Raw genomic sequence first — 287,138 nt, forward strand, 5'->3', positions numbered from 1 at the left:
GCTGACGTTTAAAAATGCTTCGGAACTCTTCCATTGTTCTCGGAATTCCGGTGAAGTTTAAAAATGCTTCGGAACTCTTACATTGTTCTCAGAATTCCGCTGACGCTTAAAAATGCTTCACAACTCTTCTATTGTTCTCGGAATTCCGCTGACGTTTAAAAATGCTTCAGAACTCTTCCATTGTTCTCGGAATTCCGCTGATGTTTAAAAATGCTTCGGAACTCTTCCATTGTTCTCGGAATTCCGGTGAAGTTTAAAAATGCTTCGGAACTCTTACATTGTTCTCAGAATTCCGCTGAAGTTTAAACATGCTTTGGTACCCTTCTATTGTTCTCGGAATTCTGCTGACTTTTAAAAATGCTTCAGAACTCTTCCATTGTTCCAGGAATTCTGCTGAAGTGTAAAAATGCTTCGGAATTCTTCCATTGTTCTCGGAATTCCGCTGACGCTTAAAAATGCTTCAAAGCTCTTCTATTTTTCTCAGAATTCCGCTGACTTTTAAAAATGCTTCAGAACTCTTCCATTGTTCTCGGAATTCCGCTGACGTTTAAAAATGCTTCGGAACTGTTCCATTGTTCTCGGAATTCCGCTGACGCTTAAAATTGCTTCAAAACTCTTCCATTGTTCTCGGAATTCCGCTGAAGTTTAAGAATGCTTCGGAACTCTTCCATTGTGCTCGTAATTCTGCTGAAGTTTAAGAATGTTTCGGAATTCTACCATTGTTCTCGGAATTCTGCTGAAGTTTTGAAGTTTAAAAATGGTTCGGAATTCTTCCATTGTTCTCGGAATTCCGCTGACGCTTAAAAATGCTTCACAACTCTTCTATTGTTCTCAGAATTCCGCTGACTTTTAAAAATGCTTCAGAACTCTTCCTTTGTTCTCGGAATTCCGCTGACGTTTAAAAATGCTTCGGAACTTTTCCATTGTTCTCGGAATTCCGCTGACGCTTAAAATTGCTTCAAAACTCTTCCATTGTTCTCGGAATTCCGCTGAAGTTTAAGAATGCTTCGGAACTCTTCCATTGTTCTCGGAATTCTGCTGAAGTTTTGAAGTTTAAAAATGCTTCGGAATTCTTCCATTGTTCTCGGTATTCCGCTGACGTTTAAAAATGCTTCAGAACTCTTCCATTGTTCTCGGATTTCCGGTGAAGTTTAAAAATGCTTCGGAACTCTTACATTGTTCTCAGAATTCCGCTGAAGTTTAAACATGCTTTGGTACCCTTCTATTGTTCTCGGAATTCAGCTGACTTTTAAAAATGCTTCAGAACTCTTCCATTGTGCCAGGAATTCTGCTGAAGTTTAAAAATGCTTCGGAACTCTTCCATTGTTCTCGGAATTCCGCTGACTTTTAAAAATGCTTCGGAACTCTTCCATTGTTCTCGGAATTCTGCTGACGTTTAAAAATGCTTCGGAACTCTTCCATTGTTCTCGGAATTCCGCTGACGTTTAAAAATGCTTCACAACTCTTCCATTGTTCTCGGAATTCCGCTGACATTTAAAAATGCTTCGGAACTCTTCCAGTGTTCGCAGAATTCCGCTGACGTTAAAAAATGCTTCGGAACTCTTCCATTGTTCTCGGAATTCCGCTGACGCTTAAAATTGCTTCAAAACTCTTCCATTGTTCTCGGAATTCTGCTGAAGTTTAAGAATGCTTCGGAACTCTTCCATTGTTCTCGGAATTCTGCTGAAGTTTTGAAGTTTAAAAATGCTTCGGAATTCTTCCATTGTTCTCGGAATTCTGCTGAAGTTTTGAAGTTTAAAAATGCTTCGGAATTCTTCCATTGTTCTCGGAATTCCGCTGACGCTTAAAAATGCTTCACAACTCTTCTATTGTTCTCAGAATTCCGCTGACTTTTAAAAATGCTTCAGAACTCTTCCATTGTTCTCGGTATTCCGCTGACGTTTAAAAATGCTTCGGAACTCTTCCATTGTTCTCGGAATTCCGGTGAAGTTTAAAAATGCTTCGGAACTCTTACATTGTTCTCAGAATTCCGCTGAAGTTTAAACATGCTTTGGTACCCTTCTATTGTTCTCGGAATTCTGCTGACTTTTAAAAATGCTTCAGAACTCTTCCATTGTGCCAGGAATTCTGCTGAAGTTTAAAAATGCTTCGGAACTCTTCCATTGTTCTCGGAATTCCGCTGACTTTTAAAAATGCTTCGGAACTCTTCTATTTTTCTCAGAATTCTGCTGACTTTTACAAATGCTTCAGAACTCTTCCATTGTTCTCGGAATTCCGCTGACGTTTAAAAATGCTTCGGAACTCTTCCATTGTTCTCGGAATTCCGCTGACATTTAAAAAGGCTTCAGAACTCTTCCATTGTTCTCGGAATTCTGCTGAGGTTTAAAAATGCTTCGGAACTCTTCCATTGTTCTCGGAATTCTGCTGAGGTTTAAAAATGCTTCGGAACTCTTCCATTGTTCTCGGAATTCCGCTGACGTTTAAAAATGCTTCGGAACTCTTCCATTGTTCTCGGAATTCCGGTGAAGTTTAAAAATGCTTCGGAACTCTTACATTGTTCTCAGAATTCCGCTGAAGTTTAAACATGCTTTGGTACCCTTCTATTGTTCTCGGAATTCTGCTGACTTTTAAAAATGCTTCAGAACTCTTCCATTGTGCCAGGAATTCTGCTGAAGTTTAAAAATGCTTCGGAACTCTTCCATTGTTCTCGGAATTCCGCTGACTTTTAAAATAGCTTCACAACTCTTCCATTGTTCTCGGAATTCCGCTGACATTTAAAAATGCTTCGGAACTCTTCCAGTGTTCGCAGAATTCCGCTGACGTTTAAAAATGCTTCGGAAATCTTCCATTGTTTTCAAAATTCCGCTGACGTTTAAAAATGCTTCAGAACTCTTCCATTATTCTCGGAATTCCGCTGACGTTTAAAAATGCTTCGGGACTCTTCCATTGTTCTCGGAATTCCGGTGAAGTTTAAAAATTCTTCGGAACTCTTACATTGTTCTCAGAATTCCGCTGAAGTTTAAACATGCTTTGGTACCCTTCTATTGTTCTCGGAATTCTGCTGACTTTTAAAAATGCTTCGGAACTCTTACATTGTTCTCGGAATTCTGCTGAAGTTTAAGAATGCTTCGGAACTCTTTCATTGTTCTCGGAATTCTGCTGAAGTTTAAAAATGCTTCGGAACTCTTCCATTGTTCTCGGAATTCCGCTAACGCTTAAAAATGCTTCACAACTCTTCCATTGTTCACGGAATTCCGCTGACTTTTAAAAATGCTTTGGAACTCTTCGATTGTTTTCAAAATTCCGCTGACGTTTAAAAATGCTTCAGAACTCTTCCATTGTTCTCGGAATTCCGGTGAAGTTTAAAAATGCTTCGGAACCCTTACATTGTTCTCAGAATTCCGCTGAAGTTTAAACATGCTTTGGTACCCTTCTATTGTTTTCGGAATTATGCTGACTTTTAAAAATGCTTCAGAACTCTTCCATTGTGCCAGGAATTCTGCTGAAGTTTAAAAATGCTTCGGAACTCTTCCATTGTTCTCGGAATTCCGCTGACTTTTAAAAATGCTTCGGAACTCTTCCATTGTTCTCGGAATTCCGCTGACTTTTAAAAATGCTTCGGAACTCTTCCATTGTTCTCGGAATTCCGCTGAAGTTTAAGAATGCTTCGAAATTCTTCCATTGTTCTCGGAATTCTGCTGAAGTTTTGAAGTTTAAAAATGCTTCGGAATTCTTCCATTGTTCTCTTAATTCCGCTGACGCTTAAAAATGCTTCAGAACTCTTCTATTTTTCTCAGAATTCTGCTGACTTTTACAAATGCTTCAGAACTCTTCCATTGTTCTCGGAATTCCGCTGACGTTTAAAAATGCTTCGGAACTCTTCCATTGTTCTCGGAATTCCGCTGACATTTAAAAAGGCTTCAGAACTCTTCCATTGTTCTCGGAATTCTGCTGAGGTTTAAAAATGCTTCGGAACTCTTCCATTGTTCTCGGAATTCTGCTGAGGTTTAAAAATGCTTCGGAACTCTTCCATTGTTCTCGGAATTCCGCTGACGTTTAAAAATGCTTCGGAACTCTTCCATTGTTCTCGGAATTCCGGTGAAGTTTAAAAATGCTTCGGAACTCTTACATTGTTCTCAGAATTCCGCTGACGCTTAAAAATGCTTCACAACTCTTCTATTGTTCTCGGAATTCCGCTGACGTTTAAAAATGCTTCAGAACTCTTCCATTGTTCTCGGAATTCCGCTGATGTTTAAAAATGCTTCGGAACTCTTCCATTGTTCTCGGAATTCCGGTGAAGTTTAAAAATGCTTCGGAACTCTTACATTGTTCTCAGAATTCCGCTGAAGTTTAAACATGCTTTGGTACCCTTCTATTGTTCTCGGAATTCTGCTGACTTTTAAAAATGCTTCAGAACTCTTCCATTGTTCCAGGAATTCTGCTGAAGTGTAAAAATGCTTCGGAATTCTTCCATTGTTCTCGGAATTCCGCTGACGCTTAAAAATGCTTCACAGCTCTTCTATTTTTCTCAGAATTCCGCTGACTTTTAAAAATGCTTCAGAACTCTTCCATTGTTCTCGGAATTCCGCTGACGTTTAAAAATGCTTCGGAACTGTTCCATTGTTCTCGGAATTCCGCTGACGCTTAAAATTGCTTCAAAACTCTTCCATTGTTCTCGGAATTCCGCTGAAGTTTAAGAATGCTTCGGAACTCTTCCATTGTGCTCGTAATTCTGCTGAAGTTTAAGAATGTTTCGGAATTCTACCATTGTTCTCGGAATTCTGCTGAAGTTTTGAAGTTTAAAAATGCTTCGGAATTCTTCCATTGTTCTCGGAATTCCGCTGACGCTTAAAAATGCTTCACAACTCTTCTATTGTTCTCAGAATTCCGCTGACTTTTAAAAATGCTTCAGAACTCTTCCTTTGTTCTCGGAATTCCGCTGACGTTTAAAAATGCTTCGGAACTTTTCCATTGTTCTCGGAATTCCGCTGACGCTTAAAATTGCTTCAAAACTCTTCCATTGTTCTCGGAATTCCGCTGAAGTTTAAGAATGCTTCGGAACTCTTCCATTGTTCTCGGAATTCTGCTGAAGTTTTGAAGTTTAAAAATGCTTCGGAATTCTTCCATTGTTCTCGGTATTCCGCTGACGTTTAAAAATGCTTCAGAACTCTTCCATTGTTCTCGGATTTCCGGTGAAGTTTAAAAATGCTTCGGAACTCTTACATTGTTCTCAGAATTCCGCTGAAGTTTAAACATGCTTTGGTACCCTTCTATTGTTCTCGGAATTCAGCTGACTTTTAAAAATGCTTCAGAACTCTTCCATTGTGCCAGGAATTCTGCTGAAGTTTAAAAATGCTTCGGAACTCTTCCATTGTTCTCGGAATTCCGCTGACTTTTAAAAATGCTTCGGAACTCTTCCATTGTTCTCGGAATTCTGCTGACGTTTAAAAATGCTTCGGAACTCTTCCATTGTTCTCGGAATTCCGCTGACGTTTAAAAATGCTTCACAACTCTTCCATTGTTCTCGGAATTCCGCTGACATTTAAAAATGCTTCGGAACTCTTCCAGTGTTCGCAGAATTCCGCTGACGTTAAAAAATGCTTCGGAACTCTTCCATTGTTCTCGGAATTCCGCTGACGCTTAAAATTGCTTCAAAACTCTTCCATTGTTCTCGGAATTCTGCTGAAGTTTAAGAATGCTTCGGAACTCTTCCATTGTTCTCGGAATTCTGCTGAAGTTTTGAAGTTTAAAAATGCTTCGGAATTCTTCCATTGTTCTCGGAATTCTGCTGAAGTTTTGAAGTTTAAAAATGCTTCGGAATTCTTCCATTGTTCTCGGAATTCCGCTGACGCTTAAAAATGCTTCACAACTCTTCTATTGTTCTCAGAATTCCGCTGACTTTTAAAAATGCTTCAGAACTCTTCCATTGTTCTCGGTATTCCGCTGACGTTTAAAAATGCTTCGGAACTCTTCCATTGTTCTCGGAATTCCGGTGAAGTTTAAAAATGCTTCGGAACTCTTACATTGTTCTCAGAATTCCGCTGAAGTTTAAACATGCTTTGGTACCCTTCTATTGTTCTCGGAATTCTGCTGACTTTTAAAAATGCTTCAGAACTCTTCCATTGTGCCAGGAATTCTGCTGAAGTTTAAAAATGCTTCGGAACTCTTCCATTGTTCTCGGAATTCCGCTGACTTTTAAAAATGCTTCGGAACTCTTCCATTGTTCTCGGAATTCCGCTGACTTTTAAAAATGCTTCGGAACTCTTCCATTGTTCTCGGAATTCCGCTGAAGTTTAAGAATGCTTCGAAATTCTTCCATTGTTCTCGGAATTCTGCTGAAGTTTTGAAGTTTAAAAATGCTTCGGAATTCTTCCATTGTTCTCTTAATTCCGCTGACGCTTAAAAATGCTTCAGAACTCTTCTATTTTTCTCAGAATTCTGCTGACTTTTACAAATGCTTCAGAACTCTTCCATTGTTCTCGGAATTCCGCTGACGTTTAAAAATGCTTCGGAACTCTTCCATTGTTCTCGGAATTCCGCTGACATTTAAAAAGGCTTCAGAACTCTTCCATTGTTCTCGGAATTCTGCTGAGGTTTAAAAATGCTTCGGAACTCTTCCATTGTTCTCGGAATTCTGCTGAGGTTTAAAAATGCTTCGGAACTCTTCCATTGTTCTCGGAATTCCGCTGACGTTTAAAAATGCTTCGGAACTCTTCCATTGTTCTCGGAATTCCGGTGAAGTTTAAAAATGCTTCGGAACTCTTACATTGTTCTCAGAATTCCGCTGAAGTTTAAACATGCTTTGGTACCCTTCTATTGTTCTCGGAATTCTGCTGACTTTTAAAAATGCTTCAGAACTCTTCCATTGTGCCAGGAATTCTGCTGAAGTTTAAAAATGCTTCGGAACTCTTCCATTGTTCTCGGAATTCCGCTGACTTTTAAAATAGCTTCACAACTCTTCCATTGTTCTCGGAATTCCGCTGACATTTAAAAATGCTTCGGAACTCTTCCAGTGTTCGCAGAATTCCGCTGACGTTTAAAAATGCTTCGGAAATCTTCCATTGTTTTCAAAATTCCGCTGACGTTTAAAAATGCTTCAGAACTCTTCCATTATTCTCGGAATTCCGCTGACGTTTAAAAATGCTTCGGGACTCTTCCATTGTTCTCGGAATTCCGGTGAAGTTTAAAAATTCTTCGGAACTCTTACATTGTTCTCAGAATTCCGCTGAAGTTTAAACATGCTTTGGTACCCTTCTATTGTTCTCGGAATTCTGCTGACTTTTAAAAATGCTTCGGAACTCTTACATTGTTCTCGGAATTCTGCTGAAGTTTAAGAATGCTTCGGAACTCTTTCATTGTTCTCGGAATTCTGCTGAAGTTTAAAAATGCTTCGGAACTCTTCCATTGTTCTCGGAATTCCGCTAACGCTTAAAAATGCTTCACAACTCTTCCATTGTTCACGGAATTCCGCTGACTTTTAAAAATGCTTTGGAACTCTTCGATTGTTTTCAAAATTCCGCTGACGTTTAAAAATGCTTCAGAACTCTTCCATTGTTCTCGGAATTCCGGTGAAGTTTAAAAATGCTTCGGAACCCTTACATTGTTCTCAGAATTCCGCTGAAGTTTAAACATGCTTTGGTACCCTTCTATTGTTTTCGGAATTATGCTGACTTTTAAAAATGCTTCAGAACTCTTCCATTGTGCCAGGAATTCTGCTGAAGTTTAAAAATGCTTCGGAACTCTTCCATTGTTCTCGGAATTCCGCTGACTTTTAAAAATGCTTCGGAACTCTTCCATTGTTCTCGGAATTCCGCTGACTTTTAAAAATGCTTCGGAACTCTTCCATTGTTCTCGGAATTCCGCTGAAGTTTAAGAATGCTTCGAAATTCTTCCATTGTTCTCGGAATTCTGCTGAAGTTTTGAAGTTTAAAAATGCTTCGGAATTCTTCCATTGTTCTCTTAATTCCGCTGACGCTTAAAAATGCTTCAGAACTCTTCTATTTTTCTCAGAATTCTGCTGACTTTTACAAATGCTTCAGAACTCTTCCATTGTTCTCGGAATTCCGCTGACGTTTAAAAATGCTTCGGAACTCTTCCATTGTTCTCGGAATTCCGCTGACATTTAAAAAGGCTTCAGAACTCTTCCATTGTTCTCGGAATTCTGCTGAGGTTTAAAAATGCTTCGGAACTCTTCCATTGTTCTCGGAATTCTGCTGAGGTTTAAAAATGCTTCGGAACTCTTCCATTGTTCTCGGAATTCCGCTGACGTTTAAAAATGCTTCGGAACTCTTCCATTGTTCTCGGAATTCCGGTGAAGTTTAAAAATGCTTCGGAACTCTTACATTGTTCTCAGAATTCCGCTGACGCTTAAAAATGCTTCACAACTCTTCTATTGTTCTCGGAATTCCGCTGACGTTTAAAAATGCTTCAGAACTCTTCCATTGTTCTCGGAATTCCGCTGATGTTTAAAAATGCTTCGGAACTCTTCCATTGTTCTCGGAATTCCGGTGAAGTTTAAAAATGCTTCGGAACTCTTACATTGTTCTCAGAATTCCGCTGAAGTTTAAACATGCTTTGGTACCCTTCTATTGTTCTCGGAATTCTGCTGACTTTTAAAAATGCTTCAGAACTCTTCCATTGTTCCAGGAATTCTGCTGAAGTGTAAAAATGCTTCGGAATTCTTCCATTGTTCTCGGAATTCCGCTGACGCTTAAAAATGCTTCACAGCTCTTCTATTTTTCTCAGAATTCCGCTGACTTTTAAAAATGCTTCAGAACTCTTCCATTGTTCTCGGAATTCCGCTGACGTTTAAAAATGCTTCGGAACTGTTCCATTGTTCTCGGAATTCCGCTGACGCTTAAAATTGCTTCAAAACTCTTCCATTGTTCTCGGAATTCCGCTGAAGTTTAAGAATGCTTCGGAACTCTTCCATTGTGCTCGTAATTCTGCTGAAGTTTAAGAATGTTTCGGAATTCTACCATTGTTCTCGGAATTCTGCTGAAGTTTTGAAGTTTAAAAATGCTTCGGAATTCTTCCATTGTTCTCGGAATTCCGCTGACGCTTAAAAATGCTTCACAACTCTTCTATTGTTCTCAGAATTCCGCTGACTTTTAAAAATGCTTCAGAACTCTTCCTTTGTTCTCGGAATTCCGCTGACGTTTAAAAATGCTTCGGAACTTTTCCATTGTTCTCGGAATTCCGCTGACGCTTAAAATTGCTTCAAAACTCTTCCATTGTTCTCGGAATTCCGCTGAAGTTTAAGAATGCTTCGGAACTCTTCCATTGTTCTCGGAATTCTGCTGAAGTTTTGAAGTTTAAAAATGCTTCGGAATTCTTCCATTGTTCTCAGAATTCCGCTGACGCTTAAAAATGCTTCACAACTCTTCTATTGTTCTCGGAATTCCGCTGACGTTTAAAAATGCTTCAGAACTCTTCCATTGTTCTCGGAATTCCGCTGATGTTTAAAAATGCTTCGGAACTCTTCCATTGTTCTCGGAATTCCGGTGAAGTTTAAAAATGCTTCGGAACTCTTACATTGTTCTCAGAATTCCGCTGAAGTTTAAACATGCTTTGGTACCCTACTATTGTTCTCGGAATTCTGCTGACTTTGAAAAATGCTTCAGAACTCTGCCATTGTTCTCGGAATTCTGCTGAAGTTTAAAAATGCTTCACAACTCTTCCATTGTTCTCGGTATTCCGCTGACGTTTAAAAATGCTTCGGAACTCTTCCATTGTTCTCGGATTTCCGGTGAAGTTTAAAAATGCTTCGGAACTCTTACATTGTTCTCAGAATACCTCTGAAGTTTAAACATGCTTTGGTACCCTTCTTTTGTTCTCGGAATTCTGCTGACTTTTAAAAATGCTTCAGAACTCTTCCATTGTGCCAGGAATTCTGCTGAAGTTTAAAAATGCTTCGGAACTCTTCCATTGTTCTCGGAATTCCGCTGACTTTTAAAAATGCTTCGCAACTCTTCCATTGTTCTCGGAATTCCGCTGACTTTTAAAAATGCTTCGGAACTCTTCCATTGTTCTCGGAATTCCGCTGAAGTTTAAGAATGCTTCGAAATTCTTCCATTGTTCTCGGAATTCTGCTGAAGTTTTGAAGTTTAAAAATGCTTCGGAATTCTTCCATTGTTCTCGGAATTCCGCTGACGCTTAAAAATGCTTCACAACTCTTCTATTTTTCTCAGAATTCCGCTGACTTTTACAAATGCTTCAGAACTCTTCCATTGTTCTCGGAATTCCGCTGACATTTAAAAATGCTTCGGAACTCTTCCATTGTTCTCGGAATTCCGCTGACATTTAAAAATGCTTCGGAACTCTTCCAGTGTTCGCAGAATTCCGCTGACGTTTAAAAATGCTTCGGAACTCTTCCATTGTTCTCGGAATTCCGCTGACATTTAAAAAGGCTTCAGAACTCTTCCATTGTTCTCGGAATTCTGCTGAAGTTTAAAAATGCTTCGGAACTCTTCCATTGTTCTCGGAATTCTGCTGACGTTTAAAAATGCTTCGGAACTCTTCCATTGTTCTCGGAATTCCGCTGACGTTTAAAAATGCTTCACAACTCTTCCATTGTTCTCGGAATTCCGCTGACATTTAAAAATGCTTCGGAACTCTTCCAGTGTTCGCAGAATTCCGCTGACGTTTAAAAATGCTTCGGAACTCTTCCATTGTTCTCGGAATTCCGCTGACGCTTAAAATTGCTTCAAAACTCTTCCATTGTTCTCGGAATTCCGCTGAAGTTTAAGAATGCTTCGGAATTCTTCCATTGTTCTCAGAATTCTGCTGAAGTTTTGAAGTTTAAAAATGCTTCGGAATTCTTCTATTGTTCTCGGAATTCCGATGACGCTTAAAAATGCTTCACAACTCTTCTATTTTTCTCAGAATTCCGCTGACTTTTAAAAATGCTTCAGAACTCTTCCATTGTTCTCGGAATTCCGCTGACGTTTAAAAATGCTTCGGAACTCTTCCATTGTTCTCGGAATTCCGCTGACGCTTAAAATTGCTTCAAAACTCTTCCATTGTTCTCGGAATTCCGCTGAAGTTTAAGAATGCTTCGGAACTCTTCCATTGTTCTCGGAATTCTGCTGAAGTTTTGAAGTTTAAAAATGCTTCGGAATTCTTCCATTGTTCTCGGTATTCAGCTGACGTTTAAAAATGCTTCAGAACTCTTCCATTGTTCTCGGATTTCCGGTGAAGTTTAAAAATGCTTCGGAACTCTTACATTGTTCTCAGAATTCCGCTGAAGTTTAAACATGCTTTGGTACCCTTCTATTGTTCTCGGAATTCTGCTGACTTTTAAAAATGCTTCAGAACTCTTCCATTGTGCCAGGAATTCTGCTGAAGTTTAAAAATGCTTCGGAACTCTTCCATTGTTCTCGGAATTCCGCTGACTTTTAAAAATGCTTCGGAACTCTTCCATTGTTCTCGGAATTCTGCTGACGTTTAAAAATGCTTCGGAACTCTTCCATTGTTCTCGGAATTCCGCTGACGTTTAAAAATGCTTCACAACTCTTCCATTGTTCTCGGAATTCCGCTGACATTTAAAAATGCTTCGGAACTCTTCCAGTGTTCGCAGAATTCCGCTGACGTTAAAAAATGCTTCGGAACTCTTCCATTGTTCTCGAAATTCCGCTGACGCTTAAAATTGCTTCAAAACTCTTCCATTGTTCTCGGAATTCTGCTGAAGTTTAAGAATGCTTCGGAACTCTTCCATTGTTCTCGGAATTCTGCTGAAGTTTTGAAGTTTAAAAATGCTTCGGAATTCTTCCATTGTTCTCGGAATTCTGCTGAAGTTTTGAAGTTTAAAAATGCTTCGGAATTCTTCCATTGTTCTCTTAATTCCGCTGACGCTTAAAAATGCTTCAGAACTCTTCTATTTTTCTCAGTATTCTGCTGACTTTTACAAATGCTTCAGAACTCTTCCATTGTTCTCGGAATTCTGCTGACGTTTAAAAATGCTTCGGAACTCTTCCATTGTTCTCGGAATTCCGCTGTCATTTAAAAAGGCTTCAGAACTCTTCCATTGTTCTCGGAATTCTGCTGAGGTTTAAAAATGCTTCGGAACTCTTCCATTGTTCTCGGAATTCTGCTGAGGTTTAAAAATGCTTCGGAACTCTTCCATTGTTCTCGGAATTCCGCTGACGTTTAAAAATGCTTCGGAACTCTTCCATTGTTTTCGGAATTCCGGTGAAGTTTAAAAATGCTTCGGAACTCTTACATTGTTCTCAGAATTCCGCTGAAGTTTAAACATGCTTTGGTACCCTTCTATTGTTCTCGGAATTCTGCTGACTTTTAAAAATGCTTCAGAACTCTTCCATTGTGCCAGGAATTCTGCTGAAGTTTAAAAATGCTTCGGAACTCTTCCATTGTTCTCGGAATTCCGCTGACTTTTAAAATAGCTTCACAACTCTTCCATTGTTCTCGGAATTCCGCTGACATTTAAAAATGCTTCGGAACTCTTCCAGTGTTCGCAGAATTCCGCTGACGTTTAAAAATGCTTCGGAAATCTTCCATTGTTTTCAAAATTCCGCTGACGTTTAAAAATGCTTCAGAACTCTTCCATTATTCTCGGAATTCCGCTGACGTTTAAAAATGCTTCGGGACTCTTCCATTGTTCTCGGAATTCCGGTGAAGTTTAAAAATTCTTCGGAACTCTTACATTGTTCTCAGAATTCCGCTGAAGTTTAAACATGCTTTGGTACCCTTCTATTGTTCTCGGAATTCTGCTGACTTTTAAAAATGCTTCGGAACTCTTACATTGTTCTCGGAATTCTGCTGAAGTTTAAGAATGCTTCGGAACTCTTTCATTGTTCTTGGAATTCTGCTGAAGTTTAAAAATGCTTCGGAACTCTTCCATTGTTCTCGGAATTCCGCTAACGCTTAAAAATGCTTCACAACTCTTCCATTGTTCACGGAATTCCGCTGACTTTTAAAAATGCTTTGGAACTCTTCGATTGTTTTCAAAATTCCGCTGACGTTTAAAAATGCTTCAGAACTCTTCCATTGTTCTCGGAATTCCGGTGAAGTTTAAAAATGCTTCGGAACCCTTACATTGTTCTCAGAATTCCGCTGAAGTTTAAACATGCTTTGGTACCCTTCTATTGTTTTCGGAATTATGCTGACTTTTAAAAATGCTTCAGAACTCTTCCATTGTGCCAGGAATTCTGCTGAAGTTTAAAAATGCTTCGGAACTCTTCCATTGTTCTCGGAATTCCGCTGACTTTTAAAAATGCTTCGGAACTCTTCCATTGTTCTCGGAATTCCGCTGACTTTTAAAAATGCTTCGGAACTCTTCCATTGTTCTCGGAATTCCGCTGAAGTTTAAGAATGCTTCGAAATTCTTCCATTGTTCTCGGAATTCTGCTGAAGTTTTGAAGTTTAAAAATGCTTCGGAATTCTTCCATTGTTCTCGGAATTCCGCTGACGCTTAAAAATGCTTCACAACTCTTCTATTTTTCTCAGAATTCCGCTGACTTTTACAAATGCTTCAGAACTCTTCCATTGTTCTCGGAATTCCGCTGACGTTTAAAAATGCTTCGGAACTCTTCCATTGTTCTCGGAATTCCGCTGACATTTAAAAAGGCTTCAGAACTCTTCCATTGTTCTCGGAATTCTGCTGACGTTTAAAAATGCTTCGGAACTCTTCCATTGTTCTCGGAATTCCGCTGACGTTTAAAAATGCTTCACAACTCTTCCATTGTTCTCGGAATTCCGCTGACATTTAAAAATGCTTCGGAACTCTTCCAGTGTTCGCAGAATTCCGCTGACGTTTAAAAATGCTTCGGAACTCTTCCATTGTTCTCGGAATTCCGCTGACGCTTAAAATTGCTTCAAAACTCTTCCATTGTTCTCGGAATTCCGCTGAAGTTTAAGAATGCTTCGGAATTCTTCCATTGTTCTCAGAATTCTGCTGAAGTTTTGAAGTTTAAAAATGCTTCGGAATTCTTCTATTGTTCTCGGAATTCCGATGACGCTTAAAAATGCTTCACAACTCTTCTATTTTTCTCAGAATTCCGCTGACTTTTAAAAATGCTTCAGAACTCTTCCATTGTTCTCGGAATTCCGCTGACGTTTAAAAATGCTTCGGAACTCTTCCATTGTTCTCGGAATTCCGCTGACGCTTAAAATTGCTTCAAAACTCTTCCATTGTTCTCGGAATTCCGCTGAAGTTTAAGAATGCTTCGGAACTCTTCCATTGTTCTCGGAATTCTGCTGAAGTTTTGAAGTTTAAAAATGCTTCGGAATTCTTCCATTGTTCTCGGTATTCAGCTGACGTTTAAAAATGCTTCAGAACTCTTCCATTGTTCTCGGATTTCCGGTGAAGTTTAAAAATGCTTCGGAACTCTTACATTGTTCTCAGAATTCCGCTGAAGTTTAAACATGCTTTGGTACCCTTCTATTGTTCTCGGAATTCTGCTGACTTTTAAAAATGCTTCAGAACTCTTCCATTGTGCCAGGAATTCTGCTGAAGTTTAAAAATGCTTCGGAACTCTTCCATTGTTCTCGGAATTCCGCTGACTTTTAAAAATGCTTCGGAACTCTTCCATTGTTCTCGGAATTCTGCTGACGTTTAAAAATGCTTCGGAACTCTTCCATTGTTCTCGGAATTCCGCTGACGTTTAAAAATGCTTCACAACTCTTCCATTGTTCTCGGAATTCCGCTGACATTTAAAAATGCTTCGGAACTCTTCCAGTGTTCGCAGAATTCCGCTGACGTTAAAAAATGCTTCGGAACTCTTCCATTGTTCTCGAAATTCCGCTGACGCTTAAAATTGCTTCAAAACTCTTCCATTGTTCTCGGAATTCTGCTGAAGTTTAAGAATGCTTCGGAACTCTTCCATTGTTCTCGGAATTCTGCTGAAGTTTTGAAGTTTAAAAATGCTTCGGAATTCTTCCATTGTTCTCGGAATTCTGCTGAAGTTTTGAAGTTTAAAAATGCTTCGGAATTCTTCCATTGTTCTCGGAATTCCGCTGACGCTTAAAAATGCTTCACAACTCTTCTATTGTTCTCAGAATTCCGCTGACTTTTAAAAATGCTTCAGAACTCTTCCATTGTTCTCGGTATTCCGCTGACGTTTAAAAATGCTTCGGAACTCTTCCATTGTTCTCGGAATTCCGGTGAAGTTTAAAAATGCTTCGGAACTCTTACATTGTTCTCAGAATTCCGCTGAAGTTTAAACATGCTTTGGTACCCTTCTATTGTTCTCGGAATTCTGCTGACTTTTAAAAATGCTTCAGAACTCTTCCATTGTGCCAGGAATTCTGCTGAAGTTTAAAAATGCTTCGGAACTCTTCCATTGTTCTCGGAATTCCGCTGACTTTTAAAAATGCTTCGGAACTCTTCCATTGTTCTCGGAATTCCGCTGACTTTTAAAAATGCTTCGGAACTCTTCCATTGTTCTCGGAATTCCGCTGAAGTTTAAGAATGCTTCGAAATTCTTCCATTGTTCTCGGAATTCTGCTGAAGTTTTGAAGTTTAAAAATGCTTCGGAATTCTTCCATTGTTCTCTTAATTCCGCTGACGCTTAAAAATGCTTCAGAACTCTTCTATTTTTCTCAGAATTCTGCTGACTTTTACAAATGCTTCAGAACTCTTCCATTGTTCTCGGAATTCCGCTGACGTTTAAAAATGCTTCGGAACTCTTCCATTGTTCTCGGAATTCCGCTGTCATTTAAAAAGGCTTCAGAACTCTTCCATTGTTCTCGGAATTCTGCTGAGGTTTAAAAATGCTTCGGAACTCTTCCATTGTTCTCGGAATTCTGCTGAGGTTTAAAAATGCTTCGGAACTCTTCCATTGTTCTCGGAATTCCGCTGACGTTTAAAAATGCTTCGGAACTCTTCCATTGTTCTCGGAATTCCGGTGAAGTTTAAAAATGCTTCGGAACTCTTACATTGTTCTCAGAATTCCGCTGAAGTTTAAACATGCTTTGGTACCCTTCTATTGTTCTCGGAATTCTGCTGACTTTTAAAAATGCTTCAGAACTCTTCCATTGTGCCAGGAATTCTGCTGAAGTTTAAAAATGCTTCGGAACTCTTCCATTGTTCTCGGAATTCCGCTGACTTTTAAAATAGCTTCACAACTCTTCCATTGTTCTCGGAATTCCGCTGACATTTAAAAATGCTTCGGAACTCTTCCAGTGTTCGCAGAATTCCGCTGACGTTTAAAAATGCTTCGGAAATCTTCCATTGTTTTCAAAATTCCGCTGACGTTTAAAAATGCTTCAGAACTCTTCCATTATTCTCGGAATTCCGCTGACGTTTAAAAATGCTTCGGGACTCTTCCATTGTTCTCGGAATTCCGGTGAAGTTTAAAAATTCTTCGGAACTCTTACATTGTTCTCAGAATTCCGCTGAAGTTTAAACATGCTTTGGTACCCTTCTATTGTTCTCGGAATTCTGCTGACTTTTAAAAATGCTTCGGAACTCTTACATTGTTCTCGGAATTCTGCTGAAGTTTAAGAATGCTTCGGAACTCTTTCATTGTTCTCGGAATTCTGCTGAAGTTTAAAAATGCTTCGGAACTCTTCCATTGTTCTCGGAATTCCGCTAACGCTTAAAAATGCTTCACAACTCTTCCATTGTTCACGGAATTCCGCTGACTTTTAAAAATGCTTTGGAACTCTTCGATTGTTTTCAAAATTCCGCTGACGTTTAAAAATGCTTCAGAACTCTTCCATTGTTCTCGGAATTCCGGTGAAGTTTAAAAATGCTTCGGAACCCTTACATTGTTCTCAGAATTCCGCTGAAGTTTAAACATGCTTTGGTACCCTTCTATTGTTTTCGGAATTATGCTGACTTTTAAAAATGCTTCAGAACTCTTCCATTGTGCCAGGAATTCTGCTGAAGTTTAAAAATGCTTCGGAACTCTTCCATTGTTCTCGGAATTCCGCTGACTTTTAAAAATGCTTCGGAACTCTTCCATTGTTCTCGGAATTCCGCTGACGTTTAAAAATGCTTCGGAACTCTTCCATTGTTCTCGGAATTCCGCTGACGCTTAAAATTGCTTCAAAACTCTTCCATTGTTATCGGAATTCCGCTGAAGTTTAAGAATGCTTCGGAATTCTTCCATTGTTCTCAGAATTCTGCTGAAGTTTTGAAGTTTAAAAATGCTTCGGAATTCTTCTATTGTTCTCGGAATTCCGATGACGCTTAAAAATGCTTCACAACTCTTCTATTTTTCTCAGAATTCCGCTGACTTTTAAAAATGCTTCAGAACTCTTCCATTGTTCTCGGAATTCCGCTGACGTTTAAAAATGCTTCGGAACTCTTCCATTGTTCTCGGAATTCCGCTGACGCTTAAAATTGCTTCAAAACTCTTCCATTGTTCTCGGAATTCCGCTGAAGTTTAAGAATGCTTCGGAACTCTTCCATTGTTCTCGGAATTCTGCTGAAGTTTTGAAGTTTAAAAATGCTTCGGAATTCTTCCATTGTTCTCGGTATTCAGCTGACGTTTAAAAATGCTTCAGAACTCTTCCATTGTTCTCGGATTTCCGGTGAAGTTTAAAAATGCTTCGGAACTCTTACATTGTTCTCAGAATTCCGCTGAAGTTTAAACATGCTTTGGTACCCTTCTATTGTTCTCGGAATTCTGCTGACTTTTAAAAATGCTTCAGAACTCTTCCATTGTGCCAGGAATTCTGCTGAAGTTTAAAAATGCTTCGGAACTCTTCCATTGTTCTCGGAATTCCGCTGACTTTTAAAAATGCTTCGGAACTCTTCCATTGTTCTCGGAATTCTGCTGACGTTTAAAAATGCTTCGGAACTCTTCCATTGTTCTCGGAATTCCGCTGACGTTTAAAAATGCTTCACAACTCTTCCATTGTTCTCGGAATTCCGCTGACATTTAAAAATGCTTCGGAACTCTTCCAGTGTTCGCAGAATTCCGCTGACGTTAAAAAATGCTTCGGAACTCTTCCATTGTTCTCGGAATTCCGCTGACGCTTAAAATTGCTTCAAAACTCTTCCATTGTTCTCGGAATTCTGCTGAAGTTTAAGAATGCTTCGGAACTCTTCCATTGTTCTCGGAATTCTGCTGAAGTTTTGAAGTTTAAAAATGCTTCGGAATTCTTCCATTGTTCTCGGAATTCTGCTGAAGTTTTGAAGTTTAAAAATGCTTCGGAATTCTTCCATTGTTCTCGGAATTCCGCTGACGCTTAAAAATGCTTCACAACTCTTCTATTGTTCTCAGAATTCCGCTGACTTTTAAAAATGCTTCAGAACTCTTCCATTGTTCTCGGTATTCCGCTGACGTTTAAAAATGCTTCGGAACTCTTCCATTGTTCTCGGAATTCCGGTGAAGTTTAAAAATGCTTCGGAACTCTTACATTGTTCTCAGAATTCCGCTGAAGTTTAAACATGCTTTGGTACCCTTCTATTGTTCTCGGAATTCTGCTGACTTTTAAAAATGCTTCAGAACTCTTCCATTGTGCCAGGAATTCTGCTGAAGTTTAAAAATGCTTCGGAACTCTTCCATTGTTCTCGGAATTCCGCTGACTTTTAAAAATGCTTCGGAACTCTTCCATTGTTCTCGGAATTCCGCTGACTTTTAAAAATGCTTCGGAACTCTTCCATTGTTCTCGGAATTCCGCTGAAGTTTAAGAATGCTTCGAAATTCTTCCATTGTTCTCGGAATTCTGCTGAAGTTTTGAAGTTTAAAAATGCTTCGGAATTCTTCCATTGTTCTCTTAATTCCGCTGACGCTTAAAAATGCTTCAGAACTCTTCTATTTTTCTCAGTATTCTGCTGACTTTTACAAATGCTTCAGAACTCTTCCATTGTTCTCGGAATTCCGCTGACGTTTAAAAATGCTTCGGAACTCTTCCATTGTTCTCGGAATTCCGCTGTCATTTAAAAAGGCTTCAGAACTCTTCCATTGTTCTCGGAATTCTGCTGAGGTTTAAAAATGCTTCGGAACTCTTCCATTGTTCTCGGAATTCTGCTGAGGTTTAAAAATGCTTCGGAACTCTTCCATTGTTCTCGGAATTCCGCTGACGTTTAAAAATGCTTCGGAACTCTTCCATTGTTTTCGGAATTCCGGTGAAGTTTAAAAATGCTTCGGAACTCTTACATTGTTCTCAGAATTCCGCTGAAGTTTAAACATGCTTTGGTACCCTTCTATTGTTCTCGGAATTCTGCTGACTTTTAAAAATGCTTCAGAACTCTTCCATTGTGCCAGGAATTCTGCTGAAGTTTAAAAATGCTTCGGAACTCTTCCATTGTTCTCGGAATTCCGCTGACTTTTAAAATAGCTTCACAACTCTTCCATTGTTCTCGGAATTCCGCTGACATTTAAAAATGCTTCGGAACTCTTCCAGTGTTCGCAGAATTCCGCTGACGTTTAAAAATGCTTCGGAAATCTTCCATTGTTTTCAAAATTCCGCTGACGTTTAAAAATGCTTCAGAACTCTTCCATTATTCTCGGAATTCCGCTGACGTTTAAAAATGCTTCGGGACTCTTCCATTGTTCTCGGAATTCCGGTGAAGTTTAAAAATTCTTCGGAACTCTTACATTGTTCTCAGAATTCCGCTGAAGTTTAAACATGCTTTGGTACCCTTCTATTGTTCTCGGAATTCTGCTGACTTTTAAAAATGCTTCGGAACTCTTACATTGTTCTCGGAATTCTGCTGAAGTTTAAGAATGCTTCGGAACTCTTTCATTGTTCTTGGAATTCTGCTGAAGTTTAAAAATGCTTCGGAACTCTTCCATTGTTCTCGGAATTCCGCTAACGCTTAAAAATGCTTCACAACTCTTCCATTGTTCACGGAATTCCGCTGACTTTTAAAAATGCTTTGGAACTCTTCGATTGTTTTCAAAATTCCGCTGACGTTTAAAAATGCTTCAGAACTCTTCCATTGTTCTCGGAATTCCGGTGAAGTTTAAAAATGCTTCGGAACCCTTACATTGTTCTCAGAATTCCGCTGAAGTTTAAACATGCTTTGGTACCCTTCTATTGTTTTCGGAATTATGCTGACTTTTAAAAATGCTTCAGAACTCTTCCATTGTGCCAGGAATTCTGCTGAAGTTTAAAAATGCTTCGGAACTCTTCCATTGTTCTCGGAATTCCGCTGACTTTTAAAAATGCTTCGGAACTCTTCCATTGTTCTCGGAATTCCGCTGACTTTTAAAAATGCTTCGGAACTCTTCCATTGTTCTCGGAATTCCGCTGAAGTTTAAGAATGCTTCGAAATTCTTCCATTGTTCTCGGAATTCTGCTGAAGTTTTGAAGTTTAAAAATGCTTCGGAATTCTTCCATTGTTCTCTTAATTCCGCTGACGCTTAAAAATGCTTCAGAACTCTTCTATTTTTCTCAGAATTCTGCTGACTTTTACAAATGCTTCAGAACACTTCCATTGTTCTCGGAATTCCAATGACGTTTAAAAATGCTTCGGAACTCTTCCATTGTTCTCGGAATTCCGCTGACATTTAAAAAGGCTTCAGAACTCTTCCATTGTTCTCGGAATTCTGCTGAGGTTTAAAAATGCTTCGGAACTCTTCCATTGTTCTCGGAATTCTGCTGAGGTTTAAAAATGCTTCGGAACTCTTCCATTGTTCTCGGAATTCCGCTGACGTTTAAAAATGCTTCGGAACTCTTCCATTGTTCTCGGAATTCCGGTGAAGTTTAAAAATGCTTCGGAACTCTTACATTGTTCTCAGAATTCCGCTGAAGTTTAAACATGCTTTGGTACCCTTCTATTGTTCTCGGAATTCTGCTGACTTTTAAAAATGCTTCAGAACTCTTCCATTGTGCCAGGAATTCTGCTGAAGTTTAAAAATGCTTCGGAACTCTTCCATTGTTCTCGGAATTCCGCTGACTTTTAAAAATGCTTCGGAACTCTTCCATTGTTCTCGGAATTCCGCTGACTTTTAAAAATGCTTCGGAACTCTTCCATTGTTCTCGGAATTCCGCTGAAGTTTAAGAATGCTTCGGAATTCTTCCATTGTTCTCGGAATTCTGCTGAAGTTTTGAAGTTTAAAAATGCTTTGGAATTCTTCCATTGTTCTCGGAATTCCGCTGACGCTTAAAAATGCTTCACAACTCTTCTATTTTTCTCAGAATTCCGCTGACTTTTAAAAATGCTTCAGAACTCTTCCATTATTCTCGGAATTCCGCTGACGTTTAAAAATGCTTCGGAACTCTTCCATTGTTCTCGGAATTCCGCTGACATTTAAAAAGGCTTCAGAACTCTTCCATTGTTCTCGGAATTCTGCTGAAGTTTAAAAATGCTTCGGAACTCTTCCATTGTTCTCGGAATTCTGCTGACGTTTAAAAATGCTTCGGAACTCTTCCATTGTTCTCGGAATTCCGCTGACGTTTAAAATAGCTTCACAACTCTTCCATTGTTCTCGGAATTCCGCTGACATTTAAAAATGCTTCGGAACTCTTCCAGTGTTCGCAGAATTCCGCTGACGTTTAAAAATGCTTCGGAAATCTTCCATTGTTTTCAAAATTCCGCTGACGTTTAAAAATGCTTCAGAACTCTTCCATTATTCTCGGAATTCCGCTGACGTTTAAAAATGCTTCGGGACTCTTCCATTGTTCTCGGAATTCCGGTGAAGTTTAAAAATTCTTCGGAACTCTTACATTGTTCTCAGAATTCCGCTGAAGTTTAAACATGCTTTGGTACCCTTCTATTGTTCTCGGAATTCTGCTGACTTTTAAAAATGCTTCGGAACTCTTACATTGTTCTCGGAATTCTGCTGAAGTTTAAGAATGCTTCGGAACTCTTTCATTGTTCTCGGAATTCTGCTGAAGTTTAAAAATGCTTCGGAACTCTTCCATTGTTCTCGGAATTCCGCTAACGCTTAAAAATGCTTCACAACTCTTCCATTGTTCACGGAATTCCGCTGACTTTTAAAAATGCTTTGGAACTCTTCGATTGTTTTCAAAATTCCGCTGACGTTTAAAAATGCTTCAGAACTCTTCCATTGTTCTCGGAATTCCGGTGAAGTTTAAAAATGCTTCGGAACCCTTACATTGTTCTCAGAATTCCGCTGAAGTTTAAACATGCTTTGGTACCCTTCTATTGTTTTCGGAATTATGCTGACTTTTAAAAATGCTTCAGAACTCTTCCATTGTGCCAGGAATTCTGCTGAAGTTTAAAAATGCTTCGGAACTCTTCCATTGTTCTCGGAATTCCGCTGACATTTAAAAATGCTTCGGAACTCTTCCATTGTTCTCGGAATTCCGTTGACTTTTAAAAATGCTTCGGAACTCTTCCATTGTTCTCGCAATTCCGCTGAAGTTTAAGAATGCTTCGGAATTCTTCCATTGTTCTCGGAATTCTGCTGAAGTTTTGAAGTTTAAAAATGCTTCGGAATTCTTCCATTGTTCTCGGAATTCCGCTGACGCTTAAAAATTCTTTACAACTCTTCTATTTTTCTCAGAATTCCGCTGACTTTTAAAAATGCTTCAGAACTCTTCCATTGTTCTCGGAATTCCGCTGACGTTTAAAAATGCTTCGGAACTCTTCCATTGTTCTCGGAATTCCACTGACGCTTAAAATTGCTTCAAAACTCTTCCATTGTTCTCGGAATTCCGCTGAAGTTTAAGAATGCTTCGGAACTCTTCCATTGTGCTCGTAATTCTGCTGAAGTTTAAGAATGCTTCGGAATTCTACCATTGTTCTCGGAATTCTGCTGAAGTTTTGAAGTTTAAAAATGCTTCGGAATTCTTCCATTGTTCTCGGAATTCCGCTGACGCTTAAAAATGCTTCACAACTCTTCTATTGTTCTCAGAATTCCGCTGACTTTTAAAAATGCTTCAGAACTCTTCCTTTGTTCTCGGAATTCCGCTGACGTTTAAAAATGCTTCGGAACTCTTCCATTGTTCTCGGAATTCCGCTGACGCTTAAAATTGCTTCAAAACTCTTCCATTGTTCTCGGAATTCCGCTGAAGTTTAAGAATGCTTCGGAACTCTTCCATTGTTCTCGGAATTCTGCTGAAGTTTTGAAGTTTAAAAATGCTTCGGAATTCTTCCATTGTTCTCGGAATTCTGCTGAAGTTTTGAAGTTTAAAAATGCTTCGGAATTCTTCCATTGTTCTCGGAATTCCGCTGACGCTTAAAAATGCTTCACAACTCTTCTATTGTTCTCAGAATTCCGCTGACTTTTAAAAATGCTTCAGAACTCTTCCATTGTTCTCGGTATTCCGCTGACGTTTAAAAATGCTTCGGAACTCTTCCATTGTTCTCGGAATTCCGGTGAAGTTTAAAAATGCTTCGGAACTCTTACATTGTTCTCAGAATTCCGCTGAAGTTTAAACATGCTTTGGTACCCTTCTATTGTTCTCGGAATTCTGCTGACTTTTAAAAATGCTTCAGAACTCTTCCATTGTGCCAGGAATTCTGCTGAAGTTTAAAAATGCTTCGGAACTCTTCCATTGTTCTCGGAATTCCGCTGACTTTTAAAAATGCTTCGGAACTCTTCCATTGTTCTCGGAATTCCGCTGACTTTTAAAAATGCTTCGGAACTCTTCCATTGTTCTCGGAATTCCGCTGAAGTTTAAGAATGCTTCGAAATTCTTCCATTGTTCTCGGAATTCTGCTGAAGTTTTGAAGTTTAAAAATGCTTCGGAATTCTTCCATTGTTCTCTTAATTCCGCTGACGCTTAAAAATGCTTCAGAACTCTTCTATTTTTCTCAGTATTCTGCTGACTTTTACAAATGCTTCAGAACTCTTCCATTGTTCTCGGAATTCCGCTGACGTTTAAAAATGCTTCGGAACTCTTCCATTGTTCTCGGAATTCCGCTGTCATTTAAAAAGGCTTCAGAACTCTTCCATTGTTCTCGGAATTCTGCTGAGGTTTAAAAATGCTTCGGAACTCTTCCATTGTTCTCGGAATTCTGCTGAGGTTTAAAAATGCTTCGGAACTCTTCCATTGTTCTCGGAATTCCGCTGACGTTTAAAAATGCTTCGGAACTCTTCCATTGTTCTCGGAATTCCGGTGAAGTTTAAAAATGCTTCGGAACTCTTACATTGTTCTCAGAATTCCGCTGAAGTTTAAACATGCTTTGGTACCCTTCTATTGTTCTCGGAATTCTGCTGACTTTTAAAAATGCTTCAGAACTCTTCCATTGTGCCAGGAATTCTGCTGAAGTTTAAAAATGCTTCGGAACTCTTCCATTGTTCTCGGAATTCCGCTGACTTTTAAAATAGCTTCACAACTCTTCCATTGTTCTCGGAATTCCGCTGACATTTAAAAATGCTTCGGAACTCTTCCAGTGTTCGCAGAATTCCGCTGACGTTTAAAAATGCTTCGGAAATCTTCCATTGTTTTCAAAATTCCGCTGACGTTTAAAAATGCTTCAGAACTCTTCCATTATTCTCGGAATTCCGCTGACGTTTAAAAATGCTTCGGGACTCTTCCATTGTTCTCGGAATTCCGGTGAAGTTTAAAAATTCTTCGGAACTCTTACATTGTTCTCAGAATTCCGCTGAAGTTTAAACATGCTTTGGTACCCTTCTATTGTTCTCGGAATTCTGCTGACTTTTAAAAATGCTTCGGAACTCTTACATTGTTCTCGGAATTCTGCTGAAGTTTAAGAATGCTTCGGAACTCTTTCATTGTTCTCGGAATTCTGCTGAAGTTTAAAAATGCTTCGGAACTCTTCCATTGTTCTCGGAATTCCGCTAACGCTTAAAAATGCTTCACAACTCTTCCATTGTTCACGGAATTCCGCTGACTTTTAAAAATGCTTTGGAACTCTTCGATTGTTTTCAAAATTCCGCTGACGTTTAAAAATGCTTCAGAACTCTTCCATTGTTCTCGGAATTCCGGTGAAGTTTAAAAATGCTTCGGAACCCTTACATTGTTCTCAGAATTCCGCTGAAGTTTAAACATGCTTTGGTACCCTTCTATTGTTTTCGGAATTATGCTGACTTTTAAAAATGCTTCAGAACTCTTCCATTGTGCCAGGAATTCTGCTGAAGTTTAAAAATGCTTCGGAACTCTTCCATTGTTCTCGGAATTCCGCTGACTTTTAAAAATGCTTCGGAACTCTTCCATTGTTCTCGGAATTCCGCTGACTTTTAAAAATGCTTCGGAACTCTTCCATTGTTCTCGGAATTCCGCTGAAGTTTAAGAATGCTTCGAAATTCTTCCATTGTTCTCGGAATTCTGCTGAAGTTTTGAAGTTTAAAAATGCTTCGGAATTCTTCCATTGTTCTCTTAATTCCGCTGACGCTTAAAAATGCTTCAGAACTCTTCTATTTTTCTCAGAATTCTGCTGACTTTTACAAATGCTTCAGAACTCTTCCATTGTTCTCGGAATTCCGCTGACGTTTAAAAATGCTTCGGAACTCTTCCATTGTTCTCGGAATTCCGCTGACATTTAAAAAGGCTTCAGAACTCTTCCATTGTTCTCGGAATTCCGCTGAGGTTTAAAAATGCTTCGGAACTCTTCCATTGTTCTCGGAATTCTGCTGAGGTTTAAAAATGCTTCGGAACTCTTCCATTGTTCTCGGAATTCCGCTGACGTTTAAAAATGCTTCGGAACTCTTCCATTGTTCTCGGAATTCCGGTGAAGTTTAAAAATGCTTCGGAACTCTTACATTGTTCTCAGAATTCCGCTGAAGTTTAAACATGCTTTGGTACCCTTCTATTGTTCTCGGAATTCTGCTGACTTTTAAAAATGCTTCAGAACTCTTCCATTGTGCCAGGAATTCTGCTGAAGTTTAAAAATGCTTCGGAACTCTTCCATTGTTCTCGGAATTCCGCTGACTTTTAAAATAGCTTCACAACTCTTCCATTGTTCTCGGAATTCCGCTGACATTTAAAAATGCTTCGGAACTCTTCCAGTGTTCGCAGAATTCCGCTGACGTTTAAAAATGCTTCGGAAATCTTCCATTGTTTTCAAAATTCCGCTGACGTTTAAAAATGCTTCAGAACTCTTCCATTATTCTCGGAATTCCGCTGACGTTTAAAAATGCTTCGGGACTCTTCCATTGTTCTCGGAATTCCGGTGAAGTTTAAAAATTCTTCGGAACTCTTACATTGTTCTCAGAATTCCGCTGAAGTTTAAACATGCTTTGGTACCCTTCTATTGTTCTCGGAATTCTGCTGACTTTTAAAAATGCTTCGGAACTCTTACATTGTTCTCGGAATTCTGCTGAAGTTTAAGAATGCTTCGGAACTCTTTCATTGTTCTCGGAATTCTGCTGAAGTTTAAAAATGCTTCGGAACTCTTCCATTGTTCTCGGAATTCCGCTAACGCTTAAAAATGCTTCACAACTCTTCCATTGTTCACGGAATTCCGCTGACTTTTAAAAATGCTTTGGAACTCTTCGATTGTTTTCAAAATTCCGCTGACGTTTAAAAATGCTTCAGAACTCTTCCATTGTTCTCGGAATTCCGGTGAAGTTTAAAAATGCTTCGGAACCCTTACATTGTTCTCAGAATTCCGCTGAAGTTTAAACATGCTTTGGTACCCTTCTATTGTTTTCGGAATTATGCTGACTTTTAAAAATGCTTCAGAACTCTTCCATTGTGCCAGGAATTCTGCTGAAGTTTAAAAATGCTTCGGAACTCTTCCATTGTTCTCGGAATTCCGCTGACTTTTAAAAATGCTTCGGAACTCTTCCATTGTTCTCGGAATTCCGCTGACTTTTAAAAATGCTTCGGAACTCTTCCATTGTTCTCGGAATTCCGCTGAAGTTTAAGAATGCTTCGAAATTCTTCCATTGTTCTCGGAATTCTGCTGAAGTTTTGAAGTTTAAAAATGCTTCGGAATTCTTCCATTGTTCTCTTAATTCCGCTGACGCTTAAAAATGCTTCAGAACTCTTCTATTTTTCTCAGAATTCTGCTGACTTTTACAAATGCTTCAGAACTCTTCCATTGTTCTCGGAATTCCGCTGACGTTTAAAAATGCTTCGGAACTCTTCCATTGTTCTCGGAATTCCGCTGACATTTAAAAAGGCTTCAGAACTCTTCCATTGTTCTCGGAATTCTGCTGAGGTTTAAAAATGCTTCGGAACTCTTCCATTGTTCTCGGAATTCTGCTGAGGTTTAAAAATGCTTCGGAACTCTTCCATTGTTCTCGGAATTCCGCTGACGTTTAAAAATGCTTCGGAACTCTTCCATTGTTCTCGGAATTCCGGTGAAGTTTAAAAATGCTTCGGAACTCTTACATTGTTCTCAGAATTCCGCTGAAGTTTAAACATGCTTTGGTACCCTTCTATTGTTCTCGGAATTCTGCTGACTTTTAAAAATGCTTCAGAACTCTTCCATTGTGCCAGGAATTCTGCTGAAGTTTAAAAATGCTTCGGAACTCTTCCATTGTTCTCGGAATTCCGCTGACTTTTAAAAATGCTTCGGAACTCTTCCATTGTTCTCGGAATTCCGCTGACTTTTAAAAATGCTTCGGAACTCTTCCATTGTTCTCGGAATTCCGCTGAAGTTTAAGAATGCTTCGGAATTCTTCCATTGTTCTCGGAATTCTGCTGAAGTTTTGAAGTTTAAAAATGCTTTGGAATTCTTCCATTGTTCTCGGAATTCCGCTGACGCTTAAAAATGCTTCACAACTCTTCTATTTTTCTCAGAATTCCGCTGACTTTTAAAAATGCTTCAGAACTCTTCCATTATTTTCGGAATTCCGCTGACGTTTAAAAATGCTTCGGAACTCTTCCATTGTTCTCGGAATTCCGCTGACATTTAAAAAGGCTTCAGAACTCTTCCATTGTTCTCGGAATTCTGCTGAAGTTTAAAAATGCTTCGGAACTCTTCCATTGTTCTCGGAATTCTGCTGACGTTTAAAAATGCTTCGGAACTCTTCCATTGTTCTCGGAATTCCGCTGACGTTTAAAATAGCTTCACAACTCTTCCATTGTTCTCGGAATTCCGCTGACGTTTAAAAATGCTTCGGAAATCTTCCATTGTTTTCAAAATTCCGCTGACGTTTAAAAATGCTTCAGAACTCTTCCATTATTCTCGGAATTCCGCTGACGTTTAAAAATGCTTCGGGACTCTTCCATTGTTCTCGGAATTCCGGTGAAGTTTAAAAATTCTTCGGAACTCTTACATTGTTCTCAGAATTCCGCTGAAGTTTAAACATGCTTTGGTACCCTTCTATTGTTCTCAGAATTCTGCTGACTTTTAAAAATGCTTCGGAACTCTTACATTGTTCTCGGAATTCTGCTGAAGTTTAAGAATGCTTCGGAACTCTTTCATTGTTCTCGGAATTCTGCTGAAGTTTAAAAATGCTTCGGAACTCTTCCATTGTTCTCGGAATTCCGCTAACGCTTAAAAATGCTTCACAACTCTTCCATTGTTCACGGAATTCCGCTGACTTTTAAAAATGCTTTGGAACTCTTCGATTGTTTTCAAAATTCCGCTGACGTTTAAAAATGCTTCAGAACTCTTCCATTGTTCTCGGAATTCCGGTGAAGTTTAAAAATGCTTCGGAACCCTTACATTGTTCTCAGAATTCCGCTGAAGTTTAAACATGCTTTGGTACCCTTCTATTGTTTTCGGAATTATGCTGACTTTTAAAAATGCTTCAGAACTCTTCCATTGTGCCAGGAATTCTGCTGAAGTTTAAAAATGCTTCGGAACTCTTCCATTGTTCTCGGAATTCCGCTGACATTTAAAAATGCTTCGGAACTCTTCCATTGTTCTCGGAATTCCGTTGACTTTTAAAAATGCTTCGGAACTCTTCCATTGTTCTCGCAATTCCGCTGAAGTTTAAGAATGCTTCGGAATTCTTCCATTGTTCTCGGAATTCTGCTGAAGTTTTGAAGTTTAAAAATGCTTCGGAATTCTTCCATTGTTCTCGGAATTCCGCTGACGCTTAAAAATTCTTTACAACTCTTCTATTTTTCTCAGAATTCCGCTGACTTTTAAAAATGCTTCAGAACTCTTCCATTGTTCTCGGAATTCCGCTGACGTTTAAAAATGCTTCGGAACTCTTCCATTGTTCTCGGAATTCCACTGACGCTTAAAATTGCTTCAAAACTCTTCCATTGTTCTCGGAATTCCGCTGAAGTTTAAGAATGCTTCGGAACTCTTCCATTGTGCTCGTAATTCTGCTGAAGTTTAAGAATGCTTCGGAATTCTACCATTGTTCTCGGAATTCTGCTGAAGTTTTGAAGTTTAAAAATGCTTCGGAATTCTTCCATTGTTCTCGGAATTCCGCTGACGCTTAAAAATGCTTCACAACTCTTCTATTGTTCTCAGAATTCCGCTGACTTTTAAAAATGCTTCAGAACTCTTCCTTTGTTCTCGGAATTCCGCTGACGTTTAAAAATGCTTCGGAACTCTTCCATTGTTCTCGGAATTCCGCTGACGCTTAAAATTGCTTCAAAACTCTTCCATTGTTCTCGGAATTCCGCTGAAGTTTAAGAATGCTTCGGAACTCTTCCATTGTTCTCGGAATTCTGCTGAAGTTTTGAAGTTTAAAAATGCTTCGAAATTCTTCCATTGTTCTCAGAATTCCGCTGACGCTTAAAAATGCTTCACAACTCTTCTATTGTTCTCGGAATTCCGTTGACGTTTAAAAATGCTTCAGAACTCTTCCATTGTTCTCGGAATTCCGGTGAAGTTTAAAAATGCTTTGGAACTCTTACATTGTTCTCAGAATTCCGCTGAAGTTTAAACATGCTTTGGTACCCTTCTATTGTTCTCGGAATTCTGCTGACTTTGAAAAATGCTTCAGAACTTTTCCATTGTTCCAGGAATTCTGCTGAAGTGTAAAAATGCTTCGGAATTCTTCCATTGTTCTCGGAATTCCGCTGACGCTTAAAAATGCTTCACAACTCTTCTATTTTTCTCAGAATTCTGCTGACTTTTAAAAATGCTTCAGAACTCTTCCATTGTTCTCAGAATTCCGCTGACGTTTAAAAATGCTTCGGAACTCTTCCATTGTTCTCGGAATTCCGCTGACGCTTAAAATTGCTTCAAAACTCTTCCATTGTTCTCGGAATTCCGCTGAAGTTTAATAATGCTTCGGAACTCTTCCATTGTGCTCGTAATTCTGCTGAAGTTTAAGAATGCTTCGGAATTCTACCATTGTTCTCGGAATTCTGCTGAAGTTTTGAAGTTTAAAAATGCTTCGGAATTCTTCCATTGTTCTCGGAATTCCGCTGACGCTTAAAAATGCTTCACAACTCTTCTATTGTTCTCAGAATTCCGCTGACTTTTAAAAATGCTTCAGAACTCTTCCTTTGTTCTCGGAATTCCGCTGACTTTTAAAAATGCTTCGGAACTCTTCCATTGTTTTCGGAATTCCGCTGACGCTTAAAATTGCTTCAAAACTCTTCCATTGTTCTCGGAATTCCGCTGAAGTTTAAGAATGCTTCGGAACTCTTCCATTGTGCTCGTAATTCTGCTGAAGTTTAAGAATGCTTCGGAATTCTACCATTGTTCTCGGAATTCTGCTGAAGTTTTGAAGTTTAAAAATGCTTCGGAATTCTTCCATTGTTCTCGGAATTCTTCTGACGCTTAAAAATGCTTCACAACTCTTCTATTGTTCTCAGAATTCCGCTGACTTTTAAAAATGCTTCAGAACTCTTCCTTTGTTCTCGGAATTCCGCTGAAGTTTAAGAATGCTTCGGAACTCTTCCATTGTTCTCGGAATTCTGCTGAAGTTTTGAAGTTTAAAAATGCTTCGGAATTCTTCCATTGTTCTCAGAATTCCGCTGACGCTTAAAAATGCTTCACAACTCTTCTATTGTTCTCGGAATTCCGCTGACGTTTAAAAATGCTTCAGAACTCTTCCATTGTTCTCGGAATTCCGCTGATGTTTAAAAATGCTTCGGAACTCTTCCATTGTTCTCGGAATTCCGGTGAAGTTTAAAAATGCTTCGGAACTCCTACATTGTTCTCAGAATTCCGCTGAAGTTTAAACATGCTTTGGTACCCTTCTATTGTTCTCGGAATTCTGCTGACTTTGAAAAATGCTTCAGAACTCTTCCATTGTTCCAGGAATTCTGCTGAAGTGTAAAAATGCTTCGGAACTCTTCCATTGTTCTCGGAATTCCGCTGACTTTTAAAAATGCTTCGGAACTCTTCCATTGTTCTCGGAATTCCGCTGAAGTTTAAGAATGCTTCGGAATTCTTCCATTGCTTTCGGAATTCTGCTGAAGTTTTGAAGTTTAAAAATGCTTCGGAATTCTTCCATTGTTCTCGGAATTCCGCTCACGCTTAAAAATGCTTCACAACTCTTCTATTTTTCTCAGAATTCCGCTGACTTTTAAAAATGCTTCAGAACTCTTCCATTGTTCTCGGAATTCCGTTGACGTTTAAAAATGCTTCGGAACTCTTCCATTGTTCTCGGAATTCTGCTGAAGTTTAAGAATGCTTCGGAACTCTTCCATTGTTCTCGGAATTCTGCTGAAGTTTAAAAATGCTTCGGAATTCTTCCATTGTTCTCGGAATTCTGCTGAAGTTTTGAAGTTTAAAAATGCTTCAGAACTCTTCCATTGTTCTCGGAATTCCGCTGACGTTTAAAAATGCTTCAGAACTCTTCCATTGTTCTCGGAATTCCGCTGATGTTTAAAAATGCTTCGGAACTCTTCCATTGTTCTCGGAATTCCGGTGAAGTTTAAAAATGCTTCGGAACTCCTACATTGTTCTCAGAATTCCGCTGAAGTTTAAACATGCTTTGGTACCCTTCTATTGTTCTCGGAATTCTGCTGACTTTGAAAAATGCTTCAGAACTCTTCCATTGTTCCAGGAATTCTGCTGAAGTGTAAAAATGCTTCGGAACTCTTCCATTGTTCTCGGAATTCCGCTGACTTTTAAAAATGCTTCGGAACTCTTCCATTGTTCTCGGAATTCCGCTGAAGTTTAAGAATGCTTCGGAATTCTTCCATTGCTTTCGGAATTCTGCTGAAGTTTTGAAGTTTAAAAATGCTTCGGAATTCTTCCATTGTTCTCGGAATTCCGCTCACGCTTAAAAATGCTTCACAACTCTTCTATTTTTCTCAGAATTCCGCTGACTTTTAAAAATGCTTCAGAACTCTTCCATTGTTCTCGGAATTCCGTTGACGTTTAAAAATGCTTCGGAACTCTTCCATTGTTCTCGGAATTCTGCTGAAGTTTAAGAATGCTTCGGAACTCTTCCATTGTTCTCGGAATTCTGCTGAAGTTTAAAAATGCTTCGGAATTCTTCCATTGTTCTCGGAATTCTGCTGAAGTTTTGAAGTTTAAAAATGCTTCAGAACTCTTCCATTGTTCTCGGAATTCCGCTGACGTTTAAAAATGCTTCAGAACTCTTCCATTGTTCTCGGAATTCCGCTGATGTTTAAAAATGCTTCGGAACTCTTCCATTGTTCTCGGAATTCCGGTGAAGTTTAAAAATGCTTCGGAACTCCTACATTGTTCTCAGAATTCCGCTGAAGTTTAAACATGCTTTGGTACCCTTCTATTGTTCTCGGAATTCTGCTGACTTTGAAAAATGCTTCAGAACTCTTCCATTGTTCCAGGAATTCTGCTGAAGTGTAAAAATGCTTCGGAACTCTTCCATTGTTCTCGGAATTCCGCTGACTTTTAAAAATGCTTCGGAACTCTTCCATTGTTCTCGGAATTCCGCTGAAGTTTAAGAATGCTTCGGAATTCTTCCATTGCTTTCGGAATTCTGCTGAAGTTTTGAAGTTTAAAAATGCTTCGGAATTCTTCCATTGTTCTCGGAATTCCGCTCACGCTTAAAAATGCTTCACAACTCTTCTATTTTTCTCAGAATTCCGCTGACTTTTAAAAATGCTTCAGAACTCTTCCATTGTTCTCGGAATTCCGTTGACGTTTAAAAATGCTTCGGAACTCTTCCATTGTTCTCGGAATTCTGCTGAAGTTTAAGAATGCTTCGGAACTCTTCCATTGTTCTCGGAATTCTGCTGAAGTTTAAAAATGCTTCGGAATTCTTCCATTGTTCTCGGAATTCTGCTGAAGTTTTGAAGTTTAAAAATGCTTCAGAACTCTTCCATTGTTCTCGGAATTCCGCTGACGTTTAAAAATGCTTCGGAACTCTTCCATTGTTCTCGGAATTCCGCTGACGCTTAAAATTGCTTCAAAACTCTTCCATTGTTCTCGGAATTCCGCTGAAGTTTAAGAATGCTTCGGAACTCTTCCATTGTTCTCGGAATTCTGCTGAAGTTTTGAAGTTTAAAAATGCTTCGGAATTCTTCCATTGTTCTCAGAATTCCGCTGACGCTTAAAAATGCTTCACAACTCTTCTATTGTTCTCGGAATTCCGCTGACATTTAAAAATGCTTCAGAACTTTTCCATTGTTCTCGGAATTCCGCTGACGCTTAAAATTGCTTCAAAACTCTTCCATTGTTCTCGGAATTCCGCTGAAGTTTAAGAATGCTTCGGAACTCTTCCATTGTTCTCGGAATTCTGCTGAAGTTTTGAAGTTTAAAAATGCTTCGGAATTCTTCCATTGTTCTCGGATTTCCGGTGACGCTTAAAAATGCTTCACAACTCTTCCATTGTTCACGGAATTCCGCTGACTTTTAAAAATGCTTTGGAACTCTTCGATTGTTTTCAAAATTCCGCTGACGTTTAAAAATGCTTCAGAACTCTTCCATTGTTCTCGGAATTCCGGTGAAGTTTAAAAATGCTTCGGAACTCTTACATTGTTCTCAGAATTCCGCTGAAGTTTTAACATGCTTTGGTACCCTACTATTGTTCTCGGAATTCTGCTGACTTTTAAAAATGGTTCAGAACTCTTCCATTGTGCCAGGACTTCTGCTGAAGTTTAAAAATGCTTCGGAACTCTTCCATTGTTCTCGGAATTCCGCTGACTTTTAAAAATGCTTCGGAACTCTTCCATTGTTCTCGGAATTCCGCTGACTTTTAAAAATGCTTTGGAATTCTTCCATTGTTCTCGGAATTCTGCTGAAGTTTTGAAGTTTAAAAATGCTTCGGAATTCTTCCATTGTTCTCGGAATTCCGCTGACGCTTAAAAATGCTTCACAACTCTTCTATTTTTCTCAGAATTCCGCTGACTTTTAAAAATGCTTCAGAACTCTTCCATTGTTCTCGGAATTCCGCTGACGTTTAAAAATGCTTCGGAACTCTTCCATTGTTCTCGGAATTCCGCTGAAACTTAAAATTGCTTCAAAACTCTTCCATTGTTCTCGGAATTCCGCTGAAGTTTTGAAGTTTAAAAATGCTTCGGAATTCTTCCATTGTGCTCAGAATTCCGCTGACGCTTAAAAATGCTTCACAACTCTTCTATTGTTCTCGGAATTCCGCTGACATTTAAAAATGCTTCGGAACTCTTCCATTGTTCTCGGAATTCCGCTGAAGTTTAAGAATGCTTCGAAATTCTTCCATTGTTCTCGGAATTCTGCTGAAGTTTTGAAGTTTAAAAATGCTTCGGAATTCTTCCATTGTTCTCTTAATTCCGCTGACGCTTAAAAATGCTTCAGAACTCTTCTATTTTTCTCAGAATTCTGCTGACTTTTACAAATGCTTCAGAACTCTTCCATTGTTCTCGGAATTCTGCTGACGTTTAAAAATGCTTCGGAACTCTTCCATTGTTCTCGGAATTCCGCTGACATTTAAAAAGGCTTCAGAACTCTTCCATTGTTCTCGGAATTCTGCTGAAGTTTAAAAATGCTTCGGAACTCTTCCATTGTTCTCGGAATTCTGCTGACGTTTAAAAATGCTTCGGAACTCTTCCATTGTTCTCGGAATTCCGCTGACGTTTAAAAATGCTTCGGAACTCTTCCATTGTTCTCGGAATTCCGCTGAAACTTAAAATTGCTTCAAAACTCTTCCATTGTTCTCGGAATTCCGCTGAAGTTTTGAAGTTTAAAAATGCTTCGGAATTCTTCCATTGTGCTCAGAATTCCGCTGACGCTTAAAAATGCTTCACAACTCTTCTATTGTTCTCGGAATTCCGCTGACATTTAAAAATGCTTCGGAACTCTTCCATTGTTCTCGGAATTCCGCTGAAGTTTAAGAATGCTTCGAAATTCTTCCATTTTTCTCGGAATTCTGCTGAAGTTTTGAAGTTTAAAAATGCTTCGGAATTCTTCCATTGTTCTCTTAATTCCGCTGACGCTTAAAAATGCTTCAGAACTCTTCTATTTTTCTCAGAATTCTGCTGACTTTTACAAATGCTTCAGAACTCTTCCATTGTTCTCGGAATTCCGCTGACGTTTAAAAATGCTTCGGAACTCTTCCATTGTTCTCGGAATTCCGCTGACATTTAAAAAGGCTTCAGAACTCTTCCATTGTTCTCGGAATTCTGCTGAAGTTTAAAAATGCTTCGGAACTCTTCCATTGTTCTCGGAATTCTGCTGACGTTTAAAAATGCTTCGGAACTCTTCCATTGTTCTCGGAATTCCGCTGACGTTTAAAAATGCTTCGGAACTCTTACATTGTTCTCAGAATTCCGCTGAAGTTTAAACATGCTTTGGTACCCTTCTATTGTTCTCGGAATTCCGCTGACTTTTAAAAATGCTTCAGAACTCTTCCATTGTGCCAGGAATTCTGCTGAAGTTTAAAAATGCTTCGGAACTCTTCCATTGTTCTCGGAATTCCGCTGACTTTTAAAAATGCTTCGGAACTCTTCCATTGTTCTCGGAATTCCGCTGACTTTTAAAAATGCTTCGGAACTCTTCCATTGTTCTCGGAATTCCGCTGAAGTTTAAGAATGCTTCGGAATTCTTCCATTGTTCTCGGAATTCTGCTGAAATTTTGAAGTTTAAAAATGCTTTGGAATTCTTCCATTGTTCTCGGAATTCCGCTGACGCTTAAAAATGCTTCACAACTCTTCCATTGTTCTCGGAATTCCGCTGACTTTTAAAAATGCTTCGGAACTCTTCCATTGTTCTCGGAATTCCGCTGAAGTTTAAGAATGCTTCGAAATTCTTCCATTGTTCTCGGAATTCTGCTGAAGTTTTGAAGTTTAAAAATGCTTCGGAATTCTTCCATTGTTCTCTTAATTCCGCTGACGCTTAAAAATGCTTCAGAACTCTTCTATTTTTCTCAGAATTCTGCTGACTTTTACAAATGCTTCAGAACTCTTCCATTGTTCTCGGAATTCCGCTGACGTTTAAAAATGCTTCGGAACTCTTCCATTGTTCTCGGAATTCCGCTGACATTTAAAAAGGCTTCAGAACTCTTCCATTGTTCTCGGAATTCTGCTGAGGTTTAAAAATGCTTCGGAACTCTTCCATTGTTCTCGGAATTCTGCTGAGGTTTAAAAATGCTTCGGAACTCTTCCATTGTTCTCGGAATTCCGCTGACGTTTAAAAATGCTTCGGAACTCTTCCATTGTTCTCGGAATTCCGGTGAAGTTTAAAAATGCTTCGGAACTCTTACATTGTTCTCAGAATTCCGCTGAAGTTTAAACATGCTTTGGTACCCTTCTATTGTTCTCGGAATTCTGCTGACTTTTAAAAATGCTTCAGAACTCTTCCATTGTGCCAGGAATTCTGCTGAAGTTTAAAAATGCTTCGGAACTCTTCCATTGTTCTCGGAATTCCGCTGACTTTTAAAAATGCTTCGGAACTCTTCCATTGTTCTCGGAATTCCGCTGACTTTTAAAAATGCTTCGGAACTCTTCCATTGTTCTCGGAATTCCGCTGAAGTTTAAGAATGCTTCGGAATTCTTCCATTGTTCTCGGAATTCTGCTGAAGTTTTGAAGTTTAAAAATGCTTTGGAATTCTTCCATTGTTCTCGGAATTCCGCTGACGCTTAAAAATGCTTCACAACTCTTCTATTTTTCTCAGAATTCCGCTGACTTTTAAAAATGCTTCAGAACTCTTCCATTATTTTCGGAATTCCGCTGACGTTTAAAAATGCTTCGGAACTCTTCCATTGTTCTCGGAATTCCGCTGACATTTAAAAAGGCTTCAGAACTCTTCCATTGTTCTCGGAATTCTGCTGAAGTTTAAAAATGCTTCGGAACTCTTCCATTGTTCTCGGAATTCTGCTGACGTTTAAAAATGCTTCGGAACTCTTCCATTGTTCTCGGAATTCCGCTGACGTTTAAAATAGCTTCACAACTCTTCCATTGTTCTCGGAATTCCGCTGACGTTTAAAAATGCTTCGGAAATCTTCCATTGTTTTCAAAATTCCGCTGACGTTTAAAAATGCTTCAGAACTCTTCCATTATTCTCGGAATTCCGCTGACGTTTAAAAATGCTTCGGGACTCTTCCATTGTTCTCGGAATTCCGGTGAAGTTTAAAAATTCTTCGGAACTCTTACATTGTTCTCAGAATTCCGCTGAAGTTTAAACATGCTTTGGTACCCTTCTATTGTTCTCAGAATTCTGCTGACTTTTAAAAATGCTTCGGAACTCTTACATTGTTCTCGGAATTCTGCTGAAGTTTAAGAATGCTTCGGAACTCTTTCATTGTTCTCGGAATTCTGCTGAAGTTTAAAAATGCTTCGGAACTCTTCCATTGTTCTCGGAATTCCGCTAACGCTTAAAAATGCTTCACAACTCTTCCATTGTTCACGGAATTCCGCTGACTTTTAAAAATGCTTTGGAACTCTTCGATTGTTTTCAAAATTCCGCTGACGTTTAAAAATGCTTCAGAACTCTTCCATTGTTCTCGGAATTCCGGTGAAGTTTAAAAATGCTTCGGAACCCTTACATTGTTCTCAGAATTCCGCTGAAGTTTAAACATGCTTTGGTACCCTTCTATTGTTTTCGGAATTATGCTGACTTTTAAAAATGCTTCAGAACTCTTCCATTGTGCCAGGAATTCTGCTGAAGTTTAAAAATGCTTCGGAACTCTTCCATTGTTCTCGGAATTCCGCTGACATTTAAAAATGCTTCGGAACTCTTCCATTGTTCTCGGAATTCCGTTGACTTTTAAAAATGCTTCGGAACTCTTCCATTGTTCTCGCAATTCCGCTGAAGTTTAAGAATGCTTCGGAATTCTTCCATTGTTCTCGGAATTCTGCTGAAGTTTTGAAGTTTAAAAATGCTTCGGAATTCTTCCATTGTTCTCGGAATTCCGCTGACGCTTAAAAATTCTTTACAACTCTTCTATTTTTCTCAGAATTCCGCTGACTTTTAAAAATGCTTCAGAACTCTTCCATTGTTCTCGGAATTCCGCTGACGTTTAAAAATGCTTCGGAACTCTTCCATTGTTCTCGGAATTCCACTGACGCTTAAAATTGCTTCAAAACTCTTCCATTGTTCTCGGAATTCCGCTGAAGTTTAAGAATGCTTCGGAACTCTTCCATTGTGCTCGTAATTCTGCTGAAGTTTAAGAATGCTTCGGAATTCTACCATTGTTCTCGGAATTCTGCTGAAGTTTTGAAGTTTAAAAATGCTTCGGAATTCTTCCATTGTTCTCGGAATTCCGCTGACGCTTAAAAATGCTTCACAACTCTTCTATTGTTCTCAGAATTCCGCTGACTTTTAAAAATGCTTCAGAACTCTTCCTTTGTTCTCGGAATTCCGCTGACGTTTAAAAATGCTTCGGAACTCTTCCATTGTTCTCGGAATTCCGCTGACGCTTAAAATTGCTTCAAAACTCTTCCATTGTTCTCGGAATTCCGCTGAAGTTTAAGAATGCTTCGGAACTCTTCCATTGTTCTCGGAATTCTGCTGAAGTTTTGAAGTTTAAAAATGCTTCGAAATTCTTCCATTGTTCTCAGAATTCCGCTGACGCTTAAAAATGCTTCACAACTCTTCTATTGTTCTCGGAATTCCGTTGACGTTTAAAAATGCTTCAGAACTCTTCCATTGTTCTCGGAATTCCGGTGAAGTTTAAAAATGCTTTGGAACTCTTACATTGTTCTCAGAATTCCGCTGAAGTTTAAACATGCTTTGGTACCCTTCTATTGTTCTCGGAATTCTGCTGACTTTGAAAAATGCTTCAGAACTTTTCCATTGTTCCAGGAATTCTGCTGAAGTGTAAAAATGCTTCGGAATTCTTCCATTGTTCTCGGAATTCCGCTGACGCTTAAAAATGCTTCACAACTCTTCTATTTTTCTCAGAATTCTGCTGACTTTTAAAAATGCTTCAGAACTCTTCCATTGTTCTCAGAATTCCGCTGACGTTTAAAAATGCTTCGGAACTCTTCCATTGTTCTCGGAATTCCGCTGACGCTTAAAATTGCTTCAAAACTCTTCCATTGTTCTCGGAATTCCGCTGAAGTTTAATAATGCTTCGGAACTCTTCCATTGTGCTCGTAATTCTGCTGAAGTTTAAGAATGCTTCGGAATTCTACCATTGTTCTCGGAATTCTGCTGAAGTTTTGAAGTTTAAAAATGCTTCGGAATTCTTCCATTGTTCTCGGAATTCCGCTGACGCTTAAAAATGCTTCACAACTCTTCTATTGTTCTCAGAATTCCGCTGACTTTTAAAAATGCTTCAGAACTCTTCCTTTGTTCTCGGAATTCCGCTGACTTTTAAAAATGCTTCGGAACTCTTCCATTGTTTTCGGAATTCCGCTGACGCTTAAAATTGCTTCAAAACTCTTCCATTGTTCTCGGAATTCCGCTGAAGTTTAAGAATGCCTCGGAACTCTTCCATTGTGCTCGTAATTCTGCTGAAGTTTAAGAATGCTTCGGAATTCTACCATTGTTCTCGGAATTCTGCTGAAGTTTTGAAGTTTAAAAATGCTTCGGAATTCTTCCATTGTTCTCGGAATTCTTCTGACGCTTAAAAATGCTTCACAACTCTTCTATTGTTCTCAGAATTCCGCTGACTTTTAAAAATGCTTCAGAACTCTTCCTTTGTTCTCGGAATTCCGCTGAAGTTTAAGAATGCTTCGGAACTCTTCCATTGTTCTCGGAATTCTGCTGAAGTTTTGAAGTTTAAAAATGCTTCGGAATTCTTCCATTGTTCTCAGAATTCCGCTGACGCTTAAAAATGCTTCACAACTCTTCTATTGTTCTCGGAATTCCGCTGACGTTTAAAAATGCTTCAGAACTCTTCCATTGTTCTCGGAATTCCGCTGATGTTTAAAAATGCTTCGGAACTCTTCCATTGTTCTCGGAATTCCGGTGAAGTTTAAAAATGCTTCGGAACTCCTACATTGTTCTCAGAATTCCGCTGAAGTTTAAACATGCTTTGGTACCCTTCTATTGTTCTCGGAATTCTGCTGACTTTGAAAAATGCTTCAGAACTCTTCCATTGTTCCAGGAATTCTGCTGAAGTGTAAAAATGCTTCGGAACTCTTCCATTGTTCTCGGAATTCCGCTGACTTTTAAAAATGCTTCGGAACTCTTCCATTGTTCTCGGAATTCCGCTGAAGTTTAAGAATGCTTCGGAATTCTTCCATTGCTTTCGGAATTCTGCTGAAGTTTTGAAGTTTAAAAATGCTTCGGAATTCTTCCATTGTTCTCGGAATTCCGCTCACGCTTAAAAATGCTTCACAACTCTTCTATTTTTCTCAGAATTCCGCTGACTTTTAAAAATGCTTCAGAACTCTTCCATTGTTCTCGGAATTCCGTTGACGTTTAAAAATGCTTCGGAACTCTTCCATTGTTCTCGGAATTCTGCTGAAGTTTAAGAATGCTTCGGAACTCTTCCATTGTTCTCGGAATTCTGCTGAAGTTTAAAAATGCTTCGGAATTCTTCCATTGTTCTCGGAATTCTGCTGAAGTTTTGAAGTTTAAAAATGCTTCAGAACTCTTCCATTGTTCTCGGAATTCCGCTGACGTTTAAAAATGCTTCAGAACTCTTCCATTGTTCTCGGAATTCCGCTGATGTTTAAAAATGCTTCGGAACTCTTCCATTGTTCTCGGAATTCCGGTGAAGTTTAAAAATGCTTCGGAACTCCTACATTGTTCTCAGAATTCCGCTGAAGTTTAAACATGCTTTGGTACCCTTCTATTGTTCTCGGAATTCTGCTGACTTTGAAAAATGCTTCAGAACTCTTCCATTGTTCCAGGAATTCTGCTGAAGTGTAAAAATGCTTCGGAACTCTTCCATTGTTCTCGGAATTCCGCTGACTTTTAAAAATGCTTCGGAACTCTTCCATTGTTCTCGGAATTCCGCTGAAGTTTAAGAATGCTTCGGAATTCTTCCATTGCTTTCGGAATTCTGCTGAAGTTTTGAAGTTTAAAAATGCTTCGGAATTCTTCCATTGTTCTCGGAATTCCGCTCACGCTTAAAAATGCTTCACAACTCTTCTATTTTTCTCAGAATTCCGCTGACTTTTAAAAATGCTTCAGAACTCTTCCATTGTTCTCGGAATTCCGTTGACGTTTAAAAATGCTTCGGAACTCTTCCATTGTTCTCGGAATTCTGCTGAAGTTTAAGAATGCTTCGGAACTCTTCCATTGTTCTCGGAATTCTGCTGAAGTTTAAAAATGCTTCGGAATTCTTCCATTGTTCTCGGAATTCTGCTGAAGTTTTGAAGTTTAAAAATGCTTCAGAACTCTTCCATTGTTCTCGGAATTCCGCTGACGTTTAAAAATGCTTCAGAACTCTTCCATTGTTCTCGGAATTCCGCTGATGTTTAAAAATGCTTCGGAACTCTTCCATTGTTCTCGGAATTCCGGTGAAGTTTAAAAATGCTTCGGAACTCCTACATTGTTCTCAGAATTCCGCTGAAGTTTAAACATGCTTTGGTACCCTTCTATTGTTCTCGGAATTCTGCTGACTTTGAAAAATGCTTCAGAACTCTTCCATTGTTCCAGGAATTCTGCTGAAGTGTAAAAATGCTTCGGAACTCTTCCATTGTTCTCGGAATTCCGCTGACTTTTAAAAATGCTTCGGAACTCTTCCATTGTTCTCGGAATTCCGCTGAAGTTTAAGAATGCTTCGGAATTCTTCCATTGCTTTCGGAATTCTGCTGAAGTTTTGAAGTTTAAAAATGCTTCGGAATTCTTCCATTGTTCTCGGAATTCCGCTCACGCTTAAAAATGCTTCACAACTCTTCTATTTTTCTCAGAATTCCGCTGACTTTTAAAAATGCTTCAGAACTCTTCCATTGTTCTCGGAATTCCGTTGACGTTTAAAAATGCTTCGGAACTCTTCCATTGTTCTCGGAATTCTGCTGAAGTTTAAGAATGCTTCGGAACTCTTCCATTGTTCTCGGAATTCTGCTGAAGTTTAAAAATGCTTCGGAATTCTTCCATTGTTCTCGGAATTCTGCTGAAGTTTTGAAGTTTAAAAATGCTTCAGAACTCTTCCATTGTTCTCGGAATTCCGCTGACGTTTAAAAATGCTTCGGAACTCTTCCATTGTTCTCGGAATTCCGCTGACGCTTAAAATTGCTTCAAAACTCTTCCATTGTTCTCGGAATTCCGCTGAAGTTTAAGAATGCTTCGGAACTCTTCCATTGTTCTCGGAATTCTGCTGAAGTTTTGAAGTTTAAAAATGCTTCGGAATTCTTCCATTGTTCTCAGAATTCCGCTGACGCTTAAAAATGCTTCACAACTCTTCTATTGTTCTCGGAATTCCGCTGACATTTAAAAATGCTTCAGAACTTTTCCATTGTTCTCGGAATTCCGCTGACGCTTAAAATTGCTTCAAAACTCTTCCATTGTTCTCGGAATTCCGCTGAAGTTTAAGAATGCTTCGGAACTCTTCCATTGTTCTCGGAATTCTGCTGAAGTTTTGAAGTTTAAAAATGCTTCGGAATTCTTCCATTGTTCTCGGATTTCCGGTGACGCTTAAAAATGCTTCACAACTCTTCCATTGTTCACGGAATTCCGCTGACTTTTAAAAATGCTTTGGAACTCTTCGATTGTTTTCAAAATTCCGCTGACGTTTAAAAATGCTTCAGAACTCTTCCATTGTTCTCGGAATTCCGGTGAAGTTTAAAAATGCTTCGGAACTCTTACATTGTTCTCAGAATTCCGCTGAAGTTTTAACATGCTTTGGTACCCTACTATTGTTCTCGGAATTCTGCTGACTTTTAAAAATGGTTCAGAACTCTTCCATTGTGCCAGGACTTCTGCTGAAGTTTAAAAATGCTTCGGAACTCTTCCATTGTTCTCGGAATTCCGCTGACTTTTAAAAATGCTTCGGAACTCTTCCATTGTTCTCGGAATTCCGCTGACTTTTAAAAATGCTTTGGAATTCTTCCATTGTTCTCGGAATTCTGCTGAAGTTTTGAAGTTTAAAAATGCTTCGGAATTCTTCCATTGTTCTCGGAATTCCGCTGACGCTTAAAAATGCTTCACAACTCTTCTATTTTTCTCAGAATTCCGCTGACTTTTAAAAATGCTTCAGAACTCTTCCATTGTTCTCGGAATTCCGCTGACGTTTAAAAATGCTTCGGAACTCTTCCATTGTTCTCGGAATTCCGCTGAAACTTAAAATTGCTTCAAAACTCTTCCATTGTTCTCGGAATTCCGCTGAAGTTTTGAAGTTTAAAAATGCTTCGGAATTCTTCCATTGTGCTCAGAATTCCGCTGACGCTTAAAAATGCTTCACAACTCTTCTATTGTTCTCGGAATTCCGCTGACATTTAAAAATGCTTCGGAACTCTTCCATTGTTCTCGGAATTCCGCTGAAGTTTAAGAATGCTTCGAAATTCTTCCATTGTTCTCGGAATTCTGCTGAAGTTTTGAAGTTTAAAAATGCTTCGGAATTCTTCCATTGTTCTCTTAATTCCGCTGACGCTTAAAAATGCTTCAGAACTCTTCTATTTTTCTCAGAATTCTGCTGACTTTTACAAATGCTTCAGAACTCTTCCATTGTTCTCGGAATTCTGCTGACGTTTAAAAATGCTTCGGAACTCTTCCATTGTTCTCGGAATTCCGCTGACATTTAAAAAGGCTTCAGAACTCTTCCATTGTTCTCGGAATTCTGCTGAAGTTTAAAAATGCTTCGGAACTCTTCCATTGTTCTCGGAATTCTGCTGACGTTTAAAAATGCTTCGGAACTCTTCCATTGTTCTCGGAATTCCGCTGACGTTTAAAAATGCTTCGGAACTCTTCCATTGTTCTCGGAATTCCGCTGAAACTTAAAATTGCTTCAAAACTCTTCCATTGTTCTCGGAATTCCGCTGAAGTTTTGAAGTTTAAAAATGCTTCGGAATTCTTCCATTGTGCTCAGAATTCCGCTGACGCTTAAAAATGCTTCACAACTCTTCTATTGTTCTCGGAATTCCGCTGACATTTAAAAATGCTTCGGAACTCTTCCATTGTTCTCGGAATTCCGCTGAAGTTTAAGAATGCTTCGAAATTCTTCCATTTTTCTCGGAATTCTGCTGAAGTTTTGAAGTTTAAAAATGCTTCGGAATTCTTCCATTGTTCTCTTAATTCCGCTGACGCTTAAAAATGCTTCAGAACTCTTCTATTTTTCTCAGAATTCTGCTGACTTTTACAAATGCTTCAGAACTCTTCCATTGTTCTCGGAATTCCGCTGACGTTTAAAAATGCTTCGGAACTCTTCCATTGTTCTCGGAATTCCGCTGACATTTAAAAAGGCTTCAGAACTCTTCCATTGTTCTCGGAATTCTGCTGAAGTTTAAAAATGCTTCGGAACTCTTCCATTGTTCTCGGAATTCTGCTGACGTTTAAAAATGCTTCGGAACTCTTCCATTGTTCTCGGAATTCCGCTGACGTTTAAAAATGCTTCGGAACTCTTACATTGTTCTCAGAATTCCGCTGAAGTTTAAACATGCTTTGGTACCCTTCTATTGTTCTCGGAATTCCGCTGACTTTTAAAAATGCTTCAGAACTCTTCCATTGTGCCAGGAATTCTGCTGAAGTTTAAAAATGCTTCGGAACTCTTCCATTGTTCTCGGAATTCCGCTGACTTTTAAAAATGCTTCGGAACTCTTCCATTGTTCTCGGAATTCCGCTGACTTTTAAAAATGCTTCGGAACTCTTCCATTGTTCTCGGAATTCCGCTGAAGTTTAAGAATGCTTCGGAATTCTTCCATTGTTCTCGGAATTCTGCTGAAATTTTGAAGTTTAAAAATGCTTTGGAATTCTTCCATTGTTCTCGGAATTCCGCTGACGCTTAAAAATGCTTCACAACTCTTCTATTTTTCTCAGAATTCCGCTGACTTTTAAAAATGCTTCAGAACTCTTCCATTGTTCTCGGAATTCCGCTGACGTTTAAAAATGCTTCGGAACTCTTCCATTGTTCTCGGAATTCCGCTGACATTTAAAAAGGCTTCAGAACTCTTCCATTGTTCTCGGAATTCTGCTGAAGTTTAAAAATGCTTCGGAACTCTTCCATTGTTCTCGGAATTCTGCTGACGTTTAAAAATGCTTCGGAACTCTTCCATTGTTCTCGGAATTCCGCTGACGTTTAAAATAGCTTCACAACTCTTCCATTGTTCTCGGAATTCCGCTGACATTTAAAAATGCTTCGGAACTCTTCCAGTGTTCGCAGAATTCCGCTGACGTTTAAAAATGCTTCGGAAATCTTCCATTGTTTTCAAAATTCCGCTGACGTTTAAAAATGCTTCAGAACTCTTCCATTATTCTCGGAATTCCGCTGACGTTTAAAAATGCTTCGGGACTCTTCCATTGTTCTCGGAATTCCGGTGAAGTTTAAAAATTCTTCGGAACTCTTACATTGTTCTCAGAATTCCGCTGAAGTTTAAACATGCTTTGGTACCCTTCTATTGTTCTCGGAATTCTGCTGACTTTTAAAAATGCTTCGGAACTCTTACATTGTTCTCGGAATTCCGCTGAATTTTAAAAATGCTTCGGAACTCTTCCATTGTTCCCGGAATTCTGCTGAAATTTAAGAATGCTTCGGAACTCTTTCATTGTTCTCGGAATTCTGCTGAAGTTTAAAAATGCTTCGGAACTCTTCCATTGTTCTCGGAATTCCGCTAACGCTTAAAAATGCTTCACAACTCTTCCATTGTTCACGGAATTCCGCTGACTTTTAAAAATGCTTTGGAACTCTTCGATTGTTTTCAAAATTCCGCTGACGTTTAAAAATGCTTCAGAACTCTTCCATTGTTCTCGGAATTCCGGTGAAGTTTAAAAATGCTTCGGAACTCTTACATTGTTCTCAGAATTCCGCTGAAGTTTAAACATGCTTTGGTACCCTTCTATTGTTTTCGGAATTATGCTGACTTTTAAAAATGCTTCAGAACTCTTCCATTGTGCCAGGAAATCTGCTGAAGTTTAAAAATGCTTCGGAACTCTTCCATTGTTCTCGGAATTCCGCTGACATTTAAAAATGCTTCGGAACTCTTCCATTGTTCTCGGAATTCCGTTGACTTTTAAAAATGCTTCGGAACTCTTCCATTGTTCTCGCAATTCCGCTGAAGTTTAAGAATGCTTCGGAATTCTTCCATTGTTCTCGGAATTCTGCTGAAGTTTTGAAGTTTAAAAATGCTTCGGAATTCTTCCATTGTTCTCGGAATTCCGCTGACGCTTAAAAATGCTTTACAACTCTTCTATTTTTCTCAGAATTCCGCTGACTTTTAAAAATGCTTCAGAACTCTTCCATTGTTCTCGGAATTCCGCTGACGTTTAAAAATGCTTCGGAACTCTTCCATTGTTCTCGGAATTCCACTGACGCTTAAAATTGCTTCAAAACTCTTCCATTGTTCTCGGAATTCCGCTGAAGTTTAAGAATGCTTCGGAACTCTTCCATTGTGCTCGTAATTCTGCTGAAGTTTAAGAATGCTTCGGAATTCTACCATTGTTCTCGGAATTCTGCTGAAGTTTTGAAGTTTAAAAATGCTTCGGAATTCTTCCATTGTTCTCGGAATTCCGCTGACGCTTAAAAATGCTTCACAACTCTTCTATTGTTCTCAGAATTCCGCTGACTTTTAAAAATGCTTCAGAACTCTTCCTTTGTTCTCGGAATTCCGCTGACGTTTAAAAATGCTTCGGAACTCTTCCATTGTTTTCGGAATTCCGCTGACGCTTAAAATTGCTTCAAAACTCTTCCATTGTTCTCGGAATTCCGCTGAAGTTTAAGAATGCTTCGGAACTCTTCCATTGTGCTCGTAATTCTGCTGAAGTTTAAGAATGCTTCGGAATTCTACCATTGTTCTCGGAATTCTGCTGAAGTTTTGAAGTTTAAAAATGCTTCGGAATTCTTCCATTGTTCTCGGAATTCTTCTGACGCTTAAAAATGCTTCACAACTCTTCTATTGTTCTCAGAATTCCGCTGACTTTTAAAAATGCTTCAGAACTCTTCCTTTGTTCTCGGAATTCCGCTGAAGTTTAAGAATGCTTCGGAACTCTTCCATTGTTCTCGGAATTCTGCTGAAGTTTTGAAGTTTAAAAATGCTTCGGAATTCTTCCATTGTTCTCAGAATTCCGCTGACGCTTAAAAATGCTTCACAACTCTTCTATTGTTCTCGGAATTCCGCTGACGTTTAAAAATGCTTCAGAACTCTTCCATTGTTCTCGGAATTCCGCTGATGTTTAAAAATGCTTCGGAACTCTTCCATTGTTCTCGGAATTCCGGTGAAGTTTAAAAATGCTTTGGAACTCTTACATTGTTCTCAGAATTCCGCTGAAGTTTAAACATGCTTTGGTACCCTTCTATTGTTCTCGGAATTCTGCTGACTTTGAAAAATGCTTCAGAACTCTTCCATTGTTCCAGGAATTCTGCTGAAGTGTAAAAATGCTTCGGAACTCTTCCATTGTTCTCGGAATTCCGCTGACTTTTAAAAATGCTTCGGAACTCTTCCATTGTTCTCGGAATTCCGCTGAAGTTTAAGAATGCTTCGGAATTCTTCCATTGCTTTCGGAATTCTGCTGAAGTTTTGAAGTTTAAAAATGCTTCGGAATTCTTCCATTGTTCTCTTAATTCCGCTGACGCTTAAAAATGCTTCAGAACTCTTCTATTTTTCTCAGAATTCTGCTGACTTTTACAAATGCTTCAGAACTCTTCCATTGTTCTCGGAATTCCGCTGACGTTTAAAAATGCTTCGGAACTCTTCCATTGTTCTCGGAATTCCGCTGACATTTAAAAAGGCTTCAGAACTCTTCCATTGTTCTCGGAATTCTGCTGAGGTTTAAAAATGCTTCGGAACTCTTCCATTGTTCTCGGAATTCTGCTGAGGTTTAAAAATGCTTCGGAACTCTTCCATTGTTCTCGGAATTCCGCTGACGTTTAAAAATGCTTCGGAACTCTTCCATTGTTCTCGGAATTCCGGTGAAGTTTAAAAATGCTTCGGAACTCTTACATTGTTCTCAGAATTCCGCTGAAGTTTAAACATGCTTTGGTACCCTTCTATTGTTCTCGGAATTCTGCTGACTTTTAAAAATGCTTCAGAACTCTTCCATTGTGCCAGGAATTCTGCTGAAGTTTAAAAATGCTTCGGAACTCTTCCATTGTTCTCGGAATTCCGCTGACTTTTAAAAATGCTTCGGAACTCTTCCATTGTTCTCGGAATTCCGCTGACTTTTAAAAATGCTTCGGAACTCTTCCATTGTTCTCGGAATTCCGCTGAAGTTTAAGAATGCTTCGGAATTCTTCCATTGTTCTCGGAATTCTGCTGAAGTTTTGAAGTTTAAAAATGCTTTGGAATTCTTCCATTGTTCTCGGAATTCCGCTGACGCTTAAAAATGCTTCACAACTCTTCTATTTTTCTCAGAATTCCGCTGACTTTTAAAAATGCTTCAGAACTCTTCCATTATTCTCGGAATTCCGCTGACGTTTAAAAATGCTTCGGAACTCTTCCATTGTTCTCGGAATTCCGCTGACATTTAAAAAGGCTTCAGAACTCTTCCATTGTTCTCGGAATTCTGCTGAAGTTTAAAAATGCTTCGGAACTCTTCCATTGTTCTCGGAATTCTGCTGACGTTTAAAAATGCTTCGGAACTCTTCCATTGTTCTCGGAATTCCGCTGACGTTTAAAATAGCTTCACAACTCTTCCATTGTTCTCGGAATTCCGCTGACATTTAAAAATGCTTCGGAACTCTTCCAGTGTTCGCAGAATTCCGCTGACGTTTAAAAATGCTTCGGAAATCTTCCATTGTTTTCAAAATTCCGCTGACGTTTAAAAATGCTTCAGAACTCTTCCATTATTCTCGGAATTCCGCTGACGTTTAAAAATGCTTCGGGACTCTTCCATTGTTCTCGGAATTCCGGTGAAGTTTAAAAATTCTTCGGAACTCTTACATTGTTCTCAGAATTCCGCTGAAGTTTAAACATGCTTTGGTACCCTTCCATTGTTCTCGGAATTCCGGTGAAGTTTAAAAATGCTTCGGAACTCTTACATTGTTCTCGGAATTCTGCTGAAGTTTAAGAATGCTTCGGAACTCTTTCATTGTTCTCGGAATTCTGCTGAAGTTTAAAAATGCTTCGGAACTCTTCCATTGTTCTCGGAATTCCGCTAACGCTTAAAAATGCTTCACAACTCTTCCATTGTTCACGGAATTCCGCTGACTTTTAAAAATGCTTTGGAACTCTTCGATTGTTTTCAAAATTCCGCTGACGTTTAAAAATGCTTCAGAACTCTTCCATTGTTCTCGGAATTCCGGTGAAGTTTAAAAATGCTTCGGAACCCTTACATTGTTCTCAGAATTCCGCTGAAGTTTAAACATGCTTTGGTACCCTTCTATTGTTTTCGGAATTATGCTGACTTTTAAAAATGCTTCAGAACTCTTCCATTGTGCCAGGAATTCTGCTGAAGTTTAAAAATGCTTCGGAACTCTTCCATTGTTCTCGGAATTCCGCTGACATTTAAAAATGCTTCGGAACTCTTCCATTGTTCTCGGAATTCCGTTGACTTTTAAAAATGCTTCGGAACTCTTCCATTGTTCTCGCAATTCCGCTGAAGTTTAAGAATGCTTCGGAATTCTTCCATTGTTCTCGGAATTCTGCTGACGTTTTGAAGTTTAAAAATGCTTCGGAATTCTTCCATTGTTCTCGGAATTCCGCTGACGCTTAAAAATGCTTTACAACTCTTCTATTTTTCTCAGAATTCCGCTGACTTTTAAAAATGCTTCAGAACTCTTCCATTGTTCTCGGAATTCCGCTGACGTTTAAAAATGCTTCGGAACTCTTCCATTGTTCTCGGAATTCCACTGACGCTTAAAATTGCTTCAAAACTCTTCCATTGTTCTCGGAATTCCGCTGAAGTTTAAGAATGCTTCGGAACTCTTCCATTGTGCTCGTAATTCTGCTGAAGTTTAAGAATGCTTCGGAATTCTACCATTGTTCTCGGAATTCTGCTGAAGTTTTGAAGTTTAAAAATGCTTCGGAATTCTTCCATTGTTCTCGGAATTCCGCTGACGCTTAAAAATGCTTCACAACTCTTCTATTGTTCTCAGAATTCCGCTGACTTTTAAAAATGCTTCAGAACTCTTCCTTTGTTCTCGGAATTCCGCTGACGTTTAAAAATGCTTCGGAACTCTTCCATTGTTCTCGGAATTCCGCTGACGCTTAAAATTGCTTCAAAACTCTTCCATTGTTCTCGGAATTCCGCTGAAGTTTAAGAATGCTTCGGAACTCTTCCATTGTTCTCGGAATTCTGCTGAAGTTTTGAAGTTTAAAAATGCTTCGAAATTCTTCCATTGTTCTCAGAATTCCGCTGACGCTTAAAAATGCTTCACAACTCTTCTATTGTTCTCGGAATTCCGTTGACGTTTAAAAATGCTTCAGAACTCTTCCATTGTTCTCGGAATTCCGGTGAAGTTTAAAAATGCTTTGGAACTCTTACATTGTTCTCAGAATTCCGCTGAAGTTTAAACATGCTTTGGTACCCTTCTATTGTTCTCGGAATTCTGCTGACTTTGAAAAATGCTTCAGAACTTTTCCATTGTTCCAGGAATTCTGCTGAAGTGTAAAAATGCTTCGGAATTCTTCCATTGTTCTCGGAATTCCGCTGACGCTTAAAAATGCTTCACAACTCTTCTATTTTTCTCAGAATTCTGCTGACTTTTAAAAATGCTTCAGAACTCTTCCATTGTTCTCAGAATTCCGCTGACGTTTAAAAATGCTTCGGAACTCTTCCATTGTTCTCGGAATTCCGCTGACGCTTAAAATTGCTTCAAAACTCTTCCATTGTTCTCGGAATTCCGCTGAAGTTTAATAATGCTTCGGAACTCTTCCATTGTGCTCGTAATTCTGCTGAAGTTTAAGAATGCTTCGGAATTCTACCATTGTTCTCGGAATTCTGCTGAAGTTTTGAAGTTTAAAAATGCTTCGGAATTCTTCCATTGTTCTCGGAATTCCGCTGACGCTTAAAAATGCTTCACAACTCTTCTATTGTTCTCAGAATTCCGCTGACTTTTAAAAATGCTTCAGAACTCTTCCTTTGTTCTCGGAATTCCGCTGACGTTTAAAAATGCTTCGGAACTCTTCCATTGTTTTCGGAATTCCGCTGACGCTTAAAATTGCTTCAAAACTCTTCCATTGTTCTCGGAATTCCGCTGAAGTTTAAGAATGCTTCGGAACTCTTCCATTGTGCTCGCAATTCTGCTGAAGTTTAAGAATGCTTCGGAATTCTACCATTGTTCTCGGAATTCTGCTGAAGTTTTGAAGTTTAAAAATGCTTCGGAATTCTTCCATTGTTCTCGGAATTCTTCTGACGCTTAAAAATGCTTCACAACTCTTCTATTGTTCTCAGAATTCCGCTGACTTTTAAAAATGCTTCAGAACTCTTCCTTTGTTCTCGGAATTCCGCTGAAGTTTAAGAATGCTTCGGAACTCTTCCATTGTTCTCGGAATTCTGCTGAAGTTTTGAAGTTTAAAAATGCTTCGGAATTCTTCCATTGTTCTCAGAATTCCGCTGACGCTTAAAAATGCTTCACAACTCTTCTATTGTTCTCGGAATTCCGCTGACGTTTAAAAATGCTTCAGAACTCTTCCATTGTTCTCGGAATTCCGTTGACGTTTAAAAATGCTTCGGAACTCTTCCATTGTTCTCGGAATTCTGCTGAAGTTTAAGAATGCTTCGGAACTCTTCCATTGTTCTCGGAATTCTGCTGAAGTTTAAAAATGCTTCGGAATTCTTCCATTGTTCTCGGAATTCTGCTGAAGTTTTGAAGTTTAAAAATGCTTCAGAACTCTTCCATTGTTCTCGGAATTCCGCTGACGTTTAAAAATGCTTCAGAACTCTTCCATTGTTCTCGGAATTCCGCTGATGTTTAAAAATGCTTCGGAACTCTTCCATTGTTCTCGGAATTCCGGTGAAGTTTAAAAATGCTTCGGAACTCCTACATTGTTCTCAGAATTCCGCTGAAGTTTAAACATGCTTTGGTACCCTTCTATTGTTCTCGGAATTCTGCTGACTTTGAAAAATGCTTCAGAACTCTTCCATTGTTCCAGGAATTCTGCTGAAGTGTAAAAATGCTTCGGAACTCTTCCATTGTTCTCGGAATTCCGCTGACTTTTAAAAATGCTTCGGAACTCTTCCATTGTTCTCGGAATTCCGCTGAAGTTTAAGAATGCTTCGGAATTCTTCCATTGCTTTCGGAATTCTGCTGAAGTTTTGAAGTTTAAAAATGCTTCGGAATTCTTCCATTGTTCTCGGAATTCCGCTCACGCTTAAAAATGCTTCACAACTCTTCTATTTTTCTCAGAATTCCGCTGACTTTTAAAAATGCTTCAGAACTCTTCCATTGTTCTCGGAATTCCGTTGACGTTTAAAAATGCTTCGGAACTCTTCCATTGTTCTCGGAATTCTGCTGAAGTTTAAGAATGCTTCGGAACTCTTCCATTGTTCTCGGAATTCTGCTGAAGTTTAAAAATGCTTCGGAATTCTTCCATTGTTCTCGGAATTCTGCTGAAGTTTTGAAGTTTAAAAATGCTTCAGAACTCTTCCATTGTTCTCGGAATTCCGCTGACGTTTAAAAATGCTTCGGAACTCTTCCATTGTTCTCGGAATTCCGCTGACGCTTAAAATTGCTTCAAAACTCTTCCATTGTTCTCGGAATTCCGCTGAAGTTTAAGAATGCTTCGGAACTCTTCCATTGTTCTCGGAATTCTGCTGAAGTTTTGAAGTTTAAAAATGCTTCGGAATTCTTCCATTGTTCTCAGAATTCCGCTGACGCTTAAAAATGCTTCACAACTCTTCTATTGTTCTCGGAATTCCGCTGACATTTAAAAATGCTTCAGAACTTTTCCATTGTTCTCGGAATTCCGCTGACGCTTAAAATTGCTTCAAAACTCTTCCATTGTTCTCGGAATTCCGCTGAAGTTTAAGAATGCTTCGGAACTCTTCCATTGTTCTCGGAATTCTGCTGAAGTTTTGAAGTTTAAAAATGCTTCGGAATTCTTCCATTGTTCTCGGATTTCCGGTGACGCTTAAAAATGCTTCACAACTCTTCCATTGTTCACGGAATTCCGCTGACTTTTAAAAATGCTTTGGAACTCTTCGATTGTTTTCAAAATTCCGCTGACGTTTAAAAATGCTTCAGAACTCTTCCATTGTTCTCGGAATTCCGGTGAAGTTTAAAAATGCTTCGGAACTCTTACATTGTTCTCAGAATTCCGCTGAAGTTTTAACATGCTTTGGTACCCTACTATTGTTCTCGGAATTCTGCTGACTTTTAAAAATGGTTCAGAACTCTTCCATTGTGCCAGGACTTCTGCTGAAGTTTAAAAATGCTTCGGAACTCTTCCATTGTTCTCGGAATTCCGCTGACTTTTAAAAATGCTTCGGAACTCTTCCATTGTTCTCGGAATTCCGCTGACTTTTAAAAATGCTTTGGAATTCTTCCATTGTTCTCGGAATTCTGCTGAAGTTTTGAAGTTTAAAAATGCTTCGGAATTCTTCCATTGTTCTCGGAATTCCGCTGACGCTTAAAAATGCTTCACAACTCTTCTATTTTACTCAGAATTCCGCTGACTTTTAAAAATGCTTCAGAACTCTTCCATTGTTCTCGGAATTCCGCTGACGTTTAAAAATGCTTCGGAACTCTTCCATTGTTCTCGGAATTCCGCTGAAACTTAAAATTGCTTCAAAACTCTTCCATTGTTCTCGGAATTCCGCTGAAGTTTTGAAGTTTAAAAATGCTTCGGAATTCTTCCATTGTGCTCAGAATTCCGCTGACGCTTAAAAATGCTTCACAACTCTTCTATTGTTCTCGGAATTCCGCTGACATTTAAAAATGCTTCGGAACTCTTCCATTGTTCTCGGAATTCCGCTGAAGTTTAAGAATGCTTCGAAATTCTTCCATTGTTCTCGGAATTCTGCTGAAGTTTTGAAGTTTAAAAATGCTTCGGAATTCTTCCATTGTTCTCTTAATTCCGCTGACGCTTAAAAATGCTTCAGAACTCTTCTATTTTTCTCAGAATTCTGCTGACTTTTACAAATGCTTCAGAACTCTTCCATTGTTCTCGGAATTCCGCTGACGTTTAAAAATGCTTCGGAACTCTTCCATTGTTCTCGGAATTCCGCTGACATTTAAAAAGGCTTCAGAACTCTTCCATTGTTCTCGGAATTCTGCTGAAGTTTAAAAATGCTTCGGAACTCTTCCATTGTTCTCGGAATTCTGCTGACGTTTAAAAATGCTTCGGAACTCTTCCATTGTTCTCGGAATTCCGCTGACGTTTAAAAATGCTTCGGAACTCTTCCATTGTTCTCGGAATTCCGGTGAAGTTTAAAAATGCTTCGGAACTCTTACATTGTTCTCAGAATTCCGCTGAAGTTTAAACATGCTTTGGTACCCTTCTATTGTTCTCGGAATTCCGCTGACTTTTAAAAATGCTTCAGAACTCTTCCATTGTGCCAGGAATACTGCTGAAGTTTAAAAATGCTTCGGAACTCTTCCATTGTTCTCGGAATTCCGCTGACTTTTAAAAATGCTTCGGAACTCTTCCATTGTTCTCGGAATTCCGCTGACTTTTAAAAATGCTTCGGAACTCTTCCATTGTTCTCGGAATTCCGCTGAAGTTTAAGAATGCTTCGGAATTCTTCCATTGTTCTCGGAATTCTGCTGAAATTTTGAAGTTTAAAAATGCTTTGGAATTCTTCCATTGTTCTCGGAATTCCGCTGACGCTTAAAAATGCTTCACAACTCTTCTATTTTTCTCAGAATTCCGCTGACTTTTAAAAATGCTTCAGAACTCTTCCATTGTTCTCGGAATTCCGCTGACGTTTAAAAATGCTTCGGAACTCTTCCATTGTTCTCGGAATTCCGCTGACATTTAAAAAGGCTTCAGAACTCTTCCATTGTTCTCGGAATTCTGCTGAAGTTTAAAAATGCTTCGGAACTCTTCCATTGTTCTCGGAATTCTGCTGACGTTTAAAAATGCTTCGGAACTCTTCCATTGTTCTCGGAATTCCGCTGACGTTTAAAATAGCTTCACAACTCTTCCATTGTTCTCGGAATTCCGCTGACATTTAAAAATGCTTCGGAACTCTTCCAGTGTTCGCAGAATTCCGCTGACGTTTAAAAATGCTTCGGAAATCTTCCATTGTTTTCAAAATTCCGCTGACGTTTAAAAATGCTTCAGAACTCTTCCATTATTCTCGGAATTCCGCTGACGTTTAAAAATGCTTCGGGACTCTTCCATTGTTCTCGGAATTCCGGTGAAGTTTAAAAATTCTTCGGAACTCTTACATTGTTCTCAGAATTCCGCTGAAGTTTAAACATGCTTTGGTACCCTTCTATTGTTCTCGGAATTCTGCTGACTTTTAAAAATGCTTCGGAACTCTTACATTGTTCTCGGAATTCCGCTGAATTTTAAAAATGCTTCGGAACTCTTCCATTGTTCCCGGAATTCTGCTGAAATTTAAGAATGCTTCGGAACTCTTTCATTGTTCTCGGAATTCTGCTGAAGTTTAAAAATGCTTCGGAACTCTTCCATTGTTCTCGGAATTCCGCTAACGCTTAAAAATGCTTCACAACTCTTCCATTGTTCACGGAATTCCGCTGACTTTTAAAAATGCTTTGGAACTCTTCGATTGTTTTCAAAATTCCGCTGACGTTTAAAAATGCTTCAGAACTCTTCCATTGTTCTCGGAATTCCGGTGAAGTTTAAAAATGCTTCGGAACTCTTACATTGTTCTCAGAATTCCGCTGAAGTTTAAACATGCTTTGGTACCCTTCTATTGTTTTCGGAATTATGCTGACTTTTAAAAATGCTTCAGAACTCTTCCATTGTGCCAGGAATTCTGCTGAAGTTTAAAAATGCTTCGGAACTCTTCCATTGTTCTCGGAATTCCGCTGACATTTAAAAATGCTTCGGAACTCTTCCATTGTTCTCGGAATTCCGTTGACTTTTAAAAATGCTTCGGAACTCTTCCATTGTTCTCGCAATTCCGCTGAAGTTTAAGAATGCTTCGGAATTCTTCCATTGTTCTCGGAATTCTGCTGAAGTTTTGAAGTTTAAAAATGCTTCGGAATTCTTCCATTGTTCTCGGAATTCCGCTGACGCTTAAAAATGCTTTACAACTCTTCTATTTTTCTCAGAATTCCGCTGACTTTTAAAAATGCTTCAGAACTCTTCCATTGTTCTCGGAATTCCGCTGACGTTTAAAAATGCTTCGGAACTCTTCCATTGTTCTCGGAATTCCACTGACGCTTAAAATTGCTTCAAAACTCTTCCATTGTTCTCGGAATTCCGCTGAAGTTTAAGAATGCTTCGGAACTCTTCCATTGTGCTCGTAATTCTGCTGAAGTTTAAGAATGCTTCGGAATTCTACCATTGTTCTCGGAATTCTGCTGAAGTTTTGAAGTTTAAAAATGCTTCGGAATTCTTCCATTGTTCTCGGAATTCCGCTGACGCTTAAAAATGCTTCACAACTCTTCTATTGTTCTCAGAATTCCGCTGACTTTTAAAAATGCTTCAGAACTCTTCCTTTGTTCTCGGAATTCCGCTGACGTTTAAAAATGCTTCGGAACTCTTCCATTGTTTTCGGAATTCCGCTGACGCTTAAAATTGCTTCAAAACTCTTCCATTGTTCTCGGAATTCCGCTGAAGTTTAAGAATGCTTCGGAACTCTTCCATTGTGCTCGTAATTCTGCTGAAGTTTAAGAATGCTTCGGAATTCTACCATTGTTCTCGGAATTCTGCTGAAGTTTTGAAGTTTAAAAATGCTTCGGAATTCTTCCATTGTTCTCGGAATTCTTCTGACGCTTAAAAATGCTTCACAACTCTTCTATTGTTCTCAGAATTCCGCTGACTTTTAAAAATGCTTCAGAACTCTTCCTTTGTTCTCGGAATTCCGCTGAAGTTTAAGAATGCTTCGGAACTCTTCCATTGTTCTCGGAATTCTGCTGAAGTTTTGAAGTTTAAAAATGCTTCGGAATTCTTCCATTGTTCTCAGAATTCCGCTGACGCTTAAAAATGCTTCACAACTCTTCTATTGTTCTCGGAATTCCGCTGACGTTTAAAAATGCTTCAGAACTCTTCCATTGTTCTCGGAATTCCGCTGATGTTTAAAAATGCTTCGGAACTCTTCCATTGTTCTCGGAATTCCGGTGAAGTTTAAAAATGCTTCGGAACTCTTACATTGTTCTCAGAATTCCGCTGAAGTTTAAACATGCTTTGGTACCCTTCTATTGTTCTCGGAATTCTGCTGACTTTGAAAAATGCTTCAGAACTCTTCCATTGTTCCAGGAATTCTGCTGAAGTGTAAAAATGCTTCGGAACTCTTCCATTGTTCTCGGAATTCCGCTGACTTTTAAAAATGCTTCGGAACTCTTCCATTGTTCTCGGAATTCCGCTGAAGTTTAAGAATGCTTCGGAATTCTTCCATTGCTTTCGGAATTCTGCTGAAGTTTTGAAGTTTAAAAATGCTTCGGAATTCTTCCATTGTTCTCTTAATTCCGCTGACGCTTAAAAATGCTTCAGAACTCTTCTATTTTTCTCAGAATTCTGCTGACTTTTACAAATGCTTCAGAACTCTTCCATTGTTCTCGGAATTCCGCTGACGTTTAAAAATGCTTCGGAACTCTTCCATTGTTCTCGGAATTCCGCTGACATTTAAAAAGGCTTCAGAACTCTTCCATTGTTCTCGGAATTCTGCTGAGGTTTAAAAATGCTTCGGAACTCTTCCATTGTTCTCGGAATTCTGCTGAGGTTTAAAAATGCTTCGGAACTCTTCCATTGTTCTCGGAATTCCGCTGACGTTTAAAAATGCTTCGGAACTCTTCCATTGTTCTCGGAATTCCGGTGAAGTTTAAAAATGCTTCGGAACTCTTACATTGTTCTCAGAATTCCGCTGAAGTTTAAACATGCTTTGGTACCCTTCTATTGTTTTCGGAATTATGCTGACTTTTAAAAATGCTTCAGAACTCTTCCATTGTGCCAGGAATTCTGCTGAAGTTTAAAAATGCTTCGGAACTCTTCCATTGTTCTCGGAATTCCGCTGACATTTAAAAATGCTTCGGAACTCTTCCATTGTTCTCGGAATTCCGTTGACTTTTAAAAATGCTTCGGAACTCTTCCATTGTTCTCGCAATTCCGCTGAAGTTTAAGAATGCTTCGGAATTCTTCCATTGTTCTCGGAATTCTGCTGACGTTTTGAAGTTTAAAAATGCTTCGGAATTCTTCCATTGTTCTCGGAATTCCGCTGACGCTTAAAAATGCTTTACAACTCTTCTATTTTTCTCAGAATTCCGCTGACTTTTAAAAATGCTTCAGAACTCTTCCATTGTTCTCGGAATTCCGCTGACGTTTAAAAATGCTTCGGAACTCTTCCATTGTTCTCGGAATTCCACTGACGCTTAAAATTGCTTCAAAACTCTTCCATTGTTCTCGGAATTCCGCTGAAGTTTAAGAATGCTTCGGAACTCTTCCATTGTGCTCGTAATTCTGCTGAAGTTTAAGAATGCTTCGGAATTCTACCATTGTTCTCGGAATTCTGCTGAAGTTTTGAAGTTTAAAAATGCTTCGGAATTCTTCCATTGTTCTCGGAATTCCGCTGACGCTTAAAAATGCTTCACAACTCTTCTATTGTTCTCAGAATTCCGCTGACTTTTAAAAATGCTTCAGAACTCTTCCTTTGTTCTCGGAATTCCGCTGACGTTTAAAAATGCTTCGGAACTCTTCCATTGTTCTCGGAATTCCGCTGACGCTTAAAATTGCTTCAAAACTCTTCCATTGTTCTCGGAATTCCGCTGAAGTTTAAGAATGCTTCGGAACTCTTCCATTGTTCTCGGAATTCTGCTGAAGTTTTGAAGTTTAAAAATGCTTCGAAATTCTTCCATTGTTCTCAGAATTCCGCTGACGCTTAAAAATGCTTCACAACTCTTCTATTGTTCTCGGAATTCCGTTGACGTTTAAAAATGCTTCAGAACTCTTCCATTGTTCTCGGAATTCCGGTGAAGTTTAAAAATGCTTTGGAACTCTTACATTGTTCTCAGAATTCCGCTGAAGTTTAAACATGCTTTGGTACCCTTCTATTGTTCTCGGAATTCTGCTGACTTTGAAAAATGCTTCAGAACTTTTCCATTGTTCCAGGAATTCTGCTGAAGTGTAAAAATGCTTCGGAATTCTTCCATTGTTCTCGGAATTCCGCTGACGCTTAAAAATGCTTCACAACTCTTCTATTTTTCTCAGAATTCTGCTGACTTTTAAAAATGCTTCAGAACTCTTCCATTGTTCTCAGAATTCCGCTGACGTTTAAAAATGCTTCGGAACTCTTCCATTGTTCTCGGAATTCCGCTGACGCTTAAAATTGCTTCAAAACTCTTCCATTGTTCTCGGAATTCCGCTGAAGTTTAATAATGCTTCGGAACTCTTCCATTGTGCTTGTAATTCTGCTGAAGTTTAAGAATGCTTCGGAATTCTACCATTGTTCTCGGAATTCTGCTGAAGTTTTGAAGTTTAAAAATGCTTCGGAATTCTTCCATTGTTCTCGGAATTCCGCTGACGCTTAAAAATGCTTCACAACTCTTCTATTGTTCTCAGAATTCCGCTGACTTTTAAAAATGCTTCAGAACTCTTCCTTTGTTCTCGGAATTCCGCTGACGTTTAAAAATGCTTCGGAACTCTTCCATTGTTTTCGGAATTCCGCTGACGCTTAAAATTGCTTCAAAACTCTTCCATTGTTCTCGGAATTCCGCTGAAGTTTAAAAATGCTTCGGAACTCTTCCATTGTTCTCGGAATTCTGCTGACGTTTAAAAATGCTTCGGAACTCTTCCATTGTTCTCGGAATTCCGCTGACGTTTAAAATAGCTTCACAACTCTTCCATTGTTCTCGGAATTCCGCTGACATTTAAAAATGCTTCGGAACTCTTCCAGTGTTCGCAGAATTCCGCTGACGTTTAAAAATGCTTCGGAAATCTTCCATTGTTTTCAAAATTCCGCTGACGTTTAAAAATGCTTCAGAACTCTTCCATTATTCTCGGAATTCCGCTGACGTTTAAAAATGCTTCGGGACTCTTCCATTGTTCTCGGAATTCCGGTGAAGTTTAAAAATTCTTCGGAACTCTTACATTGTTCTCAGAATTCCGCTGAAGTTTAAACATGCTTTGGTACCCTTCCATTGTTCTCGGAATTCCGGTGAAGTTTAAAAATGCTTCGGAACTCTTACATTGTTCTCGGAATTCTGCTGAAGTTTAAGAATGCTTCGGAACTCTTTCATTGTTCTCGGAATTCTGCTGAAGTTTAAAAATGCTTCGGAACTCTTCCATTGTTCTCGGAATTCCGCTAACGCTTAAAAATGCTTCACAACTCTTCCATTGTTCACGGAATTCCGCTGACTTTTAAAAATGCTTTGGAACTCTTCGATTGTTTTCAAAATTCCGCTGACGTTTAAAAATGCTTCAGAACTCTTCCATTGTTCTCGGAATTCCGGTGAAGTTTAAAAATGCTTCGGAACCCTTACATTGTTCTCAGAATTCCGCTGAAGTTTAAACATGCTTTGGTACCCTTCTATTGTTTTCGGAATTATGCTGACTTTTAAAAATGCTTCAGAACTCTTCCATTGTGCCAGGAATTCTGCTGAAGTTTAAAAATGCTTCGGAACTCTTCCATTGTTCTCGGAATTCCGCTGACATTTAAAAATGCTTCGGAACTCTTCCATTGTTCTCGGAATTCCGTTGACTTTTAAAAATGCTTCGGAACTCTTCCATTGTTCTCGCAATTCCGCTGAAGTTTAAGAATGCTTCGGAACTCTTCCATTGTGCTCGTAATTCTGCTGAAGTTTAAGAATGCTTCGGAATTCTACCATTGTTCTCGGAATTCTGCTGAAGTTTTGAAGTTTAAAAATGCTTCGGAATTCTTCCATTGTTCTCGGAATTCCGCTGACGCTTAAAAATGCTTCACAACTCTTCTATTGTTCTCAGAATTCCGCTGACTTTTAAAAATGCTTCAGAACTCTTCCTTTGTTCTCGGAATTCCGCTGACGTTTAAAAATGCTTCGGAACTCTTCCATTGTTCTCGGAATTCCGCTGACGCTTAAAATTGCTTCAAAACTCTTCCATTGTTCTCGGAATTCCGCTGAAGTTTAAGAATGCTTCGGAACTCTTCCATTGTTCTCGGAATTCTGCTGAAGTTTTGAAGTTTAAAAATGCTTCGAAATTCTTCCATTGTTCTCAGAATTCCGCTGACGCTTAAAAATGCTTCACAACTCTTCTATTGTTCTCGGAATTCCGTTGACGTTTAAAAATGCTTCAGAACTCTTCCATTGTTCTCGGAATTCCGGTGAAGTTTAAAAATGCTTTGGAACTCTTACATTGTTCTCAGAATTCCGCTGAAGTTTAAACATGCTTTGGTACCCTTCTATTGTTCTCGGAATTCTGCTGACTTTGAAAAATGCTTCAGAACTTTTCCATTGTTCCAGGAATTCTGCTGAAGTGTAAAAATGCTTCGGAATTCTTCCATTGTTCTCGGAATTCCGCTGACGCTTAAAAATGCTTCACAACTCTTCTATTTTTCTCAGAATTCTGCTGACTTTTAAAAATGCTTCAGAACTCTTCCATTGTTCTCAGAATTCCGCTGACGTTTAAAAATGCTTCGGAACTCTTCCATTGTTCTCGGAATTCCGCTGACGCTTAAAATTGCTTCAAAACTCTTCCATTGTTCTCGGAATTCCGCTGAAGTTTAATAATGCTTCGGAACTCTTCCATTGTGCTTGTAATTCTGCTAAAGTTTAAGAATGCTTCGGAATTCTACCATTGTTCTCGGAATTCTGCTGAAGTTTTGAAGTTTAAAAATGCTTCGGAATTCTTCCATTGTTCTCGGAATTCCGCTGACGCTTAAAAATGCTTCACAACTCTTCTATTGTTCTCAGAATTCCGCTGACTTTTAAAAATGCTTCAGAACTCTTCCTTTGTTCTCGGAATTCCGCTGACGTTTAAAAATGCTTCGGAACTCTTCCATTGTTTTCGGAATTCCGCTGACGCTTAAAATTGCTTCAAAACTCTTCCATTGTTCTCGGAATTCCGCTGAAGTTTAAGAATGCTTCGGAACTCTTCCATTGTGCTCGTAATTCTGCTGAAGTTTAAGAATGCTTCGGAATTCTACCATTGTTCTCGGAATTCTGCTGAAGTTTTGAAGTTTAAAAATGCTTCGGAATTCTTCCATTGTTCTCGGAATTCTTCTGACGCTTAAAAATGCTTCACAACTCTTCTATTGTTCTCAGAATTCCGCTGACTTTTAAAAATGCTTCAGAACTCTTCCTTTGTTCTCGGAATTCCGCTGAAGTTTAAGAATGCTTCGGAACTCTTCCATTGTTCTCGGAATTCTGCTGAAGTTTTGAAGTTTAAAAATGCTTCGGAATTCTTCCATTTTTCTCAGAATTCCGCTGACGCTTAAAAATGCTTCACAACTCTTCTATTGTTCTCGGAATTCCGCTGACGTTTAAAAATGCTTCAGAACTCTTCCATTGTTCTCGGAATTCCGCTGATGTTTAAAAATGCTTCGGAACTCTTCCATTGTTCTCGGAATTCCGGTGAAGTTTAAAAATGCTTCGGAACTCCTACATTGTTCTCAGAATTCCGCTGAAGTTTAAACATGCTTTGGTACCCTTCTATTGTTCTCGGAATTCTGCTGACTTTGAAAAATGCTTCAGAACTCTTCCATTGTTCCAGGAATTCTGCTGAAGTGTAAAAATGCTTCGGAACTCTTCCATTGTTCTCGGAATTCCGCTGACTTTTAAAAATGCTTCGGAACTCTTCCATTGTTCTCGGAATTCCGCTGAAGTTTAAGAATGCTTCGGAATTCTTCCATTGCTTTCGGAATTCTGCTGAAGTTTTGAAGTTTAAAAATGCTTCGGAATTCTTCCATTGTTCTCGGAATTCCGCTCACGCTTAAAAATGCTTCACAACTCTTCTATTTTTCTCAGAATTCCGCTGACTTTTAAAAATGCTTCAGAACTCTTCCATTGTTCTCGGAATTCCGTTGACGTTTAAAAATGCTTCGGAACTCTTCCATTGTTCTCGGAATTCTGCTGAAGTTTAAGAATGCTTCGGAACTCTTCCATTGTTCTCGGAATTCTGCTGAAGTTTAAAAATGCTTCGGAATTCTTCCATTGTTCTCGGAATTCTGCTGAAGTTTTGAAGTTTAAAAATGCTTCAGAACTCTTCCATTGTTCTCGGAATTCCGCTGACGTTTAAAAATGCTTCGGAACTCTTCCATTGTTCTCGGAATTCCGCTGACGCTTAAAATTGCTTCAAAACTCTTCCATTGTTCTCGGAATTCCGCTGAAGTTTAAGAATGCTTCGGAACTCTTCCATTGTTCTCGGAATTCTGCTGAAGTTTTGAAGTTTAAAAATGCTTCGGAATTCTTCCATTGTTCTCAGAATTCCGCTGACGCTTAAAAATGCTTCACAACTCTTCTATTGTTCTCGGAATTCCGCTGACATTTAAAAATGCTTCAGAACTTTTCCATTGTTCTCGGAATTCCGCTGACGCTTAAAATTGCTTCAAAACTCTTCCATTGTTCTCGGAATTCCGCTGAAGTTTAAGAATGCTTCGGAACTCTTCCATTGTTCTCGGAATTCTGCTGAAGTTTTGAAGTTTAAAAATGCTTCGGAATTCTTCCATTGTTCTCGGATTTACGGTGACGCTTAAAAATGCTTCACAACTCTTCCATTGTTCACGGAATTCCGCTGACTTTTAAAAATGCTTTGGAACTCTTCGATTGTTTTCAAAATTCCGCTGACGTTTAAAAATGCTTCAGAACTCTTCCATTGTTCTCGGAATTCCGGTGAAGTTTAAAAATGCTTCGGAACTCTTACATTGTTCTCAGAATTCCGCTGAAGTTCTAACATGCTTTGGTACCCTACTATTGTTCTCGGAATTCTGCTGACTTTTAAAAATGGTTCAGAACTCTTCCATTGTGCCAGGACTTCTGCTGAAGTTTAAAAATGCTTCGGAACTCTTCCATTGTTCTCGGAATTCCGCTGACTTTTAAAAATGCTTCGGAACTCTTCCATTGTTCTCGGAATTCCGCTGACTTTTAAAAATGCTTTGGAATTCTTCCATTGTTCTCGGAATTCTGCTGAAGTTTTGAAGTTTAAAAATGCTTCGGAATTCTTCCATTGTTCTCGGAATTCCGCTGACGCTTAAAAATGCTTCACAACTCTTCTATTTTTCTCAGAATTCCGCTGACTTTTAAAAATGCTTCAGAACTCTTCCATTGTTCTCGGAATTCCGCTGACGTTTAAAAATGCTTCGGAACTCTTCCATTGTTCTCGGAATTCCGCTGAAACTTAAAATTGCTTCAAAACTCTTCCATTGTTCTCGGAATTCCGCTGAAGTTTTGAAGTTTAAAAATGCTTCGGAATTCTTCCATTGTGCTCAGAATTCCGCTGACGCTTAAAAATGCTTCACAACTCTTCTATTGTTCTCGGAATTCCGCTGACATTTAAAAATGCTTCGGAACTCTTCCATTGTTCTCGGAATTCCGCTGAAGTTTAAGAATGCTTCGAAATTCTTCCATTGTTCTCGGAATTCTGCTGAAGTTTTGAAGTTTAAAAATGCTTCGGAATTCTTCCATTGTTCTCTTAATTCCGCTGACGCTTAAAAATGCTTCAGAACTCTTCTATTTTTCTCAGAATTCTGCTGACTTTTACAAATGCTTCAGAACTCTTCCATTGTTCTCGGAATTCCGCTGACGTTTAAAAATGCTTCGGAACTCTTCCATTGTTCTCGGAATTCCGCTGACATTTAAAAAGGCTTCAGAACTCTTCCATTGTTCTCGGAATTCTGCTGAAGTTTAAAAATGCTTCGGAACTCTTCCATTGTTCTCGGAATTCCGCTGACGTTTAAAAATGCTTCGGAACTCTTCCATTGTTCTCGGAATTCCGGTGAAGTTTAAAAATGCTTCGGAACTCTTCCATTGTTCTCGGAATTCCACTGACGCTTAAAATTGCTTCAAAACTCTTCCATTGTTCTCGGAATTCCGCTGAAGTTTAAGAATGCTTCGGAACTCTTCCATTGTGCTCGTAATTCTGCTGAAGTTTAAGAATGCTTCGGAATTCTACCATTGTTCTCGGAATTCTGCTGAAGTTTTGAAGTTTAAAAATGCTTCGGAATTCTTCCATTGTTCTCGGAATTCCGCTGACGCTTAAAAATGCTTCACAACTCTTCTATTGTTCTCAGAATTCCGCTGACTTTTAAAAATGCTTCAGAACTCTTCCTTTGTTCTCGGAATTCCGCTGACGTTTAAAAATGCTTCGGAACTCTTCCATTGTTCTCGGAATTCCGCTGACGCTTAAAATTGCTTCAAAACTCTTCCATTGTTCTCGGAATTCCGCTGAAGTTTAAGAATGCTTCGGAACTCTTCCATTGTTCTCGGAATTCTGCTGAAGTTTTGAAGTTTAAAAATGCTTCGAAATTCTTCCATTGTTCTCAGAATTCCGCTGACGCTTAAAAATGCTTCACAACTCTTCTATTGTTCTCGGAATTCCGTTGACGTTTAAAAATGCTTCAGAACTCTTCCATTGTTCTCGGAATTCCGGTGAAGTTTAAAAATGCTTTGGAACTCTTACATTGTTCTCAGAATTCCGCTGAAGTTTAAACATGCTTTGGTACCCTTCTATTGTTCTCGGAATTCTGCTGACTTTGAAAAATGCTTCAGAACTTTTCCATTGTTCCAGGAATTCTGCTGAAGTGTAAAAATGCTTCGGAATTCTTCCATTGTTCTCGGAATTCCGCTGACGCTTAAAAATGCTTCACAACTCTTCTATTTTTCTCAGAATTCTGCTGACTTTTAAAAATGCTTCAGAACTCTTCCATTGTTCTCAGAATTCCGCTGACGTTTAAAAATGCTTCGGAACTCTTCCATTGTTCTCGGAATTCCGCTGACGCTTAAAATTGCTTCAAAACTCTTCCATTGTTCTCGGAATTCCGCTGAAGTTTAATAATGCTTCGGAACTCTTCCATTGTGCTCGTAATTCTGCTGAAGTTTAAGAATGCTTCGGAATTCTACCATTGTTCTCGGAATTCTGCTGAAGTTTTGAAGTTTAAAAATGCTTCGGAATTCTTCCATTGTTCTCGGAATTCCGCTGACGCTTAAAAATGCTTCACAACTCTTCTATTGTTCTCAGAATTCCGCTGACTTTTAAAAATGCTTCAGAACTCTTCCTTTGTTCTCGGAATTCCGCTGACGTTTAAAAATGCTTCGGAACTCTTCCATTGTTTTCGGAATTCCGCTGACGCTTAAAATTGCTTCAAAACTCTTCCATTGTTCTCGGAATTCCGCTGAAGTTTAAGAATGCTTCGGAACTCTTCCATTGTGCTCGTAATTCTGCTGAAGTTTAAGAATGCTTCGGAATTCTACCATTGTTCTCGGAATTCTGCTGAAGTTTTGAAGTTTAAAAATGCTTCGGAATTCTTCCATTGTTCTCGGAATTCTTCTGACGCTTAAAAATGCTTCACAACTCTTCTATTGTTCTCAGAATTCCGCTGACTTTTAAAAATGCTTCAGAACTCTTCCTTTGTTCTCGGAATTCCGCTGAACTTTAAGAATGCTTCGGAACTCTTCCATTGTTCTCGGAATTCTGCTGAAGTTTTGAAGTTTAAAAATGCTTCTTAATTCTTCCATTGTTCTCAGAATTCCGCTGACGCTTAAAAATGCTTCACAACTCTTCTATTGTTCTCGGAATTCCGCTGACGTTTAAAAATGCTTCAGAACTCTTCCATTGTTCTCGGAATTCCGCTGATGTTTAAAAATGCTTCGGAACTCTTCCATTGTTCTCGGAATTCCGGTGAAGTTTAAAAATGCTTCGGAACTCCTACATTGTTCTCAGAATTCCGCTGAAGTTTAAACATGCTTTGGTACCCTTCTATTGTTCTCGGAATTCTGCTGACTTTGAAAAATGCTTCAGAACTCTTCCATTGTTCCAGGAATTCTGCTGAAGTGTAAAAATGCTTCGGAACTCTTCCATTGTTCTCGGAATTCCGCTGACTTTTAAAAATGCTTCGGAACTCTTCCATTGTTCTCGGAATTCCGCTGAAGTTTAAGAATGCTTCGGAATTCTTCCATTGCTTTCGGAATTCTGCTGAAGTTTTGAAGTTTAAAAATGCTTCGGAATTCTTCCATTGTTCTCGGAATTCCGCTCACGCTTAAAAATGCTTCACAACTCTTCTATTTTTCTCAGAATTCCGCTGACTTTTAAAAATGCTTCAGAACTCTTCCATTGTTCTCGGAATTCCGTTGACGTTTAAAAATGCTTCGGAACTCTTCCATTGTTCTCGGAATTCTGCTGAAGTTTAAGAATGCTTCGGAACTCTTCCATTGTTCTCGGAATTCTGCTGAAGTTTAAAAATGCTTCGGAATTCTTCCATTGTTCTCGGAATTCTGCTGAAGTTTTGAAGTTTAAAAATGCTTCAGAACTCTTCCATTGTTCTCGGAATTCCGCTGACGTTTAAAAATGCTTCGGAACTCTTCCATTGTTCTCGGAATTCCGCTGACGCTTAAAATTGCTTCAAAACTCTTCCATTGTTCTCGGAATTCCGCTGAAGTTTAAGAATGCTTCGGAACTCTTCCATTGTTCTCGGAATTCTGCTGAAGTTTTGAAGTTTAAAAATGCTTCGGAATTCTTCCATTGTTCTCAGAATTCCGCTGACGCTTAAAAATGCTTCACAACTCTTCTATTGTTCTCGGAATTCCGCTGACATTTAAAAATGCTTCAGAACTTTTCCATTGTTCTCGGAATTCCGCTGACGCTTAAAATTGCTTCAAAACTCTTCCATTGTTCTCGGAATTCCGCTGAAGTTTTGAAGTTTAAAAATGCTTCGGAATTCTTCCATTGTGCTCAGAATTCCGCTGACGCTTAAAAATGCTTCACAACTCTTCTATTGTTCTCGGAATTCCGCTGACATTTAAAAATGCTTCGGAACTCTTCCATTGTTCTCGGAATTCCGCTGAAGTTTAAGAATGCTTCGAAATTCTTCCATTGTTCTCGGAATTCTGCTGAAGTTTTGAAGTTTAAAAATGCTTCGGAATTCTTCCATTGTTCTCTTAATTCCGCTGACGCTTAAAAATGCTTCAGAACTCTTCTATTTTTCTCAGAATTCTGCTGACTTTTACAAATGCTTCAGAACTCTTCCATTGTTCTCGGAATTCCGCTGACGTTTAAAAATGCTTCGGAACTCTTCCATTGTTCTCGGAATTCCGCTGACATTTAAAAAGGCTTCAGAACTCTTCCATTGTTCTCGGAATTCTGCTGAAGTTTAAAAATGCTTCGGAACTCTTCCATTGTTCTCGGAATTCTGCTGACGTTTAAAAATGCTTCGGAACTCTTCCATTGTTCTCGGAATTCCGCTGACGTTTAAAAATGCTTCGGAACTCTTCCATTGTTCTCGGAATTCCGGTGAAGTTTAAAAATGCTTCGGAACTCTTACATTGTTCTCAGAATTCCGCTGAAGTTTAAACATGCTTTGGTACCCTTCTATTGTTCTCGGAATTCCGCTGACTTTTAAAAATGCTTCAGAACTCTTCCTTTGTGCCAGGAATTCTGCTGAAGTTTAAAAATGCTTCGGAACTCTTCCATTGTTCTCGGAATTCCGCTGACTTTTAAAAATGCTTCGGAACTCTTCCATTGTTCTCGGAATTCCGCTGACTTTTAAAAATGCTTCGGAACTCTTCCATTGTTCTCGGAATTCCGCTGAAGTTTAAGAATGCTTCGGAATTCTTCCATTGTTCTCGGAATTCTGCTGAAATTTTGAAGTTTAAAAATGCTTTGGAATTCTTCCATTGTTCTCGGAATTCCGCTGACGCTTAAAAATGCTTCACAACTCTTCTATTTTTCTCAGAATTCCGCTGACTTTTAAAAATGCTTCAGAACTCTTCCATTGTTCTCGGAATTCCGCTGACGTTTAAAAATGCTTCGGAACTCTTCCATTGTTCTCGGAATTCCGCTGACATTTAAAAAGGCTTCAGAACTCTTCCATTGTTCTCGGAATTCTGCTGAAGTTTAAAAATGCTTCGGAACTCTTCCATTGTTCTCGGAATTCTGCTGACGTTTAAAAATGCTTCGGAACTCTTCCATTGTTCTCGGAATTCCGCTGACGTTTAAAATAGCTTCACAACTCTTCCATTGTTCTCGGAATTCCGCTGACATTTAAAAATGCTTCGGAACTCTTCCAGTGTTCGCAGAATTCCGCTGACGTTTAAAAATGCTTCGGAAATCTTCCATTGTTTTCAAAATTCCGCTGACGTTTAAAAATGCTTCAGAACTCTTCCATTATTCTCGGAATTCCGCTGACGTTTAAAAATGCTTCGGGACTCTTGAATTGTTCTCGGAATTCCGGTGAAGTTTAAAAATTCTTCGGAACTCTTACATTGTTCTCAGAATTCCGCTGAAGTTTAAACATGCTTTGGTACCCTTCTATTGTTCTCGGAATTCTGCTGACTTTTAAAAATGCTTCGGAACTCTTACATTGTTCTCGGAATTCCGCTGACTTTTAAAAATGCTTCGGAACTCTTCCATTGTTCCCGGAATTCTGCTGAAATTTAAGAATGCTTCGGAACTCTTTCATTGTTCTCGGAATTCTGCTGAAGTTTAAAAATGCTTCGGAACTCTTCCATTGTCTCGGAATTCCGCTAACGCTTAAAAATGCTTCACAACTCTTCCATTGTTCACGGAATTCCGCTGACTTTTAAAAATGCTTTGGAACTCTTCGATTGTTTTCAAAATTCCGCTGACGTTTAAAAATGCTTCAGAACTCTTCCATTGTTCTCGGAATTCCGGTGAAGTTTAAAAATGCTTCGGAACTCTTACATTGTTCTCAGAATTCCGCTGAAGTTTAAACATGCTTTGGTACCCTTCTATTGTTTTCGGAATTATGCTGACTTTTAAAAATGCTTCAGAACTCTTCCATTGTGCCAGGAATTCTGCTGAAGTTTAAAAATGCTTCGGAACTCTTCCATTGTTCTCGGAATTCCGCTGACATTTAAAAATGCTTCGGAACTCTTCCATTGTTCTCGGAATTCCGTTGACTTTTAAAAATGCTTCGGAACTCTTACATTGTTCTCGCAATTCCGCTGAAGTTTAAGAATGCTTCGGAATTCTTCCATTGTTCTCGGAATTCTGCTGAAGTTTTGAAGTTTAAAAATGCTTCGGAATTCTTCCATTGTTCTCGGAATTCCGCTGACGCTTAAAAATGCTTTACAACTCTTCTATTTTTCTCAGAATTCCGCTGACTTTTAAAAATGCTTCAGAACTCTTCCATTGTTCTCGGAATTCCGCTGACGTTTAAAAATGCTTCGGAACTCTTCCATTGTTCTCGGAATTCCACTGACGCTTAAAATTGCTTCAAAACTCTTCCATTGTTCTCGGAATTCCGCTGAAGTTTAAGAATGCTTCGGAACTCTTCCATTGTGCTCGTAATTCTGCTGAAGTTTAAGAATGCTTCGGAATTCTACCATTGTTCTCGGAATTCTGCTGAAGTTTTGAAGTTTAAAAATGCTTCGGAATTCTTCCATTGTTCTCGGAATTCCGCTGACGCTTAAAAATGCTTCACAACTCTTCTATTGTTCTCAGAATTCCGCTGACTTTTAAAAATGCTTCAGAACTCTTCCTTTGTTCTCGGAATTCCGCTGACGTTTAAAAATGCTTCGGAACTCTTCCATTGTTTTCGGAATTCCGCTGACGCTTAAAATTGCTTCAAAACTCTTCCATTGTTCTCGGAATTCCGCTGAAGTTTAAGAATGCTTCGGAACTCTTCCATTGTGCTCGTAATTCTGCTGAAGTTTAAGAATGCTTCGGAATTCTACCATTGTTCTCGGAATTCTGCTGAAGTTTTGAAGTTTAAAAATGCTTCGGAATTCTTCCATTGTTCTCGGAATTCTTCTGACGCTTAAAAATGCTTCACAACTCTTCTATTGTTCTCAGAATTCCGCTGACTTTTAAAAATGCTTCAGAACTCTTCCTTTGTTCTCGGAATTCCGCTGAAGTTTAAGAATGCTTCGGAACTCTTCCATTGTTCTCGGAATTCTGCTGAAGTTTTGAAGTTTAAAAATGCTTCGGAATTCTTCCATTGTTCTCAGAATTCCGCTGACGCTTAAAAATGCTTCACAACTCTTCTATTGTTCTCGGAATTCCGCTGACGTTTAAAAATGCTTCAGAACTCTTCCATTGTTCTCGGAATTCCGCTGATGTTTAAAAATGCTTCGGAACTCTTCCATTGTTCTCGGAATTCCGGTGAAGTTTAAAAATGCTTCGGAACTCTTACATTGTTCTCAGAATTCCGCTGAAGTTTAAACATGCTTTGGTACCCTTCTATTGTTCTCGGAATTCTGCTGACTTTGAAAAATGCTTCAGAACTCTTCCATTGTTCCAGGAATTCTGCTGAAGTGTAAAAATGCTTCGGAACTCTTCCATTGTTCTCGGAATTCCGCTGACTTTTAAAAATGCTTCGGAACTCTTCCATTGTTCTCGGAATTCCGCTGAAGTTTAAGAATGCTTCGGAATTCTTCCATTGCTTTCGGAATTCTGCTGAAGTTTTGAAGTTTAAAAATGCTTCGGAATTCTTCCATTGTTCTCGGAATTCCGCTCACGCTTAAAAATGCTTCACAACTCTTCTATTTTTCTCAGAATTCCGCTGACTTTTAAAAATGCTTCAGAACTCTTCCATTGTTCTCGGAATTCCGTTGACGTTTAAAAATGCTTCGGAACTCTTCCATTGTTCTCGGCATTCTGCTGAAGTTTAAGAATGCTTCGGAACTCTTCCATTGTTCTCGGAATTCTGCTGAAGTTTAAAAATGCTTCGGAATTCTTCCATTGTTCTCGGAATTCTGCTGAAGTTTTGAAGTTTAAAAATGCTTCAGAACTCTTCCATTGTTCTCGGAATTCCGCTGACGTTTAAAAATGCTTCGGAACTCTTCCTTTGTTCTCGGAATTCCGCTGACGCTTAAAATTGCTTCAAAACTCTTCCATTGTTCTCGGAATTCCGCTGAAGTTTAAGAATGCTTCGGAACTCTTCCATTGTTCTCGGAATTCTGCTGAAGTTTTGAAGTTTAAAAATGCTTCGGAATTCTTCCATTGTTCTCAGAATTCCGCTGACGCTTAAAAATGCTTCACAACTCTTCTATTGTTCCCGGAATTCCGCTGACATTTAAAAATGCTTCAGAACTTTTCCATTGTTCTCGGAATTCCGCTGACGCTTAAAATTGCTTCAAAACTCTTCCATTGTTCTCGGAATTCCGCTGAAGTTTAAGAATGCTTCGGAACTCTTCCATTGTTCTCGGAATTCTGCTGAAGTTTTGAAGTTTAAAAATGCTTCGGAATTCTTCCATTGTTCTCGGATTTCCGGTGACGCTTAAAAATGCTTCACAACTCTTCCATTGTTCACGGAATTCCGCTGACTTTTAAAAATGCTTTGGAACTCTTCGATTGTTTTCAAAATTCCGCTGACGTTTAAAAATGCTTCAGAACTCTTCCATTGTTCTCGGAATTCCGGTGAAGTTTAAAAATGCTTCGGAACTCTTACATTGTTCTCAGAATTCCGCTGAAGTTTTAACATGCTTTGGTACCCTACTATTGTTCTCGGAATTCTGCTGACTTTTAAAAATGGTTCAGAACTCTTCCATTGTGCCAGGACTTCTGCTGAAGTTTAAAAATGCTTCGGAACTCTTCCATTGTTCTCGGAATTCCGCTGACTTTTAAAAATGCTTCGGAACTCTTCCATTGTTCTCGGAATTCCGCTGACTTTTAAAAATGCTTTGGAATTCTTCCATTGTTCTCGGAATTCTGCTGAAGTTTTGAAGTTTAAAAATGCTTCGGAATTCTTCCATTGTTCTCGGAATTCCGCTGACGCTTAAAAATGCTTCACAACTCTTCTATTTTTCTCAGAATTCCGCTGACTTTTAAAAATGCTTCAGAACTCTTCCATTGTTCTCGGAATTCCGCTGACGTTTAAAAATGCTTCGGAACTCTTCCATTGTTCTCGTAATTCCGCTGAAACTTAAAATTGCTTCATAACTCTTCCATTGTTCTCGGAATTCCGCTGAAGTTTAAGAATGCTTCGGAACTCTTCCATTGTGCTCGTAATTCTGCTGAAGTTTAAGAATGCTTCGGAATTCTACCATTGTTCTCGGAATTCTGCTGAAGTTTTGAAGTTTAAAAATGCTTCGGAATTCTTCCATTGTTCTCGGAATTCCGCTGACGCTTAAAAATGCTTCACAACTCTTCTATTGTTCTCAGAATTCCGCTGACTTTTAAAAATGCTTCAGAACTCTTCCTTTGTTCTCGGAATTCCGCTGACGTTTAAAAATGCTTCGGAACTCTTCCATTGTTTTCGGAATTCCGCTGACGCTTAAAATTGCTTCAAAACTCTTCCATTGTTCTCGGATTTCCGCTGAAGTTTAAGAATGCTTCGGAACTCTTCCATTGTGCTCGTAATTCTGCTGAAGTTTAAGAATGCTTCGGAATTCTACCATTGTTCTCGGAATTCTGCTGAAGTTTTGAAGTTTAAAAATGCTTCGGAATTCTTCCATTGTTCTCGGAATTCTTCTGACGCTTAAAAATGCTTCACAACTCTTCTATTGTTCTCAGAATTCCGCTGACTTTTAAAAATGCTTCAGAACTCTTCCTTTGTTCTCGGAATTCCGCTGAAGTTTAAGAATGCTTCGGAACTCTTCCATTGTTCTCGGAATTCTGCTGAAGTTTTGAAGTTTAAAAATGCTTCGGAATTCTTCCATTGTTCTCAGAATTCCGCTGACGCTTAAAAATGCTTCACAACTCTTCTATTGTTCTCGGAATTCCGCTGACGTTTAAAAATGCTTCAGAACTCTTCCATTGTTCTCGGAATTCCGCTGATGTTTAAAAATGCTTCGGAACTCTTCCATTGTTCTCGGAATTCCGGTGAAGTTTAAAAATGCTTCGGAACTCTTACATTGTTCTCAGAATTCCGCTGAAGTTTAAACATGCTTTGGTACCCTTCTATTGTTCTCGGAATTCTGCTGACTTTGAAAAATGCTTCAGAACTCTTCCATTGTTCCAGGAATTCTGCTGAAGTGTAAAAATGCTTCGGAACTCTTCCATTGTTCTCGGAATTCCGCTGACTTTTAAAAATGCTTCGGAACTCTTCCATTGTTCTCGGAATTCCGCTGAAGTTTAAGAATGCTTCGGAATTCTTCCATTGCTTTCGGAATTCTGCTGAAGTTTTGAAGTTTAAAAATGCTTCGGAATTCTTCCATTGTTCTCGGAATTCCGCTCACGCTTAAAAATGCTTCACAACTCTTCTATTTTTCTCAGAATTCCGCTGACTTTTAAAAATGCTTCAGAACTCTTCCATTGTTCTCGGAATTCCGTTGACGTTTAAAAATGCTTCGGAACTCTTCCATTGTTCTCGGCATTCTGCTGAAGTTTAAGAATGCTTCGGAACTCTTCCATTGTTCTCGGAATTCTGCTGAAGTTTAAAAATGCTTCGGAATTCTTCCATTGTTCTCGGAATTCTGCTGAAGTTTTGAAGTTTAAAAATGCTTCAGAACTCTTCCATTGTTCTCGGAATTCCGCTGACGTTTAAAAATGCTTCGGAACTCTTCCATTGTTCTCGGAATTCCGCTGACGCTTAAAATTGCTTCAAAACTCTTCCATTGTTCTCGGAATTCCGCTGAAGTTTAAGAATGCTTCGGAACTCTTCCATTGTTCTCGGAATTCTGCTGAAGTTTTGAAGTTTAAAAATGCTTCGGAATTCTTCCATTGTTCTCAGAATTCCGCTGACGCTTAAAAATGCTTCACAACTCTTCTATTGTTCCCGGAATTCCGCTGACATTTAAAAATGCTTCAGAACTTTTCCATTGTTCTCGGAATTCCGCTGACGCTTAAAATTGCTTCAAAACTCTTCCATTGTTCTCGGAATTCCGCTGAAGTTTAAGAATGCTTCGGAACTCTTCCATTGTTCTCGGAATTCTGCTGAAGTTTTGAAGTTTAAAAATGCTTCGGAATTCTTCCATTGTTCTCGGATTTCCGGTGACGCTTAAAAATGCTTCACAACTCTTCCATTGTTCACGGAATTCCGCTGACTTTTAAAAATGCTTTGGAACTCTTCGATTGTTTTCAAAATTCCGCTGACGTTTAAAAATGCTTCAGAACTCTTCCATTGTTCTCGGAATTCCGGTGAAGTTTAAAAATGCTTCGGAACTCTTACATTGTTCTCAGAATTCCGCTGAAGTTTTAACATGCTTTGGTACCCTACTATTGTTCTCGGAATTCTGCTGACTTTTAAAAATGGTTCAGAACTCTTCCATTGTGCCAGGACTTCTGCTGAAGTTTAAAAATGCTTCGTAACTCTTCCATTGTTCTCGGAATTCCGCTGACTTTTAAAAATGCTTCGGAACTCTTCCATTGTTCTCGGAATTCCGCTGACTTTTAAAAATGCTTTGGAATTCTTCCATTGTTCTCGGAATTCTGCTGAAGTTTTGAAGTTTAAAAATGCTTCGGAATTCTTCCATTGTTCTCGGAATTCCGCTGACGCTTAAAAATGCTTCACAACTCTTCTATTTTTCTCAGAATTCCGCTGACTTTTAAAAATGCTTCAGAACTCTTCCATTGTTCTCGGAATTCCGCTGACGTTTAAAAATGCTTCGGAACTCTTCCATTGTTCTCGGAATTCCGCTGAAACTTAAAATTGCTTCAAAACTCTTCCATTGTTCTCGGAATTCCGCTGAAGTTTTGAAGTTTAAAAATGCTTCGGAATTCTTCCATTGTGCTCAGAATTCCGCTGACGCTTAAAAATGCTTCACAACTCTTCTATTGTTCTCGGAATTCCGCTGACATTTAAAAATGCTTCGGAACTCTTCCATTGTTCTCGGAATTCCGCTGAAGTTTAAGAATGCTTCGAAATTCTTCCATTGTTCTCGGAATTCTGCTGAAGTTTTGAAGTTTAAAAATGCTTCGGAATTCTTCCATTGTTCTCTTAATTCCGCTGACGCTTAAAAATGCTTCAGAACTCTTCTATTTTTCTCAGAATTCTGCTGACTTTTACAAATGCTTCAGAACTCTTCCATTGTTCTCGGAATTCCGCTGACGTTTAAAAATGCTTCGGAACTCTTCCATTGTTCTCGGAATTCCGCTGACATTTAAAAAGGCTTCAGAACTCTTCCATTGTTCTCGGAATTCTGCTGAAGTTTAAAAATGCTTCGGAACTCTTCCATTGTTCTCGGAATTCTGCTGACGTTTAAAAATGCTTCGGAACTCTTCCATTGTTCTCGGAATTCCGCTGACGTTTAAAAATGCTTCGGAACTCTTCCATTGTTCTCGGAATTCCGGTGAAGTTTAAAAATGCTTCGGAACTCTTACATTGTTCTCAGAATTCCGCTGAAGTTTAAACATGCTTTGGTACCCTTCTATTGTTCTCGGAATTCCGCTGACTTTTAAAAATGCTTCAGAACTCTTCCATTGTGCCAGGAATTCTGCTGAAGTTTAAAAATGCTTCGGAACTCTTCCATTGTTCTCGGAATTCCGCTGACTTTTAAAAATGCTTCGGAACTCTTCCATTGTTCTCGGAATTCCGCTGACTTTTAAAAATGCTTCGGAACTCTTCCATTGTTCTCGGAATTCCGCTGAAGTTTAAGAATGCTTCGGAATTCTTCCATTGTTCTCGGAATTCTGCTGAAATTTTGAAGTTTAAAAATGCTTTGGAATTCTTCCATTGTTCTCGGAATTCCGCTGACGCTTAAAAATGCTTCACAACTCTTCTATTTTTCTCAGAATTCCGCTGACTTTTAAAAATGCTTCAGAACTCTTCCATTGTTCTCGGAATTCCGCTGACGTTTAAAAATGCTTCGGAACTCTTCCATTGTTCTCGGAATTCCGCTGACATTTAAAAAGGCTTCAGAACTCTTCCATTGTTCTCGGAATTCTGCTGAAGTTTAAAAATGCTTCGGAACTCTTCCATTGTTCTCGGAATTCTGCTGACGTTTAAAAATGCTTCGGAACTCTTCCATTGTTCTCGGAATTCCGCTGACGTTTAAAATAGCTTCACAACTCTTCCATTGTTCTCGGAATTCCGCTGACATTTAAAAATGCTTCGGAACTCTTCCAGTGTTCGCAGAATTCCGCTGACGTTTAAAAATGCTTCGGAAATCTTCCATTGTTTTCAAAATTCCGCTGACGTTTAAAAATGCTTCAGAACTCTTCCATTATTCTCGGAATTCCGCTGACGTTTAAAAATGCTTCGGGACTCTTGAATTGTTCTCGGAATTCCGGTGAAGTTTAAAAATTCTTCGGAACTCTTACATTGTTCTCAGAATTCCGCTGAAGTTTAAACATGCTTTGGTACCCTTCTATTGTTCTCGGAATTCTGCTGACTTTTAAAAATGCTTCGGAACTCTTACATTGTTCTCGGAATTCCGCTGACTTTTAAAAATGCTTCGGAACTCTTCCATTGTTCCCGGAATTCTGCTGAAATTTAAGAATGCTTCGGAACTCTTTCATTGTTCTCGGAATTCTGCTGAAGTTTAAAAATGCTTCGGAACTCTTCCATTGTCTCGGAATTCCGCTAACGCTTAAAAATGCTTCACAACTCTTCCATTGTTCACGGAATTCCGCTGACTTTTAAAAATGCTTTGGAACTCTTCGATTGTTTTCAAAATTCCGCTGACGTTTAAAAATGCTTCAGAACTCTTCCATTGTTCTCGGAATTCCGGTGAAGTTTAAAAATGCTTCGGAACTCTTACATTGTTCTCAGAATTCCGCTGAAGTTTAAACATGCTTTGGTACCCTTCTATTGTTTTCGGAATTATGCTGACTTTTAAAAATGCTTCAGAACTCTTCCATTGTGCCAGGAATTCTGCTGAAGTTTAAAAATGCTTCGGAACTCTTCCATTGTTCTCGGAATTCCGCTGACATTTAAAAATGCTTCGGAACTCTTCCATTGTTCTCGGAATTCCGTTGACTTTTAAAAATGCTTCGGAACTCTTCCATTGTTCTCGCAATTCCGCTGAAGTTTAAGAATGCTTCGGAATTCTTCCATTGTTCTCGGAATTCTGCTGAAGTTTTGAAGTTTAAAAATGCTTCGGAATTCTTCCATTGTTCTCGGAATTCCGCTGACGCTTAAAAATGCTTTACAACTCTTCTATTTTTCTCAGAATTCCGCTGACTTTTAAAAATGCTTCAGAACTCTTCCATTGTTCTCGGAATTCCGCTGACGTTTAAAAATGCTTCGGAACTCTTCCATTGTTCTCGGAATTCCACTGACGCTTAAAATTGCTTCAAAACTCTTCCATTGTTCTCGGAATTCCGCTGAAGTTTAAGAATGCTTCGGAACTCTTCCATTGTGCTCGTAATTCTGCTGAAGTTTAAGAATGCTTTGGAATTCTACCATTGTTCTCGGAATTCTGCTGAAGTTTTGAAGTTTAAAAATGCTTCGGAATTCTTCCATTGTTCTCGGAATTCCGCTGACGCTAAAAAATGCTTCACAACTCTTCTATTGTTCTCAGAATTCCGCTGACTTTTAAAAATGCTTCAGAACTCTTCCTTTGTTCTCGGAATTCCGCTGACGTTTAAAAATGCTTCGGAACTCTTCCATTGTTTTCGGAATTCCGCTGACGCTTAAAATTGCTTCAAAACTCTTCCATTGTTCTCGGAATTCCGCTGAAGTTTAAGAATGCTTCGGAACTCTTCCATTGTGCTCGTAATTCTGCTGAAGTTTAAGAATGCTTCGGAATTCTACCATTGTTCTCGGAATTCTGCTGAAGTTTTGAAGTTTAAAAATGCTTCGGAATTCTTCCATTGTTCTCGGAATTCTTCTGACGCTTAAAAATGCTTCACAACTCTTCTATTGTTCTCAGAATTCCGCTGACTTTTAAAAATGCTTCAGAACTCTTCCTTTGTTCTCGGAATTCCGCTGAAGTTTAAGAATGCTTCGGAACTCTTCCATTGTTCTCGGAATTCTGCTGAAGTTTTGAAGTTTAAAAATGCTTCGGAATTCTTCCATTGTTCTCAGAATTCCGCTGACGCTTAAAAATGCTTCACAACTCTTCTATTGTTCTCGGAATTCCGCTGACGTTTAAAAATGCTTCAGAACTCTTCCATTGTTCTCGGAATTCCGCTGATGTTTAAAAATGCTTCGGAACTCTTCCATTGTTCTCGGAATTCCGGTGAAGTTTAAAAATGCTTCGGAACTCTTACATTGTTCTCAGAATTCCGCTGAAGTTTAAACATGCTTTGGTACCCTTCTATTGTTCTCGGAATTCTGCTGACTTTGAAAAATGCTTCAGAACTCTTCCATTGTTCCAGGAATTCTGCTGAAGTGTAAAAATGCTTCGGAACTCTTCCATTGTTCTCGGAATTCCGCTGACTTTTAAAAATGCTTCGGAACTCTTCCATTGTTCTCGGAATTCCGCTGAAGTTTAAGAATGCTTCGGAATTCTTCCATTGCTTTCGGAATTCTGCTGAAGTTTTGAAGTTTAAAAATGCTTCGGAATTCTTCCATTGTTCTCGGAATTCCGCTCACGCTTAAAAATGCTTCACAACTCTTCTATTTTTCTCAGAATTCCGCTGACTTTTAAAAATGCTTCAGAACTCTTCCATTGTTCTCGGAATTCCGTTGACGTTTAAAAATGCTTCGGAACTCTTCCATTGTTCTCGGAATTCTGCTGAAGTTTAAGAATGCTTCGGAACTCTTCCATTGTTCTCGGAATTCTGCTGAAGTTTAAAAATGCTTCGGAATTCTTCCATTGTTCTCGGAATTCTGCTGAAGTTTTGAAGTTTAAAAATGCTTCAGAACTCTTCCATTGTTCTCGGAATTCCGCTGACGTTTAAAAATGCTTCGGAACTCTTCCATTGTTCTCGGAATTCCGCTGACGCTTAAAATTGCTTCAAAACTCTTCCATTGTTCTCGGAATTCCGCTGAAGTTTAAGAATGCTTCGGAACTCTTCCATTGTTCTCGGAATTCTGCTGAAGTTTTGAAGTTTAAAAATGCTTCGGAATTCTTCCATTGTTCTCAGAATTCCGCTGACGCTTAAAAATGCTTCACAACTCTTCTATTGTTCCCGGAATTCCGCTGACATTTAAAAATGCTTCAGAACTTTTCCATTGTTCTCGGAATTCCGCTGACGCTTAAAATTGCTTCAAAACTCTTCCATTGTTCTCGGAATTCCGCTGAAGTTTAAGAATGCTTCGGAACTCTTCCATTGTTCTCGGAATTCTGCTGAAGTTTTGAAGTTTAAAAATGCTTCGGAATTCTTCCATTGTTCTCGGATTTCCGGTGACGCTTAAAAATGCTTCACAACTCTTCCATTGTTCACGGAATTCCGCTGACTTTTAAAAATGCTTTGGAACTCTTCGATTGTTTTCAAAATTCCGCTGACGTTTAAAAATGCTTCAGAACTCTTCCATTGTTCTCGGAATTCCGGTGAAGTTTAAAAATGCTTCGGAACTCTTACATTGTTCTCAGAATTCCGCTGAAGTTTTAACATGCTTTGGTACCCTACTATTGTTCTCGGAATTCTGCTGACTTTTAAAAATGGTTCAGAACTCTTCCATTGTGCCAGGACTTCTGCTGAAGTTTAAAAATGCTTCGGAACTCTTCCATTGTTTTCGGAATTCCGCTGACGCTTAAAATTGCTTCAAAACTCTTCCATTGTTCTCGGAATTCCGCTGAAGTTTAAGAATGCTTCGGAACTCTTCCATTGTGCTCGTAATTCTGCTGAAGTTTAAGAATGCTTCGGAATTCTACCATTGTTCTCGGAATTCTGCTGAAGTTTTGAAGTTTAAAAATGCTTCGGAATTCTTCCATTGTTCTCGGAATTCTTCTGACGCTTAAAAATGCTTCACAACTCTTCTATTGTTCTCAGAATTCCGCTGACTTTTAAAAATGCTTCAGAACTCTTCCTTTGTTCTCGGAATTCCGCTGAAGTTTAAGAATGCTTCGGAACTCTTCCATTGTTCTCGGAATTCTGCTGAAGTTTTGAAGTTTAAAAATGCTTCGGAATTCTTCCATTGTTCTCAGAATTCCGCTGACGCTTAAAAATGCTTCACAACTCTTCTATTGTTCTCGGAATTCCGCTGACGTTTAAAAATGCTTCAGAACTCTTCCATTGTTCTCGGAATTCCGCTGATGTTTAAAAATGCTTCGGAACTCTTCCATTGTTCTCGGAATTCCGGTGAAGTTTAAAAATGCTTCGGAACTCTTACATTGTTCTCAGAATTCCGCTGAAGTTTAAACATGCTTTGGTACCCTTCTATTGTTCTCGGAATTCTGCTGACTTTGAAAAATGCTTCAGAACTCTTCCATTGTTCCAGGAATTCTGCTGAAGTGTAAAAATGCTTCGGAACTCTTCCATTGTTCTCGGAATTCCGCTGACTTTTAAAAATGCTTCGGAACTCTTCCATTGTTCTCGGAATTCCGCTGAAGTTTAAGAATGCTTCGGAATTCTTCCATTGCTTTCGGAATTCTGCTGAAGTTTTGAAGTTTAAAAATGCTTCGGAATTCTTCCATTGTTCTCGGAATTCCGCTCACGCTTAAAAATGCTTCACAACTCTTCTATTTTTCTCAGAATTCCGCTGACTTTTAAAAATGCTTCAGAACTCTTCCATTGTTCTCGGAATTCCGTTGACGTTTAAAAATGCTTCGGAACTCTTCCATTGTTCTCGGAATTCTGCTGAAGTTTAAGAATGCTTCGGAACTCTTCCATTGTTCTCGGAATTCTGCTGAAGTTTAAAAATGCTTCGGAATTCTTCCATTGTTCTCGGAATTCTGCTGAAGTTTTGAAGTTTAAAAATGCTTCAGAACTCTTCCATTGTTCTCGGAATTCCGCTGACGTTTAAAAATGCTTCGGAACTCTTCCATTGTTCTCGGAATTCCGCTGACGCTTAAAATTGCTTCAAAACTCTTCCATTGTTCTCGGAATTCCGCTGAAGTTTAAGAATGCTTCGGAACTCTTCCATTGTTCTCGGAATTCTGCTGAAGTTTTGAAGTTTAAAAATGCTTCGGAATTCTTCCATTGTTCTCAGAATTCCGCTGACGCTTAAAAATGCTTCACAACTCTTCTATTGTTCCCGGAATTCCGCTGACATTTAAAAATGCTTCAGAACTTTTCCATTGTTCTCGGAATTCCGCTGACGCTTAAAATTGCTTCAAAACTCTTCCATTGTTCTCGGAATTCCGCTGAAGTTTAAGAATGCTTCGGAACTCTTCCATTGTTCTCGGAATTCTGCTGAAGTTTTGAAGTTTAAAAATGCTTCGGAATTCTTCCATTGTTCTCGGATTTCCGGTGACGCTTAAAAATGCTTCACAACTCTTCCATTGTTCACGGAATTCCGCTGACTTTTAAAAATGCTTTGGAACTCTTCGATTGTTTTCAAAATTCCGCTGACGTTTAAAAATGCTTCAGAACTCTTCCATTGTTCTCGGAATTCCGGTGAAGTTTAAAAATGCTTCGGAACTCTTACATTGTTCTCAGAATTCCGCTGAAGTTTTAACATGCTTTGGTACCCTACTATTGTTCTCGGAATTCTGCTGACTTTTAAAAATGGTTCAGAACTCTTCCATTGTGCCAGGACTTCTGCTGAAGTTTAAAAATGCTTCGGAACTCTTCCATTGTTCTCGGAATTCCGCTGACTTTTAAAAATGCTTCGGAACTCTTCCATTGTTCTCGGAATTCCGCTGACTTTTAAAAATGCTTTGGAATTCTTCCATTGTTCTCGGAATTCTGCTGAAGTTTTGAAGTTTAAAAATGCTTCGGAATTCTTCCATTGTTCTCGGAATTCCGCTGACGCTTAAAAATGCTTCACAACTCTTCTATTTTTCTCAGAATTCCGCTGACTTTTAAAAATGCTTCAGAACTCTTCCATTGTTCTCGGAATTCCGCTGACGTTTAAAAATGCTTCGGAACTCTTCCATTGTTCTCGGAATTCCGCTGAAACTTAAAATTGCTTCAAAACTCTTCCATTGTTCTCGGAATTCCGCTGAAGTTTTGAAGTTTAAAAATGCTTCGGAATTCTTCCATTGTGCTCAGAATTCCGCTGACGCTTAAAAATGCTTCACAACTCTTCTATTGTTCTCGGAATTCCGCTGACATTTAAAAATGCTTCGGAACTCTTCCATTGCTCTCGGAATTCCGCTGAAGTTTATGAATGCTTCGGAACTCTTCCATTGTTCTCGGAATTCTGCTGAAGTTTAAAAATGCTTCGGAATTCTTCCATTGTTCTCGGAATTCCGCTGACGCTTAAAAATGCTTCACAACTCTTCTATTGTTCTCAGAATTCCGCTGACTTTTAAAAATGCTTCAGAACTCTTCCATTGTTCTCGGAATTCCGCTGACGTTTAAAAATGCTTCGGAACTCTTCCATTGTTCTCGGAATTCCGCTGACGCTTAAAATTGCTTCAAAACTCTTCCATTGTTCTCGGAATTCCGCTGAAGTTTAAGAATGCTTCGGAACTCTTCCATTGTTCTCGGAATTCTGCTGAAGTTTTGAAGTTTAAAAATGCTTTGGAATTCTTCCATTGTTCTCAGAATTCCGCTGACGCTTAAAAATGCTTCACAACTCTTCTATTGTTCTCGGAATTCCGCTGACGTTTAAAAATGCTTCAGAACTCTTCCATTGTTCTCGGAATTCCGCTGATGTTTAAAAATGCTTCGGAACTCTTCCATTGTTCTCGGAATTCCGGTGAAGTTTAAACATGCTTTGGTACCCTTCTATGGTTCTCGGAATTCTGCTGACTTTGAAAAATGCTTCAGAACTCTTCCATTGTTCCAGGAATTCTGCTGAAGTGTAAAAATGCTTCAAAACTCTTCCATTGTTCTCGGAATTCCGCTGAAGTTTAAGAATGCTTCGGAACTCTTCCATTGTGCTCGTAATTCTGCTGAAGTTTAAGAATGCTTCGGAATTCTACCATTGTTCTCGGAATTCTGCTGAAGTTTTGAAGTTTAAAAATGCTTCGGAATTCTTCCATTGTTCTCGGAATTCTTCTGACGCTTAAAAATGCTTCACAACTCTTCTATTGTTCTCAGAATTCCGCTGACTTTTAAAAATGCTTCAGAACTCTTCCTTTGTTCTCGGAATTCCGCTGAAGTTTAAGAATGCTTCGGAACTCTTCCATTGTTCTCGGAATTCTGCTGAAGTTTTGAAGTTTAAAAATGCTTCGGAATTCTTCCATTGTTCTCAGAATTCCGCTGACGCTTAAAAATGCTTCACAACTCTTCTATTGTTCTCGGAATTCCGCTGACGTTTAAAAATGCTTCAGAACTCTTCCATTGTTCTCGGAATTCCGCTGATGTTTAAAAATGCTTCGGAACTCTTCCATTGTTCTCGGAATTCCGGTGAAGTTTAAAAATGCTTCGGAACTCTTACATTGTTCTCAGATTTCCGCTGAAGTTTAAACATGCTTTGGTACCCTTCTATTGTTCTCGGAATTCTGCTGACTTTGAAAAATGCTTCAGAACTCTTCCATTGTTCCAGGAATTCTGCTGAAGTGTAAAAATGCTTCGGAACTCTTCCATTGTTCTCGGAATTCCGCTGACTTTTAAAAATGCTTCGGAACTCTTCCATTGTTCTCGGAATTCCGCTGAAGTTTAAGAATGCTTCGGAATTCTTCCATTGCTTTCGGAATTCTGCTGAAGTTTTGAAGTTTAAAAATGCTTCGGAATTCTTCCATTGTTCTCGGAATTCCGCTCACGCTTAAAAATGCTTCACAACTCTTCTATTTTTCTCAGAATTCCGCTGACTTTTAAAAATGCTTCAGAACTCTTCCATTGTTCTCGGAATTCCATTGACGTTTAAAAATGCTTCGGAACTCTTCCATTGTTCTCGGAATTCTGCTGAAGTTTAAGAATGCTTCGGAACTCTTCCATTGTTCTCGGAATTCTGCTGAAGTTTAAAAATGCTTCGGAATTCTTCCATTGTTCTCGGAATTCTGCTGAAGTTTTGAAGTTTAAAAATGCTTCAGAAATCTTCCATTGTTCTCGGAATTCCGCTGACGTTTAAAAATGCTTCGGAACTCTTCCATTGTTCTCGGAATTCCGCTGACGCTTAAAATTGCTTCAAAACTCTTCCATTGTTCTCGGAATTCCGCTGAAGTTTAAGAATGCTTCGGAACTCTTCCATTGTTCTCGGAATTCTGCTGAAGTTTTGAAGTTTAAAAATGCTTCGGAATTCTTCCATTGTTCTCAGAATTCCGCTGACGCTTAAAAATGCTTCACAACTCTTCTATTGTTCCCGGAATTCCGCTGACATTTAAAAATGCTTCAGAACTTTTCCATTGTTCTCGGAATTCCGCTGACGCTTAAAATTGCTTCAAAACTCTTCCATTGTTCTCGGAATTCCGCTGAAGTTTAAGAATGCTTCGGAACTCTTCCATTGTTCTCGGAATTCTGCTGAAGTTTTGAAGTTTAAAAATGCTTCGGAATTCTTCCATTGTTCTCAGAATTCCGCTGACGCTTAAAAATGCTTCACAACTCTTCTATTGTTCCCGGAATTCCGCTGACATTTAAAAATGCTTCAGAACTTTTCCATTGTTCTCGGAATTCCGCTGACGCTTAAAATTGCTTCAAAACTCTTCCATTGTTCTCGGAATTCCGCTGAAGTTTAAGAATGCTTCGGAACTCTTCCATTGTTCTCGGAATTCTGCTGAAGTTTTGAAGTTTAAAAATGCTTCGGAATTCTTCCATTGTTCTCGGATTTCCGGTGACGCTTAAAAATGCTTCACAACTCTTCCATTGTTCACGGAATTCCGCTGACTTTTAAAAATGCTTTGGAACTCTTCGATTGTTTTCAAAATTCCGCTGACGTTTAAAAATGCTTCAGAACTCTTCCATTGTTCTCGGAATTCCGGTGAAGTTTAAAAATGCTTCGGAACTCTTACATTGTTCTCAGAATTCCGCTGAAGTTTTAACATGCTTTGGTACCCTACTATTGTTCTCGGAATTCTGCTGACTTTTAAAAATGGTTCAGAACTCTTCCATTGTGCCAGGACTTCTGATGAAGTTTAAAAATGCTTCGGAACTCTTCCATTGTTCTCGGAATTCCGCTGACTTTTAAAAATGCTTCGGAACTCTTCCATTGTTCTCGGAATTCCGCTGACTTTTAAAAATGCTTTGGAATTCTTCCATTGTTCTCGGAATTCTGCTGAAGTTTTGAAGTTTAAAAATGCTTCGGAATTCTTCCATTGTGCTCAGAATTCCGCTGACGCTTAAAAATGCTTCACAACTCTTCTATTGTTCTCGGAATTCCGCTGACATTTAAAAATGCTTCGGAACTCTTCCATTGCTCTCGGAATTCCGCTGAAGTTTATGAATGCTTCGGAACTCTTCCATTGTTCTCGGAATTCTGCTGAAGTTTAAAAATGCTTCGGAATTCTTCCATTGTTCTCGGAATTCCGCTGACGCTTAAAAATGCTTCACAACTCTTCTATTGTTCTCAGAATTCCGCTGACTTTTAAAAATGCTTCAGAACTCTTCCATTGTTCTCGGAATTCCGCTGACGTTTAAAAATGCTTCGGAACTCTTCCATTGTTCTCGGAATTCCGCTGACGCTTAAAATTGCTTCAAAACTCTTCCATTGTTCTCGGAATTCCGCTGAAGTTTAAGAATGCTTCGGAACTCTTCCATTGTTCTCGGAATTCTGCTGAAGTTTTGAAGTTTAAAAATGCTTTGGAATTCTTCCATTGTTCTCAGAATTCCGCTGACGCTTAAAAATGCTTCACAACTCTTCTATTATTCTCGGAATTCCGCTGACGTTTAAAAATGCTTCAGAACTCTTCCATTGTTCTCGGAATTCCGCTGATGTTTAAAAATGCTTCGGAACTCTTCCATTGTTCTCGGAATTCCGGTGAAGTTTAAACATGCTTTGGTACCCTTCTATGGTTCTCGGAATTCTGCTGACTTTGAAAAATGCTTCAGAACTCTTCCATTGTTCCAGGAATTCTGCTGAAGTGTAAAAATGCTTCGGAACTTTTCCATTGTTCTCGGAATTCCGCTGACCTTTGAAAATGCTTCGGAACTCTTCCATTGTTCTCGGAATTCCGCTGAAGTTTAAGAATGCTTCGGAATTCTTCCATTGTTCTCGGAATTCTGCTGAAGTTTTGAAGTTTAAAAATGCTTCGGAATTCTTCCATTGTTCTCGGAATTCCGCTGACGCTTAAAAATGCTTCACAACTCTTCTATTTTTCTCAGAATTCCGCTGACTTTTAAAAATGCTTCAGAACTCTTCCCTTGTTCTCGGAATTCCGCTGACGTTTAAAAATGCTTCGGAACTCTTCCATTGTTCTCGGAATTCCGCTGAAACTTAAAATTGCTTCAAAACTCTTCCATTGTTCTCGGAATTCCGCTGAAGTTTTGAAGTTTAAAAATGCTTCGGAATTCTTCCATTGTGCTCAGAATTCCGCTGACGCTTAAAAATGCTTCACAACTCTTCTATTGTTCTCGGAATTCCGCTGACATTTAAAAATGCTTCGGAACTCTTCCATTGCTCTCGGAATTCCGCTGAAGTTTATGAATGCTTCGGAACTCTTCCATTGTTCTCGGAATTCTGCTGAAGTTTAAAAATGCTTCGGAATTCTTCCATTGTTCTCGGAATTCCGCTGACGCTTAAAAATGCTTCACAACTCTTCTATTGTTCTCAGAATTCCGCTGACTTTTAAAAATGCTTCAGAACTCTTCCATTGTTCTCGGAATTCCGCTGACGTTTAAAAATGCTTCGGAACTCTTCCATTGTTCTCGGAATTCCGCTGACGCTTAAAATTGCTTCAAAACTCTTCCATTGTTCTCGGAATTCCGCTGAAGTTTAAGAATGCTTCGGAACTCTTCCATTGTTCTCGGAATTCTGCTGAAGTTTTGAAGTTTAAAAATGCTTTGGAATTCTTCCATTGTTCTCAGAATTCCGCTGACGCTTAAAAATGCTTCACAACTCTTCTATTGTTCTCGGAATTCCGCTGACGTTTAAAAATGCTTCAGAACTCTTCCATTGTTCTCGGAATTCCGCTGATGTTTAAAAATGCTTCGGAACTCTTCCATTGTTCTCGGAATTCCGGTGAAGTTTAAACATGCTTTGGTACCCTTCTATGGTTCTCGGAATTCTGCTGACTTTGAAAAATGCTTCAGAACTCTTCCATTGTTCCAGGAATTCTGCTGAAGTGTAAAAATGCTTCGGAACTTTTCCATTGTTCTCGGAATTCCGCTGACTTTTGAAAATGCTTCGGAACTCTTCCATTGTTCTCGGAATTCCGCTGAAGTTTAAGAATGCTTCGGAATTCTTCCATTGTTCTCGGAATTCTGCTGAAGTTTTGAAGTTTAAAAATGCTTCGGAATTCTTCCATTGTTCTCGGAATTCCGCTGACACTTAAAAATGCTTCACAACTCTTCTATTTTTCTCAGAATTCCGCTGACTTTTAAAAAAGCTTCAGAACTCTTCCATTGTTCTCGGAATTCCGCTGACGTTTAAAAATGCTTCGGAACTCTTCCATTGTTCTCGGAATTCCGCTGACGCTTAAAATTGCTTCAAAACTCTTCCATTGTTCTCGGAATTCCGCTGAAGTTTAAGAATGCTTCGGAACTCTTCCATTGTTCTCGGAATTCTGCTGAAGTTTTGAAGTTTAAAAATGCTTCGGAATTCTTCCATTGTTCTCAGAATTCCGCTGACGCTTAAAAATGCTTCACAACTCTTCTATTGTTCCCGGAATTCCGCTGACATTTAAAAATGCTTCAGAACTTTTCCATTGTTCTCGGAATTCCGCTGACGCTTAAAATTGCTTCAAAACTCTTCCATTGTTCTCGGAATTCCGCTGAAGTTTAAGAATGCTTCGGAACTCTTCCATTGTTCTCGGAATTCTGCTGAAGTTTTGAAGTTTAAAAATGCTTCGGAATTCTTCCATTGTTCTCGGATTTCCGGTGACGCTTAAAAATGCTTCACAACTCTTCCATTGTTCACGGAATTCCGCTGACTTTTAAAAATGCTTTGGAACTCTTCGATTGTTTTCAAAATTCCGCTGACGTTTAAAAATGCTTCAGAACTCTTCCATTGTTCTCGGAATTCCGGTGAAGTTTAAAAATGCTTCGGAACTCTTACATTGTTCTCAGAATTCCGCTGAAGTTTTAACATGCTTTGGTACCCTACTATTGTTCTCGGAATTCTGCTGACTTTTAAAAATGGTTCAGAACTCTTCCATTGTGCCAGGACTTCTGCTGAAGTTTAAAAATGCTTCGGAACTCTTCCATTGTTCTCGGAATTCCGCTGACTTTTAAAAATGCTTCGGAACTCTTCCATTGTTCTCGGAATTCCGCTGACTTTTAAAAATGCTTTGGAATTCTTCCATTGTTCTCGGAATTCTGCTGAAGTTTTGAAGTTTAAAAATGCTTCGGAATTCTTCCATTGTTCTCGGAATTCCGCTGACGCTTAAAAATGCTTCACAACTCTTCTATTTTTCTCAGAATTCCGCTGACTTTTAAAAATGCTTCAGAACTCTTCCATTGTTCTCGGAATTCCGCTGACGTTTAAAAATGCTTCGGAACTCTTCCATTGTTCTCGGAATTCCGCTGAAACTTAAAATTGCTTCAAAACTCTTCCATTGTTCTCGGAATTCCGCTGAAGTTTTGAAGTTTAAAAATGCTTCGGAATTCTTCCATTGTGCTCAGAATTCCGCTGACGCTTAAAAATGCTTCACAACTCTTCTATTGTTCTCGGAATTCCGCTGACATTTAAAAATGCTTCGGAACTCTTCCATTGCTCTCGGAATTCCGCTGAAGTTTATGAATGCTTCGGAACTCTTCCATTGTTCTCGGAATTCTGCTGAAGTTTAAAAATGCTTCGGAATTCTTCCATTGTTCTCGGAATTCCGCTGACGCTTAAAAATGCTTCACAACTCTTCTATTGTTCTCAGAATTCCGCTGACTTTTAAAAATGCTTCAGAACTCTTCCATTGTTCTCGGAATTCCGCTGACGTTTAAAAATGCTTCGGAACTCTTCCATTGTTCTCGGAATTCCGCTGACGCTTAAAATTGCTTCAAAACTCTTCCATTGTTCTCGGAATTCCGCTGAAGTTTAAGAATGCTTCGGAACTCTTCCATTGTTCTCGGAATTCTGCTGAAGTTTTGAAGTTTAAAAATGCTTTGGAATTCTTCCATTGTTCTCAGAATTCCGCTGACGCTTAAAAATGCTTCACAACTCTTCTATTGTTCTCGGAATTCCGCTGACGTTTAAAAATGCTTCAGAACTCTTCCATTGTTCTCGGAATTCCGCTGATGTTTAAAAATGCTTCGGAACTCTTCCATTGTTCTCGGAATTCCGGTGAAGTTTAAACATGCTTTGGTACCCTTCTATGGTTCTCGGAATTCTGCTGACTTTGAAAAATGCTTCAGAACTCTTCCATTGTTCCAGGAATTCTGCTGAAGTGTAAAAATGCTTCAAAACTCTTCCATTGTTCTCGGAATTCCGCTGAAGTTTAAGAATGCTTCGGAACTCTTCCATTGTGCTCGTAATTCTGCTGAAGTTTAAGAATGCTTCGGAATTCTACCATTGTTCTCGGAATTCTGCTGAAGTTTTGAAGTTTAAAAATGCTTCGGAATTCTTCCATTGTTCTCGGAATTCTTCTGACGCTTAAAAATGCTTCACAACTCTTCTATTGTTCTCAGAATTCCGCTGACTTTTAAAAATGCTTCAGAACTCTTCCTTTGTTCTCGGAATTCCGCTGAAGTTTAAGAATGCTTCGGAACTCTTCCATTGTTCTCGGAATTCTGCTGAAGTTTTGAAGTTTAAAAATGCTTCGGAATTCTTCCATTGTTCTCGGAATTCCGCTCACGCTTAAAAATGCTTCACAACTCTTCTATTTTTCTCAGAATTCCGCTGACTTTTAAAAATGCTTCAGAACTCTTCCATTGTTCTCGGAATTCCATTGACGTTTAAAAATGCTTCGGAACTCTTCCATTGTTCTCGGAATTCTGCTGAAGTTTAAGAATGCTTCGGAACTCTTCCATTGTTCTCGGAATTCTGCTGAAGTTTAAAAATGCTTCGGAATTCTTCCATTGTTCTCGGAATTCTGCTGAAGTTTTGAAGTTTAAAAATGCTTCAGAAATCTTCCATTGTTCTCGGAATTCCGCTGACGTTTAAAAATGCTTCGGAACTCTTCCATTGTTCTCGGAATTCCGCTGACGCTTAAAATTGCTTCAAAACTCTTCCATTGTTCTCGGAATTCCGCTGAAGTTTAAGAATGCTTCGGAACTCTTCCATTGTTCTCGGAATTCTGCTGAAGTTTTGAAGTTTAAAAATGCTTCGGAATTCTTCCATTGTTCTCAGAATTCCGCTGACGCTTAAAAATGCTTCACAACTCTTCTATTGTTCCCGGAATTCCGCTGACATTTAAAAATGCTTCAGAACTTTTCCATTGTTCTCGGAATTCCGCTGACGCTTAAAATTGCTTCAAAACTCTTCCATTGTTCTCGGAATTCCGCTGAAGTTTAAGAATGCTTCGGAACTCTTCCATTGTTCTCGGAATTCTGCTGAAGTTTTGAAGTTTAAAAATGCTTCGGAATTCTTCCATTGTTCTCAGAATTCCGCTGACGCTTAAAAATGCTTCACAACTCTTCTATTGTTCCCGGAATTCCGCTGACATTTAAAAATGCTTCAGAACTTTTCCATTGTTCTCGGAATTCCGCTGACGCTTAAAATTGCTTCAAAACTCTTCCATTGTTCTCGGAATTCCGCTGAAGTTTAAGAATGCTTCGGAACTCTTCCATTGTTCTCGGAATTCTGCTGAAGTTTTGAAGTTTAAAAATGCTTCGGAATTCTTCCATTGTTCTCGGATTTCCGGTGACGCTTAAAAATGCTTCACAACTCTTCCATTGTTCACGGAATTCCGCTGACTTTTAAAAATGCTTTGGAACTCTTCGATTGTTTTCAAAATTCCGCTGACGTTTAAAAATGCTTCAGAACTCTTCCATTGTTCTCGGAATTCCGGTGAAGTTTAAAAATGCTTCGGAACTCTTACATTGTTCTCAGAATTCCGCTGAAGTTTTAACATGCTTTGGTACCCTACTATTGTTCTCGGAATTCTGCTGACTTTTAAAAATGGTTCAGAACTCTTCCATTGTGCCAGGACTTCTGATGAAGTTTAAAAATGCTTCGGAACTCTTCCATTGTTCTCGGAATTCCGCTGACTTTTAAAAATGCTTCGGAACTCTTCCATTGTTCTCGGAATTCCGCTGACTTTTAAAAATGCTTTGGAATTCTTCCATTGTTCTCGGAATTCTGCTGAAGTTTTGAAGTTTAAAAATGCTTCGGAATTCTTCCATTGTGCTCAGAATTCCGCTGACGCTTAAAAATGCTTCACAACTCTTCTATTGTTCTCGGAATTCCGCTGACATTTAAAAATGCTTCGGAACTCTTCCATTGCTCTCGGAATTCCGCTGAAGTTTATGAATGCTTCGGAACTCTTCCATTGTTCTCGGAATTCTGCTGAAGTTTAAAAATGCTTCGGAATTCTTCCATTGTTCTCGGAATTCCGCTGACGCTTAAAAATGCTTCACAACTCTTCTATTGTTCTCAGAATTCCGCTGACTTTTAAAAATGCTTCAGAACTCTTCCATTGTTCTCGGAATTCCGCTGACGTTTAAAAATGCTTCGGAACTCTTCCATTGTTCTCGGAATTCCGCTGACGCTTAAAATTGCTTCAAAACTCTTCCATTGTTCTCGGAATTCCGCTGAAGTTTAAGAATGCTTCGGAACTCTTCCATTGTTCTCGGAATTCTGCTGAAGTTTTGAAGTTTAAAAATGCTTTGGAATTCTTCCATTGTTCTCAGAATTCCGCTGACGCTTAAAAATGCTTCACAACTCTTCTATTATTCTCGGAATTCCGCTGACGTTTAAAAATGCTTCAGAACTCTTCCATTGTTCTCGGAATTCCGCTGATGTTTAAAAATGCTTCGGAACTCTTCCATTGTTCTCGGAATTCCGGTGAAGTTTAAACATGCTTTGGTACCCTTCTATGGTTCTCGGAATTCTGCTGACTTTGAAAAATGCTTCAGAACTCTTCCATTGTTCCAGGAATTCTGCTGAAGTGTAAAAATGCTTCGGAACTTTTCCATTGTTCTCGGAATTCCGCTGACCTTTGAAAATGCTTCGGAACTCTTCCATTGTTCTCGGAATTCCGCTGAAGTTTAAGAATGCTTCGGAATTCTTCCATTGTTCTCGGAATTCTGCTGAAGTTTTGAAGTTTAAAAATGCTTCGGAATTCTTCCATTGTTCTCGGAATTCCGCTGACGCTTAAAAATGCTTCACAACTCTTCTATTTTTCTCAGAATTCCGCTGACTTTTAAAAATGCTTCAGAACTCTTCCCTTGTTCTCGGAATTCCGCTGACGTTTAAAAATGCTTCGGAACTCTTCCATTGTTCTCGGAATTCCGCTGAAACTTAAAATTGCTTCAAAACTCTTCCATTGTTCTCGGAATTCCGCTGAAGTTTTGAAGTTTAAAAATGCTTCGGAATTCTTCCATTGTGCTCAGAATTCCGCTGACGCTTAAAAATGCTTCACAACTCTTCTATTGTTCTCGGAATTCCGCTGACATTTAAAAATGCTTCGGAACTCTTCCATTGCTCTCGGAATTCCGCTGAAGTTTATGAATGCTTCGGAACTCTTCCATTGTTCTCGGAATTCTGCTGAAGTTTAAAAATGCTTCGGAATTCTTCCATTGTTCTCGGAATTCCGCTGACGCTTAAAAATGCTTCACAACTCTTCTATTGTTCTCAGAATTCCGCTGACTTTTAAAAATGCTTCAGAACTCTTCCATTGTTCTCGGAATTCCGCTGACGTTTAAAAATGCTTCGGAACTCTTCCATTGTTCTCGGAATTCCGCTGACGCTTAAAATTGCTTCAAAACTCTTCCATTGTTCTCGGAATTCCGCTGAAGTTTAAGAATGCTTCGGAACTCTTCCATTGTTCTCGGAATTCTGCTGAAGTTTTGAAGTTTAAAAATGCTTTGGAATTCTTCCATTGTTCTCAGAATTCCGCTGACGCTTAAAAATGCTTCACAACTCTTCTATTGTTCTCGGAATTCCGCTGACGTTTAAAAATGCTTCAGAACTCTTCCATTGTTCTCGGAATTCCGCTGATGTTTAAAAATGCTTCGGAACTCTTCCATTGTTCTCGGAATTCCGGTGAAGTTTAAACATGCTTTGGTACCCTTCTATGGTTCTCGGAATTCTGCTGACTTTGAAAAATGCTTCAGAACTCTTCCATTGTTCCAGGAATTCTGCTGAAGTGTAAAAATGCTTCGGAACTTTTCCATTGTTCTCGGAATTCCGCTGACTTTTGAAAATGCTTCGGAACTCTTCCATTGTTCTCGGAATTCCGCTGAAGTTTAAGAATGCTTCGGAATTCTTCCATTGTTCTCGGAATTCTGCTGAAGTTTTGAAGTTTAAAAATGCTTCGGAATTCTTCCATTGTTCTCGGAATTCCGCTGACACTTAAAAATGCTTCACAACTCTTCTATTTTTCTCAGAATTCCGCTGACTTTTAAAAAAGCTTCAGAACTCTTCCATTGTTCTCGGAATTCCGCTGACGTTTAAAAATGCTTCGGAACTCTTCCATTGTTCTCGGAATTCCGCTGACGCTTAAAATTGCTTCAAAACTCTTCCATTGTTCTCGGAATTCCGCTGAAGTTTAAGAATGCTTCGGAACTCTTCCATTGTTCTCGGAATTCTGCTGAAGTTTTGAAGTTTAAAAATGCTTCGGAATTCTTCCATTGTTCTCAGAATTCCGCTGACGCTTAAAAATGCTTCACAACTCTTCTATTGTTCCCGGAATTCCGCTGACATTTAAAAATGCTTCAGAACTTTTCCATTGTTCTCGGAATTCCGCTGACGCTTAAAATTGCTTCAAAACTCTTCCATTGTTCTCGGAATTCCGCTGAAGTTTAAGAATGCTTCGGAACTCTTCCATTGTTCTCGGAATTCTGCTGAAGTTTTGAAGTTTAAAAATGCTTCGGAATTCTTCCATTGTTCTCGGATTTCCGGTGACGCTTAAAAATGCTTCACAACTCTTCCATTGTTCACGGAATTCCGCTGACTTTTAAAAATGCTTTGGAACTCTTCGATTGTTTTCAAAATTCCGCTGACGTTTAAAAATGCTTCAGAACTCTTCCATTGTTCTCGGAATTCCGGTGAAGTTTAAAAATGCTTCGGAACTCTTACATTGTTCTCAGAATTCCGCTGAAGTTTTAACATGCTTTGGTACCCTACTATTGTTCTCGGAATTCTGCTGACTTTTAAAAATGGTTCAGAACTCTTCCATTGTGCCAGGACTTCTGCTGAAGTTTAAAAATGCTTCGGAACTCTTCCATTGTTCTCGGAATTCCGCTGACTTTTAAAAATGCTTCGGAACTCTTCCATTGTTCTCGGAATTCCGCTGACTTTTAAAAATGCTTTGGAATTCTTCCATTGTTCTCGGAATTCTGCTGAAGTTTTGAAGTTTAAAAATGCTTCGGAATTCTTCCATTGTTCTCGGAATTCCGCTGACGCTTAAAAATGCTTCACAACTCTTCTATTTTTCTCAGAATTCCGCTGACTTTTAAAAATGCTTCAGAACTCTTCCATTGTTCTCGGAATTCCGCTGACGTTTAAAAATGCTTCGGAACTCTTCCATTGTTCTCGGAATTCCGCTGAAACTTAAAATTGCTTCAAAACTCTTCCATTGTTCTCGGAATTCCGCTGAAGTTTTGAAGTTTAAAAATGCTTCGGAATTCTTCCATTGTGCTCAGAATTCCGCTGACGCTTAAAAATGCTTCACAACTCTTCTATTGTTCTCGGAATTCCGCTGACATTTAAAAATGCTTCGGAACTCTTCCATTGCTCTCGGAATTCCGCTGAAGTTTATGAATGCTTCGGAACTCTTCCATTGTTCTCGGAATTCTGCTGAAGTTTAAAAATGCTTCGGAATTCTTCCATTGTTCTCGGAATTCCGCTGACGCTTAAAAATGCTTCACAACTCTTCTATTGTTCTCAGAATTCCGCTGACTTTTAAAAATGCTTCAGAACTCTTCCATTGTTCTCGGAATTCCGCTGACGTTTAAAAATGCTTCGGAACTCTTCCATTGTTCTCGGAATTCCGCTGACGCTTAAAATTGCTTCAAAACTCTTCCATTGTTCTCGGAATTCCGCTGAAGTTTAAGAATGCTTCGGAACTCTTCCATTGTTCTCGGAATTCTGCTGAAGTTTTGAAGTTTAAAAATGCTTTGGAATTCTTCCATTGTTCTCAGAATTCCGCTGACGCTTAAAAATGCTTCACAACTCTTCTATTGTTCTCGGAATTCCGCTGACGTTTAAAAATGCTTCAGAACTCTTCCATTGTTCTCGGAATTCCGCTGATGTTTAAAAATGCTTCGGAACTCTTCCATTGTTCTCGGAATTCCGGTGAAGTTTAAACATGCTTTGGTACCCTTCTATGGTTCTCGGAATTCTGCTGACTTTGAAAAATGCTTCAGAACTCTTCCATTGTTCCAGGAATTCTGCTGAAGTGTAAAAATGCTTCAAAACTCTTCCATTGTTCTCGGAATTCCGCTGAAGTTTAAGAATGCTTCGGAACTCTTCCATTGTGCTCGTAATTCTGCTGAAGTTTAAGAATGCTTCGGAATTCTACCATTGTTCTCGGAATTCTGCTGAAGTTTTGAAGTTTAAAAATGCTTCGGAATTCTTCCATTGTTCTCGGAATTCTTCTGACGCTTAAAAATGCTTCACAACTCTTCTATTGTTCTCAGAATTCCGCTGACTTTTAAAAATGCTTCAGAACTCTTCCTTTGTTCTCGGAATTCCGCTGAAGTTTAAGAATGCTTCGGAACTCTTCCATTGTTCTCGGAATTCTGCTGAAGTTTTGAAGTTTAAAAATGCTTCGGAATTCTTCCATTGTTCTCAGAATTCCGCTGACGCTTAAAAATGCTTCACAACTCTTCTATTGTTCTCGGAATTCCGCTGACGTTTAAAAATGCTTCAGAACTCTTCCATTGTTCTCGGAATTCCGCTGATGTTTAAAAATGCTTCGGAACTCTTCCATTGTTCTCGGAATTCCGGTGAAGTTTAAAAATGCTTCGGAACTCTTACATTGTTCTCAGAATTCCGCTGAAGTTTAAACATGCTTTGGTACCCTTCTATTGTTCTCGGAATTCTGCTGACTTTGAAAAATGCTTCAGAACTCTTCCATTGTTCCAGGAATTCTGCTGAAGTGTAAAAATGCTTCGGAACTCTTCCATTGTTCTCGGAATTCCGCTGACTTTTAAAAATGCTTCGGAACTCTTCCATTGTTCTCGGAATTCCGCTGAAGTTTAAGAATGCTTCGGAATTCTTCCATTGCTTTCGGAATTCTGCTGAAGTTTTGAAGTTTAAAAATGCTTCGGAATTCTTCCATTGTTCTCGGAATTCCGCTCACGCTTAAAAATGCTTCACAACTCTTCTATTTTTCTCAGAATTCCGCTGACTTTTAAAAATGCTTCAGAACTCTTCCATTGTTCTCGGAATTCCGTTGACGTTTAAAAATGCTTCGGAACTCTTCCATTGTTCTCGGAATTCTGCTGAAGTTTAAGAATGCTTCGGAACTCTTCCATTGTTCTCGGAATTCTGCTGAAGTTTAAAAATGCTTCGGAATTCTTCCATTGTTCTCGGAATTCTGCTGAAGTTTTGAAGTTTAAAAATGCTTCAGAAATCTTCCATTGTTCTCGGAATTCCGCTGACGTTTAAAAATGCTTCGGAACTCTTCCATTGTTCTCGGAATTCCGCTGACGCTTAAAATTGCTTCAAAACTCTTCCATTGTTCTCGGAATTCCGCTGAAGTTTAAGAATGCTTCGGAACTCTTCCATTGTTCTCGGAATTCTGCTGAAGTTTTGAAGTTTAAAAATGCTTCGGAATTCTTCCATTGTTCTCAGAATTCCGCTGACGCTTAAAAATGCTTCACAACTCTTCTATTGTTCCCGGAATTCCGCTGACATTTAAAAATGCTTCAGAACTTTTCCATTGTTCTCGGAATTCCGCTGACGCTTAAAATTGCTTCAAAACTCTTCCATTGTTCTCGGAATTCCGCTGAAGTTTAAGAATGCTTCGGAACTCTTCCATTGTTCTCGGAATTCTGCTGAAGTTTTGAAGTTTAAAAATGCTTCGGAATTCTTCCATTGTTCTCGGATTTCCGGTGACGCTTAAAAATGCTTCACAACTCTTCCATTGTTCACGGAATTCCGCTGACTTTTAAAAATGCTTTGGAACTCTTCGATTGTTTTCAAAATTCCGCTGACGTTTAAAAATGCTTCAGAACTCTTCCATTGTTCTCGGAATTCCGGTGAAGTTTAAAAATGCTTCGGAACTCTTACATTGTTCTCAGAATTCCGCTGAAGTTTTAACATGCTTTGGTACCCTACTATTGTTCTCGGAATTCTGCTGACTTTTAAAAGTGGTTCAGAACTCTTCCATTGTGCCAGGACTTCTGATGAAGTTTAAAAATGCTTCGGAACTCTTCCATTGTTCTCGGAATTCCGCTGACTTTTAAAAATGCTTCGGAACTCTTCCATTGTTCTCGGAATTCCGCTGACTTTTAAAAATGCTTTGGAATTCTTCCATTGTTCTCGGAATTCTGCTGAAGTTTTGAAGTTTAAAAATGCTTCGGAATTCTTCCATTGTGCTCAGAATTCCGCTGACGCTTAAAAATGCTTCACAACTCTTCTATTGTTCTCGGAATTCCGCTGACATTTAAAAATGCTTCGGAACTCTTCCATTGCTCTCGGAATTCCGCTGAAGTTTATGAATGCTTCGGAACTCTTCCATTGTTCTCGGAATTCTGCTGAAGTTTAAAAATGCTTCGGAATTCTTCCATTGTTCTCGGAATTCCGCTGACGCTTAAAAATGCTTCACAACTCTTCTATTGTTCTCAGAATTCCGCTGACTTTTAAAAATGCTTCAGAACTCTTCCATTGTTCTCGGAATTCCGCTGACGTTTAAAAATGCTTCGGAACTCTTCCATTGTTCTCGGAATTCCGCTGACGCTTAAAATTGCTTCAAAACTCTTCCATTGTTCTCGGAATTCCGCTGAAGTTTAAGAATGCTTCGGAACTCTTCCATTGTTCTCGGAATTCTGCTGAAGTTTTGAAGTTTAAAAATGCTTTGGAATTCTTCCATTGTTCTCAGAATTCCGCTGACGCTTAAAAATGCTTCACAACTCTTCTATTATTCTCGGAATTCCGCTGACGTTTAAAAATGCTTCAGAACTCTTCCATTGTTCTCGGAATTCCGCTGATGTTTAAAAATGCTTCGGAACTCTTCCATTGTTCTCGGAATTCCGGTGAAGTTTAAACATGCTTTGGTACCCTTCTATGGTTCTCGGAATTCTGCTGACTTTGAAAAATGCTTCAGAACTCTTCCATTGTTCCAGGAATTCTGCTGAAGTGTAAAAATGCTTCGGAACTTTTCCATTGTTCTCGGAATTCCGCTGACCTTTGAAAATGCTTCGGAACTCTTCCATTGTTCTCGGAATTCCGCTGAAGTTTAAGAATGCTTCGGAATTCTTCCATTGTTCTCGGAATTCTGCTGAAGTTTTGAAGTTTAAAAATGCTTCGGAATTCTTCCATTGTTCTCGGAATTCCGCTGACGCTTAAAAATGCTTCACAACTCTTCTATTTTTCTCAGAATTCCGCTGACTTTTAAAAATGCTTCAGAACTCTTCCCTTGTTCTCGGAATTCCGCTGACGTTTAAAAATGCTTCGGAACTCTTCCATTGTTCTCGGAATTCCGCTGAAACTTAAAATTGCTTCAAAACTCTTCCATTGTTCTCGGAATTCCGCTGAAGTTTTGAAGTTTAAAAATGCTTCGGAATTCTTCCATTGTGCTCAGAATTCCGCTGACGCTTAAAAATGCTTCACAACTCTTCTATTGTTCTCGGAATTCCGCTGACATTTAAAAATGCTTCGGAACTCTTCCATTGCTCTCGGAATTCCGCTGAAGTTTATGAATGCTTCGGAACTCTTCCATTGTTCTCGGAATTCTGCTGAAGTTTAAAAATGCTTCGGAATTCTTCCATTGTTCTCGGAATTCCGCTGACGCTTAAAAATGCTTCACAACTCTTCTATTGTTCTCAGAATTCCGCTGACTTTTAAAAATGCTTCAGAACTCTTCCATTGTTCTCGGAATTCCGCTGACGTTTAAAAATGCTTCGGAACTCTTCCATTGTTCTCGGAATTCCGCTGACGCTTAAAATTGCTTCAAAACTCTTCCATTGTTCTCGGAATTCCGCTGAAGTTTAAGAATGCTTCGGAACTCTTCCATTGTTCTCGGAATTCTGCTGAAGTTTTGAAGTTTAAAAATGCTTTGGAATTCTTCCATTGTTCTCAGAATTCCGCTGACGCTTAAAAATGCTTCACAACTCTTCTATTGTTCTCGGAATTCCGCTGACGTTTAAAAATGCTTCAGAACTCTTCCATTGTTCTCGGAATTCCGCTGATGTTTAAAAATGCTTCGGAACTCTTCCATTGTTCTCGGAATTCCGGTGAAGTTTAAACATGCTTTGGTACCCTTCTATGGTTCTCGGAATTCTGCTGACTTTGAAAAATGCTTCAGAACTCTTCCATTGTTCCAGGAATTCTGCTGAAGTGTAAAAATGCTTCGGAACTTTTCCATTGTTCTCGGAATTCCGCTGACTTTTGAAAATGCTTCGGAACTCTTCCATTGTTCTCGGAATTCCGCTGAAGTTTAAGAATGCTTCGGAATTCTTCCATTGTTCTCGGAATTCTGCTGAAGTTTTGAAGTTTAAAAATGCTTCGGAATTCTTCCATTGTTCTCGGAATTCCGCTGACACTTAAAAATGCTTCACAACTCTTCTATTTTTCTCAGAATTCCGCTGACTTTTAAAAAAGCTTCAGAACTCTTCCATTGTTCTCGGAATTCCGCTGACGTTTAAAAATGCTTCGGAACTCTTCCATTGTTCTCGGAATTCCGCTGACGCTTAAAATTGCTTCAAAACTCTTCAATTGTTCTCGGAATTCCGCTGAAGTTTAAGAATGCTTCGGAACTCTTCCATTGTTCTCGGAATTCTGCTGAAGTTTTGAAGTTTAAAAATGCTTCGGAATTCTTCCATTGTTCTCAGAATTCCGCTGACGCTTAAAAATGCTTCACAACTCTTCTATTGTTCTCGGAATTCCGCTGACATTTAAAAATGCTTCGGAACTCTTCCATTGTTCTCGGAATTCTGCTGAAGTTTAAGAATGCTTCGGAACTCTTCCATTGTTCTCGGAATTCTGCTGAAGTTTAAAAATGCTTCGGAACTCTTCCATTGTTCTCGGAATTCCGCTGACATTTAAAAATGCTTCGGAACTCTTCCAGTGTTCAGAGAATTCCGCTGACGTTTAAAAATGCTTCGGAAATCTTCCATTGTTTTCAAAATTCCGCTGAAGTTTAAAAATGCTTCAGAACTCTTCCATTGTTCTCGGAATTCCGCTGACGTTTAAAAATGCTTCGAGACTCTTCCATTGTTCTCGGAATTCCGGTGAAGTTTAAAAATGCTTCGGAACTCTTACATTGTTCTCAGAATTCCGCTGAAGTTTAAACATGCTTTGGTACCCTTCTATTGTTCTCGGAATACTGCTGACTTTTAAAAATGCTTCGGAACTCTTCCATTGTTCTCGGAATTCTGCTGACTTTTAAAAATGCTTCGGAACTCTTCCATTGTTCTCGGAATTCCGCTGAAGTTTAAGAATGCTTCGGAACTCTTTCATTGTTCTCGGAATTCTGCTGAAGTTTAAAAATGCTTCGGAACTCTTCCATTGTTCTCGGAATTCCGCTGACGCTTAAAAATGCTTCACAACTCTTCCATTGTTCACGGAATTCCGCTGACTTTTAAAAATGCTTCGGAACTCTTCGATTGTTTTCAAAATTCCGCTGATGTTTAAAAATGCTTCAGAACTCTTCCATTGTTCTCGGAATTCTGGTGAAGTTTAAAAATGCTTCGGAACTCTTACATTGTTCTCAGAATTCCGCTGAAGTTTAAGCATGCTTTGGTACCCTTCTATTGTTCTCGGAATTCTGCTGACTTTTAAAAATGCTTCAGAACTCTTCCATTGTGCCAGGAATTCTGCTGAAGTTTAAAAATGCTTCGGAACTCTTCCATTGTTCTCGGAATTCCGCAGACTTTTAAAAATGCTTCGGAACTCTTCCATTGTTCTCGGAATTCCGCTGACTTTTAAAAATGCTTTGGAACTCTTCCATTGTTCTCGGAATTCCGCTGAAGTTTAAGAATGTTTTGGAATTCTTCCATTGTTCTCGGAATTCTGCTGAAGTTTTGAAGTTTAAAAATGCTTCGGAATTCTTCCATTGTTCTCGGAATTCCGCTGAAACTTAAAAATGCTTCACAACTCTTCTATTTTTCTCAGAATTCCGCTGACTTTTAAAAATGCTTCAGAACTCTTCCATTGTTCTCGGAATTCCGCTGACGTTTAAAAATGCTTCGGAACTCTTCCATTGTTCTCGGAATTCCGCTGACGCTTAAAATTGCTTCAAAACTCTTCCATTGTTCTCGGAATTCCGCTGAAGTTTAAGAATGCTTCGGAACTCTTCCATTGTTCTCGGAATTCTGCTGAAGTTTTGAAGTTTAAAAATGCTTCGGAATTCTTCCATTGTTCTCGGAATTCCGCTGACACTTAAAAATGCTTCACAACTCTTCTATTTTTCTCAGAATTCCGCTGACTTTTAAAAAAGCTTCAGAACTCTTCCATTGTTCTCGGAATTCCGCTGACGTTTAAAAATGCTTCGGAACTCTTCCATTGTTCTCGGAATTCCGCTGACGCTTAAAATTGCTTCAAAACTCTTCAATTGTTCTCGGAATTCCGCTGAAGTTTAAGAATGCTTCGGAACTCTTCCATTGTTCTCGGAATTCTGCTGAAGTTTTGAAGTTTAAAAATGCTTCGGAATTCTTCCATTGTTCTCAGAATTCCGCTGACGCTCAAAAAATGCTTCACAACTCTTCTATTGTTCTCGGAATTCCGCTGACATTTAAAAATGCTTCGGAACTCTTCCATTGTTCTCGGAATTCTGCTGAAGTTTAAGAATGCTTCGGAACTCTTCCATTGTTCTCGGAATTCTGCTGAAGTTTAAAAATGCTTCGGAACTCTTCCATTGTTCTCGGAATTCCGCTGACATTTAAAAATGCTTCGGAACTCTTCCAGTGTTCAGAGAATTCCGCTGACGTTTAAAAATGCTTCGGAAATCTTCCATTGTTTTCAAAATTCCGCTGACGTTTAAAAATGCTTCAGAACTCTTCCATTGTTCTCGGAATTCCGCTGACGTTTAAAAATGCTTCGAGACTCTTCCATTGTTCTCGGAATTCCGGTGAAGTTTAAAAATGCTTCGGAACTCTTACATTGTTCTCAGAATTCCGCTGAAGTTTAAACATGCTTTGGTACCCTTCTATTGTTCTCGGAATACTGCTGACTTTTAAAAATGCTTCGGAACTCTTCCATTGTTCTCGGAATTCTGCTGACTTTTAAAAATGCTTCGGAACTCTTCCATTGTTCTCGGAATTCCGCTGAAGTTTAAGAATGCTTCGGAACTCTTTCATTGTTCTCGGAATTCTGCTGAAGTTTAAAAATGCTTCGGAACTCTTCCATTGTTCTCGGAATTCCGCTGACGCTTAAAAATGCTTCACAACTCTTCCATTGTTCACGGAATTCCGCTGACTTTTAAAAATGCTTCGGAACTCTTCGATTGTTTTCAAAATTCCGCTGATGTTTAAAAATGCTTCAGAACTCTTCCATTGTTCTCGGAATTCTGGTGAAGTTTAAAAATGCTTCGGAACTCTTACATTGTTCTCAGAATTCCGCTGAAGTTTAAGCATGCTTTGGTACCCTTCTATTGTTCTCGGAATTCTGCTGACTTTTAAAAATGCTTCAGAACTCTTCCATTGTGCCAGGAATTCTGCTGAAGTTTAAAAATGCTTCGGAACTCTTCCATTGTTCTCGGAATTCCGCAGACTTTTAAAAATGCTTCGGAACTCTTCCATTGTTCTCGGAATTCCGCTGACTTTTAAAAATGCTTTGGAACTCTTCCATTGTTCTCGGAATTCCGCTGAAGTTTAAGAATGTTTTGGAATTCTTCCCTTGTTCTCGGAATTCCGCTGACGTTTAAAAATGCTTCGGAACTCTTCCATTGTTCTCGGAATTCCGCTGAAACTTAAAATTGCTTCAAAACTCTTCCATTGTTCTCGGAATTCCGCTGAAGTTTTGAAGTTTAAAAATGCTTCGGAATTCTTCCATTGTGCTCAGAATTCCGCTGACGCTTAAAAATGCTTCACAACTCTTCTATTGTTCTCGGAATTCCGCTGACATTTAAAAATGCTTCGGAACTCTTCCATTGCTCTCGGAATTCCGCTGAAGTTTATGAATGCTTCGGAACTCTTCCATTGTTCTCGGAATTCTGCTGAAGTTTAAAAATGCTTCGGAATTCTTCCATTGTTCTCGGAATTCCGCTGACGCTTAAAAATGCTTCACAACTCTTCTATTGTTCTCAGAATTCCGCTGACTTTTAAAAATGCTTCAGAACTCTTCCATTGTTCTCGGAATTCCGCTGACGTTTAAAAATGCTTCGGAACTCTTCCATTGTTCTCGGAATTCCGCTGACGCTTAAAATTGCTTCAAAACTCTTCCATTGTTCTCGGAATTCCGCTGAAGTTTAAGAATGCTTCGGAACTCTTCCATTGTTCTCGGAATTCTGCTGAAGTTTTGAAGTTTAAAAATGCTTTGGAATTCTTCCATTGTTCTCAGAATTCCGCTGACGCTTAAAAATGCTTCACAACTCTTCTATTGTTCTCGGAATTCCGCTGACGTTTAAAAATGCTTCAGAACTCTTCCATTGTTCTCGGAATTCCGCTGATGTTTAAAAATGCTTCGGAACTCTTCCATTGTTCTCGGAATTCCGGTGAAGTTTAAACATGCTTTGGTACCCTTCTATGGTTCTCGGAATTCTGCTGACTTTGAAAAATGCTTCAGAACTCTTCCATTGTTCCAGGAATTCTGCTGAAGTGTAAAAATGCTTCGGAACTTTTCCATTGTTCTCGGAATTCCGCTGACTTTTGAAAATGCTTCGGAACTCTTCCATTGTTCTCGGAATTCCGCTGAAGTTTAAGAATGCTTCGGAATTCTTCCATTGTTCTCGGAATTCTGCTGAAGTTTTGAAGTTTAAAAATGCTTCGGAATTCTTCCATTGTTCTCGGAATTCCGCTGACACTTAAAAATGCTTCACAACTCTTCTATTTTTCTCAGAATTCCGCTGACTTTTAAAAAAGCTTCAGAACTCTTCCATTGTTCTCGGAATTCCGCTGACGTTTAAAAATGCTTCGGAACTCTTCCATTGTTCTCGGAATTCCGCTGACGCTTAAAATTGCTTCAAAACTCTTCAATTGTTCTCGGAATTCCGCTGAAGTTTAAGAATGCTTCGGAACTCTTCCATTGTTCTCGGAATTCTGCTGAAGTTTTGAAGTTTAAAAATGCTTCGGAATTCTTCCATTGTTCTCAGAATTCCGCTGACGCTTAAAAATGCTTCACAACTCTTCTATTGTTCTCGGAATTCCGCTGACATTTAAAAATGCTTCGGAACTCTTCCATTGTTCTCGGAATTCTGCTGAAGTTTAAGAATGCTTCGGAACTCTTCCATTGTTCTCGGAATTCTGCTGAAGTTTAAAAATGCTTCGGAACTCTTCCATTGTTCTCGGAATTCCGCTGACATTTAAAAATGCTTCGGAACTCTTCCAGTGTTCAGAGAATTCCGCTGACGTTTAAAAATGCTTCGGAAATCTTCCATTGTTTTCAAAATTCCGCTGAAGTTTAAAAATGCTTCAGAACTCTTCCATTGTTCTCGGAATTCCGCTGACGTTTAAAAATGCTTCGAGACTCTTCCATTGTTCTCGGAATTCCGGTGAAGTTTAAAAATGCTTCGGAACTCTTACATTGTTCTCAGAATTCCGCTGAAGTTTAAACATGCTTTGGTACCCTTCTATTGTTCTCGGAATACTGCTGACTTTTAAAAATGCTTCGGAACTCTTCCATTGTTCTCGGAATTCTGCTGACTTTTAAAAATGCTTCGGAACTCTTCCATTGTTCTCGGAATTCCGCTGAAGTTTAAGAATGCTTCGGAACTCTTTCATTGTTCTCGGAATTCTGCTGAAGTTTAAAAATGCTTCGGAACTCTTCCATTGTTCTCGGAATTCCGCTGACGCTTAAAAATGCTTCACAACTCTTCCATTGTTCACGGAATTCCGCTGACTTTTAAAAATGCTTCGGAACTCTTCGATTGTTTTCAAAATTCCGCTGATGTTTAAAAATGCTTCAGAACTCTTCCATTGTTCTCGGAATTCTGGTGAAGTTTAAAAATGCTTCGGAACTCTTACATTGTTCTCAGAATTCCGCTGAAGTTTAAGCATGCTTTGGTACCCTTCTATTGTTCTCGGAATTCTGCTGACTTTTAAAAATGCTTCAGAACTCTTCCATTGTGCCAGGAATTCTGCTGAAGTTTAAAAATGCTTCGGAACTCTTCCATTGTTCTCGGAATTCCGCAGACTTTTAAAAATGCTTCGGAACTCTTCCATTGTTCTCGGAATTCCGCTGACTTTTAAAAATGCTTTGGAACTCTTCCATTGTTCTCGGAATTCCGCTGAAGTTTAAGAATGTTTTGGAATTCTTCCATTGTTCTCGGAATTCTGCTGAAGTTTTGAAGTTTAAAAATGCTTCGGAATTCTTCCATTGTTCTCGGAATTCCGCTGAAACTTAAAAATGCTTCACAACTCTTCTATTTTTCTCAGAATTCCGCTGACTTTTAAAAATGCTTCAGAACTCTTCCATTGTTCTCGGAATTCCGCTGACGTTTAAAAATGCTTCGGAACTCTTCCATTGTTCTCGGAATTCCGCTGACGCTTAAAATTGCTTCAAAACTCTTCCATTGTTCTCGGAATTCCGCTGAAGTTTAAGAATGCTTCGGAACTCTTCCATTGTTCTCGGAATTCTGCTGAAGTTTTGAAGTTTAAAAATGCTTCGGAATTCTTCCATTGTTCTCGGAATTCCGCTGACACTTAAAAATGCTTCACAACTCTTCTATTTTTCTCAGAATTCCGCTGACTTTTAAAAAAGCTTCAGAACTCTTCCATTGTTCTCGGAATTCCGCTGACGTTTAAAAATGCTTCGGAACTCTTCCATTGTTCTCGGAATTCCGCTGACGCTTAAAATTGCTTCAAAACTCTTCAATTGTTCTCGGAATTCCGCTGAAGTTTAAGAATGCTTCGGAACTCTTCCATTGTTCTCGGAATTCTGCTGAAGTTTTGAAGTTTAAAAATGCTTCGGAATTCTTCCATTGTTCTCAGAATTCCGCTGACGCTCAAAAAATGCTTCACAACTCTTCTATTGTTCTCGGAATTCCGCTGACATTTAAAAATGCTTCGGAACTCTTCCATTGTTCTCGGAATTCTGCTGAAGTTTAAGAATGCTTCGGAACTCTTCCATTGTTCTCGGAATTCTGCTGAAGTTTAAAAATGCTTCGGAACTCTTCCATTGTTCTCGGAATTCCGCTGACATTTAAAAATGCTTCGGAACTCTTCCAGTGTTCAGAGAATTCCGCTGACGTTTAAAAATGCTTCGGAAATCTTCCATTGTTTTCAAAATTCCGCTGACGTTTAAAAATGCTTCAGAACTCTTCCATTGTTCTCGGAATTCCGCTGACGTTTAAAAATGCTTCGAGACTCTTCCATTGTTCTCGGAATTCCGGTGAAGTTTAAAAATGCTTCGGAACTCTTACATTGTTCTCAGAATTCCGCTGAAGTTTAAACATGCTTTGGTACCCTTCTATTGTTCTCGGAATACTGCTGACTTTTAAAAATGCTTCGGAACTCTTCCATTGTTCTCGGAATTCTGCTGACTTTTAAAAATGCTTCGGAACTCTTCCATTGTTCTCGGAATTCCGCTGAAGTTTAAGAATGCTTCGGAACTCTTTCATTGTTCTCGGAATTCTGCTGAAGTTTAAAAATGCTTCGGAACTCTTCCATTGTTCTCGGAATTCCGCTGACGCTTAAAAATGCTTCACAACTCTTCCATTGTTCACGGAATTCCGCTGACTTTTAAAAATGCTTCGGAACTCTTCGATTGTTTTCAAAATTCCGCTGATGTTTAAAAATGCTTCAGAACTCTTCCATTGTTCTCGGAATTCTGGTGAAGTTTAAAAATGCTTCGGAACTCTTACATTGTTCTCAGAATTCCGCTGAAGTTTAAGCATGCTTTGGTACCCTTCTATTGTTCTCGGAATTCTGCTGACTTTTAAAAATGCTTCAGAACTCTTCCATTGTGCCAGGAATTCTGCTGAAGTTTAAAAATGCTTCGGAACTCTTCCATTGTTCTCGGAATTCCGCAGACTTTTAAAAATGCTTCGGAACTCTTCCATTGTTCTCGGAATTCCGCTGACTTTTAAAAATGCTTTGGAACTCTTCCATTGTTCTCGGAATTCCGCTGAAGTTTAAGAATGTTTTGGAATTCTTCCATTGTTCTCGGAATTCTGCTGAAGTTTTGAAGTTTAAAAATGCTTCGGAATTCTTCCATTGTTCTCGGAATTCCGCTGAAACTTAAAAATGCTTCACAACTCTTCTATTTTTCTCAGAATTCCGCTGACTTTTAAAAATGCTTCAGAACTCTTCCATTGTTCTCGGAATTCCGCTGACGTTTAAAAATGCTTCGGAACTCTTCCATTGTTCTCGGAATTCCGCTGACGCTTAAAATTGCTTCCAAACTCTTCCATTGTTCTCGGAATTCCGCTGAAGTTTAAGAATGCTTCGGAACTCTTCCATTGTTCTCGGAATTCTGCTGAAGTTTTGAAGTTTAAAAATGCTTCGGAATTCTTCCATTGTTCTCAGAATTCCGCTGACGCTTAAAAATGCTTCACAACTCTTCTATTGTTCTCGGAATTCCGCTGACGTTTAAAAATGCTTCAGAACTCTTCCATTGTTCTCGGAATTCCGCTGATGTTTAAAAATGCTTCGGAACTCTTCCATTGTTCTCGGAATTCCGGTGAAGTTTAAAAATGCTTCGGAACTCTTACATTGTTCTCAGAATTCCGCTGAAGTTTAAACATGCTTTGGTACCCTTCTATTGTTCTCGGAATTCTGCTGACTTTGAAAAATGCTTCAGAACTCTTCCATTGTTCCAGGAATTCTGCTGAAGTGTAAAAATGCTTCGGAACTCTTCCATTGTTCTCGGAATTCCGCTGACTTTTAAAAATGCTTCGGAACTCTTCCATTGTTCTCGGAATTCTGCTGACGTTTAAAAATGCTTCGGAACTCTTCCATTGTTCTCGGAATTCCGCTGACGTTTAAAAATGCTTCGGAACTCTTCCATTGTTCTCGGAATTCCGGTGAAGTTTAAAAATGCTTCGGAACTCTTACATTGTTCTCAGAATTCCGCTGAAGTTTAAACATGCTTTGGTACCCTTCTATTGTTCTCGGAATTCTGCTGACTTTTAAAAATGCTTCAGAACTCTTCCATTGTGCCAGGAATTCTGCTGAAGTTTAAAAATGCTTCGGAACTCTTCCATTGTTCTCGGAATTCCGCTGACTTTTAAAAATGCTTCGGAACTCTTCCATTGTTCTCGGAATTCCGCTGAAGTTTAAGAATGCTTCGGAATTCTTCCATTGTTCTCGGAATTCTGCTGAATTTTTGAAGTTTAAAAATGCTTTGGAATTCTTCCATTGTTCTCGGAATTCCGCTGACGCTTAAAAATGCTTCACAACTCTTCTATTTTTCTCAGAATTCCGCTGACTTTTAAAAATGCTTCAGAACTCTTCCAATGTTCTCGGAATTCCGCTGACGTTTAAAAATGCTTCGGAACTCTTCCATTGTTCTCGGAATTCCGCTGACATTTAAAAAGGCTTCAGAACTCTTCCATTGTTCTCGGAATTCTGCTGAAGTTTAAAAATGCTTCGGAACTCTTCCATTGTTCTCGGAATTCTGCTGACGTTTAAAAATGCTTCGGAACTCTTCCATTGTTCTCGGAATTCCGCTGACGTTTAAAATAGCTTCACAACTCTTCCATTGTTCTCGGAATTCCGCTGACATTTAAAAATGCTTCGGAACTCTTCCAGTGTTCGCAGAATTCCGCTGACGTTTAAAAATGCTTCGGAAATCTTCCATTGTTTTCAAAATTCCGCTGACGTTTAAAAATGCTTCAGAACTCTTCCATTATTCTCGGAATTCCGCTGACGTTTAAAAATGCTTCGGGACTCTTCCATTGTTCTCGGAATTCCGGTGAAGTTTAAAAATTCTACGGAACTCTTACATTGTTCTCAGAATTCCGCTGAAGTTTAAACATGCTTTGGTACCCTTCTATTGTTCTCGGAATTCTGCTGACTTTTAAAAATGCTTCGGAACTCTTACATTGTTCTCGGAATTCCGCTGACTTTAAAAAATGCTTCGGAACTCTTCCATTGTTCCCGGAATTCTGCTGAAATTTAAGAATGCTTCGGAACTCTTTCATTGTTCTCGGAATTCTGCTGAAGTTTAAAAATGCTTCGGAACTCTTCCATTGTTCTCGGAATTCCGCTAACGCTTAAAAATGCTTCACAACTCTTCCATTGTTCACGGAATTCCGCTGACTTTTAAAAATGCTTTGGAACTCTTCGATTGTTTTCAAAATTCCGCTGACGTTTAAAAATGCTTCAGAACTCTTCCATTGTTCTCGGAATTCCGGTGAAGTTTAAAAATGCTTCGGAACTCTTACATTGTTCTCAGAATTCCGCTGAAGTTTAAACATGCTTTGGTACCCTTCTATTGTTTTCGGAATTATGCTGACTTTTAAAAATGCTTCAGAACTCTTCCATTGTGCCAGGAATTCTGCTGAAGTTTAAAAATGCTTCGGAACTCTTCCATTGTTCTCGGAATTCCGCTGACATTTAAAAATGCTTCGGAACTCTTCCATTGTTCTCGGAATTCCGTTGACTTTTAAAAATGCTTCGGAACTCTTCCATTGTTCTCGCAATTCCGCTGAAGTTTAAGAATGCTTCGGAATTCTTCCATTGTTCTCGGAATTCTGCTGAAGTTTTGAAGTTTAAAAATGCTTCGGAATTCTTCCATTGTTCTCGGAATTCCGCTGACGCTTAAAAATGCTTTACAACTCTTCTATTTTTCTCAGAATTCCGCTGACTTTTAAAAATGCTTCAGAACTCTTCCATTGTTCTCGGAATTCCGCTGACGTTTAAAAATGCTTCGGAACTCTTCCATTGTTCTCGGAATTCCACTGACGCTTAAAATTGCTTCAAAACTCTTCCATTGTTCTCGGAATTCCGCTGAAGTTTAAGAATGCTTCGGAACTCTTCCATTGTGCTCGTAATTCTGCTGAAGTTTAAGAATGCTTCGGAATTCTACCATTGTTCTCGGAATTCTGCTGAAGTTTTGAAGTTTAAAAATGCTTCGGAATTCTTCCATTGTTCTCGGAATTCCGCTGACGCTTAAAAATGCTTCACAACTCTTCTATTGTTCTCAGAATTCCGCTGACTTTTAAAAATGCTTCAGAACTCTTCCTTTGTTCTCGGAATTCCGCTGACGTTTAAAAATGCTTCGGAACTCTTCCATTGTTTTCGGAATTCCGCTGACGCTTAAAATTGCTTCAAAACTCTTCCATTGTTCTCGGAATTCCGCTGAAGTTTAAGAATGCTTCGGAACTCTTCCATTGTGCTCGTAATTCTGCTGAAGTTTAAGAATGCTTCGGAATTCTACCATTGTTCTCGGAATTCTGCTGAAGTTTTGAAGTTTAAAAATGCTTCGGAATTCTTCCATTGTTCTCGGAATTCTTCTGACGTTTAAAAATGCTTCACAACTCTTCTATTGTTCTCAGAATTCCGCTGACTTTTAAAAATGCTTCAGAACTCTTCCTTTGCTCTCGGAATTCCGCTGAAGTTTAAGAATGCTTCGGAACTCTTCCATTGTTCTCGGAATTCTGCTGAAGTTTTGAAGTTTAAAAATGCTTCGGAATTCTTCCATTGTTCTCAGAATTCCGCTGACGCTTAAAAATGCTTCACAACTCTTCTATTGTTCTCGGAATTCCGCTGACGTTTAAAAATGCTTCAGAACTCTTCCATTGTTCTCGGAATTCCGCTGATGTTTAAAAATGCTTCGGAACTCTTCCATTGTTCTCGGAATTCCGGTGATGTTTAAAAATGCTTCGGAACTCTTACATTGTTCTCAGAATTCCGCTGAAGTTTAAACATGCTTTGGTACCCTTCTATTGTTCTCGGAATTCTGCTGACTTTGAAAAATGCTTCAGAACTCTTCCATTGTTCCAGGAATTCTGCTGAAGTGTAAAAATGCTTCGGAACTCTTCCATTGTTCTCGGAATTCCGCTGACTTTTAAAAATGCTTCGGAACTCTTCCATTGTTCTCGGAATTCCGCTGAAGTTTAAGAATGCTTCGGAATTCTTCCATTGCTTTCGGAATTCTGCTGAAGTTTTGAAGTTTAAAAATGCTTCGGAATTCTTCCATTGTTCTCGGAATTCCGCTCACGCTTAAAAATGCTTCACAACTCTTCTATTTTTCTCAGAATTCCGCTGACTTTTAAAAATGCTTCAGAACTCTTCCATTGTTCTCGGAATTCCGTTGACGTTTAAAAATGCTTCGGAACTCTTCCATTGTTCTCGGAATTCTGCTGAAGTTTAAGAATGCTTCGGAACTCTTCCATTGTTCTCGGAATTCTGCTGAAGTTTAAAAATGCTTCGGAATTCTTCCATTGTTCTCGGAATTCTGCTGAAGTTTTGAAGTTTAAAAATGCTTCAGAACTCTTCCATTGTTCTCGGAATTCCGCTGACGTTTAAAAATGCTTCGGAACTCTTCCATTGTTCTCGGAATTCCGCTGACGCTTAAAATTGCTTCAAAACTCTTCCATTGTTCTCGGAATTCCGCTGAAGTTTAAGAATGCTTCGGAACTCTTCCATTGTTCTCGGAATTCTGCTGAAGTTTTGAAGTTTAAAAATGCTTCGGAATTCTTCCATTGTTCTCAGAATTCCGCTGACGCTTAAAAATGCTTCACAACTCTTCTATTGTTCCCGGAATTCCGCTGACATTTAAAAATGCTTCAGAACTTTTCCATTGTTCTCGGAATTCCGCTGACGCTTAAAATTGCTTCAAAACTCTTCCATTGTTCTCGGAATTCCGCTGAAGTTTAAGAATGCTTCGGAACTCTTCCATTGTTCTCGGAATTCTGCTGAAGTTTTGAAGTTTAAAAATGCTTCGGAATTCTTCCATTGTTCTCGGATTTCCGGTGACGCTTAAAAATGCTTCACAACTCTTCCATTGTTAACGGAATTCCGCTGACTTTTAAAAATGCTTTGGAACTCTTCGATTGTTTTCAAAATTCCGCTGACGTTTAAAAATGCTTCAGAACTCTTCCATTGTTCTCGGAATTCCGGTGAAGTTTAAAAATGCTTCGGAACTCTTACATTGTTCTCAGAATTCCGCTGAAGTTTTAACATGCTTTGGTACCCTACTATTGTTCTCGGAATTCTGCTGACTTTTAAAAATGGTTCAGAACTCTTCCATTGTGCCAGGACTTCTGCTGAAGTTTAAAAATGCTTCGGAACTCTTCCATTGTTCTCGGAATTCCGCTGACTTTTAAAAATGCTTCGGAACTCTTCCATTGTTCTCGGAATTCCGCTGACTTTTAAAAATGCTTTGGAATTCTTCCATTGTTCTCGGAATTCTGCTGAAGTTTTGAAGTTTAAAAATGCTTCGGAATTCTTCCATTGTTCTCGGAATTCCGCTGACGCTTAAAAATGCTTCACAACTCTTCTATTTTTCTCAGAATTCCGCTGACTTTTAAAAATGCTTCAGAACTCTTCCATTGTTCTCGGAATTCCGCTGACTTTTAAAAATGCTTCGGAACTCTTCCATTGTTCTCGGAATTCCGCTGAAACTTAAAATTGCTTCAAAACTCTTCCATTGTTCTCGGAATTCCGCTGAAGTTTTGAAGTTTAAAAATGCTTCGGAATTCTTCCATTGTGCTCAGAATTCCGCTGACGCTTAAAAATGCTTCACAACTCTTCTATTGTTCTCGGAATTCCGCTGACATTTAAAAATGCTTCGGAACTCTTCCATTGCTCTCGGAATTCCGCTGAAGTTTATGAATGCTTCGGAACTCTTCCATTGTTCTCGGAATTCTGCTGAAGTTTAAAAATGCTTCGGAATTCTTCCATTGTTCTCGGAATTCCGCTGACGCTTAAAAATGCTTCACAACTCTTCTATTGTTCTCAGAATTCCGCTGACTTTTAAAAATGCTTCAGAACTCTTCCATTGTTCTCGGAATTCCGCTGACGTTTAAAAATGCTTCGGAACTCTTCCATTGTTCTCGGAATTCCGCTGACGCTTAAAATTGCTTCAAAACTCTTCCATTGTTCTCGGAATTCCGCTGAAGTTTAAGAATGCTTCGGAACTCTTCCATTGTTCTCGGAATTCTGCTGAAGTTTTGAAGTTTAAAAATGCTTTGGAATTCTTCCATTGTTCTCAGAATTCCGCTGACGCTTAAAAATGCTTCACAACTCTTCTATTGTTCTCGGAATTCCGCTGACGTTTAAAAATGCTTAAGAACTCTTCCATTGTTCTCGGAATTCCGCTGATGTTTAAAAATGCTTCGGAACTCTTCCATTGTTCTCGGAATTCCGGTGAAGTTTAAACATGCTTTGGTACCCTTCTATGGTTCTCGGAATTCTGCTGACTTTGAAAAATGCTTCAGAACTCTTCCATTGTTCCAGGAATTCTGCTGAAGTGTAAAAATGCTTCGGAACTCTTCCATTGTTCTCGGAATCCCGCTGACTTTTGAAAATGCTTCGGAACTCTTCCATTGTTCTCGGAATTCCGCTGAAGTTTAAGAATGCTTCGGAATTCTTCCACTGTTCTCGGAATTCTGCTGAAGTTTTGAAGTTTAAAAATGCTTCGGAATTCTTCCATTGTTCTCGGAATTCCGCTGACACTTAAAAATGCTTCACAACTCTTCTATTTTTCTCAGAATTCCGCTGACTTTTAAAAAAGCTTCAGAACTCTTCCATTGTTCTCGGAATTCCGCTAACGTTTAAATATGCTTCGGAACTCTTCCATTGTTCTCGGAATTCCGCTGACGCTTAAAATTGCTTCAAAACTCTTCAATTGTTCTCGGAATTCCGCTGAAGTTTAAGAATGCTTCGGAACTCTTCCATTGTTCTCGGAATTCTGCTGAAGTTTTGAAGTTTAAAAATGCTTCGGAATTCTTCCATTGTTCTCAGAATTCCGCTGACGCTTAAAAATGCTTCACAACTCTTCTATTGTTCTCGGAATTCCGCTGACATTTAAAAATGCTTCGGAACTCTTCCATTGTTCTCGGAATTCTGCTGAAGTTTAAGAATGCTTCGGAACTCTTCCATTGTTCTCGGAATTCTGCTGAAGTTTAAGAATGCTTCGGAACTCTTCCATTGTTCTCGGAATTCTGCTGAAGTTTAAAAATGCTTCGGATCTCTTCCATTGTTCTCGGAATTCCGCTGACATTTAAAAATGCTTCGGAACTCTTCCAGTGTTCAGAGAATTCCGCTGACGTTTAAAAATGCTTCGGAAATCTTCCATTGTTTTCAAAATTCCGCTGACGTTTAAAAATGCTTCAGAACTCTTCCATTGTTCTCGGAATTCCGCTGACGTTTAAAAATGCTTCGAGACTCTTCCATTGTTCTCGGAATTCCGGTGAAGTTTAAAAATGCTTCGGAACTCTTACATTGTTCTCAGAATTCCGCTGAAGTTTAAACATGCTTTGGTACCCTTCTATTGTTCTCGGAATACTGCTGACTTTTAAAAATGCTTCGGAACTCTTCCATTGTTCTCGGAATTCTGCTGACTTTTAAAAATGCTTCGGAACTCTTCCATTGTTCTCGGAATTCCGCTGAAGTTTAAGAATGCTTCGGAACTCTTTCATTGTTCTCGGAATTCTGCTGAAGTTTAAAAATGCTTCGGAACTCTTCCATTGTTCTCGGAATTCCGCTGACGCTTAAAAATGCTTCACAACTCTTCCATTGTTCACGGAATTCCACTGACTTTTAAAAATGCTTCGGAACTCTTCGATTGTTTTCAAAATTCCACTGATGTTTAAAAATGCTTCAGAACTCTTCCATTGTTCTCGGAATTCTGGTGAAGTTTAAAAATGCTTCGGAACTCTTACATTGTTCTCAGAATTCCGCTGAAGTTTAAGCATGCTTTGGTACACTTCTATTGTTCTCGGAATTCTGCTGACTTTTAAAAATGCTTCAGAACTCTTCCATTGTGCCAGGAATTCTGCTGAAGTTTAAAAATGCTTCGGAACTCTTCCATTGTTCTCGGAATTCCGCAGACTTTTAAAAATGCTTCGGAACTCTTCCATTGTTCTCGGAATTCCGCTGACTTTTAAAAATGCTTTGGAACTCTTCCATTGTTCTCGGAATTCCGCTGAAGTTTAAGAATGCTTTGGAATTCTTCCATTGTTCTCGGAATTCTGCTGAAGTTTTGAAGTTTAAAAATGCTTCGGAATTCTTCCATTGTTCTCGGAATTCCGCTGACGCTTAAAAATGCTTCACAACTCTTCTATTTTTCTCAGAATTCCGCTGACTTTTAAAAATGCTTCAGAACTCTTCCATTGTTCTCGGAATTCCGCTGACGTTTAAAAATGCTTCGGAACTCTTCCATTGTTCTCGGAATTCCGCTGACGCTTAAAATTGCTTCAAAACTCTTCCATTGTTCTCGGAATTCCGCTGAAGTTTAAGAATGCTTCGGAACTCTTCCATTGTTCTCGGAATTCTGCTGAAGTTTTGAAGTTTAAAAATGCTTCGGAATTCTTCCATTGTTCTCAGAATTCCGCTGACGCTTAAAAATGCTTCACAACTCTTCTATTGTTCTCGGAATTCCGCTGACGTTTAAAAATGCTTCAGAACTCTTCCATTGTTCTCGGAATTCCGCTGATGTTTAAAAATGCTTCGGAACTCTTCCATTGTTCTCGGAATTCCGGTGAAGTTTAAAAATGCTTCGGAACTCTTACATTGTTCTCAGAATTCCGCTGAAGTTTAAACATGCTTTGGTACCCTTCTATTGTTCTCGGAATTCTGCTGACTTTGAAAAATGCTTCAGAACTCTTCCATTGTTCCAGGAATTCTGCTGAAGTGTAAAAATGCTTCGGAACTCTTCCATTGTTCTCGGAATTCCGCTGACTTTTAAAAATGCTTCGGAACTCTTCCATTGTTCTCGGAATTCTGCTGACGTTTAAAAATGCTTCGGAACTCTTCCATTGTTCTCGGAAATCCGCTGACGTTTAAAAATGCTTTGGAACTCTTCCATTGTTCTCGGAATTCCGGTGAAGTTTAAAAATGCTTCGGAACTCTTACATTGTTCTCAGAATTCCGCTGAAGTTTAAACATGCTTTGGTACCCTTCTATTGTTCTCGGAATTCTGCTGACTTTTAAAAATGCTTCAGAACTCTTCCATTGTGCCAGGAATTCTGCTGAAGTTTAAAAATGCTTCGGAACTCTTCCATTGTTCTCGGAATTCCGCTGACTTTTAAAAATGCTTCGGAACTCTTCCATTGTTCTCGGAATTCCGCTGACTTTTAAAAATGCTTCGGAACTCTTCCATTGTTCTCGGAATTCCGCTGAAGTTTAAGAATGCTTCGGAATTCTTCCATTGTTCTCGGAATTCTGCTGAAGTTTTGAAGTTTAAAAATGCTTTGGAATTCTTCCATTGTTCTCGGAATTCCGCTGACGCTTAAAAATGCTTCACAACTCTTCTATTTTTCTCAGAATTCCGCTGACTTTTAAAAATGCTTCAGAACTCTTCCATTGTTCTCGGAATTCCGCTGACGTTTAAAAATGCTTCGGAACACTTCCATTGTTCTCGGAATTCTGCTGACGTTTAAAAATGCTTCGGAACTCTTCCATTGTTCTCGGAATTCCGCTGACGTTTAAAATAGCTTCACAACTCTTCCATTGTTCTCGGAATTCCGCTAACGCTTAAAAATGCTTCACAACTCTTCCATTGTTCACGGAATTCCGCTGACTTTTAAAAATGCTTTGGAACTCTTCGATTGTTTTCAAAATTCCGCTGACGTTTAAAAATGCTTCAGAACTCTTCCATTGTTCTCGGAATTCCGGTGAAGTTTAAAAATGCTTCGGAACTCTTACATTGTTCTCAGAATTCCGCTGAAGTTTAAGAATGCTTCGGAATTCTTCCATTGCTTTCGGAATTCTGCTGAAGTTTTGAAGTTTAAAAATGCTTCGGAATTCTTCCATTGTTCTCGGAATTCCGCTCACGCTTAAAAATGCTTCACAACTCTTCTATTTTTCTCAGAATTCCGCTGACTTTTAAAAATGCTTCAGAACTCTTCCATTGTTCTCGGAATTCCGTTGACGTTTAAAAATGCTTCGGAACTCTTCCATTGTTCTCGGAATTCTGCTGAAGTTTAAGAATGCTTCGGAACTCTTCCATTGTTCTCGGAATTCTGCTGAAGTTTAAAAATGCTTCGGAATTCTTCCATTGTTCTCGGAATTCTGCTGAAGTTTTGAAGTTTAAAAATGCTTCAGAACTCTTCCATTGTTCTCGGAATTCCGCTGACGTTTAAAAATGCTTCGGAACTCTTCCATTGTTCTCGGAATTCCGCTGACGCTTAAAATTGCTTCAAAACTCTTCCATTGTTCTCGGAATTCCGCTGACTTTTAAAAATGCTTCGGAACTCTTCCATTGTTCTCGGAATTCCGCTGAAGTTTAAGAATGCTTCGGAATTCTTCCATTGCTTTCGGAATTCTGCTGAAGTTTTGAAGTTTAAAAATGCTTCGGAATTCTTCCATTGTTCTCGGAATTCCGCTCACGCTTAAAAATGCTTCACAACTCTTCTATTTTTCTCAGAATTCCGCTGACTTTTAAAAATGCTTCAGAACTCTTCCATTGTTCTCGGAATTCCGTTGACGTTTAAAAATGCTTCGGAACTCTTCCATTGTTCTCGGAATTCTGCTGAAGTTTAAGAATGCTTCGGAACTCTTCCATTGTTCTCGGAATTCTGCTGAAGTTTAAAAATGCTTCGGAATTCTTCCATTGTTCTCGGAATTCTGCTGAAGTTTTGAAGTTTAAAAATGCTTCAGAACTCTTCCATTGTTCTCGGAATTCCGCTGACGTTTAAAAATGCTTCGGAACTCTTCCATTGTTCTCGGAATTCCGCTGACGCTTAAAATTGCTTCAAAACTCTTCCATTGTTCTCGGAATTCCGCTGAAGTTTAAGAATGCTTCGGAACTCTTCCATTGTTCTCGGAATTCTGCTGAAGTTTTGAAGTTTAAAAATGCTTCGGAATTCTTCCATTGTTCTCAGAATTCCGCTGACGCTTAAAAATGCTTCACAACTCTTCTATTGTTCCCGGAATTCCGCTGACATTTAAAAATGCTTCAGAACTTTTCCATTGTTCTCGGAATTCCGCTGACGCTTAAAATTGCTTCAAAACTCTTCCATTGTTCTCGGAATTCCGCTGAAGTTTAAGAATGCTTCGGAACTCTTCCATTGTTCTCGGAATTCTGCTGAAGTTTTGAAGTTTAAAAATGCTTCGGAATTCTTCCATTGTTCTCGGATTTCCGGTGACGCTTAAAAATGCTTCACAACTCTTCCATTGTTCACGGAATTCCGCTGACTTTTAAAAATGCTTTGGAACTCTTCGATTGTTTTCAAAATTCCGCTGACGTTTAAAAATGCTTCAGAACTCTTCCATTGTTCTCGGAATTCCGGTGAAGTTTAAAAATGCTTCGGAACTCTTACATTGTTCTCAGAATTCCGCTGAAGTTTTAACATGCTTTGGTACCCTACTATTGTTCTCGGAATTCTGCTGACTTTTAAAAATGGTTCAGAACTCTTCCATTGTGCCAGGACTTCTGCTGAAGTTTAAAAATGCTTCGGAACTCTTCCATTGTTCTCGGAATTCCGCTGACTTTTAAAAATGCTTCGGAACTCTTCCATTGTTCTCGGAATTCCGCTGACTTTTAAAAATGCTTTGGAATTCTTCCATTGTTCTCGGAATTCTGCTGAAGTTTTGAAGTTTAAAAATGCTTCGGAATTCTTCCATTGTTCTCGGAATTCCGCTGACGCTTAAAAATGCTTCACAACTCTTCTATTTTTCTCAGAATTCCGCTGACTTTTAAAAATGCTTCAGAACTCTTCCATTGTTCTCGGAATTCCGCTGACGTTTAAAAATGCTTCGGAACTCTTCCATTGTTCTCGTAATTCCGCTGAAACTTAAAATTGCTTCATAACTCTTCCATTGTTCTCGGAATTCCGCTGAAGTTTTGAAGTTTAAAAATGCTTCGGAATTCTTCCATTGTGCTCAGAATTCCGCTGACGCTTAAAAATGCTTCACAACTCTTCTATTGTTCTCAGAATTCCGCTGACTTTTAAAAATGCTTCAGAACTCTTCCATTGTTCTCGGAATTTCGCTGACGTTTAAAAATGCTTCGGAACTCTTCCATTGTTCTCGGAATTCCGCTGACGCTTAAAATTGCTTCAAAACTCTTCCATTGTTCTGGGAATTCCGCTGAAGTTTAAGAATGCTTCGGAACTCTTCCATTGTTCTCGGAATTCTGATGAAGTTTTGAAGTTTAAAAATGCTTCGGAATTCTTCCATTGTTCTCAGAATTCCGCTGACGCTTAAAAATGCTTCACAACTCTTCTATTGTTCTCGGAATTCCGCTGACGTTTAAAAATGCTTCAGAACTCTTCCATTGTTCTCGGAATTCCGCTGATGTTTAAAAATGCTTCGGAACTCTTCCATTGTTCTCGGAATTCCGGTGAAGTTTAAACATGCTTTGGTACCCTTCTATGGTTCTCGGAATTCTGCTGACTTTGAAAAATGCTTCAGAACCCTTCCATTGTTCCAGGAATTCTGCTGAAGTGTAAAAATGCTTCGGAACTCTTCCATTGTTCTCGGAATTCCGCTGACTTTTGAAAATGCTTCGGAACTCTTCCATTGTTCTCGGAATTCCGCTGAAGTTTAAGAATGCTTCGGAATTCTTCCATTGTTCTCGGAATTCTGCTGAAGTTTTGAAGTTTAAAAATGCTTCGGAATTCTTCCATTGTTCTCGGAATTCCGCTGACACTTAAAAATGCTTCACAACTCTTCTATTTTTCTCAGAATTCCGCTGACTTTTAAAAAAGCTTCAGAACTCTTCCATTGTTCTCGGAATTCCGCTGACGTTTAAAAATGCTTCGGAACTCTTCCATTGTTCTCGGAATTCCGCTGACGCTTAAAATTGCTTCAAAACTCTTCAATTGTTCTCGGAATTCCGCTGAAGTTTAAGAATGCTTCGGAACTCTTCCATTGTTCTCGGAATTCTGCTGAAGTTTTGAAGTTTAAAAATGCTTCGGAATTCTTCCATTGTTCTCAGAATTCCGCTGACGCTTAAAAATGCTTCACAACTCTTCTATTGTTCTCGGAATTCCGCTGACATTTAAAAATGCTTCGGAACTCTTCCATTGTTCTCGGAATTCTGCTGAAGTTTAAGAATGCTTCGGAACTCTTCCATTGTTCTCGGAATTCTGCTGAAGTTTAAGAATGCTTCGGAACTCTTCCATTGTTCTCGGAATTCTGCTGAAGTTTAAAAATGCTTCGGAACTCTTCCATTGTTCTCGGAATTCCGCTGACATTTAAAAATGCTTCGGAACTCTTACATTGTTCTCAGAATTCCGCTGAAGTTTAAACATGCTTTGGTACCCTTCTATTGTTCTCGGAATTCTGCTGACTTTGAAAAATGCTTCAGAACTCTTCCATTGTTCCAGGAATTCTGCTGAAGTGTAAAAATGCTTCGGAACTCTTCCATTGTTCTCGGAATTCCGCTGACTTTTAAAAATGCTTCGGAACTCTTCCATTGTTCTCGGAATTCCGCTGAAGTTTAAGAATGCTTCGGAATTCTTCCATTGCTTTCGGAATTCTGCTGAAGTTTTGAAGTTTAAAAATGCTTTGGAATTCTTCCATTGTTCTCGGAATTCCGCTCACGCTTAAAAATGCTTCACAACTCTTCTATTTTTCTCAGAATTCCGCTGACTTTTAAAAATGCTTCAGAACTCTTCCATTGTTCTCGGAATTCCGTTGACGTTTAAAAATGCTTCGGAACTCTTCCATTGTTCTCGGAATTCTGCTGAAGTTTAAGAATGCTTCGGAACTCTTCCATTGTTCTCGGAATTCTGCTGAAGTTTAAAAATGCTTCGGAATTCTTCCATTGTTCTCGGAATTCTGCTGAAGTTTTGAAGTTTAAAAATGCTTCAGAACTCTTCCATTGTTCTCGGAATTCCGCTGACGTTTAAAAATGCTTCGGAACTCTTCCATTGTTCTCGGAATTCCGCTGACGCTTAAAATTGCTTCAAAACTCTTCCATTGTTCTCGGAATTCCGCTGAAGTTTAAGAATGCTTCGGAACTCTTCCATTGTTCTCGGAATTCTGCTGAAGTTTTGAAGTTTAAAAATGCTTCGGAATTCTTCCATTGTTCTCAGAATTCCGCTGACGCTTAAAAATGCTTCACAACTCTTCTATTGTTCCCGGAATTCCGCTGACATTTAAAAATGCTTCAGAACTTTTCCATTGTTCTCGGAATTCCGCTGACGCTTAAAATTGCTTCAAAACTCTTCCATTGTTCTCGGAATTCCGCTGAAGTTTAAGAATGCTTCGGAACTCTTCCATTGTTCTCGGAATTCTGCTGAAGTTTTGAAGTTTAAAAATGCTTCGGAATTCTTCCATTGTTCTCGGATTTCCGGTGACGCTTAAAAATGCTTCACAACTCTTCCATTGTTAACGGAATTCCGCTGACTTTTAAAAATGCTTTGGAACTCTTCGATTGTTTTCAAAATTCCGCTGACGTTTAAAAATGCTTCAGAACTCTTCCATTGTTCTCGGAATTCCGGTGAAGTTTAAAAATGCTTCGGAACTCTTACATTGTTCTCAGAATTCCGCTGAAGTTTTAACATGCTTTGGTACCCTACTATTGTTCTCGGAATTCTGCTGACTTTTAAAAATGGTTCAGAACTCTTCCATTGTGCCAGGACTTCTGCTGAAGTTTAAAAATGCTTCGGAACTCTTCCATTGTTCTCGGAATTCCGCTGACTTTTAAAAATGCTTCGGAACTCTTCCATTGTTCTCGGAATTCCGCTGACTTTTAAAAATGCTTTGGAATTCTTCCATTGTTCTCGGAATTCTGCTGAAGTTTTGAAGTTTAAAAATGCTTCGGAATTCTTCCATTGTTCTCGGAATTCCGCTGACGCTTAAAAATGCTTCACAACTCTTCTATTTTTCTCAGAATTCCGCTGACTTTTAAAAATGTTTCAGAACTCTTCCATTGTTCTCGGAATTCCGCTGACTTTTAAAAATGCTTCGGAACTCTTCCATTGTTCTCGGAATTCCGCTGAAGTTTTGAAGTTTAAAAATGCTTCGGAATTCTTCCATTGTGCTCAGAATTCCGCTGACGCTTAAAAATGCTTCACAACTCTTCTATTGTTCTCGGAATTCCGCTGACATTTAAAAATGCTTCGGAACTCTTCCATTGCTCTCGGAATTCCGCTGAAGTTTATGAATGCTTCGGAACTCTTCCATTGTTCTCGGAATTCTGCTGAAGTTTAAAAATGCTTCGGAATTCTTCCATTGTTCTCGGAATTCCGCTGACGCTTAAAAATGCTTCACAACTCTTCTATTGTTCTCAGAATTCCGCTGACTTTTAAAAATGCTTCAGAACTCTTCCATTGTTCTCGGAATTCCGCTGACGTTTAAAAATGCTTCGGAACTCTTCCATTGTTCTCGGAATTCCGCTGACGCTTAAAATTGCTTCAAAACTCTTCCATTGTTCTCGGAATTCCGCTGAAGTTTAAGAATGCTTCGGAACTCTTCCATTGTTCTCGGAATTCTGCTGAAGTTTTGAAGTTTAAAAATGCTTTGGAATTCTTCCATTGTTCTCAGAATTCCGCTGACGCTTAAAAATGCTTCACAACTCTTCTATTGTTCTCGGAATTCCGCTGACGTTTAAAAATGCTTCAGAACTCTTCCATTGTTCTCGGAATTCCGCTGATGTTTAAAAATGCTTCGGAACTCTTCCATTGTTCTCGGAATTCCGGTGAAGTTTAAACATGCTTTGGTACCCTTCTATGGTTCTCGGAATTCTGCTGACTTTGAAAAATGCTTCAGAACTCTTCCATTGTTCCAGGAATTCTGCTGAAGTGTAAAAATGCTTCGGAACTCTTCCATTGTTCTCGGAATTCCGCTGACTTTTGAAAATGCTTCGGAACTCTTCCATTGTTCTCGGAATTCCGCTGAAGTTTAAGAATGCTTCGGAATTCTTCCACTGTTCTCGGAATTCTGCTGAAGTTTTGAAGTTTAAAAATGCTTCGGAATTCTTCCATTGTTCTCGGAATTCCGCTGACACTTAAAAATGCTTCACAACTCTTCTATTTTTCTCAGAATTCCGCTGACTTTTAAAAAAGCTTCAGAACTCTTCCATTGTTCTCGGAATTCCGCTGACGTTTAAATATGCTTCGGAACTCTTCCATTGTTCTCGGAATTCCGCTGACGCTTAAAATTGCTTCAAAACTCTTCAATTGTTCTCGGAATTCCGCTGAAGTTTAAGAATGCTTCGGAACTCTTCCATTGTTCTCGGAATTCTGCTGAAGTTTTGAAGTTTAAAAATGCTTCGGAATTCTTCCATTGTTCTCAGAATTCCGCTGACGCTTAAAAATGCTTCACAACTCTTCTATTGTTCTCGGAATTCCGCTGACATTTAAAAATGCTTCGGAACTCTTCCATTGTTCTCGGAATTCTGCTGAAGTTTAAGAATGCTTCGGAACTCTTCCATTGTTCTCGGAATTCTGCTGAAGTTTAAGAATGCTTCGGAACTCTTCCATTGTTCTCGGAATTCTGCTGAAGTTTAAAAATGCTTCGGATCTCTTCCATTGTTCTCGGAATTCCGCTGACATTTAAAAATGCTTCGGAACTCTTCCAGTGTTCAGAGAATTCCGCTGACGTTTAAAAATGCTTCGGAAATCTTCCATTGTTTTCAAAATTCCGCTGACGTTTAAAAATGCTTCAGAACTCTTCCATTGTTCTCGGAATTCCGCTGACGTTTAAAAATGCTTCGAGACTCTTCCATTGTTCTCGGAATTCCGGTGAAGTTTAAAAATGCTTCGGAACTCTTACATTGTTCTCAGAATTCCGCTGAAGTTTAAACATGCTTTGGTACCCTTCTATTGTTCTCGGAATACTGCTGACTTTTAAAAATGCTTCGGAACTCTTCCATTGTTCTCGGAATTCTGCTGACTTTTAAAAATGCTTCGGAACTCTTCCATTGTTCTCGGAATTCCGCTGAAGTTTAAGAATGCTTCGGAACTCTTTCATTGTTCTCGGAATTCTGCTGAAGTTTAAAAATGCTTCGGAACTCTTCCATTGTTCTCGGAATTCCGCTGACGCTTAAAAATGCTTCACAACTCTTCCATTGTTCACGGAATTCCACTGACTTTTAAAAATGCTTCGGAACTCTTCGATTGTTTTCAAAATTCCACTGATGTTTAAAAATGCTTCAGAACTCTTCCATTGTTCTCGGAATTCTGGTGAAGTTTAAAAATGCTTCGGAACTCTTACATTGTTCTCAGAATTCCGCTGAAGTTTAAGCATGCTTTGGTACCCTTCTATTGTTCTCGGAATTCTGCTGACTTTTAAAAATGCTTCAGAACTCTTCCATTGTGCCAGGAATTCTGCTGAAGTTTAAAAATGCTTCGGAACTCTTCCATTGTTCTCGGAATTCCGCAGACTTTTAAAAATGCTTCGGAACTCTTCCATTGTTCTCGGAATTCCGCTGACTTTTAAAAATGCTTTGGAACTCTTCCATTGTTCTCGGAATTCCGCTGAAGTTTAAGAATGCTTTGGAATTCTTCCATTGTTCTCGGAATTCTGCTGAAGTTTTGAAGTTTAAAAATGCTTCGGAATTCTTCCATTGTTCTCGGAATTCCGCTGACGCTTAAAAATGCTTCACAACTCTTCTATTTTTCTCAGAATTCCGCTGACTTTTAAAAATGCTTCAGAACTCTTCCATTGTTCTCGGAATTCCGCTGACGTTTAAAAATGCTTCGGAACTCTTCCATTGTTCTCGGAATTCCGCTGACGCTTAAAATTGCTTCAAAACTCTTCCATTGTTCTCGGAATTCCGCTGAAGTTTAAGAAAGCTTCGGAACTCTTCCATTGTTCTCGGAATTCTGCTGAAGTTTTGAAGTTTAAAAATGCTTCGGAATTCTTCCATTGTTCTCAGAATTCCGCTGACGCTTAAAAATGCTTCACAACTCTTCTATTGTTCTCGGAATTCCGCTGACGTTTAAAAATGCTTCAGAACTCTTCCATTGTTCTCGGAATTCCGCTGATGTTTAAAAATGCTTCGGAACTCTTCCATTGTTCTCGGAATTCCGGTGAAGTTTAAAAATGCTTCGGAACTCTTACATTGTTCTCAGAATTCCGCTGAAGTTTAAACATGCTTTGGTACCCTTCTATTGTTCTCGGAATTCTGCTGACTTTGAAAAATGCTTCAGAACTCTTCCATTGTTCCAGGAATTCTGCTGAAGTGTAAAAATGCTTCGGAACTCTTCCATTGTTCTCGGAATTCCGCTGACTTTTAAAAATGCTTCGGAACTATTCCATTGTTCTCGGAATTCTGCTGACGTTTAAAAATGCTTCGGAACTCTTCCATTGTTCTCGGAATTCCGCTGACGTTTAAAAATGCTTCGGAACTCTTCCATTGTTCTCGGAATTCCGGTGAAGTTTAAAAATGCTTCGGAACTCTTACATTGTTCTCAGAATTCCGCTGAAGTTTAAACATGCTTTGGTACCCTTCTATTGTTCTCGGAATTCTGCTGACTTTTAAAAATGCTTCAGAACTCTTCCATTGTGCCAGGAATTCTGCTGAAGTTTAAAAATGCTTCGGAACTCTTCCATTGTTCTCGGAATTCCGCTGACTTTTAAAAATGCTTCGGAACTCTTCCATTGTTCTCGGAATTCCGCTGACTTTTAAAAATGCTTCGGAACTCTTCCATTGTTCTCGGAATTCCGCTGAAGTTTAAGAATGCTTCGGAATTCTTCCATTGTTCTCGGAATTCTGCTGAAGTTTTGAAGTTTAAAAATGCTTTGGAATTCTTCCATTGTTCTCGGAATTCCGCTGACGCTTAAAAATGCTTCACAACTCTTCTATTTTTCTCAGAATTCCGCTGACTTTTAAAAATGCTTCAGAACTCTTCCATTGTTCTCGGAATTCCGCTGACGTTTAAAAATGCTTCGGAACACTTCCATTGTTCTCGGAATTCTGCTGACGTTTAAAAATGCTTCGGAACTCTTCCATTGTTCTCGGAATTCCGCTGACGTTTAAAATAGCTTCACAACTCTTCCATTGTTCTCGGAATTCCGCTAACGCTTAAAAATGCTTCACAACTCTTCCATTGTTCACGGAATTCCGCTGACTTTTAAAAATGCTTTGGAACTCTTCGATTGTTTTCAAAATTCCGCTGACGTTTAAAAATGCTTCAGAACTCTTCCATTGTTCTCGGAATTCCGGTGAAGTTTAAAAATGCTTCGGAACTCTTACATTGTTCTCAGAATTCCGCTGAAGTTTAAACATGCTTTGGTACCCTTCTATTGTTTTCGGAATTATGCTGACTTTTAAAAATGCTTCAGAACTCTTCCATTGTGCCAGGAATTCTGCTGAAGTTTAAAAATGCTTCGGAACTCTTCCATTGTTCTCGGAATTCCGCTGACATTTAAAAATGCTTCGGAACTCTTCCATTGTTCTCGGAATTCCGTTGACTTTTAAAAATGCTTCGGAACTCTTCCATTGTTCTCGCAATTCCGCTGAAGTTTAAGAATGCTTCGGAATTCTTCCATTGTTCTCGGAATTCTGCTGAAGTTTTGAAGTTTAAAAATGCTTCGGAATTCTTCCATTGTTCTCGGAATTCCGCTGACGCTTAAAAATGCTTTACAACTCTTCTATTTTTCTCAGAATTCCGCTGACTTTTAAAAATGCTTCAGAACTCTTCCATTGTTCTCGGAATTCCGCTGACGTTTAAAAATGCTTCGGAACTCTTCCATTGTTCTCGGAATTCCACTGACGCTTAAAATTGCTTCAAAACTCTTCCATTGTTCTCGGAATTCCGCTGAAGTTTAAGAATGCTTCGGAACTCTTCCATTGTGCTCGTAATTCTGCTGAAGTTTAAGAATGCTTCGGAATTCTACCATTGTTCTCGGAATTCTGCTGAAGTTTTGAAGTTTAAAAATGCTTCGGAATTCTTCCATTGTTCTCGGAATTCCGCTGACGCTTAAAAATGCTTCACAACTCTTCTATTGTTCTCAGAATTCCGCTGACTTTTAAAAATGCTTCAGAACTCTTCCTTTGTTCTCGGAATTCCGCTGACGTTTAAAAATGCTTTGGAACTCTTCCATTGTTTTCGGAATTCCGCTGACGCTTAAAATTGCTTCAAAACTCTTCCATTGTTCTCGGAATTCCGCTGAAGTTTAAGAATGCTTCGGAACTCTTCCATTGTGCTCGTAATTCTGCTGAAGTTTAAGAATGCTTCGGAATTCTACCATTGTTCTCGGAATTCTGCTGAAGTTTTGAAGTTTAAAAATGCTTCGGAATTCTTCCATTGTTCTCGGAATTCTTCTGACGCTTAAAAATGCTTCACAACTCTTCTATTGTTCTCAGAATTCCGCTGACTTTTAAAAATGCTTCAGAACTCTTCCTTTGTTCTCGGAATTCCGCTGAAGTTTAAGAATGCTTCGGAACTCTTCCATTGTTCTCGGAATTCTGCTGAAGTTTTGAAGTTTAAAAATGCTTCGGAATTCTTCCATTGTTCTCAGAATTCCGCTGACGCTTAAAAATGCTTCACAACTCTTCTATTGTTCTCGGAATTCCGCTGACGTTTAAAAATGCTTCAGAACTCTTCCATTGTTCTCGGAATTCCGCTGATGTTTAAAAATGCTTCGGAACTCTTCCATTGTTCTCGGAATTCCGGTGAAGTTTAAAAATGCTTCGGAACTCTTACATTGTTCTCAGAATTCCGCTGAAGTTTAAACATGCTTTGGTACCCTTCTATTGTTCTCGGAATTCTGCTGACTTTGAAAAATGCTTCAGAACTCTTCCATTGTTCCAGGAATTCTGCTGAAGTGTAAAAATGCTTCGGAACTCTTCCATTGTTCTCGGAATTCCGCTGACTTTTAAAAATGCTTCGGAACTCTTCCATTGTTCTCGGAATTCCGCTGAAGTTTAAGAATGCTTCGGAATTCTTCCATTGCTTTCGGAATTCTGCTGAAGTTTTGAAGTTTAAAAATGCTTCGGAATTCTTCCATTGTTCTCGGAATTCCGCTCACGCTTAAAAATGCTTCACAACTCTTCTATTTTTCTCAGAATTCCGCTGACTTTTAAAAATGCTTCAGAACTCTTCCATTGTTCTCGGAATTCCGTTGACGTTTAAAAATGCTTCGGAACTCTTCCATTGTTCTCGGAATTCTGCTGAAGTTTAAGAATGCTTCGGAACTCTTCCATTGTTCTCGGAATTCTGCTGAAGTTTAAAAATGCTTCGGAATTCTTCCATTGTTCTCGGAATTCTGCTGAAGTTTTGAAGTTTAAAAATGCTTCAGAACTCTTCCATTGTTCTCGGAATTCCGCTGACGTTTAAAAATGCTTCGGAACTCTTCCATTGTTCTCGGAATTCCGCTGACGCTTAAAATTGCTTCAAAACTCTTCCATTGTTCTCGGAATTCCGCTGACTTTTAAAAATGCTTCGGAACTCTTCCATTGTTCTCGGAATTCCGCTGAAGTTTAAGAATGCTTCGGAATTCTTCCATTGCTTTCGGAATTCTGCTGAAGTTTTGAAGTTTAAAAATGCTTCGGAATTCTTCCATTGTTCTCGGAATTCCGCTCACGCTTAAAAATGCTTCACAACTCTTCTATTTTTCTCAGAATTCCGCTGACTTTTAAAAATGCTTCAGAACTCTTCCATTGTTCTCGGAATTCCGTTGACGTTTAAAAATGCTTCGGAACTCTTCCATTGTTCTCGGAATTCTGCTGAAGTTTAAGAATGCTTCGGAACTCTTCCATTGTTCTCGGAATTCTGCTGAAGTTTAAAAATGCTTCGGAATTCTTCCATTGTTCTCGTAATTCTGCTGAAGTTTTGAAGTTTAAAAATGCTTCAGAACTCTTCCATTGTTCTCGGAATTCCGCTGACGTTTAAAAATGCTTCGGAACTATTCCATTGTTCTCGGAATTCTGCTGACGTTTAAAAATGCTTCGGAACTCTTCCATTGTTCTCGGAATTCCGCTGACGTTTAAAAATGCTTCGGAACTCTTCCATTGTTCTCGGAATTCCGGTGAAGTTTAAAAATGCTTCGGAACTGTTACATTGTTCTCAGAATTCCGCTGAAGTTTAAACATGCTTTGGTACCCTTCTATTGTTCTCGGAATTCTGCTGACTTTTAAAAATGCTTCAGAACTCTTCCATTGTGCCAGGAATTCTGCTGAAGTTTAAAAATGCTTCGGAACTCTTCCATTGTTCTCGGAATTCCGCTGACTTTTAAAAATGCTTCGGAACTCTTCCATTGTTCTCGGAATTCCGCTGACTTTTAAAAATGCTTCGGAACTCTTCCATTGTTCTCGGAATTCCGCTGAAGTTTAAGAATGCTTCGGAATTCTTCCATTGTTCTCGGAATTCTGCTGAAGTTTTGAAGTTTAAAAATGCTTTGGAATTCTTCCATTGTTCTCGGAATTCTGCTGACGTTTAAAAATGCTTCGGAACTCTTCCATTGTTCTCGGAATTCCGCTGACGTTTAAAATAGCTTCACAACTCTTCCATTGTTCACGGAATTCCGCTGACTTTTAAAAATGCTTTGGAACTCTTCGATTGTTTTCAAAATTCCGCTGACGTTTAAAAATGCTTCAGAACTCTTCCATTGTTCTCGGAATTCCGGTGAAGTTTAAAAATGCTTCGGAACTCTTACATTGTTCTCAGAATTCCGCTGAAGTTTAAACATGCTTTGGTACCCTTCTATTGTTTTCGGAATTATGCTGACTTTTAAAAATGCTTCAGAACTCTTCCATTGTGCCAGGAATTCTGCTGAAGTTTAAAAATGCTTCGGAACTCTTCCATTGTTCTCGGAATTCCGCTGACATTTAAAAATGCTTCGGAACTCTTCCATTGTTCTCGGAATTCCGTTGACTTTTAAAAATGCTTCGGAACTCTTCCATTGTTCTCGCAATTCCGCTGAAGTTTAAGAATGCTTCGGAATTCTTCCATTGTTCTCGGAATTCTGCTGAAGTTTTGAAGTTTAAAAATGCTTCGGAATTCTTCCATTGTTCTCGGAATTCCGCTGACGCTTAAAAATGCTTTACAACTCTTCTATTTTTCTCAGAATTCCGCTGACTTTTAAAAATGCTTCAGAACTCTTCCATTGTTCTCGGAATTCCGCTGACGTTTAAAAATGCTTCGGAACTCTTCCATTGTTCTCGGAATTCCACTGACGCTTAAAATTGCTTCAAAACTCTTCCATTGTTCTCGGAATTCCGCTGAAGTTTAAGAATGCTTCGGAACTCTTCCATTGTGCTCGTAATTCTGCTGAAGTTTAAGAATGCTTCGGAATTCTACCATTGTTCTCGGAATTCTGCTGAAGTTTTGAAGTTTAAAAATGCTTCGGAATTCTTCCATTGTTCTCGGAATTCCGCTGACGCTTAAAAATGCTTCACAACTCTTCTATTGTTCTCAGAATTCCGCTGACTTTTAAAAATGCTTCAGAACTCTTCCTTTGTTCTCGGAATTCCGCTGACGTTTAAAAATGCTTCGGAACTCTTCCATTGTTTTCGGAATTCCGCTGACGCTTAAAATTGCTTCAAAACTCTTCCATTGTTCTCGGAATTCCGCTGAAGTTTAAGAATGCTTCGGAACTCTTCCATTGTGCTCGTAATTCTGCTGAAGTTTAAGAATGCTTCGGAATTCTACCATTGTTCTCGGAATTCTGCTGAAGTTTTGAAGTTTAAAAATGCTTCGGAATTCTTCCATTGTTCTCGGAATTCTTCTGACGCTTAAAAATGCTTCACAACTCTTCTATTGTTCTCAGAATTCCGCTGACTTTTAAAAATGCTTCAGAACTCTTCCTTTGTTCTCGGAATTCCGCTGAAGTTTAAGAATGCTTCGGAACTCTTCCATTGTTCTCGGAATTCTGCTGAAGTTTTGAAGTTTAAAAATGCTTCGGAATTCTTCCATTGTTCTCAGAATTCCGCTGACGCTTAAAAATGCTTCACAACTCTTCTATTGTTCTCGGAATTCCGCTGACGTTTAAAAATGCTTCAGAACTCTTCCATTGTTCTCGGAATTCCGCTGATGTTTAAAAATGCTTCGGAACTCTTCCATTGTTCTCGGAATTCCGGTGAAGTTTAATAATGCTTCGGAACTCTTACATTGTTCTCAGAATTCCGCTGAAGTTTAAACATGCTTTGGTACCCTTCTATTGTTCTCGGAATTCTGCTGACTTTGAAAAATGCTTCAGAACTCTTCCATTGTTCCAGGAATTCTGCTGAAGTGTAAAAATGCTTCGGAACTCTTCCATTGTTCTCGGAATTCCGCTGACTTTTAAAAATGCTTCGGAACTCTTCCATTGTTCTCGGAATTCCGCTGAAGTTTAAGAATGCTTCGGAATTCTTCCATTGCTTTCGGAATTCTGCTGAAGTTTTGAAGTTTAAAAATGCTTCGGAATTCTTCCATTGTTCTCGGAATTCCGCTCACGCTTAAAAATGCTTCACAACTCTTCTATTTTTCTCAGAATTCCGCTGACTTTTAAAAATGCTTCAGAACTCTTCCATTGTTCTCGGAATTCCGTTGACGTTTAAAAATGCTTCGGAACTCTTCCATTGTTCTCGGAATTCTGCTGAAGTTTAAGAATGCTTCGGAACTCTTCCATTGTTCTCGGAATTCTGCTGAAGTTTAAAAATGCTTCGGAATTCTTCCATTGTTCTCGGAATTCTGCTGAAGTTTTGAAGTTTAAAAATGCTTCAGAACTCTTCCATTGTTCTCGGAATTCCGCTGACGTTTAAAAATGCTTCGGAACTCTTCCATTGTTCTCGGAATTCCGCTGACGCTTAAAATTGCTTCAAAACTCTTCCATTGTTCTCGGAATTCCGCTGACTTTTAAAAATGCTTCGGAACTCTTCCATTGTTCTCGGAATTCCGCTGAAGTTTAAGAATGCTTCGGAATTCTTCCATTGCTTTCGGAATTCTGCTGAAGTTTTGAAGTTTAAAAATGCTTCGGAATTCTTCCATTGTTCTCGGAATTCCGCTCACGCTTAAAAATGCTTCACAACTCTTCTATTTTTCTCAGAATTCCGCTGACTTTTAAAAATGCTTCAGAACTCTTCCATTGTTCTCGGAATTCCGTTGACGTTTAAAAATGCTTCGGAACTCTTCCATTGTTCTCGGAATTCTGCTGAAGTTTAAGAATGCTTCGGAACTCTTCCATTGTTCTCGGAATTCTGCTGAAGTTTAAAAATGCTTCGGAATTCTTCCATTGTTCTCGGAATTCTGCTGAAGTTTTGAAGTTTAAAAATGCTTCAGAACTCTTCCATTGTTCTCGGAATTCCGCTGACGTTTAAAAATGCTTCGGAACTCTTCCATTGTTCTCGGAATTCCGCTGACGCTTAAAATTGCTTCAAAACTCTTCCATTGTTCTCGGAATTCCGCTGAAGTTTAAGAATGCTTCGGAACTCTTCCATTGTTCTCGGAATTCTGCTGAAGTTTTGAAGTTTAAAAATGCTTCGGAATTCTTCCATTGTTCTCAGAATTCCGCTGACGCTTAAAAATGCTTCACAACTCTTCTATTGTTCCCGGAATTCCGCTGACATTTAAAAATGCTTCAGAACTTTTCCATTGTTCTCGGAATTCCGCTGACGCTTAAAATTGCTTCAAAACTCTTCCATTGTTCTCGGAATTCCGCTGAAGTTTAAGAATGCTTCGGAACTCTTCCATTGTTCTCGGAATTCTGCTGAAGTTTTGAAGTTTAAAAATGCTTCGGAATTCTTCCATTGTTCTCGGATTTCCGGTGACGCTTAAAAATGCTTCACAACTCTTCCATTGTTCACGGAATTCCGCTGACTTTTAAAAATGCTTTGGAACTCTTCGATTGTTTTCAAAATTCCGCTGACGTTTAAAAATGCTTCAGAACTCTTCCATTGTTCTCGGAATTCCGGTGAAGTTTAAAAATGCTTCGGAACTCTTACATTGTTCTCAGAATTCCGCTGAAGTTTTAACATGCTTTGGTACCCTACTATTGTTCTCGGAATTCTGCTGACTTTTAAAAATGGTTCAGAACTCTTCCATTGTGCCAGGACTTCTGCTGAAGTTTAAAAATGCTTCGGAACTCTTCCATTGTTCTCGGAATTCCGCTGACTTTTAAAAATGCTTCGGAACTCTTCCATTGTTCTCGGAATTCCGCTGACTTTTAAAAATGCTTTGGAATTCTTCCATTGTTCTCGGAATTCTGCTGAAGTTTTGAAGTTTAAAAATGCTTCGGAATTCTTCCATTGTTCTCGGAATTCCGCTGACGCTTAAAAATGCTTCACAACTCTTCTATTTTTCTCAGAATTCCGCTGACTTTTAAAAATGCTTCAGAACTCTTCCATTGTTCTCGTAATTCCGCTGAAACTTAAAATTGCTTCATAACTCTTCCATTGTTCTCGGAATTCCGCTGAAGTTTTGAAGTTTAAAAATGCTTCGGAATTCTTCCATTGTGCTCAGAATTCCGCTGATGTTTAAAAATGCTTCGGAACTCTTCCATTGTTCTCGGAATTCCGCTGACGTTTAAAAATGCTTCAGAACTCTTCCATTGTTCTCGGAATTCCGCTGATGTTTAAAAATGCTTCGGAACTCTTCCATTGTTCTCGGAATTCCGGTGAAGTTTAAACATGCTTTGGTACCCTTCTATGGTTCTCGGAATTCTGCTGACTTTGAAAAATGCTTCAGAACTCTTCCATTGTTCCAGGAATTCTGCTGAAGTGTAAAAATGCTTCGGAACTCTTCCATTGTTCTCGGAATTCCGCTGACTTTTGAAAATGCTTCGGAACTCTTCCATTGTTCTCGGAATTCCGCTGAAGTTTAAGAATGCTTCGGAATTCTTCCATTGTTCTCGGAATTCCGCTGACGCTTAAAAATGCTTCACAACTCTTCTATTTTTCTCAGAATTCCGCTGACTTTTAAAAATGCTTCAGAACTCTTCCATTGTTCTCGGAATTCCGCTGACGTTTAAAAATGCTTCGGAACTCTTCCATTGTTCTCGTAATTCCGCTGAAACTTAAAATTGCTTCATAACTCTTCCATTGTTCTCGGAATTCCGCTGAAGTTTTGAAGTTTAAAAATGCTTCGGAATTCTTCCATTGTGCTCAGAATTCCGCTGACGCTTAAAAATGCTTCACAACTCTTCTATTGTTCTCAGAATTCCGCTGACTTTTAAAAATGCTTCAGAACTCTTCCATTGTTCTCGGAATTTCGCTGACGTTTAAAAATGCTTCGGAACTCTTCCATTGTTCTCGGAATTCCGCTGACGCTTAAAATTGCTTCAAAACTCTTCCATTGTTCTCGGAATTCCGCTGAAGTTTAAGAATGCTTCGGAACTCTTCCATTGTTCTCGGAATTCTGCTGAAGTTTTGAAGTTTAAAAATGCTTTGGAATTCTTCCATTGTTCTCAGAATTCCGCTGACGCTTAAAAATGCTTCACAACTCTTCTATTGTTCTCGGAATTCCGCTGACGTTTAAAAATGCTTCAGAACTCTTCCATTGTTCTCGGAATTCCGCTGATGTTTAAAAATGCTTCGGAACTCTTCCATTGTTCTCGGAATTCCGGTGAAGTTTAAACATGCTTTGGTACCCTTCTATGGTTCTCGGAATTCTGCTGACTTTGAAAAATGCTTCAGAACTCTTCCATTGTTCCAGGAATTCTGCTGAAGTGTAAAAATGCTTCGGAACTCTTCCATTGTTCTCGGAATTCCGCTGACTTTTGAAAATGCTTCGGAACTCTTCCATTGTTCTCGGAATTCCGCTGAAGTTTAAGAATGCTTCGGAATTCTTCCATTGTTCTCGGAATTCTGCTGAAGTTTTGAAGTTTAAAAATGCTTCGGAATTCTTCCATTGTTCTCGGAATTCCGCTGACACTTAAAAATGCTTCACAACTCTTCTATTTTTCTCAGAATTCCGCTGACTTTTAAAAAAGCTTCAGAACTCTTCCATTGTTCTCGGAATTCCGCTGACGTTTAAAAATGCTTCGGAACTCTTCCATTGTTCTCGGAATTCCGCTGACGCTTAAAATTGCTTCAAAACTCTTCAATTGTTCTCGGAATTCCGCTGAAGTTTAAGAATGCTTCGGAACTCTTCCATTGTTCTCGGAATTCTGCTGAAGTTTTGAAGTTTAAAAATGCTTCGGAATTCTTCCATTGTTCTCAGAATTCCGCTGACGCTTAAAAATGCTTCACAACTCTTCTATTGTTCTCGGAATTCCGCTGACATTTAAAAATGCTTCGGAACTCTTCCATTGTTCTCGGAATTCTGCTGAAGTTTAAGAATGCTTCGGAACTCTTCCATTGTTCTCGGAATTCTGCTGAAGTTTAAGAATGCTTCGGAACTATTCCATTGTTCTCGGAATTCTGCTGAAGTTTAAAAATGCTTCGGAACTCTTCCAGTGTTCAGAGAATTCCGCTGACGTTTAAAAATGCTTCGGAAATCTTCCATTGTTTTCAAAATTCCGCTGACGTTTAAAAATGCTTCAGAACTCTTCCATTGTTCTCGGAATTCCGCTGACATTTAAAAATGCTTCGAGACTCTTCCATTGTTCTCGGAATTCCGGTGAAGTTTAAAAATGCTTCGGAACTCTTACATTGTTCTCAGAATTCCGCTGAAGTTTAAACATGCTTTGGTACCCTTCTATTGTTCTCGGAATACTGCTGACTTTTAAAAATGCTTCGGAACTCTTCCATTGTTCTCGGAATTCCGCTGACGCTTAAAAATGCTTCACAACTCTTCCATTGTTCACGGAATTCCGCTGACTTTTAAAAATGCTTCGGAACTCTTCGATTGTTTTCAAAATTCGCTGATGTTTAAAAATGCTTCAGAACTCTTCCATTGTTCTCGGAATTCTGGTGAAGTTTAAAAATGCATCGGAACTCTTACATTGTTCTCAGAATTCCGCTGAAGTTTAAGCATGCTTTGGTACCCTTCTATTGTTCTCGGAATTCTGCTGACTTTTAAAAATGCTTCAGAACTCTTCCATTGTGCCAGGAATTCTGCTGAAGTTTAAAAATGCTTCGGAACTCTTCCATTGTTCTCGGAATTCCGCAGACTTTTAAAAATGCTTCGGAACTCTTCCATTGTTCTCGGAATTCCGCTGACTTTTAAAAATGCTTTGGAACTCTTCCATTGTTCTCGGAATTCGGCTGAAGTTTCAGAATGCTTTGGAATTCTTCCATTGTTCTCGGAATTCTGCTGAAGTTTTGAAGTATAAAAATGCTTCGGAATTCTTCCATTGTTCTCGGAATTCCGCTGACGCTTAAAAATGCTTCACAACTCTTCTATTTTTCTCAGAATTCCGCTGACTTTTAAAAATGCTTCAGAACTCTTCCATTGTTCTCGGAATTCCGCTGACGTTTAAAAATGCTTCGGAACTCTTCCATTGTTCTCGGAATTCCGCTGACGCTTAAAATTGCTTCAAAACTCTTCTATTTTTCTCAGAATTCCGCTGACTTTTAAAAATGCTTCAGAACTCTTCCATTGTTCTCGGAATTCCGCTGACGTTTAAAAATGCTTCGGAACTCTTCCATTGTTCTCGGAATTCCACTGACGCTTAAAATTGCTTCAAAACTCTTCCATTGTTCTCGGAATTCCGCTGAAGTTTAAGAATGCTTCGGAACTCTTCCATTGTGCTCGTAATTCTGCTGAAGTTTAAGAATGCTTCGGAATTCTACCATTGTTCTCGGAATTCTGCTGAAGTTTTGAAGTTTAAAAATGCTTCGGAATTCTTCCATTGTTCTCGGAATTCCGCTGACGCTTAAAAATGCTTCACAACTCTTCTATTGTTCTCAGAATTCCGCTGACTTTTAAAAATGCTTCAGAACTCTTCCTTTGTTCTCGGAATTCCGCTGACGTTTAAAAATGCTTCGGAACTCTTCCATTGTTTTCGGAATTCCGCTGACGCTTAAAATTGCTTCAAAACTCTTCCATTGTTCTCGGAATTCCGCTGAAGTTTAAGAATGCTTCGGAACTCTTCCATTGTGCTCGTAATTCTGCTGAAGTTTAAGAATGCTTCGGAATTCTACCATTGTTCTCGGAATTCTGCTGAAGTTTTGAAGTTTAAAAATGCTTCGGAATTCTTCCATTGTTCTCGGAATTCTTCTGACGCTTAAAAATGCTTCACAACTCTTCTATTGTTCTCAGAATTCCGCTGACTTTTAAAAATGCTTCAGAACTCTTCCTTTGTTCTCGGAATTCCGCTGAAGTTTAAGAATGCTTCGGAACTCTTCCATTGTTCTCGGAATTCTGCTGAAGTTTTGAAGTTTAAAAATGCTTCAGAACTCTTCCATTGTTCTCGGAATTCCGCTGACGTTTAAAAATGCTTCGGAACTCTTCCATTGTTCTCGGAATTCCGCTGACGCTTAAAATTGCTTCAAAACTCTTCCATTGTTCTCGGAATTCCGCTGAAGTTTAAGAATGCTTCGGAACTCTTCCATTGTTCTCGGAATTCTGCTGAAGTTTTGAAGTTTAAAAATGCTTCGGAATTCTTCCATTGTTCTCAGAATTCCGCTGACGCTTAAAAATGCTTCACAACTCTTCTATTGTTCCCGGAATTCCGCTGACATTTAAAAATGCTTCAGAACTTTTCCATTGTTCTCGGAATTCCGCTGACGCTTAAAATTGCTTCAAAACTCTTCCATTGTTCTCGGAATTCCGCTGAAGTTTAAGAATGCTTCGGAACTCTTCCATTGTTCTCGGAATTCTGCTGAAGTTTTGAAGTTTAAAAATGCTTCGGAATTCTTCCATTGTTCTCGGATTTCCGGTGACGCTTAAAAATGCTTCACAACTCTTCCATTGTTCACGGAATTCCGCTGACTTTTAAAAATGCTTTGGAACTCTTCGATTGTTTTCAAAATTCCGCTGACGTTTAAAAATGCTTCAGAACTCTTCCATTGTTCTCGGAATTCCGGTGAAGTTTAAAAATGCTTCGGAACTCTTACATTGTTCTCAGAATTCCGCTGAAGTTTTAACATGCTTTGGTACCCTACTATTGTTCTCGGAATTCTGCTGACTTTTAAAAATGGTTCAGAACTCTTCCATTGTGCCAGGACTTCTGCTGAAGTTTAAAAATGCTTCGGAACTCTTCCATTGTTCTCGGAATTCCGCTGACTTTTAAAAATGCTTCGGAACTCTTCCATTGTTCTCGGAATTCCGCTGACTTTTAAAAATGCTTTGGAATTCTTCCATTGTTCTCGGAATTCTGCTGAAGTTTTGAAGTTTAAAAATGCTTCGGAATTCTTCCATTGTTCTCGGAATTCCGCTGACGCTTAAAAATGCTTCACAACTCTTCTATTTTTCTCAGAATTCCGCTGACTTTTAAAAATGCTTCAGAACTCTTCCATTGTTCTCGGAATTCCGCTGACGTTTAAAAATGCTTCGGAACTCTTCCATTGTTCTCGTAATTCCGCTGAAACTTAAAATTGCTTCATAACTCTTCCATTGTTCTCGGAATTCCGCTGAAGTTTTGAAGTTTAAAAATGCTTCGGAATTCTTCCATTGTGCTCAGAATTCCGCTGACGCTTAAAAATGCTTCACAACTCTTCTATTGTTCTCAGAATTCCGCTGACTTTTAAAAATGCTTCAGAACTCTTCCATTGTTCTCGGAATTCCGCTGACGCTTAAAATTGCTTCAAAACTCTTCCATTGTTCTCGGAATTCCGCTGAAGTTTAAGAAAGCTTCGGAACTCTTCCATTGTTCTCGGAATTCTGCTGAAGTTTTGAAGTTTAAAAATGCTTCGGAATTCTTCCATTGTTCTCAGAATTCCGCTGACGCTTAAAAATGCTTCACAACTCTTCTATTGTTCTCGGAATTCCGCTGACGTTTAAAAATGCTTCAGAACTCTTCCATTGTTCTCGGAATTCCGCTGATGTTTAAAAATGCTTCGGAACTCTTCCATTGTTCTCGGAATTCCGGTGAAGTTTAAAAATGCTTCGGAACTCTTACATTGTTCTCAGAATTCCGCTGAAGTTTAAACATGCTTTGGTACCCTTCTATTGTTCTCGGAATTCTGCTGACTTTGAAAAATGCTTCAGAACTCTTCCATTGTTCCAGGAATTCTGCTGAAGTGTAAAAATGCTTCGGAACTCTTCCATTGTTCTCGGAATTCCGCTGACTTTTAAAAATGCTTCGGAACTATTCCATTGTTCTCGGAATTCTGCTGACGTTTAAAAATGCTTCGGAACTCTTCCATTGTTCTCGGAATTCCGCTGACGTTTAAAAATGCTTCGGAACTCTTCCATTGTTCTCGGAATTCCGGTGAAGTTTAAAAATGCTTCGGAACTCTTACATTGTTCTCAGAATTCCGCTGAAGTTTAAACATGCTTTGGTACCCTTCTATTGTTCTCGGAATTCTGCTGACTTTTAAAAATGCTTCAGAACTCTTCCATTGTGCCAGGAATTCTGCTGAAGTTTAAAAATGCTTCGGAACTCTTCCATTGTTCTCGGAATTCCGCTGACTTTTAAAAATGCTTCGGAACTCTTCCATTGTTCTCGGAATTCCGCTGACTTTTAAAAATGCTTCGGAACTCTTCCATTGTTCTCGGAATTCCGCTGAAGTTTAAGAATGCTTCGGAATTCTTCCATTGTTCTCGGAATTCTGCTGAAGTTTTGAAGTTTAAAAATGCTTTGGAATTCTTCCATTGTTCTCGGAATTCCGCTGACGCTTAAAAATGCTTCACAACTCTTCTATTTTTCTCAGAATTCCGCTGACTTTTAAAAATGCTTCAGAACTCTTCCATTGTTCTCGGAATTCCGCTGACGTTTAAAAATGCTTCGGAACACTTCCATTGTTCTCGGAATTCTGCTGACGTTTAAAAATGCTTCGGAACTCTTCCATTGTTCTCGGAATTCCGCTGACGTTTAAAATAGCTTCACAACTCTTCCATTGTTCACGGAATTCCGCTGACTTTTAAAAATGCTTTGGAACTCTTCGATTGTTTTCAAAATTCCGCTGACGTTTAAAAATGCTTCAGAACTCTTCCATTGTTCTCGGAATTCCGGTGAAGTTTAAAAATGCTTCGGAACTCTTACATTGTTCTCAGAATTCCGCTGAAGTTTAAACATGCTTTGGTACCCTTCTATTGTTTTCGGAATTATGCTGACTTTTAAAAATGCTTCAGAACTCTTCCATTGTGCCAGGAATTCTGCTGAAGTTTAAAAATGCTTCGGAACTCTTCCATTGTTCTCGGAATTCCGCTGACATTTAAAAATGCTTCGGAACTCTTCCATTGTTCTCGGAATTCCGTTGACTTTTAAAAATGCTTCGGAACTCTTCCATTGTTCTCGCAATTCCGCTGAAGTTTAAGAATGCTTCGGAATTCTTCCATTGTTCTCGGAATTCTGCTGAAGTTTTGAAGTTTAAAAATGCTTCGGAATTCTTCCATTGTTCTCGGAATTCCGCTGACGCTTAAAAATGCTTTACAACTCTTCTATTTTTCTCAGAATTCCGCTGACTTTTAAAAATGCTTCAGAACTCTTCCATTGTTCTCGGAATTCCGCTGACGTTTAAAAATGCTTCGGAACTCTTCCATTGTTCTCGGAATTCCACTGACGCTTAAAATTGCTTCAAAACTCTTCCATTGTTCTCGGAATTCCGCTGAAGTTTAAGAATGCTTCGGAACTCTTCCATTGTGCTCGTAATTCTGCTGAAGTTTAAGAATGCTTCGGAATTCTACCATTGTTCTCGGAATTCTGCTGAAGTTTTGAAGTTTAAAAATGCTTCGGAATTCTTCCATTGTTCTCGGAATTCCGCTGACGCTTAAAAATGCTTCACAACTCTTCTATTGTTCTCAGAATTACGCTGACTTTTAAAAATGCTTCAGAACTCTTCCTTTGTTCTCGGAATTCCGCTGACGTTTAAAAATGCTTCGGAACTCTTCCATTGTTTTCGGAATTCCGCTGACGCTTAAAATTGCTTCAAAACTCTTCCATTGTTCTCGGAATTCCGCTGAAGTTTAAGAATGCTTCGGAACTCTTCCATTGTGCTCGTAATTCTGCTGAAGTTTAAGAATGCTTCGGAATTCTACCATTGTTCTCGGAATTCTGCTGAAGTTTTGAAGTTTAAAAATGCTTCGGAATTCTTCCATTGTTCTCGGAATTCTTCTGACGCTTAAAAATGCTTCACAACTCTTCTATTGTTCTCAGAATTCCGCTGACTTTTAAAAATGCTTCAGAACTCTTCCTTTGTTCTCGGAATTCCGCTGAAGTTTAAGAATGCTTCGGAACTCTTCCATTGTTCTCGGAATTCTGCTGAAGTTTTGAAGTTTAAAAATGCTTCGGAATTCTTCCATTGTTCTCAGAATTCCGCTGACGCTTAAAAATGCTTCACAACTCTTCTATTGTTCTCGGAATTCCGCTGACGTTTAAAAATGCTTCAGAACTCTTCCATTGTTCTCGGAATTCCGCTGATGTTTAAAAATGCTTCGGAACTCTTCCATTGTTCTCGGAATTCCGGTGAAGTTTAAAAATGCTTCGGAACTCTTACATTGTTCTCAGAATTCCGCTGAAGTTTAAACATGCTTTGGTACCCTTCTATTGTTCTCGGAATTCTGCTGACTTTGAAAAATGCTTCAGAACTCTTCCATTGTTCCAGGAATTCTGCTGAAGTGTAAAAATGCTTCGGAACTCTTCCATTGTTCTCGGAATTCCGCTGACTTTTAAAAATGCTTCGGAACTCTTCCATTGTTCTCGGAATTCCGCTGAAGTTTAAGAATGCTTCGGAATTCTTCCATTGCTTTCGGAATTCTGCTGAAGTTTTGAAGTTTAAAAATGCTTCGGAATTCTTCCATTGTTCTCGGAATTCCGCTCACGCTTAAAAATGCTTCACAACTCTTCTATTTTTCTCAGAATTCCGCTGACTTTTAAAAATGCTTCAGAACTCTTCCATTGTTCTCGGAATTCCGTTGACGTTTAAAAATGCTTCGGAACTCTTCCATTGTTCTCGGAATTCTGCTGAAGTTTAAGAATGCTTCGGAACTCTTCCATTGTTCTCGGAATTCTGCTGAAGTTTAAAAATGCTTCGGAATTCTTCCATTGTTCTCGGAATTCTGCTGAAGTTTTGAAGTTTAAAAATGCTTCAGAACTCTTCCATTGTTCTCGGAATTCCGCTGACGTTTAAAAATGCTTCGGAACTCTTCCATTGTTCTCGGAATTCCGCTGACGCTTAAAATTGCTTCAAAACTCTTCCATTGTTCTCGGAATTCCGCTGACTTTTAAAAATGCTTCGGAACTCTTCCATTGTTCTCGGAATTCCGCTGAAGTTTAAGAATGCTTCGGAATTCTTCCATTGCTTTCGGAATTCTGCTGAAGTTTTGAAGTTTAAAAATGCTTCGGAATTCTTCCATTGTTCTCGGAATTCCGCTCACGCTTAAAAATGCTTCACAACTCTTCTATTTTTCTCAGAATTCCGCTGACTTTTAAAAATGCTTCAGAACTCTTCCATTGTTCTCGGAATTCCGTTGACGTTTAAAAATGCTTCGGAACTCTTCCATTGTTCTCGGAATTCTGCTGAAGTTTAAGAATGCTTCGGAACTCTTCCATTGTTCTCGGAATTCTGCTGAAGTTTAAAAATGCTTCGGAATTCTTCCATTGTTCTCGTAATTCTGCTGAAGTTTTGAAGTTTAAAAATGCTTCAGAACTCTTCCATTGTTCTCGGAATTCCGCTGACGTTTAAAAATGCTTCGGAACTATTCCATTGTTCTCGGAATTCTGCTGACGTTTAAAAATGCTTCGGAACTCTTCCATTGTTCTCGCAATTCCGCTGACGTTTAAAAATGCTTCGGAACTCTTCCATTGTTCTCGGAATTCCGGTGAAGTTTAAAAATGCTTCGGAACTGTTACATTGTTCTCAGAATTCCGCTGAAGTTTAAACATGCTTTGGTACCCTTCTATTGTTCTCGGAATTCTGCTGACTTTTAAAAATGCTTCAGAACTCTTCCATTGTGCCAGGAATTCTGCTGAAGTTTAAAAATGCTTCGGAACTCTTCCATTGTTCTCGGAATTCCGCTGACTTTTAAAAATGCTTCGGAACTCTTCCATTGTTCTCGGAATTCCGCTGACTTTTAAAAATGCTTCGGAACTCTTCCATTGTTCTCGGAATTCCGCTGAAGTTTAAGAATGCTTCGGAATTCTTCCATTGTTCTCGGAATTCTGCTGAAGTTTTGAAGTTTAAAAATGCTTTGGAATTCTTCCATTGTTCTCGGAATTCCGCTGACGCTTAAAAATGCTTCACAACTCTTCTATTTTTCTCAGAATTCCGCTGACTTTTAAAAATGCTTCAGAACTCTTCCATTGTTCTCGGAATTCCGCTGACGTTTAAAAATGCTTCGGAACACTTCCATTGTTCTCGGAATTCTGCTGACGTTTAAAAATGCTTCGGAACTCTTCCATTGTTCTCGGAATTCCGCTGACGTTTAAAATAGCTTCACAACTCTTCCATTGTTCTCGGAATTCCGCTAACGCTTAAAAATGCTTCACAACTCTTCCATTGTTCACGGAATTCCGCTGACTTTTAAAAATGCTTTGGAACTCTTCGATTGTTTTCAAAATTCCGCTGACGTTTAAAAATGCTTCAGAACTCTTCCATTGTTCTCGGAATTCCGGTGAAGTTTAAAAATGCTTCGGAACTCTTACATTGTTCTCAGAATTCCGCTGAAGTTTAAACATGCTTTGGTACCCTTCTATTGTTTTCGGAATTATGCTGACTTTTAAAAATGCTTCAGAACTCTTCCATTGTGCCAGGAATTCTGCTGAAGTTTAAAAATGCTTCGGAACTCTTCCATTGTTCTCGGAATTCCGCTGACATTTAAAAATGCTTCGGAACTCTTCCATTGTTCTCGGAATTCCGTTGACTTTTAAAAATGCTTCGGAACTCTTCCATTGTTCTCGCAATTCCGCTGAAGTTTAAGAATGCTTCGGAATTCTTCCATTGTTCTCGGAATTCTGCTGAAGTTTTGAAGTTTAAAAATGCTTCGGAATTCTTCCATTGTTCTCGGAATTCCGCTGACGCTTAAAAATGCTTTACAACTCTTCTATTTTTCTCAGAATTCCGCTGACTTTTAAAAATGCTTCAGAACTCTTCCATTGTTCTCGGAATTCCGCTGACGTTTAAAAATGCTTCGGAACTCTTCCATTGTTCTCGGAATTCCACTGACGCTTAAAATTGCTTCAAAACTCTTCCATTGTTCTCGGAATTCCGCTGAAGTTTAAGAATGCTTCGGAACTCTTCCATTGTGCTCGTAATTCTGCTGAAGTTTAAGAATGCTTCGGAATTCTACCATTGTTCTCGGAATTCTGCTGAAGTTTTGAAGTTTAAAAATGCTTCGGAATTCTTCCATTGTTCTCGGAATTCCGCTGACGCTTAAAAATGCTTCACAACTCTTCTATTGTTCTCAGAATTCCGCTGACTTTTAAAAATGCTTCAGAACTCTTCCTTTGTTCTCGGAATTCCGCTGACGTTTAAAAATGCTTCGGAACTCTTCCATTGTTTTCGGAATTCCGCTGACGCTTAAAATTGCTTCAAAACTCTTCCATTGTTCTCGGAATTCCGCTGAAGTTTAAGAATGCTTCGGAACTCTTCCATTGTGCTCGTAATTCTGCTGAAGTTTAAGAATGCTTCGGAATTCTACCATTGTTCTCGGAATTCTGCTGAAGTTTTGAAGTTTAAAAATGCTTCGGAATTCTTCCATTGTTCTCGGAATTCTTCTGACGCTTAAAAATGCTTCACAACTCTTCTATTGTTCTCAGAATTCCGCTGACTTTTAAAAATGCTTCAGAACTCTTCCTTTGTTCTCGGAATTCCGCTGAAGTTTAAGAATGCTTCGGAACTCTTCCATTGTTCTCGGAATTCTGCTGAAGTTTTGAAGTTTAAAAATGCTTCGGAATTCTTCCATTGTTCTCAGAATTCCGCTGACGCTTAAAAATGCTTCACAACTCTTCTATTGTTCTCGGAATTCCGCTGACGTTTAAAAATGCTTCAGAACTCTTCCATTGTTCTCGGAATTCCGCTGATGTTTAAAAATGCTTCGGAACTCTTCCATTGTTCTCGGAATTCCGGTGAAGTTTAAAAATGCTTCGGAACTCTTACATTGTTCTCAGAATTCCGCTGAAGTTTAAACATGCTTTGGTACCCTTCTATTGTTCTCGGAATTCTGCTGACTTTGAAAAATGCTTCAGAACTCTTCCATTGTTCCAGGAATTCTGCTGAAGTGTAAAAATGCTTCGGAACTCTTCCATTGTTCTCGGAATTCCGCTGACTTTTAAAAATGCTTCGGAACTCTTCCATTGTTCTCGGAATTCCGCTGAAGTTTAAGAATGCTTCGGAATTCTTCCATTGCTTTCGGAATTCTGCTGAAGTTTTGAAGTTTAAAAATGCTTCGGAATTCTTCCATTGTTCTCGGAATTCCGCTCACGCTTAAAAATGCTTCACAACTCTTCTATTTTTCTCAGAATTCCGCTGACTTTTAAAAATGCTTCAGAACTCTTCCATTGTTCTCGGAATTCCGTTGACGTTTAAAAATGCTTCGGAACTCTTCCATTGTTCTCGGAATTCTGCTGAAGTTTAAGAATGCTTCGGAACTCTTCCATTGTTCTCGGAATTCTGCTGAAGTTTAAAAATGCTTCGGAATTCTTCCATTGTTCTCGGAATTCTGCTGAAGTTTTGAAGTTTAAAAATGCTTCAGAACTCTTCCATTGTTCTCGGAATTCCGCTGACGTTTAAAAATGCTTCGGAACTCTTCCATTGTTCTCGGAATTCCGCTGACGCTTAAAATTGCTTCAAAACTCTTCCATTGTTCTCGGAATTCCGCTGACTTTTAAAAATGCTTCGGAACTCTTCCATTGTTCTCGGAATTCCGCTGAAGTTTAAGAATGCTTCGGAATTCTTCCATTGCTTTCGGAATTCTGCTGAAGTTTTGAAGTTTAAAAATGCTTCGGAATTCTTCCATTGTTCTCGGAATTCCGCTCACGCTTAAAAATGCTTCACAACTCTTCTATTTTTCTCAGAATTCCGCTGACTTTTAAAAATGCTTCAGAACTCTTCCATTGTTCTCGGAATTCCGTTGACGTTTAAAAATGCTTCGGAACTCTTCCATTGTTCTCGGAATTCTGCTGAAGTTTAAGAATGCTTCGGAACTCTTCCATTGTTCTCGGAATTCTGCTGAAGTTTAAAAATGCTTCGGAATTCTTCCATTGTTCTCGGAATTCTGCTGAAGTTTTGAAGTTTAAAAATGCTTCAGAACTCTTCCATTGTTCTCGGAATTCCGCTGACGTTTAAAAATGCTTCGGAACTCTTCCATTGTTCTCGGAATTCCGCTGACGCTTAAAATTGCTTCAAAACTCTTCCATTGTTCTCGGAATTCCGCTGAAGTTTAAGAATGCTTCGGAACTCTTCCATTGTTCTCGGAATTCTGCTGAAGTTTTGAAGTTTAAAAATGCTTCGGAATTCTTCCATTGTTCTCAGAATTCCGCTGACGCTTAAAAATGCTTCACAACTCTTCTATTGTTCCCGGAATTCCGCTGACATTTAAAAATGCTTCAGAACTTTTCCATTGTTCTCGGAATTCCGCTAACGCTTAAAAATGCTTCACAACTCTTCCATTGTTCACGGAATTCCGCTGACTTTTAAAAATGCTTTGGAACTCTTCGATTGTTTTCAAAATTCCGCTGACGTTTAAAAATGCTTCAGAACTCTTCCATTGTTCTCGGAATTCCGGTGAAGTTTAAAAATGCTTCGGAACTCTTACATTGTTCTCAGAATTCCGCTGAAGTTTAAACATGCTTTGGTACCCTTCTATTGTTTTCGGAATTATGCTGACTTTTAAAAATGCTTCAGAACTCTTCCATTGTGCCAGGAATTCTGCTGAAGTTTAAAAATGCTTCGGAACTCTTCCATTGTTCTCGGAATTCCGCTGACATTTAAAAATGCTTCGGAACTCTTCCATTGTTCTCGGAATTCCGTTGACTTTTAAAAATGCTTCGGAACTCTTCCATTGTTCTCGCAATTCCGCTGAAGTTTAAGAATGCTTCGGAATTCTTCCATTGTTCTCGGAATTCTGCTGAAGTTTTGAAGTTTAAAAATGCTTCGGAATTCTTCCATTGTTCTCGGAATTCCGCTGACGCTTAAAAATGCTTTACAACTCTTCTATTTTTCTCAGAATTCCGCTGACTTTTAAAAATGCTTCAGAACTCTTCCATTGTTCTCGGAATTCCGCTGACGTTTAAAAATGCTTCGGAACTCTTCCATTGTTCTCGGAATTCCACTGACGCTTAAAATTGCTTCAAAACTCTTCCATTGTTCTCGGAATTCCGCTGAAGTTTAAGAATGCTTCGGAACTCTTCCATTGTGCTCGTAATTCTGCTGAAGTTTAAGAATGCTTCGGAATTCTACCATTGTTCTCGGAATTCTGCTGAAGTTTTGAAGTTTAAAAATGCTTCGGAATTCTTCCATTGTTCTCGGAATTCCGCTGACGCTTAAAAATGCTTCACAACTCTTCTATTGTTCTCAGAATTCCGCTGACTTTTAAAAATGCTTCAGAACTCTTCCTTTGTTCTCGGAATTCCGCTGACGTTTAAAAATGCTTCGGAACTCTTCCATTGTTTTCGGAATTCCGCTGACGCTTAAAATTGCTTCAAAACTCTTCCATTGTTCTCGGAATTCCGCTGAAGTTTAAGAATGCTTCGGAACTCTTCCATTGTGCTCGTAATTCTGCTGAAGTTTAAGAATGCTTCGGAATTCTACCATTGTTCTCGGAATTCTGCTGAAGTTTTGAAGTTTAAAAATGCTTCGGAATTCTTCCATTGTTCTCGGAATTCTTCTGACGCTTAAAAATGCTTCACAACTCTTCTATTGTTCTCAGAATTCCGCTGACTTTTAAAAATGCTTCAGAACTCTTCCTTTGTTCTCGGAATTCCGCTGAAGTTTAAGAATGCTTCGGAACTCTTCCATTGTTCTCGGAATTCTGCTGAAGTTTTGAAGTTTAAAAATGCTTCGGAATTCTTCCATTGTTCTCAGAATTCCGCTGACGCTTAAAAATGCTTCACAACTCTTCTATTGTTCTCGGAATTCCGCTGACGTTTAAAAATGCTTCAGAACTCTTCCATTGTTCTCGGAATTCCGCTGATGTTTAAAAATGCTTCGGAACTCTTCCATTGTTCTCGGAATTCCGGTGAAGTTTAAAAATGCTTCGGAACTCTTACATTGTTCTCAGAATTCCGCTGAAGTTTAAACATGCTTTGGTACCCTTCTATTGTTCTCGGAATTCTGCTGACTTTGAAAAATGCTTCAGAACTCTTCCATTGTTCCAGGAATTCTGCTGAAGTGTAAAAATGCTTCGGAACTCTTCCATTGTTCTCGGAATTCCGCTGACTTTTAAAAATGCTTCGGAACTCTTCCATTGTTCTCGGAATTCCGCTGAAGTTTAAGAATGCTTCGGAATTCTTCCATTGCTTTCGGAATTCTGCTGAAGTTTTGAAGTTTAAAAATGCTTCGGAATTCTTCCATTGTTCTCGGAATTCCGCTCACGCTTAAAAATGCTTCACAACTCTTCTATTTTTCTCAGAATTCCGCTGACTTTTAAAAATGCTTCAGAACTCTTCCATTGTTCTCGGAATTCCGTTGACGTTTAAAAATGCTTCGGAACTCTTCCATTGTTCTCGGAATTCTGCTGAAGTTTAAGAATGCTTCGGAACTCTTCCATTGTTCTCGGAATTCTGCTGAAGTTTAAAAATGCTTCGGAATTCTTCCATTGTTCTCGGAATTCTGCTGAAGTTTTGAAGTTTAAAAATGCTTCAGAACTCTTCCATTGTTCTCGGAATTCCGCTGACGTTTAAAAATGCTTCGGAACTCTTCCATTGTTCTCGGAATTCCGCTGACGCTTAAAATTGCTTCAAAACTCTTCCATTGTTCTCGGAATTCCGCTGACTTTTAAAAATGCTTCGGAACTCTTCCATTGTTCTCGGAATTCCGCTGAAGTTTAAGAATGCTTCGGAATTCTTCCATTGCTTTCGGAATTCTGCTGAAGTTTTGAAGTTTAAAAATGCTTCGGAATTCTTCCATTGTTCTCGGAATTCCGCTCACGCTTAAAAATGCTTCACAACTCTTCTATTTTTCTCAGAATTCCGCTGACTTTTAAAAATGCTTCAGAACTCTTCCATTGTTCTCGGAATTCCGTTGACGTTTAAAAATGCTTCGGAACTCTTCCATTGTTCTCGGAATTCTGCTGAAGTTTAAGAATGCTTCGGAACTCTTCCATTGTTCTCGGAATTCTGCTGAAGTTTAAAAATGCTTCGGAATTCTTCCATTGTTCTCGGAATTCTGCTGAAGTTTTGAAGTTTAAAAATGCTTCAGAACTCTTCCATTGTTCTCGGAATTCCGCTGACGTTTAAAAATGCTTCGGAACTCTTCCATTGTTCTCGGAATTCCGCTGACGCTTAAAATTGCTTCAAAACTCTTCCATTGTTCTCGGAATTCCGCTGAAGTTTAAGAATGCTTCGGAACTCTTCCATTGTTCTCGGAATTCTGCTGAAGTTTTGAAGTTTAAAAATGCTTCGGAATTCTTCCATTGTTCTCAGAATTCCGCTGACGCTTAAAAATGCTTCACAACTCTTCTATTGTTCCCGGAATTCCGCTGACATTTAAAAATGCTTCAGAACTTTTCCATTGTTCTCGGAATTCCGCTGACGCTTAAAATTGCTTCAAAACTCTTCCATTGTTCTCGGAATTCCGCTGAAGTTTAAGAATGCTTCGGAACTCTTCCATTGTTCTCGGAATTCTGCTGAAGTTTTGAAGTTTAAAAATGCTTCGGAATTCTTCCATTGTTCTCGGATTTCCGGTGACGCTTAAAAATGCTTCACAACTCTTCCATTGTTCACGGAATTCCGCTGACTTTTAAAAATGCTTTGGAACTCTTCGATTGTTTTCAAAATTCCGCTGACGTTTAAAAATGCTTCAGAACTCTTCCATTGTTCTCGGAATTCCGGTGAAGTTTAAAAATGCTTCGGAACTCTTACATTGTTCTCAGAATTCCGCTGAAGTTTTAACATGCTTTGGTACCCTACTATTGTTCTCGGAATTCTGCTGACTTTTAAAAATGGTTCAGAACTCTTCCATTGTGCCAGGACTTCTGCTGAAGTTTAAAAATGCTTCGGAACTCTTCCATTGTTCTCGGAATTCCGCTGACTTTTAAAAATGCTTCGGAACTCTTCCATTGTTCTCGGAATTCCGCTGACTTTTAAAAATGCTTTGGAATTCTTCCATTGTTCTCGGAATTCTGCTGAAGTTTTGAAGTTTAAAAATGCTTCGGAATTCTTCCATTGTTCTCGGAATTCCGCTGACGCTTAAAAATGCTTCACAACTCTTCTATTTTTCTCAGAATTCCGCTGACTTTTAAAAATGCTTCAGAACTCTTCCATTGTTCTCGTAATTCCGCTGAAACTTAAAATTGCTTCATAACTCTTCCATTGTTCTCGGAATTCCGCTGAAGTTTTGAAGTTTAAAAATGCTTCGGAATTCTTCCATTGTGCTCAGAATTCCGCTGATGTTTAAAAATGCTTCGGAACTCTTCCATTGTTCTCGGAATTCCGCTGACGTTTAAAAATGCTTCAGAACTCTTCCATTGTTCTCGGAATTCCGCTGATGTTTAAAAATGCTTCGGAACTCTTCCATTGTTCTCGGAATTCCGGTGAAGTTTAAACATGCTTTGGTACCCTTCTATGGTTCTCGGAATTCTGCTGACTTTGAAAAATGCTTCAGAACTCTTCCATTGTTCCAGGAATTCTGCTGAAGTGTAAAAATGCTTCGGAACTCTTCCATTGTTCTCGGAATTCCGCTGACTTTTGAAAATGCTTCGGAACTCTTCCATTGTTCTCGGAATTCCGCTGAAGTTTAAGAATGCTTCGGAATTCTTCCATTGTTCTCGGAATTCCGCTGACGCTTAAAAATGCTTCACAACTCTTCTATTTTTCTCAGAATTCCGCTGACTTTTAAAAATGCTTCAGAACTCTTCCATTGTTCTCGGAATTCCGCTGACGTTTAAAAATGCTTCGGAACTCTTCCATTGTTCTCGTAATTCCGCTGAAACTTAAAATTGCTTCATAACTCTTCCATTGTTCTCGGAATTCCGCTGAAGTTTTGAAGTTTAAAAATGCTTCGGAATTCTTCCATTGTGCTCAGAATTCCGCTGACGCTTAAAAATGCTTCACAACTCTTCTATTGTTCTCAGAATTCCGCTGACTTTTAAAAATGCTTCAGAACTCTTCCATTGTTCTCGGAATTTCGCTGACGTTTAAAAATGCTTCGGAACTCTTCCATTGTTCTCGGAATTCCGCTGACGCTTAAAATTGCTTCAAAACTCTTCCATTGTTCTCGGAATTCCGCTGAAGTTTAAGAATGCTTCGGAACTCTTCCATTGTTCTCGGAATTCTGCTGAAGTTTTGAAGTTTAAAAATGCTTTGGAATTCTTCCATTGTTCTCAGAATTCCGCTGACGCTTAAAAATGCTTCACAACTCTTCTATTGTTCTCGGAATTCCGCTGACGTTTAAAAATGCTTCAGAACTCTTCCATTGTTCTCGGAATTCCGCTGATGTTTAAAAATGCTTCGGAACTCTTCCATTGTTCTCGGAATTCCGGTGAAGTTTAAACATGCTTTGGTACCCTTCTATGGTTCTCGGAATTCTGCTGACTTTGAAAAATGCTTCAGAACTCTTCCATTGTTCCAGGAATTCTGCTGAAGTGTAAAAATGCTTCGGAACTCTTCCATTGTTCTCGGAATTCCGCTGACTTTTGAAAATGCTTCGGAACTCTTCCATTGTTCTCGGAATTCCGCTGAAGTTTAAGAATGCTTCGGAATTCTTCCATTGTTCTCGGAATTCTGCTGAAGTTTTGAAGTTTAAAAATGCTTCGGAATTCTTCCATTGTTCTCGGAATTCCGCTGACACTTAAAAATGCTTCACAACTCTTCTATTTTTCTCAGAATTCCGCTGACTTTTAAAAAAGCTTCAGAACTCTTCCATTGTTCTCGGAATTCCGCTGACGTTTAAAAATGCTTCGGAACTCTTCCATTGTTCTCGGAATTCCGCTGACGCTTAAAATTGCTTCAAAACTCTTCAATTGTTCTCGGAATTCCGCTGAAGTTTAAGAATGCTTCGGAACTCTTCCATTGTTCTCGGAATTCTGCTGAAGTTTTGAAGTTTAAAAATGCTTCGGAATTCTTCCATTGTTCTCAGAATTCCGCTGACGCTTAAAAATGCTTCACAACTCTTCTATTGTTCTCGGAATTCCGCTGACATTTAAAAATGCTTCGGAACTCTTCCATTGTTCTCGGAATTCTGCTGAAGTTTAAGAATGCTTCGGAACTCTTCCATTGTTCTCGGAATTCTGCTGAAGTTTAAGAATGCTTCGGAACTATTCCATTGTTCTCGGAATTCTGCTGAAGTTTAAAAATGCTTCGGAACTCTTCCAGTGTTCAGAGAATTCCGCTGACGTTTAAAAATGCTTCGGAAATCTTCCATTGTTTTCAAAATTCCGCTGACGTTTAAAAATGCTTCAGAACTCTTCCATTGTTCTCGGAATTCCGCTGACATTTAAAAATGCTTCGAGACTCTTCCATTGTTCTCGGAATTCCGGTGAAGTTTAAAAATGCTTCGGAACTCTTACATTGTTCTCAGAATTCCGCTGAAGTTTAAACATGCTTTGGTACCCTTCTATTGTTCTCGGAATACTGCTGACTTTTAAAAATGCTTCGGAACTCTTCCATTGTTCTCGGAATTCTGCTGACTTTTAAAAATGCTTCGGAACTCTTCCATTGTTCTCGGAATTCCGCTGAAGTTTAAGAATGCTTCGGAACTCTTTCATTGTTCTCGGAATTCTGCTGAAGTTTAAAAATGCTTCGGAACTCTTCCATTGTTCTCGGAATTCCGCTGACGCTTAAAAATGCTTCACAACTCTTCCATTGTTCACGGAATTCCGCTGACTTTTAAAAATGCTTCGGAACTCTTCGATTGTTTTCAAAATTCGCTGATGTTTAAAAATGCTTCAGAACTCTTCCATTGTTCTCGGAATTCTGGTGAAGTTTAAAAATGCTTCGGAACTCTTACATTGTTCTCAGAATTCCGCTGAAGTTTAAGCATGCTTTGGTACCCTTCTATTGTTCTCGGAATTCTGCTGACTTTTAAAAATGCTTCAGAACTCTTCCATTGTGCCAGGAATTCTGCTGAAGTTTAAAAATGCTTCGGAACTCTTCCATTGTTCTCGGAATTCCGCAGACTTTTAAAAATGCTTCGGAACTCTTCCATTGTTCTCGGAATTCCGCTGACTTTTAAAAATGCTTTGGAACTCTTCCATTGTTCTCGGAATTCGGCTGAAGTTTCAGAATGCTTTGGAATTCTTCCATTGTTCTCGGAATTCTGCTGAAGTTTTGAAGTATAAAAATGCTTCGGAATTCTTCCATTGTTCTCGGAATTCCGCTGACGCTTAAAAATGCTTCACAACTCTTCTATTTTTCTCAGAATTCCGCTGACTTTTAAAAATGCTTCAGAACTCTTCCATTGTTCTCGGAATTCCGCTGACGTTTAAAAATGCTTCGGAACTCTTCCATTGTTCTCGGAATTCCGCTGACGCTTAAAATTGCTTCAAAACTCTTCTATTTTTCTCAGAATTCCGCTGACTTTTAAAAATGCTTCAGAACTCTTCCATTGTTCTCGGAATTCCGCTGACGTTTAAAAATGCTTCGGAACTCTTCCATTGTTCTCGGAATTCCACTGACGCTTAAAATTGCTTCAAAACTCTTCCATTGTTCTCGGAATTCCGCTGAAGTTTAAGAATGCTTCGGAACTCTTCCATTGTGCTCGTAATTCTGCTGAAGTTTAAGAATGCTTCGGAATTCTACCATTGTTCTCGGAATTCTGCTGAAGTTTTGAAGTTTAAAAATGCTTCGGAATTCTTCCATTGTTCTCGGAATTCCGCTGACGCTTAAAAATGCTTCACAACTCTTCTATTGTTCTCAGAATTCCGCTGACTTTTAAAAATGCTTCAGAACTCTTCCTTTGTTCTCGGAATTCCGCTGACGTTTAAAAATGCTTCGGAACTCTTCCATTGTTTTCGGAATTCCGCTGACGCTTAAAATTGCTTCAAAACTCTTCCATTGTTCTCGGAATTCCGCTGAAGTTTAAGAATGCTTCGGAACTCTTCCATTGTGCTCGTAATTCTGCTGAAGTTTAAGAATGCTTCGGAATTCTACCATTGTTCTCGGAATTCTGCTGAAGTTTTGAAGTTTAAAAATGCTTCGGAATTCTTCCATTGTTCTCGGAATTCTTCTGACGCTTAAAAATGCTTCACAACTCTTCTATTGTTCTCAGAATTCCGCTGACTTTTAAAAATGCTTCAGAACTCTTCCTTTGTTCTCGGAATTCCGCTGAAGTTTAAGAATGCTTCGGAACTCTTCCATTGTTCTCGGAATTCTGCTGAAGTTTTGAAGTTTAAAAATGCTTCAGAACTCTTCCATTGTTCTCGGAATTCCGCTGACGTTTAAAAATGCTTCGGAACTCTTCCATTGTTCTCGGAATTCCGCTGACGCTTAAAATTGCTTCAAAACTCTTCCATTGTTCTCGGAATTCCGCTGAAGTTTAAGAATGCTTCGGAACTCTTCCATTGTTCTCGGAATTCTGCTGAAGTTTTGAAGTTTAAAAATGCTTCGGAATTCTTCCATTGTTCTCAGAATTCCGCTGACGCTTAAAAATGCTTCACAACTCTTCTATTGTTCCCGGAATTCCGCTGACATTTAAAAATGCTTCAGAACTTTTCCATTGTTCTCGGAATTCCGCTGACGCTTAAAATTGCTTCAAAACTCTTCCATTGTTCTCGGAATTCCGCTGAAGTTTAAGAATGCTTCGGAACTCTTCCATTGTTCTCGGAATTCTGCTGAAGTTTTGAAGTTTAAAAATGCTTCGGAATTCTTCCATTGTTCTCGGATTTCCGGTGACGCTTAAAAATGCTTCACAACTCTTCCATTGTTCACGGAATTCCGCTGACTTTTAAAAATGCTTTGGAACTCTTCGATTGTTTTCAAAATTCCGCTGACGTTTAAAAATGCTTCAGAACTCTTCCATTGTTCTCGGAATTCCGGTGAAGTTTAAAAATGCTTCGGAACTCTTACATTGTTCTCAGAATTCCGCTGAAGTTTTAACATGCTTTGGTACCCTACTATTGTTCTCGGAATTCTGCTGACTTTTAAAAATGGTTCAGAACTCTTCCATTGTGCCAGGACTTCTGCTGAAGTTTAAAAATGCTTCGGAACTCTTCCATTGTTCTCGGAATTCCGCTGACTTTTAAAAATGCTTCGGAACTCTTCCATTGTTCTCGGAATTCCGCTGACTTTTAAAAATGCTTTGGAATTCTTCCATTGTTCTCGGAATTCTGCTGAAGTTTTGAAGTTTAAAAATGCTTCGGAATTCTTCCATTGTTCTCGGAATTCCGCTGACGCTTAAAAATGCTTCACAACTCTTCTATTTTTCTCAGAATTCCGCTGACTTTTAAAAATGCTTCAGAACTCTTCCATTGTTCTCGGAATTCCGCTGACGTTTAAAAATGCTTCGGAACTCTTCCATTGTTCTCGTAATTCCGCTGAAACTTAAAATTGCTTCATAACTCTTCCATTGTTCTCGGAATTCCGCTGAAGTTTTGAAGTTTAAAAATGCTTCGGAATTCTTCCATTGTGCTCAGAATTCCGCTGACGCTTAAAAATGCTTCACAACTCTTCTATTGTTCTCAGAATTCCGCTGACTTTTAAAAATGCTTCAGAACTCTTCCATTGTTCTCGGAATTTCGCTGACGTTTAAAAATGCTTCGGAACTCTTCCATTGTTCTCGGAATTCCGCTGACGCTTAAAATTGCTTCAAAACTCTTCCATTGTTCTCGGAATTCCGCTGAAGTTTAAGAATGCTTCGGAACTCTTCCATTGTTCTCGGAATTCTGCTGAAGTTTTGAAGTTTAAAAATGCTTCGGAATTCTTCCATTGTTCTCAGAATTCCGCTGACGCTTAAAAATGCTTCACAACTCTTCTATTGTTCTCGGAATTCCGCTGACGTTTAAAAATGCTTCAGAACTCTTCCATTGTTCTCGGAATTCCGCTGATGTTTAAAAATGCTTCGGAACTCTTCCATTGTTCTCGGAATTCCGGTGAAGTTTAAACATGCTTTGGTACCCTTCTATGGTTCTCGGAATTCTGCTGACTTTGAAAAATGCTTCAGAACTCTTCCATTGTTCCAGGAATTCTGCTGAAGTGTAAAAATGCTTCGGAACTCTTCCATTGTTCTCGGAATTCCGCTGACTTTTGAAAATGCTTCGGAACTCTTCCATTGTTCTCGGAATTCCGCTGAAGTTTAAGAATGCTTCGGAATTCTTCCATTGTTCTCGGAATTCCGCTGACGCTTAAAAATGCTTCACAACTCTTCTCTTTTTCTCAGAATTCCGCTGACTTTTAAAAATGCTTCAGAACTCTTCCATTGTTCTCGGAATTCCGCTGACGTTTAAAAATGCTTCGGAACTCTTCCATTGTTCTCGTAATTCCGCTGAAACTTAAAATTGCTTCATAACTCTTCCATTGTTCTCGGAATTCCGCTGAAGTTTTGAAGTTTAAAAATGCTTCGGAATTCTTCCATTGTGCTCAGAATTCCGCTGACGCTTAAAAATGCTTCACAACTCTTCTATTGTTCTCAGAATTCCGCTGACTTTTAAAAATGCTTCAGAACTCTTCCATTGTTCTCGGAATTTCGCTGACGTTTAAAAATGCTTCGGAACTCTTCCATTGTTCTCGGAATTCCGCTGACGCTTAAAATTGCTTCAAAACTCTTCCATTGTTCTCGGAATTCCGCTGAAGTTTAAGAATGCTTCGGAACTCTTCCATTGTTCTCGGAATTCTGCTGAAGTTTTGAAGTTTAAAAATGCTTCGGAATTCTTCCATTGTTCTCAGAATTCCGCTGACGCTTAAAAATGCTTCACAACTCTTCTATTGTTCTCGGAATTCCGCTGACGTTTAAAAATGCTTCAGAACTCTTCCATTGTTCTCGGAATTCCGCTGATGTTTAAAAATGCTTCGGAACTCTTCAATTGTTCTCGGAATTCCGGTGAAGTTTAAACATGCTTTGGTACCCTTCTATGGTTCTCGGAATTCTGCTGACTTTGAAAAATGCTTCAGAACTCTTCCATTGTTCCAGGAATTCTGCTGAAGTGTAAAAATGCTTCGGAACTCTTCCATTGTTCTCGGAATTCCGCTGACTTTTGAAAATGCTTCGGAACTCTTCCATTGTTCTCGGAATTCCGCTGAAGTTTAAGAATGCTTCGGAATTCTTCCATTGTTCTCGGAATTCTGCTGAAGTTTTGAAGTTTAAAAATGCTTCGGAATTCTTCCATTGTTCTCGGAATTCCGCTGACACTTAAAAATGCTTCACAACTCTTCTATTTTTCTCAGAATTCCGCTGACTTTTAAAAAAGCTTCAGAACTCTTCCATTGTTCTCGGAATTCCGCTGACGTTTAAAAATGCTTCGGAACTCTTCCATTGTTCTCGGAATTCCGCTGACGCTTAAAATTGCTTCAAAACTCTTCAATTGTTCTCGGAATTCCGCTGAAGTTTAAGAATGCTTCGGAACTCTTCCATTGTTCTCGGAATTCTGCTGAAGTTTTGAAGTTTAAAAATGCTTCGGAATTCTTCCATTGTTCTCAGAATTCCGCTGACGCTTAAAAATGCTTCACAACTCTTCTATTGTTCTCGGAATTCCGCTGACATTTAAAAATGCTTCGGAACTCTTCCATTGTTCTCGGAATTCTGCTGAAGTTTAAGAATGCTTCGGAACTCTTCCATTGTTCTCGGAATTCTGCTGAAGTTTAAGAATGCTTCGGAACTATTCCATTGTTCTCGGAATTCTGCTGAAGTTTAAAAATGCTTCGGAACTCTTCCAGTGTTCAGAGAATTCCGCTGACGTTTAAAAATGCTTCGGAAATCTTCCATTGTTTTCAAAATTCCGCTGACGTTTAAAAATGCTTCAGAACTCTTCCATTGTTCTCGGAATTCCGCTGACATTTAAAAATGCTTCGAGACTCTTCCATTGTTCTCGGAATTCCGGTGAAGTTTAAAAATGCTTCGGAACTCTTACATTGTTCTCAGAATTCCGCTGAAGTTTAAACATGCTTTGGTACCCTTCTATTGTTCTCGGAATACTGCTGACTTTTAAAAATGCTTCGGAACTCTTCCATTGTTCTCGGAATTCTGCTGACTTTTAAAAATGCTTCGGAACTCTTCCATTGTTCTCGGAATTCCGCTGAAGTTTAAGAATGCTTCGGAACTCTTTCATTGTTCTCGGAATTCTGCTGAAGTTTAAAAATGCTTCGGAACTCTTCCATTGTTCTCGGAATTCCGCTGACGCTTAAAAATGCTTCACAACTCTTCCATTGTTCACGGAATTCCGCTGACTTTTAAAAATGCTTCGGAACTCTTCGATTGTTTTCAAAATTCCGCTGATGTTTAAAAATGCTTCAGAACTCTTCCATTGTTCTCGGAATTCTGGTGAAGTTTAAAAATGCTTCGGAACTCTTACATTGTTCTCAGAATTCCGCTGAAGTTTAAGCATGCTTTGGTACCCTTCTATTGTTCTCGGAATTCTGCTGACTTTTAAAAATGCTTCAGAACTCTTCCATTGTGCCAGGAATTCTGCTGAAGTTTAAAAATGCTTCGGAACTCTTCCATTGTTCTCGGAATTCCGCAGACTTTTAAAAATGCTTCGGAACTCTTCCATTGTTCTCGGAATTCCGCTGACTTTTAAAAATGCTTTGGAACTCTTCCATTGTTCTCGGAATTCGGCTGAAGTTTCAGAATGCTTTGGAATTCTTCCATTGTTCTCGGAATTCTGCTGAAGTTTTGAAGTATAAAAATGCTTCGGAATTCTTCCATTGTTCTCGGAATTCCGCTGACGCTTAAAAATGCTTCACAACTCTTCTATTTTTCTCAGAATTCCGCTGACTTTTAAAAATGCTTCAGAACTCTTCCATTGTTCTCGGAATTCCGCTGACGTTTAAAAATGCTTCGGAACTCTTCCATTGTTCTCGGAATTCCGCTGACGCTTAAAATTGCTTCAAAACTCTTCTATTTTTCTCAGAATTCCGCTGACTTTTAAAAATGCTTCAGAACTCTTCCATTGTTCTCGGAATTCCGCTGACGTTTAAAAATGCTTCGGAACTCTTCCATTGTTCTCGGAATTCCACTGACGCTTAAAATTGCTTCAAAACTCTTCCATTGTTCTCGGAATTCCGCTGAAGTTTAAGAATGCTTCGGAACTCTTCCATTGTGCTCGTAATTCTGCTGAAGTTTAAGAATGCTTCGGAATTCTACCATTGTTCTCGGAATTCTGCTGAAGTTTTGAAGTTTAAAAATGCTTCGGAATTCTTCCATTGTTCTCGGAATTCCGCTGACGCTTAAAAATGCTTCACAACTCTTCTATTGTTCTCAGAATTCCGCTGACTTTTAAAAATGCTTCAGAACTCTTCCTTTGTTCTCGGAATTCCGCTGACGTTTAAAAATGCTTCGGAACTCTTCCATTGTTTTCGGAATTCCGCTGACGCTTAAAATTGCTTCAAAACTCTTCCATTGTTCTCGGAATTCCGCTGAAGTTTAAGAATGCTTCGGAACTCTTCCATTGTGCTCGTAATTCTGCTGAAGTTTAAGAATGCTTCGGAATTCTACCATTGTTCTCGGAATTCTGCTGAAGTTTTGAAGTTTAAAAATGCTTCGGAATTCTTCCATTGTTCTCGGAATTCTTCTGACGCTTAAAAATGCTTCACAACTCTTCTATTGTTCTCAGAATTCCGCTGACTTTTAAAAATGCTTCAGAACTCTTCCTTTGTTCTCGGAATTCCGCTGAAGTTTAAGAATGCTTCGGAACTCTTCCATTGTTCTCGGAATTCTGCTGAAGTTTTGAAGTTTAAAAATGCTTCGGAATTCTTCCATTGTTCTCAGAATTCCGCTGACGCTTAAAAATGCTTCACAACTCTTCTATTGTTCTCGGAATTCCGCTGACGTTTAAAAATGCTTCAGAACTCTTCCATTGTTCTCGGAATTCCGCTGATGTTTAAAAATGCTTCGGAACTCTTCCATTGTTCTCGGAATTCCGGTGAAGTTTAAAAATGCTTCGGAACTCTTACATTGTTCTCAGAATTCCGCTGAAGTTTAAACATGCTTTGGTACCCTTCTATTGTTCTCGGAATTCTGCTGACTTTGAAAAATGCTTCAGAACTCTTCCATTGTTCCAGGAATTCTGCTGAAGTGTAAAAATGCTTCGGAACTCTTCCATTGTTCTCGGAATTCCGCTGACTTTTAAAAATGCTTCGGAACTCTTCCATTGTTCTCGGAATTCCGCTGAAGTTTAAGAATGCTTCGGAATTCTTCCATTGCTTTCGGAATTCTGCTGAAGTTTTGAAGTTTAAAAATGCTTCGGAATTCTTCCATTGTTCTCGGAATTCCGCTCACGCTTAAAAATGCTTCACAACTCTTCTATTTTTCTCAGAATTCCGCTGACTTTTAAAAATGCTTCAGAACTCTTCCATTGTTCTCGGAATTCCGTTGACGTTTAAAAATGCTTCGGAACTCTTCCATTGTTCTCGGAATTCTGCTGAAGTTTAAGAATGCTTCGGAACTCTTCCATTGTTCTCGGAATTCTGCTGAAGTTTAAAAATGCTTCGGAATTCTTCCATTGTTCTCGGAATTCTGCTGAAGTTTTGAAGTTTAAAAATGCTTCAGAACTCTTCCATTGTTCTCGGAATTCCGCTGACGTTTAAAAATGCTTCGGAACTCTTCCATTGTTCTCGGAATTCCGCTGACGCTTAAAATTGCTTCAAAACTCTTCCATTGTTCTCGGAATTCCGCTGACTTTTAAAAATGCTTCGGAACTCTTCCATTGTTCTCGGAATTCCGCTGAAGTTTAAGAATGCTTCGGAATTCTTCCATTGCTTTCGGAATTCTGCTGAAGTTTTGAAGTTTAAAAATGCTTCGGAATTCTTCCATTGTTCTCGGAATTCCGCTCACGCTTAAAAATGCTTCACAACTCTTCTATTTTTCTCAGAATTCCGCTGACTTTTAAAAATGCTTCAGAACTCTTCCATTGTTCTCGGAATTCCGTTGATGTTTAAAAATGCTTCGGAACTCTTCCATTGTTCTCGGAATTCTGCTGAAGTTTAAGAATGCTTCGGAACTCTTCCATTGTTCTCGGAATTCTGCTGAAGTTTAAAAATGCTTCGGAATTCTTCCATTGTTCTCGGAATTCTGCTGAAGTTTTGAAGTTTAAAAATGCTTCAGAACTCTTCCATTGTTCTCGGAATTCCGCTGACGTTTAAAAATGCTTCGGAACTCTTCCATTGTTCTCGGAATTCCGCTGACGCTTAAAATTGCTTCAAAACTCTTCCATTGTTCTCGGAATTCCGCTGAAGTTTAAGAATGCTTCGGAACTCTTCCATTATTCTCGGAATTCTGCTGAAGTTTTGAAGTTTAAAAATGCTTCGGAATTCTTCCATTGTTCTCAGAATTCCGCTGACGCTTAAAAATGCTTCACAACTCTTCTATTGTTCCCGGAATTCCGCTGACATTTAAAAATGCTTCAGAACTTTTCCATTGTTCTCGGAATTCCGCTGACGCTTAAAATTGCTTCAAAACTCTTCCATTGTTCTCGGAATTCCGCTGAAGTTTAAGAATGCTTCGGAACTCTTCCATTGTTCTCGGAATTCTGCTGAAGTTTTGAAGTTTAAAAATGCTTCGGAATTCTTCCATTGTTCTCGGATTTCCGGTGACGCTTAAAAATGCTTCACAACTCTTCCATTGTTCACGGAATTCCGCTGACTTTTAAAAATGCTTTGGAACTCTTCGATTGTTTTCAAAATTCCGCTGACGTTTAAAAATGCTTCAGAACTCTTCCATTGTTCTCGGAATTCCGGTGAAGTTTAAAAATGCTTCGGAACTCTTACATTGTTCTCAGAATTCCGCTGAAGTTTTAACATGCTTTGGTACCCTACTATTGTTCTCGGAATTCTGCTGACTTTTAAAAATGGTTCAGAACTCTTCCATTGTGCCAGGACTTCTGCTGAAGTTTAAAAATGCTTCGGAACTCTTCCATTGTTCTCGGAATTCCGCTGACTTTTAAAAATGCTTCGGAACTCTTCCATTGTTCTCGGAATTCCGCTGACTTTTAAAAATGCTTTGGAATTCTTCCATTGTTCTCGGAATTCTGCTGAAGTTTTGAAGTTTAAAAATGCTTCGGAATTCTTCCATTGTTCTCAGAATTCCGCTGACGCTTAAAAATGCTTCACAACTCTTCTATTTTTCTCAGAATTCCGCTGACTTTTAAAAATGCTTCAGAACTCTTCCATTGTTCTCGGAATTCCGCTGACGTTTAAAAATGCTTCGGAACTCTTCCATTGTTCTCGTAATTCCGCTGAAACTTAAAATTGCTTCATAACTCTTCCATTGTTCTCGGAATTCCGCTGAAGTTTTGAAGTTTAAAAATGCTTCGGAATTCTTCCATTGTGCTCAGAATTCCGCTGACGCTTAAAAATGCTTCACAACTCTTCTATTGTTCTCAGAATTCCGCTGACTTTTAAAAATGCTTCAGAACTCTTCCATTGTTCTCGGAATTTCGCTGACGTTTAAAAATGCTTCGGAACTCTTCCATTGTTCTCGGAATTCCGCTGACGCTTAAAATTGCTTCAAAACTCTTCCATTGTTCTCGGAATTCCGCTGAAGTTTAAGAATGCTTCGGAACTCTTCCATTGTTCTCGGAATTCTGCTGAAGTTTTGAAGTTTAAAAATGCTTCGGAATTCTTCCATTGTTCTCAGAATTCCGCTGACGCTTAAAAATGCTTCACAACTCTTCTATTGTTCTCGGAATTCCGCTGACGTTTAAAAATGCTTCAGAACTCTTCCATTGTTCTCGGAATTCCGCTGATGTTTAAAAATGCTTCGGAACTCTTCCATTGTTCTCGGAATTCCGGTGAAGTTTAAACATGCTTTGGTACCCTTCTATGGTTCTCGGAATTCTGCTGACTTTGAAAAATGCTTCAGAACTCTTCCATTGTTCCAGGAATTCTGCTGAAGTGTAAAAATGCTTCGGAACTCTTCCATTGTTCTCGGAATTCCGCTGACTTTTGAAAATGCTTCGGAACTCTTCCATTGTTCTCGGAATTCCGCTGAAGTTTAAGAATGCTTCGGAATTCTTCCATTGTTCTCGGAATTCCGCTGACGCTTAAAAATGCTTCACAACTCTTCTATTTTTCTCAGAATTCCGCTGACTTTTAAAAATGCTTCAGAACTCTTCCATTGTTCTCGGAATTCCGCTGACGTTTAAAAATGCTTCGGAACTCTTCCATTGTTCTCGTAATTCCGCTGAAACTTAAAATTGCTTCATAACTCTTCCATTGTTCTCGGAATTCCGCTGAAGTTTTGAAGTTTAAAAATGCTTCGGAATTCTTCCATTGTGCTCAGAATTCCGCTGACGCTTAAAAATGCTTCACAACTCTTCTATTGTTCTCAGAATTCCGCTGACTTTTAAAAATGCTTCAGAACTCTTCCATTGTTCTCGGAATTTCGCTGACGTTTAAAAATGCTTCGGAACTCTTCCATTGTTCTCGGAATTCCGCTGACGCTTAAAATTGCTTCAAAACTCTTCCATTGTTCTCGGAATTCCGCTGAAGTTTAAGAATGCTTCGGAACTCTTCCATTGTTCTCGGAATTCTGCTGAAGTTTTGAAGTTTAAAAATGCTTCGGAATTCTTCCATTGTTCTCAGAATTCCGCTGACGCTTAAAAATGCTTCACAACTCTTCCATTGTTCACGGAATTCCGCTGACTTTTAAAAATGCTTTGGAACTCTTCGATTGTTTTCAAAATTCCGCTGACGTTTAAAAATGCTTCAGAACTCTTCCATTGTTCTCGGAATTCCGGTGAAGTTTAAAAATGCTTCGGAACTCTTACATTGTTCTCAGAATTCCGCTGAAGTTTTAACATGCTTTGGTACCCTACTATTGTTCTCGGAATTCTGCTGACTTTTAAAAATGGTTCAGAACTCTTCCATTGTGCCAGGACTTCTGCTGAAGTTTAAAAATGCTTCGGAACTCTTCCATTGTTCTCGGAATTCCGCTGACTTTTAAAAATGCTTCGGAACTCTTCCATTGTTCTCGGAATTCCGCTGACTTTTAAAAATGCTTTGGAATTCTTCCATTGTTCTCGGAATTCTGCTGAAGTTTTGAAGTTTAAAAATGCTTCGGAATTCTTCCATTGTTCTCAGAATTCCGCTGACGCTTAAAAATGCTTCACAACTCTTCTATTTTTCTCAGAATTCCGCTGACTTTTAAAAATGCTTCAGAACTCTTCCATTGTTCTCGGAATTCCGCTGACGTTTAAAAATGCTTCGGAACTCTTCCATTGTTCTCGTAATTCCGCTGAAACTTAAAATTGCTTCATAACTCTTCCATTGTTCTCGGAATTCCGCTGAAGTTTTGAAGTTTAAAAATGCTTCGGAATTCTTCCATTGTGCTCAGAATTCCGCTGACGCTTAAAAATGCTTCACAACTCTTCTATTGTTCTCAGAATTCCGCTGACTTTTAAAAATGCTTCAGAACTCTTCCATTGTTCTCGGAATTTCGCTGACGTTTAAAAATGCTTCGGAACTCTTCCATTGTTCTCGGAATTCCGCTGACGCTTAAAATTGCTTCAAAACTCTTCCATTGTTCTCGGAATTCCGCTGAAGTTTAAGAATGCTTCGGAACTCTTCCATTGTTCTCGGAATTCTGCTGAAGTTTTGAAGTTTAAAAATGCTTCGGAATTCTTCCATTGTTCTCAGAATTCCGCTGACGCTTAAAAATGCTTCACAACTCTTCTATTGTTCTCGGAATTCCGCTGACGTTTAAAAATGCTTCAGAACTCTTCCATTGTTCTCGGAATTCCGCTGATGTTTAAAAATGCTTCGGAACTCTTCCATTGTTCTCGGAATTCCGGTGAAGTTTAAACATGCTTTGGTACCCTTCTATGGTTCTCGGAATTCTGCTGACTTTGAAAAATGCTTCAGAACTCTTCCATTGTTCCAGGAATTCTGCTGAAGTGTAAAAATGCTTCGGAACTCTTCCATTGTTCTCGGAATTCCGCTGACTTTTGAAAATGCTTCGGAACTCTTCCATTGTTCTCGGAATTCCGCTGAAGTTTAAGAATGCTTCGGAATTCTTCCATTGTTCTCGGAATTCCGCTGACGCTTAAAAATGCTTCACAACTCTTCTATTTTTCTCAGAATTCCGCTGACTTTTAAAAATGCTTCAGAACTCTTCCATTGTTCTCGGAATTCCGCTGACGTTTAAAAATGCTTCGGAACTCTTCCATTGTTCTCGTAATTCCGCTGAAACTTAAAATTGCTTCATAACTCTTCCATTGTTCTCGGAATTCCGCTGAAGTTTTGAAGTTTAAAAATGCTTCGGAATTCTTCCATTGTGCTCAGAATTCCGCTGACGCTTAAAAATGCTTCACAACTCTTCTATTGTTCTCAGAATTCCGCTGACTTTTAAAAATGCTTCAGAACTCTTCCATTGTTCTCGGAATTTCGCTGACGTTTAAAAATGCTTCGGAACTCTTCCATTGTTCTCGGAATTCCGCTGACGCTTAAAATTGCTTCAAAACTCTTCCATTGTTCTCGGAATTCCGCTGAAGTTTAAGAATGCTTCGGAACTCTTCCATTGTTCTCGGAATTCTGCTGAAGTTTTGAAGTTTAAAAATGCTTCGGAATTCTTCCATTGTTCTCAGAATTCCGCTGACGCTTAAAAATGCTTCACAACTCTTCTATTGTTCTCGGAATTCCGCTGACGTTTAAAAATGCTTCAGAACTCTTCCATTGTTCTCGGAATTCCGCTGATGTTTAAAAATGCTTCGGAACTCTTCCATTGTTCTCGGAATTCCGGTGAAGTTTAAACATGCTTTGGTACCCTTCTATGGTTCTCGGAATTCTGCTGACTTTGAAAAATGCTTCAGAACTCTTCCATTGTTCCAGGAATTCTGCTGAAGTGTAAAAATGCTTCGGAACTCTTCCATTGTTCTCGGAATTCCGCTGACTTTTGAAAATGCTTCGGAACTCTTCCATTGTTCTCGGAATTCCGCTGAAGTTTAAGAATGCTTCGGAATTCTTCCATTGTTCTCGGAATTCTGCTGAAGTTTTGAAGTTTAAAAATGCTTCGGAATTCTTCCATTGTTCTCGGAATTCCGCTGACACTTAAAAATGCTTCACAACTCTTCTATTTTTCTCAGAATTCCGCTGACTTTTAAAAAAGCTTCAGAACTCTTCCATTGTTCTCGGAATTCCGCTGACGTTTAAAAATGCTTCGGAACTCTTCCATTGTTCTCGGAATTCCGCTGACGCTTAAAATTGCTTCAAAACTCTTCAATTGTTCTCGGAATTCCGCTGAAGTTTAAGAATGCTTCGGAACTCTTCCATTGTTCTCGGAATTCTGCTGAAGTTTTGAAGTTTAAAAATGCTTCGGAATTCTTCCATTGTTCTCAGAATTCCGCTGACGCTTAAAAATGCTTCACAACTCTTCTATTGTTCTCGGAATTCCGCTGACATTTAAAAATGCTTCGGAACTCTTCCATTGTTCTCGGAATTCTGCTGAAGTTTAAGAATGCTTCGGAACTCTTCCATTGTTCTCGGAATTCTGCTGAAGTTTAAGAATGCTTCGGAACTATTCCATTGTTCTCGGAATTCTGCTGAAGTTTAAAAATGCTTCGGAACTCTTCCAGTGTTCAGAGAATTCCGCTGACGTTTAAAAATGCTTCGGAAATCTTCCATTGTTTTCAAAATTCCGCTGACGTTTAAAAATGCTTCAGAACTCTTCCATTGTTCTCGGAATTCCGCTGACATTTAAAAATGCTTCGAGACTCTTCCATTGTTCTCGGAATTCCGGTGAAGTTTAAAAATGCTTCGGAACTCTTACATTGTTCTCAGAATTCCGCTGAAGTTTAAACATGCTTTGGTACCCTTCTATTGTTCTCGGAATACTGCTGACTTTTAAAAATGCTTCGGAACTCTTCCATTGTTCTCGGAATTCTGCTGACTTTTAAAAATGCTTCGGAACTCTTCCATTGTTCTCGGAATTCCGCTGAAGTTTAAGAATGCTTCGGAACTCTTTCATTGTTCTCGGAATTCTGCTGAAGTTTAAAAATGCTTCGGAACTCTTCCATTGTTCTCGGAATTCCGCTGACGCTTAAAAATGCTTCACAACTCTTCCATTGTTCACGGAATTCCGCTGACTTTTAAAAATGCTTCGGAACTCTTCGATTGTTTTCAAAATTCCGCTGATGTTTAAAAATGCTTCAGAACTCTTCCATTGTTCTCGGAATTCTGGTGAAGTTTAAAAATGCTTCGGAACTCTTACATTGTTCTCAGAATTCCGCTGAAGTTTAAGCATGCTTTGGTACCCTTCTATTGTTCTCGGAATTCCGCAGACTTTTAAAAATGCTTCGGAACTCTTCCATTGTTCTCGGAATTCCGCTGACTTTTAAAAATGCTTTGGAACTCTTCCATTGTTCTCGGAATTCGGCTGAAGTTTCAGAATGCTTTGGAATTCTTCCATTGTTCTCGGAATTCTGCTGAAGTTTTGAAGTATAAAAATGCTTCGGAATTCTTCCATTGTTCTCGGAATTCCGCTGACGCTTAAAAATGCTTCACAACTCTTCTATTTTTCTCAGAATTCCGCTGACTTTTAAAAATGCTTCAGAACTCTTCCATTGTTCTCGGAATTCCGCTGACGTTTAAAAATGCTTCGGAACTCTTCCATTGTTCTCGGAATTCCGCTGACGCTTAAAATTGCTTCAAAACTCTTCTATTTTTCTCAGAATTCCGCTGACTTTTAAAAATGCTTCAGAACTCTTCCATTGTTCTCGGAATTCCGCTGACGTTTAAAAATGCTTCGGAACTCTTCCATTGTTCTCGGAATTCCACTGACGCTTAAAATTGCTTCAAAACTCTTCCATTGTTCTCGGAATTCCGCTGAAGTTTAAGAATGCTTCGGAACTCTTCCATTGTGCTCGTAATTCTGCTGAAGTTTAAGAATGCTTCGGAATTCTACCATTGTTCTCGGAATTCTGCTGAAGTTTTGAAGTTTAAAAATGCTTCGGAATTCTTCCATTGTTCTCGGAATTCCGCTGACGCTTAAAAATGCTTCACAACTCTTCTATTGTTCTCAGAATTCCGCTGACTTTTAAAAATGCTTCAGAACTCTTCCTTTGTTCTCGGAATTCCGCTGACGTTTAAAAATGCTTCGGAACTCTTCCATTGTTTTCGGAATTCCGCTGACGCTTAAAATTGCTTCAAAACTCTTCCATTGTTCTCGGAATTCCGCTGAAGTTTAAGAATGCTTCGGAACTCTTCCATTGTGCTCGTAATTCTGCTGAAGTTTAAGAATGCTTCGGAATTCTACCATTGTTCTCGGAATTCTGCTGAAGTTTTGAAGTTTAAAAATGCTTCGGAATTCTTCCATTGTTCTCGGAATTCTTCTGACGCTTAAAAATGCTTCACAACTCTTCTATTGTTCTCAGAATTCCGCTGACTTTTAAAAATGCTTCAGAACTCTTCCTTTGTTCTCGGAATTCCGCTGAAGTTTAAGAATGCTTCGGAACTCTTCCATTGTTCTCGGAATTCTGCTGAAGTTTTGAAGTTTAAAAATGCTTCGGAACTCTTACATTGTTCTCAGAATTCCGCTGAAGTTTAAACATGCTTTGGTACCCTTCTATTGTTCTCGGAATACTGCTGACTTTTAAAAATGCTTCGGAACTCTTCCATTGTTCTCGGAATTCTGCTGACTTTTAAAAATGCTTCGGAACTCTTCCATTGTTCTCGGAATTCCGCTGAAGTTTAAGAATGCTTCGGAACTCTTTCATTGTTCTCGGAATTCTGCTGAAGTTTAAAAATGCTTCGGAACTCTTCCATTGTTCTCGGAATTCCGCTGACGCTTAAAAATGCTTCACAACTCTTGCATTGTTCACGGAATTCCGCTGACTTTTAAAAATGCTTCGGAACTCTTCGATTGTTTTCAAAATTCCGCTGATGTTTAAAAATGCTTCAGAACTCTTCCATTGTTCTCGGAATTCTGGTGAAGTTTAAAAATGCTTCGGAACTCTTACATTGTTCTCAGAATTCCGCTGAAGTTTAAGCATGCTTTGGTACCCTTCTATTGTTCTCGGAATTCTGCTGACTTTTAAAAATGCTTCAGAACTCTTCCATTGTGCCAGGAATTCTGCTGAAGTTTAAAAATGCTTCGGAACTCTTCCATTGTTCTCGGAATTCCGCAGACTTTTAAAAATGCTTCGGAACTCTTCCATTGTTCTCGGAATTCCGCTGACTTTTAAAAATGCTTTGGAACTCTTCCATTGTTCTCGGAATTCGGCTGAAGTTTCAGAATGCTTTGGAATTCTTCCATTGTTCTCGGAATTCTGCTGAAGTTTTGAAGTATAAAAATGCTTCGGAATTCTTCCATTGTTCTCGGAATTCCGCTGACGCTTAAAAATGCTTCACAACTCTTCTATTTTTCTCAGAATTCCGCTGACTTTTAAAAATGCTTCAGAACTCTTCCATTGTTCTCGGAATTCCGCTGACGTTTAAAAATGCTTCGGAACTCTTCCATTGTTCTCGGAATTCCGCTGACGCTTAAAATTGCTTCAAAACTCTTCTATTTTTCTCAGAATTCCGCTGACTTTTAAAAATGCTTCAGAACTCTTCCATTGTTCTCGGAATTCCGCTGACGTTTAAAAATGCTTCGGAACTCTTCCATTGTTCTCGGAATTCCACTGACGCTTAAAATTGCTTCAAAACTCTTCCATTGTTCTCGGAATTCCGCTGAAGTTTAAGAATGCTTCGGAACTCTTCCATTGTGCTCGTAATTCTGCTGAAGTTTAAGAATGCTTCGGAATTCTACCATTGTTCTCGGAATTCTGCTGAAGTTTTGAAGTTTAAAAATGCTTCGGAATTCTTCCATTGTTCTCGGAATTCCGCTGACGCTTAAAAATGCTTCACAACTCTTCTATTGTTCTCAGAATTCCGCTGACTTTTAAAAATGCTTCAGAACTCTTCCTTTGTTCTCGGAATTCCGCTGACGTTTAAAAATGCTTCGGAACTCTTCCATTGTTTTCGGAATTCCGCTGACGCTTAAAATTGCTTCAAAACTCTTCCATTGTTCTCGGAATTCCGCTGAAGTTTAAGAATGCTTCGGAACTCTTCCATTGTGCTCGTAATTCTGCTGAAGTTTAAGAATGCTTCGGAATTCTACCATTGTTCTCGGAATTCTGCTGAAGTTTTGAAGTTTAAAAATGCTTCGGAATTCTTCCATTGTTCTCGGAATTCTTCTGACGCTTAAAAATGCTTCACAACTCTTCTATTGTTCTCAGAATTCCGCTGACTTTTAAAAATGCTTCAGAACTCTTCCTTTGTTCTCGGAATTCCGCTGAAGTTTAAGAATGCTTCGGAACTCTTCCATTGTTCTCGGAATTCTGCTGAAGTTTAAGAATGCTTCGGAATTCTTCCATTGTTCTCGGAATTCCGCTGACGTTTAAAAATGCTTCAGAACTCTTCCATTGTTCTCGGAATTCCGCTGATGTTTAAAAATGCTTCGGAACTCTTCCATTGTTCTTGGAATTCCGGTGAAGTTTAAAAATGCTTCGGAACTCTTACATTGTTCTCAGAATTCCGCTGAAGTTTAAACATGCTTTGGTACCCTTCTATTGTACTCGGAATTCTGCTGACTTTGAAAAATGCTTCAGAACTCTTCCATTGTTCCAGGAATTCTGCTGAAGTGTAAAAATGCTTCGGAACTCTTCCATTGTTCTCGGAATTCCGCTGACTTTTAAAAATGCTTCGGAACTCTTCCATTGTTCTCGGAATTCCGCTGAAGTTTAAGAATGCTTCGGAATTCTTCCATTGCTTTCGGAATTCTGCTGAAGTTTTGAAGTTTAAAAATGCTTCGGAATTCTTCCCTTGTTCTCGGAATTCCGCTCACGCTTAAAAATGCTTCACAACTCTTCTATTTTTCTCAGAATTCCGCTGACTTTTAAAAATGCTTCAGAACTCTTCCATTGTTCTCGGAATTCCGTTGACGTTTAAAAATGCTTCGGAACTCTTCCATTGTTCTCGGAATTCTGCTGAAGTTTAAGAATGCTTCGGAACTCTTCCATTGTTCTCGGAATTCTGCTGAAGTTTAAAAATGCTTCGGAATTCTTCCATTGTTCTCGGAATTCTGCTGAAGTTTTGAAGTTTAAAAATGCTTCAGAACTCTTCCATTGTTCTCGGAATTCCGCTGACGTTTAAAAATGCTTCGGAACTCTTCCATTGTTCTCGGAATTCCGCTGACGCTTAAAATTGCTTCAAAACTCTTCCATTGTTCTCGGAATTCCGCTGACTTTTAAAAATGCTTCGGAACTCTTCCATTGTTCTCGGAATTCCGCTGAAGTTTAAGAATGCTTCGGAATTCTTCCATTGCTTTCGGAATTCTGCTGAAGTTTTGAAGTTTAAAAATGCTTCGGAATTCTTCCATTGTTCTCGGAATTCCGCTCACGCTTAAAAATGCTTCACAACTCTTCTATTTTTCTCAGAATTCCGCTGACTTTTAAAAATGCTTCAGAACTCTTCCATTGTTCTCGGAATTCCGTTGACGTTTAAAAATGCTTCGGAACTCTTCCATTGTTCTCGGAATTCTGCTGAAGTTTAAGAATGCTTCGGAACTCTTCCATTGTTCTCGGAATTCTGCTGAAGTTTAAAAATGCTTCGGAATTCTTCCATTGTTCTCGGAATTCTGCTGAAGTTTTGAAGTTTAAAAATGCTTCAGAACTCTTCCATTGTTCTCGGAATTCCGCTGACGCTTAAAATTGCTTCAAAACTCTTCCATTGTTCTCGGAATTCCGCTGAAGTTTAAGAATGCTTCGGAACTCTTCCATTGTTCTCGGAATTCTGCTGAAGTTTTGAAGTTTAAAAATGCTTCGGAATTCTTCCATTGTTCTCAGAATTCCGCTGACGCTTAAAAATGCTTCACAACTCTTCTATTGTTCCCGGAATTCCGCTGACATTTAAAAATGCTTCAGAACTTTTCCATTGTTCTCGGAATTCCGCTGACGCTTAAAATTGCTTCAAAACTCTTCCATTGTTCTCGGAATTCCGCTGAAGTTTAAGAATGCTTCGGAACTCTTCCATTGTTCTCGGAATTCTGCTGAAGTTTTGAAGTTTAAAAATGCTTCGGAATTCTTCCATTGTTCTCGGATTTCCGGTGACGCTTAAAAATGCTTCACAACTCTTCCATTGTTCACGGAATTCCGCTGACTTTTAAAAATGCTTTGGAACTCTTCGATTGTTTTCAAAATTCCGCTGACGTTTAAAAATGCTTCAGAACTCTTCCATTGTTCTCGGAATTCCGGTGAAGTTTAAAAATGCTTCGGAACTCTTACATTGTTCTCAGAATTCCGCTGAAGTTTTAACATGCTTTGGTACCCTACTATTGTTCTCGGAATTCTGCTGACTTTTAAAAATGGTTCAGAACTCTTCCATTGTGCCAGGACTTCTGCTGAAGTTTAAAAATGCTTCGGAACTCTTCCATTGTTCTCGGAATTCCGCTGACTTTTAAAAATGCTTCGGAACTCTTCCATTGTTCTCGGAATTCCGCTGACTTTTAAAAATGCTTTGGAATTCTTCCATTGTTCTCGGAATTCTGCTGAAGTTTTGAAGTTTAAAAATGCTTCGGAATTCTTCCATTGTTCTCGGAATTCCGCTGACGCTTAAAAATGCTTCACAACTCTTCTATTTTTCTCAGAATTCCGCTGACTTTTAAAAATGCTTCAGAACTCTTCCATTGTTCTCGGAATTCCGCTGACGTTTAAAAATGCTTCGGAACTCTTCCATTGTTCTCGTAATTCCGCTGAAACTTAAAATTGCTTCAAAACTCTTCCATTGTTCTCGGAATTCCGCTGAAGTTTTGAAGTTTAAAAATGCTTCGGAATTCTTCCATTGTGCTCAGAATTCCGCTGACGCTTAAAAATGCTTCACAACTCTTCTATTGTTCTCAGAATTCCGCTGACTTTTAAAAATGCTTCAGAACTCTTCCATTGTTCTCGGAATTTCGCTGACGTTTAAAAATGCTTCGGAACTCTTCCATTGTTCTCGGAATTCCGCTGACGCTTAAAATTGCTTCAAAACTCTTCCATTGTTCTCGGAATTCCGCTGAAGTTTAAGAATGCTTCGGAACTCTTCCATTGTTCTCGGAATTCTGCTGAAGTTTTGAAGTTTAAAAATGCTTCGGAATTCTTCCATTGTTCTCAGAATTCCGCTGACGCTTAAAAATGCTTCACAACTCTTCTATTGTTCTCGGAATTCCGCTGACGTTTAAAAATGCTTCAGAACTCTTCCATTGTTCTCGGAATTCCGCTGATGTTTAAAAATGCTTCGGAACTCTTCCATTGTTCTCGGAATTCCGCTGACGCTTAAAATTGCTTCAAAACTCTTCCATTGTTCTCGGAATTCCGCTGAAGTTTAAGAATGCTTCGGAACTCTTCCATTGTTCTCGGAATTCTGCTGAAGTTTTGAAGTTTAAAAATGCTTCGGAATTCTTCCATTGTTCTCAGAATTCCGCTGACGCTTAAAAATGCTTCACAACTCTTCTATTGTTCTCGGAATTCCGCTGACGTTTAAAAATGCTTCAGAACTCTTCCATTGTTCTCGGAATTCCGCTGATGTTTAAAAATGCTTCGGAATTCTTCCATTGTTCTCAGAATTCCGCTGACGCTTAAAAATGCTTCACAACTCTTCTATTGTTCTCGGAATTCCGCTGACGTTTAAAAATGCTTCAGAACTCTTCCATTGTTCTCGGAATTCCGCTGATGTTTAAAAATGCTTCGGAACTCTTCCATTGTTCTCGGAATTCCGGTGAAGTTTAAACATGCTTTGGTACCCTTCTATGGTTCTCGGAATTCTGCTGACTTTGAAAAATGCTTCAGAACTCTTCCATTGTTCCAGGAATTCTGCTGAAGTGTAAAAATGCTTCGGAACTCTTCCATTGTTCTCGGAATTCCGCTGACTTTTGAAAATGCTTCGGAACTCTTCCATTGTTCTCGGAATTCCGCTGAAGTTTAAGAATGCTTCGGAATTCTTCCATTGTTCTCGGAATTCTGCTGAAGTTTTGAAGTTTAAAAATGCTTCGGAATTCTTCCATTGTTCTCGGAATTCCGCTGACACTTAAAAATGCTTCACAACTCTTCTATTTTTCTCAGAATTCCGCTGACTTTTAAAAAAGCTTCAGAACTCTTCCATTGTTCTCGGAATTCCGCTGACGTTTAAAAATGCTTCGGAACTCTTCCATTGTTCTCGGAATTCCGCTGACGCTTAAAATTGCTTCAAAACTCTTCAATTGTTCTCGGAATTCCGCTGAAGTTTAAGAATGCTTCGGAACTCTTCCATTGTTCTCGGAATTCTGCTGAAGTTTTGAAGTTTAAAAATGCTTCGGAATTCTTCCATTGTTCTCAGTATTCCGCTGACGCTTAAAAATGCTTCACAACTCTTCTATTGTTCTCGGAATTCCGCTGACATTTAAAAATGCTTCGGAACTCTTCCATTGTTCTCGGAATTCTGCTGAAGTTTAAGAATGCTTCGGAACTCTTCCATTGTTCTCGGAATTCTGCTGAAGTTTAAGAATGCTTCGGAACTCTTCCATTGTTCTCGGAATTCTGCTGAAGTTTAAAAATGCTTCGGAACTCTTCCATTGTTCTCGGAATTCCGCTGACATTTAAAAATGCTTCGGAACTCTTCCAGTGTTCAGAGAATTCCGCTGACGTTTAAAAATGCTTCGGAAATCTTCCATTGTTTTCAAAATTCCGCTGACGTTTAAAAATGCTTCAGAACTCTTCCATTGTTCTCGGAATTCCGCTGACGTTTAAAAATGCTTCGAGACTCTTCCATTGTTCTCGGAATTCCGGTGAAGTTTAAAAATGCTTCGGAACTCTTACATTGTTCTCAGAATTCCGCTGAAGTTTAAACATGCTTTGGTACCCTTCTATTGTTCTCGGAATACTGCTGACTTTTAAAAATGCTTCGGAACTCTTCCATTGTTCTCGGAATTCTGCTGACTTTTAAAAATGCTTCGGAACTCTTCCATTGTTCTCGGAATTCCGCTGAAGTTTAAGAATGCTTCGGAACTCTTTCATTGTTCTCGGAATTCTGCTGAAGTTTAAAAATGCTTCGGAACTCTTCCATTGTTCTCGGAATTCCGCTGACGCTTAAAAATGCTTCACAACTCTTCCATTGTTCACGGAATTCCGCTGACTTTTAAAAATGCTTCGGAACTCTTCGATTGTTTTCAAAATTCCGCTGATGTTTAAAAATGCTTCAGAACTCTTCCATTGTTCTCGGAATTCTGGTGAAGTTTAAAAATGCTTCAGAACTCTTCCATTGTTCTCGGAATTCCGCTGACGTTTAAAAATGCTTCGGAACTCTTCCATTGTTCTCGGAATTCCACTGACGCTTAAAATTGCTTCAAAACTCTTCCATTGTTCTCGGAATTCCGCTGAAGTTTAAGAATGCTTCGGAACTCTTCCATTGTGCTCGTAATTCTGCTGAAGTTTAAGAATGCTTCGGAATTCTACCATTGTTCTCGGAATTCTGCTGAAGTTTTGAAGTTTAAAAATGCTTCGGAATTCTTCCATTGTTCTCGGAATTCCGCTGACGCTTAAAAATGCTTCACAACTCTTCTATTGTTCTCAGAATTCCGCTGACTTTTAAAAATGCTTCAGAACTCTTCCTTTGTTCTCGGAATTCCGCTGACGTTTAAAAATGCTTCGGAACTCTTCCATTGTTTTCGGAATTCCGCTGACGCTTAAAATTGCTTCAAAACTCTTCCATTGTTCTCGGAATTCCGCTGAAGTTTAAGAATGCTTCGGAACTCTTCCATTGTTCTCGGAATTCTGCTAAAGTTTAAAAATGCTTCGGAACTCTTCCACTGTTCTCAGAATTCCGCTGACATTTAAAAAGGCTTTAGAACTCTTCCATTGTTCTCGGAATTCCGCTGACGTTTAAAAATGCTTCGGAACTCTTCCATTGTTCTCGGAATTCCGCTGATGTTTAAAAATGCTTCACAAAGCTACCATTGTTCTCGGAATTCCGCTGACTTTTAAAAATGCTTCGGAACTCTTCGATTGTTCTCCAAATTCCGCTGAAGTTTAAAAATGCTTCGGAACTCTTCCAGTGTTCTCGGAATTCCGCTGACTTTTAAAAATGCTTCGGAACTCTTCGATTGTTCTCCAAATTCCGCTGAAGTTTAAAAATGCTTCGGAACTCTTCCATTGTTTTCAAAATTCCGCTGACGTTTAAAAATGATTCAGAACTCTTCCATTGTTCTCGGAATTCCGCTGACATTTAAAAATGCTTCGGAACTCTTCCATTGATCCAGGAATTCTGCTGAAGTTTAAAAATGCTTCGGAACTCTTACATTGTTCTCAGAATTCCGCTGAAGTTTAAACATGCTTTGGTACCCTTCTATTGTTCTCGGAATTCTGCTGACTTTTAAAAATGCTTCGGAACTCTTCCATTGATCCAGGAATTCTGCTGAAGTTTAAAAATGCTTCGGAACTCTTCTATTGTTCTCGGAATTCCGCTGACTTTTAAAAATGCTTCGGAACTCTTCCTTTGTTCTCGGAATTCCGCTGAAGTTTAAGAATGCTTCGAAACTCTTCCATTGTTCTTGGAATTCTGCTGAAGTTTTGAAGTTTAAAAATGCTTCGGAATTCGTCCATTGTTCTCGGAATTCCGCTGACGCTTAAAAATCCTTCACAACTCTTCTATTGTTCTCAGAATTCCGCTGACTTTTAAAAATGCTTCAGAACTCTTCCATTGTTCTCGGAATTCCGCTGACATTTAAAAATGCTTCGGAACTCTTCCATTGTTCTCGGAATTCCGCTGACGCTTAAAATTGCTTCACAACTCTTCTATTGTTCTCAGAATTCCGCTGACTTTTAAAAATGCTTCAGAACTCTTCCATTGTTCTCGGAATTCCGCTGACATTTAAAAAGGCTTCAGAACTCTTCCATTGTTCTCGGAATTCCGCTGACTTTTAAAAATGCTTCGGAACTCTTCGATTGTTCTCCAAATTCCGCTGAAGTTTAAAAATGCTTCGGAACTCTTCCATTGTTCTGGAATTCCGCTGACGTTTAAAAATGCTTCACAACTCTTCCATTGTTCTCGTTATTCCGCTGACTTTAAAAAATGCTTCAGAACTCTTCCATTGTTCTCGGAATTCTGCTGAAGTTTAAGTATGCTTCGGAACTCTTCCATTGTTCTCGGAATTCTGCTAAAGTTTAAAAATGCTTCGGAACTCTTCCACTGTTCTCAGAATTCCGCTGACATTTAAAAATGCTTCGGAACTCTTCCATTGTTCTCGGAATTCCGCTGACATTTAAAAATGCTTCAGAACACTTCCATTGTTCCCGGAATTCCGCTGACGTTTCAAAATGCTTCGGAACTCTTCCAGTGTTCTCGGAATTCCGCTGACTTTTAAAAATGCTTCGGAACTCTTCGATTGTTCTCCAAATTCCGCTGAAGTTTAAAAATGCTTCGGAACTCTTCCAGCGTTCGCAGAACTCCGCTGACGTTTAAAAATGCTTCGGAAATCTTCCATTGTTTTCAAAATTCCGCTGACGTTTAAAAATGCTTCAGAACTCTTCAATTGTTCTCGGAATTCCGCTGACGTTTAAAAATGCTTCGGAACTCTTCCATTGTTCTCGGAATTCCGGTGAAGTTTAAAAATGCTTCGGAACTCTCCCATTGTTCTCGGAATTCTGCTGAAGTTTAAGTATGCTTCGGAACTCTTCCATTGCTCTCAGAATTCCGCTGACATTTAAAAAGGCTTTAGAACTCTTCCATTGTTCTCGGAATTCCGCTGACGTTTAAAAATGCTTCGGAACTCTTCCATTGTTCTCGGAATTCCGCTGATGTTTAAAAATGCTTCACAAAGCTACCATTGTTCTCGGAATTCCGCTGACTTTTAAAAATGCTTCGGAACTCTTCGATTGTTCTCCAAATTCCGCTGAAGTTTAAAAATGCTTCGGAACTCTTCCAGTGTTCTCGGAATTCCGCTGACTTTTAAAAATGCTTCGGAACTCTTCGATTGTTCTCCAAATTCCGCTGAAGTTTAAAAATGCTTCGGAACTCTTCCATTGTTTTCAAAATTCCGCTGACATTTAAAAATGATTCAGAACTCTTCCATTGTTCTCGGAATTCCGCTGACATTTAAAAATGCTTCGGAACTCTTCCATTGATCCAGGAATTCTGCTGAAGTTTAAAAATGCTTCGGAACTCTTACATTGTTCTCAGAATTCCGCTGAAGTTTAAACATGCTTTGGTACCCTTCTATTGTTCTCGGAATTCTGCTGACTTTTAAAAATGCTTCGGAACTCTTCCATTGATCCAGGAATTCTGCTGAAGTTTAAAAATGCTTCGGAACTCTTCTATTGTTCTCGGAATTCCGCTGACTTTTAAAAATGCTTCGGAACTCTTCCTTTGTTCTCGGAATTCCGCTGAAGTTTAAGAATGCTTCGAAACTCTTCCATTGTTCTTGGAATTCTGCTGAAGTTTTGAAGTTTAAAAATGCTTCGGAATTCGTCCATTGTTCTCGGAATTCCGCTGACGCTTAAAAATCCTTCACAACTCTTCTATTGTTCTCAGAATTCCGCTGACTTTTAAAAATGCTTCAGAACTCTTCCATTGTTCTCGGAATTCCGCTGACATTTAAAAATGCTTCGGAACTCTTCCATTGTTCTCGGAATTCCGCTGACGCTTAAAATTGCTTCACAACTCTTCTATTGTTCTCAGAATTCCGCTGACTTTTAAAAATGCTTCAGAACTCTTCCATTGTTCTCGGAATTCCGCTGACATTTAAAAAGGCTTCAGAACTCTTCCATTGTTCTCGGAATTCCGCTGACTTTTAAAAATGCTTCGGAACTCTTCGATTGTTCTCCAAATTCCGCTGAAGTTTAAAAATGCTTCGGAACTCTTCGATTGTTCTCCAAATTCCGCTGAAGTTTAAAAATGCTTCGGAACTCTTCCAGTGTTCGCAGAACTCCGCTGACGTTTAAAAATGCTTTGGAAATCTTCCATTGTTTTCAAAATTCCGCTGACGTTTAAAAATGCTTCAGAACTCTTCCATTGTTCTCGGAATTCCGCTGACGTTTAAAAATGCTTCGGAACTCTTCCATTGTTCTCGGAATTCCGGTGAAGTTTAAAAATGCTTCGGAACTCTTACATTGTTCTCAGAATTCCGCTGAAGTTTAAACATGCTTTGGTACCCTTCTATTCTCGGAATTCTGCTGACTTTTAAAAATGCTTCGGAACTCTTCCATTGTTCTCGGAATTCCGCTGACTTTTAAAAATGCTTCGGAACTCTTCCATTGTTCTCGGAATTCCGCTGAAGTTTAAGAATGCTTCGGAACTCTTCCATTGTTCTCGGAATTCTGCTGAAGTTTAAGTATGCTTCGGAACTCTTCCATTGTTCTCGGAATTCTGCTGAAGTTTAAAAATGCTTCGGAACTCTTCCATTGTTCTCAGAATTCCGCTGACATTTAAAAATGCTTTGGAACTCTTCCATTGTTCTCGGAATTCCGCTGACATTTAAAAAGGCTTTAGAACTCTTCCATTGTTCTCGGAATTCCGCTGACGTTTAAAAATGCTTCACAAAGCTTCCATTGTTCTCGGAATTCCGCTGACTTTTAAAAATGCTTCGGAACTCTTCCTTTGTTCTCGGAATTCCGCTGAAGTTTAAGAATGCTTCGAAACTCTTCCATTGTTCTTGGAATTCTGCTGAAGTTTTGAAGTTTAAAAATGCTTCGGAATTCGTCCATTGTTCTCGGAATTCCGCTGACGCTTAAAAATCCTTCACAACTCTTCTATTGTTCTCAGAATTCCGCTGACTTTTAAAAATGCTTCAGAACTCTTCCATTGTTCTCGGAATTCCGCTGACATTTAAAAATGCTTCGGAACTCTTCCATTGTTCTCGGAATTCCGCTGACGCTTAAAATTGCTTCACAACTCTTCTATTGTTCTCAGAATTCCGCTGACTTTTAAAAATGCTTCAGAACTCTTCCATTGTTCTCGGAATTCCGCTGACATTTAAAAAGGCTTCAGAACTCTTCCATTGTTCTCGGAATTCCGCTGACTTTTAAAAATGCTTCGGAACTCTTCGATTGTTCTCCAAATTCCGCTGAAGTTTAAAAATGCTTCGGAACTCTTCCATTGTTCTGGAATTCCGCTGACGTTTAAAAATGCTTCACAACTCTTCCATTGTTCTCGTTATTCCGCTGACTTTAAAAAATGCTTCAGAACTCTTCCATTGTTCTCGGAATTCTGCTGAAGTTTAAGTATGCTTCGGAACTCTTCCATTGTTCTCGGAATTCTGCTAAAGTTTAAAAATGCTTCGGAACTCTTCCACTGTTCTCAGAATTCCGCTGACATTTAAAAATGCTTCGGAACTCTTCCATTGTTCTCGGAATTCCGCTGACATTTAAAAATGCTTCAGAACACTTCCATTGTTCCCGGAATTCCGCTGACGTTTCAAAATGCTTCGGAACTCTTCCAGTGTTCTCGGAATTCCGCTGACTTTTAAAAATGCTTCGGAACTCTTCGATTGTTCTCCAAATTCCGCTGAAGTTTAAAAATGCTTCGGAACTCTTCCAGCGTTCGCAGAACTCCGCTGACGTTTAAAAATGCTTCGGAAATCTTCCATTGTTTTCAAAATTCCGCTGACGTTTAAAAATGCTTCAGAACTCTTCAATTGTTCTCGGAATTCCGCTGACGTTTAAAAATGCTTCGGAACTCTTCCATTGTTCTCGGAATTCCGGTGAAGTTTAAAAATGCTTCGGAACTCTCCCATTGTTCTCGGAATTCTGCTGAAGTTTAAGTATGCTTCGGAACTCTTCCATTGCTCTCAGAATTCCGCTGACATTTAAAAAGGCTTTAGAACTCTTCCATTGTTCTCGGAATTCCGCTGACGTTTAAAAATGCTTCGGAACTCTTCCATTGTTCTCGGAATTCCGCTGATGTTTAAAAATGCTTCACAAAGCTACCATTGTTCTCGGAATTCCGCTGACTTTTAAAAATGCTTCGGAACTCTTCGATTGTTCTCCAAATTCCGCTGAAGTTTAAAAATGCTTCGGAACTCTTCCAGTGTTCTCGGAATTCCGCTGACTTTTAAAAATGCTTCGGAACTCTTCGATTGTTCTCCAAATTCCGCTGAAGTTTAAAAATGCTTCGGAACTCTTCCATTGTTTTCAAAATTCCGCTGACATTTAAAAATGATTCAGAACTCTTCCATTGTTCTCGGAATTCCGCTGACATTTAAAAATGCTTCGGAACTCTTCCATTGATCCAGGAATTCTGCTGAAGTTTAAAAATGCTTCGGAACTCTTACATTGTTCTCAGAATTCCGCTGAAGTTTAAACATGCTTTGGTACCCTTCTATTGTTCTCGGAATTCTGCTGACTTTTAAAAATGCTTCGGAACTCTTCCATTGATCCAGGAATTCTGCTGAAGTTTAAAAATGCTTCGGAACTCTTCTATTGTTCTCGGAATTCCGCTGACTTTTAAAAATGCTTCGGAACTCTTCCTTTGTTCTCGGAATTCCGCTGAAGTTTAAGAATGCTTCGAAACTCTTCCATTGTTCTTGGAATTCTGCTGAAGTTTTGAAGTTTAAAAATGCTTCGGAATTCGTCCATTGTTCTCGGAATTCCGCTGACATTTAAAAATGCTTCGGAACTCTTCCATTGTTCTCGGAATTCCGCTGACGCTTAAAATTGCTTCACAACTCTTCTATTGTTCTCAGAATTCCGCTGACTTTTAAAAATGCTTCAGAACTCTTCCATTGTTCTCGGAATTCCGCTGACATTTAAAAATGCTTCGGAACTCTTCCATTGTTCTCGGAATTCCGCTGACGCTTAAAATTGCTTCACAACTCTTCTATTGTTCTCAGAATTCCGCTGACTTTTAAAAATGCTTCAGAACTCTTCCATTGTTCTCGGAATTCCGCTGACATTTAAAAAGGCTTCAGAACTCTTCCATTGTTCTCGGAATTCCGCTGACTTTTAAAAATGCTTCGGAACTCTTCGATTGTTCTCCAAATTCCGCTGAAGTTTAAAAATGCTTCGGAACTCTTCGATTGTTCTCCAAATTCCGCTGAAGTTTAAAAATGCTTCGGAACTCTTCCAGTGTTCGCAGAACTCCGCTGACGTTTAAAAATGCTTTGGAAATCTTCCATTGTTTTCAAAATTCCGCTGACGTTTAAAAATGCTTCAGAACTCTTCCATTGTTCTCGGAATTCCGCTGACGTTTAAAAATGCTTCGGAACTCTTCCATTGTTCTCGGAATTCCGGTGAAGTTTAAAAATGCTTCGGAACTCTTACATTGTTCTCAGAATTCCGCTGAAGTTTAAACATGCTTTGGTACCCTTCTATTCTCGGAATTCTGCTGACTTTTAAAAATGCTTCGGAACTCTTCCATTGTTCTCGGAATTCCGCTGACTTTTAAAAATGCTTCGGAACTCTTCCATTGTTCTCGGAATTCCGCTGAAGTTTAAGAATGCTTCGGAACTCTTCCATTGTTCTCGGAATTCTGCTGAAGTTTAAGTATGCTTCGGAACTCTTCCATTGTTCTCGGAATTCTGCTGAAGTTTAAAAATGCTTCGGAACTCTTCCATTGTTCTCAGAATTCCGCTGACATTTAAAAATGCTTTGGAACTCTTCCATTGTTCTCGGAATTCCGCTGACATTTAAAAAGGCTTTAGAACTCTTCCATTGTTCTCGGAATTCCGCTGACGTTTAAAAATGCTTCACAAAGCTTCCATTGTTCTCGGAATTCCGCTGACTTTTAAAAATGCTTCGGAACTCTTCGATTGTTCTCCAAATTCCGCTGAAGTTTAAAAATGATTCGGAACTCTTCCATTGTTTTCAAAATTCCGCTGACGTTTAAAAATGATTCAGAACTCTTCCATTGTTCTCGGAATTCCGCTGACGTTTAAAAATGATTCAGAACTCTTGCATTGTTCTCGGAATTCCGCTGACGTTTAAAAATGCTTCGGAACTCTTCCATTGTTCTCAGAATTCCGCTGAAGTTTAAACATGCTTTGGTACCCTTCTATTGTTCTCGGAATTCTGCTGACTTTTAAAAATGCTTCGGAACTCTTCCATTGATCCAGGAATTCTGCTGAAGTTTAAAAATGCTTCGGAACTCTTCTATTGTTCTCGGAATTCCACTGACTTTTAAAAATGCTTCGGAACTCTTCCTTTGTTTTCTGAATTCCACTGAAGTTTAAGAATGCTTCGAAACTCTTCCATTGTTCTTGGAATTCTGCTGAAGTTTTGAAGTTTAAAAATGCTTCGGAATTCGTCCATTGTTCTCGGAATTCCGCTGACGCTTAAAAATGCTTCACAACTCTTCTATTGTTCTCAGAATTCCGCTTACTTTTAAAAATGCTTCGGAACTCTTCCATTGTTGTCGGAATTCCGCTGACGCTTAAAATTGCTTCAAAACTCTTCCATTGTTCTCGGAATTCCGCTGAAGTTTAAGAATGCTTCAGAACTCTTCCATTGTTCTCAGAATTCTGCTGAATTTTAAAAATGCTTCGGAACTCTTCCATTGCTCTCGGAATTCCGCTGACACTTAAAAATGCTTCACAACTCTTCTATTGTTCTCGGAATTCCGCTGACATTTAAAAATGCTTCGGAACTCTTCCATTGTTCTCGGAATTCCGCTGACGTTTAAAAATGCTTTGGAACTCTTCCATTGTTCTCGGAATTCTGCTGAAGTTTAAAAATGCTTCGGAACTCTTCCACTGTTCTCAGAATTCCGCTGACATTTAAAAATAGTTCGGAACTCTTCCATTGTTCTCGGAATTCCGCTGACATTTAAAAAGGCTTCAGAACTCTTCCATTGTTCTCGGAATTCCGCTGACGTTTAAAAATGCTTCGGAACTCTTCCATTGTTCTCGGAATTCCGCTGACGTTTAAAAATGCTTCACAAAGCTTCCATTGTTCTCGGAATTCCGCTGACTTTTAAAAATGCTTAGGAACTCTTCGATTGTTCTCCAAATTCCGCTGAAGTTTAAAAATGCTTTGGAACTCTTCTAGTGTTCTCGGAATTCCGCTGACTTTTAAAAATGCTTCGGAACTCTTCGATTGTTCTCCAAATTCCGCTGAAGTTTAAAAATGCTTCGGAACTCTTCCAGTGTTCGCAGAACTCCGCTGACGTTTAAAAATGCTTCGGAAATCTTCCATTGTTTTCAAAATTCCGCTGACGTTTAAAAATGCTTCAGAACTCTTCCATTGTTCTCGGAATTCCGCTGACGTTTAAAAATGCTTCGGAACTCTTCCATTGTTCTCGGAATTCCGGTGAAGTTTAAAAATGCTTCGGAACTCTTACATTGTTCTCAGAATTCCGCTGAAGTTTAAACATGCTTTGGTACCGTTCTATTGTTCTCGGAATTCTGCTGACTTTTAAAAATGCTTCGGAACTCTTCCATTGTTCTCGGAATTCCGCTGACTTTTAAAAATGCTTCGGAACTCTTCCATTGTTCTCGGAATTCCGCTGAAGTTTAAGAATGCTTCGGAACTCTTCCATTGTTCTCGGAATTCTGCTGAAGTTTAAGTATGCTTCGGAACTCTTCCATTGTTCTCGGAATTCTGCTGAAGTTTAAAAATGCTTCGGAACTCTTCCATTGTTCTCAGAATTCCGCTGACATTTAAAAATGCTTCGGAACTCTTCCATTGTTCTCGGAATTCCGCTGACATTTAAAAAGGCTTTAGAACTCTTCCATTGTTCTCGGAATTCCGCTGACGTTTAAAAATGCTTTGGAACTCTTCCATTGTTCTCGGAATTCCGCTGACGTTTAAAAATGCTTCACAAAGCTTCCATTGTTCTCGGAATTCCGCTGACTTTTAAAAATGCTTCGGAACTCTTCGATTGTTCTCCAAATTCCGCTGAAGTTTAAAAATGCTTCGGAACTCTTCCAGTGTTCTCGGAATTCCGCTGACTTTTAAAAATGCTTCGGAACTCTTCGATTGTTCTCCAAATTCCGCTGAAGTTTAAAAATGCTTCGGAACTCTTCCATTGTTTTCAAAATTCCGCTGACGTTTAAAAATGATTCAGAACTCTTCCATTGTTCTCGGAATTCCGCTGATGTTTAAAAATGCTTCGGAACTCTTCCATTGTTTTCAAAATTCCGCTGACGTTTAAAAATGATTCAGAACTCTTGCATTGTTCTCGGAATTCCGCTGACGTTTAAAAATGCTTCGGAACTCTTCCATTGTTCTCGGAATTCCGGTGAAGTTTAAAAATTCTTCGGAACTCTTACATTGTTCTCAGAATTCCGCTGAAGTTTAAACATGCTTTGGTACCCTTCTATTGTTCTCGGAATTCTGCTGACTTTTAAAAATGCTTCGGAACTCTTCCATTGATCCAGGAATTCTGCTGAAGTTTAAAAATGCTTCGGAACTCTTCTATTGTTCTCGGAATTCCGCTGACTTTTAAAAATGCTTCGGAACTCTTCCTTTGTTCTCGGAATTCCGCTGAAGTTTAAGAATGCTTCGAAACTCTTCCATTGTTCTTGGAATTCTGCTGAAGTTTTGAAGTTTAAAAATGCTTCGGAATTCGTCCATTGTTCTCGGAATTCCGCTGATGCTTAAAAATGCTTCACAACTCTTCTATTGTTCTCAGAATTCCGCTTACTTTTAAAAATGCTTCGGAACTCTTCCATTGTTGTCGGAATTCCGCTGACGCTTAAAATTGCTTCAAAACTCTTCCATTGTTCTCGGAATTCCGCTGAAGTTTAAGAATGCTTCAGAACTCTTCCATTGTTCTCAGAATTCTGCTGAATTTTAAAAATGCTTCGGAACTCTTCCATTGCTCTCGGAATTCCGCTGACACTTAAAAATGCTTCACAACTCTTCTATTGTTCTCGGAATTCCGCTGACATTTAAAAATGCTTCGGAACTCTTCCATTGTTCTCGGAATTCCGCTGACGTTTAAAAATGCTTTGAAAATCTTCCATTGTTTTCAAAATTCCGCTGATGTTTAAAAATGCTTCGGAACTCTTCGATCGTTCTCCAAATTCCGCTGAAGTTTAAAAATGCTTCGGAACTCTTCCAGTGTTCGCAGAATTCCGCTGACGTTTAAAAATGCTTCGGAACTCTTCCATTGTTCTCGGAATTCCGCTGACTTTTAAAAATGCTTCGGAACTCTTCCATTGTTCTCGGAATTCCGCTGAAGTTTTGAAGTTTAAAAATGCTTCGGAATTCTTCCATTGTTCTCGGAATTCCGCTGACGCTTAAAAATGCTTCACAACTCTTCTATTGTTCTCAGAATTCCGCTGACTTTTAAAAATGCTTCAGAACTCTTCCATTGTTCTCGGAATTCCGCTGACGTTTAAAAATGCTTCGGAACTCTTCCATTGTTCTCGGAATTCCGCTGAAGCTTAAAATTGCTTCAAAACTCTTCTATTGTTCACGGAATTCCGCTGACTTTTAAAAATGCTTCGAAACTCTTCCATTGTTCTCGGAATTCCGCTGAAGTTTAAGAATGCTTCGGAACTCTTCCATTGTTCTCGGAATTCCGCTGATGCTTAAAAATGCTTCACAACTCTTCCATTGTTCTCGGAATTCCGCTGACATTTAAAAAGGCTTCAGAACTCTTCCATTGTTCTCGGAATTCCGCTGACGTTTAAAAATGCTTCGGAACTCTTCCATTGTTCTCGGAATTCCGCTGACGTTTAAAAATGCTTCACAAAGCTTCCATTGTTCTCGGAATTCCGCTGACTTTTAAAAATGCTTCGGAACTATTCGATTGTTCTCCAAATTCCGCTGAAGTTTAAAAATGCTTCGGAACTCTTCCAGTGTTCTCGGAATTCCTCTGACTTTTAAAAATGCTTCAGAACTCTTCGATTGTTCTCCAAATTCCGCTGAAGTTTAAAAATGCTTCGGAAGTCTTCCAGTGTTCGCAGAATTCCGCTGACGTTTAAAAATGCTTCGGAAATCTTCCATTGTTTTCAAAATTCCGCTGACGTTTAAAAATGATTCAGAACTCTTCCATTGTTCTCGGAATTCCGCTGACTTTTAAAATTGCTTCGGAACTCTTCGATTGTTCTCCAAATTCTGTTGAAGTTTAAAAATGCTTCGGAACTCTTCGATTGTTCTCCAAATTCCGCTGACGTTTAAAAATGCTTCAGAACTCTTCCATTGTTCTCGGAATTCTGCTGAAGTTTAAAAATGCTTCGGAACTCTTCCATTGTTCTCAGAATTCCGCTGACATTTAAAAATGCTTCAGAAGTCTTCCATTGTTCTCGGAATTCCGCTGACGTTTAAAAATGATTCAGAACTCTTCCATTGTTCTCGGAATTCTGCTGACTTTTAAAAATGCTTCGGAACTCTTCCATTGATCCAGGAATTCTGCTGAAGTTTAAAAATGCTTCGGAACTCTTCTATTGTTCTCGGAATTCCGCTGACTTTTAAAAATGCTTCGGAACTCTTCCATTGCTCTCGGAATTCCGCTGAAGTTTAAGAATGCTTCGAAACTCTTCCATTGTTCTTGGAATTCTGCTGAAGTTTTGAAGTTTAAAAATGCTTCGGAATTCTTCCATTGTTCTGGGAAATCCGCTGACGCTTAAAAATGCTTCACAACTCTTCTATTGTTCTCAGAATTCCGCTTACTTTTAAAAATGCTTCGGAACTCTTCCATTGTTGTCGGAATTCCGCTGACGCTTAAAATTGCTTCAAAACTCTTCCATTGTTCTCGGAATTCCGCTGAAGTTTAAGAATGCTTCAGAACTCTTCCACTGTTCTCAGAATTCTGCTGAAGTTTAAAAATGCTTCGGAACTCTTCCATTGTTCTCGGAATATCGCTGACGCTTAAAAATGCTTCACAACTCTTCTATTGTTCTCGGAATTCCGTTGACATTTAAAAATGCTTCGGAACTCTTCCATTGTTCTCGGAATTCCTCTTACGTTTAAAAATGCTTCGGAAATCTTCCATTGTTTTCAAAATTCCGCTGATGTTTAAAAATGCTTCAGAACTCTTCCATTGTTCTCGGAATTCCGCTGACGCTTAAAAATGCTTCACAACTCTTCTATTGTTCTCAGAATTCCGCTGACTTTTAAAAATGCTTCGGAACTCTTCGATTGTTCTCCAAATTCCGCTGAAGTTTAAAAATGCTTCGGAACTCTTCCAGTGTTCGCAGAACTCCGCTGACGTTTAAAAATGCTTTGGAAATCTTCCATTGTTTTCAAAATTCCGCTGACGTTTAAAAATGCTTCAGAACTCTTCCATTGTTCTCGGAATTCCGCTGACGTTTAAAAATGCTTCGGAACTCTTCCATTGTTCTCGGAATTCCGGTGAAGTTTAAAAATGCTTCGGAACTCTTACATTGTTCTCAGAATTCCGCTGAAGTTTAAACATGCTTTGGTACCCTTCTATTCTCGGAATTCTGCTGACTTTTAAAAATGCTTCGGAACTCTTCCATTGTTCTCGGAATTCCGCTGACTTTTAAAAATGCTTCGGAACTCTTCCATTGTTCTCGGAATTCCGCTGAAGTTTAAGAATGCTTCGGAACTCTTCCATTGTTCTCGGAATTCTGCTGAAGTTTAAGTATGCTTCGGAACTCTTCCATTGTTCTCGGAATTCTGCTGAAGTTTAAAAATGCTTCGGAACTCTTCCATTGTTCTCAGAATTCCGCTGACATTTAAAAATGCTTTGGAACTCTTCCATTGTTCTCGGAATTCCGCTGACATTTAAAAAGGCTTTAGAACTCTTCCATTGTTCTCGGAATTCCGCTGACGTTTAAAAATGCTTCACAAAGCTTCCATTGTTCTCGGAATTCCGCTGACTTTTAAAAATGCTTCGGAACTCTTCGATTGTTCTCCAAATTCCGCTGAAGTTTAAAAATGATTCGGAACTCTTCCATTGTTTTCAAAATTCCGCTGACGTTTAAAAATGATTCAGAACTCTTCCATTGTTCTCGGAATTCCGCTGACGTTTAAAAATGATTCAGAACTCTTGCATTGTTCTCGGAATTCCGCTGACGTTTAAAAATGCTTCGGAACTCTTCCATTGTTCTCAGAATTCCGCTGAAGTTTAAACATGCTTTGGTACCCTTCTATTGTTCTCGGAATTCTGCTGACTTTTAAAAATGCTTCGGAACTCTTCCATTGATCCAGGAATTCTGCTGAAGTTTAAAAATGCTTCGGAACTCTTCTATTGTTCTCGGAATTCCACTGACTTTTAAAAATGCTTCGGAACTCTTCCTTTGTTTTCTGAATTCCACTGAAGTTTAAGAATGCTTCGAAACTCTTCCATTGTTCTTGGAATTCTGCTGAAGTTTTGAAGTTTAAAAATGCTTCGGAATTCGTCCATTGTTCTCGGAATTCCGCTGACGCTTAAAAATGCTTCACAACTCTTCTATTGTTCTCAGAATTCCGCTTACTTTTAAAAATGCTTCGGAACTCTTCCATTGTTGTCGGAATTCCGCTGACGCTTAAAATTGCTTCAAAACTCTTCCATTTTTCTCGGAATTCCGCTGAAGTTTAAGAATGCTTCAGAACTCTTCTATTGTTCTCAGAATTCTGCTGAATTTTAAAAATGCTTCGGAACTCTTCCATTGCTCTCGGAATTCCGCTGACACTTAAAAATGCTTCACAACTCTTCTATTGTTCTCGGAATTCCGCTGACATTTAAAAATGCTTCGGAACTCTTCCATTGTTCTCGGAATTCCGCTGACGTTTAAAAATGCTTTGGAACTCTTCCATTGTTCTCGGAATTCTGCTGAAGTTTAAAAATGCTTCGGAACTCTTCCACTGTTCTCAGAATTCCGCTGACATTTAAAAATAGTTCGGAACTCTTCCATTGTTCTCGGAATTCCGCTGACATTTAAAAAGGCTTCAGAACCCTTCCATTGTTCTCGGAATTCCGCTGACGTTTAAAAATGCTTCGGAACTCTTCCATTGTTCTCGGAATTCCGCTGACGTTTAAAAATGCTTCACAAAGCTTCCATTGTTCTCGGAATTCCGCTGACTTTTAAAAATGCTTAGGAACTCTTCGATTGTTCTCCAAATTCCGCTGAAGTTTAAAAATGCTTTGGAACTCTTCTAGTGTTCTCGGAATTCCGCTGACTTTTAAAAATGCTTCGGAACTCTTCGATTGTTCTCCAAATTCCGCTGAAGTTTAAAAATGCTTCGGAACTCTTCCAGTGTTCGCAGAACTCCGCTGACGTTTAAAAATGCTTCGGAAATCTTCCATTGTTTTCAAAATTCCGCTGACGTTTAAAAATGCTTCAGAACTCTTCCATTGTTCTCGGAATTCCGCTGACGTTTAAAAATGCTTCGGAACTCTTCCATTGTTCTCGGAATTCCGGTGAAGTTTAAAAATGCTTCGGAACTCTTACATTGTTCTCAGAATTCCGCTGAAGTTTAAACATGCTTTGGTACCGTTCTATTGTTCTCGGAATTCTGCTGACTTTTAAAAATGCTTCGGAACTCTTCCATTGTTCTCGGAATTCCGCTGACTTTTAAAAATGCTTCGGAACTCTTCCATTGTTCTCGGAATTCCGCTGAAGTTTAAGAATGCTTCGGAACTCTTCCATTGTTCTCGGAATTCTGCTGAAGTTTAAGTATGCTTCGGAACTCTTCCATTGTTCTCGGAATTCTGCTGAAGTTTAAAAATGCTTCGGAACTCTTCCATTGTTCTCAGAATTCCGCTGACATTTAAAAATGCTTCGGAACTCTTCCATTGTTCTCGGAATTCCGCTGACATTTAAAAAGGCTTTAGAACTCTTCCATTGTTCTCGGAATTCCGCTGACGTTTAAAAATGCTTTGGAACTCTTCCATTGTTCTCGGAATTCCGCTGACGTTTAAAAATGCTTCACAAAGCTTCCATTGTTCTCGGAATTCCGCTGACTTTTAAAAATGCTTCGGAACTCTTCGATTGTTCTCCAAATTCCGCTGAAGTTTAAAAATGCTTCGGAACTCTTCCAGTGTTCTCGGAATTCCGCTGACTTTTAAAAATGCTTCGGAACTCTTCGATTGTTCTCCAAATTCCGCTGAAGTTTAAAAATGCTTCGGAACTCTTCCATTGTTTTCAAAATTCCGCTGACGTTTAAAAATGATTCAGAACTCTTCCATTGTTCTCGGAATTCCGCTGATGTTTAAAAATGCTTCGGAACTCTTCCATTGTTTTCAAAATTCCGCTGACGTTTAAAAATGATTCAGAACTCTTGCATTGTTCTCGGAATTCCGCTGACGTTTAAAAATGCTTCGGAACTCTTCCATTGTTCTCGGAATTCCGGTGAAGTTTAAAAATTCTTCGGAACTCTTACATTGTTCTCAGAATTCCGCTGAAGTTTAAACATGCTTTGGTACCCTTCTATTGTTCTCGGAATTCTGCTGACTTTTAAAAATGCTTCGGAACTCTTCCATTGATCCAGGAATTCTGCTGAAGTTTAAAAATGCTTCGGAACTCTTCTATTGTTCTCGGAATTCCGCTGACTTTTAAAAATGCTTCGGAACTCTTCCTTTGTTCTCGGAATTCCGCTGAAGTTTAAGAATGCTTCGAAACTCTTCCATTGTTCTTGGAATTCTGCTGAAGTTTTGAAGTTTAAAAATGCTTCGGAATTCGTCCATTGTTCTCGGAATTCCGCTGATGCTTAAAAATGCTTCACAACTCTTCTATTGTTCTCAGAATTCCGCTTACTTTTAAAAATGCTTCGGAACTCTTCCATTGTTGTCGGAATTCCGCTGACGCTTAAAATTGCTTCAAAACTCTTCCATTGTTCTCGGAATTCCGCTGAAGTTTAAGAATGCTTCAGAACTCTTCCATTGTTCTCAGAATTCTGCTGAATTTTAAAAATGCTTCGGAACTCTTCCATTGCTCTCGGAATTCCGCTGACACTTAAAAATGCTTCACAACTCTTCTATTGTTCTCGGAATTCCGCTGACATTTAAAAATGCTTCGGAACTCTTCCATTGTTCTCGGAATTCCGCTGACGTTTAAAAATGCTTTGAAAATCTTCCATTGTTTTCAAAATTCCGCTGATGTTTAAAAATGCTTCGGAACTCTTCGATCGTTCTCCAAATTCCGCTGAAGTTTAAAAATGCTTCGGAACTCTTCCAGTGTTCGCAGAATTCCGCTGACGTTTAAAAATGCTTCGGAACTCTTCCATTGTTCTCGGAATTCCGCTGACTTTTAAAAATGCTTCGGAACTCTTCCATTGTTCTCGGAATTCCGCTGAAGTTTTGAAGTTTAAAAATGCTTCGGAATTCTTCCATTGTTCTCGGAATTCCGCTGACGCTTAAAAATGCTTCACAACTCTTCTATTGTTCTCAGAATTCCGCTGACTTTTAAAAATGCTTCAGAACTCTTCCATTGTTCTCGGAATTCCGCTGACGTTTAAAAATGCTTCGGAACTCTTCCATTGTTCTCGGAATTCCGCTGAAGCTTAAAATTGCTTCAAAACTCTTCTATTGTTCACGGAATTCCGCTGACTTTTAAAAATGCTTCGAAACTCTTCCATTGTTCTCGGAATTCCGCTGAAGTTTAAGAATGCTTCGGAACTCTTCCATTGTTCTCGGAATTCCGCTGATGCTTAAAAATGCTTCACAACTCTTCCATTGTTCTCGGAATTCCGCTGACATTTAAAAAGGCTTCAGAACTCTTCCATTGTTCTCGGAATTCCGCTGACGTTTAAAAATGCTTCGGAACTCTTCCATTGTTCTCGGAATTCCGCTGACGTTTAAAAATGCTTCACAAAGCTTCCATTGTTCTCGGAATTCCGCTGACTTTTAAAAATGCTTCGGAACTATTCGATTGTTCTCCAAATTCCGCTGAAGTTTAAAAATGCTTCGGAACTCTTCCAGTGTTCTCGGAATTCCTCTGACTTTTAAAAATGCTTCAGAACTCTTCGATTGTTCTCCAAATTCCGCTGAAGTTTAAAAATGCTTCGGAAGTCTTCCAGTGTTCGCAGAATTCCGCTGACGTTTAAAAATGCTTCGGAAATCTTCCATTGTTTTCAAAATTCCGCTGACGTTTAAAAATGATTCAGAACTCTTCCATTGTTCTCGGAATTCCGCTGACGTTTAAAAATGCTTCGGAACTCTTCCATTGTTCTCGGAATTCCGGTGAAGTTTAAAAATGCTTCGGAACTCTTACATTGTTCTCAGAATTCCACTGAAGTTTAAACATGCTTTGGTACCCTTCTATTGTTCTCGGAATTCTGCTGACTTTTAAAAATGCTTCGGAACTCTTCCATTGATCCAGGAATTCTGCTGAAGTTTAAAAATGCTTCGGAACTCTTCTATTGTTCTCGGAATTCCGCTGACTTTTAAAAATGCTTCGGAACTCTTCCATTGCTCTCGGAATTCCGCTGAAGTTTAAGAATGCTTCGAAACTCTTCCATTGTTCTTGGAATTCTGCTGAAGTTTTGAACTTTAAAAATGCTTCGGAATTCTTCCATTGTTCTGGGAAATCCGCTGACGCTTAAAAATGCTTCACAACTCTTCTATTGTTCTCAGAATTCCGCTTACTTTTAAAAATGCTTCGGAACTCTTCCATTGTTGTCGGAATTCCGCTGACGCTTAAAATTGCTTCAAAACTCTTCCATTGTTCTCGGAATTCCGCTGAAGTTTAAGAATGCTTCAGAACTCTTCCACTGTTCTCAGAATTCTGCTGAAGTTTAAAAATGCTTCGGAACTCTTCCATTGTTCTCGGAATATCGCTGACGCTTAAAAATGCTTCACAACTCTTCTATTGTTCTCGGAATTCCGTTGACATTTAAAAATGCTTCGGAACTCTTCCATTGTTCTCGGAATTCCTCTTACGTTTAAAAATGCTTCGGAAATCTTCCATTGTTTTCAAAATTCCGCTGATGTTTAAAAATGCTTCAGAACTCTTCCATTGTTCTCGGAATTCCGCTGACGCTTAAAAATGCTTCACAACTCTTCTATTGTTCTCAGAATTCCGCTGACTTTTAAAAATGCTTCAGAACTCTTCCATTGTTCTCGGAATTCCGCTTACGTTTAAAAATGCTTCGGAACTCTTCCATTGTTCTCGGAATTCCGCTGACGCTTAAAATTGCTTCACAACTCTTCTGTTGTTCTCGGAATTCCGCTGACTTTTAAAAATGCTTCGAAACTCTTCCATTGTTCTCGGAATATCGCTGACGCTTAAAAATGCTTCACAACTCTTCTATTGTTCTCGGAATTCCGTTGACATTTAAAAATGCTTCGGAACTCTTCCATTGTTCTCGGAATTCCGCTGACGTTTAAAAATGCTTCGGAAATCTTCCATTGTTTTCAAAATTCCGCTGATGTTTAAAAATGCTTCAGAACTCTTCCATTGTTCTCGGAATTCCGCTGAAGTTTGAGAATGCTTCAGAACTCTTCCATTGTTCTCAGAATTCTGCTGAAGTTTAAAAATGCTTCGGAACTCTTCCATTGTTCTCGGAATATCGCTGACGCTTAAAAATGCTTCAAAACTCTTCCATTGTTCTCGGAATTCCGCTGACTTTTAAAATTGATTCGGAACTCTTCGATTGTTCTCCAAATTCCGCTGAAGTTTAAAAATGCTTCGGAACTCTTCCAGTGTTCACAGAATTCCGCTGACGTTTAAAAATGCTTCGGAAATCTTCCATTGTTTTCAAAATCCGCTGACGTTTAAAAATGCTTCAGAACTCTTCCATTGTTCTCGGAATTCCGCTGACATTTAAAAATGCTTCAGAACTCTTCCATTGTTCTGGAATTCCGCTGACGTTTAAAAATGCTTCACAACTCTTCCATTGTTCTCGTTATTCCGCTGACTTTAAAAAATGCTTCAGAACTCTTCCATTGTTCTCGGAATTCTGCTGAAGTTTAAAAATGCTTCGGAACTCTTCCACTGTTCTCAGAATTCCGCTGACATTTAAAAATGCTTCGGAACTCTTCCATTGTTCTCAGAATTCCGCTGACATTTAAAAAGGCTTCAGAACTCTTCCATTGTTCTCGGAATTCCGCTGACGTTTAAAAATGCTCCGGAACTCTTCCATTGTTCTCGGAATTCCGCTGACGTTTAAAAATGCTTCACAAAGCTTCCATTGTTCTCGGAATTCCGCTGACTTTTAAAAATGCTTCGGAACTCTTCGATTGTTCTCCAAATTCCGGTGAAGTTTAAAAATGCTTCGGAACTCTTCCAGTGTTCTCGGAATTCCGCTGACTTTTAAAAATGCTTCGGAACTCTTCGATTGTTCTCCAAATTCCGCTGAAGTTTAAAAATGCTTCGGAACTCTTCCAGTGTTCGCAGAACTCCGCTGACGTTTAAAAATGCTTCGGAAATCTTCCATTGTTTTCAAAATTCCGCTGACGTTTAAAAATGCTTCAGAACTCTTCCATTGTTCTCGGAATTCCGCTGACGTTTAAAAATGCTTCGGAACTCTTCGATTGTTCTCCAAATTCCGCTGAAGTTTAAAAATGCTTCGGAACTCTTCCAGTGTTCGCAGAACTCCGTTGACGTTTAAAAATGCTTCGGAAATCTTCCATTGTTTTCAAAATTCCGCTGACGTTTAAAAATGCTTCAGAACTCTTCCATTGTTCTCGGAATTCCGCTGACGTTTAAAAATGCTTCGGAACTCTTCCATTGTTCTCGGAATTCCGGTGAAGTTTAAAAATGCTTCGGAACTCTTACATTGTTCTCAGAATTCCGCTGAAGTTTAAACATGCTTTGGTACCGTTCTATTGTTCTCGGAATTCTGCTGACTTTTAAAAATGCTTCGGAACTCTTCCATTGTTCTCGGAATTCCGCTGACTTTTAAAAATGCTTCGGAACTCTTCCATTGTTCTCGGAATTCCGCTGAAGTTTAAGAATGCTTCGGAACTCTTCCATTGTTCTCGGAATTCTGCTGAAGTTTAAGTATGCTTCGGAACTCTTCCATTGTTCTCGGAATTCTGCTGAAGTTTAAAAATGCTTCGGAACTCTTCCATTGTTCTCAGAATTCCGCTGACATTTAAAAATGCTTCGGAACTCTTCCATTGTTCTCGGAATTCCGCTGACATTTAAAAAGGCTTTAGAACTCTTCCATTGTTCTCGGAATTCCGCTGACGTTTAAAAATGCTTTGGAACTCTTCCATTGTTCTCGGAATTCCGCTGACGTTTAAAAATGCTTCACAAAGCTTCCATTGTTCTCGGAATTCCGCTGACTTTTAAAAATGCTTCGGAACTCTTCGATTGTTCTCCAAATTCCGCTGAAGTTTAAAAATGCTTCGGAACTCTTCCAGTGTTCTCGGAATTCCGCTGACTTTTAAAAATGCTTCGGAACTCTTCGATTGTTCTCCAAATTCCGCTGAAGTTTAAAAATGCTTCGGAACTCTTCCATTGTTTTCAAAATTCCGCTGACGTTTAAAAATGATTCAGAACTCTTCCATTGTTCTCGGAATTCCGCTGATGTTTAAAAATGCTTCGGAACTCTTCCATTGTTTTCAAAATTCCGCTGACGTTTAAAAATGATTCAGAACTCTTGCATTGTTCTCGGAATTCCGCTGACGTTTAAAAATGCTTCGGAACTCTTCGATTGTTCTCCAAATTCCGCTGAAGTTTAAAAATGCTTCGGAACTCTTCCAGTGTTCGCAGAACTCCGCTGACGTTTAAAAATGCTTCGGAAATCTTCCATTGTTTTCAAAATTCCGCTGACGTTTAAAAATGCTTCAGAACTCTTCCATTGTTCTCGGAATTCCGCTGACGTTTAAAAATGCTTCGGAACTCTTCCATTGTTCTCGGAATTCCGGTGAAGTTTAAAAATGCTTCGGAACTCTTCCATTGTTCTCGGAATTCCGCTGACTTTTAAAAATGCTTCGGAACTCTTCCATTGTTCTCGGAATTCCGCTGAAGTTTAAGAATGCTTCGGAACTCTTCCATTGTTCTCGGAATTCTGCTGAAGTTTAAGTATGCTTCGGAACTCTTCCATTGTTCTCGGAATTCTGCTGAAGTTTAAAAATGCTTCGGAACTCTTCCATTGTTCTCAGAATTCCGCTGACATTTAAAAATGCTTCGGAACTCTTCCATTGTTCTCGGAATTCCGCTGACATTTAAAAAGGCTTTAGAACTCTTCCATTGTTCTCGGAATTCCGCTGACGTTTAAAAATGCTTTGGAACTCTTCCATTGTTCTCGGAATTCCACTGACGTTTAAAAATGCTTCACAAAGCTTCCATTGTTCTCGGAATTCCGCTGACTTTTAAAAATGCTTCGGAACTCTTCGATTGTTCTCCAAATTCCGCTGAAGTTTAAAAATGCTTCGGAACTCTTCCAGTGTTCTCGGAATTCCGCTGACTTTTAAAAATGCTTCGGAACTCTTCGATTGTTCTCCAAATTCCGCTGAAGTTTAAAAATGCTTCGGAACTCTTCCATTGTTTTCAAAATTCCGCTGACGTTTAAAAATGATTCAGAACTCTTCCATTGTTCTCGGAATTCCGCTGATGTTTAAAAATGCTTCGGAACTCTTCCATTGTTTTCAAAATTCCGCTGACGTTTAAAAATGATTCAGAACTCTTGCATTGTTCTCGGAATTCCGCTGACGTTTAAAAATGCTTCGGAACTCTTCGATTGTTCTCCAAATTCCGCTGAAGTTTAAAAATGCTTCGGAACTCTTCCAGTGTTCGCAGAACTCCGCTGACGTTTAAAAATGCTTCGGAAATCTTCCATTGTTTTCAAAATTCCGCTGACGTTTAAAAATGCTTCAGAACTCTTCCATTGTTCTCGGAATTCCGCTGACGTTTAAAAATGCTTCGGAACTCTTCCATTGTTCTCGGAATTCCGGTGAAGTTTAAAAATGCTTCGGAACTCTTACATTGTTCTCAGAATTCCGCTGAAGTTTAAACATGCTTTGGTACCGTTCTATTGTTCTCGGAATTCTGCTGACTTTTAAAAATGCTTCGGAACTCTTCCATTGTTCTCGGAATTCCGCTGACTTTTAAAAATGCTTCGGAACTCTTCCATTGTTCTCGGAATTCCGCTGAAGTTTAAGAATGCTTCGGAACTCTTCCATTGTTCTCGGAATTCTGCTGAAGTTTAAGTATGCTTCGGAACTCTTCCATTGTTCTCGGAATTCCGCTGACTTTTAAAAATGCTTCGGAACTCTTCGATTGTTCTCGGAATTCCGCTGACGTTTAAAAATGCTTCACAAAGCTTCCATTGTTCTCGGAATTCCGCTGACTTTTAAAAATGCTTCGGAACTCTTCGATTGTTCTCCAAATTCCGCTGAAGTTTAAAAATGCTTCGGAACTCTTCCAGTGTTCTCGGAATTCCGCTGACTTTTAAAAATGCTTCGGAACTCTTCGATTGTTCTCCAAATTCCGCTGAAGTTTAAAAATGCTTCGGAACTCTTCCATTGTTTTCAAAATTCCGCTGACGTTTAAAAATTATTCAGAACTCTTCCATTGTTCTCGGAATTCCGCTAATGTTTAAAAATGCTTCGGAACTCTTCCATTGTTTTCAAAATTCCGCTGACGTTTAAAAATGATTCAGAACTCTTGCATTGTTCTCGGAATTCCGCTGACGTTTAAAAATGCTTCGGAACTCTTCCATTGTTCTCGGAATTCCGGTGAAGTTTAAAAATTCTTCGGAACTCTTACATTGTTCTCAGAATTCCGCTGAAGTTTAAACATGCTTTGGTACCCTTCTATTGTTCTCGGATATCTGCTGACTTTTAAAAATGCTTCGGAACTCTTCCATTGATCCAGGAATTCTGCTGAAGTTTAAAAATGCTTCGGAACTCTTCTATTGTTCTCGGAATTCCGCTGACTTTTAAAAATGCTTCGGAACTCTTCCTTTGTTCTCGGAATTCCGCTGAAGTTTAAGAATGCTTCGAAACTCTTCCATTGTTCTTGGAATTCTGCTGAAGTTTTGAAGTTTAAAAATGCTTCGGAATTCGTCCATTGTTCTCGGAATTCCGCTGATGCTTAAAAATGCTTCACAACTCTTCTATTGTTCTCAGAATTCCGCTTACTTTTAAAAATGCTTCGGAACTCTTCCATTGTTGTCGGAATTCCGCTGACGCTTAAAATTGCTTCAAAACTCTTCCATTGTTCTCGGAATTCCGCTGAAGTTTAAGAATGCTTCAGAACTCTTCCATTGTTCTCAGAATTCTGCTGAATTTTAAAAATGCTTCGGAACTCTTCCATTGCTCTCGGAATTCCGCTGACACTTAAAAATGCTTCACAACTCTTCTATTGTTCTCGGAATTCCGCTGACATTTAAAAATGCTTCGGAACTCTTCCATTGTTCTCGGAATTCCGCTGACGTTTAAAAATGCTTTGAAAATCTTCCATTGTTTTCAAAATTCCGCTGATGTTTAAAAATGCTTCGGAACTCTTCGATCGTTCTCCAAATTCCGCTGAAGTTTAAAAATGCTTCGGAACTCTTCCAGTGTTCGCAGAATTCCGCTGACGTTTAAAAATGCTTCGGAACTCTTCCATTGTTCTCGGAATTCCGCTGACTTTTAAAAATGCTTCGGAACTCTTCCATTGTTCTCGGAATTCCGCTGAAGTTTTGAAGTTTAAAAATGCTTCGGAATTCTTCCATTGTTCTCGGAATTCCGCTGACGCTTAAAAATGCTTCACAACTCTTCTATTGTTCTCAGAATTCCGCTGACTTTTAAAAATGCTTCAGAACTCTTCCATTGTTCTCGGAATTCCGCTGACGTTTAAAAATGCTTCGGAACTCTTCCATTGTTCTCGGAATTCCGCTGAAGCTTAAAATGGCTTCACAACTCTTCTATTGTTCTCGGAATTCCGCTGACTTTTAAAAATGCTTCGAAACTCTTCCATTGTTCTCGGAATTCCGCTGAAGTTTAAGAATGCTTCGGAACTCTTCCATTGTTCTCAGAATTCTGCTGAAGTTTAAAAATGCTTCGGAACTCTTCCATTGTTCTCGGAATTCCGCTGATGCTTAAAAATGCTTCACAACTCTTCCATTGTTCTCGGAATTCCGCTGACATTTAAAAAGGCTTCAGAACTCTTCCATTGTTCTCGGAATTCCGCTGACGTTTAAAAATGCTTCGGAACTCTTCCATTGTTCTCGGAATTCCGCTGACGTTTAAAAATGCTTCACAAAGCTTCCATTGTTCTCGGAATTCCGCTGACTTTTAAAAATGCTTCGGAACTATTCGATTGTTCTCCAAATTCCGCTGAAGTTTAAAAATGCTTCGGAACTCTTCCAGTGTTCTCGGAATTCCGCTGACTTTTAAAAATGCTTCAGAACTCTTCGATTGTTCTCCAAATTCCGCTGAAGTTTAAAAATGCTTCGGAAGTCTTCCAGTGTTCGCAGAATTCCGCTGACGTTTAAAAATGCTTCGGAAATCTTCCATTGTTTTCAAAATTCCGCTGACGTTTAAAAATGATTCAGAACTCTTCCATTGTTCTCGGAATTCCGCTGATGTTTAAAAATGCTTCGGAACTCTTCCATTGTTCTCGGAATTCCGGTGAAGTTTAAAAATGCTTCGGAACTCTTACATTGTTCTCAGAATTCCACTGAAGTTTAAACATGCTTTGGTACCCTTCTATTGTTCTCGGAATTCTGCTGACTTTTAAAAATGCTTCGGAACTCTTCCATTGATCCAGGAATTCTGCTGAAGTTTAAAAATGCTTCGGAACTCTTCTATTGTTCTCGGAATTCCGCTGACTTTTAAAAATGCTTCGGAACTCTTCCATTGCTCTCGGAATTCCGCTGAAGTTTAAGAATGCTTCGAAACTCTTCCATTGTTCTTGGAATTCTGCTGAAGTTTTGAAGTTTAAAAATGCTTCGGAATTCTTCCATTGTTCTGGGAAATCCGCTGACGCTTAAAAATGCTTCACAACTCTTCTATTGTTCTCAGAATTCCGCTTACTTTTAAAAATGCTTCGGAACTCTTCCATTGTTGTCGGAATTCCGCTGACGCTTAAAATTGCTTCAAAACTCTTCCATTGTTCTCGGAATTCCGCTGAAGTTTAAGAATGCTTCAGAACTCTTCCACTGTTCTCAGAATTCTGCTGAAGTTTAAAAATGCTTCGGAACTCTTCCATTGTTCTCGGAATATCGCTGACGCTTAAAAATGCTTCACAACTCTTCTATTGTTCTCGGAATTCCGTTGACATTTAAAAATGCTTCGGAACTCTTCCATTGTTCTCGGAATTCCTCTTACGTTTAAAAATGCTTCGGAAATCTTCCATTGTTTTCAAAATTCCGCTGATGTTTAAAAATGCTTCAGAACTCTTCCATTGTTCTCGGAATTCCGCTGACGCTTAAAAATGCTTCACAACTCTTCTATTGTTCTCAGAATTCCGCTGACTTTTAAAAATGCTTCAGAACTCTTCCATTGTTCTCGGAATTCCGCTGACGTTTAAAAATGCTTCGGAACTCTTCCATTGTTCTCGGAATTCCGCTGACGCTTAAAATTGCTTCACAACTCTTCTATTGTTCTCGGAATTCCGCTGACTTTTAAAAATGCTTCGAAACTCTTCCATTGTTCTCGGAATTCCGCTGACGTTTAAAAATGCTTCGGAACTCTTCCATTGTTTTCAAAATTCCGCTGACGTTTAAAAATGATTCAGAACTCTTCCATTGTTCTCGGAATTCCGCTGACGTTTAAAAATGCTTCGGAACTCTTACATTGTTCTCAGAATTCCGCTGAAGTTTAAACATGCTTTGGTACCCTTCTATTGTTCTCGGAATTCTGCTGACTTTTAAAAATGCTTCGGAACTCTTCCATTGATCCAGGAATTCTGCTGAAGTTTAAAAATACTTCGGAACTCTTCTATTGTTCTCGGAATTCCGCTGACTTTTAAAAATGCTTCGGAACTCTTCCATTGCTCTCGGAATTCCGCTGAAGTTTAAGAATGCTTCGAAACTCTTCCATTGTTCTTGGAATTCTGCTGAAGTTTTGAAGTTTAAAAATGCTTCGGAATTCTTCCATTGTTCTCGGAATTCCGCTGATGCTTAAAAATGCTTCACAACTCTTCTATTGTTCTCAGAATTCCGCTTACTTTTAAAAATGCTTCGGAACTCTTCCATTGTTGTCGGAATTCCGCTGACGCTTAAAATTGCTTCAAAACTCTTCCATTGTTCTCGGAATTCCGCTGAAGTTTAAGAATGCTTCAGAACTCTTCCATTGTTCTCAGAATTCTGCTGAAGTTTAAAAATGCTTCGGAACTCTTCCATTGTTCTCGGAATATCGCTGACGCTTAAAAATGCTTCACAACTCTTCTATTGTTCTCGGAATTCCGTTGACATTTAAATATGCTTCGGAACTCTTCCATTGTTCTCGGAATTCCGCTGACGTTTAAAAATGCTTCGGAAATCTTCCATTGTTTTCAAAATTCCGCTGATGTTTAAAAATGCTTCAGAACTCTTCCATTGTTCTCGGAATTCCGCTGAAGTTTGAGAATGCTTCAGAACTCTTCCATTGTTCTCGGAATTCTGCTGAAGTTTAAGTATGCTTCGGAACTCTTCCATTGTTCTCGGAATTCTGCTGAAGTTTAAAAATGCTTCGGAACTCTTCCACTGTTCTCAGAATTCCGCTGACATTTAAAAATGCTTCGGAACTCTTCCATTGTTCTCAGAATTCCGCTGACATTTAAAAAGGCTTCAGAACTCTTCCATTGTTCTCGGAATTCCGCTGACGTTTAAAAATGCTCCGGAACTCTTCCATTGTTCTCGGAATTCCGCTGACGTTTAAAAATGCTTCACAAAGCTTCCATTGTTCTCGGAATTCCGCTGACTTTTAAAAATGCTTCGGAACTCTTCGATTGTTCTCCAAATTCCGGTGAAGTTTAAAAATGCTTCGGAACTCTTCCAGTGTTCTCGGAATTCCGCTGACTTTTAAAAATGCTTCGGAACTCTTCGATTGTTCTCCAAATTCCGCTGAAGTTTAAAAATGCTTCGGAACTCTTCCAGTGTTCGCAGAACTCCGCTGACGTTTAAAAATGCTTCGGAAATCTTCCATTGTTTTCAAAATTCCGCTGACGTTTAAAAATGCTTCAGAACTCTTCCATTGTTCTCGGAATTCCGCTGACGTTTAAAAATGCTTCGGAACTCTTCCATTGTTCTCGGAATTCCGGTGAAGTTTAAAAATGCTTCGGAACTCTTACATTGTTCTCAGAATTCCGCTGAAGTTTAAACATGCTTTGGTACCCTTCTATTGTTCTCGGAATTCTGCTGACTTTTAAAAATGCTTCGGAACTCTTCCATTGTTCTCGGAATTCCGCTGACTTTTAAAAATGCTTCGGAACTCTTCCATTGTTCTCGGAATTCCGCTGAAGTTTAAGAATGCTTCGGAACTCTTCCATTGTTCTCGGAATTCTGCTGAAGTTTTGAAGTTTAAAAATGCTTCGGAACTCTCCCATTGTTCTCGGAATTCTGCTGAAGTTTAAGTATGCTTCGGAACTCTTCCATTGTTCTCGGAATTCTGCTGAAGTTTAAAAATGCTTTGGAACTCTTCCATTGTTCTCAGAATTCCGCTGACATTTAAAAATGCTTCGGAACTCTTCCATTGTTCTCGGAATTCCGCTGACATTTAAAAAGGCTTTAGAACTCTTCCATTGTTCTCGGAATTCCGCTGATGTTTAAAAATGCTTCGGAACTCTTCCATTGTTCTCGGAATTCCGCTGACGTTTAAAAATGCTTCACAAAGCTTCCATTGTTCTCGGAATTCCGCTGACTTTTAAAAATGCTTCGGAACTCTTCGATTGTTCTCCAAATTCCGCTGAAGTTTAAAAATGCTTCGGAACTCTTCCAGTGTTCTCGGAATTCCGCTGACTTTTAAAAATGCTTCGGAACTCTTCGATTGTTCTCCAAATTCCGCTGAAGTTTAAAAATGCTTCGGAAATCTTCCATTGTTTTCAAAATTCTGCTGATGTTTAAAAATGATTCAGAACTCTTCCATTGTTCTCGGAATTCCGCTGATGTTTAAAAATGCTTCGGAACTCTTCCATTGTTCTCGGAATTCCGGTGAAGTTTAAAAATGCTTCGGAACTCTTATATTGTTCTCAGAATTCCGCTGAAGTTTAAACATGCTTTGGTACCCTTCTATTGTTCTCGGAATTCTGCTGACTTTTAAAAATGCTTCGGAACTCTTCCATTGATCCAGGAATTCTGCTGAAGTTTAAAAATGCTTCGGAACTCTTCTATTGTTCTCGGAATTCCGCTGACTTTTAAAAATGCTTCGGAACTCTTCCTTTGTTCTCGAAATTCCGCTGAAGTTTAAGAATGCTTCGAAACTCTTCTATTGTTCTTGGAATTCTGCTGAAGTTTTGAAATTTAAAAATGCTTCGGAATTCGTCCATTGTTCTCGGAATTCCGCTGATGCTTAAAAATGCTTCACAACTCTTCTATTGTTCTCAGAATTCCGCTTACTTTTAAAAATGCTTCGGAACTCTTCCATTGTTGTCGGAATTCCGCTGACGCTTAAAATTGCTTCAAAACTCTTCCATTGTTCGCGGAATTCCGCTGAAGTTTAAGAATGCTTCAGAACTCTTCCATTGTTCTCAGAATTCTGCTGAATTTTAAAAATGCTTCGGAACTCTTCCATTGCTCTCGGAATTCCGCTGACGCTTAAAAATGCTTCACAACTCTTCTATTGTTCTCGGAATTCCGCTGACATTTAAAAATGCTTCGGAACTCTTCCATTGTTCTCGGAATTCCGCTGACGTTTAAAAATGCTTCGGAAATCTTCCATTGTTTTCAAAATTCCGCTGATGTTTAAAAATGCTTCAGAACTCTTCGATTGTTCTCCAAATTCCGCTGAAGTTTAAAAATGCTTCGGAACTCTTCCAGTGTTTGCAGAATTCCGCTGACGTTTAAAAATGCTTCGGAACTCTTCCATTGTTCTCGGAATTCCGCTGACTTTTAAAAATGCTTCGGAACTCTTCCATTGTTCTCGGAATTCCGCTGAAGTTTTGAAGTTTAAAAATGCTTCGGAATTCTTCCATTGTTCTCGGAATTCCGCTGACGCTTAAAAATGCTTCACAACTCTTCTATTGTTCTCAGAATTCCGCTGACTTTTAAAAATGCTTCAGAACTCTTCCATTGTTCTCGGAATTCCGCTGACGTTTAAAAATGCTTCGGAACTCTTCCATTGTTCTCGGAATTCCGCTGATGCTTAAAAATGCTTCACAACTCTTCCATTGTTCTCGGAATTCCGCTGACATTTAAAAAGGCTTCAGAACTCTTCCATTGTTCTCGGAATTCCGCTGACGTTTAAAAATGCTTCGGAACTCTTCCATTGTTCTCGGAATTCCGCTGACGTTTAAAAATGCTTCACAAAGCTTCCATTGTTCTCGGAATTCCGCTGACTTTTAAAAATGCTTCGGAACTATTCGATTGTTCTCCAAATTCCGTTGAAGTTTAAAAATGCTTCGGAACTCTTCCAGTGTTCTCGGAATTCCGCTGACTTTTAAAAATGCTTCAGAACTCTTTGATTGTTCTCCAAATTCCGCTGAAGTTTAAAAATGCTTCGGAAGTCTTCCAGTGTTCGCAGAATTCCGCTGACGTTTAACAATGCTTCGGAAATCTTCCATTGTTTTCAAAATTCCGCTGACGCTTAAAAATGATTCAGAACTCTTCCATTGTTCTCGGAATTCCGGTGAAGTTTAAAAATGCTTCGGAACTCTTACATTGTTCTCAGAATTCCACTGAAGTTTAAACATGCTTTGGTACCCTTCTATTGTTCTCGGAATTCTGCTGACTTTTAAAAATGCTTCGGAACTCTTCCATTGATCCAGGAATTCTGCTGAAGTTAAAAAATGCTTCGGAACTCTTCTATTGTTCTCGGAATTCCGCTGACTTTTAAAAATGCTTCGGAACTCTTCCATTGCTCTCGGAATTCCGCTGAAGTTTAAGAATGCTTCGAAACTCTTCCATTGTTCTTGGAATTCTGCTGAAGTTTTGAAGTTTAAAAATGCTTCGGAATTCTTCCATTGTTCTCGGAATTCCGCTGACGCTTAAAAATGCTTCACAACTCTTCTATTGTTCTCAGAATTCCGCTTACTTTTAAAAATGCTTCGGAACTCTTCCATTGTTGTCGGAATTCCGCTGACGCTTAAAATTGCTTCAAAACTCTTCCATTGTTCTCGGAATTCCGCTGAAGTTTAAGAATGCTTCAGAACTCTTCCACTGTTCTCAGATTTCTGCTGAAGTTTAAAAATGCTTCGGAACTCTTCCATTGTTCTCGGAATATCGCTGACGCTTAAAAATGCTTCACAACTCTTCTATTGTTCTCGGAATTCCGTTGACATTTAAAAATGCTTCGGAACTCTTCCATTGTTCTCGGAATTCCGCTGACGTTTAAAAATGCTTCGGAAATCTTCCATTGTTTTCAAAATTCCGCTGATGTTTAAAAATGCTTCAGAACTCTTCCATTGTTCTCGGAATTCCGCTGACTTTTAAAAATGCTTCGGAACTCTTCGATTGTTCTACAAATTACGCTGAAGTTTAAAAATGCTTCGGAACTCTTCTAGTGTTCGCAGAATTCCGCTGACGTTTAAAAATGCTTCGGAGTTCTTCCATTGTTCTCGGAATTCCGCTGACGCTTTAAAATGCTTCACAACTCTTCTATTGTTCTCAGAATTCCGCTGACTTTTAAAAATGCTTCAGAACTCTTCCATTGTTCTCGGAATTCCGCTGACGTTTAAAAATGCTTCGGAACTCTTCCATTGTTCTCGGAATTCCGCTGACGCTTAAAATTGCTTCACAACTCTTCTATTGTTCTCGGAATTCCGCTGACTTTTAAAAATGCTTCGAAACTCTTCCATTGTTCTCGGAATTCCGCTGAAGTTTAAGTATGCTTCGGAACTCTTCCATTGTTCTCGGAATTCTGCTGAAGTTTAAAAATGCTTCGGAACTCTTCCACTGTTCTCAGAATTCCGCTGACATTTAAAAATGCTTCGGAACTCTTCCATTGTTCTCAGAATTCCGCTGACATTTAAAAAGGCTTCAGAACTCTTCCATTGTTCTCGGAATTCCGCTGACGTTTAAAAATGCTCCGGAACTCTTCCATTGTTCTCGGAATTCCGCTGACGTTTAAAAATGCTTCACAAAGCTTCCATTGTTCTCGGAATTCCGCTGACTTTTAAAAATGCTTCGGAACTCTTCGATTGTTCTCCAAATTCCGGTGAAGTTTAAAAATGCTTCGGAACTCTTCCAGTGTTCTCGGAATTCCGCTGACTTTTAAAAATGCTTCGGAACTCTTCGATTGTTCTCCAAATTCCGCTGAAGTGTAAAAATGCTTCGGAACTCTTCCAGTGTTCGCAGAACTCCGCTGACGTTTAAAAATGCTTCGGAAATCTTCCATTGTTTTCAAAATTCCGCTGACGTTTAAAAATGCTTCAGAACTCTTCCATTGTTCTCGGAATTCCGCTGACGTTTAAAAATGCTTCGGAACTCTTCCATTGTTCTCGGAATTCCGGTGAAGTTTAAAAATGCTTCGGAACTCTTACATTGTTCTCAGAATTCCGCTGAAGTTTAAACATGCTTTGGTACCCTTCTATTGTTCTCGGAATTCTGCTGACTTTTAAAAATGCTTCGGAACTCTTCCATTGTTCTCGGAATTCCGCTGACTTTTAAAAATGCTTCGGAACTCTTCCATTGTTCTCGGAATTCCGCTGAAGTTTAAGAATGCTTCGGAACTCTTCCATTGTTCTCGGAATTCTGCTGAAGTTTTGAAGTTTAAAAATGCTTCGGAACTCTCCCATTGTTCTCGGAATTCTGCTGAAGTTTAAGTATGCTTCGGAACTCTTCCATTGTTCTCGGAATTCTGCTGAAGTTTAAAAATGCTTTGGAACTCTTCCATTGTTCTCAGAATTCCGCTGACATTTAAAAATGCTTCGGAACTCTTCCATTGTTCTCGGAATTCCGCTGACATTTAAAAAGGCTTTAGAACTCTTCCATTGTTCTCGGAATTCCGCTGACGTTTAAAAATGCTTCGGAACTCTTCCATTGTTCTCGGAATTCCGCTGACGTTTAAAAATGCTTCACAAAGCTTCCATTGTTCTCGGAATTCCGCTGACTTTTAAAAATGCTTCGGAACTCTTCGATTGTTCTCCAAATTCCGCTGAAGTTTAAAAATGCTTCGGAACTCTTCCAGTGTTCTCGGAATTCCGCTGACTTTTAAAAATGCTTCGGAACTCTTCGATTGTTCTCCAAATTCCGCTGAAGTTTAAAAATGCTTCGGAAATCTTCCATTGTTTTCAAAATTCTGCTGATGTTTAAAAATGATTCAGAACTCTTCCATTGTTCTCGGAATTCCGCTGATGTTTAAAAATGCTTCGGAACTCTTCCATTGTTCTCGGAATTCCGGTGAAGTTTAAAAATGCTTCGGAACTCTTATATTGTTCTCAGAATTCCGCTGAAGTTTAAACATGCTTTGGTACCCTTCTATTGTTCTCGGAATTCTGCTGACTTTTAAAAATGCTTCGGAACTCTTCCATTGATCCAGGAATTCTGCTGAAGTTTAAAAATGCTTCGGAACTCTTCTATTGTTCTCGGAATTCCGCTGACTTTTAAAAATGCTTCGGAACTCTTCCTTTGTTCTCGAAATTCCGCTGAAGTTTAAGAATGCTTCGAAACTCTTCTATTGTTCTTGGAATTCTGCTGAAGTTTTGAAATTTAAAAATGCTTCGGAATTCGTCCATTGTTCTCGGAATTCCGCTGACGCTTAAAAATGCTTCACAACTCTTCTATTGTTCTCAGAATTCCGCTTACTTTTAAAAATGCTTCGGAACTCTTCCATTGTTGTCGGAATTCCGCTGACGCTTAAAATTGCTTCAAAACTCTTCCATTGTTCGCGGAATTCCGCTGAAGTTTAAGAATGCTTCAGAACTCTTCCATTGTTCTCAGAATTCTGCTGAATTTTAAAAATGCTTCGGAACTCTTCTATTGCTCTCGGAATTCCGCTGACGCTTAAAAATGCTTCACAACTCTTCTATTGTTCTCGGAATTCCGCTGACATTTAAAAATGCTTCGGAACTCTTCCATTGTTCTCGGAATTCCGCTGACGTTTAAAAATGCTTCGGAAATCTTCCATTGTTTTCAAAATTCCGCTGATGTTTAAAAATGCTTCAGAACTCTTCGATTGTTCTCCAAATTCCGCTGAAGTTTAAAAATGCTTCGGAACTCTTCCAGTGTTTGCAGAATTCCGCTGACGTTTAAAAATGCTTCGGAACTCTTCCATTGTTCTCGGAATTCCGCTGACTTTTAAAAATGCTTCGGAACTCTTCCATTGTTCTCGGAATTCCGCTGAAGTTTTGAAGTTTAAAAATGCTTCGGAATTCTTCCATTGTTCTCGGAATTCCGCTGACGCTTAAAAATGCTTCACAACTCTTCTATTGTTCTCAGAATTCCGCTGACTTTTAAAAATGCTTCAGAACTCTTCCATTGTTCTCGGAATTCCGCTGACGTTTAAAAATGCTTCGGAACTCTTCCATTGTTCTCGGAATTCCGCTGATGCTTAAAAATGCTTCACAACTCTTCCATTGTTCTCGGAATTCCGCTGACATTTAAAAAGGCTTCAGAACTCTTCCATTGTTCTCGGAATTCCGCTGACGTTTAAAAATGCTTCGGAACTCTTCCATTGTTCTCGGAATTCCGCTGACGTTTAAAAATGCTTCACAAAGCTTCCATTGTTCTCGGAATTCCGCTGACTTTTAAAAATGCTTCGGAACTATTCGATTGTTCTCCAAATTCCGTTGAAGTTTAAAAATGCTTCGGAACTCTTCCAGTGTTCTCGGAATTCCGCTGACTTTTAAAAATGCTTCAGAACTCTTTGATTGTTCTCCAAATTCCGCTGAAGTTTAAAAATGCTTCGGAAGTCTTCCAGTGTTCGCAGAATTCCGCTGACGTTTAACAATGCTTCGGAAATCTTCCATTGTTTTCAAAATTCCGCTGACGCTTAAAAATGATTCAGAACTCTTCCATTGTTCTCGGAATTCCGGTGAAGTTTAAAAATGCTTCGGAACTCTTACATTGTTCTCAGAATTCCACTGAAGTTTAAACATGCTTTGGTACCCTTCTATTGTTCTCGGAATTCTGCTGACTTTTAAAAATGCTTCGGAACTCTTCCATTGATCCAGGAATTCTGCTGAAGTTTAAAAATGCTTCGGAACTCTTCTATTGTTCTCGGAATTCCGCTGACTTTTAAAAATGCTTCGGAACTCTTCCATTGCTCTCGGAATTCCGCTGAAGTTTAAGAATGCTTCGAAACTCTTCCATTGTTCTTGGAATTCTGCTGAAGTTTTGAAGTTTAAAAATGCTTTGGAATTCTTCCATTGTTCTCGGAATTCCGCTGACGCTTAAAAATGCTTCACAACTCTTCTATTGTTCTCAGAATTCCGCTTACTTTTAAAAATGCTTCGGAACTCTTCCATTGTTGTCGGAATTCCGCTGACGCTTAAAATTGCTTCAAAACTCTTCCATTGTTCTCGGAATTCCGCTGACTTTTAAAAATGCTTCGGAACTCTTCGATTGTTCTACAAATTCCGCTGAAGTTTAAAAATGCTTCGGAACTCTTCTAGTGTTCGCAGAATTCCGCTGACGTTTAAAAATGCTTCGGAGTTCTTCCATTGTTCTCGGAATTCCGCTGACGCTTTAAAATGCTTCACAACTCTTCTATTGTTCTCAGAATTCCGCTGACTTTTAAAAATGCTTCAGAACTCTTCCATTGTTCTCGGAATTCCGCTGACGTTTAAAAATGCTTCGGAACTCTTCCATTGTTCTCGGAATTCCGCTGACGCTTAAAATTGCTTCACAACTCTTCTATTGTTCTCGGAATTCCGCTGACTTTTAAAAATGCTTCGAAACTCTTCCATTGTTCTCGGAATTCCGCTGAAGTTTAAGAATGCTTCGGAACTCTTCCATTGTTCTCAGAATTCTGCTGAAGTTTAAAAATGCTTCGGAACTCTTCCATTGTTCTCGGAATTCCGCTGATGCTTAAAAATGCTTCACAACTCTCCCATTGTTCTCGGCATTCCGCTGACATTTAAAAAGGCTTCAGAACTCTTCCATTGTTCTCGGAATTCCGCTGACGTTTAAAAATGCTTCGGAACTCTTCCATTGTTCTCGGAATTCCGCTGACGTTTAAAAATGCTTCACAAAGCTTCCATTGTTCTCGGAATTCCGCTGACTTTAAAAATGCTTCGGAACTCTTCGATTGTTCTCCAAATTCCGCTGAAGTTTAAAAATGCTTCGGAACTCTTCCAGTGTTCTCGGAATTCCGCTGACTTTTAAAAATGCTTCGGAACTCTTCCATTATTCTCGGAATTCTGCTGAAGTTTAAAAATGCTTCGGAACTCTTCCATTGTTCTCAGAATTCCGCTGACATTTAAAAATGCTTCGGAACTCTTCCATTGTTCTTGGAATTCCACTGACGTTTAAAAATGCTTCACAACTCTTCCATTGTTCTCGGAATTCCGATGACTTTTAAAATTGCTTCGGAACTCTTCGATTGTTCTCCAAATTCCGTTGAAGTTTAAAAATGCTTCGGAACTCTTCGATTGTTCTCCAAATTCCGCTGACGTTTAAAAATGCTTCGGAAATCTTCCATTGTTTTCAAAATCCGCTGACGTTTAAAAATGCTTCAGAACTCTTCCATTGTTCTCGGAATTCCGCTGACATTTAAAAATGCTTCGGAACTCTTCCATTGTTCTGGAATTCCGCTGACGTTTAAAAATGCTTCACAACTCTTCCATTGTTCTCGGTATTCCGCTGACTTTTAAAAATGCTTCAGAATTCTTCCATTGTTCTCGGAATTCCGCTGAAGTTTAAGTATGCTTCGGAACTCTTCCATTGTTCTCGGAATTCTGCTGAAGTTTAACAATGCTTCGGAACTCTTCCATTGTTCTCAGAATTCCTCTGACATTTAAAAATGCTTCAGAAGTCTTCCATTGTTCTCGGAATTCCGCTGACATTTAAAAAGGCTTCAGAACTCTTCCATTGTTCTCGGAATTCCGCTGACGTTTAAAAAGGCTTCGGAACTCTTCCATTGTTCTCGGAATTCCGCTGACGTTTGAAAATGCTTCACAACCCTTCCATTGTTCTCGGAATTCCGCTGACTTTTAAAAATGCTTCGGAACTCTTTGATTGTTCTCCAAATTCCGCTGAAGTTTAAAAATGCTTCGGAACTCTTCCTTTGTTCTCGGAATTCCGCTGAAGTTTAAGAATGCTTCGAAACTCTTCCATTGTTCTTGGAATTCTGCTGAAGTTTTGAAGTTTAAAAATGCTTCGGAATTCGTCCATTGTTCTCGCAATTCCGCTGACGCTTAAAAATGCTTCACAACTCTTCTATTGTTCTCAGAATTCCGCTTACTTTTAAAAATGCTTCGGAACTCTTCCATTGTTGTCGGAATTCCGCTGACGCTTAAAATTGCTTCAAAACTCTTCCATTGTTCTCGGAATTCCGCTGAAGTTTAAGAATGCTTCAGAACTCTTCCATTGTTCTCAGAATTCTGCTGAATTTTAAAAATGCTTCGGAACTCTTCCATTGTTCTCGGAATTCCGCTGACGCTTAAAAATGCTTCACAACTCTTCTATTGTTCTCGGAATTCCGCTGACATTTAAAAATGCTTCGGAACTCTTCCATTGTTCTCGGAATTCCGCTGACGTTTAAAAATGCTTCGGAAATCTTCCATTGTTTTCAAAATTCCGCTGATGTTTAAAAATGCTTCAGAACTCTTCCATTGTTCTCGGAATTCCGCTGACTTTTAAAAATGCTTCGGTACTCTTCGATTGTTCTCCAAATTCCGCTGAAGTTTAAAAATGCTTTGGAACTCTTCCAGTGTTCGCAGAATTCCGCTGACGTTTAAAAATGCTTCGGAACTCTTCCATTGTTCTCGGAATTCCGCTGACTTTTAAAAATGCTTCGGAACTCTTCCATTGTTCTCGGAATTCCGCTGAAGTTTTGAAGTTTAAAAATGCTTCGGAATTCTTCCATTGTTCTCGGAATTCCGCTGACGCTTAAAATTGCTTCACAACTCTTCTATTGTTCTCGGAATTCCGCTGACTTTTAAAAATGCTTCGAAACTCTTCCATTGTTCTCGGAATTCCGCTGAAGTTTAAGAATGCTTCGGAACTCTTCCATTGTTCTCAGAATTCTGCTGAAGTTTAAAAATGCTTCGGAACTCTTCCATTGTTCTCGGAATTCCGCTGACGTTTAAAAATGCTTCACAAAGCTTCCATTGTTCTCGGAATTCCGCTGACTTTTAAAAATGATTCGGAACTCTTCGATTGTTCTCCAAATTCCGCTGAAGTTTAAAAATGCTTCGGAACTCTTCCAGTGTTCTCGGAATTCCGCTGACTTTTAAAAATGCTTCGGAACTCTTCCATTGTTCTCGGAATTCTGCTGAAGTTTAAAAATGCTTCGGAACTCTTCCATTGTTCTCAGAATTCCGCTGACATTTAAAAATGCTTTGGAACTCTTCCATTGTTCTTGGAATTCCACTGACGTTTAAAAATGCTTCACAACTCTTCCATTGTTCTCGGAATTCCGCTGACATTTAAAAAGGCTTCAGAACTCTTCAATTGTTCTCGGAATTCCGCTGACGTTTAAAAATGCTTCACAAAGCTTCCATTCTTCTCGGAATTCCGCTGACTTTTAAAAATGCTTCGGAACTATTCGATTGTTCTCCAAATTCCGCTGAAGTTTAAAAATGCTTCGGAACTCTTCCAGTGTTCTCGGAATTCCGCTGACTTTTAAAAATGCTTCAGAACACTTCGATTGTTCTCCAAATTCCGCTGAAGTTTAAAAATGCTTCGGAAGTCTTCCAGTGTTCGCAGAATTCCGCTGACGTTTAAAAATGCTTCGGAAATCTTCCATCGTTTTCAAAATTCCGCTGACGTTTAAAAATGATTCAGAACTCTTCCATTGTTCTCGGAATTCCGCTGACGTTTAAAAATGCTTCGGAACTCTTCCATTGTTCTCGGAATTCCGGTGAAGTTTAAAAATGCTTCGGAACTCTTACATTGTTCTCAGAATTCCACTGAAGTTTAAACATGCTTTGGTACCCTTCTATTGTTCTCGAAATTCTGCTGACTTTTAAAAATGCTTCGGAACTCTTCTATTGTTCTCGGAATATCGCTGACGCTTAAAAATGCTTCACAACTCTTCTATTGTTCTCGGAATTCCGTTGACATTTAGAAATGCTTCGGAACTCTTCCATTGTTCTCGGAATTCCGCTGACGTTTAAAAATGCTTCGGAAATCTTCCATTGTTCTCGGAATTCCGCTGACTTTTAAAAATGCTTCGGAACTCTTCCATTGTTCTCAGAATTCTGCTGAAGTTTAAAAATGCTTCGGAACTCTTCCATTGATCTCGGAATTCCGCTGATGCTTAAAAATGCTTCACAACTATTCCATTGTTCTCGGCATTCCGCTGACATTTAAAAAGGCTTCAGAACTCTTCCATTGTTCTCGGAATTCCGCTGACTTTTAAAAATGCTTCGGAACTCTTCGATTGTTCTCCAAATTCCGCTGAAGTTTAAAAATGCTTCGGAACTCTTCTAGTGTTCGCAGAATTCCACTGACGTTTAAAAATGCTTCGGAATTCTTCCATTGTTCTCGGAATTCCGCTGACGCTTAAAAATGCTTCACAACTCTTCTATTGTTCTCAGAATTCCGCTGACTTTTAAAAATGCTTCAGAACTCTTCCATTGTTCTCGGAATTCCGCTGAAGTTTAAAAATGCTTCGGAACTCTTCCATTGTTCTCGGAATTCCGCTGACGCTTAAAATTGCTTCACAACTCTTCTATTGTTCTCGGAATTCCGCTGACTTTTAAAAATGCTTCGAAACTCTTCCATTGTTCTCGGAATTCCGCTGAAGTTTAAGAATGCTTCGGAACTCTTCCATTGTTCTAAGAATTCTGCTGAAGTTTAAAAATGCTTCGGAACTCTTCCATTGTTCTCGGAATTCCGCTGATGCTTAAAAATGCTTCACAACTCTTCCATTGTTCTCGGCATTCCGCTGACATTTAAAAAGGCTTCAGAACTCTTCCATTGTTCTCGGAATTCCGCTGACGTTTAAAAATGCTTCGGAACTCTTCCATTGTTCTCGGAATTCCGCTGACGTTTAAAAATGCTTCACAAAGCTTCCATTGTTCTCGGAATTCCGCTGACTTTTAAAAATGATTCGGAACTCTTCGATTGTTCTCCAAATTCCGCTGAAGTTTAAAAATGCTTCGGAACTCTTCCAGTGTTCTCGGAATTCCGCTGACTTTTAAAAATGCTTCGGAACTCTTCCATTGTTCTCGGAATTCTGCTGAAGTTTAAAAATGCTTCGGAACTCTTCCATTGTTCTCAGAATTCCGCTGACATTTAAAAATGCTTTGGAACTCTTCCATTGTTCTTGGAATTCCACTGACGTTTAAAAATGCTTCACAACTCTTCCATTGTTCTCGGAATTCCGCTGACTTTTAAAAATGCTTCAGAATTCTTCCATTGTTCTCGGAATTCCGCTGAAGTTTAAGTATGCTTCGGAACTCTTCCATTGTTCTCGGAATTCTGCTGAAGTTTAAAAATGCTTCGGAAATCTTCCATTGTTTTCAAAATCCGCTGACGTTTAAAAATGCTTCGGAACTCTTCCATTGTTCTCAGAATTCCTCTGACATTTAAAAATGCTTCAGAAGTCTTCCATTGTTCTCGGAATTCCGCTGACATTTAAAAAGGCTTCAGAACTCTTCCATTGTTCTCGGAATTCCGCTGACGTTTAAAAAGGCTTCGGAACTCTTCCATTGTTCTCGGAATTCCGCTGACGTTTAAAAATGCTTCACAACTCTTCCATTGTTCTCGGAATTCCGCTGACTTTTAAAAATGCTTCGGAACTCTTTGATTGTTCTCCAAATTCCGCTGAAGTTTAAAAATGCTTCGGAACTCTTCCTTTGTTCTCGGAATTCCGCTGAAGTTTAAGAATGCTTCGAAACTCTTCCATTGTTCTTGGAATTCTGCTGAAGTTTTGAAGTTTAAAAATGCTTCGGAATTCTTCCATTGTTCTCGGAATTCCGCTGACGCTTAAAAATGCTTCACAACTCTTCTATTGTTCTCAGAATTCCGCTTACTTTTAAAAATGCTTCGGAACTCTTCCATTGTTGTCGGAATTCCGCTGACGCTTAAAATTGCTTCAAAACTCTTCCGTTGTTCTCGGAATTCCGCTGAAGTTTAAGAATGCTTCAGAACTCTTCCATTGTTCTCAGAATTCTGCTGAATTTTAAAAATGCTTCGGAACTCTTCCATTGTTCTCGGAATTCCGCTGACGCTTAAAAATGCTTCACAACTCTTCTATTGTTCTCGGAATTCCGCTGACATTTAAAAATGCTTCGGAACTCTTCCATTGTTCTCGGAATTCCGCTGACGTTTAAAAATGCTTCGGAAATCTTCCATTGTTTTCAAAATTCCGCTGATGTTTAAAAATGCTTCAGAACTCTTCCATTGTTCTCGGAATTCCGCTGACTTTTAAAAATGCTTCGGAACACTTCGATTGTTCTTCAAATTCCGCTGAAGCTTAAAAATGCTTTGGAACTCTTCCAGTGTTCGCAGAATTCCGCTGACGTTTAAAAATGCTTCGGAACTCTTCCATTGTTCTCGGAATTCCGCTGACTTTTAAAAATGCTTCGGAACTCTTCCATTGTTCTCGGAATTCCGCTGAAGTTTTGAAGTTTAAAAATGCTTCGGAATTCTTCCATTGTTCTCGGAATTCCGCTGACGCTTAAAATTGCTTCACAACTCTTCTATTGTTCTCGGAATTCCGCTGACTTTTAAAAATGCTTCGAAACTCTTCCATTGTTCTCGGAATTCCGCTGAAGTTTAAGAATGCTTCGGAACTCTTCCATTGTTCTCAGAATTCTGCTGAAGTTTAAAAATGCTTCGGAACTCTTCCATTGTTCTCGGAATTCCGCTGACGTTTAAAAATGCTTCACAAAGCTTCCATTGTTCTCGGAATTCCGCTGACTTTTAAAAATGATTCGGAACTCTTCGATTGTTCTCCAAATTCCGCTGAAGTTTAAAAATGCTTCGGAACTCTTCCAGTGTTCTCGGAATTCCGCTGACTTTTAAAAATGCTTCGGAACTCTTCCATTGTTCTCGGAATTCTGCTGAAGTTTAAAAATGCTTCGGAACTCTTCCATTGTTCTCAGAATTCCGCTGACATTTAAAAATGCTTTGGAACTCTTCCATTGTTCTTGGAATTCCACTGACGTTTAAAAATGCTTCACAACTCTTCCATTGTTCTCGGAATTCCGCTGACATTTAAAAAGGCTTCAGAACTCTTCAATTGTTCTCGGAATTCCGCTGACGTTTAAAAATGCTTCGGAACTCTTCCATTGTTCTCGGAATTCCGCTGACGTTTAAAAATGCTTCGGAAATCTTCCATTGTTTTCAAAATTCCGCTGACGTTTAAAAATGATTCAGAACTCTTCCATTGTTCTCGGAATTCCGCTGACGTTTAAAAATGCTTCGGAACTCTTCCATTGTTCTCGGAATTCCGGTGAAGTTTAAAAATGCTTCGGAATTCTTACATTGTTCTCAGAATTCCACTGAAGTTTAAACATGCTTTGGTACCCTTCTATTGTTCTCGAAATTCTGCTGACTTTTAAAAATGCTTCGGAACTCTTCCATTGATCCAGGAATTCTTCTGAAGTTTAAAAATGCTTCGGAACTCTTCTATTGTTCTCGGAATTCCGCTGACTTTTAAAAATGCTTCGGAACTCTTCCATTGCTCTCGGAATTCCGCTGAAGTTTAAGAATGCTTCGAAACTCTTCCATTGTTCTTGGAATTCTGCTGAAGTTTTGAAGTTTAAAAATGCTTCGGAATTCTTCCATTGTTCTCGGAATTCCGCTGACGCTTAAAAATGCTTCACAACTCTTCTATTGTTCTCAGAATTCCGCTTACTTTTAAAAATGCTTCGGAACTCTTCCATTGTTGTTGGAATTCCGCTGACGCTTAAAATTGCTTCAAAACTCTTCCATTGTTCTCGGAATTCCGCTGAAGTTTAAGAATGCTTCAGAACTCTTCCATTGTTCTCAGAATTCTGCTGAAGTTTAAAAATGCTTCGGAACTCTTCCATTGTTCTCGGAATATCGCTGACGCTTAAAAATGCTTCACAACTCTTCTATTGTTCTCGGAATTCCGTTGACATTTAAAAATGCTTCGGAACTCTTCAATTGTTCTCGGAATTCCGCTGACGTTTAAAAATGCTTCAGAAATCTTCCATTGTTTTCAAAATTCCGCTGATGTTTAAAAATGCTTCAGAACTCTTCCATTGTTCTCGGAATTCCGCTGACTTTTAAAAATGCTTCGGAACTCTGCGATTGTTTTCCAAATTCCGCTGAAGTTTAAAAATGCTTCGGAACTCTTCCATTGATCGCAGAATTCCGCTGACGTTTAAAAATGCTTCGGAATTCTTCCATTGTTCTCGGAATTCCGCTGACGCTTAAAAATGCTTCACAACTCTTCTATTGTTCTCAGAATTCCGCTGACTTTTAAAAATGCTTCAGAACTCTTCCATTGTTCTCGGAATTCCGCTGACGTTTCAAAATGCTTCGGAACTCTTCCATTGTTCTCGGAATTCCGCTGACGCTTAAAATTGCTTCACAACTCTTCTATTGTTCTCGGAATTCCGCTGACTTTTAAAAATGCTTCGAAACTCTTCCATTGTTCTCGGAATTCCGCTGACGTTTAAAAATGCTTCGGAACTCTTCCATTGTTCTCGGAATTCCGCTGACGTTTAAAAATGCTTCGGAAATCTTCCATTGTTTTCAAAATTCCGCTGACGTTTAAAAATGATTCAGAACTCTTCCATTGTTCTCGGAATTCCGCTGACGTTTAAAAATGCTTCGGAACTCTTCCATTGTTCTCGGAATTCCGGTGAAGTTTAAAAATGCTTCGGAATTCTTACATTGTTCTCAGAATTCCACTGAAGTTTAAACATGCTTTGGTACCCTTCTATTGTTCTCGAAATTCTGCTGACTTTTAAAAATGCTTCGGAACTCTTCCATTGATCCAGGAATTCTTCTGAAGTTTAAAAATGCTTCGGAACTCTTCTATTGTTCTCGGAATTCCGCTGACTTTTAAAAATGCTTCGGAACTCTTCCATTGCTCTCGGAATTCCGCTGAAGTTTAAGAATGCTTCGAAACTCTTCCATTGTTCTTGGAATTCTGCTGAAGTTTTGAAGTTTAAAAATGCTTCGGAATTCTTCCATTGTTCTCGGAATTCCGCTGACGCTTAAAAATGCTTCACAACTCTTCTATTGTTCTCAGAATTCCGCTTACTTTTAAAAATGCTTCGGAACTCTTCCATTGTTGTTGGAATTCCGCTGACGCTTAAAATTGCTTCAAAACTCTTCCATTGTTCTCGGAATTCCGCTGAAGTTTAAGAATGCTTCAGAACTCTTCCATTGTTCTCAGAATTCTGCTGAAGTTTAAAAATGCTTCGGAACTCTTCCATTGTTCTCGGAATATCGCTGACGCTTAAAAATGCTTCACAACTCTTCTATTGTTCTCGGAATTCCGTTGACATTTAAAAATGCTTCGGAACTCTTCAATTGTTCTCGGAATTCCGCTGACGTTTAAAAATGCTTCGGAAATCTTCCATTGTTTTCAAAATTCCGCTGATGTTTAAAAATGCTTCAGAACTCTTCCATTGTTCTCGGAATTCCGCTGACTTTTAAAAATGCTTCGGAACTCTGCGATTGTTTTCCAAATTCCGCTGAAGTTTAAAAATGCTTCGGAACTCTTCCATTGTTCGCAGAATTCCGCTGACGTTTAAAAATGCTTCGGAATTCTTCCATTGTTCTCGGAATTCCGCTGACGCTTAAAAATGCTTCACAACTCTTCTATTGTTCTCAGAATTCCGCTGACTTTTAAAAATGCTTCAGAACTCTTCCATTGTTCTCGGAATTCCGCTGACGTTTCAAAATGCTTCGGAACTCTTCCATTGTTCTCGGAATTCCGCTGACGCTTAAAATTGCTTCACAACTCTTCTATTGTTCTTGGAATTCCGCTGACTTTTAAAAATGCTTTGAAACTCTTCCATTGTTCTCGGAATTCCGCTGAAGTTTAAGAATGCTTCGGAACTCTTCCATTGTTCTCAGAATTCTGCTGAAGTTTAAAAATGCTTCGGAACTCTTCCATTGTTCTCGGAATTCCGCTGATGCTTAAAAATGCTTCACAACTATTCCATTGTTCTCGGCATTCCGCTGACATTTAAAAAGGCTTCAGAACTCTTCCATTGTTCTCGGAATTCCGCTGACGTTTAAAAATGCTTCGGAACTCTTCCATTGTTCTCGGAATTCCGCTGACGTTTAAAAATGCTTCACAAAGCTTCCATTGTTCTCGGAATTACGCTGACTTTTAAAAATGCTTCGGAACTCTTCGATTGTTCTCCAAATTCCGCTGAAGTTTAAAAATGCTTCGGAACTCTTCCAGTGTTCTCGGAATTCCGCTGACTTTTAAAAATGCTTCGGAACTCTTCCATTGTTCTCGGAATTCTGCTGAAGTTTAAAAATGCTTCGGAACTCTTCCATTGTTCTCAGAATTCCGCTGACATTTAAAAATGCTTCGGAACTCTTCCATTGTTCTTGGAATTCCACTGACGTTTAAAAATGCTTCACAACTCTTCCATTGTTCTCGGAATTCCGCTGACTTTTAAAATTGCTTCGGAACTCTTCGATTGTTCTCCAAATTCTGTTGAAGTTTAAAAATGCTTCGGAACTCTTCGATTGTTCTCCAAATTCCGCTGACGTTTAAAAATGCTTCAGAACTCTTCCATTGTTCTCGGAATTCCGCTGACATTTAAAAATGCTTCGGAACTCTTCCATTGTTCTGGAATTCCGCTGACGTTTAAAAATGCTTCACAACTCTTCCATTGTTCTAGGTTTTCCGCTGACTTTTAAAAATGCTTCAGAATTCTTCCTTTGTTCTCGGAATTCCGCTGAAGTTTAAGTATGCTTCGGAACTCTTCCATTGTTCTCGGAATTCTGCTGAAGTTTAAAAATGCTTCGGAACTCTTCCATTGTTCTCAGAATTCCGCTGACATTTAAAAATGCTTCAGAAGTCTTCCATTGTTCTCGGAATTCCGCTGACATTTAAAAAGGCTTCAGAACCCTTCCATTGTTCTCGGAATTCCGCTGACGTTTAAAAATGCTTCGGAACTCTTCCATTGTTCTCGGAATTCCGCTGACGTTTAAAAATGCTTCACAACTCTTCCATTGTTCTCGGAATTCCGCTGACTTTTAAAAATGCTTCGGAACTCTTTGATTGTTCTCCAAATTCCGCTGAAGTTTAAAAATGCTTCGGAACTCCTCCAGTGTTCTCGGAATTCCGCTGACTTTTAAAAATGCTTCGGAACTCTTCGATTGTTCTCCAAATTCCGCTGAAGTTTAAAAATGCTTCGGAACTCTTCCAGTGTTCGCAGAATTCTGCTGACGTTTAAAAATGCTTCGGAAATCTTCCATTGTTTTCAAAATTCCGCTGACGTTTAAAAATGCTTCAGAACTCTTCCATTGTTCTCGGAATTCCGGTGAAGTTTAAAAATGCTTCGGAACTCTTACATTGTTCTCAGAATTCCGCTGAAGTTTAAACATGCTTTGGTACCCTTCTATTGTTCTCGGAATTCTGCTGACTTTTAAAAATGCTTCGGAACTCTTCCATTGATCCAGGAATTCTGCTGAAGTTTAAAAATGCTTCGGAAATCTTCCATTGTTTTCAAAATTCCGCTGACGTTTAAAAATGCTTCGGAACTCTTCCATTGTTCTCGGAATTCCGGTGAAGTTTAAAAATGCTTCGGAACTCTTACATTGTTCTCAGAATTCCGGTGAAGTTTAAACATTCTTTGGTACCCTTCTATTGTTCTCGGAATTCTGCTGACTTTTAAAAATGCTTCGGAACTCTTCCATTGATCCAGGAATTCTGCTGAAGTTTAAAAATGCTTCTGAACTCTTCTATTGTTCTCGGAATTCCGCTGAAGTTTAAGAATGCTTCGGAACTCTTCCATTGTTCTCGGAATTCCGCTGACGCTTAAAAATGCTTCACAACTCTTCTATTGTTCTCGGAATTCCGCTGACATTTAAAAATGATTCGGAACTCTTCCATTGTTTTCGGAATTCCGCTGAAGTTTAAGAATGCTTCGGAACTCTTCCATTGTTCTCGGAATTCTGCTGAAGTTTAAAAATGCTTCGGAACTCTTCCATTGTTCTCGGAATTCTGCTGAAGTTTCAAAATGCTTCGGAACTCTTCCATTGTTCTCGGAATTACGCTGACGCTTAAAACTGCTTCACAACTCTTCTATTGTTCTCGGAATTCCGCTGACATTTAAAAATGCTTCGGAACTCTTCCATTGTTCTCGGAATTCCGCTGACATTTAAAAAGGCTTCAGAACTCTTCCATTGTTCTTGGAATTCCGCTGACGTTTAAAAATGCTTCGGAACTCTTCCATTGTTCTCGGAATTCCGCTGATGTTTAAAAATGCTTCACAACTCTTCCATTGTTCTCGGAATTCCGCTGACTTTTAAAAATGCTTCTGAACTCTTCCATTGTTCTCGGAATTCCGCTGAAGTTTAAGTATGCTTCGGAACTCTTCCATTGTTCTCGGAATTCTGGTGAAGTTTAAAAATGCTTCGGAACTCTTCCATTTTTCTCAGAATTCCGCTGACATTTAAAAATGCTTCGGAACTCTTCCATTTTTCTCAGAATTCCGCTGACTTTTAAAATTGCTTCGGAACTCTTCGATTGTTCTCCAAATTCCGTTGAAGTTTAAAAATGCTTCGGAACTCTTCGATTGTTCTCCAAATTCCGCTGACGTTTAAAAATGCTTCGGAAATCTTCCATTGTTTTCAAAATCCGCTGACGTTTAAAAATGCTTCAGAACTCTTCCATTGTTCTCGGAATTCCGCTGACATTTAAAAATGCTTCGGAACTCTTCCATTGTTCTGGAATTCCGCTGACGTTTAAAAATGCTACACAACTCTTCCATTGTTCTCGGTATTCCGCTGACTTTTAAAAATGCTTCAGAATTCTTCCATTGTTCTCGGAATTCCGCTGAAGTTTAAGTATGCTTCGGAACTCTTCCATTGTTCTCGGAATTCTGCTGAAGTTTAAAAATGCTTCGGAAATCTTCCATTGTTTTCAAAATTCCGCTGACGTTTAAAAATGCTTCGGAACTCTTCAATTGTTCTCGGAATTCCGGTGAAGTTTAAAAATGCTTCGGAACTCTTACATTGTTCTCAGAATTCCGCTGAAGTTTAAGCATGCTTTGGTACCCTTCTATTGTTCTCGGAATTCTGCTGACTTTTAAAAATGCTTCGGAACTCTTCCATTGATCCAGGAATTCTGCTGAAGTTTAAAAATGCTTCTGAACTCTTCTATTGTTCTTGGAATTCCGCTGACTTTTAAAAATGCTTCGGAACTCTTCCATTGTTCTCGGAATTCCGCTGAAGTTTAAGAATGCTTCGGAACTCTTCCATTGTTCTCGGAATTCCGCTGACGCTTAAAAATGCTTCACAACTCTTCTATTGTTCTCAGAATTCCGCTGACTTTTAAAAATGCTTCGGAAATCTTCCATTGTTTTCAAAATTCCGCTGATGTTTAAAAATGCTTCAGAACTCTTAAATTGTTCTCGGAATTCCGCTGACTTTTAAAAATGCTTCGGAACTCTTCCATTGTTCTGGAATTCCGCTGACTTTTAAAAATGCTTCACAACTCTTCCATTGTTCTCGGTATTCCGCTGACTTTTAAAAATGCTTCAGAATTCTTCCATTGTTCTCGGAATTCCGCTGAAGTTTAAGTATGCTTCGGAACTCTTCCATTGTTCTCGGAATTCTGCTGAAGTTTAAAAATGCTTCGGAAATCTTCCATTGTTTTCAAAATTCCGCTGACGTTTAAAAATGCTTCGGAACTCTTCCATTGTTCTCGGAATTCCGGTGAAGTTTAAAAATGCTTCGGAACTCTTACATTGTTCTCAGAATTCCGCTGAAGTTTAAACATGCTTTGGTACCCTTCTATTGTTCTCGGAATTCTGCTGACTTTTAAAAATGCTTCGGAACTCTTCCATTGATCCAGGAATTCTGCTGAAGTTTAAAAATGCTTCTGAACTCTTCTATTGTTCTCGGAATTCCGCTGACTTTTAAAAATGCTTCGGAACTCTTCCATTGTTCTCGGAATTCCGCTGAAGTTTAAGAATGCTTCGGAACTCTTCCATTGTTCTCGGAATTCCGCTGACGCTTAAAAATGCTTCACAACTCTTCTATTGTTCTCAGAATTCCGCTGACTTTTAAAAATGCTTCGGAAATCTTCCATTGTTTTCAAAATTCCGCTGATGTTTAAAAATGCTTCAGAACTCTTAAATTGTTCTCGGAATTCCGCTGACTTTTAAAAATGCTTCGGAACTCTTCCATTGTTCTCGGAATTCCGCTGAAGTTTTGAAGTTTAAAAATGCTTCGGAATTCTTCCATTGTTCTCGGAATTCCGCTGACGCTTAAAATTGCTTCACAACTCTTCCATTGTTCTCGGAATTCCGCTGACATTTAAAAAGGCTTCAGAACTCTTCCATTGTTCTCGGAATTCCGCTGACGTTTAAAAATGCTTCGGAACTCTTCCATTGTTCTCGGAATTCCGCTGACGTTTAAAAATGCTTCACAAAGCTTCCATTGTTCTCGGAATTCCGCTGACTTTTAAAAATGCTTCGGAACTATTCGATTGTTCTCCAAATTCCGCTGAAGTTTAAGAATGCTTCGGAACTCTTCCATTGTTCTCAGAATTCTGCTGAAGTTTAAAAATGCTTCGGAACTCTTCCATTGTTCTCGGAATTCCGCTGATGCTTAAAAATGCTTCACAACTCTTCCATTGTTCTCGGAATTCCGCTGACATTTAAAAGGCTTCAGAACTCTTCCATTGTTCTCGGAATTCCGCTGACGTTTAAAAATGCTTCGGAACTCTTCCATTGTTCTCGGAATTCCGCTGACGTTTAAAAATGCTTCACAAAGCTTCCATTGTTCTCGGAATTCCGCTGACTTTTAAAAATGCTTCGGAACTATTCGATTGTTCTCCAAATTCCGCTGAAGTTTAAAAATGCTTCGGAACTCTTCCAGTGTTCTCGGAATTCCGCTGACTTTTAAAAATGCTTCAGAACTCTTCGATTGTTCTCCAAATTCCGCTGAAGTTTAAAAATGCTTCGGAAGTCTTCCAGTGTTCGCAGAATTCCGCTGACGTTTAAAAATGCTTCGGAAATCTTCCATTGTTTTCAAAATTCCGCTGACGTTTAAAAATGATTCAGAACTCTTCCATTGTTCTCGGAATTCCGCTGACGTTTAAAAATGCTTCGGAACTCTTCCATTGTTCTCGGAATTCCGGTGAAGTTTAAAAATGCTTCGGAATTCTTACATTGTTCTCAGAATTCCACTGAAGTTTAAACATGCTTTGGTACCCTTCTATTGTTCTAGAAAATCGGTTGACTTTTAAAAATGCTTCGGAACTCTTCCATTGATCCAGGAATTCTTCTGAAGTTTAAAAATGCTTCGGAACTCTTCTATTGTTCTCGGAATTCCGCTGACTTTTAAAAATGCATCGGAACTCTTCCATTGCTCTCGGAATTCCGCTGAAGTTTAAGAATGCTTCGAAACTCTTCCATTGTTCTTGGAATTCTGCTGAAGTTTTGAAGTTTAAAAATGCTTCGGAATTCTTCCATTGTTCTCGGAATTCCGCTGACGCTTAAAAATGCTTCACAACTCTTCTATTGTTCTCAGAATTCCGCTTACTTTTAAAAATGCTTCGGAACTCTTCCATTGTTCTCGGAATTCCGCTGACATTTAAAAAGGCTTCAGAACTCTTCCATTGTTCTTGGAATTCCGCTGACGTTTAAAAATGCTTCGGAACTCTTCCATTGTTCTCGGAATTCCGCTGATGTTTAAAAATGCTTCACAACTCTTCCATTGTTCTCGGAATTCCGCTGACTTTTAAAAATGCTTCTGAACTCTTCCATTGTTCTCGGAATTCCGCTGAAGTTTAAGTATGCTTCGGAACTCTTCCATTGTTCTCGGAATTCTGGTGAAGTTTAAAAATGCTTCGGAACTCTTCCATTTTTCTCAGAATTCCGCTGACATTTAAAAATGCTTCGGAACTCTTCCATTTTTCTCAGAATTCCGCTGACTTTTAAAATTGCTTCGGAACTCTTCGATTGTTCTCCAAATTCCGTTGAAGTTTAAAAATGCTTCGGAACTCTTCGATTGTTCTCCAAATTCCGCTGACGTTTAAAAATGCTTCGGAAATCTTCCATTGTTTTCAAAATCCGCTGACGTTTAAAAATGCTTCAGAACTCTTCCATTGTTCTCGGAATTCCGCTGACATTTAAAAATGCTTCGGAACTCTTCCATTGTTCTGGAATTCCGCTGACGTTTAAAAATGCTACACAACTCTTCCATTGTTCTCGGTATTCCGCTGACTTTTAAAAATGCTTCAGAATTCTTCCATTGTTCTCGGAATTCCGCTGAAGTTTAAGTATGCTTCGGAACTCTTCCATTGTTCTCGGAATTCTGCTGAAGTTTAAAAATGCTTCGGAAATCTTCCATTGTTTTCAAAATTCCGCTGACGTTTAAAAATGCTTCGGAACTCTTCAATTGTTCTCGGAATTCCGGTGAAGTTTAAAAATGCTTCGGAACTCTTACATTGTTCTCAGAATTCCGCTGAAGTTTAAACATGCTTTGGTACCCTTCTATTGTTCTCGGAATTCTGCTGACTTTTAAAAATGCTTCGGAACTCTTCCATTGATCCAGGAATTCTGCTGAAGTTTAAAAATGCTTCTGAACTCTTCTATTGTTCTTGGAATTCCGCTGACTTTTAAAAATGCTTCGGAACTCTTCCATTGTTCTCGGAATTCCGCTGAAGTTTAAGAATGCTTCGGAACTCTTCCATTGTTCTCGGAATTCCGCTGACGCTTAAAAATGCTTCACAACTCTTCTATTGTTCTCAGAATTCCGCTGACTTTTAAAAATGCTTCGGAAATCTTCCATTGTTTTCAAAATTCCGCTGATGTTTAAAAATGCTTCAGAACTCTTAAATTGTTCTCGGAATTCCGCTGACTTTTAAAAATGCTTCGGAACTCTTCCATTGTTCTGGAATTCCGCTGACTTTTAAAAATGCTTCACAACTCTTCCATTGTTCTCGGTATTCCGCTGACTTTTAAAAATGCTTCAGAATTCTTCCATTGTTCTCGGAATTCCGCTGAAGTTTAAGTATGCTTCGGAACTCTTCCATTGTTCTCGGAATTCTGCTGAAGTTTAAAAATGCTTCGGAAATCTTCCATTGTTTTCAAAATTCCGCTGACGTTTAAAAATGCTTCGGAACTCTTCCATTGTTCTCGGAATTCCGGTGAAGTTTAAAAATGCTTCGGAACTCTTACATTGTTCTCAGAATTCCGCTGAAGTTTAAACATGCTTTGGTACCCTTCTATTGTTCTCGGAATTCTGCTGACTTTTAAAAATGCTTCGGAACTCTTCCATTGATCCAGGAATTCTGCTGAAGTTTAAAAATGCTTCTGAACTCTTCTATTGTTCTCGGAATTCCGCTGACTTTTAAAAATGCTTCGGAACTCTTCCATTGTTCTCGGAATTCCGCTGAAGTTTAAGAATGCTTCGGAACTCTTCCATTGTTCTCGGAATTCCGCTGACGCTTAAAAATGCTTCACAACTCTTCTATTGTTCTCAGAATTCCGCTGACTTTTAAAAATGCTTCGGAAATCTTCCATTGTTTTCAAAATTCCGCTGATGTTTAAAAATGCTTCAGAACTCTTAAATTGTTCTCGGAATTCCGCTGACTTTTAAAAATGCTTCGGAACTCTTCCATTGTTCTCGGAATTCCGCTGAAGTTTTGAAGTTTAAAAATGCTTCGGAATTCTTCCATTGTTCTCGGAATTCCGCTGACGCTTAAAATTGCTTCACAACTCTTCCATTGTTCTCGGAATTCCGCTGACATTTAAAAAGGCTTCAGAACTCTTCCATTGTTCTCGGAATTCCGCTGACGTTTAAAAATGCTTCGGAACTCTTCCATTGTTCTCGGAATTCCGCTGACGTTTAAAAATGCTTCACAAAGCTTCCATTGTTCTCGGAATTCCGCTGACTTTTAAAAATGCTTCGGAACTATTCGATTGTTCTCCAAATTCCGCTGAAGTTTAAGAATGCTTCGGAACTCTTCCATTGTTCTCAGAATTCTGCTGAAGTTTAAAAATGCTTCGGAACTCTTCCATTGTTCTCGGAATTCCGCTGATGCTTAAAAATGCTTCACAACTCTTCCATTGTTCTCGGAATTCCGCTGACATTTAAAAGGCTTCAGAACTCTTCCATTGTTCTCGGAATTCCGCTGACGTTTAAAAATGCTTCGGAACTCTTCCATTGTTCTCGGAATTCCGCTGACGTTTAAAAATGCTTCACAAAGCTTCCATTGTTCTCGGAATTCCGCTGACTTTTAAAAATGCTTCGGAACTATTCGATTGTTCTCCAAATTCCGCTGAAGTTTAAAAATGCTTCGGAACTCTTCCAGTGTTCTCGGAATTCCGCTGACTTTTAAAAATGCTTCAGAACTCTTCGATTGTTCTCCAAATTCCGCTGAAGTTTAAAAATGCTTCGGAAGTCTTCCAGTGTTCGCAGAATTCCGCTGACGTTTAAAAATGCTTCGGAAATCTTCCATTGTTTTCAAAATTCCGCTGACGTTTAAAAATGATTCAGAACTCTTCCATTGTTCTCGGAATTCCGCTGACGTTTAAAAATGCTTCGGAACTCTTCCATTGTTCTCGGAATTCCGGTGAAGTTTAAAAATGCTTCGGAATTCTTACATTGTTCTCAGAATTCCACTGAAGTTTAAACATGCTTTGGTACCCTTCTATTGTTCTAGAAAATCGGTTGACTTTTAAAAATGCTTCGGAACTCTTCCATTGATCCAGGAATTCTTCTGAAGTTTAAAAATGCTTCGGAACTCTTCTATTGTTCTCGGAATTCCGCTGACTTTTAAAAATGCATCGGAACTCTTCCATTGCTCTCGGAATTCCGCTGAAGTTTAAGAATGCTTCGAAACTCTTCCATTGTTCTTGGAATTCTGCTGAAGTTTTGAAGTTTAAAAATGCTTCGGAATTCTTCCATTGTTCTCGGAATTCCGCTGACGCTTAAAAATGCTTCACAACTCTTCTATTGTTCTCAGAATTCCGCTTACTTTTAAAAATGCTTCGGAACTCTTCCATTGTTCTCGGAATTCCGCTGACATTTAAAAAGGCTTCAGAACTCTTCCATTGTTCTTGGAATTCCGCTGACGTTTAAAAATGCTTCGGAACTCTTCCATTGTTCTCGGAATTCCGCTGATGTTTAAAAATGCTTCACAACTCTTCCATTGTTCTCGGAATTCCGCTGACTTTTAAAAATGCTTCTGAACTCTTCCATTGTTCTCGGAATTCCGCTGAAGTTTAAGTATGCTTCGGAACTCTTCCATTGTTCTCGGAATTCTGGTGAAGTTTAAAAATGCTTCGGAACTCTTCCATTTTTCTCAGAATTCCGCTGACATTTAAAAATGCTTCGGAACTCTTCCATTTTTCTCAGAATTCCGCTGACTTTTAAAATTGCTTCGGAACTCTTCGATTGTTCTCCAAATTCCGTTGAAGTTTAAAAATGCTTCGGAACTCTTCGATTGTTCTCCAAATTCCGCTGACGTTTAAAAATGCTTCGGAAATCTTCCATTGTTTTCAAAATCCGCTGACGTTTAAAAATGCTTCAGAACTCTTCCATTGTTCTCGGAATTCCGCTGACATTTAAAAATGCTTCGGAACTCTTCCATTGTTCTGGAATTCCGCTGACGTTTAAAAATGCTACACAACTCTTCCATTGTTCTCGGTATTCCGCTGACTTTTAAAAATGCTTCAGAATTCTTCCATTGTTCTCGGAATTCCGCTGAAGTTTAAGTATGCTTCGGAACTCTTCCATTGTTTTCAAAATTCCGCTGACGTTTAAAAATGCTTCGGAACTCTTCAATTGTTCTCGGAATTCCGGTGAAGTTTAAAAATGCTTCGGAACTCTTACATTGTTCTCAGAATTCCGCTGAAGTTTAAACATGCTTTGGTACCCTTCTATTGTTCTCGGAATTCTGCTGACTTTTAAAAATGCTTCGGAACTCTTCCATTGATCCAGGAATTCTGCTGAAGTTTAAAAATGCTTCTGAACTCTTCTATTGTTCTTGGAATTCCGCTGACTTTTAAAAATGCTTCGGAACTCTTCCATTGTTCTCGGAATTCCGCTGAAGTTTAAGAATGCTTCGGAACTCTTCCATTGTTCTCGGAATTCCGCTGACGCTTAAAAATGCTTCACAACTCTTCTATTGTTCTCAGAATTCCGCTGACTTTTAAAAATGCTTCGGAAATCTTCCATTGTTTTCAAAATTCCGCTGATGTTTAAAAATGCTTCAGAACTCTTAAATTGTTCTCGGAATTCCGCTGACTTTTAAAAATGCTTCGGAACTCTTCCATTGTTCTGGAATTCCGCTGACTTTTAAAAATGCTTCACAACTCTTCCATTGTTCTCGGTATTCCGCTGACTTTTAAAAATGCTTCAGAATTCTTCCATTGTTCTCGGAATTCCGCTGAAGTTTAAGTATGCTTCGGAACTCTTCCATTGTTCTCGGAATTCTGCTGAAGTTTAAAAATGCTTCGGAAATTTTCCATTGTTTTCAAAATTCCGCTGACGTTTAAAAATGCTTCGGAACTCTTCCATTGTTCTCGGAATTCCGGTGAAGTTTAAAAATGCTTCGGAACTCTTTCATTGTTCTCAGAATTCCGCTGAAGTTTAAACATGCTTTGGTACCCTTCTATTGTTCTCGGAATTCTGCTGACTTTTAAAAATGCTTCGGAACTCTTCCATTGATCCAGGAATTCTGCTGAAGTTTAAAAATGCTTCTGAACTCTTCTATTGTTCTCGGAATTCCGCTGACTTTTAAAAATGCTTCGGAACTCTTCCATTGTTCTCGGAATTCCGCTGAAGTTTAAGAATGCTTCGGAACTCTTCCATTGTTCTCGGAATTCCGCTGACGCTTAAAAATGCTTCACAACTCTTCTATTGTTCTCAGAATTCCGCTGACTTTTAAAAATGCTTCGGAAATCTTCCATTGTTTTCAAAATTCCGCTGATGTTTAAAAATGCTTCAGAACTCTTAAATTGTTCTCGGAATTCCGCTGACTTTTAAAAATGCTTCGGAACTCTTCCATTGTTCTCGGAATTCCGCTGAAGTTTTGAAGTTTAAAAATGCTTCGGAATTCTTCCATTGTTCTCGGAATTCCGCTGACGCTTAAAATTGCTTCACAACTCTTCCATTGTTCTCGGAATTCCGCTGACATTTAAAAAGGCTTCAGAACTCTTCCATTGTTCTCGGAATTCCGCTGACGTTTAAAAATGCTTCGGAACTCTTCCATTGTTCTCGGAATTCCGCTGACGTTTAAAAATGCTTCACAAAGCTTCCATTGTTCTCGGAATTCCGCTGACTTTTAAAAATGCTTCGGAACTATTCGATTGTTCTCCAAATTCCGCTGAAGTTTAAGAATGCTTCGGAACTCTTCCATTGTTCTCAGAATTCTGCTGAAGTTTAAAAATGCTTCGGAACTCTTCCATTGTTCTCGGAATTCCGCTGATGCTTAAAAATGCTTCACAACTCTTCCATTGTTCTCGGAATTCCGCTGACATTTAAAAGGCTTCAGAACTCTTCCATTGTTCTCGGAATTCCGCTGACGTTTAAAAATGCTTCGGAACTCTTCCATTGTTCTCGGAATTCCGCTGACGTTTAAAAATGCTTCACAAAGCTTCCATTGTTCTCGGAATTCCGCTGACTTTTAAAAATGCTTCGGAACTATTCGATTGTTCTCCAAATTCCGCTGAAGTTTAAAAATGCTTCGGAACTCTTCCAGTGTTCTCGGAATTCCGCTGACTTTTAAAAATGCTTCAGAACTCTTCGATTGTTCTCCAAATTCCGCTGAAGTTTAAAAATGCTTCGGAAGTCTTCCAGTGTTCGCAGAATTCCGCTGACGTTTAAAAATGCTTCGGAAATCTTCCATTGTTTTCAAAATTCCGCTGACGTTTAAAAATGATTCAGAACTCTTCCATTGTTCTCGGAATTCCGCTGACGTTTAAAAATGCTTCGGAACTCTTCCATTGTTCTCGGAATTCCGGTGAAGTTTAAAAATGCTTCGGAATTCTTACATTGTTCTCAGAATTCCACTGAAGTTTAAACATGCTTTGGTACCCTTCTATTGTTCTAGAAAATCGGCTGACTTTTAAAAATGCTTCGGAACTCTTCCATTGATCCAGGAATTCTTCTGAAGTTTAAAAATGCTTCGGAACTCTTCTATTGTTCTCGGAATTCCGCTGACTTTTAAAAATGCATCGGAACTCTTCCATTGCTCTCGGAATTCCGCTGAAGTTTAAGAATGCTTCGAAACTCTTCCATTGTTCTTGGAATTCTGCTGAAGTTTTGAAGTTTAAAAATGCTTCGGAATTCTTCCATTGTTCTCGGAATTCCGCTGACGCTTAAAAATGCTTCACAACTCTTCTATTGTTCTCAGAATTCCGCTTACTTTTAAAAATGCTTCGGAACTCTTCCATTGTTGTCGGAATTCCGCTGACGCTTAAAATTGCTTCAAAACTCTTCCATTGTTCTCGGAATTCCGCTGAAGTTTAAGAATGCTTCAGAACTCTTCCATTGTTCTCAGAATTCTGCTGAAGTTTAAAAATGCTTCGGAACTCTTCCATTGTTCTCGGAATATCGCTGACGCTTAAAAATGCTTCACAACTCTTCTATTGTTCTCGGAATTCCGTTGACATTTAAAAATGCTTCGGAACTCTTCCATTGTTCTCGGAATTCCGCTGACGTTTAAAAATGCTTCGGAAATCTTCCATTGTTTTCAAAATTCCGCTGATGTTTAAAAATGCTTCAGAACTCTTCCATTGTTCTCGGAATTCCGCTGACTTTTAAAAATGCTTCGGAACTCTTCGATTGTTTTCCAAATTCCGCTGAAGTTTAAAAATGCTTCGGAACTCTTCCATTGTTCGCAGAATTCCGCTGACGTTTAAAAATGCTTCGGAATTCTTCCATTGTTCTCGGAATTCCGCTGACGCTTAAAAATGCTTCACAACTCTTCTATTGTTCTCAGAATTCCGCTGACTTTTAAAAATGCTTCAGAACTCTTCCATTGTTCTCGGAATTCCGCTGACGTTTCAAAATGCTTCGGAACTCTTCCATTGTTCTCGGAATTCCGCTGACGCTTAAAATTGCTTTACAACTCTTCTATTGTTCTCGGAATTCCGCTGACTTTTAAAAATGCTTCGAAACTCTTCCATTGTTCTCGGAATTCCGCTGAAGTTTAAGAATGCTTCGGAACTCTTCCATTGTTCTCAGAATTCTGCTGAAGTTTAAAAATGCTTCGAAACTCTTCCATTGTTCTCGGAATTCCGCTGATGCTTAAAAATGCTTCACAACTATTCCATTGTTCTCGGCATTCCGCTGACATTTAAAAAGGCTTCAGAACTCTTCCATTGTTCTCGGAATTCCGCTGACGTTTAAAAATGCTTCGGAACTCTTCCATTGTTCTCGGAATTCCGCTGACGTTTAAAAATGCTTCACAAAGCTTCCATTGTTCTCGGAATTCCGCTGACTTTTAAAAATGCTTCGGAACTCTTCGATTGTTCTCCAAATTCCGCTGAAGTTTAAAAATGCTTCGGAACTCTTCCAGTGTTCTCGGAATTCCGCTGACTTTTAAAAATGCTTCGGAACTCTTCCATTGTTCTCGGAATTCTGCTGAAGTTTAAAAATGCTTCGGAACTCTTCCATTGTTCTCAGAATTCCGCTGACATTTAAAAATGCTTCGGAACTCTTCCATTGTTCTTGGAATTCCACTGACGTTTAAAAATGCTTCACAACTCTTCCATTGTTCTCGGAATTCCGCTGACTTTTAAAATTGCTTCGGAACTCTTCGATTGTTCTCCAAATTCTGTTGAAGTTTAAAAATGCTTCGGAACTCTTCGATTGTTCTCCAAATTCCGCTGACGTTTAAAAATGCTTCAGAACTCTTCCATTGTTCTCGGAATTCTGCTGAAGTTTAAAAATGCTTCGGAACTCTTCCATTGTTCTCAGAATTCCGCTGACATTTAAAAATGCTTCAGAAGTCTTCCATTGTTCTCGGAATTCCGCTGACGTTTAAAAATGCTTCGGAACTCTTCCATTGTTCTCGGAATTCCGCTGACGTTTAAAAATGCTTCACAACTCTTCCATTGTTCTCGGAATTCCGCTGACTTTTAAAAATGCTTCGGAACTCTTTGATTGTTCTCCAAATTCCGCTGAAGTTTAAAAATGCTTCGGAACTCCTCCAGTGTTCTCGGAATTCCGCTGACTTTTAAAAATGCTTCGGAACTCTTCGATTGTTCTCCAAATTCCGCTGAAGTTTAAAAATGCTTCGGAACTCTTCCATTGTTCTCGGAATTCCGCTGATGCTTAAAAATGCTTCACAACTATTCCATTGTTCTCGGCATTCCGCTGACATTTAAAAAGGCTTCAGAACTCTTCCATTGTTCTCGGAATTCCGCTGACGTTTAAAAATGCTTCGGAACTCTTCCATTGTTCTCGGAATTCCGCTGACGTTTAAAAATGCTTCACAAAGCTTCCATTGTTCTCGGAATTCCGCTGACTTTTAAAAATGCTTCGGAACTCTTCGATTGTTCTCCAAATTCCGCTGAAGTTTAAAAATGCTTCGGAACTCTTCCAGTGTTCTCGGAATTCCGCTGACTTTTAAAAATGCTTCGGAACTCTTCCATTGTTCTCGGAATTCTGCTGAAGTTTAAAAATGCTTCGGAACTCTTCCATTGTTCTCAGAATTCCGCTGACATTTAAAAATGCTTCGGAACTCTTCCATTGTTCTTGGAATTCCACTGACGTTTAAAAATGCTTCACAACTCTTCCATTGTTCTCGGAATTCCGCTGACTTTTAAAATTGCTTCGGAACTCTTCGATTGTTCTCCAAATTCTGTTGAAGTTTAAAAATGCTTCGGAACTCTTCGATTGTTCTCCAAATTCCGCTGACGTTTAAAAATGCTTCAGAACTCTTCCATTGTTCTCGGAATTCTGCTGAAGTTTAAAAATGCTTCGGAACTCTTCCATTGTTCTCAGAATTCCGCTGACATTTAAAAATGCTTCAGAAGTCTTCCATTGTTCTCGGAATTCCGCTGACATTTAAAAAGGCTTCAGAACCCTTCCATTGTTCTCGGAATTCCGCTGACGTTTAAAAATGCTTCGGAACTCTTCCATTGTTCTCGGAATTCCGCTGAAGTTTAAAAATGCTTCACAACTCTTCCATTGTTCTCGGAATTCCGCTGACTTTTAAAAATGCTTCGGAACTCTTTGATTGTTCTCCAAATTCCGCTGAAGTTTAAAAATGCTTCGGAACTCCTCCAGTGTTCTCGGAATTCCGCTGACTTTTAAAAATGCTTCGGAACTCTTCGATTGTTCTCCAAATTCCGCTGAAGTTTAAAAATGCTTCGGAACTCTTCCAGTGTTCGCAGAATTCTGCTGACGTTTAAAAATGCTTCGGAAATCTTCCATTGTTTTCAAAATTCCGCTGACGTTTAAAAATGCTTCAGAACTCTTCCATTGTTCTCGGAATTCCGGTGAAGTTTAAAAATGCTTCGGAACTCTTACATTGTTCTCAGAATTCCGCTGAAGTTTAAACATGCTTTGGTACCCTTCTATTGTTCTCGGAATTCTGCTGACTTTTAAAAATGCTTCGGAACTCTTCCATTGATCCAGGAATTCTGCTGAAGTTTAAAAATGCTTCGGAAATCTTCCATTGTTTTCAAAATTCCGCTGACGTTTAAAAATGCTTCGGAACTCTTCCATTGTTCTCGGAATTCCGGTGAAGTTTAAAAATGCTTCGGAACTCTTACTTTGTTCTCAGAATTCCGGTGAAGTTTAAACATGCTTTGGTACCCTTCTATTGTTCTCGGAATTCTGCTGACTTTTAAAAATGCTTCGGAACTCTTCCATTGATCCAGGAATTCTGCTGAAGTTTAAAAATGCTTCTGAACTCTTCTATTGTTCTCGGAATTCCGCTGAAGTTTAAGAATGCTTCGGAACTCTTCCATTGTTCTCGGAATTCCGCTGACGCTTAAAAATGCTTCACAACTCTTCTATTGTTCTCGGAATTCCGCTGACATTTAAAAATGATTCGGAACTCTTTCATTGTTTTCGGAATTCCGCTGAAGTTTAAGAATGCTTCGGAACTCTTCCATTGTTCTCGGAATTCTGCTGAAGTTTAAAAATGCTTCGGAACTCTTCCATTGTTCTCGGAATTCTGCTGAAGTTTCAAAATGCTTCGGAACTCTTCCATTGTTCTCGGAATTACGCTGACGCTTAAAACTGCTTCACAACTCTTCTATTGTTCTCGGAATTCCGCTGACATTTAAAAATGCTTCGGAACTCTTCCATTGTTCTCGGAATTCCGCTGACATTTAAAAAGGCTTCAGAACTCTTCCATTGTTCTTGGAATTCCGCTGACGTTTAAAAATGCTTCGGAACTCTTCCATTGTTCTCGGAATTCCGCTGATGTTTAAAAATGCTTCACAACTCTTCCATTGTTCTCGGAATTCCGCTGACTTTTAAAAATGCTTCTGAACTCTTCCATTGTTCTCGGAATTCCGCTGAAGTTTAAGTATGCTTCGGAACTCTTCCATTGTTCTCGGAATTCTGGTGAAGTTTAAAAATGCTTCGGAACTCTTCCATTTTTCTCAGAATTCCGCTGACATTTAAAAATGCTTCGGAACTCTTCCATTTTTCTCAGAATTCCGCTGACTTTTAAAATTGCTTCGGAACTCTTCGATTGTTCTCCAAATTCCGTTGAAGTTTAAAAATGCTTCGGAACTCTTCGATTGTTCTCCAAATTCCGCTGACGTTTAAAAATGCTTCGGAAATCTTCCATTGTTTTCAAAATCCGCTGACGTTTAAAAATGCTTCAGAACTCTTCCATTGTTCTCGGAATTCCGCTGACATTTAAAAATGCTTCGGAACTCTTCCATTGTTCTGGAATTCCGCTGACGTTTAAAAATGCTACACAACTCTTCCATTGTTCTCGGTATTCCGCTGACTTTTAAAAATGCTTCAGAATTCTTCCATTGTTCTCGGAATTCCGCTGAAGTTTAAGTATGCTTCGGAACTCTTCCATTGTTCTCGGAATTCTGCTGAAGTTTAAAAATGCTTCGGAAATCTTCCATTGTTTTCAAAATTCCGCTGACGTTTAAAAATGCTTCGGAACTCTTCCATTGTTCTCGGAATTCCGGTGAAGTTTAAAAATGCTTCGGAACTCTTACATTGTTCTCAGAATTCCGCTGAAGTTTAAACATGCTTTGGTACCCTTCTATTGTTCTCGGAATTCTGCTGACTTTTAAAAATGCTTCGGAACTCTTCCATTGATCCAGGAATTCTGCTGAAGTTTAAAAATGCTTCTGAACTCTTCTATTGTTCTCGGAATTCCGCTGAATTTTAAAAATGCTTCGGAACTCTTCCATTGTTCTCGGAATTCCGCTGAAGTTTAAGAATGCTTCGGAACTCTTCCATTGTTCTCAGAATTCCGCTGACGCTTAAAAATGCTTCACAACTCTTCTATTGTTCTCAGAATTCCGCTGACTTTTAAAAATGCTTCGGAAATCTTCCATTGTTTTCAAAATTCCGCTGACGTTTAAAAATGCTTCGGAACTCTTCCATTGTTCTCGGAATTCCGGTGAAGTTTAAAAATGCTTCGGAACTCTTACATTGTTCTCAGAATTCCGCTGAAGTTTAAACATGCTTTGGTACCCTTCTATTGTTCTCGGAATTCTGCTGACTTTTAAAAATGCTTCGGAACTCTTCCATTGATCCAGGAATTCTGCTGAAGTTTAAAAATGCTTCTGAACTCTTCTATTGTTCTCGGAATTCCGCTGACTTTTAAAAATGCTTCGGAACTCTTCCATTGTTCTCGGAATTCCGCTGAAGTTTAAGAATGCTTCGGAACTCTTCCATTGTTCTCGGAATTCCGCTGACGCTTAAAAATGCTTCACAACTCTTCTATTGTTCTCAGAATTCCGCTGACTTTTAAAAATGCTTCGGAAATCTTCCATTGTTTTCAAAATTCCGCTGATGTTTAAAAATGCTTCAGAACTCTTAAATTGTTCTCGGAATTCCGCTGACTTTTAAAAATGCTTCGGAACTCTTCCATTGTTCTCGGAATTCCGCTGAAGTTTTGAAGTTTAAAAATGCTTCGGAATTCTTCCATTGTTCTCGGAATTCCGCTGACGCTTAAAATTGCTTCACAACTCTTCCATTGTTCTCGGAATTCCGCTGACATTTAAAAAGGCTTCAGAACTCTTCCATTGTTCTCGGAATTCCGCTGACGTTTAAAAATGCTTCGGAACTCTTCCATTGTTCTCGGAATTCCGCTGACGTTTAAAAATGCTTCACAAAGCTTCCATTGTTCTCGGAATTCCGCTGACTTTTAAAAATGCTTCGGAACTATTCGATTGTTCTCCAAATTCCGCTGAAGTTTAAGAATGCTTCGGAACTCTTCCATTGTTCTCAGAATTCTGCTGAAGTTTAAAAATGCTTCGGAACTCTTCCATTGTTCTCGGAATTCCGCTGATGCTTAAAAATGCTTCACAACTCTTCCATTGTTCTCGGAATTCCGCTGACATTTAAAAGGCTTCAGAACTCTTCCATTGTTCTCGGAATTCCGCTGACGTTTAAAAATGCTTCGGAACTCTTCCATTGTTCTCGGAATTCCGCTGACGTTTAAAAATGCTTCACAAAGCTTCCATTGTTCTCGGAATTCCGCTGACTTTTAAAAATGCTTCGGAACTATTCGATTGTTCTCCAAATTCCGCTGAAGTTTAAAAATGCTTCGGAACTCTTCCAGTGTTCTCGGAATTCCGCTGACTTTTAAAAATGCTTCAGAACTCTTCGATTGTTCTCCAAATTCCGCTGAAGTTTAAAAATGCTTCGGAAGTCTTCCAGTGTTCGCAGAATTCCGCTGACGTTTAAAAATGCTTCGGAAATCTTCCATTGTTTTCAAAATTCCGCTGACGTTTAAAAATGATTCAGAACTCTTCCATTGTTCTCGGAATTCCGCTGACGTTTAAAAATGCTTCGGAACTCTTCCATTGTTCTCGGAATTCCGGTGAAGTTTAAAAATGCTTCGGAATTCTTACATTGTTCTCAGAATTCCACTGAAGTTTAAACATGCTTTGGTACCCTTCTATTGTTCTAGAAAATCGGCTGACTTTTAAAAATGCTTCGGAACTCTTCCATTGATCCAGGAATTCTTCTGAAGTTTAAAAATGCTTCGGAACTCTTCTATTGTTCTCGGAATTCCGCTGACTTTTAAAAATGCATCGGAACTCTTCCATTGCTCTCGGAATTCCGCTGAAGTTTAAGAATGCTTCGAAACTCTTCCATTGTTCTTGGAATTCTGCTGAAGTTTTGAAGTTTAAAAATGCTTCGGAATTCTTCCATTGTTCTCGGAATTCCGCTGACGCTTAAAAATGCTTCACAACTCTTCTATTGTTCTCAGAATTCCGCTTACTTTTAAAAATGCTTCGGAACTCTTCCATTGTTGTCGGAATTCCGCTGACGCTTAAAATTGCTTCAAAACTCTTCCATTGTTCTCGGAATTCCGCTGAAGTTTAAGAATGCTTCAGAACTCTTCCATTGTTCTCAGAATTCTGCTGAAGTTTAAAAATGCTTCGGAACTCTTCCATTGTTCTCGGAATATCGCTGACGCTTAAAAATGCTTCACAACTCTTCTATTGTTCTCGGAATTCCGTTGACATTTAAAAATGCTTCGGAACTCTTCCATTGTTCTCGGAATTCCGCTGACGTTTAAAAATGCTTCGGAAATCTTCCATTGTTTTCAAAATTCCGCTGATGTTTAAAAATGCTTCAGAACTCTTCCATTGTTCTCGGAATTCCGCTGACTTTTAAAAATGCTTCGGAACTCTTCGATTGTTTTCCAAATTCCGCTGAAGTTTAAAAATGCTTCGGAACTCTTCCATTGTTCGCAGAATTCCGCTGACGTTTAAAAATGCTTCGGAATTCTTCCATTGTTCTCGGAATTCCGCTGACGCTTAAAAATGCTTCACAACTCTTCTATTGTTCTCAGAATTCCGCTGACTTTTAAAAATGCTTCAGAACTCTTCCATTGTTCTCGGAATTCCGCTGACGTTTCAAAATGCTTCGGAACTCTTCCATTGTTCTCGGAATTCCGCTGACGCTTAAAATTGCTTTACAACTCTTCTATTGTTCTCGGAATTCCGCTGACTTTTAAAAATGCTTCGAAACTCTTCCATTGTTCTCGGAATTCCGCTGAAGTTTAAGAATGCTTCGGAACTCTTCCATTGTTCTCAGAATTCTGCTGAAGTTTAAAAATGCTTCGAAACTCTTCCATTGTTCTCGGAATTCCGCTGATGCTTAAAAATGCTTCACAACTATTCCATTGTTCTCGGCATTCCGCTGACATTTAAAAAGGCTTCAGAACTCTTCCATTGTTCTCGGAATTCCGCTGACGTTTAAAAATGCTTCGGAACTCTTCCATTGTTCTCGGAATTCCGCTGACGTTTAAAAATGCTTCACAAAGCTTCCATTGTTCTCGGAATTCCGCTGACTTTTAAAAATGCTTCGGAACTCTTCGATTGTTCTCCAAATTCCGCTGAAGTTTAAAAATGCTTCGGAACTCTTCCAGTGTTCTCGGAATTCCGCTGACTTTTAAAAATGCTTCGGAACTCTTCCATTGTTCTCGGAATTCTGCTGAAGTTTAAAAATGCTTCGGAACTCTTCCATTGTTCTCAGAATTCCGCTGACATTTAAAAATGCTTCGGAACTCTTCCATTGTTCTTGGAATTCCACTGACGTTTAAAAATGCTTCACAACTCTTCCATTGTTCTCGGAATTCCGCTGACTTTTAAAATTGCTTCGGAACTCTTCGATTGTTCTCCAAATTCTGTTGAAGTTTAAAAATGCTTCGGAACTCTTCGATTGTTCTCCAAATTCCGCTGAAGTTTAAAAATGCTTCGGAACTCTTCCATTGTTTTCAAAATTCCGCTGACATTTAAAAATGCTTCAGAAGTCTTCCATTGTTCTCGGAATTCCGCTGACGTTTAAAAATGCTTCGGAACTCTTCCATTGTTCTCGGAATTCCGCTGACGTTTAAAAATGCTTCACAACTCTTCCATTGTTCTCGGAATTCCGCTGACTTTTAAAAATGCTTCGGAACTCTTTGATTGTTCTCCAAATTCCGCTGAAGTTTAAAAATGCTTCGGAACTCCTCCAGTGTTCTCGGAATTCCGCTGACTTTTAAAAATGCTTCGGAACTCTTCGATTGTTCTCCAAATTCCGCTGAAGTTTAAAAATGCTTCGGAACTCTTCCATTGTTCTCGGAATTCCGCTGATGCTTAAAAATGCTTCACAACTATTCCATTGTTCTCGGCATTCCGCTGACATTTAAAAAGGCTTCAGAACTCTTCCATTGTTCTCGGAATTCCGCTGACGTTTAAAAATGCTTCGGAACTCTTCCATTGTTCTCGGAATTCCGCTGACGTTTAAAAATGCTTCACAAAGCTTCCATTGTTCTCGGAATTCCGCTGACTTTTAAAAATGCTTCGGAACTCTTCGATTGTTCTCCAAATTCCGCTGAAGTTTAAAAATGCTTCGGAACTCTTCCAGTGTTCTCGGAATTCCGCTGACTTTTAAAAATGCTTCGGAACTCTTCCATTGTTCTCGGAATTCTGCTGAAGTTTAAAAATGCTTCGGAACTCTTCCATTGTTCTCAGAATTCCGCTGACATTTAAAAATGCTTCGGAACTCTTCCATTGTTCTTGGAATTCCACTGACGTTTAAAAATGCTTCACAACTCTTCCATTGTTCTCGGAATTCCGCTGACTTTTAAAATTGCTTCGGAACTCTTCGATTGTTCTCCAAATTCTGTTGAAGTTTAAAAATGCTTCGGAACTCTTCGATTGTTCTCCAAATTCCGCTGACGTTTAAAAATGCTTCAGAACTCTTCCATTGTTCTCGGAATTCTGCTGAAGTTTAAAAATGCTTCGGAACTCTTCCATTGTTCTCAGAATTCCGCTGACATTTAAAAATGCTTCAGAAGTCTTCCATTGTTCTCGGAATTCCGCTGACATTTAAAAAGGCTTCAGAACCCTTCCATTGTTCTCGGAATTCCGCTGACGTTTAAAAATGCTTCGGAACTCTTCCATTGTTCTCGGAATTCCGCTGAAGTTTAAAAATGCTTCACAACTCTTCCATTGTTCTCGGAATTCCGCTGACTTTTAAAAATGCTTCGGAACTCTTTGATTGTTCTCCAAATTCCGCTGAAGTTTAAAAATGCTTCGGAACTCCTCCAGTGTTCTCGGAATTCCGCTGACTTTTAAAAATGCTTCGGAACTCTTCGATTGTTCTCCAAATTCCGCTGAAGTTTAAAAATGCTTCGGAACTCTTCCAGTGTTCGCAGAATTCTGCTGACGTTTAAAAATGCTTCGGAAATCTTCCATTGTTTTCAAAATTCCGCTGACGTTTAAAAATGCTTCAGAACTCTTCCATTGTTCTCGGAATTCCGGTGAAGTTTAAAAATGCTTCGGAACTCTTACATTGTTCTCAGAATTCCGCTGAAGTTTAAACATGCTTTGGTACCCTTCTATTGTTCTCGGAATTCTGCTGACTTTTAAAAATGCTTCGGAACTCTTCCATTGATCCAGGAATTCTGCTGAAGTTTAAAAATGCTTCGGAAATCTTCCATTGTTTTCAAAATTCCGCTGACGTTTAAAAATGCTTCGGAACTCTTCCATTGTTCTCGGAATTCCGGTGAAGTTTAAAAATGCTTCGGAACTCTTACTTTGTTCTCAGAATTCCGGTGAAGTTTAAACATGCTTTGGTACCCTTCTATTGTTCTCGGAATTCTGCTGACTTTTAAAAATGCTTCGGAACTCTTCCATTGATCCAGGAATTCTGCTGAAGTTTAAAAATGCTTCTGAACTCTTCTATTGTTCTCGGAATTCCGCTGAAGTTTAAGAATGCTTCGGAACTCTTCCATTGTTCTCGGAATTCCGCTGACGCTTAAAAATGCTTCACAACTCTTCTATTGTTCTCGGAATTCCGCTGACATTTAAAAATGATTCGGAACTCTTTCATTGTTTTCGGAATTCCGCTGAAGTTTAAGAATGCTTCGGAACTCTTCCATTGTTCTCGGAATTCTGCTGAAGTTTAAAAATGCTTCGGAACTCTTCCATTGTTCTCGGAATTCTGCTGAAGTTTCAAAATGCTTCGGAACTCTTCCATTGTTCTCGGAATTACGCTGACGCTTAAAACTGCTTCACAACTCTTCTATTGTTCTCGGAATTCCGCTGACATTTAAAAATGCTTCGGAACTCTTCCATTGTTCTCGGAATTCCGCTGACATTTAAAAAGGCTTCAGAACTCTTCCATTGTTCTTGGAATTCCGCTGACGTTTAAAAATGCTTCGGAACTCTTCCATTGTTCTCGGAATTCCGCTGATGTTTAAAAATGCTTCACAACTCTTCCATTGTTCTCGGAATTCCGCTGACTTTTAAAAATGCTTCTGAACTCTTCCATTGTTCTCGGAATTCCGCTGAAGTTTAAGTATGCTTCGGAACTCTTCCATTGTTCTCGGAATTCTGGTGAAGTTTAAAAATGCTTCGGAACTCTTCCATTTTTCTCAGAATTCCGCTGACATTTAAAAATGCTTCGGAACTCTTCCATTTTTCTCAGAATTCCGCTGACTTTTAAAATTGCTTCGGAACTCTTCGATTGTTCTCCAAATTCCGTTGAAGTTTAAAAATGCTTCGGAACTCTTCGATTGTTCTCCAAATTCCGCTGACGTTTAAAAATGCTTCGGAAATCTTCCATTGTTTTCAAAATCCGCTGACGTTTAAAAATGCTTCAGAACTCTTCCATTGTTCTCGGAATTCCGCTGACATTTAAAAATGCTTCGGAACTCTTCCATTGTTCTGGAATTCCGCTGACGTTTAAAAATGCTACACAACTCTTCCATTGTTCTCGGTATTCCGCTGACTTTTAAAAATGCTTCAGAATTCTTCCATTGTTCTCGGAATTCCGCTGAAGTTTAAGTATGCTTCGGAACTCTTCCATTGTTCTCGGAATTCTGCTGAAGTTTAAAAATGCTTCGGAAATCTTCCATTGTTTTCAAAATTCCGCTGACGTTTAAAAATGCTTCGGAACTCTTCCATTGTTCTCGGAATTCCGGTGAAGTTTAAAAATGCTTCGGAACTCTTACATTGTTCTCAGAATTCCGCTGAAGTTTAAACATGCTTTGGTACCCTTCTATTGTTCTCGGAATTCTGCTGACTTTTAAAAATGCTTCGGAACTCTTCCATTGATCCAGGAATTCTGCTGAAGTTTAAAAATGCTTCTGAACTCTTCTATTGTTCTCGGAATTCCGCTGAATTTTAAAAATGCTTCGGAACTCTTCCATTGTTCTCGGAATTCCGCTGAAGTTTAAGAATGCTTCGGAACTCTTCCATTGTTCTCAGAATTCCGCTGACGCTTAAAAATGCTTCACAACTCTTCTATTGTTCTCAGAATTCCGCTGACTTTTAAAAATGCTTCGGAAATCTTCCATTGTTTTCAAAATTCCGCTGACGTTTAAAAATGCTTCGGAACTCTTCCATTGTTCTCGGAATTCCGGTGAAGTTTAAAAATGCTTCGGAACTCTTACATTGTTCTCAGAATTCCGCTGAAGTTTAAACATGCTTTGGTACCCTTCTATTGTTCTCGGAATTCTGCTGACTTTTAAAAATGCTTCGGAACTCTTCCATTGATCCAGGAATTCTGCTGAAGTTTAAAAATGCTTCTGAACTCTTCTATTGTTCTCGGAATTCCGCTGACTTTTAAAAATGCTTCGGAACTCTTCCATTGTTCTCGGAATTCCGCTGAAGTTTAAGAATGCTTCGGAACTCTTCCATTGTTCTCGGAATTCCGCTGACGCTTAAAAATGCTTCACAACTCTTCTATTGTTCTCAGAATTCCGCTGACTTTTAAAAATGCTTCGGAAATCTTCCATTGTTTTCAAAATTCCGCTGATGTTTAAAAATGCTTCAGAACTCTTAAATTGTTCTCGGAATTCCGCTGACTTTTAAAAATGCTTCGGAACTCTTCCATTGTTCTCGGAATTCCGCTGAAGTTTTGAAGTTTAAAAATGCTTCGGAATTCTTCCATTGTTCTCGGAATTCCGCTGACGCTTAAAATTGCTTCACAACTCTTCCATTGTTCTCGGAATTCCGCTGACATTTAAAAAGGCTTCAGAACTCTTCCATTGTTCTCGGAATTCCGCTGACGTTTAAAAATGCTTCGGAACTCTTCCATTGTTCTCGGAATTCCGCTGACGTTTAAAAATGCTTCACAAAGCTTCCATTGTTCTCGGAATTCCGCTGACTTTTAAAAATGCTTCGGAACTATTCGATTGTTCTCCAAATTCCGCTGAAGTTTAAGAATGCTTCGGAACTCTTCCATTGTTCTCAGAATTCTGCTGAAGTTTAAAAATGCTTCGGAACTCTTCCATTGTTCTCGGAATTCCGCTGATGCTTAAAAATGCTTCACAACTCTTCCATTGTTCTCGGAATTCCGCTGACATTTAAAAGGCTTCAGAACTCTTCCATTGTTCTCGGAATTCCGCTGACGTTTAAAAATGCTTCGGAACTCTTCCATTGTTCTCGGAATTCCGCTGACGTTTAAAAATGCTTCACAAAGCTTCCATTGTTCTCGGAATTCCGCTGACTTTTAAAAATGCTTCGGAACTATTCGATTGTTCTCCAAATTCCGCTGAAGTTTAAAAATGCTTCGGAACTCTTCCAGTGTTCTCGGAATTCCGCTGACTTTTAAAAATGCTTCAGAACTCTTCGATTGTTCTCCAAATTCCGCTGAAGTTTAAAAATGCTTCGGAAGTCTTCCAGTGTTCGCAGAATTCCGCTGACGTTTAAAAATGCTTCGGAAATCTTCCATTGTTTTCAAAATTCCGCTGACGTTTAAAAATGATTCAGAACTCTTCCATTGTTCTCGGAATTCCGCTGACGTTTAAAAATGCTTCGGAACTCTTCCATTGTTCTCGGAATTCCGGTGAAGTTTAAAAATGCTTCGGAATTCTTACATTGTTCTCAGAATTCCACTGAAGTTTAAACATGCTTTGGTACCCTTCTATTGTTCTAGAAAATCGGCTGACTTTTAAAAATGCTTCGGAACTCTTCCATTGATCCAGGAATTCTTCTGAAGTTTAAAAATGCTTCGGAACTCTTCTATTGTTCTCGGAATTCCGCTGACTTTTAAAAATGCATCGGAACTCTTCCATTGCTCTCGGAATTCCGCTGAAGTTTAAGAATGCTTCGAAACTCTTCCATTGTTCTTGGAATTCTGCTGAAGTTTTGAAGTTTAAAAATGCTTCGGAATTCTTCCATTGTTCTCGGAATTCCGCTGACGCTTAAAAATGCTTCACAACTCTTCTATTGTTCTCAGAATTCCGCTTACTTTTAAAAATGCTTCGGAACTCTTCCATTGTTGTCGGAATTCCGCTGACGCTTAAAATTGCTTCAAAACTCTTCCATTGTTCTCGGAATTCCGCTGAAGTTTAAGAATGCTTCAGAACTCTTCCATTGTTCTCAGAATTCTGCTGAAGTTTAAAAATGCTTCGGAACTCTTCCATTGTTCTCGGAATATCGCTGACGCTTAAAAATGCTTCACAACTCTTCTATTGTTCTCGGAATTCCGTTGACATTTAAAAATGCTTCGGAACTCTTCCATTGTTCTCGGAATTCCGCTGACGTTTAAAAATGCTTCGGAAATCTTCCATTGTTTTCAAAATTCCGCTGATGTTTAAAAATGCTTCAGAACTCTTCCATTGTTCTCGGAATTCCGCTGACTTTTAAAAATGCTTCGGAACTCTTCGATTGTTTTCCAAATTCCGCTGAAGTTTAAAAATGCTTCGGAACTCTTCCATTGTTCGCAGAATTCCGCTGACGTTTAAAAATGCTTCGGAATTCTTCCATTGTTCTCGGAATTCCGCTGACGCTTAAAAATGCTTCACAACTCTTCTATTGTTCTCAGAATTCCGCTGACTTTTAAAAATGCTTCAGAACTCTTCCATTGTTCTCGGAATTCCGCTGACGTTTCAAAATGCTTCGGAACTCTTCCATTGTTCTCGGAATTCCGCTGACGCTTAAAATTGCTTTACAACTCTTCTATTGTTCTCGGAATTCCGCTGACTTTTAAAAATGCTTCGAAACTCTTCCATTGTTCTCGGAATTCCGCTGAAGTTTAAGAATGCTTCGGAACTCTTCCATTGTTCTCAGAATTCTGCTGAAGTTTAAAAATGCTTCGAAACTCTTCCATTGTTCTCGGAATTCCGCTGATGCTTAAAAATGCTTCACAACTATTCCATTGTTCTCGGCATTCCGCTGACATTTAAAAAGGCTTCAGAACTCTTCCATTGTTCTCGGAATTCCGCTGACGTTTAAAAATGCTTCGGAACTCTTCCATTGTTCTCGGAATTCCGCTGACGTTTAAAAATGCTTCACAAAGCTTCCATTGTTCTCGGAATTCCGCTGACTTTTAAAAATGCTTCGGAACTCTTCGATTGTTCTCCAAATTCCGCTGAAGTTTAAAAATGCTTCGGAACTCTTCCAGTGTTCTCGGAATTCCGCTGACTTTTAAAAATGCTTCGGAACTCTTCCATTGTTCTCGGAATTCTGCTGAAGTTTAAAAATGCTTCGGAACTCTTCCATTGTTCTCAGAATTCCGCTGACATTTAAAAATGCTTCGGAACTCTTCCATTGTTCTTGGAATTCCACTGACGTTTAAAAATGCTTCACAACTCTTCCATTGTTCTCGGAATTCCGCTGACTTTTAAAATTGCTTCGGAACTCTTCGATTGTTCTCCAAATTCTGTTGAAGTTTAAAAATGCTTCGGAACTCTTCGATTGTTCTCCAAATTCCGCTGACGTTTAAAAATGCTTCAGAACTCTTCCATTGTTCTCGGAATTCTGCTGAAGTTTAAAAATGCTTCGGAACTCTTCCATTGTTCTCAGAATTCCGCTGACATTTAAAAATGCTTCAGAAGTCTTCCATTGTTCTCGGAATTCCGCTGACGTTTAAAAATGCTTCGGAACTCTTCCATTGTTCTCGGAATTCCGCTGACGTTTAAAAATGCTTCACAACTCTTCCATTGTTCTCGGAATTCCGCTGACTTTTAAAAATGCTTCGGAACTCTTTGATTGTTCTCCAAATTCCGCTGAAGTTTAAAAATGCTTCGGAACTCCTCCAGTGTTCTCGGAATTCCGCTGACTTTTAAAAATGCTTCGGAACTCTTCGATTGTTCTCCAAATTCCGCTGAAGTTTAAAAATGCTTCGGAACTCTTCCATTGTTCTCGGAATTCCGCTGATGCTTAAAAATGCTTCACAACTATTCCATTGTTCTCGGCATTCCGCTGACATTTAAAAAGGCTTCAGAACTCTTCCATTGTTCTCGGAATTCCGCTGACGTTTAAAAATGCTTCGGAACTCTTCCATTGTTCTCGGAATTCCGCTGACGTTTAAAAATGCTTCACAAAGCTTCCATTGTTCTCGGAATTCCGCTGACTTTTAAAAATGCTTCGGAACTCTTCGATTGTTCTCCAAATTCCGCTGAAGTTTAAAAATGCTTCGGAACTCTTCCAGTGTTCTCGGAATTCCGCTGACTTTTAAAAATGCTTCGGAACTCTTCCATTGTTCTCGGAATTCTGCTGAAGTTTAAAAATGCTTCGGAACTCTTCCATTGTTCTCAGAATTCCGCTGACATTTAAAAATGCTTCGGAACTCTTCCATTGTTCTTGGAATTCCACTGACGTTTAAAAATGCTTCACAACTCTTCCATTGTTCTCGGAATTCCGCTGACTTTTAAAATTGCTTCGGAACTCTTCGATTGTTCTCCAAATTCTGTTGAAGTTTAAAAATGCTTCGGAACTCTTCGATTGTTCTCCAAATTCCGCTGACGTTTAAAAATGCTTCAGAACTCTTCCATTGTTCTCGGAATTCTGCTGAAGTTTAAAAATGCTTCGGAACTCTTCCATTGTTCTCAGAATTCCGCTGACATTTAAAAATGCTTCAGAAGTCTTCCATTGTTCTCGGAATTCCGCTGACATTTAAAAAGGCTTCAGAACCCTTCCATTGTTCTCGGAATTCCGCTGACGTTTAAAAATGCTTCGGAACTCTTCCATTGTTCTCGGAATTCCGCTGAAGTTTAAAAATGCTTCACAACTCTTCCATTGTTCTCGGAATTCCGCTGACTTTTAAAAATGCTTCGGAACTCTTTGATTGTTCTCCAAATTCCGCTGAAGTTTAAAAATGCTTCGGAACTCCTCCAGTGTTCTCGGAATTCCGCTGACTTTTAAAAATGCTTCGGAACTCTTCGATTGTTCTCCAAATTCCGCTGAAGTTTAAAAATGCTTCGGAACTCTTCCAGTGTTCGCAGAATTCTGCTGACGTTTAAAAATGCTTCGGAAATCTTCCATTGTTTTCAAAATTCCGCTGACGTTTAAAAATGCTTCAGAACTCTTCCATTGTTCTCGGAATTCCGGTGAAGTTTAAAAATGCTTCGGAACTCTTACATTGTTCTCAGAATTCCGCTGAAGTTTAAACATGCTTTGGTACCCTTCTATTGTTCTCGGAATTCTGCTGACTTTTAAAAATGCTTCGGAACTCTTCCATTGATCCAGGAATTCTGCTGAAGTTTAAAAATGCTTCGGAAATCTTCCATTGTTTTCAAAATTCCGCTGACGTTTAAAAATGCTTCGGAACTCTTCCATTGTTCTCGGAATTCCGGTGAAGTTTAAAAATGCTTCGGAACTCTTACTTTGTTCTCAGAATTCCGGTGAAGTTTAAACATGCTTTGGTACCCTTCTATTGTTCTCGGAATTCTGCTGACTTTTAAAAATGCTTCGGAACTCTTCCATTGATCCAGGAATTCTGCTGAAGTTTAAAAATGCTTCTGAACTCTTCTATTGTTCTCGGAATTCCGCTGAAGTTTAAGAATGCTTCGGAACTCTTCCATTGTTCTCGGAATTCCGCTGACGCTTAAAAATGCTTCACAACTCTTCTATTGTTCTCGGAATTCCGCTGACATTTAAAAATGATTCGGAACTCTTTCATTGTTTTCGGAATTCCGCTGAAGTTTAAGAATGCTTCGGAACTCTTCCATTGTTCTCGGAATTCTGCTGAAGTTTAAAAATGCTTCGGAACTCTTCCATTGTTCTCGGAATTCTGCTGAAGTTTCAAAATGCTTCGGAACTCTTCCATTGTTCTCGGAATTACGCTGACGCTTAAAACTGCTTCACAACTCTTCTATTGTTCTCGGAATTCCGCTGACATTTAAAAATGCTTCGGAACTCTTCCATTGTTCTCGGAATTCCGCTGACATTTAAAAAGGCTTCAGAACTCTTCCATTGTTCTTGGAATTCCGCTGACGTTTAAAAATGCTTCGGAACTCTTCCATTGTTCTCGGAATTCCGCTGATGTTTAAAAATGCTTCACAACTCTTCCATTGTTCTCGGAATTCCGCTGACTTTTAAAAATGCTTCTGAACTCTTCCATTGTTCTCGGAATTCCGCTGAAGTTTAAGTATGCTTCGGAACTCTTCCATTGTTCTCGGAATTCTGGTGAAGTTTAAAAATGCTTCGGAACTCTTCCATTTTTCTCAGAATTCCGCTGACATTTAAAAATGCTTCGGAACTCTTCCATTTTTCTCAGAATTCCGCTGACTTTTAAAATTGCTTCGGAACTCTTCGATTGTTCTCCAAATTCCGTTGAAGTTTAAAAATGCTTCGGAACTCTTCGATTGTTCTCCAAATTCCGCTGACGTTTAAAAATGCTTCGGAAATCTTCCATTGTTTTCAAAATCCGCTGACGTTTAAAAATGCTTCAGAACTCTTCCATTGTTCTCGGAATTCCGCTGACATTTAAAAATGCTTCGGAACTCTTCCATTGTTCTGGAATTCCGCTGACGTTTAAAAATGCTACACAACTCTTCCATTGTTCTCGGTATTCCGCTGACTTTTAAAAATGCTTCAGAATTCTTCCATTGTTCTCGGAATTCCGCTGAAGTTTAAGTATGCTTCGGAACTCTTCCATTGTTCTCGGAATTCTGCTGAAGTTTAAAAATGCTTCGGAAATCTTCCATTGTTTTCAAAATTCCGCTGACGTTTAAAAATGCTTCGGAACTCTTCCATTGTTCTCGGAATTCCGGTGAAGTTTAAAAATGCTTCGGAACTCTTACATTGTTCTCAGAATTCCGCTGAAGTTTAAACATGCTTTGGTACCCTTCTATTGTTCTCGGAATTCTGCTGACTTTTAAAAATGCTTCGGAACTCTTCCATTGATCCAGGAATTCTGCTGAAGTTTAAAAATGCTTCTGAACTCTTCTATTGTTCTCGGAATTCCGCTGAATTTTAAAAATGCTTCGGAACTCTTCCATTGTTCTCGGAATTCCGCTGAAGTTTAAGAATGCTTCGGAACTCTTCCATTGTTCTCAGAATTCCGCTGACGCTTAAAAATGCTTCACAACTCTTCTATTGTTCTCAGAATTCCGCTGACTTTTAAAAATGCTTTGGAAATCTTCCATTGTTTTCAAAATTCCGCTGATGTTTAAAAATGCTTCAGAACTCTTAAATTGTTCTCGGAATTCCGCTGACTTTTAAAAATGCTTCGGAACTCTTCCATTGTTCTGGAATTCCGCTGACTTTTAAAAATGCTTCACAACTCTTCCATTGTCATCGGTATTCCGCTGACTTTTAAAAATGCTTCAGAATTCTTCCATTGTTCTCGGAATTCCGCTGAAGTTTAAGTATGCTTCGGAACTCTTCCATTGTTCTCGGAATTCTGCTGAAGTTTAAAAATGCTTCGGAAATCTTCCATTGTTTTCAAAATTCCGCTGACGTTTAAAAATGCTTCGGAACTCTTCCATTGTTCTCGGAATTCCGGTGAAGTTTAAAAATGCTTCGGAACTCTTACATTGTTCTCAGAATTCCGCTGAAGTTTAAACATGCTTTGGTACCCTTCTATTGTTCTCGGAATTCTGCTGACTTTTAAAAATGCTTCGGAACGCTTCCATTGATCCAGGAATTCTGCTGAAGTTTAAAAATGCTTCTGAACTCTTCTATTGTTCTCGGAATTCTGCTGACTTTTAAAAATGCTTCGGAACTCTTCCATTGTTCTCGGAATTCCGCTGAAGTTTAAGAATGCTTCGGAACTCTTCCATTGTTCTCGGAATTCCGCTGATGCTTAAAAATGCTTCACAACTCTTCTAGTGTTCTCAGAATTCCGCTGACTTTTAAAAATGCTTCGGAAATCTTCCATTGTTTTCAAAATTCCGCTGATGTTTAAAAATGCTTCAGAACTCTTAAATTTTTCTCGGAATTCCGCTGACTTTTAAAAATGCTTCGGAACTCTTCGATTGTTCTCCAAATCCTGCTGAAGTTTAAAAATGCTTCGGAACTCTTCCAGTGTTCGCAGAATTCCGCTGACGTTTAAAAATGCTTCGGAACTCTTCCATTGTTCTCGGAATTCCGCTGACTTTTAAAAATGCTTCGGAACTCTTCCATTGTTCTCGGAATTCCGCTGAAGTTTTGAAGTTTAAAAATGCTTCGGAATTCTTCCATTGTTCTCGGAATTCCGCTGACGCTTAAAATTGCTTCACAACTCTTCTATTGTTCTCGGAATTCCGCTGACTTTTAATAATGCTTCGAAACTCTTCCATTGTTCTCGGAATTCCGCTGAAGTTTAAGAATGCTTCGGAACTCTTCCATTGTTCTCAGAATTCTGCTGAAGTTTAAAAATGCTTCGGAACTCTTCCATTGTTCTCGGAATTCCGCTGATGCTTAAAAATGCTTCACAACTCTTCCATTGTTCTCGGAATTCCGCTGACATTTAAAAAGGCTTCAGAACTCTTCCATTGTTCTCGGAATTCCGCTGACGTTTAAAAATGCTTCGGAACTCTTCCATTGTTCTCGGAATTCCGCTGACGTTTAAAAATGCTTCACAAAGCTTCCATTGTTCTCGGAATTCCGCTGACTTTTAAAAATGCTTCGGAACTATTCGATTGTTCTCCAAATTCCGCTGAAGTTTAAAAATGCTTCGGAACTCTTCCAGTGTTCTCGGAATTCCGCTGACTTTTAAAAATGCTTCAGAACTCTTCGATTGTTCTCCAAATTCCGCTGAAGTTTAAAAATGCTTCGGAACTCTTCCATTGTTCTCAGAATTCCGCTGACGTTTAAAAATGCTTCGGAAATCTTCCATTGTTTTCAAAATTCCGCTGACGTTTAAAAATGATTCAGAACTCTTCCATTGTTCTCGGAATTCCGCTGACGTTTAAAAATGCTTCGGAACTCTTCCATTGTTCTCGGAATTCCGGTGAAGTTTAAAAATGCTTCGGAATTCTTACATTGTTCTCAGAATACCACTGAAGTTTAAACATGCTTTGGTACCCTTCTATTGTTCTCGAAATTCTGCTGACTTTTAAAAATGCTTCGGAACTCTTCCATTGATCCAGGAATTCTTCTGAAGTTTAAAAATGCTTCGGAACTCTTCTATTGTTCTCGGAATTCCGCTGACTTTTAAAAATGCTTCGGAACTCTTCCATTGCTCTCGGAATTCCGCTGAAGTTTAAGAATGCTTCGAAACTCTTCCATTGTTCTTGGAATTCTGCTGAAGTTTTGAAGTTTAAAAATGCTTCGGAATTCTTCCATTGTTCTCGGAATTCCGCTGACGCTTAAAAATGCTTCACAACTCTTCCATTGTTCTCGGAATTCCGCTGAAGTTTAAGTATGCTTCAGAACTCTTCCATTGTTCTCAGAATTCTGCTGAAGTTTAAAAATGCTTCGGAACTCTTACATTGTTCTCGGAATATCGCTGACGCTTAAAAATGCTTCACAACTCTTCTATTGTTCTCGGAATTCCGTTGACATTTAAAAATGCTTCGGAACTCTTCCATTGTTCTCGGAATTCCGCTGACGTTTAAAAAAGCTTCGGAAATCTTCCATTGTTTTCAAAATTCCGCTGACGTTTAAAAATGCTTCGGAATTCTTCCATTGTTCTCGGAATTCCGCTGACGCTTAAAAATGCTTCACAACTCTTCTATTGTTCTCAGAATTCCGCTGTCTTTTAAAAATGCTTCAGAACTCTTCCATTGTTCTCGGAATTCCGCTGACGTTTCAAAATGCTTCGGAACTCTTCCATTGTTCTCGGAATTCCGCTGACGCTTAAAATTGCTTCACAACTCTTCTATTGTTCTCGGAATTCCGCTGACTTTTAAAAATGCTTCGAAACTCTTCCATTGTTCTCGGAATTCCGCTGAAGTTTAAGAATGCTTCAGAACTCTTCCATTGTTCTCGGAATTCCGGTGAAGTTTAAAAATGCTTCGGAACTCTTACATTGTTCTCAGAATTCCGCTGAAGTTTAAACATGCTTTGGTACCCTTCTATTGTTCTCGGAATTCTGCTGACTTTTAAAAATGCTTCGGAACTCTTCCATTGATCCAGGAATTCTGCTGAAGTTTAAAAATGCTTCGGAAATCTTCCATTGTTTTCAAAATTCCGCTGACGTTTAAAAATGCTTCGGAACTCTTCCATTGTTCTCGGAATTCCGGTGAAGTTTAAAAATGCTTCGGAACTCTTACTTTGTTCTCAGAATTCCGGTGAAGTTTAAACATGCTTTGGTACCCTTCTATTGTTCTCGGAATTCTGCTGACTTTTAAAAATGCTTCGGAACTCTTCCATTGATCCAGGAATTCTGCTGAAGTTTAAAAATGCTTCTGAACTCTTCTATTGTTCTCGGAATTCCGCTGAAGTTTAAGAATGCTTCGGAACTCTTCCATTGTTCTCGGAATTCCGCTGACGCTTAAAAATGCTTCACAACTCTTCTATTGTTCTCGGAATTCCGCTGACATTTAAAAATGATTCGGAACTCTTTCATTGTTTTCGGAATTCCGCTGAAGTTTAAGAATGCTTCGGAACTCTTCCATTGTTCTCGGAATTCTGCTGAAGTTTAAAAATGCTTCGGAACTCTTCCATTGTTCTCGGAATTCTGCTGAAGTTTCAAAATGCTTCGGAACTCTTCCATTGTTCTCGGAATTACGCTGACGCTTAAAACTGCTTCACAACTCTTCTATTGTTCTCGGAATTCCGCTGACATTTAAAAATGCTTCGGAACTCTTCCATTGTTCTCGGAATTCCGCTGACATTTAAAAAGGCTTCAGAACTCTTCCATTGTTCTTGGAATTCCGCTGACGTTTAAAAATGCTTCGGAACTCTTCCATTGTTCTCGGAATTCCGCTGATGTTTAAAAATGCTTCACAACTCTTCCATTGTTCTCGGAATTCCGCTGACTTTTAAAAATGCTTCTGAACTCTTCCATTGTTCTCGGAATTCCGCTGAAGTTTAAGTATGCTTCGGAACTCTTCCATTGTTCTCGGAATTCTGGTGAAGTTTAAAAATGCTTCGGAACTCTTCCATTTTTCTCAGAATTCCGCTGACATTTAAAAATGCTTCGGAACTCTTCCATTTTTCTCAGAATTCCGCTGACTTTTAAAATTGCTTCGGAACTCTTCGATTGTTCTCCAAATTCCGTTGAAGTTTAAAAATGCTTCGGAACTCTTCGATTGTTCTCCAAATTCCGCTGACGTTTAAAAATGCTTCGGAAATCTTCCATTGTTTTCAAAATCCGCTGACGTTTAAAAATGCTTCAGAACTCTTCCATTGTTCTCGGAATTCCGCTGACATTTAAAAATGCTTCGGAACTCTTCCATTGTTCTGGAATTCCGCTGACGTTTAAAAATGCTACACAACTCTTCCATTGTTCTCGGTATTCCGCTGACTTTTAAAAATGCTTCAGAATTCTTCCATTGTTCTCGGAATTCCGCTGAAGTTTCAGTATGCTTCGGAACTCTTCCATTGTTCTCGGAATTCTGCTGAAGTTTAAAAATGCTTCGGAAATCTTCCATTGTTTTCAAAATTCCGCTGACGTTTAAAAATGCTTCGGAACTCTTCCATTGTTCTCGGAATTCCGGTGAAGTTTAAAAATGCTTCGGAACTCTTACATTGTTCTCAGAATTCCGCTGAAGTTTAAACATGCTTTGGTACCCTTCTATTGTTCTCGGAATTCTGCTGACTTTTAAAAATGCTTCGGAACTCTTCCATTGATCCAGGAATTCTGCTGAAGTTTAAAAATGCTTCTGAACTCTTCTATTGTTCTCGGAATTCCGCTGAATTTTAAAAATGCTTCGGAACTCTTCCATTGTTCTCGGAATTCCGCTGAAGTTTAAGAATGCTTCGGAACTCTTCCATTGTTCTCAGAATTCCGCTGACGCTTAAAAATGCTTCACAACTCTTCTATTGTTCTCAGAATTCCGCTGACTTTTAAAAATGCTTTGGAAATCTTCCATTGTTTTCAAAATTCCGCTGATGTTTAAAAATGCTTCAGAACTCTTAAATTGTTCTCGGAATTCCGCTGACTTTTAAAAATGCTTCGGAACTCTTCCATTGTTCTGGAATTCCGCTGACTTTTAAAAATGCTTCACAACTCTTCCATTGTCATCGGTATTCCGCTGACTTTTAAAAATGCTTCAGAATTCTTCCATTGTTCTCGGAATTCCGCTGAAGTTTAAGTATGCTTCGGAACTCTTCCATTGTTCTCGGAATTCTGCTGAAGTTTAAAAATGCTTCGGAAATCTTCCATTGTTTTCAAAATTCCGCTGACGTTTAAAAATGCTTCGGAACTCTTCCATTGTTCTCGGAATTCCGGTGAAGTTTAAAAATGCTTCGGAACTCTTACATTGTTCTCAGAATTCCGCTGAAGTTTAAACATGCTTTGGTACCCTTCTATTGTTCTCGGAATTCTGCTGACTTTTAAAAATGCTTCGGAACTCTTCCATTGATCCAGGAATTCTGCTGAAGTTTAAAAATGCTTCTGAACTCTTCTATTGTTCTCGGAATTCCGCTGACTTTTAAAAATGCTTCGGAACTCTTCCATTGTTCTCGGAATTCCGCTGAAGTTTAAGAATGCTTCGGAACTCTTCCATTGTTCTCGGAATTCCGCTGATGCTTAAAAATGCTTCACAACTCTTCTAGTGTTCTCAGAATTCCGCTGACTTTTAAAAATGCTTCGGAAATCTTCCATTGTTTTCAAAATTCCGCTGATGTTTAAAAATGCTTCAGAACTCTTAAATTGTTCTCGGAATTCCGCTGACTTTTAAAAATGCTTCGGAACTCTTCGATTGTTCTCCAAATCCTGCTGAAGTTTAAAAATGCTTCGGAACTCTTCCAGTGTTCGCAGAATTCCGCTGACGTTTAAAAATGCTTCGGAACTCTTCCATTGTTCTCGGAATTCCGCTGACTTTTAAAAATGCTTCGGAACTCTTCCATTGTTCTCGGAATTCCGCTGAAGTTTTGAAGTTTAAAAATGCTTCGGAATTCTTCCATTGTTCTCGGAATTCCGCTGACGCTTAAAATTGCTTCACAACTCTTCTATTGTTCTCGGAATTCCGCTGACTTTTAATAATGCTTCGAAACTCTTCCATTGTTCTCGGAATTCCGCTGAAGTTTAAGAATGCTTCGGAACTCTTCCATTGTTCTCAGAATTCTGCTGAAGTTTAAAAATGCTTCGGAACTCTTCCATTGTTCTCGGAATTCCGCTGATGCTTAAAAATGCTTCACAACTCTTCCATTGTTCTCGGAATTCCGCTGACATTTAAAAAGGCTTCAGAACTCTTCCATTGTTCTCGGAATTCCGCTGACGTTTAAAAATGCTTCGGAACTCTTCCATTGTTCTCGGAATTCCGCTGACGTTTAAAAATGCTTCACAAAGCTTCCATTGTTCTCGGAATTCCGCTGACTTTTAAAAATGCTTCGGAACTATTCGATTGTTCTCCAAATTCCGCTGAAGTTTAAAAATGCTTCGGAACTCTTCCAGTGTTCTCGGAATTCCGCTGACTTTTAAAAATGCTTCAGAACTCTTCGATTGTTCTCCAAATTCCGCTGAAGTTTAAAAATGCTTCGGAACTCTTCCATTGTTCTCAGAATTCCGCTGACGTTTAAAAATGCTTCGGAAATCTTCCATTGTTTTCAAAATTCCGCTGACGTTTAAAAATGATTCAGAACTCTTCCATTGTTCTCGGAATTCCGCTGACGTTTAAAAATGCTTCGGAACTCTTCCATTGTTCTCGGAATTCCGGTGAAGTTTAAAAATGCTTCGGAATTCTTACATTGTTCTCAGAATACCACTGAAGTTTAAACATGCTTTGGTACCCTTCTATTGTTCTCGAAATTCTGCTGACTTTTAAAAATGCTTCGGAACTCTTCCATTGATCCAGGAATTCTTCTGAAGTTTAAAAATGCTTCGGAACTCTTCTATTGTTCTCGGAATTCCGCTGACTTTTAAAAATGCTTCGGAACTCTTCCATTGCTCTCGGAATTCCGCTGAAGTTTAAGAATGCTTCGAAACTCTTCCATTGTTCTTGGAATTCTGCTGAAGTTTTGAAGTTTAAAAATGCTTCGGAATTCTTCCATTGTTCTCGGAATTCCGCTGACGCTTAAAAATGCTTCACAACTCTTCCATTGTTCTCGGAATTCCGCTGAAGTTTAAGAATGCTTCAGAACTCTTCCATTGTTCTCAGAATTCTGCTGAAGTTTAAAAATGCTTCGGAACTCTTCCATTGTTCTCGGAATATCGCTGACGCTTAAAAATGCTTCACAACTCTTCTATTGTTCTCGGAATTCCGTTGACATTTAAAAATGCTTCGGAACTCTTCCATTGTTCTCGGAATTCCGCTGACGTTTAAAAATGCTTCGGAAATCTTCCATTGTTTTCAAAATTCCGCTGATGTTTAAAAATGCTTCAGAACTTTTCCATTGTTCTCGGAATTCCGCTGACTTTTAAAAATGCTTCGAAACTCTTCGATTGTTTTCCAAATTCCGCTGAAGTTTAAAAATGCTTCGGAACTCTTCTAGTGTTCGCAGAATTCCGCTGACGTTTAAAAATGCTTCGGAATTCTTCCATTGTTCTCGGAATTCCGCTGACGCTTAAAAATGCTTCACAACTCTTCTATTGTTCTCAGAATTCCGCTGTCTTTTAAAAATGCTTCAGAACTCTTCCATTGTTCTCGGAATTCCGCTGACGTTTCAAAATGCTTCGGAACTCTTCCATTGTTCTCGGAATTCCGCTGACGCTTAAAATTGCTTCACAACTCTTCTATTGTTCTCGGAATTCCGCTGACTTTTAAAAATGCTTCGAAACTCTTCCATTGTTCTCGGAATTCCGCTGAAGTTTAAGAATGCTTCAGAACTCTTCCATTGTTCTCGGAATTCCGGTGAAGTTTAAAAATGCTTCGGAACTCTTACATTGTTCTCAGAATTCCGCTGAAGTTTAAACATGCTTTGGTACCCTTCTATTGTTCTCGGAATTCCGCTGAAGTTTAAGAATGCTTCGGAACTCTTCCATTGTTCTCGGAATTCCGCTGACGCTTAAAAATGCTTCACAACTCTTCTATTGTTCTCGGAATTCCGCTGACATTTAAAAATGATTCGGAACTCTTCCATTGTTTTCGGAATTCCGCTGAAGTTTAAGAATGCTTCGGAACTCTTCCATTGTTCTCGGAATTCTGCTGAAGTTTAAAAATGCTTCGGAACTCTTCCATTGTTCTCGGAATTCTGCTGAAGTTTCAAAATGCTTTGGAACTCTTCCATTGTTCTCGGAATTACGCTGACGCTTAAAACTGCTTCACAACTCTTCTATTGTTCTCGGAATTCCGCTGACATTTAAAAATGCTTCGGAACTCTTCCATTGTTCTCGGAATTCTGCTGAAGTTTAAAAATGCTTCGGAAATCTTCCATTGTTTTCAAAATTCCGCTGACGTTTAAAAATGCTTCGGAACTCTTCCATTGTTCTCGGAATTCCGGTGAAGTTTAAAAATGCTTCGGAACTCTTACATTGTTCTCAGAATTCCGCTGAAGTTTAAACATGCTTTGGTACCCTTCTATTGTTCTCGGAATTCTGCTGACTTTTAAAAATGCTTCGGAACTCTTCCATTGATCCAGGAATTCTGCTGAAGTTTAAAAATGCTTCTGAACTCTTCTATTGTTCTCGGAATTCCGCTGACTTTTAAAAATGCTTCGGAACTCTTCCATTGTTCTCGGAATTCCGCTGAAGTTTAAGAATGCTTCGGAACTCTTCCATTGTTCTCGGAATTCCGCTGATGCTTAAAAATGCTTCACAACTCTTCTAGTGTTCTCAGAATTCCGCTGACTTTTAAAAATGCTTCGGAAATCTTCCATTGTTTTCAAAATTCCGCTGATGTTTAAAAATGCTTCAGAACTCTTAAATTGTTCTCGGAATTCCGCTGACTTTTAAAAATGCTTCGGAACTATTCGATTGTTCTCCAAATTCCGCTGAAGTTTAAAAATGCTTCGGAACTCTTCCAGTGTTCTCGGAATTCCGCTGACTTTTAAAAATGCTTCAGAACTCTTCGATTGTTCTCCAAATTCCGCTGAAGTTTAAAAATGCTTCGGAACTCTTCCATTGTTCTCAGAATTCCGCTGACGTTTAAAAATGCTTCGGAAATCTTCCATTGTTTTCAAAATTCCGCTGACGTTTAAAAATGATTCAGAACTCTTCCATTGTTCTCGGAATTCCGCTGACGTTTAAAAATGCTTCGGAACTCTTCCATTGTTCTCGGAATTCCGGTGAAGTTTAAAAATGCTTCGGAATTCTTACATTGTTCTCAGAATACCACTGAAGTTTAAACATGCTTTGGTACCCTTCTATTGTTCTCGAAATTCTGCTGACTTTTAAAAATGGTTCGGAACTCTTCCATTGATCCAGGAATTCTTCTGAAGTTTAAAAATGCTTCGGAACTCTTCTATTGTTCTCGGAATTCCGCTGACTTTTAAAAATGCTTCGGAACTCTTCCATTGCTCTCGGAATTCCGCTGAAGTTTAAGAATGCTTCGAAACTCTTCCATTGTTCTTGGAATTCTGCTGAAGTTTTGAAGTTTAAAAATGCTTCGGAATTCTTCCATTGTTCTCGGAATTCCGCTGACGCTTAAAAATGCTTCACAACTCTTCCATTGTTCTCGGAATTCCGCTGAAGTTTAAGAATGCTTCAGAACTCTTCCATTGTTCTCAGAATTCTGCTGAAGTTTAAAAATGCTTCGGAACTCTTCCATTGTTCTCGGAATATCGCTGACGCTTAAAAATGCTTCACAACTCTTCTATTGTTCTCGGAATTCCGTTGACATTTAAAAATGCTTCGGAACTCTTCCATTGTTCTCGGAATTCCGCTGACGTTTAAAAATGCTTCGGAAATCTTCCATTGTTTTCAAAATTCCGCTGATGTTTAAAAATGCTTCAGAACTTTTCCATTGTTCTCGGAATTCCGCTGACTTTTAAAAATGCTTCGAAACTCTTCGATTGTTTTCCAAATTCCGCTGAAGTTTAAAAATGCTTCGGAACTCTTCTAGTGTTCGCAGAATTCCGCTGACGTTTAAAAATGCTTCGGAATTCTTCCATTGTTCTCGGAATTCCGCTGACGCTTAAAAATGCTTCACAACTCTTCTATTGTTCTCAGAATTCCGCTGTCTTTTAAAAATGCTTCAGAACTCTTCCATTGTTCTCGGAATTCCGCTGACGTTTCAAAATGCTTCGGAACTCTTCCATTGTTCTCGGAATTCCGCTGACGCTTAAAATTGCTTCACAACTCTTCTATTGTTCTCGGAATTCCGCTGACTTTTAAAAATGCTTCGAAACTCTTCCATTGTTCTCGGAATTCCGGTGAAGTTTAAAAATGCTTCGGAACTCTTACATTGTTCTCAGAATTCCGCTGAAGTTTAAACATGCTTTGGTACCCTTCTATTGTTCTCGGAATTCCGCTGAAGTTTAAGAATGCTTCGGAACTCTTCCATTGTTCTCGGAATTCCGCTGACGCTTAAAAATGCTTCACAACTCTTCTATTGTTCTCGGAATTCCGCTGACATTTAAAAATGATTCGGAACTCTTCCATTGTTTTCGGAATTCCGCTGAAGTTTAAGAATGCTTCGGAACTCTTCCATTGTTCTCGGAATTCTGCTGAAGTTTAAAAATGCTTCGGAACTCTTCCATTGTTCTCGGAATTCTGCTGAAGTTTCAAAATGCTTTGGAACTCTTCCATTGTTCTCGGAATTACGCTGACGCTTAAAACTGCTTCACAACTCTTCTATTGTTCTCGGAATTCCGCTGACATTTAAAAATGCTTCGGAACTCTTCCATTGTTCTCGGAATTCCGCTGACATTTAAAAAGGCTTCAGAACTCTTCCATTGTTCTTGGAATTCCGCTGACGTTTAAAAATGCTTCGGAACTCTTCCATTGTTCTCGGAATTCCGCTGATGTTTAAAAATGCTTCACAACTCTTCCATTGTTCTCGGAATTCCGCTGACTTTTAAAAATGCTTCTGAACTCTTCCATTGTTCTCGGAATTCCGCTGAAGTTTAAGTATGCTTCGGAACTCTTCCATTGTTCTCGGAATTCTGGTGAAGTTTAAAAATGCTTCGGAACTCTTCCATTTTTCTCAGAATTCCGCTGACATTTAAAAATGCTTCGGAACTCTTCCATTGTTCTTGGAATTCCACTGACGTTTAAAAATGCTTCACAACTCTTCCATTGTTCTCGGAATTCCGCTGACTTTTAAAATTGCTTCGGAACTCTTCGATTGTTCTCCAAATTCCGTTGAAGTTTAAAAATGCTTCGGAACTCTTCGATTGTTCTCCAAATTCCGCTGACGTTTAAAAATGCTTCGGAAATCTTCCATTGTTTTCAAAATCCGCTGACGTTTAAAAATGCTTCAGAACTCTTCCATTGTTCTCGGAATTCCGCTGACATTTAAAAATGCTTCGGAACTCTTCCATTGTTCTGGAATTCCGCTGACGTTTAAAAATGCTACACAACTCTTCCATTGTTCTCGGTATTCCGCTGACTTTTAAAAATGCTTCAGAATTCTTCCATTGTTCTCGGAATTCCGCTGAAGTTTAAGTATGCTTCGGAACTCTTCCATTGTTCTCGGAATTCTGCTGAAGTTTAAAAATGCTTCGGAAATCTTCCATTGTTTTCAAAATTCCGCTGACGTTTAAAAATGCTTCGGAACTCTTCCATTGTTCTCGGAATTCCGGTGAAGTTTAAAAATGCTTCGGAACTCTTACATTGTTCTCAGAATTCCGCTGAAGTTTAAACATGCTTTGGTACCCTTCTATTGTTCTCGGAATTCTGCTGACTTTTAAAAATGCTTCGGAACTCTTCCATTGATCCAGGAATTCTGCTGAAGTTTAAAAATGCTTCTGAACTCTTCTATTGTTCTCGGAATTCCGCTGACTTTTAAAATTGCTTCGGAACTCTTCCATTGTTCTCGGAATTCCGCTGAAGTTTAAGAATGCTTCGGAACTCTTCCATTGTTCTCGGAATTCCGCTGACGCTTAAAAATGCTTCACAACTCTTCTATTGTTCTCAGAATTCCGCTGACTTTTAAAAATGCTTCGGAAATCTTCCATTGTTTTCAAAATTCCGCTGATGTTTAAAAATGCTTCAGAACTCTTAAATTGTTCTCGGAATTCCGCTGACTTTTAAAAATGCTTCGGAACTCTTCCATTGTTCTGGAATTCCGCTGACTTTTAAAAATGCTTCACAACTCTTCCATTGTTCTCGGTATTCCGCTGACTTTTAAAAATGCTTCAGAATTCTTCCATTGTTCTCGGAATTCCGCTGAAGTTTAAGTATGCTTCGGAACTCTTCCATTGTTCTCGGAATTCTGCTGAAGTTTAAAAATGCTTCGGAAATCTTCCATTGTTTTCAAAATTCCGCTGACGTTTAAAAATGCTTCGGAACTCTTCCATTGTTCTCGGAATTCCGGTGAAGTTTAAAAATGCTTCGGAACTCTTACATTGTTCTCAGAATTCCGCTGAAGTTTAAACATGCTTTGGTACCCTTCTATTGTTCTCGGAATTCTGCTGACTTTTAAAAATGCTTCGGAACTCTTCCATTGATCCAGGAATTCTGCTGAAGTTTAAAAATGCTTCTGAACTCTTCTATTGTTCTCGGAATTCCGCTGACTTTTAAAATTGCTTCGGAACTCTTCCATTGTTCTCGGAATTCCGCTGAAGTTTAAGAATGCTTCGGAACTCTTCCATTGTTCTCGGAATTCCGCTGACGCTTAAAAATGCTTCACAACTCTTCTATTGTTCTCAGAATTCCGCTGACTTTTAAAAATGCTTCGGAAATCTTCCATTGTTTTCAAAATTCCGCTGATGTTTAAAAATGCTTCAGAACTCTTAAATTGTTCTCGGAATTCCGCTGACTTTTAAAAATGCTTCGGAACTCTTCCATTGTTCTGGAATTCCGCTGACTTTTAAAAATGCTTCACAACTCTTCCATTGTTCTCGGTATTCCGCTGACTTTTAAAAATGCTTCAGAATTCTTCCATTGTTCTCGGAATTCCGCTGAAGTTTAAGTATGCTTCGGAACTCTTCCATTGTTCTCGGAATTCTGCTGAAGTTTAAAAATGCTTCGGAAATCTTCCATTGTTTTCAAAATTCCGCTGACGTTTAAAAATGCTTCGGAACTCTTCCATTGTTCTCGGAATTCCGGTGAAGTTTAAAAATGCTTCGGAACTCTTACATTGTTCTCAGAATTCCGCTGAAGTTTAAACATGCTTTGGTACCCTTCTATTGTTCTCGGAATTCTGCTGACTTTTAAAAATGCTTCGGAACTCTTCCATTGATCCAGGAATTCTGCTGAAGTTTAAAAATGCTTCTGAACTCTTCTATTGTTCTCGGAATTCCGCTGACTTTTAAAAATGCTTCGGAACTCTTCCATTGTTCTCGGAATTCCGCTGAAGTTTAAGAATGCTTCGGAACTCTTCCATTGTTCTCGGAATTCCGCTGAAGTTTAAGAATGCTTCGGAACTCTTCCATTGTTCTCGGAATTCCGCTGAAGTTTAAGAATGCTTCGGAACTCTTCCATTGTTCTCGGAATTCCGCTGACGCTTAAAAATGCTTCACAACTCTTCTATTGTTCTCAGAATTCCGCTGACTTTTAAAAATGCTTCGGAAATCTTCCATTGTTTTCAAAATTCCGCTGATGTTTAAAAATGCTTCAGAACTCTTAAATTGTTCTCGTAATTCCGGTGAAGTTTAAAAATGCTTCGGAACTCTTACATTGTTCTCAGAATTCCGCTGAAGTTTAAACATGCTTTGGTACCCTTCTATTGTTCTCGGAATTCTGCTGACTTTTAAAAATGCTTCGGAAATCTTCCATTGTTTTCAAAATTCCGCTGATGTTTAAAAATGCTTCAGAACTCTTAAATTGTTCTCGGAATTCCGCTGACTTTTAAAAATGCTTCGGAACTCTTCGATTGTTCTCCAAATTCTGCTGAAGTGTAAAAATGCTTCGGAACTCTTCCAGTGTTCGCAGAATTCCGCTGACGTTTAAAAATGCTTCGGAACTCTTCCATTGTTCTCGGAATTCCGCTGACTTTTAAAAATGCTTCGGAACTCTTCCATTGTTCTCGGAATTCCGCTGAAGTTTTGAAGTTTAAAAATGCTTCGGAATTCTTCCATTGTTCTCGGAATTCCGCTGACGCTTAAAATTGCTTCACAACTCTTCTATTGTTCTCGGAATTCCGCTGACTTTTAAAAATGGTTCGGAACTATTCGATTGTTCTCCAAATTCCGCTGAAGTTTAAAAATGCTTCGGAACTCTTCCAGTGTTCTCGGAATTCCGCTGACTTTTAAAAATGATTCAGAACTCTTCGATTGTTCTCCAAATTCCGCTGAAGTTTAAAAAAGCTTCGGAAGTCTTCCAGTGTTCGCAGAATTCCGCTGACGTTTAAAAATGCTTCGGAAATCTTCCATTGTTTTCAAAATTCCGCTGACGTTTAAAAATGATTCAGAACTCTTCCATTGTTCTCGGAATTCCGCTGACTTTTAAAAATGCTTCGGAACTCTTCCATTGTTCTCGGAATTCCGGTGAAGTTTAAAAATGCTTCGGAATTCTTACATTGTTCTCAGAATTCCACTGAAGTTTAAACATGCTTTGGTACCCTTCTATTGTTCTCGAAATTCTGCTGACTTTTAAAAATGCTTCGGAACTCTTCCATTGATACAGGAATTCTTCTGAAGTTTAAAAATGCTTCGGAACTCTTCTATTGTTCTCGGAATTCCGCTGACTTTTAAAAATGCTTCGGAACTCTTCCATTGCTCTCGGAATTCCGCTGAAGTTTAAGAATGCTTCGAAACTCTTCCATTGTTCTTGGAATTCTGCTGAAGTTTTGAAGTTTAAAAATGCTTCGGAATTCTTCCATTGTTCTCGGAATTCCGCTGACGCTTAAAAATGCTTCACAACTCATCTATTGTTCTCAGAATTCCGCTTACTTTTAAAAATGCTTCGGAACTCTTCCATTGTTGTCGGAATTCCGCTGACTCTTAAAATTGCTTCAAAACTCTTCCATTGTTCTCGGAATTCCGCTGAAGTTTAAGAATGCTTCAGAACTCTTCCATTGTTCTCAGAATTCTGCTGAAGTTTAAAAATGCTTCGGAACTCTTCCATTGTTCTCGGAATATCGCTGACGCTTAAAAATGCTTCACAACTCTTCTATTGTTCTCGGAATTCCGTTGACATTTAAAAATGCTTCGGAACTCTTCCATTGTTCTCGGAATTCCGCTGACGTTTAAAAATGCTTCGGAAATCTTCCATTGTTTTCAAAATTCCGCTGATGTTTAAAAATGCTTCAGAACTCTTCCATTGTTCTCGGAATTCCGCTGACTTTTAAAAATGCTTCGGAACTCTTCGATTGTTTTCCAAATTCCGCTGAAGTTTAAAAATGCTTCGGAACTCTTCTAGTGTTCGCAGAATTCCGCTGACGTTTAAAAATGCTTCGGAATTCTTCCATTGTTCTCGGAATTCCGCTGACGCTTAAAAATGCTTCACAACTCTTCTATTGTTCTCAGAATTCCGCTGACTTTTAAAAATGATTCAGAACTCTTCCATTGTTCTCGGAATTCCGCTGACGTTTCAAAATGCTTCGGAACTCTTCCATTGTTCTCGGAATTCCGCTGACGCTTAAAATTGCTGCACAACTCTTCTATTGTTCTCGGAATTCCGCTGACTTTTAAAAATGCTTCGAAACTCTTCCATTGTTCTCGGAATTCCGCTGAAGTTTAAGAATGCTTCGGAACTCTTCCATTGTTCTCAGAATTCTGCTGAAGTTTAAAAATGCTTCGGAACTCTTCCATTGTTCTCGGAATTCCGCTGACGCTTAAAAATGCTTCACAACTCTTCTATTGTTCTCGGAATTCCGTTGACATTTAAAAATGCTTCGGAACTCTTCCATTGTTCTCGGAATTCCGCTGACGTTTAAAAATGCTTCGGAAATCTTCCATTGTTTTCAAAATTCCGCTGATGTTTAAAAATGCTTCAGAACTCTTCCATTGTTCTCGGAATTCCGCTGACTTTTAAAAATGCTTCGGAACTCTTCGATTGTTTTCCAAATTCCGCTGAAGTTTAAAAATGCTTCGGAACTCTTCTAGTGTTCGCAGAATTCCGCTGACGTTTAAAAATGCTTCGGAATTCTTCCATTGTTCTCGGAATTCCGCTGACGCTTAAAAATGCTTCACAACTCTTCTATTGTTCTCAGAATTCCGCTGACTTTTAAAAATGCTTCAGAACTCTTCCATTGTTCTCGGAATTCCGCTGACGTTTTAAAATGCTTCGGAACTCTTCCATTGTTCTCGGAATTCCGCTGACGCTTAAAATTGCTTCACAACTCTTCTATTGTTCTCGGAATTCCGCTGACTTTTAAAAATGCTTCGAAACTCTTCCATTGTTCTCGGAATTCCGCTGAAGTTTAAGAATGCTTCGGAACTCTTCCATTGTTCTCAGAATTCTGCTGAAGTTTAAAAATGCTTCGGAACTCTTCCATTGTTCTCGGAATTCCGCTGATGCTTAAAAATGCTTCACAACTATTCCATTGTTCTCGGCATTCCGCTGACATTTAAAAAGGCTTCAGAACTCTTCCATTGTTCTCGGAATTCCGCTGACGTTTAAAAATGCTTTGGAACTCTTCCATTGTTCTCGGAATTCCGCTGACGTTTAAAAATGCTTCACAAAGCTTCCATTGTTCTCGGAATTCCGCTGACTTTTAAAAATGCTTCGGAACTCTTCGATTGTTCTCCAAATTCCGCTGAAGTTTAAGAATGCTTCGGAACTCTTCCATTGTTCTCGGAATTCCGCTGACTTTTAAAAATGCTTCGGAACTCTTCCATTGTTCTCGGAATTCTGCTGAAGTTTAAAAATGCTTCGGAACTCTTCCATTGTTCTCAGAATTCCGCTGACATTTAAAAATGCTTCGGAACTCTTCCATTGTTCTTGGAATTCCACTGACGTTTAAAAATGCTTCACAACTCTTCCATTGTTCTCGGAATTCCGCTGACTTTTAAAATTGCTTCGGAACTCTTCGATTGTTCTCCAAATTCTGTTGAAGTTTAAAAATGCTTCGGAACTCTTCGATTGTTCTGGAATTCCGCTGACGTTTAAAAATGCTTCACAACTCTTCCATTGTTCTCGGTATTCCGCTGACTTTTAAAAATGCTTCAGAATTCTTCCTTTGTTCTCGGAATTCCGCTGAAGTTTAAGTATGCTTCGGAACTCTTCCATTGTTCTCGGAATTCTGCTGAAGTTTAAAAATGCTTCGGAACTCTTCCATTGTTCTCAGAATTCCGCTGACATTTAAAAATGCTTCAGAAGTCTTCCATTGTTCTCGGAATTCCGCTGACATTTAAAAAGGCTTCAGAACCCTTCCATTGTTCTCGGAATTCCGCTGACGTTTAAAAATGCTTCGGAACTCTTCCATTGTTCTCGGAATTCCGCTGACGTTTAAAAATGCTTCACAACTCTTCCATTGTTCTCGGAATTCCGCTGACTTTTAAAAATGCTTCGGAACTCTTTGATTGTTCTCCAAATTCCGCTGAAGTTTAAAAATGCTTCGGAACTCCTCCAGTGTTCTCGGAATTCCGCTGACTTTTAAAAATGCTTCGGAACTCTTCGATTGTTCTCCAAATTCCGCTGAAGTTTAAAAATTCTTCGGAACTCTTCCAGTGTTCGCAGAATTCTGCTGACGTTTAAAAATGCTTCGGAAATCTTCCATTGTTTTCAAAATTCCGCTGACGTTTAAAAATGCTTCAGAACTCTTCCATTGTTCTCGGAATTCCGGTGAAGTTTAAAAATGCTTCGGAACTCTTACATTGTTCTCAGAATTCCGCTGAAGTTTAAACATGCTTTGGTACCCTTCTATTGTTCTCGGAATTCTGCTGACTTTTAAAAATGCTTCGGAACTCTTCCATTGATCCAGGAATTCTGCTGAAGTTTAAAAATGCTTCGGAAATCTTCCATTGTTTTCAAAATTCCGCTGACGTTTAAAAATGCTTCGGAACTCTTCCATTGTTCTCGGAATTCCGGTGAAGTTTAAAAATGCTTCGGAACTCTTACATTGTTCTCAGAATTCCGGTGAAGTTTAAACATGCTTTGGTACCCTTCTATTGTTCTCGGAATTCTGCTGACTTTTAAAAATGCTTCGGAACTCTTCCATTGATCCAGGAATTCTGCTGAAGTTTAAAAATGCTTCTGAACTCTTCTATTGTTCTCGGAATTCCGCTGAAGTTTAAGAATGCTTCGGAACTCTTCCATTCTTCTCGGAATTCCGCTGACGCTTAAAAATGCTTCACAACTCTTCTATTGTTCTCGGAATTCCGCTGACATTTAAAAATGATTCGGAACTCTTCCATTGTTTTCGGAATTCCGCTGAAGTTTAAGAATGCTTCGGAACTCTTCCATTGTTCTCGGAATTCTGCTGAAGTTTAAAAATGCTTCGGAACTCTTCCATTGTTCTCGGAATTCTGCTGAAGTTTCAAAATGCTTCGGAACTCTTCCATTGTTCTCGGAATTACGCTGACGCTTAAAACTGCTTCACAACTCTTCTATTGTTCTCGGAATTCCGCTGACATTTAAAAATGCTTCGGAACTCTTCCATTGTTCTCGGAATTCCGCTGACATTTAAAAAGGCTTCAGAACTCTTCCATTGTTCTTGGAATTCCGCTGACGTTTAAAAATGCTTCGGAACTCTTCCATTGTTCTCGGAATTCCGCTGATGTTTAAAAATGCTTCACAACTCTTCCATTGTTCTCGGAATTCCGCTGACGTTTAAAAATGCTTCGGAACTCTTCCATTGTTCTCGGAATTCCGCTGATGTTTAAAAATGCTTCGGAACTCTTCCATTGTTCTTGGAATTCCACTGACGTTTAAAAATGCTTCACAACTCTTCCATTGTTCTCGGAATTCCGCTGACTTTTAAAATTGCTTCGGAACTCTTCGATTGTTCTCCAAATTCCGTTGAAGTTTAAAAATGCTTCGGAACTCTTCGATTGTTCTCCAAATTCCGCTGACGTTTAAAAATGCTTCGGAAATCTTCCATTGTTTTCAAAATCCGCTGACGTTTAAAAATGCTTCAGAACTCTTCCATTGTTCTCGGAATTCCGCTGACATTTAAAAATGCTTCGGAACTCTTCCATTGTTCTGGAATTCCGCTGACGTTTAAAAATGCTACACAACTCTTCCATTGTTCTCGGTATTCCGCTGATTTTTAAAAATGCTTCAGAATTCTTCCATTGTTCTCGGAATTCCGCTGAAGTTTAAGTATGCTTCGGAACTCTTCCATTGTTCTCGGAATTCTGCTGAAGTTTAAAAATGCTTCGGAAATCTTCCATTGTTTTCAAAATTCCGCTGACGTTTAAAAATGCTTCGGAACTCTTCCATTGTTCTCGGAATTCCGGTGAAGTTTAAAAATGCTTCGGAACTCTTACTTTGTTCTCAGAATTCCGCTGAAGTTTAAACATGCTTTGGTACCCTTCTATTGTTCTCGAAATTCTGCTGACTTTTAAAAATGCTTCTGAACTCTTCTATTGTTCTCGGAATTCCGCTGACTTTTAAAAATGCTTCGGAACTCTTCCATTGTTCTCGGAATTCCGCTGAAGTTTAAGAATGCTTCGGAACTCTTCCATTGTTCTCGGAATTCCGCTGACGCTTAAAAATGCTTCACAACTCTTCTATTGTTCTCAGAATTCCGCTGACTTTTAAAAATGCTTCGGAAATCTTCCATTGTTTTCAAAATTCCGCTGATGTTTAAAAATGCTTCAGAACTCTTAAATTGTTCTCGGAATTCCGCTGACTTTTAAAAATGCTTCGGAACTCTTCGATTGTTCTCCAAATTCTGCTGAAGTTTAAAAATGCTTCGGAACTCTTCCAGTGTTCGCAGAATTCCGCTGACGTTTAAAAATGCTTCGGAACTCTTCCATTGTTCTCGGAATTCCGCTGACTTTTAAAAATGCTTCGGAACTCTTCCATTGTTCTCGGAATTCCGCTGAAGTTTTGAAGTTTAAAAATGCTTCGGAATTCTTCCATTGTTCTCGGAATTCCGCTGACGCTTAAAATTGCTTCACAACTCTTCTATTGTTCTCGGAATTCCGCTGACTTTTAAAAATGCTTCGAAACTCTTCCATTGTTCTCGGAATTCCGCTGAAGTTTAAGAATGCTTCGGAACTCTTCCATTGTTCTCAGAATTCTGCTGAAGTTTAAAAATGCTTCGGAACTCTTCCATTGTTCTCGGAATTCCGCTGATGCTTAAAAATGCTTCACAACTCTTCCATTGTTCTCGAAATTCCGCTGACATTTAAAAAGGCTTCAGAACTCTTCCATTGTTCTCGGAATTCCGCTGACGTTTAAAAATGCTTCACAAAGCTTCCATTGTTCTCGGAATTCCGCTGACTTTTAAAAATGCTTCGGAACTATTTGATTGTTCTCCAAATTCCGCTGAAGTTTAAAAATGCTTCGGAACTCTTCCAGTGTTCTCGGAATTCCGCTGACTTTTAAAAATGCTTCAGAACTCTTTGATTGTTCTCCAAATTCCGCTGAAGTTTAAAAATGCTTCGGAAGTCTTCCAGTGTTCGCAGAATTCCGCTGACGTTTAAAAATGCTTCGGAAATCTTCCATTGTTTTCAAAATTCCGCTGACTTTTAAAAATGCTTCAGAACTCTTTGATTGTTCTCCAAATTCCGCTGAAGTTTAAAAATGCTTCGGAAGTCTTCCAGTGTTCGCAGAATTCCGCTGACGTTTAAAAATGCTTCGGAAATCTTCCATTGTTTTCAAAATTCCGCTGACGTTTAAAAATGATTCAGAACTCTTCCATTGTTCTCGGAATTCCGCTGACGTTTAAAAATGCTTCGGAACTCTTCCATTGTTCTCGGAATTCCGTTGAAGATTAAAAATGCTTCGGAATTCTTACATTGTTCTCAGAATTCCACTGAAGTTTAAACATGCTTTGGTACCCTTCTATTGTTCTCGAAATTCTGCTGACTTTTAAAAATGCTTCGGAACTCTTCCATTGATCCAGGAATTCTTCTGAAGTTTAAAAATGCTTCGGAACTCTTCTATTGTTCTCGGAATTCCGCTGACTTTTAAAAATGCTTCGGAACTCTTCCACTGCTCTCGGAATTCCGCTCTAGTTTAAGAATGCTTCGAAACTCTTCCATTGTTCTTGGAATTCTGCTGAAGTTTTGAAGTTTAAAAATGCTTCGGAATTCTTCCATTGTTCTCGGAATTCCGCTGATGCTTAAAAATGCTTCACAACTCTTCTATTTTTCTCAGAATTCCGCTGACTTTTAAAAATGCTTCAGAACTCTTCCATTGTTCTCGGAATTCCGCTGACGTTTAAAAATGCTTCGGAACTCTTCCATTGTTGTCGGAATTCCGCTGACGCTTAAAATTGCTTCAAAACTCTTCCATTGTTCTTGGAATTCCGCTGAAGTTTAAGAATGCTTCAGAACTCTTCCATTGTTCTCAGAATTCTGCTGAAGTTTAAAAATGCTTCGGAACTCTTCCATTGTTCTCGGAATATCGCTGACGCTTAAAAATGCTTCACAACTCTTCTATTGTTCTCGGAATTCCGTTGACATTTAAAAATGCTTCGGAACTCTTCCATTGTTCTCGGAATTCCGCTGACTTTTAAAAATGCTTCGGAACTCTTCGATTGTTTTCCAAATTCCGCTGAAGTTTAAAAATGCTTCGGAACTCTTCTAGTGTTCGCAGAATTCCGCTGACGTTTAAAAATGCTTCGGAATTCTTCCATTGTTCTCGGAATTCCGCTGACGCTTAAAAATGCTTCACAACTCTTCTATTGTTCTCAGAATTCCACTGACTTTTAAAAATGCTTCAGAACTCTTCCATTGTTCTCGGAATTCCGCTGACGTTTCAAAATGCTTCGGAACTCTTCCATTGTTCTCGGAATTCCGCTGACGCTTAAAATTGCTTCACAACTCTTCTATTGTTCTCGGAATTCCGCTGACTTTTAAAAATGCTTCGAAACTCTTCCATTGTTCTCGGAATTCCGCTGAAGTTTAAGAATGCTTCGGAACTCTTCCATTGTTCTCAGAATTCTGCTGAAGTTTAAAAATGCTTCGGAACTCTTCCATTGTTCTCGGAATTCCGCTGATGCTTAAAAATGCTTCACAACTATTCCATTGTTCTCGGCATTCCGCTGACATTTAAAAAGGCTTCAGAACTCTTCCATTGTTCTCGGAATTCCGCTGACGTTTAAAAATGCTTCACAAAGCTTCCATTGTTCTCGGAATTCCGCTGACTTTTAAAAATGCTTCGGAACTCTTCGATTGTTCTCCAAATTCCGCTGAAGTTTAAGTATGTTTCGGAACTCTTCCATTGTTCTCGGAATTCTGCTGAAGTTTAAAAATGCTTCGGAACTCTTCCATTGTTCTCAGAATTCCGCTGACATTTAAAAATGCTTCAGAAGTCTTCCATTGTTCTCGGAATTCCGCTGACATTTAAAAAGGCTTCAGAACCCTTCCATTGTTCTCGGAATTCCGCTGACGTTTAAAAATGCTTCGGAACTCTTCCATTGTTCTCGGAATTCCGCTGACGTTTAAAAATGCTTCACAACTCTTCCATTGTTCTCGGAATTCCGCTGACTTTTAAAAATGCTTCGGAACTCTTTGATTGTTCTCCAAATTCCGCTGAAGTTTAAAAATGCTTCGGAACTCTTCCAGTGTTCTCGGAATTCCGCTGACGTTTAAAAATGCTTCGGAACTCTTCGATTGTTCTCCAAATTCCGCTGAAGTTTAAAAATGCTTCGGAACTCTTCCAGTGTTCGCAGAATTCTGCTGACGTTTAAAAATGCTTCGGAAATCTTCCATTGTTTTCAAAATTCCGCTGACGTTTAAAAATGCTTCAGAACTCTTCCATTGTTCTCGGAATTCCGGTGAAGTTTAAAAATGCTTCGGAACTCTTACATTGTTCTCAGAATTCCGCTGAAGTTTAAACATGCTTTGGTACCCTTCTATTGTTCTCGGAATTCTGCTGACTTTTAAAAATGCTTCGGAACTCTTCCATTGATCCAGGAATTCTGCTGAAGTTTAAAAATGCTTCTGAACTCTTCTATTGTTCTAGGAATTCCGCTAAAGTTTAAGAATGCTTCGGAACTCTTCCATTGTTCTCGGAATTCCGCTGACGCTTAAAAATGCTTCACAACTCTTCTATTGTTCTCGGAATTCCGCTGACATTTAAAAATGCTTCGGAACTCTTCCATTGTTCTCGGAATTCCACTGACATTTAAAAAGGCTTCAGAACTCTTCCATTGTTCTTGGAATTCCGCTGACGTTTAAAAATGCTTCGGAACTCTTCCATTGTTCTCGGAATTCCGCTGATGTTTAAAAATGCTTCACAACTCTTCCATTGTTCTCGGAATTCCGCTGACTTTTAAAAATGCTTCTGAACTCTTCCATTGTTCTCGGAATTCCGCTGAAGTTTAAGTATGCTTCGGAACTCTTCCATTGTTCTCGGAATTCTGGTGAAGTTTAAAAATGCTTCGGAACTCTTCCATTTTTCTCAGAATTCCGCTGACATTTAAAAATGCTTCGGAACTCTTCCATTGTTCTTGGAATTCCACTGACGTTTAAAAATGCTTCACAACTCTTCCATTGTTCTCGGAATTCCGCTGAAGTTTAAGAATGCTTCGGAACTCTTCCATTGTTCTCGGAATTCCGCTGACGCTTAAAAATGCTTCACAACTCTTCTATTGTTCTCAGAATTCCGCTGACTTTTAAAAATGCTTCGGAAATCTTCCATTGTTTTCAAAATTCCGCTGATGTTTAAAAATGCTTCAGAACTCTTAAATTGTTCTCGGAATTCCGCTGACTTTTAAAAATGCTTCGGAACTCTTCGATTGTTCTCCAAATTCTGCTGAAGTTTAAAAATGCTTCGGAACTCTTCCAGTGTTCGCAGAATTCCGCTGACGTTTAAAAATGCTTCGGAACTCTTCCATTGTTCTCGGAATTCCGCTGACTTTTAAAAATGCTTCGGAACTCTTCCATTGTTCTCGGAATTCCGCTGAAGTTTTGAAGTTTAAAAATGCTTCGGAATTCTTCCATTGTTCTCGGAATTCCGCTGACGCTTAATATTGCTTCACAACTCTTCTATTGTTCTCGGAATTCCGCTGACTTTTAAAAATGCTTCGAAACTCTTCCATTGTTCTCGGAATTCCGCTGAAGTTTAAGAATGCTTCGGAACTCTTCCATTGTTCTCAGAATTCTGCTGAAGTTTAAAAATGCTTCGGAACTCTTCCATTGTTCTCGGAATTCCGCTGATGCTTAAAAATGCTTCACAACTCTTCCATTGTTCTCGGAATTCCGCTGACATTTAAAAAGGCTTCAGAACTCTTCCATTGTTCTCGGAATTCCGCTGACGTTTAAAAATGCTTTGGAACTCTTCCATTGTTCTCGGAATTCCGCTGACGTTTAAAAATGCTTCACAAAGCTTCCATTGTTCTCGGAATTCCGCTGACTTTTAAAAATGCTTCGGAACTCTTCCAGTGTTCTCGGAATTCCGCTGACTTTTAAAAATGCTTCAGAACTCTTTGATTGTTCTCCAAATTCCGCTGAAGTTTAAAAATGCTTCGGAAGTCTTCCAGTGTTCGCAGAATTCCGCTGACGTTTAAAAATGCTTCGGAAATCTTCCATTGTTTTCAAAATTCCGCTGACGTTTAAAAATGATTCAGAACTCTTCCATTGTTCTCGGAATTCCGCTGACGTTTAAAAATGCTTCGGAACTCTTCCATTGTTCTCGGAATTCCGTTGAAGTTTAAAAATGCTTCGGAATTCTTACATTGTTCTCAGAATTCCACTGAAGTTTAAACATGCTTTGGTACCCTTCTATTGTTCTCGAAATTCTGCTGACTTTTAAAAATGCTTCGGAACTCTTCCATTGATCCAGGAATTCTTCTGAAGTTTAAAAATGCTTCGGAACTCTTCTATTGTTCTCGGAATTCCGCTGACTTTTAAAAATGCTTCGGAACTCTTCCACTGCTCTCGGAATTCCGCTCTAGTTTAAGAATGCTTCGAAACTCTTCCATTGTTCTTGGAATTCTGCTGAAGTTTTGAAGTTTAAAAATGCTTCGGAATTCTTCCATTGTTCTCGGAATTCCGCTGATGCTTAAAAATGCTTCACAACTCTTCTATTGTTCTCAGAATTCCGCTTACTTTTAAAAATGCTTCGGAACTCTTCCATTGTTGTCGGAATTCCGCTGACGCTTAAAATTGCTTCAAAACTCTTCCATTGTTCTCGGAATTCCGCTGAAGTTTAAGAATGCTTCAGAACTCTTCCATTGTTCTCAGAATTCTGCTGAAGTTTAAAAATGCTTCGGAACTCTTCCATTGTTCTCGGAATATCGCTGACGCTTAAAAATGCTTCACAACTCTTCTATTGTTCTCGGAATTCCGTTGACATTTAAAAATGCTTCGGAACTCTTCCATTGTTCTCGGAATTCCGCTGACGTTTAAAAAAGCTTCGGAAATCTTCCATTGTTTTCAAAATTCCGCTGATGTTTAAAAATGCTTCAGAACTCTTCCATTGTTCTCGGAATTCCGCTGACTTTTAAAAATGCTTCGGAACTCTTCGATTGTTTTCCAAATTCCGCTGAAGTTTAAAAATGCTTCGGAACTCTTCTAGTGTTCGCAGAATTCCGCTGACGTTTAAAAATGCTTCGGAATTCTTCCATTGTTCTCGGAATTCCGCTGACGCTTAAAAATGCTTCACAACTCTTCTATTGTTCTCAGAATTCCACTGACTTTTAAAAATGCTTCAGAACTCTTCCATTGTTCTCGGAATTCCGCTGACGTTTCAAAATGCTTCGGAACTCTTCCATTGTTCTCGGAATTCCGCTGACGCTTAAAATTGCTTCACAACTCTTCTATTGTTCTCGGAATTCCGCTGACTTTTAAAAATGCTTCCAAACTCTTCCATTGTTCTCGGAATTCCGCTGAAGTTTAAGAATGCTTCGGAACTCTTCCATTGTTCTCAGAATTCTGCTGAAGTTTAAAAATGCTTCGGAACTCTTTCATTGTTCTCGGAATTCCGCTGATGCTTAAAAATGCTTCACAACTATTCCATTGTTCTCGGCATTCCGCTGACATTTAAAAAGGCTTCAGAACACTTCCATTGTTCTCGGAATTCCGCTGACGTTTAAAAATGCTTCGGAACTCTTCCATTGTTCTCGGAATTCCGCTGACGTTTAAAAATGCTTCACAAAGCTTCCATTGTTCTCGGAATTCCGCTGACTTTTAAAAATGCTTCGGAACTCTTCGATTGTTCTCCAAATTCCGCTGAAGTTTAAAAATGCTTCGGAACTCTTCCAGTGTTCTCGGAATTCCGCTGACTTTTAAAAATGCTTCGGAACTCTTCCATTGTTCTCGGAATTCCGCTGACATTTAAAAATGCTTCGGAACTCTTCCATTGTTCTTGGAATTCCACTGACGTTTAAAAATGCTTCACAACTCTTCCATTGTTCTCGGAATTCCGCTGACATTTAAAAATGCTTCGGAACTCTTCCATTGTTCTGGAATTCCGCTGACGTTTAAAAATGCTTCACAACTCTTCCATTGTTCACGGTATTCCGCTGACTTTTAAAAATGCTTCAGAATTCTTCCTTTGTTCTCGGAATTCCGCTGAAGTTTAAGTATGTTTCGGAACTCTTCCATTGTTCTCGGAATTCTGCTGAAGTTTAAAAATGCTTCGGAACTCTTCCATTGTTCTCAGAATTCCGCTGACATTTAAAAATGCTTCAGAAGTCTTCCATTGTTCTCGGAATTCCGCTGACATTTAAAAAGGCTTCAGAACCCTTCCATTGTTCTCGGAATTCCGCTGACGTTTAAAAATGCTTCGGAACTCTTCCATTGTTCTCGGAATTCCGCTGACGTTTAAAAATGCTTCACAACTCTTCCATTGTTCTCGGAATTCCGCTGACTTTTAAAAATGCTTCGGAACTCTTTGATTGTTCTCCAAATTCCGCTGAAGTTTAAAAATGCTTCGGAACTCTTCCAGTGTTCGCAGAATTCTGCTGACGTTTAAAAATGCTTCGGAAATCTTCCATTGTTTTCAAAATTCCGCTGACGTTTAAAAATGCTTAAGAACTCTTCCATTGTTCTCGGAATTCCGGTGAAGTTTAAAAATGCTTCGGAACTCTTACATTGTTCTCAGAATTCCGCTGAAGTTTAAACATGCTTTGGTACCCTTCTATTGTTCTCGGAATTCTGCTGACTTTTAAAAATGCTTCGGAACTCTTCCATTGATCCAGGAATTCTGCTGAAGTTTAAAAATGCTTCGGAAATCTTCCATTGTTTTCAAAATTCCGCTGACGTTTAAAAATGCTTCGGAACTCTTCCATTGTTCTCGGAATTCCGGTGAAGTTTAAAAATGCTTCGGAACTCTTACATTGTTCTCAGAATTCCGGTGAAGTTTAAACATGCTTTGGTACCCTTCTATTGTTCTCGGAATTCTGCTGACTTTTAAAAATGCTTCGGAACTCTTCCATTGATCCAGGAATTCTGCTGAAGTTTAAAAATGCTTCTGAACTCTTCTATTGTTCTCGGAATTCCGCTGAAGTTTAAGAATGCTTCGGAACTCTTCCATTGTTCTCGGAATTCCGCTGACGCTTAAAAATGCTTCACAACTCTTCTATTGTTGTCGGAATTCCGCTGACATTTAAAAATGATTCGGAACTCTTCCATTGTTTTCGGAATTCCGCTGAAGTTTAAGAATGCTTCGGAACTCTTCCATTGTTCTCGGAATTACGCTGACGCTTAAAACTGCTTCACAACTCTTCTATTGTTCTCGGAATTCCGCTGACATTTAAAAATGCTTCGGAACTCTTCCATTGTTCTCGGAATTCCGCTGACATTTAAAAAGGCTTCAGAACTCTTCCATTGTTCTTGGAATTCCGCTGACGTTTAAAAATGCTTCGGAACTCTTCCATTGTTCTCGGAATTCCGCTGATGTTTAAAAATGCTTCACAACTCTTCCATTGTTCTCGGAATTCCGCTGACTTTTAAAAATGCTTCTGAACTCTTCCATTGTTCTCGGAATTCCGCTGAAGTTTAAGTATGCTTCGGAACTCTTCCATTGTTCTCGGAATTCTGGTGAAGTTTAAAAATGCTTCGGAACTCTTCCATTTTTCTCAGAATTCCGCTGACATTTAAAAATGCTTCGGAACTCTTCCATTGTTCTTGGAATTCCACTGACGTTTAAAAATGCTTCACAACTCTTCCATTGTTCTCGGAATTCCGCTGACTTTTAAAATTGCTTCGGAACTCTTCGATTGTTCTCCAAATTCCGTTGAAGTTTAAAAATGCTTCGGAACTCTTCGATTGTTCTCCAAATTCCGCTGACGTTTAAAAATGCTTCGGAAATCTTCCATTGTTTTCAAAATCCGCTGACGTTTAAAAATGCTTCAGAACTCTTCCATTGTTCTCGGAATTCCGCTGACATTTAAAAATGCTTCGGAACTCTTCCATTGTTCTGGAATTCCGCTGACGTTTAAAAATGCTACACAACTCTTCCATTGTTCTCGGTATTCCGCTGACTTTTAAAAATGCTTCAGAATTCTTCCATTGTTCTCGGAATTCCGCTGAAGTTTAAGTATGCTTCGGAACTCTTCCATTGTTCTCGGAATTCTGCTGAAGTTTAAAAATGCTTCGGAACTCTTCCGTTGTTCTCGGAATTCTGCTGAAGTTTAAAAATGCTTCGGAACTCTTCCATTGTTCTGGAATTCCGCTGACGTTTAAAAATGCTTCGGAACTCTTCCATTGTTCTCGGAATTCCGGTGAAGTTTAAAAATGCTTCGGAACTCTTACATTGTTCTCAGAATTCCGCTGAAGTTTAAACATGCTTTGGTACCCTTCTATTGTTCTCGGAATTCTGCTGACTTTTAAAAATGCTTCGGAACTCTTCCATTGATCCAGGAATTCTGCTGAAGTTTAAAAATGCTTCTGAACTCTTCTATTGTTCTCGGAATTCCGCTGACTTTTAAAAATGCTTCGGAACTCTTCCATTGCTCTCGGAATTCCGCTGAAGTTTAAGAATGCTTTGAAACTCTTCCATTGTTCTTGGAATTCTGCTGAAGTTTTGAAGTTTAAAAATGCTTCGGAATTCTTCCATTGTTCTCGGAATTCCGCTGACGCTTAAAAATGCTTCACAACTCTTCTGTTGTTCTCAGAATTCCGCTTACTTTTAAAAATGCTTCGGAACTCTTCCATTGTTGTCGGAATTCCGCTGACGCTTAAAATTGCTTCAAAACTCTTCCATTGTTCTCGGAATTCCGCTGAAGTTTAAGAATGCTTCAGAACTCTTCCATTGTTCTCAGAATTCTGCTGAAGTTTAAAAATGCTTCGGAACTCTTCCATTGTTCTCGGAATATCGCTGACGCTTAAAAATGCTTCACAACTCTTCTATTGTTCTCGGAATTCCGTTGACATTTAAAAATGCTTCGGAACTCTTGCATTGTTCTCGGAATTCCGATGACGTTTAAAAATGCTTCGGAAATCTTCCATTGTTTTCAAAATTCCGCTGATGTTTAAAAATGCTTCAGAACACTTCCATTGTTCTCGGAATTCCGCTGACTTTTAAAAATGCTTCGGAACTCTTCGATTGTTTTCCAAATTCCGCTGAAGTTTAAAAATGCTTCGGAACTCTTCTAGTGTTCGCAGAATTCCGCTGACGTTTAAAAATGTTTCGGAACTCTTCCATTGTTCTCGGAATTCTGCTGAAGTTTAAAAATGCTTCGGAACTCTTCCATTGTTCTCAGAATTCCGCTGACATTTAAAAATGCTTCAGAAGTCTTCCATTGTTCTCGGAATTCCGCTGACATTTAAAAAGGCTTCAGAACCCTTCCATTGTTCTCGGAATTCCGCTGACGTTTAAAAATGCTTCGGAACTCTTCCATTGTTCTCGGAATTCCGCTGACGTTTAAAAATGCTTCACAACTCTTCCATTGTTCTCGGAATTCCGCTGACTTTTAAAAATGCTTCGGAACTCTTTGATTGTTCTCCAAATTCCGCTGAAGTTTAAAAATGCTTCGGAACTCTTCCAGTGTTCTCGGAATTCCGCTGACGTTTAAAAATGCTTCGGAACTCTTCGATTGTTCTCCAAATTCCGCTGAAGTTTAAAAATGCTTCGGAACTCTTCCAGTGTTCGCAGAATTCTGCTGACGTTTAAAAATGCTTCGGAAATCTTCCATTGTTTTCAAAATTCCGCTGACGTTTAAAAATGCTTCGGAACTCTTCCATTGTTCTCGGAATTCCGGTGAAGTTTAAAAATGCTTCGGAACTCTTACATTGTTCTCAGAATTCCGGTGAAGTTTAAACATGCTTTGGTACCCTTCTATTGTTCTCGGAATTCTGCTGACTTTTAAAAATGCTTCGGAACTCTTCCATTGATCCAGGAATTCTGCTGAAGTTTAAAAATGCTTCTGAACTCTTCTATTGTTCTCGGAATTCCGCTAAAGTTTAAGAATGCTTCGGAACTCTTCCATTGTTCTCGGAATTCCGCTGACGCTTAAAAATGCTTCACAACTCTTCTATTGTTCTCGGAATTCCGCTGACATTTAAAAATGCTTCGGAACTCTTCCATTGTTCTCGGAATTCCGCTGACATTTAAAAAGGCTTCAGAACTCTTCCATTGTTCTTGGAATTCCGCTGACGTTTAAAAATGCTTCGGAACTCTTCCATTGTTCTCGGAATTCCGCTGATGTTTAAAAATGCTTCGGAAATCTTCCATTGTTTTCAAAATTCCGCTGATGTTTAAAAATGCTTCAGAACTCTTAAATTGTTCTCGGAATTCCGCTGACTTTTAAAAATGCTTCGGAACTCTTCGATTGTTCTCCAAATTCTGCTGAAGTTTAAAAATGCTTCGGAACTCTTCCAGTGTTCGCAGAATTCCGCTGACGTTTAAAAATGCTTCGGAACTCTTCCATTGTTCTCGGAATTCCGCTGACTTTTAAAAATGCTTCGGAACTCTTCCATTGTTCTCGGAATTCCGCTGAAGTTTTGAAGTTTAAAAATGCTTCGGAATTCTTCCATTGTTCTCGGAATTCCGCTGACGCTTAAAATTGCTTCACAACTCTTCTATTGTTCTCGGAATTCCGCTGACTTTTAAAAATGCTTCGAAACTCTTCCATTGTTCTCGGAATTCCGCTGAAGTTTAAGAATGCTTCGGAACTCTTCCATTGTTCTCAGAATTCTGCTGAAGTTTAAAAATGCTTCGGAACTCTTCCATTGTTCTCGGAATTCCGCTGATGCTTAAAAATGCTTCACAACTCTTCCATTGTTCTCGGAATTCCGCTGACATTTAAAAAGGCTTCAGAACTCTTCCATTGTTCTCGGAATTCCGCTGACGTTTAAAAATGCTTCGGAACTCTTCCATTGTTCTCGGAATTCCGCTGACGTTTAAAAATGCTTCACAAAGCTTCCATTGTTCTCGGAATTCCGCTGACTTTTAAAAATGCTTCGGAACTCTTCCAGTGTTCTCGGAATTCCGCTGACTTTTAAAAATGCTTCAGAACTCTTTGATTGTTCTCCAAATTCCGCTGAAGTTTAAAAATGCTTCGGAAGTCTTCCAATGTTCGCAGAATTCCGCTGACGTTTAAAAATGCTTCGGAAATCTTCCATTGTTTTCAAAATTCCGCTGACGTTTAAAAATGATTCAGAACTCTTCCATTGTTCTCGGAATTCCGCTGACGTTTAAAAATGCTTCGGAACTCTTCCATTGTTCTCGGAATTCCGTTGAAGTTTAAAAATGCTTCGGAATTCTTACATTGTTCTCAGAATTCCACTGAAGTTTAAACATGCTTTGGTACCCTTCTATTGTTCTCGAAATTCTGCTGACTTTTAAAAATGCTTCGGAACTCTTCCATTGATCCAGGAATTCTTCTGAAGTTTAAAAATGCTTCGGAACTCTTCTATTGTTCTCGGAATTCCGCTGACTTTTAAAAATGCTTCGGAACTCTTCCACTGCTCTCGGAATTCCGCTCTAGTTTAAGAATGCTTCGAAACTCTTCCATTGTTCTTGGAATTCTGCTGAAGTTTTGAAGTTTAAAAATGCTTCGGAATTCTTCCATTGTTCTCGGAATTCCGCTGATGCTTAAAAATGCTTCACAACTCTTCTATTGTTCTCAGAATTCCGCTTACTTTTAAAAATGCTTCGGAACTCTTCCATTGTTGTCGGAATTCCGCTGACGCTTAAAATTGCTTCAAAACTCTTCCATTGTTCTCGGAATTCCGCTGAAGTTTAAGAATGCTTCAGAACTCTTCCATTGTTCTCAGAATTCTGCTGAAGTTTAAAAATGCTTCGGAACTCTTCCATTGTTCTCGGAATATCGCTGACGCTTAAAAATGCTTCACAACTCTTCTATTGTTCTCGGAATTCCGTTGACATTTAAAAATGCTTCGGAACTCTTCCATTGTTCTCGGAATTCCGCTGACGTTTAAAAAAGCTTCGGAAATCTTCCATTGTTTTCAAAATTCCGCTGATGTTTAAAAATGCTTCAGAACTCTTCCATTGTTCTCGGAATTCCGCTGACTTTTAAAAATGCTTCGGAACTCTTCGATTGTTTTCCAAATTCCGCTGAAGTTTAAAAATGCTTCGGAACTCTTCTAGTGTTCGCAGAATTCCGCTGACGTTTAAAAATGCTTCGGAATTCTTCCATTGTTCTCGGAATTCCGCTGACGCTTAAAATTGCTTCACAACGCTTCTATTGTTCTCGGAATTCCGCTGACTTTTAAAAATGCTTCCAAACTCTTCCATTGTTCTCGGAATTCCGCTGAAGTTTAAGAATGCTTCGGAACTCTTCCATTGTTCTCAGAATTCTGCTGAAGTTTAAAAATGCTTCGGAACTCTTCCATTGTTCTCGGAATTCCGCTGATGCTTAAAAATGCTTCACAACTATTCCATTGTTCTCGGCATTCCGCTGACATTTAAAAAGGCTTCAGAACTCTTCCATTGTTCTCGGAATTCCGCTGACGTTTAAAAATGCTTCGGAACTCTTCCATTGTTCTCGGAATTCCGCTGACGTTTAAAAATGCTTCACAAAGCTTCCATTGTTCTCGGAATTCCGCTGACTTTTAAAAATGCTTCGGAACTCTTCGATTGTTCTCCAAATTCCGCTGAAGTTTAAAAATGCTTCGGAACTCTTCCAGTGTTCTCGGAATTCCGCTGACTTTTAAAAATGCTTCGGAACTCTTCCATTGTTCTCGGAATTCCGCTGACATTTAAAAATGCTTCGGAACTCTTCCATTGTTCTTGGAATTCCACTGACGTTTAAAAATGCTTCACAACTCTTCCATTGTTCTCGGAATTCCGCTGACGTTTAAAATTGCTTCGGAACTCTTCGATTGTTCTCCAAATTCTGTTGAAGTTTAAAAATGCTTCGGAACTCTTCGATTGTTCTCCAAATTCCGCTGACGTTTAAAAATGCTTCAGAACTCTTCCATTGTTCTCGGAATTCCGCTGACATTTAAAAATGCTTCGGAACTCTTCCATTGTTCTGGAATTCCGCTGACGTTTAAAAATGCTTCACAACTCTTCCATTGTTCACGGTATTCCGCTGACTTTTAAAAATGCTTCAGAATTCTTCCTTTGTTCTCGGAATTCCGCTGAAGTTTAAGTATGTTTCGGAACTCTTCCATTGTTCTCGGAATTCTGCTGAAGTTTAAAAATGCTTCGGAACTCTTCCATTGTTCTCAGAATTCCGCTGACATTTAAAAATGCTTCAGAAGTCTTCCATTGTTCTCGGAATTCCGCTGACATTTAAAAAGGCTTCAGAACCCTTCCATTGTTCTCGGAATTCCGCTGACGTTTAAAAATGCTTCGGAACTCTTCCATTGTTCTCGGAATTCCGCTGACGTTTAAAAATGCTTCACAACTCTTCCATTGTTCTCGGAATTCCGCTGACTTTTAAAAATGCTTCGGAACTCTTTGATTGTTCTCCAAATTCCGCTGAAGTTTAAAAATGCTTCGGAACTCTTCCAGTGTTCTCGGAATTCCGCTGACTTTTAAAAATGCTTCGGAACTCTTCGATTGTTCTCCAAATTCCGCTGAAGTTTAAAAATGCTTCGGAACTCTTCCAGTGTTCGCAGAATTCTGCTGACGTTTAAAAATGCTTCGGAAATCTTCCATTGTTT

This window comes from Phyllobates terribilis, unplaced genomic scaffold (genome assembly GCF_046119375.1).
Source record: "Phyllobates terribilis strain yellow unplaced genomic scaffold, ASM4611937v1 Scaffold_28__1_contigs__length_16237799, whole genome shotgun sequence".
NCBI classification, from domain to species: Eukaryota; Metazoa; Chordata; class Amphibia; order Anura; family Dendrobatidae; genus Phyllobates; species Phyllobates terribilis.